The following is a 271389-nucleotide window of genomic DNA, read 5'->3' on the forward strand; positions in this document are numbered from 1 at the left end:
TGAACAGCTCTTACAGCTCAAACAGCAGTGGACAGGATGAGTCACAAGCCAGGGAGACCATCCAGATTCCATTGACACTAACTCATGCTAAAATCACTCTGTTCTTTCAGTTTCCCAAGTGGGAGTAGATGACACAGAAAGCAAGTTCAAGTTTTGGGTAAGAATACTGAAAAAAATCTGACTTAATGGGAAATAGAAAGAGCTGCCTTGTACCCTAAAAGCAGCACCTACCATTTGTGTCCCTGACAAGCAGTCTCATCCGAGTTGGATTTGTACTCCGTGTTCTTCTTGTTCACACTGTAGTTGGTCAAGTGCATGAACTTGTTGCTGAGGCTCTCCATTGAGGAGGAGTACCTAGAGAAGGCAAGAAGAACACAAGCTGTCCGAGACTGAAGTGGCTGTCCCCAAGTCCAAGAGGCAGGCACGGATTTTGTTCTCATCTTAGACCACTCTCAGCCATCCACCAGCCCTGCTGCCTGCAGCTCTCTGTCCCCAGAGGCCCAGAGCTAATGGAAAAAAACATGAGACAGAACAGGCTGCCTTGGGACAGTAGCATGCAATCCCACCCTCACAGCATATCCTCAAGAAATAAAAGCCAGAGTATCAGTGAGCAGAAGCACTGATGGAACTGCAACAGCCTGAGGCAATACAATGAAAACTGGAAGAAATGTCTCTGGTGTGCCAGCTTTTATGCAGAACGAAGCACAGACAATGTATTTCAAACTGCTTTACACTGAGCTGATCTTTCATTGGGAAGGTTGGATGTAGGCAGCATCCTCTCACATTCCCTTTCAACAGTCACCTGCAGCGACCTCGTGTGTTTCCACACTGCCTCTTAAGCAAGCAAGATAGAGCTTTAAGCATCACCCTTATAGGGGTTGACTCCCTCCTGCCCCAGCCAAGATGGGTACCACAGCCACACATGCCTGGGCACCAAGGCAGCCCCTAGCACCACTCCTGAACAACCTACTTGCAGCTGGCAAAGCGAACCAATCCATCCTTGAAGAGGTAGACCCTGAGGGGATCATAGCAGGTGACGTAAACATAGATCCTCAGGTCAAACTTCTTCCCACCAATGAGGTAGGGCTTGTGCAGATATCTGCAGAGGGAAGTAAGCACATAAGGGTTAGGATTTTCATATGCAGGAACATCTCTAACCCCCAATTCAGAAGCCCTGGCAAAACAAGGGATCAATGCAGAAAGCCTTTTGCACGGCATTTCCAAGTCAATCACATCACAGACAAAATGAGAGAAAGAGCAGCTCTCCCATTCACAAGGAGCTCCTGCAGCACAAAAGCAGTGTTTCCTTCTGCTCAGTTCCATTTTGAACAGATTTTCCTCAGTTTTAAGGCACAGTAGCTTTTCCACACCCACAGCGCTGATCACAATTTTCAGGAACATCTAAGACATGCAGTACACCACAGATGGTTTTGTACAGTAAGCAGAAACAGTTGGGTATTTTAATCCAAATCATTTGATTATTCATCTGTGAAGTTCAAGATTTTCCACAGGGAAGTTTATCTCTTTGCATGGAAAGTGGACAGGGAGAACTAACAAGCAAACACAACAGTTCGCTGTCTGCCAAACACTGCAGTTTTCCTGCCCTCACAAGAATCTTCCCAGAAAGCAACCTCAAATCAAGATGAATGATTCCACTTTTCTGCAGAAGGGGAAGGAGATTGAGAACTCTGTTATTTCAAGAAAATCCTTTGACTAACATCTACATGCACTGAGGCTCTTACTGAAACATTCTAACTTGGATAAGAACAAATCTTTGACAACTGCCACCTCTTCCCTGGGACTTCTCTTCCCACTGTGCTTGTGTGAACTGGATAAGGTTTGTTTGTCTCCAAACATGCCAAACCCCAGAATACAGAGCAGTGGGACCCAGATCACAGCAGAGCTGAAACTGTCCACCTGCCAGACAGAAGCTCCAGAAAGCTCATGAAACCAAGTTGTGTCTGAGACCTCAAATATCTACACAGAGACAGCAGCACTCCAGTAAGCCCAGGTGCCGAGCCAAACTTCCAGCAGCAGGACAACCAGGCAGTCTCCAGAGAAGTCTCCAGATGCAAATCAGGTACTTCTGCTTTGCCACACAGTGGCAGGGGCCCAGAATTGGCCAGAGATACAAGACACTAAGAGGTCCCAGGCTGTGGGTCAACCTTGGTTTTATATTCACTCACCTCTGTACTAGCAGTGGTCTCCTTTTGGGGAGCTGGCTCCATTTGTGGATGACCTGGATACCAATGCCTCTTGCTGATGCTGGCTGCAAAACACAAACAAGAAAGGATCAGACCTTCTCCCTGCATTGACAAAATGACAGAGGATTGAGTTCTGCTTTACACCTACTGGTTTCACAATCCATTTCTGTCGGCTAGCTCCTTCCTCCCATGCTTTCCTGAGTAATTTGATATCCTGGGGCAGGATGAAGGATTGAGGGAAGAAATTAAACTCCTTTTTCCCACAGCGAGCCTGCATCTTTAACAGGTTGCGCCATAGACGGTCCTTCCTTCCAATTTGAAATGAACCGGGGAAGTGGTTTAGCTGGAAAGGAACACAGATGCTATGAGATCTCTCTGCTTCCCCAGCTCCTTGCCCACCCCTTCCTGCCCTCCTGGCAGAGGATACATCCTTTCTGAATACAGTGCAGGGTAACAGTCTTTGCTCCCCTCCCAAGATTGCACCCAAACTTACTCCACCTATTCCTGAAGCTTTGCATGGACAAACTGCCTCATTTAGAGCATCACAGTCTTCAGAACAGGCATGTACTTGTGACAGACACCAAACCTTTGGTCCCTCGCAGGTTCTCAAGCCATGAGCCACACCTGACCCTTCTGTGATCAGAGTAAGGTACATGCCCTTCGCTGCACTGGCAGTGAGGGCACTGTACCTACCCCTCAGTTCTACAAGAAGGACAACTGCATTGCTTTTAAGCAGCAATTAATTAATTTATAGAAGCTCACAAATAAACACAATTTGGCTACAGCTTCAGTATGTACAAGAGCCACCCTCACAGCAGAGATGCTCATCCAGCTATGCCTGTCTCTTGGACTCCTCTCCCAGTTCTGGAAGGGACACTGCAAGGACAGTTTGCACAGCAAACACTTGGCCCTGAGGAGAGGGGCACCCAAATTGCTTCCAACACACTCTCCATGCACATGAAGCAGGTCAGCGAAAAACAGCCCCTACCTTTTGGTGCTCCCTGATGGCTTTGAAGCCAGGGGATTTCATGTGGTGGCCCCAGCAACCCAGCCAGTCACTGTTTTCTGCAGGAAAAACAGAAAAGCCCATGACCGAGTGCCCTGACACCCATAACACCCTCTCAACCCACAGCACCCCATGTCCTTGGGCTAGCAGGATGCTGCACAGCTATAGCACAAAGCATTCATACTCGCTATTGCAAAGCTGCCAAAGGGCTGAGTGGCATCCAGTTAACCAAGTGGGTCATATTGTTGCAGATATGACTGGTTGCAAGGAGCTGAACAGGTACAGGGTCAAAGGAATACCTTTAATTCCCCAGCATCCTGACTTCTCTGCATTACACCTGGCAAATGAAGCAGTTGGCTAATGAATGCCGTGCTGCTGAGGAACAGATAGGTGTGCCGTAACTTCTTAGGACTTCTTCTGCCTTCCATGTCTCATTATAGTCCCAAAATAGAATGTGCAGAGGTCTCCTGATACATGCAGGAGTCCAATAAATACTTCCAGGAGATCGCATTCCAGAGTATGGATCATAGCTGCAAATGCTCAGTGCTTCTCCTACACATCTCTTCAATGACAAGATTCCCAACCTTGAGAACTCTGGCTATCTGAGGAAGATGCCTTCCTCTTCAGTACATGGAGACAAGGAGCAGCAGTGCTGGGCCTGGCACTACATGAGGGCCAGCCTACTCACAGTGGCAAGTCAGAGCAAACCAGCCTCACATCTGCCTCAGTTCCTGACAGCCCAGGAGCAAGCCCTTGTGGTCTATGCCAGGAACAAGCCAAGAGGGAGATCAGGCCCTGCTGGGACCCACAGATCTTGGATATTGCAGGTCAGACAGGCAAAAACGTGAACCCAGCATCTTGCAGTGCCAAGCCTGGATTGCTTCGGTTCTGATCTTTGCAGGCATTCTGCCTTCTTGTGCCCACGCCCTAGAGGCAAGGAAGGACACAATGTTGCCTCCCAACTTACTTTTGCTAACTCTGAAGTGGGACCTGCCAATGGTTTGCTTCACTATGTTAGGCGTGACACTGCACATTTTCCATCGTAGCAGTTTCCTCTGCTCCCAAGGCAGCTTTTCCACTAGGAAGGCAAAAAGTTAAAGACTGAAGGAAAACAAACACAATGCTTGGATTTACTACAGCTGCAAAATTCTTATGGTTTGCTGCACAGGCACCAGGCCTGTAGACGAGGGTGCATAGCCCTCACTGCAGAACTGTCATGGAGCAGAAGACTCCACAGCTGGGGGAGACCCAGGCCACTGGAACATTTAGTGGCAGCCTGAGTCATGCTCCAGACAATGGAAGTAACACAGTTTACTGCAGTCATTTGGATCTCACAGCAGTGTTGGGAAGCGTTAAGGGCAGCCACTGACAGCCAGCTCCAGGCTGTGTGCTGGCACCACTTGCTCCCTAATAATGGGCTGGCCACTCTTACCTTGTGCAACAACAGACCCTGGCTCACCTGTCTCATCCCGAGTACTGAAGTAGATAGTTGGAGGCACATTAGGGAATAAACTGCAGACAAGAGCCGGTTTGAGCACTTTGTCTTGAGCCTCAGCAGACTGGGCCAGGCACTCGATGCAATTCCTAAGAAAGATGAAGCAGTAGGCAGCTGGCTAAAAGTGAAAAGTAACAAAGGAAGAGGGAAGCCAGAAGGAGCCTTAATCTGGGTATCAGGAATTTGCACCATCATTGCAATGTGGTGCAAGCAATGGGCACTAAGGTCAGTAACTCAGTCTGCAGCAATGAGGGGATGAGTTTGCAATGAAAGCACATGCCAAATACCCACTGTGGGTTTGTGATTTTCTGGGACGAGGAGTGGAGTCTTTTACATGACAAACCCTATAACCTAGTACAAGGGAACAAGGGGTGGAGATTGTAATACTTCTCCTTATTATTGATACTTATCCTTATTATTGATATATTATTATTATATATATATTATATATATTATTGATATATTATTATTTATATAATACTTATCCTTATTATTGAACTGTTGCAACCCTCATAGTTTTGCTGTATTGCAGGAAGAATGATAGTTTTTACCCACTATATGTACACCATACCACAGCAAGCCCCAATACCTGGAAGGAGGGATAGAATTTGTAATGTTTCTATTAAGGTTGTGAAGAAGTGAAAAGTAGGGTTTGCAATGAACATATATTCAAATATATGCCACTGCAGCCAGTGGAAGAAGCCGCACCAGAGCAATCCAATAAGGAACAAAGAGCAGCAAAAGGAAAAGAACTACAACACACTATTGCCAAATCTCTCAGGCCACCCCTTGCCTCACTGAAGGGACTGAGTGTAGCTTGTTGCAAAAGAATTGGAAACCAGCCTGAGGGAAGAAGAGGTGTTTTATCAAAGTCCTCGGTTTTGTTGGTTTTTTTTTTTCTTTTCAGTACTGAAATCAATAATGAAAAGTCTATTCATTGGCAAAGGATTATATTGGATAACATTCTCTGGCACAAAACTAGTTTTGCCCACACAAACTGAAGGCAGGAGACAGCTGCAAAGGTTTCAAGGCCAGGCCAGCACACAGCCTGCACAAAGAAGTGGTCAACACCCCTCCCTCCTTGCTGCAAGAGGCATTTAGCCCAAGCACTGTTTCCCCCATCTGCCCCAGAGACCAACCAGACACATCCTGCCAGAAACAGCTGCTGGGCCAGTATACATCACCTCTGCAGGACTTTCACAACCACATGTGCATACCCAGAGCCCTGCAGCACCCTAAGGCTCAACACTTGCTCACAGAAAGCCTTGCTTGTCTCCCAGATTAGTGATGACATGATGGGAAGCAGCCAATTGTCAGGCAGACAGCAAAGCCTGAGGCAGCCCTGGTGCAAGACCAGCTACCACTGCTGGATGGGCAAAAACAGGTCCAACAAAGGTAAACCAGGAGTCATGCAGGGTTCAGATGACCACAGGCTGACCAGTGCTCCCTAGACAAAGATTCTCCCAAAATTTAAAGAAAAAGCCAGGCTCCAGGACTTGTTTCTAGGATGCTGTGCTGAGACATGAAACTCCAAGAAGCTTTTGCAGTCTCTGGCCCAGGACACCTCCACTCTGCTTCATCTGCCGGGCAGTGACACTGCAAGAGCACAATTTAATCCAGCAAACCTAACTCAGCAACTGTCAATGCCAGTGAAATTAAGACCCCTGTTTTGCTGCAGTGGATGCACCCTTAGCACTTTACAGGCTGCTGCCTGTAGCAAAAGAGGTAGTTTTAGTCTGCAGGGTAGCAAGGAAACTTGCTTTGCCTGGGACATCTGTTCCTACCTTTACTCCTTTGCCCCACATGCTACCATCTCCTCTGTCCCCATGGAGGGCAAAGATGACAGAATCACAGCATATGCTGATTTTGAAGGGACCCACACAGATCATCGAGTCCAGATCCCCGTCCTGCACAGCACCATTCCCAACAGTGACACCATGTGCCTGAGGGCATTGTCCAAACACTTCCTGAACTCTGTCAGGCTTGCTGCTGTGGCCACTTCCTAGGGAGCCTGTTCCACTGTCCAGCCACACTCTGGGTGATGAACCTTTCTCTAATATCCAACCTGAACCTCCCCTGACACAACTTCAAGCCATTCCCTCAGGTCCTGGGACAAGTCTGGGAAAAATACACCAAGTTCAGTGCACTGTTTACAGCTACTAACCTGGATACAGGAATCACGGAGCTGCTGGACAACACATCAGCATCAGAGGAAGCATCCGAGTCACCTGCAGGAGGAAACAAACTTAGGTTTTGTCTCCGTGAAGAGTGAATGCACACAGAGGTAGGGAGAGAAGAGAGGAAACAAATGCTGACAGAACTTTCCAGCTACCCCAAATCCTTGGATTCTGGCTTTTGCCCACCAAGTGGAGTCATAAAAACGGGGAAGGGAGCAGAGCTGACAGCCCTGCACAGAGAGGAGATGGGTTAAGTTCTGGAGAAGGACAGTGGTGAGCCCTAGCATGCTCCCGGAAGGAACCCATGCAGTTCCTCCTTGCTGTTACATCACTTTTGGGTTCAGTACATCCTGAAATGACAGCATGAATGTAAGACAGGAGGGCAGCTGTGCTGACCCCCAGCTCCCATACAGCTCTTGCACTCCCCACATTGAGGCATGGAGCACAGCCCTCCCTGGGGTACCAGCACTCACTGTCCTCATACTCCTCTTGACTGCAGCTCTCATCCAGGCCATCAGGAAGTTCTTCCTCTGCTTCATCCTGGGGATGGCTCGGCTCTAGCAGTGACTTCTCAACAGCAGCACTGGGACAAAGGACATCACATCAAAAGGAATGCCACATGCTTTCTGGGGCCAAAAACCCAGAAGCCCATGAGGCAGCATGAGATAATGTGAGCAGGAGAATGAGGGCACTGCCCTCTCCAGTGCTGATATACAAGCACTCATCCCAAGCTAGCAAGATGGAGGCCCCAGACTGCGCTAAGAAGGAACATGTTCCAGAGCAGCTAGAAAGAAGAGGAAAAAGGACACCCTCTCCCAGCAGGAGAACAGGAGCTCCATGTCCTCACACCCTCTCTATCCTGTATTAGCTCTGTGTTCTTTTATGAACCTATGTCTCTGACTAGGAAGGCCTGGTTCAACAGCAGGCTTCATTCAACATATGTGTAGAGCTTTCCACTGCAGGCAGGGCCCCCCAGTGGAGGAGAACAAACTAGAAATGCCACACAGTAATTCCACGCTGTGGTTGAAGGAGAAGGTGGAACAGCTTAGAGCCATCCCAAGTGCCTGCGTCAAGCTGGGGGTTGCAGGAAGGTGCCCCACCCATTAGGATGCTGCAGTTGGGCTTTGCTCATGGACATAGCCCATGGTTATCCTTATGGCCACCTCGTACTACCCACAGTACATCCTCTCCCAACACATGCAGACACAACAAGCCAGCCTGGCACATCCTGCTGCAGCCTCCCTCCTCCTCCTGCCGCTACTTACTTAAGCTTTCCTGAGACCACAGCCTGGGACCATTTCTCTCCTTTTTCCAGTTGGATGGTGGACACCTGTGCTGCCATTTCAGAGATGGCAGCAAAGTGCAGAGGTTCTGTTCTTGCCAGGTGGTCCCCGGCACACAGCGGGCTCAGCATACCCACGGGATGGCAGCCGGTGCTGCAGTCAGGAGTGCCAGCACGCGAGGCCAAGGGACAGACACTGATCCGCTCAGTGCGGGCAACAGCATCACAGGTGCCCGTAAGGCTCGAGTTACTGTTAAGGCGATGGCTCCCCAGCTCCAAGTTCAGGGGAGCAATGGTTTCTTTCTGGGTGATCTGCACTCCGGCATGCTGCCTCCTCCTGCTGTTTTGGTTGGACAGACTGCCCACATTCATAAGGCCAGAACTTTCAACTTGGTACACAAAGCCTCTGTGTAGAGGCTGTCTAGGCTCTGTGGCAGCCTGACTAGGTAGCTGCTGCACAGCCTTCAAGAGGCTCTTCTGTTCCTTCTCTTTTGAGCTGTGAAGTCTCCCCTTAGCATCCTCCAACAAGCACTGATCCTTCCTGAGGATCGCGCTGCTTGCCACAGGGGTACGGGAGGGCATTTTGTTTTCCTCTGACACAACACTGCTGTTTGTCACTGCCCTGTTGATCAGGCTGCTAGGGAAGCTGTGTCTACTGTGCCCGGAGTGGGACCATGAAGCAGCAGGAAAACTCTGGGTGTTTTCCACCTTTTTCATCTTCAGTGGCTGCAGAAAAGGCACTTTAGCACTGCTTGGCTGTAGGAAGGAGTTGTTATTGAGCACTGGCCTACAGGAGCTGGCAGCCTGCTGATCTGAGCTGAGGGCAGAGCCTTTGACCCCAGCTCCAGAGTGCTCCTCTGCCACCAGGCAGGGCTCCATCAGCAGGGAAGACATCACCCTTCCCGTGGCAGAGCCAGTGTCTGGAGGGCTTTGGAGGCTGTCTTCAGTGGGCTGTGCATGGCATAGTGATGGTGAGCACAAGAAGCAGGATTGCTGCAGAGGGATCCCTGAGGGCAGCAGGATGTGATCCTGGAAAGCACGATCCTGGAAAGCACTCGCATATCTCTTCTCTAAATTCCAGACGGGTTTTGCCTGCTGCTGAGCGAGGCGCCAGGGCCAGCACGGCTGAGGTCTTTCTGCCGGAAAGCTGCCTGACTCCAGCCCAATGCTCTTCTGCTGTTTGGGGCCCAGATTAGCATGGTCTGGTCCTGCAGACGCCATGTAGAGCCATAGCACTTGAGGCACAGTCAGTCATCTACAGCAGCATCTTTTCTGGCCTGAAACAAAAGTATAGCATGAAAGACACTGTTGTCCTGTCAGGGCACAGCACCCAGCCTAACGTCACATGAGGAAAGCAGGGTGAGCTGCAGGATGAAAAACCACATCTCCCATTTACTGAGCTCACCAAGAGTTTCTTGAGACCAAGTCAAAGAATGGCTGGCATCTCAATGAAAACAGAGGATGCAAAGAACAATGTAAAGAGAGCCACCTGCAGGAAAGCTTGTACCCTGCAACCCTGCAAACACACAGAGGTGCCTGACTACCAGCCACGGCCATGGGGTAGCAGCTCCAGCACAGTCACCCTGTCTGCAACAAGAGGCTGCCTGCCTGGGACCCACATGGCAGCTGGAGCCCATTCCTACAGCTCTGTGTCTCCAACATCAGCCTCCTGACTCTGCCAGGAACACCAAAACATCTGCTTATTTTTTCTCCCTGCTCCTTAAAGCTTCAGCTCAGTACATTACACAACTAGATGAGAACCTCAGTCCTTGCTTTTAAAAGGAACATGTTTCTCACTCTTGTAGAAAAGCTTAGTGAGGGCTAAAGGCTTCCTATAGAGCTCAGGATTGAGAAGGCAGCAAGAATCAAATGCAGGGCTGTTCTAACATTAACACTTCTGTTTCCAGCAGGGACTGGTAGTACTGTGCACATACATTTCTCCCCACTGCAGTCCTTCAGAAAAGTCTCCTGCAAGGATCAAACTGGCAGACCACAGAGCTGCAGATAGAAGTGTCCTGAATCTTCCCAGAATGAATTATTGCACCATACCTGCAACATCCTCTTGCCTGAGGAGAAGGGAAAAGAGAAAACAAACCACTAGCTAGTTATTGCTTCAACACATGCCTGGAGGGCCCCTGGATACAGCTGCGATAGGAATTTGTATTCCAGGCAGGCTGGCTGGTTCTTCCACCTTCCAGCTCTCACACACTTGCATGTTAAAAAAAAAAAAAAAAAAAAGGTATAAAAAGAAGGAAAGAAGGATAAGCAGTGAATCAAGCATCACACTCTTCCTTTTCTTGCCACACACATACACACTCCTTTCTCACCTGAAAGACAAGCCTCAGCTGCAGCAGTTAAAGTGTAGCTTGGAGACTCTGAGGTTGCTCTGTAGCACCATCACAGCAGCTCACGCCACCACAGGGCTGGGTCAGACAGACCTACACCTGCCAGACCTTCTCAGCCTGTGAATCAGCTCCAGTCTCCAGAAGATAGCAGGTCAACAGCATCTCAGCCAGAGGATGTAGGAGATGGAACATCCCATGCAGTATCCCATAGGAGCTACACATCCTCAAGGAGAGCTGCTACCCTGGCAAGCTCTGCAAGGAAATATGGAAAGTGCCAAGTCCATTCAATGCCCATAGAGCTGCATTGCTTATTAGCACCGATACAGTCAAGCTGAGAACTCCTTTTGAGGACAGGGCACCTGCATCCCAGTGGGAGCTGCAGCCCACAGGGGCTCCAAGCCCCAGAGAAGAGAATCCCATAACTCAGATGTACAACACTATTCCATTGCTACCCAATCTGCCCCCAGCAGCAAACCAGGCTGTGTTGTGACATTCACAGCAATTAGCACAGAGCGAAGAAGCAGTGGCTCAGATGCCGCCACCTGCCCAGATCAAATTTCCACCAGTAAACAAGGGAGTGGAGCTTGCCTTGCACACGCTGTTCCCCCCAGCTCACAAGCACACTCACACCACAAAGTGACCCTAGCACACCAGTGAACATAGGTGTTAAAGAGCAAATTAAAATCCAAGGAGAATGAGTGTTCCTGGTTAGAGAGTCTGTCACTGTGGCATCACCACCTGCGCTGCCAGTTTGGCCATCACCTGCAGTCTCGCCCGGCTGTGAATGACCTTGTAAAACCAGCCTGAAGTGAAAGCCATCTGTACCTCATCTCCATCCGGCTTTACAGCTATCAATGGATCATCTTGCTGTAAAAATAAAAGTGATGAGGCCTAATGAAGCTGTAACAAGGGCTGTGAATCTTACAGTCAGCTTATACACAGGTGTGAAAATGCCAACAGAAGTCCTGTGTGACCCTGATCTGGAGTAAGTGACAATGGTAGCACAGATGTGACTGACACAGACATGGGGGTGCTGCTGACAGCTGTGGCTGCCAGGGTGGAGGTCTGGCTGTGGCACAGCCTTACCTAACCCTGCCTGGAACCCAGCCCCATAGTAGCAGACAAAGATGTGCTGATCTTGCCCCTCTATGGAGCAGTTTTGTCACGGAGTTGCAGAAGCATCTGGGCCAGCACAGGGGAGGGGTGTGCAGGAAACAGTGGCTGCATAAGAAAGCCACAGGGACTTTAGTACAGCTTTCAGGTAAGGCCTAGGTTGGCCAACAGCTAGTCACCATCACTGTTTCCCTGTGGAGACACAGGAGCTCAGAAATAGGGGCAGGAGGGGCAGGAAGGATGAAAGGAAGGTGCCCTCACAGGAGGCAGGTCAGGATGCATCCAGACTGATAGCACCAGTCCATCTGCCTGTCCTCTGTCCTTCCCCCCATTCACATCTCCTGCATGCCAATTCTAATGTCCACCTGAAAACTGTCCCCCATCCTTACTGCAAGGACAGCTTGACAAGGCAGCTGCTGAGCATCCAGGAGACCTGATGGAGATGGAGGGAGTCACCTTCACATGCCAGGCTGTGGTCACAACAGGACAGCAGCTGCCACATCTCTGCGGCTCTGGGTAGGAACAACGTCACCTGCCCCAGGGTAAATCCCTGCTGGTTACCAGCAGGGAAGTTTTTCCTTTATGTTTAATTCAGCTGGAATTTTGGGATGGACAAAGCTCACAACTTGATGCAATCCCTAGTTCTGCCATCCCAACTTTATGAGAAAGGAGCTGGAGTCTGCTCTTCATCTCACAATGGCAATAAAATATCACTCTTGAAATTTTATGGTAGAAACATGAGCTAGGAAAAGCCCTGGGTGAACTGGCCAGGCTGGAATTCAAACCCAAACAAGTAATTAATGGATTTTGGCTTGGACTTATTGACACACAATACAGAGGCCAAAGCTGTCACTGTTGGAGTGACTGTACAGCTGCACTTGCTTGCAATTATTCTGCCAGCACCTTTTACTGCCACACAGCTTGCTCGCAAGTGTTGGGACGTCAGCTGGAGCACTGCCACAGCCTGTACAAATGTGACATCGCAAAAGCAGAGGGCCAACATGTGCCCCAGCCTCTGTGCACCCCAGTATGCATCAGTCAAAATCCTTTCTTCCAGCCTGAGCCCCACTGCAGCATGTGTTCCTCTAATGACAGCGTGGCAGCTCCTCACAGTCCTGTTCCAAACAGGAAAGGACAAGACCTCAAGAGCCCACATATGCACATCATCCCACTGTTAGAAGAGTTTGGCTGTGGACAAACATTTGGACAAAAAATTGGACACATCTTAAGTGTGTCACCAAGTTTGCAGCTTGGTGACACACTTAAAATAACAAGAGCTTGTAAATGTATGCACTGCAAGCTGACCTGATAATGTGTTGTCAGTCACACACAGCCTAAAATCACAAGGAGGAGAGATTAGACAACTGCAATTGCTATTGTTTTCTATGCCATTCCAGGGTGCATATTCTTTATTTTTAAAAAGAATAACATCTTTTTCTAAACAAGACCTGAGTTTACACCAAGTTCCTCACTTGCAGCTCTGGGATTTTTGATTAAAGCTTGAACAAGCAAGTTAACAACAATGCAAAACAAATGGGTTTTAAAACAAATATGCATTTAAAAATAAGGGTTTGTATCCCTTCAAAAAATTTAAAACTTTGAACAAGATCAATAACATTGATCTGAGACCAACCAAGTGCCTAAAAATGCTCCAACAGCTCGTAGCTTATTGTGTTTCAACAGCATGGAAACAACCCTCCCTCCCCTACATCAGCTCCAAGAAACTAGTGGCCTCAAGGGCAGTCATACACCAAGCCAAAGCACCTGAGGCCACCAGCAAGTTCAAGCTGAAGAGCAGAGGGTGTTGCTGGCCACAGTTTGTCCATGAGGACATAGCTCAGAGGCAGCTGGGCCACCGCAGAAATGCTGTTGGGTGCATCAGCCTGGTGTGCTGCTTTGCCACACAGTTAAGCATCACTGTTCCCTCTCAGCTTCATTATCATCCTTGCAGAACCATATTTTGTGTGCAAATCCAGAGGATGACAACCAATTTCTGTCCCAATCGAGACATCAAGTTTTTGCTTGGCCACTCAGGTTAAAAAAAAAAAACAACAAAAAAAAACCACCAAAAAAAAAAAAAAAAACCAAAAAAAAACAAACCAAACAAACAAAAAAACATAAAACCAGTGAGAAATCAACCTCTGTGAGGATGCATCAGCAAACTCCACCTGCATCCCACGATTACATTTGTGCCAGTGCTGGTTATTTCCATTCATCAGCTGTGGTGCTGAACTCCACTCCACACTGAATAGAGGAAGTATGAGGAGTGTATGGCTGCCTGAAATGATCCTTTACTTAAGCAGAGCACTGCCCTGCAAGAGAAATTGAGTAGCTCAGGTGTGTACTCCTCTTCCCAAGGTGGAGGCAGACCTCAGGGACAGCAGGATGCTGGAGCAAGCCATGGGAGAGCTGCAATCCAGCTACCATCTCATCCTGTGCTGCAGCAAATCAGCAAATGCCTCCGTCCATGCACACACAGAGTGGGCTAGGGACTAAAGGCTCATGTGTTTGACTTCACAAGGGACTTTCCCACCACACTAAGGGCATTGAAGCACAGCTGCCAGATGAGGTGAGGAACTCTGGCACAGTAGGCAGAAAATCCAGGGTTCTAGCTTGAGCGCACCAAGGACACTTAAAATAAAGGGCTGGCTCAGTGCTCACCCCTGGAGGGTTGACCTGGCTGTGAGCAGACAGTGCAGGGGCCACAGCAAAGGGCAGAGCATGGAGTTCCTATTGCTATCAAAGGATATCAACTTTTCTCCCTGGCAGACTCCCCAGACTCTGAAGCAGATGCAGTGCACAGTGACAGCAGATCATGCAGCTCTGTTTCCCCAGCAATGAAGCTGGTAAGTGCCTGCCCTTGCTCCCACCCGATTTGTACTTTTTCATCACATGGGCAACAGAAGCAGTTGTACTGCAGCATAAACTAGAGTAGAGAAACAAGTCTGGGTTAAAAGCAACAAGCTAAACCATGAGGTGTTTAACATCCTTTCATCAAGAAGGCCTACAGCCCATTCCTGAAGATCCAAACTGAAGGGACAGCATTTTTAACTGAGCTTCATGATGGGAGAAAAGAGAATTACATGGCAAGACCTGGGAAGAGTTTGGCCACCAGTGTAGGATCTGAGGGCAGTCAGCACAGCTCCATCTGATCTTAGGTAGACTGGCATTTAGTAGAAAAATAAAAGTGGAGGATTTGGAGTGAAACAAGTATAAAATATCAACACATAGCAAGGAGACAAGAACTACCCAATTAGTTCAAAACACGTAATTTCTTAGTCCACCTTCTGTTCTTGATACTTTTTACTGAAACATAGCTGCAATCAGAAGAAAAGGTTCCCAGATTTGTCCTTCAGTATGTGCTGAGGACTCTTCCATGTCCTGACAGGGCTGGCAAAAATTCTTCTGAAGCCACTGTAAAACCCTTACTCCATACAGCAATATCTCAGGGCTCAGGAGTGGAAAAGAAACAGACTCAAGGTGAGAAGCTGCCAAATACTCCCAGACTCAATGCATGGCAGGAACCTGGGAAATGTCAAGGAGTGGCACCCAGCCAGGCTGGTACAGCAGCCAATGCCCCCAGCCGGTCAGTGATCTGACATCTCCACGCAGGCGCTGTTATATGGGGATGGTGACATTTGTCCCCTCAGCTCCTCCTTGAAATGCAATCCCTGCTGTCCTGAGAAGGACCCCTCCACTGAGGTGTGATAGGGGGCAATTGTCATCAATGAACTTTACCTAACACAAAACAACTGCAGCAAGAGAGCAACAAAAGGATAGACAAATGCTACTATCTGCTGAGTACAAACAGTAAGAATTGTGGAACTATTATTCCATAAAATTATAATAAGGTCAACAATCCACAGTATCCCGGATACTCCAAACTATCCGGGAGTCACTAGATGTCATCTGCGCATTCCATGAGGAGAAGATCACAATAAGACAAGCCTCAGAGGGTCATGTAGGCAGGGTTTTGATGTGTAGCTGTGGGGCAGAACTCTGCCTCCCATGAGACATCCACAGCCCAGCTGCACAGGAGGCTGGCACAGTGCCACTGGGCTTCCCCACACCTTCACTCCTCACTCCCTGACCAAACCCTGGAGGCATTCAGGAAATACTCCGGGCTTGTCTCAACTCAGCTCTGTCTTTCGTCTTTCAGACTCAACGGCTCCTTTTTACAACACAAGAGCAGCCAAGCCAACACCCCATGAAAGGATGGACAGCCAAGATGTCCCAGCACCCCAGCTAGGCCTGGTCGATCCCAGCTCCATCCTAATACTCCAAGTACCGTTGGAGAGGCTCCCTGGGGCCGTGGGTAGCTGGGGAGCCAGCCCTTCCTCCCTGCCGCTCGCCCGGGGAACATGCTGTGTGTCTCATTTCTCCAAGTGAAAGACTTCGACGCCGAAGGTGCTACCAGGATGCTCTATCCTGGCGCCGGAGCGCCGCCCAGGCCGCCAGCCCCAGCATGTCTCGCCACAGAGCGCTCCCGAACCGCCCCCCCACCAGCCCCATGGGGTCACAGGGCAAGACCATGGCGAGCCCTGCGAGGAGGCCCGGGCTGGAGCGAGGTGCCTCCTCGGGGCCCGGCCACGGCTATGGGGCAGAGAGGCGGAGGGGCCGGGGAGGCAGGAGTCAGGGGGAAGAAGGGCCCTACGCCCCAGTGGGGGAACTCTGAGGGTGCAACCCAGGGAGACACACGGGGAGCAATGCCCCGCTCCACAGGGCGGCAACGCCGCCATACTCACCGCCCGCCCGGGCCCGCCGGACCCGCCGCCGCCGTTACCATGGGGAGCCGGCGGGCCCACGTGACTACAGCTCCCGGCAGCCACCGCGTCGGGGCCTGTACCGCCCCCTGGCGGCGCGGCGGAGCCTGGCGGCGGCGGCGGCGCGGCCACGGCTCTGGGAGCCGTCGGGAAAGGCGCGGTTACAGATGGAACGGGCATTTTTTCAGGGCCGGCTTCCCGCGGGGGGCACCCCGCGTAAAGACGGCCGGGTAGAGTCCCGCTCAGGCGGACAACGCGGGTTACAAGGAAGGTCCGGCTGGAGCCTGAGGAGGGTGAAGGAAGCGTCGGTGGTGTCCCGGGATGCCCGGGCATCACCGCTCAGCGCCGGTCCGCGGCGACAGCTGGCTGGGCCCTGCGCGGCCGGGCAGAGCTGCGAGGCGGCGGAGTAGCTCGCAGTGCCGGGCAGAAGGCGTCCGGGGACTGACAGCGGCCAGCCTCTCGGTGGCTTTGAGGGACAGCAGGACCTGCACAGCCAAGAGAGGGACAGGAGTCACCCACCAGCTTGACTCTTGTCCCCACAACTCCATCAGGCCCCCCAAAGGAGCCGAGGTCTCCGTGCAGTACCTGCTGGATTCCAGGGTGCTGGCTGAGGGCTCGCAATGCCTCGAGGGCTCCCTCCCGCACGGTCTTCCGCGGGTCCTGGCAGGTCACCTGCAGCAGGAGGTCGGGGGCCCTGTTCTGGATCAGCAGATCCCGCAGTTCCTCCCCGCGCTGGCCCAGGTTGCTCAGGGCCAGGGCCGCGTTGCAGCACGTCTGGGCCCGCGAGTCGCTCAGCAGCCGGGTCAGCGCAGGCACGGCTCTGCCCAGGGTCCCTGCCGGGCAAGACGCGTGGCAGGCAGCATTGCCCACCGCAAAGGTGGCTGCCCTGCGCACGCAGCTCTCCGGGTCCGACAGGCACTCCAGCAGCCTCTCCAGCCAATCCGGCTGGCTCTGCAGCGCTGGGGAAAAGCTGTGGCGGAGCAGGTTGCCCAGCAAGTTGCAGGTTCTGGCCCGTATCAGATGTTGCTTGTGGCTGAGCAGGTAGGTCAGTGGCTGGTCAGCCACATCTGAGTCTCTCAGGATCCTCTGGAGAAAGGGCAGGTGCTCTGAACAGGCCCGGGCCACGTGGGTCAAGAGAGACAGGAGGTCACTTGTGAGTATGACATTGTCTGAGAACAAGACAGACTTCAAGAAGGCAACAATGCGCTCCGAGGCAGTAGCTTCCCTCACCACTTGGTCTATGACCTGTGTATCAGACACCACAAGTTGGCACAAGAGGCCCATGGGGAGCTCGGTGAACGAGAAGGGCAGATGGTGAGCGCAGACCTAAGGCAAAAGGACAGACAGCACTGCTGAGTGCACTGCGCTCACATGTGAGCTGAGCCAAGCCAAGCAGCAGCTGAAGGCAGCCAGCAGGTCAGCACAAGCTTAGCAATGAGTCAAGCTTCTCCAAGGGCTGCATAGCACCCAAATGACATCCTTGTGTGGGCTGCCAACATGATGTGAAGTGGTGCCATGCAATGTGGGGAGACTGGGGACAGCAATGTAGGGAGGGGTCACCACAGTATGGGGGAAAGGAGGAACACAGGGCCAAGAGAGTACCTGCAGCAGCTGGGCAGGGATCTGGGTATCTCTCATAGCCTCCATGATGAGTGCTAAAGTGTCTTTATCCACATCCAGGGCAAAAGGGAAACAGAGGAGCTGGCAGACCTGGATGACCACATCTGGGACAACCTCGGGGTCCCCATCCTTTCCTGCTTGCCTGAATTTGTGAAAGAGAGGGGGCTTAATACAGAGATGATCAGAAAAACCTCAGGGCAAAGGGCATTCCCTATGCCAGACACTAAGGAGAGGCTCTTTAAGTGCCAGGTCAGGAACTTCTCAGCCCTTGGTGTGCTCATGTCCATGCCCCATTCAGCAGCTGAGCTCTGCCCACTTCAGCTCTTGCCACAACTCACATCTGTGCCACGCATGCTAAGAAGCCAGGGGACAGCAGTCTCTTCAGTGTCACCATGAGGACACCATGGGACTGGGTGAGCTGAGGCAGACACTGGTGGGACTCACGAGTGAAGATGTTGAGGGCCAGGCTGAGGAATAACAGGGTTCCTGCAAGGGAAACAGCAGGCAGAAGAGCAAAGCTAGAGAAGGCTGTAAAGTTCCTTCACTTCTGTCTGCGCTACCTCGAGGCTGCTCCAGGGTAGATTCTGTGATTCCCTGCCCAAAACCAGAAAATCTCCACCCAGGTGGTCACACCTGCCAGAGTGGACATTCCCTGCAGCACAGACATTCTTTTTTCTTCCTCCACAGCCAGCTCAGCTGAGCTGCTGCCAACTGGGCACAGTATGGGCCAGCCCTCTCTCCCCAGAAGATTGCAGTCCTCAAGAAAAACCACCTGACTTCTCTGGCCTCAGGGAACAGATGTGGAGAGAGACAGATATGGGCAAGTCTGAGGGCAGGATGTCAAGCAGGGTCCAGGGCAGATGCCCTGCTGTCCCACAGCTCCTACCTTGAGGGGAGAGGAGGTTCCAGTCTGGCTCTGCCATGGGGTGACCAGCACCTGGGGGTGGGTCTCCCTCCAGCGCTGCCCTGTTGGTGTCCACATGAAGCACCACAGCAACACAATGCCAGACCAGGCTCCATAGCTCGGAGGAAGCAAAGCCCTGTTCTGAGACCACATCCTCCTAGAGGCAGAGAGGCAGATGTTCAGAGGCCTTCATGGTGCTCCATGGCTTCCCAGGGTTCTGATACATGGCTCTGCCAGTCCCATGGTCCTCTGAAGGTCAGGGCTAGCTAGACAGACGTGGTCTACAGACATGTAGACAGTCCTGCTGCACCTTTCAGTAGTATCAGTCCCAGGGCATCTCTGCCCTCCTTCACTCCAGTGTGCTCATGGATCACCCCTCCCCACCCACCACTCTCCTATCAGCCCTGCAGGGACACAAGGTGACTTTCATGGGGTTGTGCAGCCAAAACTGCACAGATCCTGGTTTCCCTCAGCCTCGTTAACCATGTGCATTCAGGCCTTTTTGCCAACACACCTTTTGTCAGGGACCAGGCAAAGGAGATGGCTACACTGGTACCTGTTCAAGGAGTTTCAGCAAGAGGAAAAAGAACCCATCATAGAGACCAGCACCCATTGGCAGGGGGAGCTGCAGCTGTAAGACAGTGGGAGACAGTCTCAAGCTGGGTGCTGGGCTTGAGGGCAGCAGCATCACACTTGCACCCTTCTAGGACCATCTTTGCACACCTCTAAGTGGGGTATGCATGAGTCCCCAGCTTCTCTGTCCCCATCCCATACCTCAGCAGGTGCAGTCAGCACATTTGTTACCACTGGTAGGATCTTTTCTTTCTTGAGCTCCAAAGCCACCCCATGCTGACTGAGCTGTGCCAGGAGAAATGCTGCAGCACCCTGTGGGACAAGGAGAATTCAACACCTTTGGGACTTTCCCATCTGCTCAGTAACTATTGACCCTTCATCCTTTGGCCTCATCCTACTCTGAGTGAGGAACACTAAGGCCCAAATGGGATGCAGGGGTCAGCAAGGCTCTCAGTAGTGGCTCTGGCGGGGGGGTGGCTTACCACAAGGGACACAACAGGAGACTGTGTGATGAGATCCACAGCCAGGGCAACCATCTCCTCACACCTGAAATGCAGGGAGCAGGAGAGAAGCACTATGTTCCCACAGCTTCACATCATGCAGAACAGAAGCATCCAAATACCCACATGGCTGGGAAGCAGCCACGTTTCAGGAGGAGCCCTGGTTCACAGCACCTCCTTGTCTGCACTGGGTTATCCTCACCACATCCCCAGCACCAACGCACACTGCCCAGCATTCTGTTGGTATGTCTGGATCAGAGGGATCAGTGGGACCAGGTTCCCAGCTCTGGGCAGTGTGCAGGACAGAGTGCTGTTCAGGGCAGGGCATGTTCCTTTCCCACCCATGAGTGAAAGTGTCTGCTTACCTGGGAGGGGATGCCTGAAGCTGCAGGGTGAGCAGGGCCAGCAGGTACAGAGAGGTTTCACAGGCTGCTTCCTGAGTCACCTCCACCACAGGGACCTACCAAAGGAACAAAAGTCATAGTAGGGGAGAAGGAAGTGTTTCTGGGCCCTGGAGGAGAACTGCACTCTTCAGATTGAACTCCCCTAAACTCCTCCCCCCACTATAGATTCATCTGACCAGTGCTCAGAGGAATGCGTCCTGCCTGCCCACACTCCTACCCCTGCACCAGGGCTGTGGTCAGTCCTACCTCACCCTTCAAGAGCTGCATGAGGGAACCCCACAGTGGCTGGCTCCTTCCCAGGTGCTGGCACAGGTTTGGGTAGGCATGGCAGCCAGCATAGAGGATCTGCAAGGCAGAGGGAAGAGATGCCACCAGCCCCTGTAGATAGGCTCCACCCCATGGCTACCATAGGTTCATTTATTCAACAATTGACACCAGGCAGATGGGAGCCGTTGAAGGCTAAACTCACAGTTCCCTCTTTGCCATGCTCTTAATCCCAGAGCAAAGGCCCAGGCACCTCTGGGCAGAGCTAGATAAAAGGATGGGGCCATTACCTTCAGGACGTTCAAGGAGCAGCCTGGGTCCTCCAGTCTCCCCAGCAGTCTTGCAAGCTGCTGGCTCTCTCCTTCTATAAGCTTTTCAGCTAATGTGTGAGCAACCTGTAGGAATCAGCCTGTTTTGCACTCTGGGCACCTGAAGCACTGCCCAGACTAGAAGAGTTTAATGCTAGCAACAATTTAATGAAAGAAAGCATCTGCTTCCTCCATCTGTGTCTACTAAGGGATGCCTATCTGCCATGACCTAGCATGGCTTTGATGCACAGTCCCAGAGTTGAGATGAGCAAGGTAAGATTCCTCCTCTGCTTCCCTCCTTGTTGACTCAGAGTTAAAGAATCAAATGTAAACCTGTAATTGTTTTCCCTCTTACTGCCCCTTCAATTTCAGATTTCTTACAGTTCATATCACTGTAATAAAAGAATTCTTCATGTTTTCCCTGCATTGCCTAGTTCTTTACTTAGCCCATCTCACAGTCAAGATCCTAAGTTTGAATTTCTTCATTGATTCAAGAATCCTTACATTCCTAAGGATTCCTAAAGTCAGCTGTTGGCTGAGGAGGTGCAGCCCACAAATATGAGCCCTGCAGCCAATAAAGCCAGAGGATCCCAGCCCTTCCCTCTACTGTTGAGAAAGAGCTCCTCCTAGAAAGGGCTGCTGCCCCTGTGAAGACCACACCTCTTCACCCTGTACAGACAGCTGGTCTGACCTGCTCCTTGGCTTCCCGACAGCTGTTTCTCTCCAGGGGCATGCTGCATGCAGCAGCCAATGCAGCCAGGAAGAGGTCTGCCACACCTGGGTTCTGGTCATGGGCTGACTTGGCTTCCACTGCTGCACCTGCACAGGGACAGAGCTGGGGAGTCATTGTGCTAAAGGTGCTGAGGGGCATCAGGATAGGGTTGGATGGCAAGAGAGAAAAAGTCAGGCTTGTGACATAAGGAGGGTGCGATCTGGGATTGAGGGAGGAGAGCCTAAGTTAGCAGGGGTCTGGACAGGTAAGTTTCAGCCCTCTCCTGGCCAACAGCACTACAATGGCCATCAGAGCTCTGATGGAGCCCAAGGACAGGAAGGAGAAGAAACTCCAGGAAGAGATGGTGAGCTGCTACCACTGCTACCTCGAAGAGCAGGCTGCTCTGAGATGGATCCTTGAAGGAATCTGTTCAGCAGGGGCTGATGCTCCTCTTGCAGCCTGGTGTACAAGTGTGCAGAGATAGAGGGGTCTGTCGTGTCCAGGCTCTCACAGAGCTGGGTGAAGCACTGGGGAAGACACAGGGGTTGCCATCACTGCAGACTGAGTTTGAGAGGAAAGAAAAGGACAGCACAGGAGGAAGCTGTGGGAGGACAGCAGAGATGGGAGGAGGACTCATGCTGGAACTTCAGGGACCTCCAAATATCCACTCCAGCCAGGTTTCTGCATGGGACCCACATCTGGCTGCATGCTGCCAAAGTGAGGGGTACACACGGAGGCACATGTCCCTCCTCACCTCTATCACAGCCTGGCAGAGCATGCCCAACAGCTATTTTTGCTCTTGCTGACTCTGGCACTAAAACATGCAGCTTGAAAACAAAGGCTAAAAGATATCAAAAGCAAGCCTGTATGCATCTCCTGCCCAAGCCACACGTGATTCATGCTCCAATGCTGAGAACCCTCTGTGCCCACCCAACACAATCCCAGCAGCAGAACTCTTGGCAGCAGAAGCAGGGGCATGTCTGGTGAAGTGACACTTTTTGTGCCGGAGTGTGTACAAGGGATTGCACCTGCCATCAGCTCAGCCAGTAAAGCCACACTAGAATGGTAAGGCCAGCAAAGGTGCTCCCTCAGAGACCTTCTTTTTGTATGCAATTCCCTGCAAAAAACCCAGTGGGTGAGACAGCCTGCCCTGACAAGAACGCATCAGACCCCATAGTTAGGAGCAGGTCCTCAGGCTGCATTCCCCCAACATACACAGACAACCCCATAGCTTCTGTCCCTGGGGTCAGAGGGTATGGAGAAGGGAGATGGGGGCACCCTTACCAGGAGGCTTTGCTGGCAGAGTCTCATCTCACTGTCGACTGGCACAGCCAGCAGCTCCGGCAGCAGGGCCAGGAAGCAGTCAGCACTCTCCTGGACGGCCTGCAGGCTGTGGGGGGCAGCAAGAACAGATGAGTGCAGAGAAACATGGCCCCTTGCTTTGAGGACAGGCCCACATGGCCCTGGCTAATGGAGCAGGCAGCACACACTCACACTGTGAGCTCCTGCCAGCAGCACAACTGGACTTGTCAACTGTGCCTTTCCTTCAATTAATCCCATTCAAGGAAAGTGCTACTCTGTGAGCACAGCAATATGGCATGAAGCACTTAGACCATGATGCTTTCCCACAGAGACAACTCCAGCTGCAGAGTATGAACACCACCCTTCCACCTACTGCCAGGTCCCCAGAGTGACCACACAAGACCTCAGGGAACTGAAGGTTTTCCCTACCTGTCCTTTTGCCCACTCTCCTCCAGGCTACTGAAACAAACTTTGGTCACCATGAGGAGGTCTGTCAGCACAGCGATACACCAGGGCTGCTGCAGAATCCAGAAAGAAACCACAAATGGGGATTGTCCACTGGCCATCCCCACACCACTATGACAGGATCCTTCCCTACCAGAACCTCCCCCTTCTCAAGGGTGCCTAGAAGAGGAACCTGTGAGCCAGGTCCAGCAGGACACCAGGGCCTCCTCAGCACCAGCACTCTGCAAGGCTGGAAGGCACCCCTACTTCCCTGAGGTTCTACACTCACCTGCTTGGTGACACCACTTTCCAGGATCTGCTTGGCTAGACACAGCAGGGACAGAGGCACATTCAGCTCTCGGCAGAAGTGGTCCAGCAGCACAGCATCACACCGGGTAGACAGGAGGTTGCCAATAACACGAAGCACAGAACGAAGATGGGAGGCTCCCTCCAGCATCCCTTCCAGCACCTGGACACAGAGAAGCCAGAAGAGCTGATAATGAGCAGCAATTTTGGTGTCTCCACCAGCCATGCAGCAGCCCTTCAACCCATTCAGGCAGGAGACAGCAGAGAAGCAGATGGCAAGCCAAGTGCACAAGACAGCTCCAACTCCCGGAGAAGCAGAGGATCTTTTTGCTGGCTGGGCTGAGGATTCTCCATATGTTTCCAACCTAATCTTGATGAAGAAGGCAGCATCCAATTCTCCAGTCTTAGTTGCCTGGGCCAGCCATCACTTACCTGCTGAGCAGAGTCTGCCAGGCGGTCCTGGACACGGTGCTGGAAAGCCGAGTCCCTCAGAAGGCTCAGAGGCACGCTCAGCTCCATGGCTGAGGGCTCAGTGTCCTCAATCAGGTGCCACCACTCCTCATCACTCTCCAGCTCCTAGCCACAGAGAGAGAGGACTGGTGCCACAGACCCTGCCAGTCCCAGGGTCTCTGTACCAGCCCCTGGAAACTGGGCCTTGCTGTCCTCACTCAAGACACCATCTTACCTCACTCTCCAGGTCCACAGCCGCAGTGCTGTGCCTGGTGCAGGGCTCTGCCCTGCCAGCACCAGGCTGTGGAGGGGAACCTGCTCCAAGAAACTCCCACTCATAGTCTTGAGAAAGGCTGTGCTGCCTGGCCAAGGAAACAGTACAATCAGTGAAAGACCTTTCCTTTCCCTCTTCCTCCTGCCCCAGCCTCTGCCTCTCTCTCCCTGGGATGGGAGGAGACTCCTCCAACTCCCACTCTGCTGTGCTGCTCTTTCCTTGCAGGAGACATGGATTCTTTTTATTGGAGACAGCCAATGGCTCCCTCTCCTCAGGGGCTGCCTTCCATGATGCTGCTCTGGGACTATGTATGGGATGTCCATTGGCAGAATCCTTCATAGATGCATCATGTGCCTTCAGTTGCCCCTGGCAATAGCAGAGAAGTTTGGTCAGGGCAGGGTTACTCAGTCAAATGAGTCCCCTAGACTCCACTACCATGAGCACCCCACATCCTCCCTTGTGTGTTGCTGACACCCCAGCCTGACCCATGTAGTCATGTGTTTTCCCCCAGGGCCCACTTCAGTGTCCTTCCTTTGCCTTGACTGTGAGACATAGCATGAGGAACCTTACACTTTTCTCCACTTTTTTCTGTGTCTCTTCAACCATCTTCTGCTGGGCCTTTCTCAAGATCCTGGACTGGGTGCTCCTGGGGGCCATGGAATGGACTTGCTGCTCCTTCAGGGCCTGCAGCTCCGGAGATAGCTTGATGGTAAAGGGGTTTGAAATCCCATGCTCTTCTGTGTCATCAATCACTGGGGTGGCAAGAGGAGAACTTCAGCAGCAGCTCTCTCTTGAGAGGGTGATATCTCTTGAGATCCCAGGGGAATCGTAAGGAACCCAGAGCAAAACCAGGAGCAGGAGCTAGGAGTCAGTGCTTGGAAAAAGCTCAGAGGAGAGAGGCATAGACCAGGATAGTGAAAATAGCAAGGCAGGGAGGTCCTCCCAGTCTCCAGACAGCAGTAGAAAGAAACAGACCTGGACAGTTTTGGAAGAGGAGTAAGTACTCACCAGTAACCCGTCCAGCAATGAAGGGGTGAGAAAGTAGCTCTGGCCATGACAGGCGCTTGTGGGGGTCCTTCATTAGTAATCCCTGAAGGAAGCTCTGCAGAACAGCGGAGCAGCAGGATCACTGACACATGTTCAGCACCCACCAGTGAGCATAGTGTACCCACCAGTCTCCCTCACTGAGGGCACCCAGGAGGCCTGCCTTTCCTGCCTAGCTCTGGGAAAGGAGCAGCACTAGTGCTTAGGGCAGATGGCAAGATATTTCCCTTTGCAACCCAATAAATCCTCTGCTGTTGGACCCAGTTTGCCAGCTTAAGGACAGCAGACATTTGATAACGGTGATAAAGATTCCCATTCCAGGAGGTCCAGCTCTCATTCACACAGCTTTTCTGTGTTCTGAAGTCCCTGTCAGGGGACATAAAAGCCAAGAGTGACACACCAGGGCAGCAGGTGAGGCCAAAACTGCATTAACAGATCTCACCCTGCAGACAGGGCCTCGGCTCTTACCTTGAACACTGGGCTCATGGTTGTGGGCCATTTGACAGGGTCCTTGATGATGAGGCTGACAAGCTGAAAGATGCTGTTGGTGTAGAAGGGAGGAGTGCCCACAAACAGCTCATACAGGATGCAGCCTACAGACCACAGGTCTGCTGTGTGGTCATATGGCCGTTCTTCCACCAGCTCAGGGGACATGTACAGCGGGGTGCCCTTGATGGATGTCAGCACCATGGTGTGGATGCTCATGGCACGGGCAAACCTGCTCAGAGCAAAGTACAGACCTCAAGTTCAGAATGAAACATCTGTTGCAGCTCTTAGGGAGTTCCCTATGAATTTATCCTCCTCTGGAGGACAAAATCTCCCCTCTCTGCTTAACTTCTAAATATGCACAGAATCCAGGCCTGCTTCCACACTCCTCCACTCCTCCTCTACAGCATCCAAGAAACCCCTTGGCTGCTCCAAGGCCAAGCATTCCCCTCAAGCTGGCCCCCAGCACTCACCCAAAGTCACAGAGCTTGACAACACCATCTTTGCCCAGCAGGATGTTCTGGGGTTTCATGTCACGGTGCAGGATGCGGTGGGAGTGCAGGTAATAGAGAGCAGAGATGAGCTGGGCAGCTATGGTCTGGACCTGCCAGAGACACAGAAGCCTCACCCTGTGCCCCATGGTGCCACCCACTGGCACAACCACAGGGGCTAGGTCCCTTACAGCCTGGCTCCCACACTACTTCAACTTTTGTCCTGTTTGGGGCAGGCACCAGCCCCAGTAGTTTCTTGGAGTGGGCCAATAGCCAAGGCAGTCTAGTGCTGTGGCTCTTGTAAAGGGAACAGAGAAACTGAGGTCTCTGCAGGACCCCACTGTTCCACAATGCCAACCTAGCCCCCTCTCCATCCTTTTCAGAAGCTCTGCCAGGTGAAGCAGAAGCCTCTGCCAGAGGCACCCTCACCCTCCTGACATTCCTGGCTCACAGCAGAGACCTTCTGCCTGCAGGCACACAAGTCCTGTTTTCTCTAGCCTGCAGCAAACACTGCATGGCCACAGCAATGATAGACACCTGGTTCTCAGGCAAACTCCCATCATCCTCCAGGATCTGGAAGAGCTCTCCCTCTGCATAGTCAGTCACTACCACCACCTGGAGAGAAGAGCAATATGGTGAGATCAGGCCCTGGGGACCAGAACAAAGCAGGGTAAGAAATTTGAGGGAGGTGTTGGGGTGCCATCATGCAAAGTCCATCAGCTTGGGCTGGGACTTGGAATGGAAGAGAGTTCCCATAGCTGCACTGCAGCAAGGACCTGGCACTTGGCAGAGGTCTTGTAGCTGTCCATTTCTCAGACAGCCAGCAAAAACAAGGGAAGAGGGAAGGACAGGATGAGCCCAGAATGGTACTGCCAAGCCCAGTGGGTAGAAACACTCCTTGAGCTTGTTTTGAATCTGCTGTCCAATGACTTTATTTCACATTCCCATGTGCCACAGGACAGTCTTCAATCCTCTCTTATCATATTATATCCACGTGAGTTTAAATCAGTGAAAAGCCAGTCTCTGAAGAGACTGATGAGTGAAGAGTGATCCTCATCCTGTGATCTCAAACCACTCCTCCTGTACCACACAGCCCCTGGTCAGCTCCTTCACCTCTGCATATGACCTAGTGCAGCCCACACAGGTGTTGGCTCCCCACAGAGCACATACTAAAGGGCTCTGAAAAACACTAACCAGACCCTGGGATGAAGTCACCAGCATCTCGTGAGAAAGATATCCCTACAACAGCAGGGGACAGTCCTTGTTCCCCTGCCCCAGTCAAGCAAAAGCCTTTGCCTGGAGTAATCCCCTTCACCTCCTTAGCAGTCTCAAAGCTGTCAAGCATCTGGATGATGTTAGGGTGATGGAGGTCTCTCACAATCTCAATTTCCCGCTGCAGGTTCTTCAGCTCCTTCTCAGACCGCCCCACCTTGGGGATGAATTTCAAGGCCACCACCTTTCAAAGCAGGAAAGGCTGGGATCAGACCAGACTCCTGGTCAGACCCACCCTGGCAAAGGCTGCATTTAACCCAAACAGGGTTCCAGCTGAACACCATCAATAGAACAATGAGACATTTGTTCACTGGGCCCTTGGACCTAGGGCTCTCCCTTGGCCCTTGCACATCAATACTGGTGCTCACACTTCTTTTCACACTGGCATTTAAAGCAAAGAAATGTAATCAGTGAACACAGATAAACTTCAGAAACATGGGACAGGACCTCAAGATGCTGGTGAACAGCAGGCCTAACATGAGCCAGCAGTGTGCCCTGGAAATGAGGAACACTAGCAGCACCCTGGGCTGTATCAACACGCAGGAACTGCGGCAAAGTGATTGCTGACCTTTATTTCTAATCTTGTGCACCATGTTGGGAATATTGTGGCCAGGTTTTTGGCCCAGAAAGACATCAATAGGCTGGAATGGGTATAGCAGAGAGGCCCATGATGGTGAGGGGACTGAAGCATGTGGGAGGACAACACAGGGATTACAAATTGAAACGGAGGGAGGTTCAACTTGATAAGAGGAAAACACATTCATCCTAGTAATAGTCAGGCACCAGCTATGGGGTGTTTCTCTTGGGGGTTTCAGAGGATCTGAATTTAGTGCTGGCTCTGCTTTGAGGTCTTGAGGTCGCTCCTGATGTCCCTTGAATCCAGATGACTTAGTGCTAGCTGGAGCTGGTCAGGAACGTCAGCAGAAAGCCGAATGAATGCCGAGTCCCAAAATCCTGGCAGGGCCTTAGAACCCGAGAGGCACCAGAAATCAGCCCCGGCCACACACAGCAGAGCCCCAACCCTCTCCTCTCACCTGGGCGCTGTGCTTCCGGCGCCCCTTGTACACGCGCCCAAAGGACCCTTCGCCGATCATTTCCAGTACGTGGTAGTTCTCCATCGTTCGGGACGGGGCCGCTGTGCTGCCGAGGCAAAGAGGCCAGTGAGGAGCAGCGTGTCCCCTCCCGCGGGGCTGCACCCGGCGCCCGTTCCCCTGGGTGAGTGTCGTCCCCGCCCCGCCCCGCCCCAGGCTTTGTTCTTGCCCACCGGCTCCAAGGCAGGACGAGCCCCGAGCCCTGGTGGCAGCGATCCCGCTGCGGGATGAACCTCGCCTCGCCCCGCTCCGCTCCTGCCCCGGACCCGCCGCCGAGGCGTCTCCTGGCAACGGGCTCGCCGCTTCCGCTTCCGGGGCGAGCGGGGAGATGGCGGCGGCCGGTGAGGAAGCGGAGGCGACGGACTGGTAACAGCCCCCGTACCTTCCCCGGTCTCTGCACCCTCCCACGTGCCTGCACCTTCCCGGTCCCCGCACCCCTGCTGTCCCGCACCCCCAGCCCGCCGGAGCCGTCTGACCCCCGCCTGCTCGGTTCCCGCAGGGCGCTGCCGCCGGAGGTGGAGGTGCTGGAGTCCATCTACCTGGAGGAGCTGCAGGTGGCGCGGGGCCTGGGCAGGTACGTCCCGCGTTCCCCATCCCCGGCCCGGCCCGGCCCCGCGCCGCCCTCCTCACCCCGACCTGCCGCTTCTCCAGGTGGGAGCCCTGGGAGATCAGCATCACCCTGCACCCTGCCACGGCCCAGGACCAGGATTCCCAGTACGTGTGCTTCACCCTGGTGCTCTCCGTGCCCCCTCAGGTAGGCTGCCCGCGCCCCCCGCGCCCCTGCACCTCCAAGCCTCGGGCCTCTCCACCTTCCTTGTTGTGCTTTGGGTGTCTCTCTTTTATCCTAGTATCCTGATAAAGCTCCGGAGATCTCCATCAGGAATCCGCGGGGGCTGTCAGATGAGCAAATTCAAAAGTGAGTGCCAGGAGGGTGGAGAGTGGCAATCCTTTCCTCCAGAGATTCAGGAGGATGGACAAGCCTTCTCTAATTCACACGACTTCCTGTGTCTGGTTAACAGATGGATACAGGTCCCTAAATCACTTTGTCCTAAATCTCTCAGGAGCCACTGGTGCTGAATTTGACACAGAGGGGTCCACCTTGTGGTTATTCCCCTGTGGTTCCCCTGAAATGTTATTTGAATCCCTGGGGCCTTGAAAGTTGCTGGTCTTGCCCTGACAGAGGTGGGATTGATCCAAGTCCTTGGGCAGCCCGTTGTTGCATTTGTGCTTTGGCCCTTGGCACAGTGGAATGTGTGCAGAGACCATGGTGCCTGCCAGCAGTACAAGAGGACATGGCTCCCAACAGACCTGCTCAGGGGCTGCCGTCAGATAAACAAAGCCTGGGATTCACCAAAACCAAAGGGTGCTGGGTGAGCTCAAGCTGAGGCCATCAGCAAACCTGCTCCTGCAAGTTCTGTCATAACAAAGGCTTCCTGTGCACTGGCTTGTGGGGAGCCAGGACAGCACGTGAATATGTGTGTGCGTGTGTGCCCATCCTGTGATCCAAGCAAAGCCTGAAGGCCAGTGCTCTCTTTTTTCCTCCTATCATCATGGCAGGATAGCAGGTATGTGGGACAGTGAAAAGGTGTGGCTAAATTTGTGTTAAAGATTTCTGCTGCTTTGCTGTAGGATTTCCCAGACCCTCAGAAGTGTTGCTGAAGCCAGGCTGGGGACAGAGGTGCTCTATGAACTGATCGAGGTGAGAGTGAGGAGATTGGGTGTGACCAGCCACAGACACTGATCTCTGACTTCCCAAGGGGTGGGACATCCCTGAGCCCATGGGCAGGCCAGTGAGTAAAACGTTTGCTTTAATGCTTTCACAGAAGGGAAAAGAGATCCTCACTGACAACAATATTCCTCAAGGACAGTGTGTAATCTGCCTCTATGGATTCCAGGTAGGCATGTGTCTCCTGACCCCACAAACTGACTGGGAAGTTAGGCAAGAGAACAGGAAGTCTGACACTGGGATATCAGCCTGGGGCCAAGATGTACACCAGCAGCCCACTGCCTCCCATTCTGCACAGGGTCCTGCTTAGTGCAATACCTGCTGCTCTTCCCATCAACTTCTAGATAATCTTCTATGGAAAATGGACGTAGGGCAGCGAGAGATGCTGGAGCATCTCCAAAGAAGCATAGGCACTGGGGCTAGTTGATGGTGCATTTCAGGTTCCCTGTGTTGGCTACACCTCACCTTGAGTTCAGCACACAGGTGGTCGGGAGGGACTAGACCATATCCCTGCAGGTGCTGAGGTCTGTGGGGACAGGGGAGCAGGCCTTACCAGATTGCAAGGAAAGTCAACACCTGCCTAGGAAGGAGAACACGTCAGGTGGGAAGATTGCTGGTTACACAGGAACACATACAGAGAAATCAGTCATAAAATCTTTGCATCTTGACATTAGGAGCATTTCTAACATTTGAAACAAGAAGCAGCATCCCAGTAATTGCTGAGGGAGTGGAGGTGCAGCCCAACAGATGATGTTGGGTGGCTCTGCTAGCAGTAGTTCCCCATGGATACCACTGACATGGAAGTGAAAACCCAGCTCAACTGGGTGGTTACACAACTCTTTGCATAGAAATCCTTCAAAGATGCCCTTTTCTCTTGACAGGAGAAAGAAGCCTTCACAAAGACCCAGTGCTACCACTACTTCCACTCCCACTGTCTGGCCCGCTATGCCCAGCACATGGAGGAGGAGATCCTCATGCAGCAGGAGGAGAGAGAGCAGCACCTTGCCCCATCCCCTAAACAGGTACTGGGCCTCCTTCCTTGGCCCCCTGCACAGACCGTTGTAACAGCTGTATCACCCTCTTTGACACGTGGAGCCTGTGCTGAGAATCAACAGGGATTAGATTAAGTTATCTCCAAGGGCCCTTTCTGACCAAACAAGTTGGGTTTATTGGATCTCTGGGTCAGTGCCTGCTCTGTGAGGGGTAAGGGAGTTGCATTTTTAGACTTCCGCAACCACAGAAGTTAGAAAATGGGCTCGCTCCTTCCCAAGTCCTAGTCCTTGAACCCCCCACAACTGTGGGGGGTTGCAGCAGGGTAAACACAAATGACCTGTGTTTTGGGGTGATAATACCTGCCTAGCACATGTTGGAACAGTTGTCAGCTACAGAGCAAACAGCACAGCTGAGTATGGAACAAATCAAAGGCTCCTTTCTACAAACCCTTTCAAAGAATGCTGCCTTGATGACACATTCCACTTCAGAGCAGAAAAAAATACATCCTAGGCTGAAGCTATATGTGTTGACAGGGGTGCTTTGTAAAGCAGTCAGCACAAATCCCAGCATGCCTTATGTGGAGACACCTTCCATAGCAGTTGTTGAGACACCAGGCTGCTTTCATGCTGCTGGAACCCCTCTGGGCTTCCTTACCAGAAGAGTGAAGAAGACGATCCTGTTCCACTTCCAGGGTGGGGTTATGGGGCAGTGCGTGAGCTGGATCACAGACAGGGTTTGCTATCATCTCTTGCCTCCCCACAGGAAGTTGGTGTGCAGTGCCCTGTCTGCCGGGAGACCCTGGTCTACGATCTCTGTGCTCTGAAGGCAGCGCCGCCCCCGCAGCACCCTCTGGTAAGAGATGGGGGCTCACCTGCCCAGCTGTGCCTCCTCAATGGGTGGCTTCAACTGGGACATTGCAATGCATGCACACTCTATCTCAGGTCCTCCTAGATTCCTCATTCAAAGGGCAGCTCACAGAGCAGGTTCAGTTTGATAGCCCTGAGCTGAGCAGATGTGCTGAGGGAGAGGTGATTCTGCCATGGGGAACATCCCTGCACTCACTGGGAAACAATCAGGTCAGGAGAGTGACCTGATGGCAGCTGCTCTGCATCCTGCCCCACAGCAGGATGGCCCAAGGCAGTCATTGCAGAAACAGTGGGTTTGCACTGGGATGCTCGGCTTCTGTCCAGGGATTTCCCATGCATCTGTAGGCCTGGTCAGTGTGGCAGAAGGAAGCAGCTTGCCTGGCACTGTGCAAAGAAGGGTTTGGGGAGTAGCTCCCAGCCCTGCCACTGCCTATCCATGCTAGGTGTTGAAAGAGCCCTTACCCTGCTTTGCTTTCTTCTGCTCAGGAGCCATACAGGCCAGATGCCAAGGTGCTGCAGCACCAGGAAGAACTGCGCCTGATTTTCAAGAGACAGCAAGAGAAAGGGGGAATCATCGACCCCGAGGCAGAGAGGAACCGATATTTCATCAGCCTCCAGGCGGTACGGCACTGGGGGCAGAGAGCTTCTGAGGGGGCTCTGGGCTGCAGGACCAAGCACTGTCATCTGCTGTGGGACACCCCTGTCCTTTTCTTAACCAGTGGCTTTTTACTTTCAGCCTCCAGCTGCTGTGGATACAGGCCAAGCAGCCACTGCCTCTGAGCTGTCGGTGAGTGCCCATGCTGTGGATGTGCCCCAGCCGCCCAGCCAAGCCTCGGCTCCCGAGCCAGCTGGAGTGTCAGAGGCCAGGGTGGAACCCGGGCAGCCTGAGAGGTGTGCTGTGCCCAGAGAGCAACTGAGCAAGAGGGAGAGGCACAGAGGGGAGAGGCCAGGCTCCAGAGGCCGGGGCAGGCAGCTGTGCAGCGGCTCGCAGGAATCAGGAGAGGAAGCCTGTTATCCACTGCACAGCTCCAGGGGGCCCAGGGTTTTCAGCCAGAGAGCAGAGCGTAGACCTGCTGGACGGCACAGCCAGGAGTTTTCAAAGCCTCCCAGTAGAAGCAGGGCTGCTCCCTTGGCTGAAAGAAGGGAGCTGTGCCATGAAGACCCTTCACCAGCAACAGAAACTGTGGACTTGAAAGAGGAGCACCATGACGTGGAGAAATGGAGCACAGAGAAGGGGACTGAGGCCCGGGGCAGGAAAAAGGAAAACCTGATGTTCAACTGCAGTGACCACAAAGCTGCCCCCAACTGGCAGGGCCACCATAGGCCCTGGGATTGTGGAAGGTGGGAGAGGTCCAGAGTTCAGGAGCGTGGTTCCTACCCCAGAGCACCAAGAGGGCGAGGGGTTTTCAGGCCCAGTGGACATCGAGAAGCCCATCTTGAGAAGGAGAGTGGTTCCTAGCAGGAATGATGAGGGGCTGGGCTGGGGGGAAAAAAGGGCTGTTTCTGGAGAGAACAATGAAGGCTCTGATGAAGCAGTAGTAAGCAGATACTGTACCCCCTAGAAGGGGGGAGGCAGATGGCACATGGGACAGCTTGGGACAGGCAGTGTCACCAGGGTATGTGCAGTGTGAGGCATCATGGCATGAGCAGCTGGTTGTTACCAGCATTGGAGAAGTGGAACCTTGACAGATCGTATCAGCCTTGGTCTCAGAGGACCCAGAAGACAGAGGTAGCTTTGGGGACCTGTAGCTATTGTCCCTGTAGGTGAAATGCCAAGAAACATGCACACCTACAGAGCAAAGGGTCTGAGCTCAGCATGGTGCCATGGCAAAGCCAAAGTGTGGCAAGACCTTCCTTGGAAGCCAGTGGAGCTGTGGTGGTGCCAAGTGCCAGGGCAGTATCTTGCAGCTCGGCTCCACTTGCTCTGTCTCCCATTCCTTCTCAGAGCATCTCTTCAACTGCTGGGATTGGCCAGGCAAATCCTTATTACACAGGACATTGCTCAGTCCCAGCCAGGACATCCAAATTAAGCTTAAGTCAATACATTGGCAGGTCACGGCTGTCTGGTGACTAAGGCTTCACCTTGGCTCCTGCTTCTCCAGGAAGCCCATATTTAGCTGGAGCTCCTGCCCTTTCAGCTGCTTTTGTGCAGGCTGAAGCTGATGGGGGGAACCTCAGAAGAGAGTACTCTGCTTTGTAACCTGTATGTGTCAGAATCCCCTTCCAAGGCCAGGCTGTCTCTTAGCACTTCTGACAACCCAGAAGTGAAGTGAAGACATGCCCCAATATTTTGGATACAGCTTACCCTCCTGTAATATTCAAGCTGATGTTGCTTAAATGAGGATTTGCTGTTTAAACTTGGTGAAGTTACATCTGCTGCTGCTCCACAGATGTAAACGGTGTCCCATTTAGAAGCCATGAAGAGTGATCCCAAGCCTCTGAAGTGGGGCAATGCTATTAAATTAATTCATTGGGTCTTCTCCAGAACCTGCTCCCTTTGTTACCTTTGCCCTCTTGCTCCTGTTTGTCACTTTTTGGAGCAAAGGTCTTGATCCCTGGTATTTCTCAATTCCTTCCCCATTCCCTACAACCAGGGCTGAGGCAGAGACCTTCCCCTGGCACTCCTGGGTGGCAGGAGAGCTCCCTGCTTTGCCCGGCTTAGTGTAAGCTCTCTGCCTCACCAGGACAATACTGATTCCTTCACACTTGTTTGTGCCTTGTCCCCCATCTCTTGTGCCCACACACGGGTTGTTAGTGTCTTCCTCCTTCTGCTAAGTGCAAAAATAGCAGTGCTACAATGGACTTGCCTCTATGGATTCATGTGAGATCCCCAGGAAACCAACAGCAGTGTGTGCCAGGAGGGCATTTTCCAGTGTACACGTCTGTCTGGCTGAGCTTTGGCACATGAAAGTTGCACTACCCCCTTTCTTGACTGAGAACTCTTCATCTGCTGCCCTGCTTACTCCATGCCTGGTCTTGAGCTGAAGGGGTTGTTTAAACCTGCTGCTCAAGAACCTTCTGTGCTTAAATTTCCAACACTGGTTTATTTTCAAGCCTAATACTTTAAAATAATCCTTTTTTTTTTTCTCCCTCCTTGGCCTGAGCCTATAGTACCTGTCCTGGGCTGGGTGATCTGAGAGGCAGATGTTGTGCCTTCCTGCGGATGAGGGCTGAGCACTTGTGCCCTGAAGAGAGCCCTAATTTTCCTTCAGTCCTTGTTCAGCTGGTTTCTGGGGGAATGGCCTGCCCACACTTGGGTGAAAAGGCGCAAACTTTACCTGAAATTGGTGCTTGTTCTGCTGCCTCCTGCCTTCACTGGTGAAACTGCTGTGCTCCAAGAAAGGCGTTTGATTGTGTCCTGAAAGAAACATGGAAGATCTCTGCCCCTCACAGCAGCTGAAGCTCCTTGGCTTCCTCTGGTGAGACAGGATTACTTTCAGCAGAAACATCGTGTCATGTTTGGAGCATGGGAATTCAGCTGTGAAAATCAGAGTGAGGACTTGGATAACTTCAATCAAATGCTAGATGTGTTAATGGGAAGGGATTTTTCCCTGGGAATAGTGCTTTAGTAAGGGCCCTCTCTGACTCAGTGTTGTCAGCCTGGAGCCGAGAGCATTTTGCAACAGTATGTGGAAATGAATTTGGGATAAACAAACCAAATCTCCAGGTCAGAAGGGAGGAAGAGAACCTGCACGCTGACTTGGGTCCCCTTGCTTGGTGTCCACCTGTGTCACTCACCTACCTCACAAGGCTGTTGTGAGACTTAACTGGCAAAAGCCCTCAGGCCGGGCAGAAAGGCACTGGCAGCATCTGTAACATTAACACTATTAAAAGCAAGCAGCAAGACATGTTGCGTGTGGTGGCATCAGGTCCCTCTGGCTCCCCCACAAACACTCCCCATCCTCCCAGGCTGCTGTGGGACATGTGCCAGTCACTCACTGGCCAGTTATGACCCCCAGCTTTGAGGGAAGAGGCTGGATCTGAGCAGCCAGCCTCTGCAGGATGGCCAAACACAGGGTTTGAGATGCCAACCAGCAGCATCCTGCTCCTTCACTTGCAGAAACATTTGTGCAGGTCTGGGGTTGCATTAAAGCAGTGCCTATTTGCACCAAAATCCATCCAGGTGCCATTGACTGTGCCCCTGTGTATTGCCATGCGCTCTTGGCCCCACAGGGCAGAGGCAAGAGAAGGGCTAAGCAGTGACCTACAATTTGGGTTTGGCTTGGAATCCACTCCCCCAGCCCAAGCAAGGTGATGCAACCCCCAAAACTGACCACATTAACATAGGACTGACTCTGGGGAAACTGATTTTCAGGATTCTGAAAGAGAGACTGGAAGGGGAGAGCTTTTGGGAAGATCTACTGTAACTGACCAAGGCCTCTCATCTGCCCTCATACAGCTCCAGGGCCCCACATCTCCTTTGGTGGGAAGGGCAATCATGCCCATCTAGGAACAATATCCAAGCAGATCTGTGGCTTGGCATCATAACTCAGCAGGACCAGTAGTGCCAGCCTGGAGCCCAAGGGACAATGAGTTGTCTCTTGGGAGCTGCTTTTTTTCAGGAACACTCTGGAATTGCAGTACTGGCCTTTCCAGGCCCTAGTCAGGAGGGCTGTGGAGCAGCAGCTAGAGGGGCAACTAACAGGAAAATGAACCAGAGAGACAAGAGTTGTGTTGTGCACTTCACAGAGGATATTCACAAACCAGTGAGACCACTGGCCTTTAAAAAGACCAGATGCTTTTAGCAGTGTAGAACCCCAATGTCCTGCCCAAAGGAAATTCCCTTCTGGAACACCTCCAGGCTGACCCATAAGGAAGGGGATTCACACCAGGAGCCTTGGTAGTTTACAGCAATCCCAACATGAGGCACACACTGGTGAGCAGGGCTGGTGCAGTAGCACCCAAGTCTGGGGAGCAGCAAGAGCCGGATTCCCTCCCTTGCTGTGAGGCTGGCAGCTCTGACTCTCCAAAACCAAGGCATAGGAGAGGTAGAGGTCTACAGGTGGGCAGCTTCATGGCATCCCCAGGATGGTCAAATCTTTGTCCCAGTCCTCTCAGTGTCACAAGGGAAAGCTGGCCCCTGTCACAGTAGGCTGGAGCTTATGTTTGAAGTGGCTCCTTCAGGGTCCGTCTTGTAAAGCATGAAGTGGCCTTGCACCTGGGCAGCGCTGATCTGTTTGGAGACTGCCAGTGCCTGCTCCGCGAAGCGCTGGGCTGCAGCCGGGGGCTGCTCGGGGTAGAAGCGCTGGAACATGCAGGCGAGCTGCCAGCGGGAGCAATGGCCCACGTACTGCTTCAGATCCACACGGCCAGGACGCACCAGAGCTGGGTCCAGCCTGTCAGGAGACAAAGGGAAAACCTGATCAAAGCATCTGTTCAGGGTGTGTCCTGCAGGAAGCCCCTATCCACACTAGCGCAGCCCCTGTCCTTTCTGCAAAGTGCCATGCACTGTGAGATGGTAAGAGGGCAAACAGGTTCATCCCTCGGGAGATTGAGAGGAGAAATCAACCCAAAAAGAAAGGAGCGAGCTGGGGAAGGACTGACTCCAAAGGAGGACAAGAATGTCCTGGAAAACAGCTCTGCCCGTCTCTGTCCCATAAGCAACCTCTGAACAAACCCTTAGGCCAGCTCGGTCTGGAGTGAATCAAGCCTGCCACAGCACAGCAGCTGTCCAGGCACCTTGAGCCCAGGCTGCATCCCACCAACCCAGTGGGCTGGCTAGCGCTTCACTCACAGCATGGACACAACCCCAAAACTTGCAACTCCCCACAGGCAGGAAGGTGGTACCACTCCTGAAGGACACAACCATGTTCTGAACAGCAAGTAGGCATCTGAGGCTCCAGCAAAAGTGATCCTGATCAGCAATCAAAGGGTTTGCATCCCAAGGGAGGATGTAGGAAATCTGAACCCCCAGTCTTCATGCTGGAGGATTGAATAAATAAAGCCCAGCAAAAGGGAGCAAGGTTTTCCTGTGCTACCCACCCCGCTCCCTCCCAGCAGCAGCTCTGACCTGTCCACATAGTTGGTGGTCATGAAGACAATCCTGGCTTCTGTGGAGGCCACACCATCCAGCGCATTGAGGAGACCACTGAAGGTCAGGCGCCCCATGCCTTGGTACACAGCCGGGTCTGGGAACAGAGGCGTCTGAGATTGTAGCTGTTGGCCACTAACCCTGCACAGGCTTGTGGGCCACCTTCCTATCACCTGAGGCTTATGCCAAGCTCCCCACTCACTCCTTGCTTGGAGGCTGACCCTCTGCCTAGCTGGCAGCACATTCACCTCCCCTGCCCACACACAACCATGGGAATACAGAGAATGAGAAGGAAAGCCACCTTCTCTGTCATCCTGAAAGTAGCTGGGCAAGAGAAGGACCTTTGCCTGAGGATAAAGGATCCAAATTCCCTTTTACAGCCTAGCCAAAACTGGATAAGTTCCAGTTTAAGCCCTGAGGCCTGAGAGATCCCCCCACTCCTGGTCTCTGCTGGTGCAGTTGAGCAGCCCAGAGTCCAAACATTTTCCAGGTACAGCCACAGAACCTCCCTCCTGCTGCTGTCCCAGGAACAGGGGCAGTGCTCACTCTCAGCAGCAAGGTCCCGGCTGACGAAGGCAGCATCCACATCCTCCAGCAGGATGATGCTCTGCTGCGGTGCTACACTCAGGAGGTGATTGAGCCGGTCATCAGAGAGGCTGTGGTCACTGAGGCTCAGCAGGCAGATACTGTACTCCAGTTCCCCAGCCAGGGCTGTGCTGGAAAGGACACAAACCACAAGGATGAATCACAGTGGGAAAGCCCACAGTCAAGGAAAAATCACATTTCTCCCTTTAGCAGTAAGGGAGAGGGCAGAGGGCTCCTTTCCCAGCAAGGATCAGATCTGAGGGGCAAGTGGAAGCCCCTGTTCAGTCCAGCCATACCATGCAGCACTGTACAAAGCAAGGGCACAAAGGGCTTGTCACCCTGACCTGTCACGGTGCCAGCAGTGCAAATGTTTACAATAGGCACCACACATAAGGCACAGTCCACTCCTGTATTCCAAACCCAAACTCATCCACACCCTCTCATCCAAGACTGCTGTGGCCCAGAGCAGGGAGCTGACAGTACTCACATGAAGCTGCTTTTCCCACATCCAGGAGGACCATAAAGCAGGTAGCCTCTTCGGTAGGGGATGCCTAAGAAGAGAGTGTTATTTTAGGATAACCACCTGGATTGCTCTGTGCTCCCTCCCTCCTGTGGTGCTGTGCTGAGCACACAAAGAGGATACACCTAGGGAAGGTAAGCAGCAGGGAAAAATCTCTCCACAGCCAATTCCAGAGAGGACCATGAGCATCCTTCCCCACCCCACCCCGTACAGAGCCCACCACACCAGAGCCTTGCCTCTTTCACTGTACCACTTGGGGTTGTTGATGAACTCCTTCACGTCCTGAACCAGCCTCTCTGACACACCTTCCTCCAGCACCACGGAGCTGAGGGGCCGCCGGCGGCGGGGGAAGCCGAACTGACGCCACTCTGCTCCCACGGCCGTGTACATGATCGTCCTCCCCTCCTGCTGCTGCAGCGCCAGCTCCCGGGCTGCAGAGAGAGGCAGAGGGGACAGCTGCCAGGGAAGAGGATCTCCCGTGAAGCCCTGGGCATCTCCGGGGAGAAGGCTGTTCCCAGCAGGACCCCACACAGTTGCCCTACAGACCTTCCTGAAGGATATTGAAGAAGATCTCCCGGTCAGTGCCCAGTGCAGTGAAGGTGACAGACTCCCAGGGGGTCCCTGTGTTCAGGTCAAGCATCTGCGTCTCCCGGCTGCGCTCGATGCGAATCCACTTCCTGCGGTACCTGGGGCAGGAAGACAGGTGGGTGTGCAGTGATCCAGCACCACTCAGCTGTGCCTCACCTGGTTCATGCATCAAGAACACTCATCTCATGTAAGGAAATCATTTCACACTGCTCAGTACAGACTGCTCTTGCTACTCGTCATCTTCTGCCCTATCCCAGACCCAGAAAGGAAGCAGGGCCCTCTCCACTGCCTCTACAGGCCCCCCAGTTTGCAAAAGTGAGGCTCAATCCCCAAACTGCTTTCCCCTACCCTCCCTTACCAGATGAAATGATTCCCAAGGCTGGGGACAAAGTCGAACTTGGTGCTGACACGCCCACTTTCATGCTGCAGGTATGATGTCTCAACACTGAGGTGCTGCGTATGCTTGGCATGGTGGGAGACCCAGTTCAGCAGCCATTGGTAGCTCTTATCCTTGCTGGGCACCTCCAAGGTGATCATATAGTGGCGCCTGAAAGCCACCAGCCCAAACTGGGCCCCCTTACGGGCTGCTGCCAGGACTGTGCCCACCCCGACGAGGCCAAACCCAGCCCCGAAATATGGGTTGTCCTTCAGTGCTAAGACAAAGTCAGAAAAGGGCATTGTGAGAGGTTAGGCAGCTCCTTTCCACAGCATTGTTTCTGCACTCCGGCAACAAACCTGTGAGGAAAGACTGAATGGTAGCAAGGAGCAAAACAGATCACCCACAGTTCCCTGCCCTTTATCATGGCCAGGCCTCAAGGTGAAGGGCTGCCTGGCACGTTTGGATTTCCCACATCTGTGCTTATTACCAAGTGTTCCTGCTGGCTGCAGGAACCTTCTCCCTCTCTGCAGGTCACTGGGTGAGCCAAGCAGGAGGGGGCCAGGAGGCTCTTGAAGAAGCACAGGAGCATCTGGAGCTTCCTCAGTAAAAACAAGAAGGCCAGAGTTTTACAGGGTTTTATTATCTGAACAGCTAGAAATCATAAGCACTGCAATTATTTAAGATTTATCGTTTGAAAAAGCTGAAGCAAACCCCAGGCTGAGCCAAGAGCCGGGTCTTTGCTGCTGAGAACGGGCACGGTGGTAGAAGGCACACCTCCATGTCTAGATTATAGCCGCATGCTCCGGGGACCTGAAGCTTCTCCACCTCCCTCCGCAGGTCTGCCATGTACTGGGATCGAGGGGGAGCCTTCCCCGCCAGACGCACAGACACGCTCCGCTCTCTCAGGTACACAATCCCACCTTCACTAGAATAAGGCGTGACCTTCCTCCTTACCAGGGCACAGCGTCCCGTGGGCAGGGTCCCGCAGCCTCCCCCTGCAGGAGCCCCACCCTCCCCTGCAAAAGACCCGTATCCACACAGGCCTTCCCCGCAACAGAGGCCCAGCCCCGGCCGCTCCGCGGAGGATCCCGCGCCGCTCTCGCCCCGCTCCAGCCGGTGCCGCCGCCGCTCACCTGCACCGCGCCGCTTCCGCTCCCGCCCGCGCCGCTTCCGGCCGCACCATAGAGCGGGGCCGGCCGGGCCGGGCAGAGCGGCTGCGCGACAGGCACAAAGGGCGGCGCTCTCGCCGCCCGTCACCACCACCGAGATGTGCCGGGGCAGGGGGACCCGGGGCGGCGGGGACAGCCCGGGCTGAGGGGACTTCGGTGATAGCCCTGGGTAAGGGCCGAGAGGCTGGGGGCACTCGGGGACAGCTCGAGGTGAGGAGTGAGGGGCTGGGAGGGCCGGGAACAGCCTGGGGTGAGGGGCTGGGGGACAGCCCGGGGTGAAAGGCGAGGGGCTGGGGGGAGCCTGGCCCCGCGGGACTCGTGGGGGCACCTGCTGACTGGAGGCTGGGCGTGGCTCTGAGGGTCATCTGGGTCTCTGAGGCCCAGCTGGACCCAGGGAGCAAGCCCTGGGTTTTGGGCTCGGGGAGAACGTATAGGTGTCCTTGCAGTCTTGTCTACCCCGTGACAGAGGGCTTGCCAGCAGCCTGCTTGGGGCACAGCAGAAAGGAGCCAGCGTTGAAACACCCTGCCTCGAGACTGGCTGCTTCCCAAAATCCTCTTGGGCTCTGGGATGTCCCTCATTTAAAGTGCTTTCTTCTGTTTCAGATTGAGAGGTCATCCAGCCCAGCGCCAAGGCAGTGCCCAGTGGCAATGAGCGTGGCAGTGACTGTATCAGAGGGTGCCAGCAGGGAGATGGAGACCCTGTGCTCGGAGCTGCTCCTGCCCACACCGGGAGAGGTGGGAGCCGTGGGAAGCCCTGGTGTGGCCAGCGCTGGTCTGGCTGGGACACCCCCGCTGGCTGCCAGCCAGGACTTGCTGCTGGCAGAGGCATCGATGCCTGGGGAAGGGGCGCACGCTGAAGGAAGCAATGTGGAAATATTCATCGAGGCAGTGGCTGGCAATGTGACACTGAGCAACGCGGCCAGTGCCACAGGTATGGGGAGCAGGGAGTGCAGAATGGGCCCCACTGCAGTCAGCACAGCTAGAGAGGTCTGGCCAGGGTCCCTGTCCCAGGTGCCCTCAGATCTCTGACCCTGCATCATGTGTCTGGTGCTACCATTGAGCACAGATCTGGCACCAGCTGGGTGTGTGGATGGGGAGAGTGACTGTGGGAGTTGCATGCTGCGTGAGGGGGTTGCTGCAGGCTGTCAGCAGGGATCAGGCAGAGATCTCTACCTGAACTACTACCCCCCAGCATGCTTCCCACGTGGGTCCAGTGTGGGCACTGGACATCCTAACAGGAATGGGGCCAGGCCAGCCTCTCATCTCTGCATGCTTCAAAGTGGAGAGGGACAGAACTGGTTATCGTGGCCACCTAGATGGTGGTATTTCCCCTCTTATAGGGGAAGTGATTCCCAAAACGTAATTTGTGGCAAGAGGGATTTATTCTCCTTGTCCAGAGCTGGAACTGAACCACCAGTCCCAAGCTCTGGGCCTGGAAAAAGCTCCTTCTAACGCTCATCCCTTGCTCTCTGCAGAGGTTCTGGTCAAAGTGGTGGAGCTGTACTTTTGTGAGAGGTGTGGCCAGAGCTTCTCAGAGGCCTCCCTGCTGTCCCAGCACCAGTGCCTACTGCTGCCCCCACAAGAGCACCTGGAACTCCCAGAGGCACTGTTGGCTTCTGCCAGCGAGGGCCAGAGTGATCCCAGGGGCTCAGAGCTGCCTGGAGCTAGCACACAGGAGGGCTCTGCTCCCGAGTGCCTGCTGTGCCCTGTCTGCCAGGAGGCGTTTTTGCAGCCTGGCCAACTCAAGGAGCACTTCAAGACCCACCGTGCCCCGTCGGGAGCCCTGCCCTGTCCCGAGAGGGGCTGCCACTTCACCACAGAGGACCGCAAGCAACTGCGCAGTCACTTGCGCCACCTGCATGGGGCCTCCCCCGTGTCCTGTGCCTGCAGGGCCTGCCCGCTGCTCTTCCCCAGCCGCCAGGCCATGGAACAGCACCACCGGACACACCTCCCCTTCCACTGCGGCCACTGCGACTTCATCACAGCCAACGCCAAGCTCTTCTGGCAGCACAGGAAGGGTCACACCACAGAGTCCCCTTCTGAGATGCCCACAACAGGCAACCCCCACAGCCTTGACCAGTGCTGCATCCTGCCATCAGGTATGGCTGGGTGAGGGGTTGGGACCTGTGGGTGCTGCAGAGGCTGGCTGTGTCTGTGCATCCCAGTTACAACTGGAGGAGTGGGGGGTGAAGCTGGAGGGCAGGGAGCCCTGTGTTTGTGCCTCCTTGCAGCACAGTTTGTGCCCTCCATCTCAGCCAGGTGTTTTTTTCTGCATGTGTGTGGGTGTGTGAGAGTGGTTTCCTCTTGCATGGAACATGATGATCTCTTGTCTTTCCCCACTGGAGCAGCATCAGAAGGGCAGGAGGAGCCAGGTGATTGCCACCCTGGCTGGAAAGCCAGCACAGCAGAAACCAGGCCAGCAAAGCCTGCAGGTACTGGGAACAGCTCCTTGAAGGGCCAGAAAGCATCAGCTGGAGAAGAGGACTCGGACAGCAGTGGGGATGAGTCACCAGAGGAGGATGGCGAGAGCCCCTGTGAAGCCGAGGCCAAAGAGGATGGGAAGGCAGCTCCCAAAAAAGTTGGAGTGCCACAGGCACAGCACTTCAAAGGTATGATGCAGGGCCTTACCAGGAGCTGCTCAGGCTTTGTGAACAAGGACTACATCCTCAGGGCTGGCAGGGAAATGTGGCCCAGGTTGGTGGGTGACCTCACATCTCCTGCATGTACCAGTGCACTTGTTCCCCCAGCCTCTGCCCAAGCAAATATGTATCTTCTTTTCCTGTTACACATACTGCCAGGTTTAGGCAAAGGTCTGCCTGGCTTTGGGGACTGGGGCCACGTGGGCAGGCCTGATGTAGGCTGTGCTTTGCCAGTGTTGAGTTGGAAAGAACTCACCTGAAGTGTGCTGGTGCCTTGGGGTGGGGACAGTCTCTCTGAGTAGGTGGTGGCTGTGTGACTGCCCATGTGTATAAATCCTCATCCTGGCACAACTGGATCAGGGACAGAACATCTGCCTGTGTTCTCTTTTCCCTATTAACTGCTCCCCCTTCTTTTTCCCCCAGGGGATGTTGCAGAAGGCTCTGAGTTCCTCTACAAAACCCACATGTGCCCCGAATGCAAGCGGTGCTTCAAAAAGCGGACCCACCTGGTAGAGCACCTCCACCTGCACTTCCCTGACCCCAGCCTGCAGTGTCCCAACTGCCACAAGTACTTCACCAGCAAAAGCAAGCTGAAAATACACATGATGCGGGAGACAGGCGAGAAGGCTCATCGCTGCCCACTCTGCCACTACAGCTCAGTGGAGAAGAATGCTCTCAACCGCCACATGGCCAGCATGCACGAGGACATCTCCAATTTCTACTCTGATGTTTACTCCTGCCCTGTCTGTGAGGAGAAGTTTCGGCTCAGCCAGGCCCTCAAGGAGCACTTGAAGACTCACAAAGCTGAGCCCAAGAGGCTGAGCTGCTTCCACGGGAACTGCAACTACTGTGCAGAGGACCGTAAGGAGTTTGTCCGTCACCTCAAGGATGCTCATGGCATCAAGGCGGTGGAGTGCAAGTACCATGCCTGCTCGCTGCTCTTCGGCACGGCTGAGGCCATGGAGGCTCACCGGAAAACCCACTATGCCTTCCACTGCCAGCAGTGTGACTTCATCTGCTCCAACAAGCACGTTTTCCGCAAGCACAAGAAGCAGGGCCACCCGGGCAGCGAGCAGCTCCAGTGCAGTTTCTGCCCCTATGCCACTTTCAACCCTGTGGAGTTTCATGACCATGTGGGCAAGATGCACGCCAATGAGAAGATCCACAAGTGCACTGAGTGTGCCTTCGCCACAGCGCACAAGCGGGTGCTCATCCGGCACATGCTGTTGCACACTGGTGGGTGTCCCCTGTAGGGGGTCTCAAAAGCCCCTGGGGATGGGGAAGGTGTCTTGTCCTGCCTCTGGGTGGGCAGGGAGGGCTGGGTCAGGGTTCCTGGGTCCCACCACCAGCTTTGCCAGCCCAGGATCACTTGGCTGAAGTTGTTGCATTCTCCCTGCTGAGCTGGTTTCCCTACCATGTTGCTTTATCTGGCTGTCATGCTGAAGGCATTTGTGTGTTGCATGTAGGAGAGAAACCTCACAAGTGTGAGCTCTGCGACTTCACGTGCCGGGATGTGAGCTACCTGTCCAAGCACATGCTGACCCATTCCAACGACAAGAACTTCATGTGCACTGAGTGTGGGTACATCACCAAGTGGAAGCATTACCTGAACGTCCACATGCGCAAGCACACCGGAGATCTCCGGTAAGACTCCCTGCTCCACTGGCTTGGCAGCGTAGTCAGGGCTCCCCAAATCCTGCTCCAGGGGTCTGCTTCTGGCTGCACTGTGTGCCAGACTTTCTCATGTCTGCCCTGCCCTTTCTGGTACATAAGAAATTTGGTTTTTGAACTTACAGAACAGTGCTGTGGAGGCAAAGCTATTTTTGGTGTCACTATGCCACCAAGGAGGTGTATTACCTCAGAGGTGCAACTATGAGCTTCGGTTCATTGCTCTGCTGATGTTTATGGGTCAAGGCCTGTTCAGGACTGCCAAATTATCACCTCCTTTGGGTCTAGCCTGCCTCCAGGGATGCTGGAAGTGCTGTTGGTGTGCACATGTGAGAGTGTGTGTGTCTGACACGGTCACTGTATGGAATACTCAGGGAATCTATCTCCAGTCCTCAGGCAGGGCGTGTAAAGCACCAGCAGTGCCAAGGGCTGCAGCAGGGAGAAATTGCCTGTGGTTAGAGCTGTCTGGATGGCAAAGGTCAGATGTGGCAAACTGAACAGTACCCCCTTCCTGTTTGTCTGGGATGGAGAAGGAGAGCTCAGTGTGCCTGATGAAGCTCCACCTGCCCCAATTCCTCATGCTGTCTGACCGATTCTGCTTGTCCCTGCAGGTACCAGTGTAACCAGTGCTCGTACCGGTGTCACCGTGCTGACCAGCTGAGCAGCCACAAGCTGCGGCACCAGGGTAAAAGCCTGATCTGCGAGGTGTGCGGCTTCGCCTGCAAGCGCAAGTACGAGCTGCAGAAGCACATGCAGGCGAAGCATTCGCAGAACTACCAGGTACCTATCTTCCAGTGCCAGTATTGCACCTACCAGACCAAGTACAAGCAGGCACTGCTGAACCATGAGAACTGCAAGCACACCAAGCAGAAGGAGTTTCGCTGTGCCCTCTGTTCATACTGTACTTTCAGTAACACCAGCCTCTTCTTCCATAAGCGCAAGATTCATGGCTACATTCCTGGTGACAAGGACTGGCTGGAAAATTACGCCAGCAAGGAGCTGGAGATCAGCTCATCTGAGGCACTCTTTGGCTATGAGGTCGGTGCAGCCCTGCATGTGGATGCCAGTTGCCCCCTCACTGGCAAGGAGCAGTGGATGAAGGAGAAGCCATCCCAGGTGGAGTCCCAGGGAGAAGAAAGCTACCAGCAAGTGTTCATGGTGCCCCTCCTTGAGCAGGATGCCACTCCACCAGAGAGCAGCAGTGAGGCAGAGAGAGGTGAGGGAGAGCAGAGCTGTCCTATTGCTGGCAATGCCCTGGAAGATGATTGCATGCAAGGAAATGCTGCCACAGGCTCTACTGAGCTCACTGTTTCTGAAGATGTGGCAGAGAGCTGCACCTTGCACTTAGAGGCACTGAATGTCTCGTCTGACCCTCTCCTGGAGAACTTGACTGGACAAGCCTGTGTGACCCAGCCAGAGCGTGTGGAAATGCTATCCTGCAAGGAGCCTCCTGGAGCCTATGAGATGCTGGGCTCCCAGGATGGCCTTGGCTTGGAGGACAGTGGCAATACACTTGAAGATGTCCCAGACTTTGAGGAAGAGGTAGATGTACAGGAAGACAAGGTGGTGAAGGGCAGTGTAGCGGCAGGAGACAACCAGGGAAAAGACACCCTAAAGGAGGATATGGGCCACCTTGAGGGGTCATGCTCAGACCACCACAAGGTCATGGCACACACTGAGGGGAGAGAGACCAGCCAAGCCAAGCTGCCAGAGGCCTGGCTCAGCATGCTGAAGACACCTGAACAGGGCCACCTGCCTGTCCCAGAGGATGTGCCCACCTCTGGTGACAATGCCAGGGGCAGCTCAGAGTCAGTGCTGAAGGCTCTGCGGAAGCAGGACAAAGAGCAGGCAGAGACACTGGTGCTGGAGGGCAGGGTGCAGATGCTGGTGGTGCAGTCGGAGAGCCAGGTCTTTAAGTGTGAGAAGTGTTCGTACATCACGCGGAAGGAGAAATCCATGTCCCTGCACTCCAAAGCCAGCTGCCAGAGCCGACGGGCCTCGCTTGTGTGCCGTGAGTGTGGCGCCAGCTTTAAGCAGCAGAGGGGACTCAACACCCACCTCCTAAAGAAGTGCCCTGTTCTCCTGAAGAACAACAAGATCCTCAAACCAACCAATCAGGAGGCACCTGGACTGTGCCCACCTGCTGACCAGCCTGGTGATAATGGTACAGAAACAGCAGAGAGTGAGAAGGGAGGCTCAGAGGAGTCTGGGTATGCTGAGAGCCCTTGGGAAGCTGAACTGTTACCTGATAAAACACAAGCAGCAGGCATTCCTTTGACTGGGGCACAGACATCAGGCTGTCATGCCTCTGAGAAATCCCTGCTGGGTGATAGCACAGAGGTGGCAGAAGAGCCTCCCCAGCAAGGAGGTGGGACTGAGCCAGGTGGAGCTGCTAGTGCCTCCGAGCCTGGGAAACCCTCAGAGAAATACCGACTGGAGGGAGGGAAGCTGCACTGCAATGCATGCTCCTTTGTGTGCTCCCGTGTCACCACCATCACCTCCCACGTGGAGGATGGCTGCCGGAACCTGGAGCAGTTCTGGTGCTCCCACTGCCCTGAAACCTTCCGCTCCCAGCGGGCCCTCAAGAGCCATTGTGCTGAAAAGCACATCGTGCATACCGAGGATGAACCCCAAAGGACCGAACTCCCTGAGGGGGACCCACTCCGTCTTGAGAAAGACCAGACCAATGAGCTCCCTCGGGATGCAGCCCCACCAAAAGCCACCCTGCCCAAGAGGAAGCGTTTCTCCTGCCCCACCTGCCCCTTCACCTGCCACCAGGAACGGGCCATGAAGACTCACAAGAAGAGGGGCTGCATTACCCTGGGTGAGTTTCGCTGCACCTCCTGCCCCTTCACCTCCAAGGTGGCCAAAGCCCTGCGGCTGCACCGCAGGCTGCACCGCAAGCATTACAGCAAGCGGCCACAGCTGCAGTGCCGCCAGTGTGAGTTCACCTGCAAGCAGACCCGGTGCCTGCGGCAGCACATCCGCATCAAGCACGAGGGGGTGAAGCCACACAAGTGCCGCTACTGCGAGTTCAGCACCACGCGACGCTACCGCCTGGAGGCCCACCAGTCCCTGCACACCGGCGTGGGGCGCATCGCCTGCGGCATCTGCAGCCAGACCTTCGGCACCAACTCCAAGCTGCGCATCCACCGCCTGCGCGTGCATGAGAAGACACCCACCCATTTCTGCCCGCTCTGCGACTACAGCAGCTACCTGCAGAACGACATCACCCGCCACGTCAACAGCTGCCACCACGGCGAGCTCAACTTTGGCTGCTCCCGCTGTGAGGCTCGCTTCAGTTCTGAGACAGCCCTCAAGCAGCATGTCCTGCGACGGCACGAGGAGAAGGTTTCCTACAGCTGCCCACGCTGTGACTTCATGTGTCACAGTGAGGCCACGCTCAAGTGCCATGTGCAGAAGCAGCACCCACACCTGGAGTGCAGCACCTGCAAGGAGACCTTTGCCACCCGGGAGGCACTGGAGGAGCACAAGACGCAGCATTTCAGCCACCGCTGTGAGCTGTGCAGCTTTGCAGCCAAGGAGCGGCAGCAGCTGGTGCAGCATTACATGGAGAGCCATGAGCCGGCTGCCCCCCAGGACAAACCCCTGCACTGCCCTTTCTGTGACTTTGCCTGCCAGCACCAGCTTGTGTTTGACCAGCACATGAAGGGCCATGGGGGCACCCGCATGTACAAGTGCTCAGACTGTGAGTACACCACCAAGAACAGGCAAAAGATCACATGGCACATCCGCATCCACACTGGTGAGAAACCCTACAAGTGCCACCTCTGTAAATATGCCTGCGCTGACCCCTCACGTCTTAAGGTAAGAGCTCTTCTTGGGAATGTATCCTACTCCATCTACATTGCTTGAGGGGCATCCAGCCACAGGGATATGGGGAAGAATTCCTAAGGGGAGGTTTCATCCTCAGTGTTCAGTGGCTCATACTGAACAGAAATAGGAGTCAAGCAGATAAAAGTCATGTCAGTACAATACATTTCTTCTCTGCTGTTGCAGTTTAAGGGCAAGGGAGACTTTTAACAAAGCAAGAAGGTGGCAGCCATCTTAAGTTCACTTCTTTTCTTGCCAACATCTCTGGCTTTCTCTGGGTGCAGCGTTGCACCATTCAAAGCCAAGTTTGGCTGCTTGCTGGCTTCAGCATACTCTGTGATGCCAGTTAGACAGGGTGCAGGGAAACCTCTAGCTTTCTTGGAAGCAGAGTGTGACCCTGCCCTCATTGCTGTAGGTGATTAGCATCCTGATGCATGGTAAAGGGCTTTTCCTAGAACAGGAAATGTGTGGATGATGGAGGCATAGGGTAATGGAGGGAGAAATAGTCTGGTTTTGCTAAAAGAAGTATTGACTTTTTTAATGGCCAGGCTGAGCTGGAGCCTCCTGGGGCCCGCTGGGACAGGCTGTGCAATGTGCTCAGCTCTGTTGGACTGGGTTTTAATTTGACTCTGCCTTACATATCAAACTGGGGAGCAAAGCCTATGCCATCCACAGGCTGGGACAGAGCACCTCAGCAGTAGAGGAATCTCATCCTGACCCTGGTGTGGATCCCCCTTGCTCATAGCCTGCCAAGAAAGCACACAGCCCTCCTTGTCCCATGCAGCTGGAGATGTCATAACTGTCTTTGAGCCTCTCACTGCCACCCCAAAGCCCTGCACATCCCCAGGGCTGGGGACATGATCTCATCCTGACCCTATCCTCCTGCCCAGTATCACATGCGGATCCACAAGGAGGAGAGGAAATACCTCTGCCCTGACTGCGGCTACAAATGCAAGTGGGTGAACCAGCTCAAGTACCACATGACAAAGCACACAGGTGAGTGCTGCCCACTGAGGACAAGCTGTTGAGCACTGGGGAGGGTGTTGGGGCTGCTCCATGCTTCTTTTTCTGCCAGTGGCCCAGCTGGAGACAGAGGAGGACATTTAGGGGGCAGAACATTATCCTCTGCTAATGGGGTGGGGGCAGTGCTCTCAGGTAGGAGGGAAGTGTGGGTGGCACAGACCACCCACACAAGGCACTATTTGGTGCCTTGGAAATGGGGATCTTGCTGTGCCTGCTAACAAAATGGGATGTAGGGGGAAGTCCCTGGGGACTTATGCTCTGTTACAGGGATGGTGAGACCCGTGGACTGGAGAGCACGGTGCCCCCATCCCGGTGCCATCCCCTTCCCTGTTGCCCAGGCCTGAAGCCATACCGCTGTGACGAGTGCGAGTACTGCACCAACCGCGCAGACGCTCTGCGGGTGCACAAGGAGACACGGCACCAGGAGGCCCGTTCCTTCATCTGTGAGCAGTGTGGCAAGGCCTTCAAGACGCGCTTTCTCCTCAAGACTCACCTGAAGAAGCACAGCGAGGAGAAGCCCTATGTGTGCAACGCCTGCGGCCGGGCTTTCCGCTGGGCAGCTGGCCTGCGCCACCACTACCTGACGCACACCAACGAGCACCCCTTCTTCTGCCGCTACTGCCCCTACAAGGCCAAGCAGAAGTTCCAGGTCATCAAACACATCCAGCGGCATCACCCTGAGCACAGGGCTGTTGACCCTAGCCAGGGTGTGGGAAAGGACCCCAGCACACACACTGTCCACCTTCACAGCGTGCAGAGGGAGAGCCAGGCCAAGGAGGCCCCCAGGATGGAGGAGGAAGGAGAGCGCCCTGCAGAGAAGGATGGCACACCACAGTGAGGCTGAATCCCAACTCCTTTAAGGCACTGGTGGTGGCACTGACCTGCTGTAGAAATGTATGTGTGTGTATATACAGGCATATATGTATATGGGTTGTAAAATACACAACTGCATAAAAGGAATTGCTCAGTTCCTTTTAATACCATTTCTTTGTGCTGCTTGGAACCCCTGTGTGAACAGTGGGCCAAGTGCCCACAGGGAAGAAGCACAAACCCAAGCTCAGCTCCTCATCTCTCCCCAGCACCACTGCACCCAGACACGAACCTGTTTGTCACTGAACAATTTATTAAGTTGCTTACAGAGAAAAGATGGGATAAGGGTTAATTTGGGGCTGTAGGGGCCAAGGGATGTGATGGGGTTCTGCAGGGTTAGGGGGCAGTGAGAACCAACTCCACTCCCAGCTCTGCCTAGCCCTGGGGTTTGCTCAGCTCCAGCCTTGCTCCCCTGACTGGGAGGGGACCAGCCCCTGCAGCAGAGGTGGGCCACACACCATCTCTCCTCCTCCCCACAGTCAAGCTCTGACCGTGGGCCAGGGCAGGGTGCCTGTGGAGGGTGCAGGGAGCTGCACTGGCATAGACCCCACACTCATGCATGGGCAGCAGCATCCTGAACCTGGAAAGGGGAGGTCAGTGCTTTTTCCCAGCCCTCGGAGGCTACTGCAAAGGGAATCACAGCAGCAACAATGACACAGGGATGACAGAAGCAGCTCAACAAGACGGCAAGGTGGATGGCTCTGTGGCCCCAGCTACTTGGAGCTGGCTCTATGGCTTCCATCTGGGTGCTGCTCACCCCACGAGCTCAGTCCTGCTCAGGGCCAGGTGGCTCAGTGATGCGGATGTGGACAAAGAGCGAAGAGGGTGGGATGCTGGTGCCATCCTTTGAGAGGAGATGGATGTGCCGATATCCTGCAGGAAGGACAGCAAGGCTCTGGTTAAGTGGAATCCAACTCTCCTCTCTAGTACCCAGCTGAGCCCCAGATATGCTTGCAGGGCTGCTCTGGGTGCCCGAAACCACTGGGCAGCAGCCACTCACCAGGTTTGATGTTGGCAAATGCTAGGGTGAACTGACCCACAAAGTCATTCCTGGAAGTCTTGTCATAATCCTCCACCACAAAGCGAACGAGGGCCAGCTCGGGCACGTGGAGCTGAAACTGCAGTGTCTCATCCCAGTGGGGGTTAAACCCTGGGAAGAGAGAGCAGGTGCTGAGAGAGTGAAGGACAGCAGGGACTGTGCCTGGGCACAGCAGGGGCCATGGTACCGCTGTGGGTCTCACCATTGTTCTCGATGTACTTGGTCTCCTGGTGCGCCTGATCCGCGGGGACCCCATAGATCTCCACACGCACCAGTGGGTCAATGATGGCTCCCTCCTTGCTGTTGGCCACTTTGGGCAGTTGCTGCCCGCTGATTATCTGCAGGGCCAAATCTGTCTTTTGTGAGGCTACTTGGCTCCAGCACACTGCCCAACAGTGTCCCCATCTGTCTGGGACCAGCAGAGCCCCAGGACAGTGTCACAGCTTCCCCAGGGTCTCTCCACAACCCTATACCTGGATTGTCAGGGTGATGGGGCCGGGGCCTTCCCAGCTACTGGGGTCACTGGGGTTGAAGAGAGTGTCCTTGTCCCTCATGAAGGGTGGTTTGAGCACGTAGCCGCAGCAGCCGTTCTGGCTGAAGAGCCCGTCACACAAATCCATCTCCATGCCGGCTGTCTGGAAGTTCAAGGCCACTGGAGGGAGGTGGCAGGGAAAAGGGTTCAGAACAGCTTGGAGATACCACACTCTGCTTTGAGCTGAAAACCAGCCTGTCCCCATAGCCAGAGAGATGTGGAGCTGCATAGGGGAATAAGGTGATAATGCTTGAACACCCCCAGGGCAATGCAAGAGCCAGCAACCTGACCTGGCTCCAGATGGAGTTGTAGCTGGCACTAATACAGGTGTTGAGGGTGGCATTTAGCACAGGACTTGGGGCATCTCCCCAGCCCTGCTGCACCCCGGCCGTACCGATCTGGCACCCCACGTTCCACATCTCCTGGGGACTGTAGTTGGAGGAGTCAGTCCTCATCCCACTGGGGTAGATGCGTGTCAGCTGCCAGGCATTGTGGCGAACAAACTCATTTCCTAGGGATAGAGCAGGAGGCCCACTTATGGAGTCATTCTCTGGCCTGTACGGTCACCCACATGTACTGCCAATCCATCCATTCTATCTATCTATCTATCTATCTATCTATCTATCTATCTATCTATCTATCTATCTATCTATCCAACCACCAATTCTCATCCCTCTCCCTGCTCAGGCATCCAGATGTCCTGCCTTGTTTTCTAAGCCAATAACCTCATCACCTACCAGAGCCAAACCCTAAGTACAGCCCCACTGGACCCTGTTTCTCCCAGACAGGGAGGGAACCCCAGTGTCTGGAGGTTTTGGCTCCCAATGAGGAAGCCCCCTCTACTCTGTCCCAGTCACCCGGTGCCACTGCCCCCCTCATCTCACCTTCATCCCGGATGAGCTTCCTGGCCTTGGCTTCAGAGAGGGAGGAGATCTCAGAGGGCCGGGAATGGCTGCGGGCCTCCTGGAAGCCCCGGAAGGGCACATTCTTGCAGTAGATGACACAGTCGGATAATGCTTGTGCCAAGGTCTCCTTGTCCTTCTGCAAGGCAGAGGCATGTTGGGTCCCTCCTGATGGGAGCACCATCCACCAGCACTCACCCAGGCCAGAGGCTGTAGAGCCAGGGTAGGTAAGAGCAGCCAGGGGTGTGCTGGTGGGTGGCAGCATCCCTACTATGAGCAGTCTTCCTGCCAGGAATAGAGCAAGCAGGGGACCTCCAATATGTTGCCACCACAACAAAGAGAGGGCTGACATGGCCAGGGGCAGAAAAGGCTGTCCTCCCTGCCTGGTGATGTCTTTGCAGTCTCTGTCTCTCCTCTATGCAGTAAGATGTCACCACAGCTCATAGCTGTGTCCAGGGAGGGGCTCAGCTCTCCCAGCTGGTCCCCAACCTGGTTCCACTTACCTTTGCCCTCCGCCTCTCCTCCTCTGCCTCTACCCCATTGTCATCGTCAGACACATCAGGCGCCTCATCCCCTGGCCCATCCAGGGTGTCCTCCAGCCGCCCAATCTTCTTGCCCTTCAGCAAGATCTTGTGCTTCAGCTCCTGTGGGGTTGAGGATAGGGAAGCACCTTGAGCTACCCAGTGCTTCCATGGGCCTTGTGCCCTGGGATCCTGCATTGCTGGAGGCCAGCACAACCAGCTCCCAGCACTCAGAAGGGGATGGGGTAGGAGGGTTTTGTCTGATTCTGTAGGACATGGGGAGACAACCCTGGGGACAGCCTTGGCACTTCTGTGAACCCACTCCCAGTGTCCTCAAATGCTCCAGTGGAGCAGGACAATGCTGGAACAGGTTGGCCCATTCTCTGAACAGCAGATCCACTCTCAGGCAGGACAAAGGTGTCCTGCACAGCTGTGCTCTGTCCATACCTCTGGGGATGGGAGCTGGGCAGGGACATGCCCATCGATGGTAGTGGTGAGGAGCTGTTCCCCCAGGATGTCCTTGAGCTGCTGGGTCAGGACCTCCTGCTGCTCCATGCTGCAGTGGTTCTCTAGGGACAGGATCACCGGGTAGTCCGAGGTCTGAGGAGCAACATGCACACCTGGAAATAAGCCTTGGTGGGGCTGGTGAGCTCTCACAAGGGCTTCATCCAGGCGTGATCAGTGCCAGGATGGAGCCCCTTGTATCTGTCTCCTCTGAGATCTTCATACCCCTCCAATCCCCCAGTATCCCCCACATCCCATCTCACCTCTGCACCCCCAACAGTCCATGTCTGCATGAGCCCCCAACTCCTGGCACAGCACAGTGCAGGCTTTAGGTCAGACCCCCCAGTGCTATCTCCCAGAAAGTGACACAGCTACCCTCCTCCCCGCAGTGTGACCAGTCCTGCTGCATCACCAGGTGTGTAAGCCTCAGTACCACTCCCCCTCCAGAGACCCACCACTGCCATGTATCCTCACCCACCAAGGACCACCCACAACCACCAGCACCTGGGGAAGGGTGCTTTACCTTGAAGGCGTACTTCCCCAGGGTGCTCACCACCTCCCGGAAGGGGATCTTGGAGGTGAAGGTGTGGCCATGGTACACCATGGGCTCCCCGTTTGGCCCGTCCCAGCAATCCACCTCCAGGCACCGGCAGCCTCGTTTCAGAGCCCTGGGAGTGGGTTGTCACCCCTGGAACCCTGCACTCATCCAGTCACCAGCTCCCTGCCCTCCCCTCTGCCCGTGAGTGTCACCCCTGAGGGACCAGGGGACACCCACCAAGGGTGGGGATGTTACTGCATGCAGGGCATGGCCAGAGGAGTGCTGGACTGCAGAGGAGCAAAGGAGCTTCTGGGGTTTACCCTATGGAGCTGCTCAGGACATGGCACTAGAGTGGGAGGGTGTTGGAGGGCAGTTGGAAGGGAGCAGTCCCTTTACCTGATGTAGCCCTCGATACTGCTGTGGCCCCGGAGCTGATCCTCTATCAGGTAGGTGTTGTGGGAGGAGGAGATGAAGTAGTGGCAGAGTGGCTGGCTCATGTCCTGCCACAGCCCCCGATGCTGGGGGTTGAAGATGGAGCCCTCCAGGGAGCAGAGGTACATGAGGAACCCATCAGCACTCAGCACATGGCGGGCCCGGGCTGCAGGCACAGGGGGAGGTTCAGCAACAGTCAGGGACATGGAAGAGACAGAACGGGGGCAAACAGGGCTGCTGGAGGCTCCCAGAGTCTCTAAACTGATGACCACAGCTGCTGCCAGAGTCTGGGGAACAGAAAGATGCAGCAGGGCAGTAACTTTGGAAAGGTGGGCAGTGGATCCCAAAGATGGTGCTTGCACACCATGGGTGGTCAACCTTCTACACCAAAATGGTCCAGGAACGGACCAAATAAAGGAGAACTGCACCCAGATCACACCTTGGTGAGTATTCCATTCACACCAGGCTGGGGCTGAGAATGCTTCCACTACAGGATTGTGAGTCTGTAACCCCTCCTTGCCTCCAAGCAGAGCACAGCTGATGTCTGAGCCAGCTCTCACCTGTCTCCGATGGTTCATACTTGTCAATGAGCTCCATGGCCAGCTCCTCTGTGCCCTCATTCTCCAGCTGCTCCTCCCGCAGAAAATCCACTAGTTCCAGCAGTGTCAACTTCTTTCCATCCTCAGAATATTCCTGGAAGAGGCTCAGCACCTCCTCACGCTGCGTGAGAGCCTTGTAGAAGAGTACAAATTCTTCCCCTTCCAGCGTCCCTGACTCTGACTTGTCAGCATCCTGTTTGCAAGGAAGCTCCCTCAGCTCACGGGTGCAAATCAGATGGGGCCTCAGATGGGGCAAAACAGGGTGTCTTGGCCACTGAAGTGGCTGTGGGAGGATTCTCCCACCTTAAAGAGAGGGCACAGGGGCTCCACACCAGTGCCAGTGGCAGGCATTGATCAATGGCGGAAGAGATGAATGGGCACATGGAAGGCTGGTTGGGTGGATGGATGGATGGATGGATGGATGGATGGATGGATGGATGGATGGATGGATGGATGGACGGATGGATGGATGAATGGATGGATGGGAGGGATAAGAAAGCAGATGCCTGGTTAACTGGGTAGACAGATAAGCAGCTGGATGGACAAATTAATGGAAGAAGGAAGAGCATGTTAGTTTAACAAATAAATTAACAAATGGGTGTTAGTTTGGGTAAACAGGTGGGTGGATGGATGGATGGATGGATGGATGGATGGATGGATGGATGGATGAAAGTGACCTCCTTTTGCAAGGAGGCATTGTACAGGTTGTTCCAGCTCCTCCAGTCCCTCTCCAATCCCGCCAGGCTCTCAGGTGCAGTGCTTACCTGGAAGAGCCGCAGGGCATGATCCTCGTTCATGTCCACGTTCATCATCTTCAGGAGACGCTGCACCTCCTTGAAGTTCATGCGCCCATCCTTATTCTTGTCAGCTTTCTGGAACCAGTCACGAATCCATGTGCAGGAAACAGGGCAAATGTTAAGGGAAAGGACCTTGGCTATGAGAAAAGGGGCTGGGTAGTATCAGAGGGCATCTTTTCCCTTTCCTGTGCCCTGCACTGATGCAGATGGTGAGACCCGGAACAGCTACACACATGCTGGGGTAAGGCTGAAGATACAGGGCCTGGGGGATGGTCAGCAATGGGTGTAGGGGACAGAGTGGTGCTCTCAGGAAGGATATTGGTCTATCTTCTCCCTTTGGTCCATGGTGGTGGCTACCTCGATGAGCTGACGTAGGCCCTGTACCCAGCACTGTGCCTCCTCTGCCGAGCCAGCAACGAGGTCCAGGTTGCCGCGACGGCCGTAGAAGACAATGGTGAAGCAGCGCTCAGGGGGGAACTCCTCAGCCACACTCTGCAGCACCTCCGACTGGTGCCCTTCCCGCACCGTCTCCACATCGCTGATGGAGACTGGGGCAGAGGGAGGGGAGGCCTGTCTGTAGGAGATAAGGACCACAGGGCAAGGGGCACAGCCCACAGACATCTTCCAGTCATTCCTTTTTCCACTCCATCCATCCATCCATCCATCCATCCATCCATCCATCCATCCATCCACTGAGCTAGTTATCTATCCATTAACCACTGAACTATCAAATCAGCCAGTCATCCATCTGCCCCTCTGTCTGCTTACTTCTGCACTGGCATTCCAGAGACTCCATTTGTATTAGCTGCAATTTCTACTCAGCCCTTTTGACCTATGGGTCCTGCTGGGGGCAGGATGTTTCAAGGAGAGGTTACACATGCATGCAGAGCCTTTCTTCAATTTCCCAGCACCCTTAGCAAGCATGGCCAAAGAATCTCCATACCTTCACATCCCTGTTCACTCTAAAACCTACTGATGGCCTCATGGCCAACACACAGCAGCTGGTACTCACAGGCAGACTCAGTTTTGCCTGTCCTCTTGGACTGGTACCAGATGGTCATGCAGTCTTCCTGCAGCTTGAAGTAACGCTGCTTCTTCCAGCTCTTGGACTTGACTTTGCGCATCAGAGTCCCCTGCTGCATCTGCTCCAGCGTGTCTGTGAGCTGGATGCCTGGGGGCAGCATGGGCTGCATCACTGAGGGTGGGGGTATCCAGACACTGCACCCTGGTACTTTGCTTCCTCTCACCTCCGGGGTCACACGTGTCCCTCAATCCGTGAGGGAGGAGGGACAAACCAGAAACAAACTCCCTTCACCACAAGAGGTACACAGGGTAATTCCCCATCAACCCTTCCCATCCGCCCTTGGTGCTTCCAAGCCCAGATCCCAATGGCCATGTTGGGGTAGGTATGCTTCTGAGTGCAGCAAAGTGAGCTCAACCGAGAAGCCAGATTTGCCTCGGCATAAATCCGGATGGCCCAATGCCCTGCCCTGCACCCATCCTCCGCTGGGGCACTCACGGGCGTTGCACAGCAGCGATGCCATAGCTCTGCCTTCTCCACGCTGGCAGCTGCTGGGGAGGGAAGAGAGAAGGTGGCTGAGGGAAGCAAGGTCAGACCTTCATGTTGTGCCAAAGTCCTGCCAAGTGGGCTCCAACGATACCCACGTGTGTGCGAGGTGTGTGTGCCCCTGCCTGCATCTGAGCGCACCTGTGTCTGTCTCCTGCTGGGTCACTGCATTCCTTAAGTGTCGAGTTCACACTGCCATACTCATGAAATATTAACCTGTGTTACCGGGAAGCCGGAGCTCAAAAGGTGTTGGTGGAAAACAGAAAAACTTGCCAGCACTGACACCCCACAGCCCAGCAGGTACTAGAGCCCTGCTGCTCCCAGGTTGCTGCTCCCAGGTAAGAAGCAGCCCCTGAAACCAGGAAAAACTGCTCTGGCAGTGCCCAAGAGCACCTCCACCACCTAGGAAACAACCCCAACCAGCAAATGTGAAAGTAAGGGAGAGGCACAGCTGTGACAGCAAGGAAGAGCAATGACCCTCAGCTCCTACAGCTTCTTCTCCCCAGAGAATACCAGCACCCCAGGCAGTGACTGCACCTGCAGCTGTACAGGGAACACATGGCAGTGAGTGGGACTATAAATACTACTGGACAAGGAGGCTTTGATTAGGCTGTTGAGACTTTAATTATGCTGACAAATCACTGGATGTGCCTATCACCCAGGTGCTGGAGCTGGGCCCTGGAGGAGCGGATGCCACAGCTGGTGGGCTGGGATTTGGGTGCAGGAGGGGACCCAGGGTCCCTGGGAGCAAAGGGCTCTGTGGCAGGGTGCAGGGGTGGCAGCTGTGCCCTAGGTCCCTGACTCAGCACAGGCACCGGTCATGCAGGGCTGGGAATAGTCGGTGCCGTCAGCGTGCAGGCAGCTGCCAAGCCCTTGTGGGCTCTCAGGCCAGACAGCAGCCATCTCCTGTTCCGTGTGGCTCAGCAGGGCAGAACAGCACTGGCCAGGGCTGTGGCCCTGCTCCTCCAAGACACCCTAGTCGTGGAGCAAGCTGTGGCTATTTGGCTGTCTCCAGGGCACATAGGGATCATCTGTCCACTCCTGGGGACCTCACATGTTGCTGGAGACAGGGAGTAGTTGGGATGCCATCCCAAATGCTTTCCACTAGTGTGCCCAGTGCTGGGTCTGTGCTTTCCCAACACTGGTCCTTCTTGCAAGGCTCAGACTGCAAGGACTTGCTGCAGTGCTTGTATCCCCCCACATTCAACCCACAGGGCACTGACCCACTTGGCCCAGGAGTGCCTGCACCCAAAAATGGGAGGAAGCCCTGTGCTCCTCTTGTGCCCTTCAGAGTTAGTGCCCTGATGCTGGCTAGCACAGCTCCAGGAGTGCCCCACATCCACCCCCCACAGTGTGCTCTCAGCCCCTGCACCCCATGGCCCTCAGGGAACCAGAGGGGACAACCCCAGTCACCCATCTGCCTGCACCCTCCTGCTTTCCAGCAACACCCAGCCTGGCACAGCCACTTCACAGGGCCATAGCTCCAGGTGCTCAGCAGCTCTGCAGCCCCTGTGCCACAGCAGATGACCGAGATGGGCACGTCTTAGGGACGCTGGGGTGGCACCAGAACTGGAGAAGCAGGGAGACATGCTGGATGGGGACAAAGATAGGCTCAGTGCCACCAACAGTTCTGTCCTCTTGGCACACTGCCATGCATGTGTACAAGGTGGCAGCGTGCAAAGGGGCATGCCTCGGGCCCATTAACCACACTGAGAGTCTGGAGCTAAATTTTTCCCCCAGTGCCAGCCCTTCAAGGCTCCCAAGTCCCAACCATGGAGCAGTGCCTTCCCCACAAATGCAGCAAAGAAGGGATGACCCCTTCCAACCCAAGGAAGCACAAGGAAGAGCATGTGGGTGCAAGGACACATCTGTTCTAGTCTCTCCTGTTGTGTGAGGGATGCCATGAGCCCCTCACAGCCTGGCCCCATGTAGGCCCCCTTGCCCCAGTCTGAATTACATTGTTGAGCCAAGTGGGAGGAGAGCCAGGGTGTGGAGAAACCCAAGCCGAGAGTTTCCCGCAGGGCAGCTTCCTGCTGCCAGAACAGCCCCGGCTACCGCAGCTCACTCTGAGCCATCGCAGCGTCTCTCCTGGTGGCGACAGGCCCCAGCAGAGCTGGAGGGCCAGTGAGTGTGAGCGGTCCCCGGCCGTTCCAGTGCAGAGTCGCCCGGCAGAACAAAATGCCACCTTACGGGTGAGCGTGCCAGAACAGGGACGGATGATCCCCTCACCCCGCTTCAGGCACCCCCCACACCTCGCTGCCCCGGTGCGCTTACAAACCGCCCTTGTCCTAGACTTTGCTCAGCCGGCAGCTGACGGGGGCAGAAGGGCTCGGAGGCGAGGCGGGGACGAGATAAGGGGCTCCGGGATGGGACGGCAAACCCCAAGGAATTTGGGGCTCAGGGGACAAATCACACCTTATGGCAAAGGAGACAAAATCGCTGGCACTTCTGTCCCGCGCCACCTCAACCGTGCAGCCGCTCCGGGGCACCGCAGCCCGAGAGAGGGGGTCCCAGAACCTGGAGGTCGCAGCCCCGTACCCGCCGTCGCCCCCTCCCCTCCGCAGGACGCCCGGTCCGTACCCGCTCTCCGTTGCCGCTCCGCTCCGCTCTGCTCCGCCGGTGCTCTACCGCCAGCAGCCGCACGGAGCCGGGGCTGCCCGCCCCTCGGCAGCGCCTGGGCAGCGAGCCCTCCCCCGGCCCCCCGCCCCCGCGGGGCGCCCCCGGCCCCGCACGCCCCGCAGCCGCTGCCTCTCAAGGTCGTTTCGGATTAAGGTCACGCCGCTCCCGAGGCGGAGCGGGAGGGGGGGGGCAGATAAAGAAGGCAGCGGAGGGGCCGGCAGGGTTGGGAGCACCCTGCGGCGCCCCTCATTTGGAGTCGAGCCCCCATTCTTATCCTCAGGTTGAGCCTGTCTGTCCCCAGACCCGCTTGCACCCGTAGGGATCCAAGCTGGGGCAGCTTTAGGGCAGGCCGAGCTGGGGGCAAAGCGTGAGGGGCAGGGACTAAACTTTCGGGTGGGTGATGCTCTTAACAGACCTGGACGCCGGAGGAGTGCAGCAGCGCTTGCAAAGACGCTTCAGAGAGCCAAGTGCTCTCTCCCTGGCAGGCTCGCTGCCTTCCTGCAAAGCAAAACAGAGCAGCACCCCTCCACACTACCTGTCCCAGAAGAGATGCGGCGCCACAGGGACGCAGCCAGCTCCCGCTGGGAAAAGGCCACTCTTTCGCGCTCATATGCTCAAGACGGCACATCCCACCTTTCCTCCCATCTGCAATAAACCCCCACCGCGCCGCTTGCCCCCACTCCCCACGAGAGACCAGACCAGGACCAATCTGTGCTGGCTGGGGTTTTATTATTTATTAATCAGAATTGAAAAAAAAATAAACCAAACAAGCATTTTCATACCCTGGCAAGGTCAGGGTGAAAAGGAGGGAAAAGGCAATGGTTATAAAACAGGAACCCGAGGGCAAGGAAGAGGCTGTGCCCATGTTATGCAAGGCTGTGAGAGGAGGAGGGAAGGGAAATGATGGGATTTAAGACACTGTTGGCACGACACTGCAGATGATCAGCAAAATGGGCTACTCGAAGAGGGGGGAGAAATTAAGTAGCTGCCCAGGCTTGCCTGTAGCCAAGAGCAGGCACTGCTGCCGCAGAGCCTGGGAGCTCCTCCACTGCTTCCGAGAGCCCGCTGCGGCCGCATTAGCCCCTCGGCACAGGGGGGCAGGTAAGTGGCTGCTGGTCCAGTTTAATTGCAATGAGGCCTTGGCAGATGCCAAGGCAGGTTTCAAAGCTGAAATGGATGCACCTGGCTGGCAGAGAGGAGCTGGAGGAGGGGGGAAGGGATGGGACAGGACTGAGAGGCGCATGGCAGGCAGCAGCAGGTGCAGAAGGCAGCATACCTGGAGCCGTCAGGCGGCAGATCAGTTGGTGGCCTGACCACCACCTCAAGGCAGGTGCCCTCACACTGAGCTCCATGTGATAAGCCAGCCAGCAGCCTTTCCACTCTAGATGAGAGGCCAGCCTCTGACCGCTGTTCAGCTGTGGGAGTGAACTATTAACAGCACAGGAGGTACAATCCTGCTGTCTTCTCCTTCCCCAGAGCTCTGGGAAGCAACCTTGTGACACATGGGTTCATTGCAAGTAATCCACCCCTCCTCTTGGGGCAAGCACTGCAGTGGCGTGGCTGCAGACACTTCCTCCATGCCAAAGGAAAGGAAGAGAGAAGCTCACTGTGCCAGACAGATGCAGAGCCAGGAGCAAGAATGTGCTGGCAGGGAAAAAAGCTGTCCCTGGAGTACCTGCAGCTGAGTAGCAGTATTAGGAGGGGATAAAACAACTGGATCAGCTTTTATTCAGTTCACTCATCTAAACAGACATGTAAACAAGAACTGACAAGGAACTGGAAGGACGTGGTGCACATACCTGCTGTTGTGCAGCACTTGGGCAGAGGCTGAGTTTGCTGGAAGAGTGGACATCTGCACTACCCCCTGCCTGGAGGTAGGGGAAGAGATGCCACCCAAGCCTCCTGGAGAGACTGGGATCTACACAGATTGTTTTTATTAATTTTTTTTTTTTTAAGCTGTAGTATCAGCATTTGCTGGTGTTGGGATCCCCAGAGGTTTGCTGCACTGCTACAGAGCAGCCCTTTGGCTGGGTGGGATGGTCCGACAGGCCAGCAGTCAGCTGGTGTGCCCAGTTTGTTGCAGAAGAGGTCACCTGTTCCTGGTTCTTTGTAAACCTGAGCTGTTTCTTTCCCAGTGCCCCACCTCCCCCAGCAGTCATTGCGGAGGAAGAGGGATGCCCCGTGGGTCAGTGACTTGACCCTCTTGCAGGTTCTTGACGAGCTGAGCCAGCCAGCGTTTTGTGGTGGTGTCATCCTTCAGGACCTGGGCGAAGGTGGTGTCCTTCAGCTGGTCAGGAAGGCACTGCCTGAGAGCTTCACGTGCCCTACATCAAGAGACAAGAAACGGGGCCCAACAAATAAACTCACAGGGGCAAGAGGGGAGAAAACCCCACTGGGGACACAGTGTTCCTTTGCCTGGAGGTCTCCCTGCCAGAGCCAGCCAAGGAAAGCACTGAGCAGCAGCACTGTAGCAGGTGGCACTCAGCCAGCCAGCACAGCTCCCACCCCTCACACTAAACCCCGCCAAGCAGCCTCGCACCCCGATACCCAGCAGCAAAGTGATGTGATGCTAGGAGAGACTGAGGCAACAAATACACACCCAGCAGCTTTGGGCAGAGCTACTGGTCAGCAGGAGATCAATTTGTATTCTCTCAACTGAATTTCATCTACTGCTAACAGCCTGTCTTGATGCAGAAGAGGCAGAATACTGTGTACCTTCCACCTCAGGCCCTCCTTTGTATCATGTCCAAGCTACATATGAGCTCAGGCAGTAGTAACCTGCATAGCTGGAATTTACACAATCCCCCAACAGTCACTGTTTCTCCCATGCACCATAAAAGCTCCTGTGACTAGCAAGAAAAAAATCAAAGCAAAAACTCCACTTGTCTTCCACACTGAGCTAAAGCTGACAGACCAGGAACCTTGATTCCCCCCAGGTGGGCACTGTGGAGAAGAACTGAAGAACTGTGCTTCCAAGGGCACAGGAGAAGCCCTTGCCCAAACTCCTAAAATGTTTACCTGGGGTTATCAGAAAGGCGAAGGTAGCAGCGGACAACATGTTTCAGCAGCCGTGCCGATGGCTCCTTGGAGAGCTGCAGGACCATTTTACCCTGTTTGACAGAGGCCAGTGCCACCAGTTAAAGTCTTTAAAAGAACAGCTTCACAATCAACAGAGACTGGGAAAGATCGTTAAATCACTTACTCTGGCTTCCCATGCAGCACAGCCCATTACCTTTTATCTAGATACCCCTGCAGGGAGCCTGGTGCTGCTTGCCAAGATGCCTTTGACAATAGCAGCTTGCCATGTCTTGGAAAGGGTTCTCCCAGCAGCTCGAGGAAAGCTCATTTCATTTCTGTTTACTTTTTACCTTCTAGGACTACTTAGCAACCCTTTGTGAGATTAAAGACAACCTGGGGTTTCCCCCTCATGGAAGACAGACACATTCCAAACACTGTGATAAGCTCAGGCTGAGTGACACCATAAGGTGTGGTCCTAAGCTCTGCAACACCCCCTGTTCTCATATGCATTCCCTTAATTTCAATATCCTTTTAGGACAATAGCAATACCCTGGAAAGCCAGGCCATAGGACTGGGCTCACCCACACTTGTAGTAAGGTCCTTATCTGGTCTTAGCATGCATCCAAGCAGTGTATTTTTTCTTTCTGCTACATCCCTTGTGAAGCTGTTTCAGGGAAGCAAGGCATAGACAGATCTTCCTGGCCCAGTCTCTGTTTCTCACACTAAGTAGGACTTTGCACATGGCTGCACCTTTGAACATGCCCAGCTGAGCAAATTCGCACACCTGCTCTGAAGAATTTAACAGACTGTAGGCTTGTATGTAGGAGTCAATCACATCTGCCCAACAAGTTGGTTTTTTTCCTGTAAACTACGTTGGCTAGCACTAACCATTTTCCCCATTAGCCAAATTCACCTGTATTTGGATATCCTGGATGTTAGCAATTAGCAGGTCCCCTCCATCTGCCCTTTTGCAAGCTTCCTATTCTTAGCAACTCCCCAGGATTTCCAATTATTTCTTAAAAATAAAAACCACAATGTCCTCAGAGAGCTCCTGGATGGAAAATACTAACTTGCTCTTTTAAAAGTATATAATACTTGTGTGACATCTTACTCCGTTATCAGCAGACATGGACGTAAATCATCACCCTCATTAGACAGGAGTACACTATCCTGATTTTTGAAATAGACAATGAAAAAAGTCTGTTAACATTTTCATCTTTCTCTCTAGCACTATGGAATATTGATCCTGCCAGTGCTTCATGCAGTGCTGGGACTACACAGGCTAACACAGCTTTACACACTCACATCCTTCCTTCTGTGTTCAAGGAAGAATTCATGTCTGGGAATGGCATGGTCTCCTTCCCTCCCCTATCTCAGAGTTTCTAATTGCATCCTTCACTTTGCCCCCAAGTCAGATGTACTTTCATCAAAGCTGATCTTCTTGAATGCAAAAATCACATCACATTGGACATTAGGGACATCAGCTCAAAATCACTCTTATTTTGTTGTTTGTGGGTGAATAGGAGGCAATGTGGGCAAAGAGGAGACAATTTGCAAAAACAGACAAGTAAATATCCCTAATGAAAATATTAACATTTACTCACAGAACCAGCATTGCAAAGTGCCTAACTTACTGCTGCATTTTTTTCTCCCGAAATCACCCTTTAAAAAGCAAACAGACAAAAAAGCATGGCAATAACTATTCCAGGGTAGATTTGTATTCCCCTTGGCAAACTCAAAGATAAAGTTCAAGCTGGGGTTATTATTCCTGGGATGAATAAATTTTCAGTACTCAAACTCATCCTTTAGAGGGATCACAGAACAGGCAGAACTTGTTTGCTCTCTTTGTATTATAACACAAAAATTAGAGTACATGAAGCAGCTAGTAGGAACCAGATTCAGAAAGGAAAAAAATTAGGGTGGCATTCCAGACAGCAAGCAGGAAACCCATGAAACCCCTTGGTCAAAGACACTGTAGGTGCAAAAACTTTCCATGGGTTCAAGGGGTGGATGAGACAAACACTGGGGGTTACTACATAGAAACCCCACAAGTGGCCCCAGAAATCCAAAGCTGAAAGTAGCTGGCAGCTGTGGGACTGTTATTAAGACAAGTATGATATATACTTGCCCTGCTCTTTCAATGTGTTGTGAGAGACAGGGATGGGACATAGAAGATCCATGATCTGAAGTGTGTGATCATTCTTACATAAAATTTAATCAATTCATGTCCATCAACAAATGGAAACACCCACAACTCTGGAATATCTTTTTCTTCTCTTAAGAGGTTTACCTGTTTTACCTTGGGGACTTAGTATATCACAACTAATATGTGTTCTCTTGACATGCAAACCAGAAGTATACAAAGGAAACATGGAAGCAGAGCTACAGTGCCACAAACAATTAGCCCAACAATGATTTTCCTCCCTCATCCTGTGCTCCAGCCAGCCAGCAGTAAAGTAGCTGCTGAAGAGGCTGGCTGCTATAGCATATTTTTTTCTTTTTTAGATATAAATACTTTAAAAACAAATAATTTTACCAGTATCATGGCAACGTGGGAAAACCGCTCGTAAGTCTGACAGATATATGCCAGCCCTGTGTCATCCAGGAGGATTTTCTGAAGAATAAATGTAGCAACCTAGAATGGGGAGAAAGCAGAAAACAAAGCATATAAACAACTTATCTACCCTGAAAAGGGACAGCCTTTGTGTGGTGCTCTTTTCAAGTCAGCCCGAGAGTTGAAAAGTCTTCCAGCAGGCAGCAAATGTTTTGCTCAGTGAAAGTTAGAAGCCAAAATGAAATGCAGGACAGTACACAATGCCTGGCATCTCTGACTAAAGAAAAGAGATGGACACAAAGCAGAGTGTACAAGATGACTGGATTCAGGTTGCATGAGATGCCAACTACTACCAGGCCACTCAGGCAGCCTCAGGTCTTGGTATGTTTGGTTTTTGAGGAGGTAAAAACTCCACCCAGACTTGTCCCGGCATTTGTAAGAGCAGAGAAGCCAGCTCTGCAGGGCACTGACTGCCTGCTCAGTCAGAGATGAACAATGATGTGTCTTTATTAAAGCAAAAAAAAAAAGGTACCGTTTTGGAGAGCTCACTGCCAGACTCCATAATACGTAAGCACAGGGGGATAATTTCTGTTGTCAATAAGAAATTTATCACTTCTTGCTCATCAGTTTTCACCAAGGCCCCTTGAAATAAAAACAAAATCCAAAATCAGTAAATGATGAACTGTTTCAAAATAATTACACCTTTCAAGGAGGGCCTGTGCTCTGCCCTCCCCAGAAACCATTCAGTCTGAATGCCACGCAGAGAACTGTCATCCTAGAGATGTTGTAGCACATAGCTGGAGAAGAAATCATTTTGGCAGGGTAAAAGTAATCAGTGTAAAAGTAGTGTGTTTGGGAGTTGTTTATTTTTCAGAAAGGGGATGCACTCTTGGCTCTCCCTCAGTGGTAACACAAACACAAAAGGATCATGGCACTCACAGAAACCTCCGTGAGGAAGAAATCCATTTTAAGACATTTTAAGACTCTTTATGCATTGAGAGAAAAATTATTTGGGCAGAAAGAAGAAAGTAAAAAATAACAAGATAAGGGGAAGACAGGGAAAATACACCCAAGTCAATCAATGACAGAAAACCAGAAAAAGCCCAGCCTTCACTCACCCATCCCGTTGCCTAGCTGGGAGGGCTGAGAGTGAAAGTACAAGAAGTCTGCAGGTACTTGCACTCAAAGAAACATTTTTTTGGCAATGCAAGGAAGAGGAGTCTATGCCTTCACAATGGAAAGAAAGCAGCTCCTTCTCTTACTACTACAGGACTTGGAAAATCCCAGTAACAAGAGACCTCTGACTTTGGCCATGCAGGTCTCTATGCCCACAGCATGAGCTGCTCTAACTCAGTAAGAGATCAGTGCTCCAGTGTTAGTCTGGCTGCTCACCAATGACTCCGAGGCTTGTGAGCCGCAGGTACTCAAACGGACGCGTCTTGCTGACTGTGTGCAGGAAGGGGTACAGGAAGAGCGGAATATGAGCTGCCAGAAAAGCTGATCTGTAGGAAAGCGAGAACACACAATGTTAACAACAAGGGAAACAAAGTAAGCACACAATCTGGCATTACCACATAGAGCTTCAGACTATTCCTAGTGGACCCCATTGCTACTGCTCCTCAAAAGTGGGTGGGTAACATTTAATTTTCTGATGGGAAGGCACAAAGCAAATCCTGCACTGGGCACAGCACAAAACCTAACACCTGATCTGTCAATTATCTGCATTCCTGCCTCAGCTGACCAGGAACTGAGCCCATCCTGTTGTTTTTATTACATCCTCCTGCCACCCAGACCCTCTGTTTTGTACATTCACTGCTGCAATTCACCTTGCAGGCTCCCAATGGCAAGGATTGTCAGCTGCAATGCCTGTGAAAAGCAGCTCTCAGAAACACAGACTGGCTGAGTTTTAGGCATCACCAGAGTTGAAATGTGCACTAACACCTTTCCCCAAGAGTCCTCACACTGCCTTCTGGCAGTAGTGAAAAATAAAAATTGCAGGAAGAATGCTGGAGATTGCTCTGCTAACAGAGGGAAGCTCTCTTGCACAATCATACCAAATACTTCTTCCATTTTTAGTTTTAAATCTTTACATGTAAAGGTGAGTCATGTAAAACTACCCTATTTCTTTGGATATCATCTCATGGGGGGTTGCTGTTTAACACTGCTTTGCAGCAGCTCAAAACCAACTTCAGCTATGCTGCTGCTCAGCAGTAACAGAAGCATGAGATTGTGGATCTCTGGGTAGTTTCCTTCTGAGTTCTTGCTACTGATTTTGGCTGAACCAACATCATATTTTTCCCTACTGACATCTGCTGGGCACAGATTGAGAAAACATGAAGTCAGACACTGGCTGAGGACTCCAAAAATGGCTCTGCTATTGCTCCCTTGCCTCACACTTGCTGGGAAAGACAGTTCTGTTCATTCCACCCTTTCAGCAGCTGGTCAAAAAAACAGTAAACTGAAATTTAAGTTCTTTTTTGACTTCACAGAATATTCTGAGTTGAAAGAGACCCATAAGGATCATAGAGTCCAGCTCTTAAGTAAATGGCCCATATGGGGACAGAACCCACAACCTATGGGGATAGAACCCACAACTTTGGCATTACTGATATTGTGCTCTAACCAAGCTCCTTGCCTAAATAATTGTAAGCTCAAGGATCCTTGCACACAGCACTCAACACAAAGGTAGCCTTAGCTCTGGCTGACCTCCCAGAAGCTGCCACAACCCAATGTTCTGAGAATTTGCAAGATCGCAGGATGATCCAGGGAATGCAAGGCATTTAGGACCATACAGGTGTCATCCTGATAATCCATGCAAACAAGTAAAAGCAGCAGGCAGCTGCCTATCTATCAGCTCTGTTGTCTTCTCTCAAGTAAAAAAAAAAAAAAAAAAAAAAAAAAAAGAAAGGAGCTAAAGTGCTTCTAAAGTCAAACACATGGGCTGAGGTGTCAATATCAACATCTCAGAAAACTCACACAACTTGGAAACACTTACCTCGTTTCAGGGTGTGATGCAACACACTGTAGTAGAGCTAAAGCATTGCAGACTCTGTTGGACTGATGGGCTGTCAAAGTCGGAGGGTTGATTGATGGATAAATATTTACAATTTCCTACAAATTAACAGAGAGGGGAAAGTTAAAGGAGAAAAATATCAGAAAGCTATACCAAAGCATTTGCCTGGCAAGGAAGTGCAGTATCAGCAGATAACAGTGAAAGCAGATAGCTCTGCTTTCACAAAGTTACTTTCAATTTACATGGCAGCCACCATGCTGCCCAGGCAAGGGCAGAGCTGGGTCAGAGTCAATTTGACATGGAGTCACAGGAGTGCATTCAAACATTAATCTCCTCCTCCCACCAAAACAAAGATCATACTCCCAAGCAATGGCAATAAGGAATCCCACCAGTTCCTCCCCAGATCCACCTCATGGATGCACAAGTTCTGCAGCACAGAATAAAGACACAGACAGCCCAACCCACCTGAAGGAGTGCTGCGATCGTGCCAAACGAGTGCCACAGCATTGGGGCGAGGTCAGGCACAGACTCGCGCTTCTTGCTCAGCTCCAGCAGTGCATTCTCCCGTGTCTCGGGGCTGGACAGCTCGTTGATCCATTGGTAGATCTTTTCACGGTCAACCTGAGCCAGTGCTGTTGGCACAGGCTGGGAGGGAGACAGGAAAGCTTCAGTCCAAACATTTTATCCAGTTCTCAGCCAAACCATTCCCACAACCTGACAGAAAAAGAAACTCCTGAGAGGGCGGGACCTAAAGTTCTATTAAGATGTCCTGGACATGGATCCATCCCTTCCTTAGATTAGTCTTAGTATTTCACCTATTTGAAATTCAAAGGCTTTATTTCCTGTCCTGAATTGTTAAGGCAATCTCTCTTAATCCCCTTGTCAAGCAGTACCTTTGTAACTTCATTCAGCACTGAGAGCCAAGCTGCTGCCCATCTGTGCCAACAGAGCTCCTGGGAAGCAACATACATTTCAGCCAGCTATCATTTGCTCCACCTGCATTTAGCATGCATTTATTTCATGCTTCAAGTGCAAGATTTCACAGATTAAGGCAGAGGTTACCTTTTTCTCTCCACAAACACCCATGATATTGGAAACTGCCAGTGAGATTCACCCAATACACGTGAGAAAAATATTCATACAAACACTAGAAAAATTTTCACTACTTGACCATGAGCATGACGCTGGCCACAGGCAGTAACAGCTGCTGTTACCAATGGCTTGTATTGATACCAGGTACATTGTTCACATGCATGGAACTAAAAGGGAATTTTTCAAGAATTAATTTGTGCAAGATCTCAAGATGATATGATTCCTGTTCAAAATAAGCCCAGAGAAGGGTAGATCTGTATTCCTGGCCAAGCCACATTTTCTACTACTCAGGGGAAATTAAAATTTTGCTTCTGCCTCTCTTGAGGGAAAGAACAGTATCAGGGAAAGAACAGTATCAAGATCAACAAGCTCTCAACACAAAAAAAATGAGGAAGAAGAGGGAAAAGAGGGACCATATCATAATTTCTGTGGAGAAGGCAAGGCACAAGCCCTTCACTGAAACTTTGTCTCCTGCCTCTGCTGGCACAAGCAGCACTTGGTGCAAACAAATGCTTTGCAGGTTTCCTAAGGAGATAGTTTGGTGACTGAGATACAACATTTTGAGGAAGACAAAAACCATCACTAAAACCTGTGTGAACATTCCCAAAACCAGGTCAGAACCTTTTCAAACACTGCTGCAGTGGTTGTTATTGAAGCTAAGCACAGTCCTGTTGGTACTTGCTGCCCCTGAGCCAGCCCAACCAGCATGCAACCAGCTCTCCATCCCACTGTGCACGGTGATCCCAGCTGGGATTTCTTTATTTTGTAACCCCAACTGAAACTCTTCATGCGCTCCCCACAACAGATGCAAGCAGAGCCCATACCACACTGACAGCAACGCTGTCACCAAGCAGCTCACCACCGAGAACTGAACAGCTCAAGAACCGAACAGTGGCTGCAGTGATACCTGCAGTCCCAGAAGGAATGCAGGAGGGACGGAGAGAGACTTCTCAACCTTTGCCAGACACTAACAGCTTTCTTTCTCTATGCCTACAAAGGTTTCCCTCCTCTGTTTATCCCCATTTTATTTCCACAGTCACATCCAAAGAGATTCTTCCCGAGCTGTGGGATTTCTCTCTGCTCCATCCACCTCCATTGTATTATTTAACTTAAATGTTCATACATAAGCCAATGTGGTGTTATCAGTCCCTGTACTCTAGGGTTCAAATGCTTTTTTAGCTGTTCATATTTCCTCCTGACCTCTTTTTTCTCACTGTCATGGTTTAGGGATGGTATTCTCCAAGTTAGTATTCCCACTGAAACCACTCCAAACCACTTGCCACTCACTCTCTCTCTCCTTCCCCTCCCAGTCCCCCTGCTCCAAGATGGAAAGGGGAATTGGGGGCACAAAAGGTAAAGATCACAGGTTGAGATAGCAACAATTTACTGGAAAAAGCAATGAGATAAGAAAACTAATTAATATTAGTGACAGAGGGTACAAGAAAAGAAAAGTTATTGCTCATCCCACAAATCCCCCCTACAATACCAACTGCTTCCTGGGCCACGTTGGCCCAAACTCAAATCAAATCCTTCCTTCCTCTCTGAAAAATGATGTGAGGTGGTTCAGAATAATCTCTGGAGCCTAGCTATGCTCCTTCCCATCTAATGCAAAAATTAACTCTGTTCTGGCCAGAACAAGGACACTTACCTACTCAATTTATAATTTTTTTCCCCAGAATCTCAAACTAAATTAGTGATCCTGCCAAGTTTCTTGTGCCCCTGCAACTGTGAGTGCAATTGCAATGCTAACTTCTACACTGAAGCTCAAAAAGAGCAGGAGAATGAACAGAGCTCACTTGTTTTTATGTGGGATGGTGGATTGACAAGCAGTGTAGCAACAATGTTGTTATAATGGTGTTATCTAAAGCTTCCATCTATTTTTCTAGACTCACTGGAAGTTTCAGTTCCTGTAAGCTTAAATACATCGACCCCTTAAAAGCACAATCATGTGCTTGTGATCCCTAGAGAACACTAAGTAGATTTTCCACACAATTAAGTATCTGATGTCCAATATCTGCCTTAGCTAGAACAAACTGCTTTTCATAGGCTCTACAGTTGCTCTTTTTGTTTTAGTTTATATGGAAAGACATATTTTTTCCCTAATTCCTTATTTCATTATTGTTTCTTCTTTTCCCTCTAAGACCCAAAATTCTGGAGAACAAGGGCCACACAAATCCTGCAAGCTCTAGGACAGAACCACACCAGGCAGACTTTCTTTTGCACACAGGGAGAGCAAAGCTTATCAACAGTATTAGATCAGAAAAATCTTGGAACACCTTTTCTCCTTCTTGGAGAAAAGATATCTCTAACGCTCACATAACAAATTGATTTAGGCAAAAGGCTTTCTCCTCCTAATTGAGCAGTTGCTGCTAGTCACACTGGTAAAAGTCCTGGTCAGCCAAAGTCTAAGCTCACTGACTGTGGTAGGAAACATTTCAATACAGAACTACCAGCTAGCATAAACTATGCATAAATTAAACATACATTCAAGTGAGTCCTAAAATAAAGTTGCTCTCTATTCTGAAATATTTTTTTTTTTTGGTTAAAATTGTTTTTAAAAAGGAGAGGTAACTAGAACACAGACAGAGGATTAATGGGAGATACACATAATGGGAGTCCTTCATGCATTTCAACAAACACTAAAGAATTACAGTGCTATAAAAATGTAAATGCTGATTAAGAAAGTTTACCTGATCTGGCACACCATTCCATGTTCTGGAGAACAGTACTTCAAATCAGAAGTATTTGACAGCACTCCAAGAACCAGTTAAAGTCACAAGCATTTAAACAAAGAGGAGAAACTTAAAAATTTCTTTAACTCCTGTTCATCAAAACTTTACTTACTCATTAGCTCGGCAGCCCAACCAGACCCTTGATCTAAGTTCATTTGAAACAGCTCTATCTGCTGGTTTTGCAATACACCTCCCACACTCAGTACACACAAGACTCAATCAGCTCTAGGAAGTCTTACACATGCAATGAACGAGCATTTGGAGGAGTGAAAACCAAAACACAAACCAAAACGTGGGACATACAAAGCAATAACCAAATCCTTCAAACCTGGCTTCCACTTTTGAACCCACCCAGGCCTAGGTACTCTTCCACTCCTGCCAGACTGATCATCAGGCACCATATCCAATCTTGGCAGCTTCCTGAGGAGGAAGAGGGCAAGCACCAGCTATGGCCAGTACTGCACTGCAATGGGGCAAAAGGGAAGTAGGAGCAGGCAGCACCTGCTGCCCTGAGGGGCTTTTCACTGTCTGCTCTTTCCCTCTGCAGTCAAGGCCAGCAGTAAAACAGCTCCCCAGAGGGCAGAGGAAGTTGCTGGGCACGTAGGAGGTGTCGCAGATAAGTGTTTTAAGGTCACCAAAAGATCTACTCTGAACCCTTTGCCTCAGCGGGAAGGTCTTCCTTATCCCTTCTTATTCCAGCTTCTCCTGTCCTTATCCTTTTCGTTCCTGCTCTTCCCCCTCCACACTCAGTGAATATTTTTTTGGATTTATTTTGGTTGTAGATTAATCAATTTTAGACTTTTGTTTGCTTTTCCTCCATGTGCTTTTTAAAAAGTAGAGCAAACCTTATCAACAAAATTTGTCACGCTTCTGCTTTTGTATTAAACCTGCTCTTGCCGACACCTTTGCTAGTGGTTCTTTAAGGAACCTTAAACCACTGATTGGCTACAGGAGGCATCCAGGCGCAAGGAGGGAGCACGGCAGGCAAGGGGGAGGGAGCGGAAAGCCCTACGTGAGGCACACGAGGCAGAGCCGGGTCACCCAGCACCGAAACCCCCAGGCCCTGGACGAGCCACGCCACAGCAGAGCCCGCACGGCCGGCACGGAGCAGCCGGAGTTCGGCAGCTGCCAAACGGACCGCGCCGGTGATGCCGAGGGGACGGAGCTCACCGGGGCTCCGCCACCCCGCGGCCTCAAGTTTCCCCCGCAGCCATAAGCGGCCGCGCCCCCGCTCCCCGCACGGCCCGCGCAACGGGGCCCCATCCCTAGCGCCGTCCCCGTCGGCGCCCGGCGGGGCGCGGAGCCACGCGCTCACCGCGGCCGTGGCCAGGCTGTGCATGGTCGGACGGTGGGAGCAGAGCCGCTGCCGCCTCACGCCGCCGTCACCGCCATGGACTCGGCGCCGCCGCGACCTCTCACCCGCCGCGCGGGGGACGCCGGGACGGGGCCGGGCGGGGCCGGTCCGGCGCCGGCGCCTGCGCGCGGAGCGGGCGCGCGCGGGGCGCGCCGGGAAGGCGCTGCCGCGCTGACGTGAGCGGGCGCGCGTTGCGCGCTGTCTCGCGCTGCTGCGGCCGGTTCCCGCCATCCGCCGCCGCCGCCCCCTTCCCCCGCCCCCCCCTCCCCCCGGGCCTCGCCCCGGGCCCCGCGGGACGCGCCGGAACGCGCCGGAACGCAGGTACCGGGGATCGACTCCTACCCGCTCCCGCCGGCCGTGTGCCCCTCCCGCCGCGCCGCGACCGCCTGCCCTCAGAGCGGCCCGGCCCGGGGCGGGCGGCGCTCCCGTGCTCATCGTGTCCCTGTATGGGCGAGCGGCGGAAGCGGAGCGGGGCCAGGCCCGGGAAGAGCCCGGAGCACCGCCGGGCCGGGCCGGGTGTGGCGGCGCCTGAGCGCGGGATGCCTGGGGAACCTCCCCGGCAGCGCCTCCCGGGCTGCGCGCAGGGGCCGCTCCATTCATTCCTTCGGGGTTTTATCGGGAATACGCTTCGCCGTGCTTTCCGGAGCGCTTGGGGCTGTGTCTCTCACCCCCGGGCTCGTGGCTTTCCCGGGCTGAGGACAGCGGGGGAAGCCGGAGACCCCCGTCCCGGCTCTGCCAGGTGGTTGCGGGTCCCGCGCCGTCCGAAACGAGCTCGTTTTCTTAATTTGGAGGGTTCCTCCAAAACTTTGTTTCCCATCTCATACTGGCTTTCCTCGGGCGCTTTTTTTCCCCCTTACCTTAAATCCATTGAAGTTAAGGGATTTTAAGGACTTTTGTGTCTGGAATTCTGTCTGCTCGCCTTTCAGCAGTCGGTGCACTGCTGTTCATATTGGGAGAGATTTTATTAATCTAAGTTGTCTTCACTACTGTCCAGCTCTTCCTCACTGTGTTTAAAAGCAGTGAAACGGTTCTACTAAACTTCTACGGAAAGTTCAAGCCACACTTCCGTCTTCCTTTAGCCATTATTTGGCCCGCCAAGTTATACATTTCTCCTTTTTAACAGGTTTTTAAGGTGGAGCAGACTTACTGTTGTTAGCTCTTTTCTGTGAGAAAGCATGGCTCTGTTAAAGGTGCACGGACCTGTCCGGATGCGCAGCATGCAGACTGGGATTACGAAATGGAAAGAAGGGAGCTTTGAAATTGTGGAGAAGGACAACAAAGTGAATCTAGTAGTTCACTACAATGTTGGAGGAATTCCAACAACGTTTCAGGTATGCCAGACATTAAGGCTTTTGTTTTAACAGTGCATGGATTGTGCTCTCTTGTGAACAGCTGTCCTCTTCAAGGCTATTAAGTGTCCTGCAGACTTCCCTCTGTCTCTGTTTCTTGTTCCTCGTTTCCTGAACACTAATCCCTTTGTATAACTCTCCAGTAAATTATTGACACGTATTGTTAAAGGATCTACCAAGGTTGGCATTGAGATACCACTGAATGGGAAGCACCAAAAAAGCAGAAAAAAGTTACAGAAGTATAGAGCATCATGGTTCACGTTTTAGATTTTTGGAACCTGTAACCTTTCTCTTACTAGCACATTTGCATTCTCTAGAGGAGAAGTTCCTGACCATTTTATACTATCTGTTTCCCCAGCTGAGGTGTAATGATGTTAATATGCCTAATGTTCAGACTTTGCTGAACATTGCTTGTTACAGTTGTAGGTTTTTAATGCAGAGGCAGATCACTGTTAAAGATTCTCTTGAAATATTCAGCCAAATTTCTTCTCATTCTATAGTTGTTTTCAGGTCAGTCTTCCTAGATTTTGTGCAAAATGCCCCAAATCAAAAGCAGAGTGCTTTTTCTATAAGAAATATATACCTGTTTTAAAAATATGTAAATGACACAAGAGCAGTTGGAGGAAAAAAAAATCCCAGCTTATTTAGCAACTTTGCAGCAGCCTAAACTGATCTATATGTTGGCTTCTGCTTTTTCACACCACTGTTGTTTTTTGTCAATAATGTTCACCAGGCTGTTCTCTGAGCCATTTATTTCTGTGTGCAGGTGCTACGAAAAAAAGTTAATTTCTTTTTGAAAGGTTAGGTTTTTGCTGCCTTAGTGTCCTTAAAAGTCTCAGCAAAGAGTCTGGCAGCTGGTGTTGCCTGGAAATCAAGGCTGTCAGGAAATCATTAGCTATAGATTGTTCCCACCTGTGTTACTCTAGACTTTGAAAGAGTCTCTGCCTTCTCACATGTGCTGCTGTGGCTGCAGGTTTGGTGTAATCCACTGTTGGACAATGTTGCTCCTGAGGAGCACTGAGTAGAAAAGCAAGTTTCAGAAAGCTTATCCAGGACTCTAGAGACTGTTGAGCAATAGTGATACTGTCCTTACAGTTCTGTCAGATGCCAAGGTCACAGATTGTATTAATTCTATGAGGTTTAGTGTTTCCTTGAAGTGGAGCAAGGAGAAGTATTTTGGTGGGAATCTCTCTTATCCTGTCTTTTTGAAATATTTTGTTTGAATTTGTAAGTATTTTGGGCTTTTAAAGTTGGATTTACGCTTATAGTCACTTTCTTGTTTTCAGTTAAGCCATAACATTAAAACTGTGACCTTACGACCAAATGGCAGAAAACTGTGCTGCCTGATGCTAACACTAAAGGATACCAGCTTTCTGACAATTGATAAGGTACCTTTTAAAGATGCAAATGAAATGCGGATGTATTTGGATGCAGTCCATCAAGACAGGGTTCATACTGGTAAGTGCAATTGTTGTAAATCATGTTATAACATTATGGAGAGGTGTTGTGTTCTCTTTTTCCCATCTTATCATGGTTTAACCATATCAAACAACAGCTAAGCCCCAAGCATCTGCTCACTCAGTCTTCCCAGTGGGGTTGGGAATAAAATTAGAAAGTGAAAATGAGGAAACTTGTGGGTAGAGACAAAGACAGTTTAGTAAGTAAAGCAAGAGCTGTGCACACAAGCAAAACAAATCAGGAGTTCACTCACCACTCCCTGTGGACAAGCAAGTGTTCAGCCATCTCCCAGAAAGCAGTACTCTACCTGTGTAATGGTGACTTGAGAAGACAAACACCATCACTATGCCTCCCTTACTTCTTCCCCAGCTTTATGCACTGAGCACAATGCCACATGGTGTGGGATATCCCTGTAGTCATTTGGGGTCAGCTGTCCTGTCTGTGTCCCCTCCTGGCTTTCTGTGCAGCCCCTGCTTCCGGAGGGGTGATGTGAGCAGCAGAAAAGGCCTTGACTCTTTGTGAGCAGAGCTCAGCAATAACTATAACATCTCTGTTATCAGCACTATTTCCAGGACAAATCCAAAACAGCCTTATCATCGCTACTGTGAAGAAAATTAACTCTGCTCCAGCCAAAACCAGCACACATCTTCAGCACATTTTGTCCTTGTGTTCCTGGCTTTCTTTGCACTCATGTAAATGCTTCTTTCTGGCTTCAAACCCCAATTTTGTTTTATACCTTTCTCATGCTGAGCAATAATCTGAGATTAACATACAGGATTTGTTTGTGTTGTGTTGGTATTTGAAAGGCTGTTAATCGTCCATGCACACTCTCTTCTTTTTTTATTTTACTTACTTTATTTTGCTTTTTTTTAAGGATAGGAAGTTTGCTGCCAAGTGGCTAAACGACCAGTATGAGGGATATCCATAAACACGTGCTTATGTCTGTGCATTCAGAATATTGTAGTCTGTTGGCAAGAAATCTGGCTTGCCCTTTCCAAAATCAACTCCAGCTAAATGTTTTGCAAATAAAAATCCCAGTCGGTTAAATGACAATCAGCTTGAATATTGTCTACTTTTTCTGTCAGCTGGGAAACCCTCACAAGGTTCTGGCAGTTTTGGAGGTGTGCTGGGCAGCAGGACCACACAGAAGGAAGCTAACAGGCAATTCTCTTACATAGAGAACCAGGTTTGTTAAACTGTACAAATTTTTCCTCTCCAATTTTATTCTGTTCCTCTCTTCCTCTCATTCTCTTTACTGTATGTTGTAATGGCACTGTAAATACTTTACATCCAAAGTGTTTGTAATCTAGAGAGCTTGGAGTAGATGAGTTTGGAGTGGTTGGCAATGCTGCATCTTGTTTGTGAGGAGACATCTGTATGAGTAAGAAAGGTCAGTGTCTGGCTATGGAAGTCAGACTGCTCTTCATATATGAGCTTTTAGGCATAGAAGAAGTAGAAATAGAAGGAGAGTACTTGACTGAGACTTGCTTTTCACATAGTTCTGAATCTCCCTTTGTTTTATGCCAAACACCTTACATGTGTGGGACCCTGTGTTAGTCAGCATTGGTCTTAATGGGTGTAGCAGACTTCAGCCAAATGTGTACATTGAAAAGCAGAAGATCCAGGTTTATGTCAGAATAAAGTTACTGAATTTGTGGCATTCTGCTCACATTTTTGTGTAAATTTCACGGACTTTCCCCCAGAAGTTGTTTTCCTTCAAAATCTTTCTCCCCAGATTTCATGGTGTATCTACTAGCTTTAATTTACTTTGTTATCTCTGTGAATATACTTATATTACTGCCCTGAGGGAGACTATTTCTGACATTGTCCCAAAACAAATTCTACATGTTACCTTAAAGGCAATCTCACTCTAAAAACTTGAGGCTGTATATACAGTGGTGAGATTAGACATGTTCAGTTTTCAAGTTTAAAATTGACAACATTCCTCAGTCGAACAATTATTACCTCTTTCCATTGCATCACATATAGGGCTTGTTTGGCCCAAGGCAGTCAGGGCACTGTTTTAATTATGTGGGTTTCAGTACAGCTTTTTAATATTTTTAATTGTAATACCACCCAGGATTGATCTGGGGATAGTTAGGAATCACGCCTTGGGTTTTTTAAATGTCAAAGCTTGTAAAGGAGATTTTAAAAACTTAAGTTCAACTGAATTAGCATTGGAAAATGAGAAGGGAAAGTGGTTCCTGCAGTAAAGTTTAATGTTTATGACTTGTATGACTCAGTCAAAATTTTACCTATGTCTAATTAGTGTTTAAACTCTCTGAATGTCTTACATGTAGTATCTCTCCACTTCTGGATGCTACATTGTAGCAAATAAAAAGTGGTGGAAATCATAGATTAGACTAAAGATGGTCCTGTTTTTTCACTCTTGGGTTTTCTCCCTGGGCCACTCTGCTTGGGCTTTGCAGACTCCTCCCAAAAGAGTGACTGCGGAGAGTAAGGAGGAAAATACATTCCGCAAAGTGCTGGGTACTCCAACGAGAGGCTCTATTAAGAATTCTGCTGGAGCTGGAACACCAAGCAACAGGGTGAACATTTCAGCGTCTCCTGCATCAGCAGTCCCTCACAGGACAGGCTTGTTGGAGAATCGGTAGGAGGGTTTTCTTCTTACTATGATACTGTAAAAATTCAAGTCTGTAGAGCTACAGGTGGAACTCAGTACACTGAGACATTAGAAGGGGATATAAATCTTCCTCTAGTTTTGCTGTTACTTCTAACAGGATGTTAATACATGCTTTTATAGCCTCTGTCTGGTACTGGCACTAGAGCTTTTAGTACAGCTTAAGAGTTGGGCAGACCATGTGCTTCTCTGTATGCTATAAAAGTGGAGATTGTAGAAGATAGGTCCAAAATGCATGGAAAGCATTGAGGAATTATGTTCAGTTGGAAGAGGGTCATTTACTAACCTTTCAGAAAGAATGACCACAAATTTTCCTGTCACCAGTGAAAAGAGGAAAAGAATGCAACCCCCTGGTTCAGAAATGAGTGAAGATTATCCCAAAGAGAATGATTCTTCAACGTAAGTAACACTTGTTTCTGATTTTAAATTGCTTTACAATTTCCATTTGTAAAGGTATATTTTTCTGAAAAGAATGCTCTCAGCCACATGGACCAGGCCAGCCAGCTTTTGAATTCATTGGGTACTTGAAATGATGTATGTGTTCAGGGTTAATAAGGGAAATCCAAACTACTCCAGCAGTTGATTTGCATGAACTGACATATGCAAATTTTGTGTCATCAATATTTTGTTGATTATGTCAGTCAGAGCTGCATGTGGACTATATGTGCTTTGACCCTTTTCAAAACAAAACCGATAAAAGGGAATTGCCATTTGAAGAAGAAGCTCCATGTGTTTGGAGTCAGATTTAATTGTAAGAGGGCTTTTTTAAATGAATTGGTTAAACTTATATGAGAGTGAAATTCTACTGTTTGTGGTCAAGTATTAAAAGTTGATAGGAGAGAAATGCTTTAAAACAAGTTGTAAATATTGAACAGGAGTATCCCATATCTTCCATAACTGCACTGCCTTCCACTCTTCTCTCTGTAGGAATAATAAAGCCTTGAGTGATCCAGCATGGAAGTACTTGAATAGTAGCAGAGAGAAACAGTTGAACCTGAAGCAGGCTGAGGAGAATAGAACATCAGGTAAAAAATGAACATAAAGCCAAATAATACCTAGCCTTGACCAGTACGATTCTGCCCCTTTGGTACAACTTCAGCAAGTTGCTGCAGAGTTGTTTTTTCCTAATCTGCTATGCCATTAACTTTGTTGCTTCCTCCAGAGCCATACATGAGATGCAACTAACCTACCTTCATTTTCAAAGCCTATCCTGCTCTAGTGTGGCCTTGACCTTTATTCTTCGGTGCTGATGCCAGCCCATGAGCCAGCTTGCTTGAAAATTCCAACAAGCAGCTTCAAACTGTTACAAGCTGCCCTTTCACTTGGGAGGGGATTTCTGTAAACTCCTTTTTTCTTGCTTTCTTACATATTTTTCAAACTTCCCATTGCTCTTAATGCCCGTGTGAACTGTAGGCTGGTTTTTGTGATTAAGATGTCTACTGTTTGCTTTTACGTCTTTATCTGTTCCCTAGAACTTACAGAGGGAGCTCATTGGGGCCAGAACTTTTGTCCTGTTTCTACCAAAGTTCTGTTGGATACTGCTGTGGGACAAGGCTTTACAGACAATACAGAAATACTGACAATATGTAGATAAGCTAGTAAGCAGCACTGTTCTTCAGTTTTATTCATAAATACTTAGCCTCTTTCCTCTTAAAGAGGAATGCATTCAAGATCTTGTTTTTATGGGGGAATGTTGGTGGATGCATTCTTTTTTTAGTGCATCTCTGATGGCACAAATGTGTTGCTGGAACAGCTGCTAAGGTGAATGTTCACCTGTGAATGGAAATCTGGTTTTGTCTTCAGAGTCAAAATTAGTCTGTGTATCCCTGCAAGTTCTTGCAAACTTCTTTCATATATCTGCTTTTCTGAAAATCGCATGGCTCAAACAACTTCAAGCTGGAAAAGAATCAAACATTTATTCATTATTCAAACTAAATTACACTGAGAATCACTGTAATAGGTGGGTTTTTGACTCTTAAAAGTATTTTTTTAATGTGGCACCATCTGAGGCATTAGTCTCAGGATCTGTCGCAATGATATCATAGCAATGAAACAATCCTATTTTGCCCCAAGAATATAGTAATTTACTGTGGGAATTGGGAGTGGGAAGAGAAGCTGTTTTCACTTCTGCATATTTACCTTGAATTTTGAGAGCAGTGCATTGGAAATCAGGAGTTTTCTGTACATGTGTCTTGTCTCCCTTAACAAGAGGTAGATATTTATTAACTTTCATGTAGTAAAGATAATGACTTTTTAATATTTCATATTGCACTTTGAGTTTGATGGAGACTGAATTGAATACCAGAAACTCCATCATGCCTTTACTTACATATCATTAATATTCACATTAGTACTTCTAAGCATATGTATTAGTCGTCTCTCAACCAGTTCTAGAAACCAGTATTTGAGGATTTTTAAACCTTTTGACTAAATACTTTCAAACAAGTTGTTTATTGTAAAAATAGCTGTGTAACCTGGAACAAAATGTCCTATCTTTTCTTTTAAAGGTGTTTTACCACTGCAGTCGTCATCTTTTTATGGTAGTCGATCCTCTTCAAAAGAGTACTCCACTGGCAGTTCCTCCCTGGACAGGTAGGGCTGATTCACTAGAATGAACTGCAAACAGCAGTTGTTTCACAGGAATTAAGCTCTTCAGTTTCCTGTGTGTTGATGACATGGTGCTTAGTTGCATAACATGGTGGGGTTTTTTTCCTTCAGGAGCACAGTCCAGTTCTTCAGTGTGTCTTTAACTGCCCTGCTTACATCTACAAACTCTAGTTACTGCTTGCAATAGAAAGACTTTGTAAAATCACTCAAGTCTGTTATAGTTGTTGTGAATAACTCTAGATGGTTCAAATTCTATATAAACTCTGGTAGTTAAGTCTGAACCCTTGCTTCATTTTTCCCAAGTAGATAAATGGCATACAATTCTGTATTTCAATAACAGTATTTTAGCAAATACTAAATCTGCTGAGCTTGGGATTCTTCTTTGTCAGATGCTGTGCAGTCAGACTCAAGGTCTCCACCCTAGATAGATGAGATACAAGATCAAGGGAGAAAAGAAGCATTGTCCATGTTTAAATGTTAGGAATCGAGGTCCATAGCTGGTGATTAGGTTACAAGAACAAGAGATTGAAAATGAAGAGACTGGCCCTGATGTGAATTTTAAGTATATCTTGGGAGCAGTGATCTCATACTATGTAATCATTCTTCCTCTCATCATACAGTGTGGAGAATTATTAAATGTTTATAAGACCAAAGACTTGGTTGTACTGCATGTACACCAGTGGGTATAAGAAAATTTATCCAAGCTAAGAATTTAACACTTCTGGAAAGAAGTGTTCTCTGTCACACCTCTTTTTCACTGTGATGCATTCCAGTTATCTTGTATGGCTTTACCAGTCCTTGTCTTCTATAGTGCTGCGATTCCAGTGTCATGGACTACAGCTCTTTAAGGCAGATCATTACAAATCTTACCCTTCTTATTCTTTTATGTTTCTAGGTCTAGTGTGTCCAGCCAGACCCCTTCAGCAAAAAGAAGCCTGGGATTTCTTTCTCAGCCTGCCCCTCTTTCTGTTAAAAAAATGAGATCTAATCAAGATTACACAGGATGGAACAAACCCCGAGTGCCCCTTTCCACCCATCCTCAACAACAGTTGCAAGGGTAAATTTAATTTTCATTATCTAGTGTGCATACTTTGATCATCAGAACATGCACATTCTTGTTGTAATTATTTAATTAAAAAAATAATCCTGAAATTAATGAACACTGAGGGAGGGAACACTTTTCTTAGTTTGGAGGATATGTATTCTTGAATTCACATCCTGGGAGTTTCAGAGACATAATAATTTCAGGTAATTCATGTTCCTTTAATGATGATTCATTTGTCTGTCTTTGTGTATATGTATATATATATATATATATATAATATACATGTGTGCACATTTTTTTAAAGTTTGATTGTAGAAACCTATGGGTGTTTTCCTGATAAATGCTGCTTCCCATGAGTTTTCAGTTTAGGCTGAAGGGCTGGGGAACAGCTCCAGTAAGATGCTCTTTGGAAAGTGGCTGGGGTGAATATCCTGTGTGTTAGTAGTGCTGTGTTTAACTCTGGCAGCAGGTTTGCACATTGACCATTAGACACAAAGTATTCAATTTTTTTTTTTTCAGGTTTTCAAACTTGGGAAACACCTGCTATATGAATGCCATTCTACAGTCCTTGTTTTCAATTCAGTCTTTTGCTAATGATTTGCTCAAACAGGGTATCCCATGGAAAAAAATTCCACTCAATGCACTTATCAGGTAAAATTCACATTCTGTGAAAGCTGTTTTTCTCCTTCTTTACTGAGAAATTGGTTTGGTAATACTGAAGCATCCTTGTAGAGGGTCATTTGCCTGTATAGATAATAAAAGAAATCCTAGAGCTGTCTGTATTTTGGAGCTTTACTTTTGAAATAGGAAATCAGCTCTTAAAACTTATAATATTGAGTTACAGGCATTCTTTCACTGTATTTCTAGTGGTGGAGTGAAATACTTCAGAAGAAAATGTAAGAAATTGCAAAATAAATTAGATGCAGAAAAGTTTCTTTTAAAAACTTTTCCATGTAGAGTTTAAGCTGATCACTAACTTCACCTGATATGTGGGGGCTAATGCCTTTTGTTTGGTAGCTGTGGAAAGTGTTCAAGTTTTGCATACTTAATCTTTCTCTAAATTCAGCCATTTGGGATTTTTTATTATATTTTCTCTTGTGCATTTCATTTCTTTTCTGTCACTAAATAAGATGTGGGATTATCAGAACCATTTGTGTTTCTGTTCCATCATTTTTTATATCTTTTGAGGTAATTTTTTATTTTTGGTGTGTCATCTTGAACTCTTTCTACACTGCTTGGGATCAGAGGTTGTTCCATGTGCCTCTTGAAATGTCCTTTCTCTAATTTTTATAGAAAGACCTCTGAAGGTTGTGCTCCATATACCTAATGGGCAGTGTGTGATCCTGTACAAGTCAGAGTTGATACTCAAAGCATCTACTTTGTCTTCTCTTGGTTTGGCTATATCATCTAACCTGGTGACTGTTTTTCTGGTTGATCAGTGATTGCTTATCAACTGTGCTGTGGTTTCCTAACGTGCTTCACTGAGCAGCTGTAGAGGGCTGGGACAGCACACGCCGTTCTTGGAGTTGGGCAGACTAGCAGAAACTTGTCAAGCTGCAGTAAACTGATCAGATTCTTGGGGTTAACTGAGTATTAGTTGTTGGGTTTGGGATGCAAGGGGATTATACAGGTTTTCCCTGTCTTTGAGTTGGGTTTTTTTTTGTGTCACAGAATGTGACATCTTCCTATCACCTTCCTGTGTATGTAGCTTGACTGAAATTTGTGCTTGAAATATATTTGGTGTGTATGTCCTGTGAAATTATAAAGCAGTTGTAAAAAATAACTAAATCACAGTAGCTGAGAGGCACAAGTAAAGTTAATTTCAAAAGTTTTGTAGCAAAGCTAACAGAAGCACTAACTTGAACCAAGGAACTCCTCATGGCTCTTTGCTACAGTTTTTTTCTCTGTTAAAATGTTTTTACTGTTGAGAGATGTAAGGCTTGATAATTAGTGGAAGTTTAAAAATAAAACATAAATAGAAACCATTCTGACCATTCAAGTTGAATTTAGTGATTTTGTGTTGCTTATTTTGGTACTGTGTGATATCATATCTCCTATCAGTACAAATGTTTTCAAAAAGCATTATGAGGTTTTTTCCTCATTGTAAAAGAGGATAAATAAGTTTTTAGACCTTTATAAGGCTTTTCTCTTTACCTTAAAAGATTGTGGATTGGGTTTTTTTTGTTCATTTGAGTGCTGTTTGATGATGGCTTCAAATGAGATCCCAAAATACTTGAAATGGAGAAGGTTAATTATATGTGGGATATTTTCATACAGAACCCCTGAACCACTTACCACAGGAGAGAAGCTTTTAGGAAGTCTTAAAATAAGGTATCATGAGCTCCATTATGTTTCTCTAAAGTCCTGGAAGACCAACCAGTGTTTCATTGCCTTGACTTCTGCAGACGTTTTGCCCATCTGCTTGCTAAAAAAGATGTCTGCAGCCCTGAGGTTAAGAAAGAGCTGCTCAAGAAGGTGAAAAGTGCCATTTCAGCTACTGCAGAGAGATTTTCTGGGTACATGCAGAATGTAAGTATCATTGTCTGGAAACGGTTATGTGTAATTTGTCCAGTGCTAGGGCTGTGTTGAACACCTGTCAAGCTTCAGCTGTGTTTGACAGTGACTTTTGGTTGAATGGCAGTGATTGTTAGAGCAGAACTGCCTCAGTATTACTGAATGCACTGAACTGAATGTAATTCCCTAGTCTGTGTGTGTTTGAGAAAAATACTGAATGAAGTTGTACAAAGCCATTTCATTGCATTTGCCCTGTTTCTAGGATGCACATGAGTTCTTGAGCCAGTGTCTGGATCAGCTGAAGGAAGACATGGAAAAGTTAAACAAAACTTGGAAGAGTGAACCAGTCCCTAATGAGGATAACTCACCAGGACGTGCTTCTGATGACCTCTCAGCCACCAAAGTTTATACGTGTCCCGTTATCAGTAACTTAGAGTTTGAGGTTCAGCATTCTATCATTTGCAAGATGTAAGTGTGCTTGACAGCTCTTTTCACACTTATCTTAAAAGACTAGGAAGTGTTCCCATCTCACGTGACTTCATCTGCAGGTTGTAACCAGAACAAAGAACTATGTTTTATCCAAGGCTAGATATTTAGAAAAATAGGCTCTTGTCTAGAAATGCTGTAAACCTCACAGCATGCTGTCTGCTGCTGCAGGCCTTCTTTAGTTTCATACCACCTAGTTCTTCATTGCATGTCCAATGAAAAGCCTATGTGCTTTGCTCTTTGTGTACCAAATGTATGGGAATAGAGAGAAAAGGGAGTTTCAGCCAAGTAATATTTACTCTTAAAAGAAAAAGGGGATGCCACGTTTTTAATTTGATCTTTCTAAGGGCTTCCAGGAAATGGCATTTTTGTCTGTCTCTCTGCATTCTTGTAGAAAAATATGTCAACCGATATCTTCGGGCATTCATTGTGTGTGACCCTTGCAGCAGATGTGTTCAGCCATAGCAGTCACTTTGATTTTCTGTATACCTGATCATTTGCCTCTCCAAAGCAATCTGTGCATTTTTGTACTTACCCTTACATAAATGTCTCAATTTTTATAGCATCAAAAAGAAATTGCAAGTTCCAACTTTGTCCTGAGCATCAAACAGTTCCATTTTGATGAGTAAAAATAGGATGATCAAGAAGGATATGTTTACTGGGAAGTCACTTTACTCAACCATGCAGTGTTCATTAATTTCAAGTTTATTTTTCATCAGACTTGCACAAGCATGTTTCTTTTTTAGGTGTGGTGAAACAGTCACTAAACGAGAACAGTTTAATGACCTCTCCATTGACCTTCCTCGAAGGAAGAAATTCCTTCCTTCCCGATCAATCCAGGATTCTCTTGACCTCTTTTTTCGGGTATGTACTTTGAGGGGGGTTTTTATGCATTGTGGAGTGTGTGTAGGTTATGCACCATATGGAAATTCAGATTGTACAGCTGATTATTAGTTTCTATGACAGTGGTTTGCAGGCATGTGAGATAACATTGCACTTTTTTGAGGTTTGTCCATTAACAGAATATGGAAGTTTATATTGTAAAATGCTGTGCAGAAATTAAATTATGTAAAATAGGTAAACTTCCCAATTTTGTGATGAAAGAGTTGAGGTGTAAAGAAATACAGTGGAGAGGAGGGAGGCTGTCCGATTGGGATAATCACTCAGGAAGTGCTACCTCTCCTGGGCTAGGATGTTTCAACAGCTTGTGTACAAGCCTTAATTAGCATGGAGGATAAAGATCATGCAGGTACAATAATTAAAAAAAATAAATAGTTGTAATATGTGGATGCTTACTTTGTAAGTAGAGCTTCAAGGTGAAGCTTCTAAAAGCTTAAAATGAGCCGTATGTCTGTGAATTGGTGTTGTATTTTGTCATATCTTGAGAGAAACCTTTTTTTTCCTCTCTGTATAGATAGTACTTTCAACAGAGAGAATAGCTGACATGTTTTTTCTTCTAGAAGCTGATGGAGGTCTTATGATTAAAAAAAAAAAATCTAAAATTTTAATGTTTTAATTTGACTTCACTTAAGGTAAAGGGCTGTAGGAATGTGTGATGGGCAAGTTATGTAGTATCAGGAAAGGAATGCTTCCCCTTTTGATGTCTGTTCACAACTCTACTCTAACGTAGGATACCCTTGGTAAGTTTAGATGAGGATACCTTTTGAGGAGCAAAGCAGAGGTTTTGAACAAGAGGGAGAAAATTTCATGGCACTACATCCACTGAAGATTATTAGGGTAAAAAAAAAAACCAACAAACAAGTCCTGTGTATGGGAGAGAAAACTGTTAACCTCACAATATTTCCCCCTCTCTTTGGAAGCTATTTTGTATCATAATGGTGGCTAATTCACTGGTCTCCAGTAGACTTGCAAGAAGAATTCCACCTGTATTAGTGGATATGATGTGAAATTTTAAGGTCTGCTGCCTGTCCTCTTATTAAATTCCTCTTAGTAGATCAACTTGAAGGTGATTATAATTTTGAGTGCTTACTGCTGTTTTGAAGAGTTTGTGTGACAGATGTGATGTATTTTTTGACGAGATCTATTTGATTTCTCTTTTGTTCCTCAAGTAATTTCTCTGCTCCCTTAAACAGGCAGAGGAGATTGAGTATTCCTGTGAGAAGTGCAATGGGAAGTCTGCTGTTGTCACACACAAGTTCAACAGGCTTCCCAGGTAAATGTTGACACCTGTTCCTCTCCTTCCTGGAAGCATATGTTACAAAAGTGCAGGCAAAAATCCCTCAAAGAATAAGGCTGGGAAAATGAGCAGGACAGCATGTACAGTGGTCAGTGTGTGAAAGAGGTGCACCTACAGTGGGTCTTCATGCTGTTCTTCAGTTTCACTCTAAAGAAGCCCTTGGAAACCCTCAGCAGTACTACTTTCTTCCTCCCTATCCCTACACAAGGAGAACTAAGTTTTCCCCTTCCCCTTGTGGTTTCTGGGATGTGAACGAAGCAGATACAGAAAATATTTTCTGGAATTTTAATATTGTACAAGCTGAGTGATGAACAGGATCATAATGACCTGTGTCTTGCAGATAAGAGATGGTCAGCATTTGCCTACCACCCCAAAGTAATAATCTGGTTTGGTCAGGTGAATGCCTTTGGAAAAAATGCTTACTTGTTTTTTTAATAGGTTTTCTTCGACTTCTGTCTTGAGATGAACATTTTTCCTTCTCTCATCTCTCTCAGGGTCCTGATTCTTCATCTGAAACGATACAGCTTCAATGTAGCATTGTCTCTTAATCACAAAGTCGGGCAGCAGGTGGTTATTCCAAGATACTTAACCCTGCTTTCCCACTGTACAGAAAGCACCAGGCTGCCACTGACGCTGGGGTGGAGCGTCCATTCTGCCATGTAAGTGTGCAACTTTGGTCCCTGCTCTCTTAATCATGTATACCACAAGGTAGGCACTTGTCAGATCTTCTCCAGAGGATGTCTGGGGAAGGAAACATTACAGTTATGCAGCCTCAGATGTGTGCTGCTGGTTTGTAATGCTGCTGTCATGAGAACATGTTTGGAAAGGAAGCATGATAGAAGTAGTAGGAAGAGATAGTTGGGCATTATCTAGGGAATATTTGGTAAGATAATATTCTTCACTGTCCTTGAAAATAACTTTATATTATTTTTAAGAAGACTTCTGCTAGTAATTTTTAAAATGTAGGCCTCTCAGTCCAAAGTAATCTAGATTACCTTTCCCTTCAGAGCACTCTAACTCTGCTTAGAAGACAAAACATCCTACCTTCTTCTGCTAATTTCCACTTGCAACCTCCTGTGCTGTCATTCATTTTTCATTGTCTTTCCTGTGCCACTGTAATATTAATATTTGAGCACTTTGCATGCTGAAAATACTCTCTCCTTTTCCCTGTGACTGTCATTTCTGTACAGCTGCCTGATGCGAGACACAGAGATTAAACGTGCCAGTTGTCACATAGGAAGCATGTGGCAGAATGAGGAACAAGAAGCCCTTAGGTCTCTTGTAGCCTCTGCTGAGTGACATAGCCAGGGTATCCATAGTGAGCTAGGACACATCTGGTGCATATGTTCAGCAGTGTGGCAGGTGTTTTGCCAAATGTTTAGTGGTGTTTTGAGATGTAAGTGTATGTTTCCCATGAGTTTGTTTTAACAGTAGAAATCTCAAACACAACAAAGCTTATGCTAACCAGACCAGCAATACTTGAAAATAGGTTGGAAATAGTTCCCAATGTTTGGGGTTTTTTTCAGTCATGGAAACCATTGTGATTGACCAAGGAGTGGAAGGGGGAACTCGGCTGGAGAAAAGCAGCCCTGGTTTAGGGGGAAGATTAGAAAAGATTTCTGCAGTGGCTACCATCTGTTTGATAGATGTGTAGTGATAGTGATGGACTTTGAGGAGCCCATGAAAGGATTAAATGGAGCAGGAAGTTGGTTCAGAGGAATCTAAGTAAGGCAGGAGAAATTAAGATGTGGGATATGCCAGAAAACCGGCTGATCCAGACAATAGCAGGAGACTGTGGTTTGGGAGCAGGAACTCAAGTAAGTGCTGGTGGGAATAAAATATAAAGGAATGAGTTGTCTTGACATGGGAGCTGAGAGCCTTTAATTTGTGAGCTGGTCCCTAAGGGTGCATCGCCAAGAAGTGACTCAAGTTTAAAGGATTGTACATGGTTTTGAACAACTGTTGTTTATTTATAGTGTGATGAAGTTATTACTGTAAATCTAAGCAATTAGCAAGTACATAATGGTATTCTGCTTGTTCTTTTGGTCATGGATTTGCATGCATAGCAGACAAGTAAATACTTCTTTTTTAAAGACTGTAACTACTGCAATAAATTATTTTTCTCTTTTAATAGTTCCCGTCCATTGAAAGCCTCCCAAATGGTGAATTCCTGTACTGTAAGCACTTCCACACCTTGTAGGTGAGTTATAGCTCTGAAATATCCATGTCCAATGGCCTGGAGTTTTGTGGTGTAATTTCTAAGGCATTTTTAGATTTTCTAGTTCTTTCCTGGTTTTTATGTTGTAAATTATTTCAGCTATTGTCTTTTTTCATATCTGAGTTTTATTGGTATTACATAGTAGCTGAAATTAACATCAGTGGTGCAATTTGCCTAGTTTAAGAAGCAAAATTATTTCTACTTCTGCAATCTAGCTCTTTGTTCTGACTCTAGAGAGCCAAAATGGATGTTTTGGGAACAGGTGGTTGATTCCTTAAGTTTATTTGCAAAGATGAGACAGCCAGTTTTTGATACTGTGAAAAATATGATATCACACTGGATGGTTTTGCATTGAGGGATGCTTAAAGACCAGGTTTACTAATAAAACAGAAATCGTGACTTCTCCAGACTCCTTTGTCTTCTGTTGTAAAGAAGCAAAAATTTATCTTAATGGAAGAGCAAACAGGAGAAATTAAAAATTTGGTGCATTTTTTTACTTTATGTGGGTGATGTTGTGAGAAGCCCTATGTCCAGCTTAAAAAATTCAAGTCAAATGATTTATGCCAAATTCTATTTGTTAATGTGGTCTTGTCTCAAATGAGTTCAGTCTGGGATTGCAAGGTAATAAAGTGCAGAATTCTTCTAAAGCAAGAGCCACACACTTACTTAGTTTTTAATGTTGTAAGCTATTATTGCAGGCTTCAAGTAGACATGTTAGTTAACCCAAAAAAATAAAGCTTTTCTGAAAACCTTGTCTGCCATATTAATAAATTGTCATTGTCAGTTGTTGCAGTTTGTTCCCCAGTTGAACAGTGTGAAAGCACTGCTTCAACAGTTACTTTGAGTTGGGTTTGTACAATGCTACAATGCTGTGAAGTTTTATAGCCATTTTTTTAATTTACAGAAAATACACTTTCAAGTCAAAGAGCTCTGCAGCACTCTGTGTAGATTCTGACAGCGATGATGAGCCATTGAAACGCTCTGTTGCCCATAGCCAAAGGTTGTGTAACATACAGAGTAGAGATCAGCAACAACTGCAAGAAGAGCCAGAAAAGGTGAGGAAAAAAACCACAAACTTTCATGTACTAGATCCTGTATGTGCTCATGTCTGCTGTGTGCTTTTTTTAGCATAAACTGAGTGACATTGATGTCAGATGAGGTTTTTTTCCTCCTAATTAGCACTGCAATGCTGGAAGGGAGTGCTTTGCTAATTGACCTCTCTCTACAGTTGTCTTGGGTTCCCACTGGGAACAGAAGTAATTGCATTGCAGTTGAACTTGAGTTTTCAGGTTATGGATACCAGCTGCTTAGCAGTTTGGGCAGTCCTTTGGGTAAATTCCACTGATAATGTTCCAGGGCTGAAGTATAATGTGCTGTCAATAATAAAGTATGCAGTAAAGCCTTTGATTAAATTAGATCCAGTACAAGTTGGACTAAGCAAAATATTCATTTGAGAGAATTTCATGCACATCTAATCCATGTCCTCGTTCGAGTGTGGCTTTTAAATGCTTTTAGAATCTGAAGCTAACAGTCTTTGTAGGCGGACACATAGAAGTGTGAAGAGACCAAGTTCATTGATGTAATGGCACAGTTAATTTCAAATTGCCTTTGAGCTTTTCCTTGTGATTAGTGTTAATGTTGCCAAGATGCTTTTTTTGCCTCTGACAGGCCAGTGTATTAGCAGGTAGATGAGTTGTGTAGGAAGAAATGATGACCTAGAAGGGAATAGAAGCAGCTTAGAGGATTCTCTTGCAGTACCATTTTCTTCTGTTAAGAGTGCTGCAGGCCTCGTGCATAGGACAAGTTTCCTGCATCTCTGCTTCTATAAAGCTTTTGCTTTGCTAAAGTTTTTGACAATGCTCATAGGGATATTTTCATCAAGCAGAGGTTTGTGTCCTTGATTATGATATTGAGGGACAGGTGTAAATGTGGATGAATAGCAGTAGTAATAAGAGGAAGATATCTACAGTTTCTGATCTGATGGGAAAATCAAACCAAGGGAGGATCCTGACCCAGTATTTAATAAATGGCAGATACTGAGTATAACATTTTTAGAAGATCCAGAGCTAGGAAGAGCTGCCAGGCTGATGAAGCTCAGAACTACAGATAAGAATGATCTTGACAAATCTGAGAAACTGCATAAAAATAGGAGAGGTTGTTCAGTAGGAACAGGCTAAAGGTGCTAATCTTATCGGGATTAATTGACTATAAATGTGGGATAGGAACAGCTGGGAAAGCAGTAGGCCTTCAGAAAGGTCATGAAAGGTGACAATCACAAGGTCAGGCAGGTTGAAAGCAGAGGTATCTAGACAGAACCATAGCCTACATACACATTGTGTGAAGTAACCCTCCTTATTTTCCTCAGAATTGAGCTTTAGCTGGAGTTCTGTATCCATCTTTGGTCTCTGGACTGAAAAGAGTTATAGATTAACTGGAGGGGGTCCAGAGGAGAGGAACATGAATGGTCAGAGGTCTATAAAAGGAAGATTTTAAGAGAAAGAGCCAGGCAAGTGGTCTTCAGTTTGGTCTTTAGTTTAAAGAAAAATATAAGCAAGGTTTGTGTCTTCAAGGAAGGGGAAGAAGTTAATAGAAAAACTTGAGCTGTTTCCTGTGCCTGTGGTGGATAGAACAAGAAGTAATAGACTAAATTGCAGACAGTAATTTTTAGATTAAATATTAGGGAACACTTCCTGATGGTCGGGATATGTAGGGATGGAAGGGATTACTGTGGGAAAACACAGAAAACCCTTTGCTGAAGGTCATGTGAGTGCTGTCCTGCATGGCACATCTATGCCTGGCTGCAGCTGGGGGAAGGAAACAAGCTTGTCTTTGAAGTCCCTCTTATGTACAGAAAAGGTATTTCAAATTGTCCTAACTGATTCTTCCTGGAGTTTTGTTTGTGAGGAAGAGTAGGTAGTTCCTACTGCTCGAGCCCTGTAAGTGCAGAAATTGTGGGAATAAAGCATACAAATTGGAATAACAAATTAATTACAGGCTTTACAGCCTGTTGTGGGAAAGAGACACTAGTGGTGATGATTCACATAAATTATTTTATTCTGTGGCCATGCATATTGGCCACTTCTCAACAACAGGCCTGACCAACTATGTGTTACCATTAATCAGGTTCTCTGACCTTCTCAGTGTTGTCCTGGTCCTGGTTTTTGGAAGTGGCAGTACTGTTGCTGCACCGTTTCTCTTGGTATGATTCTCAGAAGAGCTGTGGATAGGGTTTCATTAAGGGCTTGGTCTGGCAAGTGCATCCCTTGCCAGACGCTCCTTGCAAAATGTCCCTGCTGTGTGGGAGAACAACTGGAATAGCATCTGTATATGGCACTGGGTGGTAGGGACAAAGAGCACTTACCCAGCTAAACAGGGCACAGCTGCAATTCCTGTGATCTCTGCTTCTGCAGATGAAGTACTATTTGAAGGACTTCTTAAAAATGCTTGCTTAAAGCAGCCTGTCTTAGAGCCTAAGCTATTTAAAATCTATGCAAATAATGTCTAGTAGAAAAGTTGTATTTAAATAATGCACAGATGCTGCCAAGTCTTTAAAGTCCATCCACTAAATTAGTGGTAGTAGTTGGCAGAGAGCCTGGAACTAGGGTTTGCTGAAGAGCTAAACCAGTTTTGGTGTTGGTAGCCTACAGGTGCAGAGAGAGAAAAATCAGAAAGCTTAAAAAGGTATTCTGCTGTATTTATCCAGTGCATAAATACCTGTGAGGAGGTTTAAATTTGGCACTTCTAATTCTTGGAGGACAACATGTCTAGAACAAGCAGTTTAGTTATCTAATTCATTCTATGAAACAAGTAATTCATTACTTGTTTGATAAGGCAGTTTTAATACAAAATGCTTGCTGTATTTGAGTAAAAAGCAGCAGTAAAAATATTATTTTGTTCATTTTAACAAAGTTCTGGGATTCAACCTAATGCAGTTTGCAGTAAGATTTGGATATGTACATTTTAATAGAAACTCTTACCCCATTTTTAACATAATATATGAAAAGAAATTCTAAGTATATGATAAATAGTGTAATTGTGTAAACATGCATACATGGAGGTTAACCTCCTGATTAATAGTTAATGTCAAAATTATTGAAATTGCTATATTATTTGCAAATTACGGTGGTGTAGGAGTTGATGAGCATCAACTTTAGGAAAATGAACTATAAAAAGGAAAATTGAGATTAAGATTAAGGTGTTTTTTCTTTCTTCCAAATGAAAATTATTGTTTTCCTTGGGAAAGAATAATTCCCCCTTTCCCTGTTTAACTGTTTTCTTACTTGGTTTGCAACTCCTGCCCTCCTCCCTCTACTCACATCAAGATTTCATATGGCAAATCTGCAGCACAAAATCTAATTTTAATTGCTCTTCATACCAGCTCAATTTTAGTTTCTGTTCCTCCATCCCTATATTTGAGTTCACTTACTCTCCTGTTGCTGCTTCATCCTTTGTTAACAAACTTGCCGTTTCCCTGCTTATATCTCAGCACTGATTTGCCAGGGGCTTGAGAATTCATCAGAACCTAAAGGGGAAACATATTTTGAAGGAAAGGAAGGAGAAGGGAAGAATAATCTTGTGTATGTTAATCCACAAAGCCTGTAAAAACTGGTTGTGGTGTAGATATATATATATATATAGATAGATAGATTTTTTTTTTTTTTTTTTTTTTTTTTTTTTTTTTTTTTTTTTTTTTTGGTGGAGTAAGTGTAGCTATAAAGGCTGTCTCTCCATTGAGTCTCATGAAACTATGTTGAATTTTGACAGTGCCAAGCTCCCACTCCCTGGGGTTAATAAAAATAAATCTCCATGAAAATGTAAAACTGAAGTTATATATCTGTTTATTCAAACACTTAATCATGACTCCATTCATCTCTAGGGTTCAAAAAGAAGTAAAATGGAGGGTGATAAACCTGAGCTGGGTAATGCTGGTTTTGATGGAATGAGTGAAGATGAGCTCCTAGCAGCTGTCTTGGAGATTAGCAAAAGGGAAGCTTCTCTCTCTCTGAGCCATGATGAAGATAAGCCCACAAGCAGCCCTGACACTGGTTTTGGAGATGATGAAATTCAGGAATTGCCAGAAAACCTGGAATCTATGGAGATGGAGAAGCCCAAAACAGTATTAGACTCAGGTAAGGCAAAGCAACCATCTTAACTGGACTCTAGTGGGCTAAAGCAGGTTACTGATAACATAAGGTTGGTAATGGCTGGTGGTAGGAACTGGATGCAAGTGCACTGCTGAAACTGTCTTGACTTGCTCAGAGTTTTAGGACCTTAAACTTTATAATTTCCCCATGTATAAAGCATTTAATTCATCAAACTGTGAAAATGTATTTTCTTGTAAGTCTGTCACCTCCATGATTAAAAGTTAATTTCCATTTTATTCCACTCTTGATTAGCACATGCTTCCACAGGTTCCTGTGCCAGACAATTCAATTTCCTAATATTTGGCCATGTCTAGAACTGACTCTTCCATGAGCAGAAAGTATTTTCATTTCTGTAGCTGTTGTAGCCTAGGCAGCACAGTAGCAGTGTTCTCATGGCATAAGACTAGAATGCTTTCATAAATGCAGCTATTTTGTCACTAGTTACGAATGATGTGACTGTATCTGTGTATTTTTTCTAAAGCTTTTTATGTGAGAGTAGATTTGTAAGCTTAAGAGACTCAAGTGAATTGTGGCCTCTGACAGAGAGATGTGGTTAAGTACAAGGAGTAGCCTGTGTGGTCTCAGTGTGGGGAAGTTGTGTCTTCCTTTAGCCAGGTGAAGGAAATATAAGTGGTTTATCATTTATTGTGTGCTACATGCTTTCCTTCAGGTTTTTAATTGCACTAGCATGGAAAAAGAGACCAACAATACACTCGTGTCCTCTAAGACCCAGGAGGTTAACTAACAACAGAATACCCCACTGTTACCAAAAATGACACTTGTTTCAATGGATAGCTCTTGACAGCCTTGATGGTGGAAGGCTATAAGAACAATATTGTGTATGTGATCAGCCTGCTTTGTGCCCTCCTTTTTATGCAGTAATGTTGCTTACGGGAAATAGAGTTGTGATAGAATGTGGCCACATAAATGTATTTCTGTCCAGGTTTTCTTTGGAAAGTACATTGTAATTATTTGAAGGCTTTTTTGTGACTCTTAAGCAAAAAGTATGTGTTTAATATAAGTTCTGTATTTCTTCTTATACTGGAAGTTTTCAAAGCTCATGTAATACATTCTGAGTTTTTTTTTTCATCTTGAAAGGATTAGACTGATGGATTATGGTTCTAGTGCTGTTGGTCTTGTGTTTAAGGGTTCACAGATACTGAGACTGCATTGTATTATCCTTGTTAATAACTAATCAGCAGATGTTGAAGTCTGCACAGGACAAAACCATGAAGTTTTACATGCTGCTGCCTGATAGCTGTTGGAGCAGGTCCTGACACTTTCTTAGATGCAAACAAGAATCAAAGTGTCCTGCAACTGCAGGAGTGTAGGCAGCAGTTGAATGAATGTTCATTTCAGATGTTCCATAAAGCACTTCTGCCATTATGTTTACTTCAGAGGTGAACTAAAAAGTTATCATCTTCATGCGCCTTTAAAGCTGTATGTGGTGCTCACAAGATGGAGGCTCTTAGCTGAAGCAAAAGGTAGCACATTTACACAGTGCTTAAGATTTGTGCTTTTTTTCATCTTGCATTTGGTTTGGCTTTTATTGTGGCTTCATCTGTAGTACTCTGAGGTATAATATGCAATGCAAATTTTTATAATCCATGCTTTCTTACAGAGAAATTCAGATTCATGTCTGGAGAAACCTAGTGGTGTGTGGCTTCTGTAGTTAAACTTCTGTTTCTGAGTGAACATAAAAGGCTAAGAAGAGAACAAGTTCAGGGATTAATCAAATGGTTCATTGTGCACCAGTTAAAATGAGTATAAGACTGCACTTGGGAGCTTTTTCCATTTGACTCTTGTGTGGGTGTTTTATGGCAGGTGAGCTCCCTGTCAATAGATGTCACTATGCTGCAAGGATTGTGGTGATTTAAAGAGGACTTAGCTGGTAACAAACAGAAGACCCATAAAAGTATAAACTGTACTTTGTGATTCCTCAGGTCCTGCCAATTTCACTGAGATAACTAAAGATTTTGATGAGAATAAGGAAAACAAAACTCCAGAAGGCTCCCAAGGGGAGGTTGACTGGCTGCAGCAGTACGATATGGAGAGAGAGAGGGAAGAGCAAGAGCTTCAGCAGGCACTGGCTCAAAGCCTTCAAGAGCAAGTAAGAAATAATTTGCTTCCTTAAGTTGTCTTCTCCAACACTGGTTTCCTGAAAGCTAAAGGAAAAACTTGCATTCAGGCAGTAACTGCAAAGGAATTACTCTGCTTTTTTTGAGATAACTAGATGGAAAAATGTTTGAGTTTCTTCTAGCTCTGGTGTCAGTAGAGCAATGACACTGGATACATCTGGGCACATTTTGAATGTGCTTTGAAAACTGTGCATCTCATCACAGACCCACAGATTTCTCAGAGCTCCCCGTGCACTTTTTTGCACTGGTTTGTCACATTATATTAAAAACTATGATAACCTCAACTAAACTCTTCCTCTCTGACATCAAGATCCCAGCCCACCTTTAGCTTCTCTGGCAGTTTCTTGCAGTGTGTCCTGTCAAGACTCAGTGAAAGAGGCAGGTTTCAAAGCCAAGGCTAAGAATGACCATGTCAGGTCAGGCTAAAGATGAGTCTATTCTGGGTGTGTTTCTGGTGCTAGTGAGTAGGGGATGCTTAGTGAAGAATGTAGGAACTGAGCATTTATGTGATCCTTCTCTATTAGTAAAGTGGAAAAAGGATCCCAAATAATTTCATTGAAAACAAGTCCTTTAAATTAGGCTTGGAAAGAATGGGGTTCTTGAGTTGTGTGCTAACTGTCTGTATTTCCCTCGAATTGCAAGACCTGTAACTGATTTCTACAAGTTTAACCAAGCAGCAGAGAATAAACCAAGCACTTAGCCAGGTCTTCCTTTAAATAGGTGCCCTTGTCTGCTCTCTATTAATACCAAAGCTGTCATGGTTTTCCTTATGAGATCTGATGTTTCCATGGCTCTTGGATTTTTTTCCTCTCCCATTACTCATTATGAGGTGCTGGTTGATATGTTCCATGCCAGATGTAGCTTTGATTCATCAATGCTGAGTAGTTAACAAAGATTTCCAAATCCTTTAGAAGTAGCGAGATAAAAGGCCTCATACTAGTAATGTAAAACTGCCCTTTTAGTATGTTTCTGCTACAGTTCTGAAGCAAAAATCTGCTATTCTAATGATTTGGGCATGGAAATTCAGTAGCTGTGGTTATCTTGATTTGAAATACATAGTTGGGGTGCTGCATTCAGGTGTGCTGAAGGCACTCAAACCCTAAATTAAGAAGCCAGCTCATTAAATATTATTGACTGGCTTGCCGTAGCTCTGGGCTTTCAAGAGTAGTGGGAGGAACAGGGGCATGATATTATCCAAACATTTGAAGTTTGTTGACTTGAGGTTTCTTTGCTGCTTGGTCATGGTGATATTTTTAATACCTGGTTATTTAGTGATGTCATTTTGCATCCTGCCTTTGTGGATTGCACCTGTTAGATACAACCACTGGCTCCATTTTCAAATGGCTTAAAAATAACAAAATCTGTCAGGATTTAATGACTGTGTCCTCAGCTGGCTTTGGTCAGAAGTAGACTAAATTTTGCTGAAGTGTGAGGAGCTTTGTGTGTAAGTGACAGCTTTCCTGAGCACAGGGTTACAAATTCATTCAGATGCTTTTCAAATTAATGATCCAGGGAAAGCATTTGGTGTTACTGGAGACTCGCTCTGCTGCATACCAAACTTCAGGAGCTTTGACAAGCCTTAATGAAGGTTTGTCCCAGGTTCTGTTGCACGGGAACATTGGACTCTCGGTGGTTGCAAACATTCCTTCGCAGAACCTTTAATTTACAATGTCAAGTTTGTTGTAGAAACCAGAGCAGCACAGTTTCAATGGAAAAAGAGCACCACAAGAATTTTAAACAGTGAAATGTCTCAATGAGCTAAGTTTTGTTCTCTCCCCATTAGGAGGCACGAGAGCAGAAAGAGGATGATGACCTCAAACGAGCCACGGAATTAAGTCTACAAGGTGAAACTTATTTAAGTTCTTCCAGTATGTTGCTTTTAAGAGAAAATTGATATGTGTGTATGAGTGCAGCTCCTGCCTGTCAATAAGATAGCTGGGATTCATGTTCTTTTGGTGTGTGCTTTGTTGTGTTTGGCGCTCAAGGTCAGTTTTTCTTGTTCTTGGTTGTGGAAGCAAATGCCAGAAAAAATTTAAGCTGAAAAATTACTTACTTCAGTCTCTTGAGCTTTTAGTTAGATATAGAGATATATAGAGAGATATGTGTAATATATTATAAGCAACACACATAATATACATTAATGAATAATATTAATTTAGAGAAAGCACAGTGGATCTTGAAACTTGGCATTCCCAGCAAAGCCAGCATGCTAATGGCCCTAGTCAGAACATAAGGATTATTTGTTACTTGCTTTGCTATTTTAGGGCTGATTAATGAATGCCCTAGCCTTGCCTGGAAAAATGAATCAGTGCTGTTTCTATCAGATATAGAATGGGAGGGGGACAGACCTCACTGCAAGGTATAGCTGTTGGGGGTGAGGAAGGAAACCCAAAATGTGCTATCTGTCTCCTCCAAGTCCAGACAGTGCTGTAGGCCTCCTCAGGCACTGTTTAACATTTGTGTGAGGCTGGCATGCAAGTGATTTCATACAATCTGGCAGAGCAAAGCATAACTGAGAGAAAATTCCTGCTCCAAAGAGGGGAGAGGGAGGGATAATAAAGTATTGTGTTAAGATACTTGTAGTTGCTCAGGGCCTTTTAAAGTCCCTCAGTTGTTACTGGATGAACCTGTGTCAGCTCCTGAAGAGAAGTAGGGAGAATGCTGCTTAGGCATCCCTCCCCCTGAGCTCTGGCAGACTAAGTGACCAGTCCTTCTTGGGTTTTCCTTGATTCATATCCAGGAAGAATTCAAGGCTTTCATCCCCTTGATTCGCAGTTGCTTGGCTTAAACATGAGCATTTCCTTGCTACTGTCTTGTTTGTAAGGAATCAGGAAGCAGCTGTTCAAGGAGATGTACATCATCTTGAATGCAGAGCTGGTCATATTTGTCTTATGAGGGATCCCAGTGATGCCATGAGCAGAGAACCAGTAGTCATCCTGCCACCATTGGTGAAGTGGCCTTGAGCAATTCCTGTGGCAGGTGCTTCATACACAGACCTACCAAAGTGGCTGTGTTTCTAGGCTCTAGTCTACCCTACAGCCCAAATGAGTGTGGAAAGCAGCAGCAAAGGATTCCCAGTTAAGTAAGGAGTCATCTGTAAACTTCACAAGAAGATTATACTAATCCAGTGACTGATGATTTAACAGGACAAACAGTGTGAGAATCTCTTTGGCAAAACAACTCCATCACAGTTGGCGTGATAGTCTCTTGAAAACAGATGAGAAAAAATTCCTGAGCAGTGTCCTGTTAATCTCAATTTCTCATCCACCCGGGACTCCATAGCTTTAATTTAACTGGTGAAAGCATAGCTACTTCTCCTAATGAGAACTGTACGAAATCTTAAATTAGTTGGGTAGCTGCAGAACCCCGGGAAGTTTGGAACAGCATGTACAGGGAGCAGTGGTGCCTTCCGGCTCTCTACAGAAAGCTGCGTGCATTTTGCTCAGCCAAGCAAACTGGAAGTTCCTGTGGTGAGGAGCCTTCTTACCATTGAAAACAATGAAAAGATGCCTGCTGCCAGGAGTAGCATTTTGATGCCAGATTTAATTCAAAAATGCACTTTGTTAATGCAACTTATAGTTAAAACTGTAATTCATAGCTTCTCGTTGCAGGAACTCACAGCTCACTGACCAGACTGGCTGTCCTTCTTTTGCTGTCTGTCCTGTCTGCAGCCCACTGGTGCTCCAGAGCCAATTGGCTGTTAACTGCTCTTTTATTACCCAGCTGTCATTGCCATAGTGCCCTTCTGGGAAAGTATGAGAGAGACGGGTGCTAAAATTAATTCCAAGATACTTAACTGTTGTTCTGACAAGTTGGAAAAGGACAAGAGCTTTTATTTGGAAATTGCAGTATCCCCTTGTTTTCCTTAAAAATGAAGATTGAAATTTTTTTATGCCTGCTTGTGTGGGTAGATATACCTCAACCTGCTGTAAATTCGTGTGTGGTCCACAGCTTCTCATGCAGTTATCATTGTTTCCTTGCTATCTAGAGTTTAACAGCTCTCTCCTGGACAGTGTTGGCTCTGATGAAGACTCTGGGAATGAGGATGTTCTGGACATGGAGTATTCAGAAGCTGAAGCAGAGGAGCTGAAAAGAAATGCTGAGGTGTGATCCATGATTTCAAACGCCAGCTGAGAAATATAGCTGTTCTTTATAGTCTTGAAGGTAGTTTTACAGAGCAGGTGTAGAGGCTAGAAAGGTATTTTATGTTCTAAAGTGAAAACATGGAAAAATTCTATATGTAAGTCTTACTGTGTTACTTTAATTAAAAAAAAAAAAAAAAGCAAAGCAAACAAAACCCCCCCCCCCAAAAAAAAAAAATTAAAAATCAGCTGCAGAGACCTGAGTTACTCTAAGATACTCTCTTTAACAGTATTGTCAGTGAATTCTAGAAGTAACATTTCCTGGTCAAGAGAGTATTAAAAAATAACTCATCAAAAGCCATTGAATAGAAAGAGCATGTTTCCTGTATGCAAACAGGGTGTTGTCCACTGACATTACAGTTGCAGGATGAGAATTTGGGCTACATATCTGGTATTAGCAGTTGAATCTGTGTACCATTATTAATGGTATGTCTTTGATATTTCAGAAGTAAGCCTGGTGTTCCTTTTTGGCTTTTCTGTTTATTTGCTGGATTAATTCTGACATCAGTGGAAGTTTCTCAGGAAGTGGTTGTTTAGAAAACTTTGCAGTGTAGAGCTCATGTCAGCATCTGTTCTGAGGTCAGAGAGGCTCCTTGGCGTGCTCTTTAGCTTGCTGATAGATTAAATACACATTTCCCACTTCTGGAAGGACTCCTTGTTTGGTGTGAACCAGGGTGTCTGTTTCTGTAATCCTTCATTGGTTTGCAGCTTTGAATACAGTAGCCAAAGTTGATATCTCAGGTATAATTCATCTTGTCCATAAGCTATGTGGGGGGGAAAAAGAATGCCTGAAAGCTTTAATTGTACTTTTTTTTTTCCCCAGACAGGAGAGCTTCCTCACTCCTATCGTCTCATCAGCATTGTCAGCCATATTGGAAGCACATCATCTTCAGGTAAAAGATGCCACATTTTATTCTTCATCTCTTACCTAGCTTGAAAAATTTGTAATACAGGATTGCCATAGCATAATTATTTATAGGGAAGAATTCAGCCAGCAAAGCAAATCTTCTGTCATGACTTGCTGATGGGGGAGCAGGCTGGGGGATATCATGGTGCCTGACAACAGCACACAGGAAACTTACAGCTTATGGACTCTGTAGAATTGCTTGTGCTTGTTACCAGCTGATTGAGGGACCAGGATCTTAAGGGTCTTTTAGCATTTAAATCTGACATTAAATCTGACACCAATGTCAGATTTAATGCTAGGTAGCCAGGGTACCTAGCTAACCAGTTCACTGGCTGAAGTGTAGCATAGAAAGATGTGCAGAGAAGTTATGTCTGCCCCATTCCCAGAAGTGTTCAAAGCCAGGTTGGATAAAGCTCTGGGCAGCCTGCTGTAGTGGAAGGTGTCCCTGCCCATGGCAGGCAGTTTGGAACAGGGTGACGTTTGAGGTCCCTTCCAACCCAAACCATTCTGTGATTCTGTTGTTAAGGTCATTATATCAGTGATGTCTATGATATCAAGAAGCAGTCCTGGTTCACATACAATGACCTGGAAGTCTCTAGAACTCTAGAGACCACCGTTCAGTGTGACAGAGACCGAAGTGGATACATCTTCTTCTACATGCACAAGTAGGTGTCTTGGGGAATGTTGGTCCTAGAAATTACCTGCTGCTTGTGAGGAAGGGGGCTTCTCTTCTTCCTCTGGTCCTCTGCTGGGATGAAAATGTCTCCAGAATGACAAAATTAAAGTGCTCGGAGTTCAGAGGTGTGGGATTGTATGTCAATAATACATACATGTTTTAACAAGTACATTAAATTGTACTTTAAGAATGGGATTCAGTGTCTCAGTGCATGTGTTCCACCAGGAATCATAATGGAGCTTGGGTTTTTCCCTTAAGTGCTGTGATATTTGTAAATGCTCTTACCCCTGTTGTTGCAGCCATGGTCATCTCATGACACAGCCAAAATGAGATTTGTAGGTAGAAATGTTTTCAGGCACACAGAACTGAAGAAAGTTTGTGTCCTCATCTTGTGTGCTGCTGCTTGGAGATGTGAGATTAGACATCTCTCTTTGCCAGAATTTGTAATGCTTGAGTTTGTGGAGTAAATCCAGTTGCTGATTCCCTCAGGGCTATCTTACGTAATGATTTGTTGTTGTACAAAATTTTCACTGTTGGTCTTTCCTTCTGTTCTAGAGATATCTTCGATGAGTTACTAGAAACAGAAAAAAATGCACAGCCACTTAGCATGGAAGTAGGAAGATCAGTTCGTCAGCCTCTGTGAAGAGTAAAACACCTTGTTCCTCCTGAGGAGCAAGGAAGATTCTGAACTTGTGCCAGCCATGCAGGAGTAACAAACAGCTCAGGGCCAAAACATGAGACAAAAGGTAGAAATACGGGACGCTCGGTTTGTTGAACCATCTGTGCAAGTCCTGGGCCTGAACTTTGTGTTTAAACCTTGACATCCAGAGCACCCCTCCTGTGGTGAAATTTTCAATGTTTCTCAAATGATTTTGTCAGCATGGAGCCTTAAAGAGTTGTAACAAGCCACAAGACTACAGCTGCTCATAAACTGGTTTAAAAAATAGTGCAAAAAGAGACTCGACTTCAAAAGCCCATTCACCTGTGAGATGTGAGTGGCGAAAATTTACATATCACTTGGCGCTTTTGTTTCTTTTCTCCAAGAGCAATTTAAGCAATAGACTGTAACCTGGCGTGTGTTGTGTTAGTAATATTCACTGGAAAGCCAGATCACTGAGCAGGCTCTTGCCAGTCATCTGGCTAACAGGCATTTTGGAATCACTCAAGCTGATGCGTTGTGACATTCATGGGTTTGCAGGCACTCTGCGATTTATGTGCGGTTCCAGGAAACAAACTGTCGGTGCTGTGGAATGTATTGATACCTGGTGGCAGCTCTGTTGTTTTTTTACACCATTCACTGTCATCCTCATTTAGACGTGAGATTATACATGTGATTTCTTTTGTTTTACAAGTTCTGTTATTTCATTGCATTTTCTCCACGAGGTCGTTGCATCAGTGCCGTGTGGAGAGGCGAGATCTCTCGTTGGGTGTACTGTGTTTCACGCTGGAGTTGTGTTGCTTAGGGCTGCTCTGATGTGACTCTGGGAGAGCTGAGTACCTGGAGCAAACAGAGCAGTGGCAGGAGGTGAGCGACAGTTCTGGGAGGGAAAGGATGTTCTGGCATTACCCTTCCTGTGCAGCACCTGGCACTTGCACTGCTCTGTGGTTGAACCGTGGTCTTGCCATGGTCTTGTGTTACCCCAGGGTAAAAGGCTTTGTACTGCAGCCATGTCTCCATTCTCCTCTTTGAGGAGTGCAGGAGTGCTCAAACTGTGAAACTAAACCAGGTGGAAAGCTTTCAGAAGGCCCTTGCTCAGCATTAACAGAACATGGTTAGGAAGAAGTGATGCTATCTGGCTGGGTTTAGAAGCATGATGCTCCTTTTATAGCTTGTTTCAGCAATGGGGGGAGAAGTCTATTAAGTTCTTTTTTTTTTTTTTCAGCACCTTTGCACTAATTAGGCAGGGGCAGATGTTTCCTTTCACTGACAGGTACTCATTTCAGAGAAGTTGTTGCTGTAAGCAGAGTAGTTGCTCTTGTTTTGGCCTCTAGTTCTGATTTTTCAGCCTGAGTTTTAGAGATTAAAGACTTCTTTAAGGAAAAAAAGGAAGAAAATCACCTTTTTTGCCATTGAGATAGTTTCTGAGCTTTTTAAACTATCATTAGGAGTTTCTCAGGAATAAATTGGCTGCAGCAAAGCAGACAAAACCATCGATTTGGGAGACAGCAGGCACCTTTCACGGGCACTTCCACACTGGAGTTTATCTCGGCAGGGTGTGTCACTGCCATCAGGGGCCTCTTCCCACTTGTGTGCAGCAGCAGCGAGTGACAACATCGGTGTCCTCCCCACCCCGAGCACTTGGGGGACCCTGGTGTGGTGAAGACTGACGTCCCTCCCAGTCCCCAGGTGGGACGAGCCCAGGGGCCCTGGTCACGGTGGCATCTTCCTGGTCTCTGAGCCAGCAGCAAAGGCTGGGTTGTAGACATGCCAGAGTGTTTATCTGGTGAGATGCAGCCCAAAGGGGGGTGTTAATTTATTACAAAGCATTATACTTTTCTATTGTCAATACTAATTTTGGTCGAATTCTGGGCGACGGGAAGAGGTGGTGACGTGGGAGTTGTCCTTTGAACTGATCGCCCTGCAAATGTGATGGACTGCTCCGTCCAGAGGGCAAACCTGTTTTCCCCAAGCACATCCTATGCTTGTGCTGTAAATAACTGGTATACCTGTAGTATCAGAAGTCAGCTCTGCTTTTTTGGGTGGCAAGGTTGTTTTTACAAGGCGCTGCACTCCAGCTAATTTATAATAAAAGCAAACATAGCCTGATTTTTCAGTGCAGTAACTTTTGTTAAAAACCAATTTTGTTTGGATCAAGGTGCAAAAGCTGATGCTTGAAAACAGTGTTCCTTGTTTTCTGAAAAGTTCTTGCTTGTTATTCTAGTCATTAAGAATTTGCACACATATACTATAATTTAAGCTTTTTTGTTTGGCATACGGCAGCTCAGTTGCACCTTCACCCAGGCAGGAGTGTCCACAGAGCCCCTTCCTTGCAGAAGCCAGCTTTTTCCCTGCCCAAGAGCAGGGGGGAGGATGAGGTGTGTAATTCTCAAGAGATGTGCTGCCCACCAGTTGTGTCATTCCCACTGCTCACGCTGTTGCAGCAGCAAGTTCAGTAAGCCCTTCCATGTGGGATACCTGTCCCTGGGTATAGGTAGGTGAAGCTTAGTCGTGGGCCCTGAAGGTGTACTAGCTCTTCCTCAGTTAAACATTTACCCACTTCTGAATCAACCTAGTTTAGTACAAGTGTGATTCAGCAGAGAAACTCAAGGAACTCCCATCCCTCTGTTCCTTTTGTTGCTTCATTGTCTGACTGCGATAATTTGGTCTTGATTTACACCTCTAATCTGAGAGGGGCAGAAATTTCGTGTCACTGAACTGGAGCTTGTGTGCAGGTCCCTGGGGAGCCCTGGCCAGCAGGGTTGCACAAAGGGCCTTTGCAAAGCAAGGACTTTTCCCAACTGGAGCAGCAGAGTGGGACTGACGGGAAGAGAGCGCGGAGTTCTGCAACACCTGTGGCCTCAGCCTCGCCTTGCCCCTGCTCCGTGCAGCACAGATAAGATCGCTCGTGCATCTTCCTTCCTGTCCTGCATCTGAGGAAGGGCTGATTGCCAGCTCAGCACTTCCTGCTTCAGTTCACCCTGGCATGAGGCAGGTGGGGAACATCGTGGGGCTGGGAAAAACTCATCTGCTTTGTTTTAATGGAGCTAATTATCCCTGTAATTGCCCGCCAAAGAGAGAAAAAGGGGTGCAGGACCCCTGGCAGCTTCTGTCCATGTGGTTTGCTGTCAGACTCTGGCCTTGCTTCCTGCTGGCTTCTGCCTGCACCCTGACTTTCTGGTTCTTTACACTGTTGATGTGGAGCAGTGCTTTTCTCTGTGTTTTAGCAGACCTGTTCCTCTCTATTCTTTACAGTTTTTGCTCTTGGGTTCCCCCTGCCCGTTTTTAAATGATGTGTAGATAGATTTTTGTGAAATTAAAACCTCTTTATTAACCCTCTATTGATTTGGAATCTTATTTCTGCTGGCTCTTGATGGGCACTGCACCTCCACCTCCCCTTTTGTATTGGGACTTTGCTCGGTTGCCTGGGAACATCCTGTGTGTGCTTAGTGCCCCTCAGCACATGTCCATCCTGGCTCCACTGTGAGAGGTATGTCCCCCTGGGGGACACCTCAGTGCCTCTCAGCATCCCTGTAGAGCCCAAGTAGAAGGGAGACGCCCTCCTCCCCTCCTGGGTCCAAGGACAAGTAATCCGTGGTGTCTGTCCCCACAGGCAGTGTCCCCTCATTTACCTTTGGTACCACACGTATTTACTGCAGTTCAAGTGATAAGGCAGGGAGTGGCTTCAGCTGTATACTGGACCTTTAGCCCGGAGCTGCAGGTGCCTGGATGGGAGAGTCCTGGCTCCCTGGGCATGCCCAGCCTGTGCATCACCTCTGAGCACAGCGAGGTCAAAGGAAGGCCTCAGGGAAAAGGAGTTGAGGGTCGTCCCTTGTGCTGCTGGTGCCCAGTGAAGACCTGTGTCTGTGTGCTAGCTCTTAACCAAGTAACGCGCACACCTGGGGCTGGGCCTTGGGGTTGGAGGGGAGAGACCACAGCCCTGTTTTTCGAACTTATTTTATTTACTAAAGAGCTGGGATTGTCCCTGTGCCCAGGCTCCTGCCCTAGAAGAGTCCTTTGTCCTTCTTGAGCTTCTGTTGTTTCCACAAGGGCAGGCTGCTGAAGGCAGAGCGGCTCATGCCAAAAACAGCCTGGAAGTCCGCATTGGAGAGGTGGTCCTGGGGCCAGAGAAAGGAGGCTGAGCTGAAGAACTGGGAGGGGCTTTCCCTGTCTCTCCCTCCAGCATCCCCCTGGCCTCATCTTACCTCCTTCCTGCTGGGATCCACACCCCGGGGCAGGTCCTCGGCTGCGGTGTTCACCAGCACATCCAAGGGGAAGGTCTCCAGTTTGGCGGGGACAAGGGTGGTGGAGGCAGTGAAGACCTCTTGCCTGGATGTGAGCACCTGAATGGGGGGTGCAGAGTCACATCAGGGCCTGGCCCAGGGATGGAGGCACCAGGCTGGCTCCAGGTGTCTGCTCACTGAGGATCTGTGCTTGCAGCTCCTCCTATCACCTGCCAAGGGGACAGGAGGGCTTTCTGTGCCCCCACCCAGCCCAGCTGCCTTTCTCCTTGTGCCACTTACTGAGGTGAGCTGCCCAAGGCTGCTCTCATCACCCAGCTCAGCTCTCAGCGTCTCATAGGATTTCTTGTCCTGGGAAGGAGACAAAAGTGCTCAGCCCCTCAGCATGCCCAGGGGTCAGGCCAGCTGCTGCCCGCACCCTGGAGATGCTCCTGGGGCCAGACCCACATCTGGTCCCTTCTGCAAAGGGACTACCTGGTCTTTCAAGCTGCCCCCCCCATGACTCACATCCCAGTTGAGAGGGTCCCAGGCCAGGAACCAGCCGGTGAAGGTGGGGGGCTCATAACCCTGCTTCACCACAATGATGGGGGTGTCAAGGTCACGCCCACTGGGGTGGCTCCGCAGGTACTCCTGTGCCATCACTGCTGCCGCCTCCTTCTCTGACTCATTGGCGCCTTTCCCAAGCCAGAGGAAAACCTGCAATAAAGTTACTGTGTTCACAGCTGGGGTGAGATGGAGCCCTCTGGGGCCGTGGTTGGAGGCACATGGCCTCTGTCCATGGGGAAGGACTCTGGGAGTCCATCCTCAGCATTCCCTCAAACAAGAAGGCCGGAAAAAAGCATCGTGGGACCACATATAGGCAGGTTTCCAGCCTCCCATCCCACCAACTGTGGCTGATGCAGGTCCTCCAACCACAGGAACATCAACTTGTGGGATCAAAGGCCTGTCCCACGCTCCACGCTCCCCTAGCTCACCTGGTCCCAGGTGTCTAGTAGGTAAACATCACTCTCCTCCAGGTCATCCTGGGTGAAGTCTATGATCTCTGTGGCCAAGAAGGTGCCTGTCTTGTTGGAGCACTCAAAGAGTCGGGGGGGCACAGAGGGGTTCTCCTCCTGCAGCCTGAGAGGGGTCAACATGATGGGAATGAGGCTCACCCTGCTGGGGGACTGGTGGCCCATCTTACCCCTGGCCATGGGTAGGGACAAGACTGGTACCTCTTGCTACTGGCATACTGGGACTTGCCCCCCAAGGCCAGCCAAAACTCAGGTGTCTCCTGTCCTTCTGCAATCACTGGCTTCTCCATCTTGGAGATTATGTCAGCCACAGTCTTGGCCATCTCACGTTCATCCCCACTGCAGCCCTGTCAGGCAAGCACAGCTGCTCCATGACTGGCCCAGGCCAAAGAGGAGGAAGAGGAGGTGGGGACAGTTGTCTTGGAGGTGATGGCACCCATGCCAGTGCCCAGCAGTACCCACCTTCCCATACCAGAGGTAGCAGCAGCTGGGGGTTTTGAGCACAAAGACATCATTGGAGTTGAGGGACGAGGCACGGACAGGCACCTCGAAGGCCTTGGTGTTGTACTCGTTGGTGCCATGCACTTGGAAGAGGCGGGTGGAGGGTGTGGGCTCTGTGCTGCCTGCCCGTGACGTGCCACCCTGGGGGACAGGGACAGGAGGTCACCACTGCTACCACAAGCTCACTCACCTGCCCATGCCCCAACATCCCTGTGCTCACCGCATACACCACCATCTTGCCCTTGAAGATGGCCATCAGATGGGCCGGCTCCTTGCCCATGGTGACGCGGATCTGCACGGGCTCGTTGTTGTACTTCTGGTCCAGGGCGACGGCTTGGTAGGCAGAGGCGGCCAGCTCATCTGTGCTGGCTTGGCGGCCCTGGGCAGGGCAGAGGGGGCTTAGCACCCATCACAGCCCCCCTTGCCCTCTTGAGAAGTTCTGTTCCCAAGGGGCAGAGCACCCCCAGTCCAGGGAGGTACAGCCCTGTTCCCCACCCATGGGGCAGTGACCTAGAGGTCTCACCTGCCAGATGTAGATGATGCGGTTCACCTTGGGCCCCACAAAATAGGTGTAGAGCACCAAGTAGCAATCCCCGCCATAGAAATGGCCCAGCCACTTCTTCTCTACAGGCACCAGCTCATTGTTCTCCACACGCCAGACCTGGTGGGACAGGGATATACTGCTGTCAGAGCTGGTGCATCCTCCTGCCCTGTAGACCCTGGACCCCACAGCATCCCCTGGTATACCAAAGGTGGTACCCGAGAGGGTCATACATTCTTCCATGGCCACCCTACCTCTACTTCTCCAGATCCATCATCCACCATCTTCTGCTGGGCAGCCATCTGGGGCTTGGCGTGCAGCGTGGTAGCGTCAAACTTCACCTGCTCCACCTTGGCTGTGGGGAAGGGCAGAGGCGTGAGCCAAATCCCTTCGAGTCACAGGAGCTCCCCACAGCCTGTCCATCCCAATCCAAGAAGTCCTTCCATGTTGGAAAGAGACACTCACCCACTTTGCCCACAGTGTGGGTCTTGCCCAACCCACTGGTCTGGTTGGGAACAGTCCATTTTTGGAAGAGCTGCCTGAAGATGGCCGACTCGGACCCATCATTCTCTGTTTCCACGCTGGTGCTGTCTGGATAGTTCTTGGCTTTGATGAAGCCCTGGTGGGATCCAAACACAGAGTGTGGGCATGGAGTCCCTGGCACTCCAGGGAGCAGTCAGGCTATCGCATAACAAGCCCCTAACCCAGCACCCACCAGCGCCCTGCTCATCGCCTGCTGCTTCTCCTCCTTGTTGGCATTCTTGCCCTTCCAGACGAAGATCTTGATACCTCCTTGATCAAGAATGTAGCAGTCCTGGAAGAAGGGGCAACAACAGAAATTAGGACTTTAGGCAACTCCACCAAATTCAGCCTTTGAAGGATTAAAGCTGCCAAGGAAACTGGGCACCCCCAAGCATCCTGTGGGTAACAGACCTCGTGCAGGAGCATGTCTTGAGTTAGGGGTCGAACTGCCACTTCCTGTATGATCAGGTTTCCACTGGCATTGGAGACACTGACAGGAGAAAAATAGATGAAAAAAGGCTTAGAAACTGGGTTGGAAAACCCCTTCCCCATTACAGGGTGGTAGGGTTTAGTGGGGCTGTCCCCTCCCCATCCCCTTCCCCAACCAGATCACGACACAGGTAGTACCCAGGGGCTCTCTGGCTGTGCCATGGTGGCAAACTGGTGTGCAGCTTGCCCTGCCAGGCAGCTCACTCATGGCCACAAGGAGGGACAGAGGGGTCAGATGTTATGGGGCCACTGAGGCACATTGCCACAGCAACCAAAGGTGATGCTTGCACGAGCATCTCTATCGGGTACCAGTCCTCTTGGCAACTGGGATTCCTCTTGCTCCAATGGCACCCAAAGGACTTATCCCTACCCCTGCTGTAGCTTTGACCCTTCTTGGTGTCTGTCCATGGGGCTGGGAGTTGTGGGACATAGCAGAGATGGCTGCTGGCTCCCTCTGACACCATGGAAAATGCCCCGTGCATAACCCACCCCCTACAACTCACTGGTAGAGCTTGAGGGAGGATTTGAGTGTCTGGTCCACTTTGACATCAGGGATGGCCGGCTGGATGTCCCTCTTCTCACCCAGCACATGCTTAAGGACCTTCATGAGTTCTGGTGAGGCATCCTCATCCTCACCATCCACTACGCCCACCTTGGCACGGCCCCCACGTTCCCGGTCCCGGATATCCTTGGCCAGGGTCATCGCCTGCAGCCAGGGGAGAAGGGATAAGCCCACATGAGGGAGGGGGTGGCTGGTGACCTCCCTTCCTCCAGGAGGGGACCTTGGGACCCCCTGGCCATACCCTCAGCCTCTCGTTTCGGTTGCTCTCAGGGCCGTTCCACTGGATGATGAGCTGGCCCAGGTCCAGCAGGAATACGTCTCCTCTGTTGAAGCTTTTCCAGCTCATCTCCACCTGCAGCAGGACGGGATTAAGAAGGGTGGGTGTCAAGCAGCAGAATGCCTGGATCCCCATGGCTCTGCAGCCTCTCTCACTCAGGAACATAGGTCTCCAGCCTATATTCCTCCTCGCTACCCTGAGAGGGGCTTTCTGGGGAGCAGTTGCAAGGCAAGGCAGCATCATCCCACACCCACTGTGTGCCCTGCTTGAAGGCAGCTGTGTCTGGGGGGAGCTCTGGCCTGATCCCGATCCAGACTCCAACACATCCCATGACTCACCTCTCCTGCCACCACATTCTTCTTGCCCTTCACATGCAGCAGTCGCTGGACGTGGTAGGTGTTTGTCTCCACATGCTTCATGCCTGAGGCCACCCCGCCCTTCTTATAGCTGGAGGGGACAGACATGGTGTCAGCCCTGGGTCCCCTTCCTCAAACCACTGGGGTCTCCCTCCCACCTCTGTGCACAGGGAGGTGTTCGGGATACACACACGTGGTAACAGATAGATGGAGCCCAGCTCCAGATCCTCCTTCTTCCTCCCCCACCTCACTGAGACAGAGCTGTCCCCATCCCCACTGGGGATGTCTCCACAGGACCCCTCCCCACTGTCACCCACCACGGGAACAGGTCCCAGGGGTGACCGACATACATGAGTCCCTGCTTGAAGTAGGCGCGGAAGGTCTCGCTCTCATGTCCCTGGGCCTCGCGGTGCTGCACGGCCACGGAGCCCAGGTGATCATCCATCTGGGTGGTGTAGATCGCGGCCGCCCCCTGCTCATCCTGGCTTGACTCCTTGCCCAGCCAGTAGTGGATGTCATAGCTGAAGTTGCTCCCGGACTTGCGCGTCTGCAGGACACCGGTCCCCGCTAGAAGAGCCCCTGTGTCCCCAGGCCATGCTGGCCACAGACATCCATCCCTGCACCCAGCCCCCTGAGGGCAGAGCCCATTCCCAGTTCCTGTGTGACCCCTGACTGCCCTACCGACAGCAGGACGTAGCAATCCCCCTCGTAGAAGTTGCCGTAGCTTTTGGTGGGCACAGGCACCATCTCCATGTTCTGTAGAAGGAAGGGAGACATCAGTCCTGGTGGGGAAACCCCCAGCCCAGCCCCAGGCACCCCACTGCCCCCAGCACCAGGACCTGCTGGGTTTAGCCCTGGATGCTGCACTGAGAGCCCCAAACCCAGGTACTGAGGACACAAAGGGAAGATCTTCCCTCACAGAGACCCCCTCCCCCCAAGGCAGCGACAATGATGTGTCCCCATTCTCACCTCAATTCGCCATATCTGGATGCCTGGCGTGGTCTTGTTCAGGGTCCTGGAGACTTTGGCGCTGAGCTCCACCATGGTGACAGGTACCACAGGGACCTGCCAGCATTGGCAACACCCTCGTTAATGGCAGGCAGTGTCATTAAGAGCTGGGACACAGCCAACCTGCTGTGCCATCTGCTTCCCTGCTTGCTCTGCAGAAAGGCCAGCTGTAAACCCATCCTGTACAGAGCTGCACAGGGCAAGGGGACCCCAGCACCACGGTATCAGGTCTGTGGGCACACAGGTGGGGCTGCCGTCCCCTCAGTTTGGTTGGCACTGCAGCTAATGAGTCCGTACCAGGGTACAGGTTGGGAAGGTGCAGGGTCCTATAAGTGCCCCAGTGCTCTGCCCTGCCTCCAAGCATAGGACATGCAGTGCAGGGCACCCACAGCATAGCAGCTGCAGCTGGGTGACACTGCTGCACGGTGGCCTGTTCCTCCCCAGGACCAGCAGGAACTGGCCCTGCTCAGCCTTGTCCTGGCACGGCTTGGCATGAAATGGAACAGCATGACATGGCCACTGCTTACACACACAACACACATAGATACACACAAACTCACTGCCTGCTTCAGACTCCCTGCTTCCAAACCCCCCAGCAGATCCATGCCTCACCAGGGAGGGCACATCCTGGCTCCACAGGGGTGCTGAGTGCCAGTGCTGCCAAGGTTGTCCACAGCCATCTCTGCCAGGCTGATAGTGCTCCCCTCAAGCAGGCAGAGGGGCTGAGTCAGGCAAAGCCACCCTGTGCTCCCTGGCTAGAGGCTGGCAGGGAGTCCTAGCATTGCCCAGATGGGAGGTCTCTGCTTCCCAGCCCTGTGAGACCCCACCTGGCCCCACTGTGCTGCCCCACAAGCACCCACATCCCCTACCTCAGTCCCAGGGGAAGCATCTCCCATAGCACAGCCCCAAGATGGGGCTCAGGTGGATCCCCAAGCCCATCCCCAGGCTAACCTGATGCCAGGAGTGATGGTGGCCATGAGACATGCTGTCCACTCCATGCCCACCCTCCCCTCAACCTACCCCAACCCCTCACCTTCCCTGCAGAGCTGGGTGCACAGGTGAGCGTACCTAGGCGGAGTGCTCAAGTGCCAGCACCCAGGAGACCTTTGTTCCCTCATGTCTCAGCCTTTGCTCACCATATAAGGGCAGGGACAGCCCAGAGTCAAGGTCCCCACAGCCCTCCAGGACTTTATGGCACCTAAGAGCCCCGTTACTCATGGGGTGTTTCCCCCCAGATGCTATTGCACCCTGCCCACAGGTTGGCTCTGCCCAGGGTGGTTCCTCTGCCCTCCCCAGGCCTCTTCCCCTCTTGGCCCCTGGTACTGAGTCCATGCTGAATTTTTTTTCTTTTGCACTCCACCAAGAAGTTCTATAAAGTGATAGCGATGGGCTGGACCAAGACACGTAGGCATCAGCCACAAGCAGAGGTGCCTTGATGCCATGGGGATGGTCTCTGTTCCTCATTCCCCAGACCCTAAAATCCCCAAACCCTCCCAGACATGGAGCACTAAGACCATGGAAATGGGTTTTTTTTTTGGTGCCTCCTCCTCCAAAAAAGGTTCCATGAAGTGACAGCAATGCAGCATCATCTTCCTGGGGCATCCCCGTCCCACTCCCTACCTGGCACATCACCACCCTGACTACGGGACTGTCCCCAGGCTGTTTCACACCCCAGCTGGAAGCCAGATCCCTGGTCACTCCTGGCTTTGCCTCCCTGCCTTCGGAGTCTCCACAGCCCCAAGATCCTCTTGGGAATGGAAAGGGGATACAGAGATGGGACATGGGGCTGGGGCCTGGGGAGACAGGACAGGACATGAAGTGGTGGCACGGCTAAGCCCTATGCTCTGTCCTATGCCCCCAGAACCCAGTCCCAAGGGTTGGTATCTGATGATGCCCTTGATGTTGGCAGAGAGAAGGGACTGAAGTGGCTCCCAGTCCCAAAGGTGGTCATAGGGAACGACCACGGCGTCCACAGAAGTGGGAGAGGCAGGTGTCAGCAGCAGGCAGGTCCCCGGGCCTCCTGTCCTGCTCTTAAGTCTTTCCCAGCCCTGCAGGATTGCTGCAGCTTTATCTTGGCTGCCCTGCTGAGCCAGCAGTCCTGGCCAGCAGTGCTGCGGGCATCCTGCAATCCTGGCCTGGCCTGGGCTGCAGCAAGTCCCAAATCCTGCCTGACGGTCCCCCCTGCAAGGATCCCCAAAATGATGAGACAGGCTGAACCAGGGCAGAGGCTGCGTCAGCCGCAAACAAGGGGGTGTCCTGATGCCACAGGGGTGGGCTCTGCTCTGCCCTCCACTCCCTTGGCTCCCAAACCCTCCAAACCCTGCCATCCAGCTCCTACCTCCTGCACCCCCCACGAGTGTCCCCGTGGAGCCCTTACCTGGCTGCAGAACCCCCAGTGGGGCTGAGTTTGGGGTGGGGTGGAACACCCGGGTGGCCGCTGTCACCCTCTGCTCAGTGGCCGTGTCCCAGGGCAGAGTCTGTCAGTGTGGCACAGGGGTAGGGGACCCCTCGCAGGCCCCAGCGGGCTCACCCCCTCTCTGGGCCCCCCAGCCGGGCCACTAATGAACTCAGTAATTAGTGCAGCCATCAGGGAGGACAGAGATTTCATTAATGAGGGGAGGCACAGGGCCAATGAGGGCATGGGGGAGGGGGGCAGCTAAGAGACATTCTCCCCAGGAACCCAGTGCCTGCATGTTGGCAGCAGACTGCCTGGGATGGCAGGGAGGGGGTCACAAGTTGTCCCCCAGGTTCCCCCCAGTCTATATGGGGAAGGCCTGACACCTTATTTGGAGCAAACTCATTTGAAGTCTCAAAGCTGGGAAGGGGGCACAGGCCATGTTGGTAAATTTACCCTCTCCTTGTTAAGGGGCAGGATACCCATCCCTGTGGCACCAGGGGCCTTTTCCCAGGAGGAAGGGGGAGGGAGTTTGGATGGAGGTGCCAGGGCAGCCTGGGGGGGCTGTCCTCCAGTGTGAGGGTGTCCCCTTGGCACCAGGCACCTCAACCCTGCAGTCCAAGGGTGCTTCTCTGGCACTGACCTACAGCATGCCCCTCTCCCAGGGGACTCAGGGGATCCCGGGGGCTCCGTGTCCCCCTCACTGTGTGCAGCCCTAGCGACACACACGTGATGTGTACCCGTGCCCACACATACACACACTCAGGACTACGCTTTCCAAGATGGTTTGACAGCTTTAATCACATGAAGGCACTTGGATCTGGTACCCCAGCCCTCCCCAGACCCCCATGCTGCCTCTGCATCCCCCAGACCTCCCAAAGGTGCCCAGGGCAGGGCCATACTCCTCGGATGCCGCAGCACCCACAGGCACTCGCTGGGCAGCGGCTGTGCTGGCGCCCTTTGACTTGTCTAATATAAAGTGCTGAGTTCAACCCTCCTGGCAGGGCAGGATGAGGCCTGGGGCTGGCAGGGATCCAGGGAGCTGTGCTGCACCAGCCCCCAGCACAGGGCAGCGGGTGTGGGTGGGGCTGGGGGGCCCCTGCTTACCCCCGGGAGCAGGGCAGTGCCGGCAGGAGCCAGCTGAACAGCACCGGAAAGCTAAAACCCTTCACACCCACCCCCCAAATACTGCCCCACTCCCTCACTCCCTTTGCTGGCACAGCGGTAAAAAGGCACCCATGATTTTTTGGGAAACCATTGCTTTTCCCTCTAAAAAGATATGAGGCATTGTCCATATTGTGACATTAAAAAAGGCCTGGCTGAGCTCAGCCCCCCCCAGAAAAACCCTCCCTGAGAGCCCCCAGATCCTCAAAGCTGGGGGACACCCTGGCACAAGTCCAACCCCACGGGGGTCAGGGTAACCCCAGGCTATAGGGGAGGCTGCAGTGTCCCCCACCCCCTCCCAGCTGGGGGACTGGGGCTGGGGTAAGGCTGGGAGGGGCACATTAAGGCTGGTATGAGGGTCCCTCTCTCCCAGGACTAGCAGCCTTTGGTGAAGCTGCAGATGGATATGGATTGGAGGGTGTGCCCCCCCCCCACCACGGGAGGGGACTCTTCTGTTGGTGACTGGAGTGGCTCCCAGTGACACAGTATAACTGGAGAGGGGGGAGGCCACCTCACCCCCAAAATGAGAAGAAACTGAAGTTGGAGGGGGCGAGTAAGGACCCCCCCCCCCCCGAGGCACTCCCCTTGTAGGGCTAAGGGGGAACAGAGACTCGGTGTCCCAAGGCACGTGGGAGGCATTTGTGCCCAGGGGCTCAGCCCTGAGGCTGGGCTGCCCCTGCAAAACACAACCCCTAGGTGGGGGCAGCAGGCATGAAGAGAGGCAAGGACATGCCCCCCACGAGGTGGTCAGCTGCACCCAGGGCAGAGTTAAGGGTATGGTGGCAGCCCTATGCACCAAGGCCAGTAAGACTCCCTGCGTTTTTTGGAGGGTGACAAGGTGTTACCTGTCCTGTAGCCTCGGCAGATAGAGGCCAAGGGCTGCCAGCCTCCCAGCAGGCAGTCTGGATGGAGGGATCCAGTCCTCCCAAAGGCAGTGGAAAGCAGCAGCTGCTGACCCCACCCCCCCTCCCCAGTCGGGGGACAGAGGGGAAAAGGACCTGAGAACCGTTTTGTGGAGGGGGGACACAGGTTGGGGGGGGAAGGAGGCAGGAGCTGGACAGTGGGGGAGGATGGGACCCCCTCAATAGGTCCTCAGCACAGCAAGGCAGTGGATCACCCATGGACCCCCCTCTCTGAGAAGGGGGGCACCCAGCTTCCTGGTGGGGGCACCCACATCTCCCACCACCAGCAGGCACGGAGGGCACCCGCACCCACTGGGGCTGGGGAGGATGATGCGGGGCACACCGGGACCCTCCCTCCCCCAAAATAAGGCACCTGGCTCCCCCGGTGGTGCCCCTTCGCAGCACCCGGAGGGTGGGGGGGCCATTAGCTGTTAGTCCGCTGCTTCTTGAGCACTGCATACACGTCCTCCACCTTGCTGAGCCTCTCGAAGAAGGGCAGCAGGTCCAGCAGTTCCGTATCCGCCATGTTATCGAACCAGGAGGCCACCGGCACCTGCAGGTGGCACAGGGGACAGAGTGGCACAGGGGACAACACTGAGAGAGGGTCCCTCATCACATGACCTCCACACGCCGCCCAGCCTTGCCCTGCGCGTACGTACGGCATTATCAGGGTGGAAGATGTAGGATGCGGGCGAGTTGTCCACGATGATGATTCGACGCAGGTCACGGCCCAGGCGGCTCAGGTCCTTCACGTAGTTGCCGCGATGGAAAACACAGGATTCCCGGAAAAGGCGCGCCCGGAAAGCCCCCCATTTATCCAGCAGATCAGCCACAGGGTCTGCATACTACAGGCACAGGAGGGGGATCATTATGACACATCACACCACCCTGCCCAACGCACAGTGACAATGGCATCCAGCTCTCCACTGGTGCCAGGTCTCACTGTGCCTCAGTTTCCCTGGGCAGTGCCTTGAAGGGGCAGGTAGGGAGGCTGCCCAGTGCTGGTGCTGCCTGTGGGTACACAGGGGACAAGAGGCCAGTGATGCCTGCAGGTGGGCATGCAAGGGAGCTGTGCCACTCTAGGGGTGTCTGGGAAGGGCTGGGCGATGCCAGGGCAGGTCAGGGGCACCCACCTTGGCCAGGCTGGCAGTGAAGAGCACACACTCGAAGAGCTCGCCCATGCGCTGTAGGAACTCGTCCACGTGCGGCCGCTTGAGCACGTACACCTGCGGGCACGGACAGAGGGCAGCGCGCTGCTGGCACCGGCCGCGGCTCACCCAGCGCCCCCATGTCCTCCCCAGGGGATGCCTGCGGCTCCACACCCAGCCAGCGAGCAGCTCCCTGGCCACACCTCTCGGGAGCTGCCCGTGTGGGCTGGGGGATGCCACAGCCCCACAGGAATGTCCAGGGTGAAGTGTCTGGCCGGCTCCAGAGCCAAGTAACCGAGAACAGGCTGACTGCCCAGACCACAGCCTATCCTGGATTACTTGAAACTGGGGCTGGCCACTGCAGGAGGGCAGCATGCCAGGACACCCCTCACCTCCCTGCCCTGCAAAGGAGAGGGGCACCCACCTCTGCCCTGCAATGTGCCAAAGCTGGCACCTGATACTCCCATTACCCCTTGGTGCAGAGCACTGGGATGGCTTCCAGTCCTCGGGGAAGTGGAACAATGCCCCCCTCCCACCAGGCACCCACCCCGCTGTTACCTGGTGCATGATGCCATCGATTTCCACAGGAATGATGAAGTCTGCGTTGTTCACTGGCTGGGGAAGGGCACACCAGGATGAGCACTGGGCACGCCAGGCACCCCCTGCCCAAATGCTGCCTGCTCTATGCTCACTATGCACCCCTGCCAGCCCAGCAGCCCCCTCACAGGGACACCCCTACCGACCCAGCCAGGCTGTGCTGGGTGCTGGGCATCACTTTGTGGGAAAAGGGTGGCAGAGCGGGTGGGGGAGCATGTGGGGGAGAGGTGTGGGGTGGGCCAGGGTATCCCCCACCTTGAAGGAGCTGTGTACCAGGGTCTCATCCAGGTCGATGACCACGCAGAGCTTGCTGGCGTCCTGTGGCTTGATCTCGGGCAGCAGGTGCTTGACAGCAGCCTGCAGCAGGGGGACACGGGTCAGCAGGGTATCCACAGGGTGGCCAGAGGGGGCACTGGGAGAAGTGACTGTTCACCCCCCCGGTCCTGGCCACACTGGGGAGGAGCAGGGGATGGTAGCCCATTGTTCCAAGCTGGGGGTGTGGGGTTACCTTGGGCAGTGCCCCGTTCTCCTCCACCAGCAGCGGTGCGCCGGTGGTGCCAGTGCAGGGCTCCCCTTCATCGCGGCACAGGCAGCAGAAGAGGGACTGGAGAATGCTGCGGCTTCGAGGCTTCTTGGCAGGGGTCTGGGTACCTGCGGGAGGGCAGAAGGGGGGTGAGGGGTACCCCGGGGTACTCCCAGCACAGCACTGGGGGCGAGGTGAGCCATGTTTGGATGTTGTCCCAGACCCCCCGTGCCCTTATCAGACCCCGACACCCATCCGGTCGGCCTTCCTGCCCTGCCAAGCAACGGTGCCAGGGCAGCGTCGCTGACACGAGCGCTTGGTGACCACCCAGTCCCTCACCCGGCACATCCCATTCCACGAGTGGCCCCCGTGGGCCCCCCTGCGTGGCCAGAGACCCTACAGCAGGGCGCTGGGCTGAGCGCGGGGGCAGCCGTGGGTTCGGGGCTGTCCCGCCCGGGGGGCACAGCCCCACTCGGGGGGGCGGGGGTGGACATGGGGGCGGGGTCTCCGAGGAAGGCGGGGCTTACGCCCGTTCTTTTCCCCGCCTCCAGACAACTCCCTCGTATCATTGGCCGACTCGAGTGCACCGGAGGCGAGACGCCAATCAGGACGAAGCGCCCGCCCCTGGGCGCCGTTCCCGCAGCCCCCATTGGCGGAGCGAAGGGAAACTGAGGCAGAGGGGTTGCCCCTGCTCACCCCATGCCCCAGGGGCAGCGCGACGGCTCCAGCGGCCCCACCGCTCCCGGGGCCGGGTCCTGCCGCGGCCCGGGCCGGGGTGCACCCCACCCTGGCTGTGCCCCTCTTCAGACGAGCCAGGGCCCCGAGCCCTGTAGTGGGGAGCCCGTAGGGCACGAGCTCCCCCCACTGGGGACGGGGCCCGTTCCCACGTTTACTCCTCCCGGCCCTGGTAGCTTCCCAGGCCAGGAACACGAGCATCGGCCCCCGACAAACCCCCTTCGCGGGGTGGAGGGGACGCGGGGAACGGGATGCCGGCATGCAGCAGGGCGCTCGGCTCCCTTCCTGCCTCAGTTTCCCCGCCGGCGCTGAGCGCACCTCTCGCCCGGCTCCGGAGGAAACAGCGCAGATAATCCGAGCAACGCCCCGAGCCTTCCAGGGCACCGCCGGGCTCCGAGGGCCCGGACCGCGGCCCCCCGCGCCCGGGCGGGTGCAGACAGCCCCGCTCGCTCCGAGCTGCAGCCCCAGCGCATCTCCCCAGCCCTCGGCAGCGGGATGCAGGGGGGCGGGCTGAGGCGGCGCGCAGCTCATCACACCCTCCGGGAGCAGCCCCCACAGGCCCCCAACCCCCCAGGGACCTCCCCCTCTCCCGCACAGGAAGGGGGTGAAGGGGAGTGAAATCCCCCTCCGCGTTACCTTTCTCCTGAAGCGGGGCGCTCCCCTCCTCCCTGCTAACCTGGGCGATGATGGACTGGTGCTCCATGGGCGCCGGGGAGGGGGGGTGGGAGGGGGCGGCCCCCCCCGGCGCGGCCCCCGGGGGGGGAGGCGGGGCGGGGGCCGGCGGCGGCGCGGGGCGGCGGGCGCGGGAGCGGCGCCGCGGAGGAAACTTTGTTACAACATGGAGTTTCCTCCGCCCGGGCTGGGGCTGCAAACATGGATCCCGGGCGCGGTTTCAAGGAACCCCTTAAAAGGGCAACGACGGCGGGGGGGGGGGCCCTCCTCCTTCTCCCTCCTCCTCCTCCCTCCTCCCGGCACCCGCGCCGCCCGGGAAGAGTGGGGGTCCCTAGGAGGGACACCCCCCTTGTTTCATGGTGACCGTGCAGCGATCCCCGACACGCCGCCGGGCTGTCCCACACTCCCCCGCCCCGAGTGAGAGACCATGTAGAGGGGATCAGTCCTGCTGTCGCCCCGCATCCAGCTGGCAGCCCGGGGATCCCTCTGCAGCTGCCCCCGGCATATGTCCACGTCCCGCCATGCTGGGTGTCCCCTGGAGCAGGACCCTGAACTAGCGGCTCAAGGCTGGGGGGTCCCCATTACCCCCCGAGGGCACATCCCGCATTGCCTGCCCTGGCCAGCCCTGCGGGACAACGGGTGCTGGAGGGCTGCACCAATACCCGCCGGTTTTTTCTATTGTTCTTTCTCCTGCGATCCCCCAATTATTTGGCCATTTAGTAAGTCCTATATTATCAATGCATATATTTTCCCCTACGATTCCTTCCCTCCTGCCTTCGGCGGGGAAACGGGGCTGTTTCCAGGCGCTTTCTGAAATGCGACTCTTGACGGGAGCTTGTGGATGGCACAAGTCTCTCAGAGGAAATCCGCCCCCCAAGCCCCTCGAGTGTAGCCTCCTCCAGCCCCCTCCCCTCGCCAGCCCTGCGGGGCTCTGCCGGGGCAGCCTCTCACCGCCGTGCCCCCCAACCCCGCCCAGGCAGCGTCCGGCCCTGGAGGGGCCCTGTCCCGGTCACCACCGTCGCCACCTCGGTGGCAGGAGATGCTGTGCGCTCTGTCAGCGCTGCCTCGAGGGTGCAGCAGGTTGGAAATTTCCCATCTGAGCTCATTTGAAATCTTTCCACCTCTCCCACCTGCGGTTTGGGAACTTCGGGAGGTGAGATCGCCTCTTCTGGCCCAGTAGGGACGTGACACGTGCACAGAGGTGACCGCGCTGGGGAATGGGGTCCGGGACTGGGAGGTGCCCCCACAGGGAACTGCGATGCTGCGGGGCTGCCGGAGCTCTGGCACTACAAAAGCCGATTTCCACCTGCAGTTCCCGCACTCTCAGCTCCACGCGGAACATCCCGGCACCACGTGCCCCTGCGGAGCCGTGGCAGGGACTGTTGGGAACAGGGACACTACATCCTGCCACCCTCTCCGCCGGTTCTGACGGCAGGCAGATGTCGTGCCTCAGTTTCTCTGCCTGTCCTCAGTACGGCAGCCGCCTCCCACATCGGGCAGCCACCGCTGTCTCCTGGCCCAGCAGGAGGAAAAGGAAGAACGAGGCTGTGATTCCTCTGGTCTCTATTTTGGGCTGATCTCTGTGCTCCTTTAGCCCAGGTGGAACTGGGTAGGTAGGATGTCTGCCTCGTCCCCAGCATCTGGCTGGGCTGGGCTGCTGGGGGATGCTGCTTTCTGTGGGGACAGCTGCAGAAGCCACACACTTGTCCCCTGCAGGACCCCTGTCCCTTCGGCTACATCCTCCTCTCCTCCTCCTCCTCCCTCCCTGATGAGTCCAGACAGACCCTGTTAATTCTCCAGTTAATGCAATTAGAAAAGTCTCCGGGCCAATGCCTGCAGCGGTAGCTGGAGCACCACTTCCAGTTCCACTGCCTGCCTGGGGGCAGATTGAGCTGGGGAGCTCAGGGAGACGCTGTCCCTGTCCTGGGGCTGTGGGACAAGCCCAGGCCAGGAGTAGGCAGAGCCCAGCTGGGCTGTTTGGGCTGCAGGGTACGGGCACAAGGCAGAAAAGCATCAGGCTACACTCAACCGGGCACTCAGGGACCCTTCTGTCCCACCCCACTGCTCCTGTACTGGGGTCCTGGATGATTCCCCCTATTCTCCAACCCAGCGCTGGCCTTGGGAGCTCTGCCCCACAGCCAAGGGACCACAGAGAGGTCTTGGAGCAGGACACTTCCTCCTAAGGGTAGGCTGGAGGCAGGTGTCCCTGGGCTGAGGGTGCTCTGGGTTGCAGGCTCCAGCTGCAGAACACCAAGTCCCACAGGCATAACCCTGCAGACCCCAGTCTCTCCAGCCTTTTGCCTGCTGAGGACCATCCCGATGCCCCCCGTGCCCCTTGGTGACCTCGCCCCAAGGCTTGTACCCCCGGGCAGGTGCATCCCGAGCTAGGGGCGTCTCCTGCTGCTCTTCCTGTGGCTCGGGCCGGCTGCGCCCCCGGAGGAAGGGGGAGTCCCCGCCTTTCAGTGGGCCCCACCGCGCTGGCCCCTCCTTCAAGCAGCCAGAGGCCGGGCCAACGCGGAGGCGGGGGGGAGGCACCGCCCCACCCCGTCCACCATCGCCCTTTTAAGGAAGGGGACATTCTTCACATAAACAAGCGCGGCCCCCGGGAGCGGAGCGGGGGGGGGGGTGTCCCTTCCCGGAGTGGGGGGCACGGCCTGGGAGGGGTGTCCGGCCCCCAAAATTCCACCTCCACCAGCCGGCCGGCGGGGTTCGGAAGTGGGATTTTGGGGTGGGGAGGGGGGGGTCCTGGGGAGAGGGGGGAGCCTTGAAACAGCCAGGGAGCGTCTCGCAAGTGCGGACCGCGGCGGGGGCCGAAGCGCGCTGGGACCCCCCCACCCGCGGTGCGGGGCCGCGGAGGGCCCGAGCGGCTTCGCATCCGCATCCGGCGGTACCGGCAGGCGGGAAACGGGGCATCCGGGGCGGAGAGGGCACGGAGGGGCCCCCACGGCCCCGCTCCCCCCGGGGGCATGCAAAAAGCTGGCGCTGAGCCCCCCGCGCGGACACGACCACGCGTTGGCAACCTCGGCCGCTCCCCCGGCCAGGGCAAAGGGGCCGCCCTCGGGATACGGGAGAGCCCAGGGGGTCCCCGCCCCACACCGGGGCCACGCAGCAACAGCAGCGAGGCCGAGGCCAGGTTACAAACACGCCGTTTATCAGCCATCCTCCTCCCCCCAATTTTCGGAGCCCCCGTGGGGATGGGGCCGGTCCCGGGGCTGGCCCCACTGGCGGCGGGCGGTGCGGGGTGGTTAGCGGTCCCCGGCGGTAATTAGCGGTCCCCAGCGGTGATTAGCGGTCCCGGGAGCCGGCGGTTCCTGGCGATAATGAGCAGGGGAAGTCTCCGACGCGGCTCATTCACTGAAGCGACTGTGCCAATGGATGGGGGAATCTCCCGCTGTCATCCCACTCCCGTCACATCGAGCCTGGACCAGCACCCCGGAATTGGCGGGGGTTGGGGGTGGGAAGAAGCGCTGAGCTCTAAGATCTTGGGGGGAGGGCTGCCTGTCTGTTAACCCTTTCCTTGCTGGGTGCATCTCTGGCTAAAACATGCCCGGACTTGGAGTGGCAGCAAATCCGTGTCCAGGAGGCCGCGCTGGGCAGGGACGTGGGGGATAACAAGCAGGGATGGGATCTGTCACCGTGTCTCTGTCGGGTCGAGGGCGAGACCAAAATTGAACCGGCTGTGGTGGCCCCGGGCCAGGAACCGGGCTCCATGTGCGATAGTGCACGTCCAGATCTGCAGGGGCAAAGAGGACAGGTCGATGAGCGCCCACCAGGGACACTGTCCCGCCCCTATCCCGCGGTGCTAGCCCTACCAGGTAGGCGACGAAAGCCACGTAGGCAGCCAGTAGCAGGCTCAGGGGAATGTGGTACTCCAGGCCACGCAGTGTTGGCAAAAAGTCCACCACGAAGTATACATTGATGGCGCAGACCAGCCCCGTTGTGAGGGTCATCAGCACCTTCCCCGGGCTGTGAACAGGGCAGAGGGCATCAGTGCCAGTGCGGGGCCCCCATCCTTTGGGCCACTGGGCACAGAGGGCTGGGGGAACTGAGTTTGTAGGTGAACCAGACCCGAAATGGGACATTTCTGCACCCCACAGCTATATTTCACCCCGTGATGGGACTCTAGGTGTGGATTTTGGCCACTTTCCAAATCCAGGGCTGGCAGTGCCAGGAGGATGCTGAGGATCCAGGGGCTCCCCAAGGAACCAGATGTGTCATTGGGAGGAGGATGATGAGGGTAGTGATGGGGTCTGTTCCACTCTGGCTGCCCTGGGCAGGTGGGAATGAACATACCCCTCCAATGTCCGTACACTAATTGGCCATGGCAGGGTTTGGGGGGGCAGGAGGGGCCAAAGGGAAGGTGCCTGCAGCCAGAGCTCCCTACTCTGCCTCCTGTGTGGCTCCCCATGCCCTAGCACTCACAGGCTGTTGCTGAAATCCTGCATGAGCGGGTGCAGGCTGGTGAAGGTGAGGACAGGCAGGATGGCAAAAGGCAGCTGAAAGGAGAGCAGGATGAGGACATCATGGCTGCCAGGCTGGGGTGTTTGGGGGGCAGGTGATGCCCTCCCACCTCCTTACCAGGATACTCTGCAGGACGTTGAGCAGGTCGTTCATGCCTGTGAGGTGGCTGACATCCTTGAAAGCAGCCACGAAGACAGTGGGCAGGATGGCAAAGGAGCGGGTGAAGAGCACCCGGGTGAAGCGGGACCAGCGGAGCTGCAGGAAGCCCTGGAACACGGCAGAACCTGCACCCTCGCTGTGCCTGCGGCGCCGTGTCAGGGCGAGCCCCGAAACCCTGGCTGGGAGGAACATGGGGGCGTCTCCCCCTCCTTTGTGCCAGGGCACTGAGCGAGCTCTTGCAGGGCTGCCGGGCCCCACTAGGTGTCAGCTCCGACTCGTTAAGAGAGGATCTTATTAATGAGGGAAACATTGCGTAGGGCACCCACAGGGTGCAGTGGGTGGACACTGTCTCCATCCCACCTCCGGGGGAATAGGGACACTGGTGCTAGCAAGCTGCCACCCTGCAGGAATGGTGGGCAATTAACTCTTCCAAATACTCCTGGGGGGAATGTGCTGCCCATAGAACTCCTCCACCCAGGGCCCACCTGTGATTTCCCTGCTCTCAGCCCCTCCCTCTGGGGCAAGGGCCAGCATCCCTATCTCTCACCTCCATGACGAACTGCCCTGCATAAGTCCCGGTCATTGTGGAGCTCTGTCCTGCTGCCAGGATCCCGATGCCCCAGATGTACAGTGCCAGTGCCCCGAAATAGCAGCCCAGGATGACACCCTGTGTAGAGACACTCCAGTGGGCACCCTAAAGTGTCCCCTACCTCAGAAATTCCCATCAGCTCCCAGCCTTCTAGTGGAGTTATAACTGCTCCCAGCCCCAGGGGTCGATGGGGAGAGTGATATATCCCCCACATGGGAAGGGATGCTCACTGGACACAGCCTGGTGGCACTCACCCCCTGGTAGATATCCACAGACACTGTCTTGTTGTTGGTGGGGAAGATACCGGCATAGTGACTGATGCTGCTGTTGACACACTTGTTGTGCTGTAAGGCAGAGTGTGACAGCCACCCAGCAGCTCCCACAGACACAGGGGATTCCCACACATCACCTCTCAGGGAATGAGAATATGCCAGGGGATGCTCGTCCCACCCATGTCCACAGCTGGGCACAGCCGTCATCTCCCTGTGGCCATGAGGTGGCACTCACCACGTCCTCATTTCGCTGGTGGTAGAAAGCCTCGCCGAAGACAGCCATGACAAAGAGGTTGATGAGGAAGGAGACAAAGAGGGCCAGGCAGGACTCGGTCAGGAAATACATATTGGCCTCCTGCACTGCCTCCTTCTTGGACCGGTCGATCAGCCGTGTCTGGGCATGGCCAGTGACATAGGTGTCATGGGGTCACGTGAGCACCCCTGTCCCACAGCCAGGACCATCTGGTCCCCACCAAGTGTACCCTGAGGCACCCTGGCAGAACAGTGCCCACGGCAGTGCCTTGATCTCACCTTGACCAAGGAGGAGTGGAGGAAGATGTTATGGGGCATAATGATGGCGCCGATGATGCCCATGGCCTGCAGCAGCTCCTTTCGCCCGCAGCCTGGGCAGCTGGGCAGGAAAATGCCCTTCAGCACCTCCACCTGCCTTGGCCTCACCACCACGTACTGGGAAAGTGAGAAGGGGCACTGTGAGCTGCCAACCCCTTACTACAGGCTGGTAGCTGTGGGGACACCATATGGCGGGGTCCCTTGCCAGCCTCGCAGGAAAAGGGTTGTCCCCAGCTCCCCCCTTACCTCATAGCCAAAGGTCAGGGCCATGATGGTGATGAGGAGGCCGAAGAAAGCCTCCAGTTTGCGAAGTCCTAGACAGGTCAAGAGATGGGGTGGAACAGAGCAGGGGACACTGGTGCCACATGGGCACCAGGGGCTGCCTGGGTGACAGTACCCCCAGCCCTCATCCTGGCACTCACCGTACTTATCGAGGAAGAGGAAGAAGAGTGTGTCCACGATGGTGATAAGGACCCCACCCCAGAGGGGGATGCTGCAGGATGGCCAGGGCAGGATTAGATACATGGCCCTCTGTGGAGTAGGGCCATGGGGGAGGCTGGAGGTCCCTGGGGGGAGGCTCACCGGCCAGCTGAGAGCAGGCTGAAAGCAATGGCTGTCCCGATCACCTCCTGCATGTCAGAGCCGATGATGGCGATCTCAATCATGAGCCAGAGCAGCACACGGGGCACCTGGAGGGGACAGGGCACCATGAGGTGCCTGAGCCCACAGCGGTGCGTAGCTCTGGGCAAGGTGGCACAGCATCCTGGGTGCAAATCCCTGTCTCCAGGCTAGAGCAGGCCACCTAGAGCAGCATGGGGACCCCGGAAGACCCCTCTCAGCTTCTTTCACAACACAAACTCAGGATGAAAGATGAGTGCTAAATCCGAGTCTGTTCCCCCCCTCCTCATCCCTGCCCCAGTGAGAGCTGAGGATAGGACCCATCTGTCTAGATAGGGGGGTTTGAGGGAGGCGGGGCAGAGGGATGTGTCCAACCCTCCTTTTGGGGACCTGGGGACCTGTCATTCAGCCAGCGTCTTGCTCGTTCTCCCCATCAGGATCTTGACACTTAGATGGGACCCCTAACCCCTGTCATGTGATCCCTCCTCTCGAGCCCCCGCCACTTTCTGCCCCAACACGCACAGGCTTTCCCGCGTCTCGGCTTCGCGTTGCCGCCCCGACGCCTGGGCTCACTCCCGCGGGGGACGCTCTCATGTGTCCCCAGGTCAGACCGGGACACTGAAGCAGCTGCTTACCGCCTCTCACCCTGGGCTCCTGTACTGCAGGGGCGTGGGCACTAGGTGGGGGACACCGGGGCTTGGCAGGGGGGGCTTTGAGGAGCCCCTGGGAGAGGCAGGTCTCTCACAGCATCTTCCTCCTCCTCTCCAGCCCTGCAAGTCCCTGCTAGGACTGTCACCAGCCCAAGCACAGGGTCCGCCCCAGAATGTCACCCCCAGGGGCCTCCCCGTGGTTGCTCACCTTGGGGTAATAGAGATAGCAAATCTCGCCCAGGTCCTTCCCGGTCACCACGCCTAGACGGATGGCGAGGCGCTGGCACAGCAGCCCCAGGACGGTGGCCCACAGCAGCACCCACAGCAGCTGGGGAGCAGCAGGAGGGAGGGAGGCAGCAGGGACTGGGTAAGATCCAGCCGCCCGGGGTCCCCAGTTCAACCAGGGTTGCAGGGAAGAGAGGGGGTGCAGGTGCTCTGCCAGCCCAGTCAGAGGGGTGCCCCCCTGGCACCCCTGGGTGTCCTCACCCTGTGCCGAGGGCCCCCCTTGCCCTTCCTGCTCCCGGGCTGGGGAAGCCAGCTGCCAGGGGCAGCCGTTGGCGCTGGAGAGGTTACGAAACCCCCGCCTGCTCCCTGAGCCCGGAGCCGGGCTCACCTTGAATCCCGCCAGTGCCCCGCTCTGCAGGTCTGACTCCACGTTGCCTGGGTCCAAGTAGGCGATGCTCATGAGGAAGCCGGGACCGGTGAAAGCCCAGAGTTTCCTAAAGCTGAACCCAGGCTGGGACAAGGCAGCAGGTCAGAGCCAAGAGCTCCCGTTCAAAACCAGCGTCTCCTAATTGCACATCCAGCCCCCTTTAGCCCAGTGCTGCCCGCATGGGTGTGTTCAGCACATGGAGGTCATTTTCCTGACAGTTTTGGAGAGGGAACTGCTGCCCCCAGCCTCTTCCTGTTAGCAGCAGTGCTGGAGGGGCAGTGAGCCCGGTCTGACCCAATGGACAGTGATGTGCAGGGGGGGTCCCAGGGCTGTCAGGCACTATTAATTGCATTCCATGGGATTCCACTGCTGTCCCCTGCTTTTGCTACTCCTCCTGACTAGGGAATACCATTCCTTCTCCTTCTCTGTTCCACTGCTCTGAGACCAAACAAGGATGGGGTGTGGGGGGCTGGTGGGGTGCAAGCAGCCTTGGGGAGGCCCACTGGGCTCATCCATGGGTGGCCCAGGAGGTGATGTCTGAGCAGGGGGTGATCCTTATGGCTGGGTAGCACCTTGCTCCATTGTCTCAGTTTCTCCATTTGGAAAACTTTAAGTATGGGAACACTCAACCTAGGGCTGTGACTTGCCTGAGCTGGGTCTGGGGTGCTGGAGGCATGTCCCCACGGTATGTCCAAGACACATATTCCCCACTGCAGTGGCCCTTTGCCTCCCCACCTCCAGCTTCCTGCAGCACTGTCCTGCTGCCCTGCCCTCCCTGAGACAGCCTTGCAGCACCTACCCCACTGCCCTTGGGGATGCTGATGAGCTCATCCAGGTAGGTCTGGTCCTGAGTGCCAGGGCGCTGTGGGGGCATGGGGCCTCCATTCACGGACCTGGTGAGGCCTGGGGGGACAAGGAAGAGGAGGGGAGGTGGCAGCCTGCCAGGGGGACAAGGACACTGGTGGGCTGGCAGCCCTGGCACCGGCTTCCTTCAGTTCCACCTGACCCTGCCTAATGAACCCCATGAGGGAAAAGCACCAGTTTTCCGGGGGGAGTGGGGGGTGGGGGGCATGAGGATGGCTATATGGGATCTATCAAAGACTGCCCAAAGGAATCAGATGCCACCTCCAGCTCAGATGTCCCTAAAATCCCTGGTCTGAGCTCCGTCTTCACCAGTCCAAGACCCAAGTGCCTTTCTGGGCAGCAGGGAAAGGAGGGGACCCTAGTCCAGCTCCTGCTGCTGGATGGGCATAGAGTGAGGACAAGAAGCTGGTACTGGTCCTGGTCCCCCTTTGCAGTCCACCTACATCCTGGGAATTGGTTGAATCACATTCCCAGGCTTGAAGGAACAGGGGATGGGACAGGTGGGGAATCCAGGACAGGTTGGGGGGGGATGGTGCCCACTGAAAGATGGAGCACAGCCAGGAGTCTCAGGGTGGAGGGGAGGGGTCTAGGGCATGAAAGGAGACACAAGGCGACCCAAGAAGTGTTGTGAGGCTCACCTGGCTCCAGTGATGCCATGTGTGGACCCGATCCAGCCACAGTGCTGAGGCTTCCTGAATTCAGCTCTGAGTGCAGCGCCTGCTGCCCAGCTTTTAAAGGACCCCCCCGCAGTTGTGTCATCCCTCCCCCTCCTCAGGAGGAGAGGAGGAGGATAGGAGAAGGAAGTGCTCCTTCCCTACCCTTATGAGCACACACAGTCTCGGTTCCCCCCCCCGACCAGTGCCAGGAGGCCCCTTCCCTCCCCTTTGCCTCACACACGTGCAAACACGAGGCACCCTCACCGGGGCGTGGGAGCATGGGGGGATCGGGACCAGTACCAGCCTATCACTGTCCATCACATGCCAAAGTTCTGCTTGGGTGACTGGGGGACAGGGGACAGTGTCCCACAGAGCAAGAAGGGAGGGCTGGCCCCACGGGAGTAGGGGAAATGCCATAGAAGTGGGAGTGAGGAGGAAGCAGGCACGTGTTGCATAAGGAGATCAAAATGCAGCCTGAGCTGCTGGGGGAAGCACCCAGCCAGGCAGGCTCTGTGCACAGGGTGCTCACATCACCCTTGGGTGCAGGGACCTTCACGCCAAAGATGGAGTGCCAGTGTTGCAGTGTCAAGTTGTGCCAACAAAAGTGTCCAGCCTTCTGCCAGCCTTCTGCCAGCCAGGCTGTGTCCCACAGGGAGATGGGCAAGGGGTGTCCCCCAGGAACACGTGGGGTGGTGGCAGGCGCAGGGATGTGAGCCTGGCCCTACTCTGTATGCCCCAGGCACCCCCCATCCCCTAAGCAAGGGCTAGAACAGCTGGGAGAGGGACAGGGTCCCACCCAGAAGGCATGGTGGGGTTTCAGCACACATCTCAGCTCCACCTGCCCTCCCTGAGCCTCAGTTTCCCCAAAGCAAGCAAGACTGGACAGGCAGTGCTGGCTGCTTTATTTGCTGTTAGCTGGAGGGTGACCAACTGGGGAGCTGGGGAAGGGGCTGGCAGCTCCAGTGGAGCCAAAGGGGCTCCCAATGGGCCGCTGGTGGGCGAAGAATTCCGCAGCAAAGGAGATGGTGTCATGTGGCTGCTGGAGAAGCAATGCCTGGAGGAAGTCAGACAGCAGTGCGCGGACCTCGGGGTGCTGCTGGAGGTAGGCAGCATGGGATAGTTGCAGCTCATCCTGCAGTAGGGTGACAGGATGGGTGGGGTGGGCATGAACACACATTTCCCCCCTGGGCACTGTGCCAGGGTGAGGGCGACAGGAGCCTGGGTCCTCTCCCACACTTCAGAAGGTGTGAGGAAGGATGTTGGTCAGCCTGCCCCCTCAGTGTGCCTCCTGGGCACACCAGGGGAGACCCTGCTGGAGACTGGCACAGCCCCATGTCCCCTTGTCCCCATGTCCACCCATCTTACCTTCCTGTCCAGGAAACAGGAGTAGAGCTCCATGTCCTCCTCCCAGTCCAGGGGTTCTTTGGGGAAGGGGAGCTGGGGCTTAAACCTACCTGGCAGCAGAAAGGCAGGGCAGGGTGTTCCCCCTTGATTTCCAGACAGTGGGGAAGGGCTGCCTGTGCTGCAGGGGCACAAGCCTCCCCTGCTCAATACCTGACTTGCTGAGGATGGACTCATCCTGTAGAAGCATCAGCACTGGAGAGCCAATCTGCATCAGCTGAGCCAAACGCCTGAGAGGGGAAGAAGAGCCCTTGACCTCCCCATGCTGGGTCCCACCAGACTGGCAGGGCTGGGGTGCCTCTGACCAGACCCCTTCCCTTACCCGTTGGGGAGGAAGCTGCTGTGCCACACAGTGGGGGCGCCTGTGCTGGCGTGCACGGCTCGCTCGATCACAAACACCTCAGTCTCTGCTGAGCCCACTGCCTGCCGCTGGATGCCCAGGGCAGACTGGGGGCGGTACGGCCAGGGGTCAGCCTTGTCTCAGAGTCCCCTCTGCCCCCAGCTGCCATCCCCATGTGTTCCCCCATGCTGTCAACCACATTCTGCCCACTCCCACTTCCCACATCCCCCCCTGGTATCCCCAACCTGACCCAGACCACGCCCATCCCACAGGCCCTCCTGGCTGGCGGCTCACATAGCTGGCGGTGCAGAGGTCGCCCTCGGTGTTGATGGCTGGGAAGACAAGGTCGTGGGGCATTGTCTGCCGGCGTGCCAGCACCCGCAGCAGCAGGAGGCTGGCACCCTCCAGCAGCCGCGCCCGCAGCTTGGCTCGGCTGTATGAGAAGCTCTGGCACTGTGGCTCTGCCTGCAGAGAGACCTGGCTACCTCATGGGACAGCCACAGCTCCAGCATCCCAGGGACAGCAACTCCCAGAGCCTGGGCACCCCTGGTGAGACAGGCCAGCTATGCTGCCCCCTCCCAGGATGTGACCCTGCCCTCAACCTCACCTCTCCCTCCTGCAGAGTCTTTGTGACCGTCATCCCGTGCTCGTGGCTCAAGATGTGGGTCGTCTTCTCTGTGGGGTGTGGTCTGAGCTGTGGCAGGGGTGGGAGGCACAGGGTGGAGGGTAGAGCCAGGGCACCCCTCCTCTGAGGTGGCGACCCCAGCACCGCTGTCAGTCGGGGTACCATACCAGATGCATTGTGGGAAACTCCCCACCCCAGCTGCCACCCAGAGGAGGGGATGGGGACCAGGCTGGTGGGCCAGAGCTGGAGTCTAAGCATGACAAGGGACACCAGGCTACCCACAGCAACCTTGCAGGGGGCACAGCCCCCAGGAGGGAACCACTGCAGGGCACACCCCAGGGCAGCGGGTAGGACACAGGGACGGGGACATGCCACCACCATATCAGTCACCTCCAGGCACTCCTGCTCCTCCTGCTCCAGGGTCTCCAGCTGCCAGGTCACATAGGCTGGCAGAGCAAAGTCATGATCAACCAATCCCGTTAGCACTGTCCCCATTCCCAGCCCCGGGGGCTGGTGGACAGGGATGTTCCAGCCCTGGGGAGGAAGGAACCCCCCAAAAGCCACCCCTGGCTCACCTTTGAGGGTGCTGGAGGCAGGCACACCATCCTGCTTGCCTCGGAACCTGGTTTGCACCAGGATGCAGGTCTGCACCGGCTCACCTTCCCGCTGGTAGGGTGCCCACTGGGCTGCCATGCACCACTGGCCCTCTGCCTTGTCCCTCGGTGAGGCCCCCACAGCCACCACTGACAGCGTCTCCGCAAAGAGGCACCGCTCCAGCTCCTTCAGCCCTGCACAGAGGGATGGTGACCCCAACACAGAGGGACCGCGAGGAGATGGTCACTCTGGTCACTCCCTCCTGAAGTTACTGTCGCCCCTGCCCAGTACCCCTCCCGGTCTCTGTCCCCCCCCCGGCGGCTGGGCCGAGTCCCTCGCCATTTATCCCGCTCAATCCCTCACTCTCCGTCCCCCTCCTGCCGGGCCCGGTGCACGGGGCACGGTGTAGCAGGACAAAGGGGAGGCTGGAGGAGGCACGCACCGATGAGGCTCAGGAACTCGGCAGCAGTGTCCGCCATGCTCGGGGGGTTCTGTGAGCTCTCGGGAGGGAGCTCCATGCCTCGCCGGGGGGCTCCTGCTGCCGGACCCTCAGGTGAGGGGGCGGCGGGGCTCCCCCGAGCCGCGGTCCCCGCCCCACGCGTGACCCTGGGGCGGCAGTGACACCCACCCCGCCTCTGCAGCCCCCAGCCCCTGTCGCCCCCGTCCTCCCCCCGGCCCCCGCCTGCCGGACCGACCCCGGTGCCCCCGACGCCTCCCGGCTCCCAGGCAACGCCCTGGCCCCACCTCTTAAAGGGGCCGCGCTCCGCCGCGGGGTTTAGCGCCGGGGGCTCCCCACCGGCGAGGAGAGAAAGGGACGAACAGGAGTAAAATCGATCCAGTCTTTTATTTGGGGCGTGGGGGTGATTGTGGCTCCGATCCCCAGCGAAGCAGCACCCCCATACCCCAGCAGTGCGACCCTATGGTCCCGTCCCAGTGTGTGTGTGCGTGTGTGTATGTACAGGGGGGCTCCGGCGTCAAGGATGGGGTGCTGGAGAGGAGCCCCTTGCCTGGAGGTAGTACTGCCGACCCGCCTCCCCTTGCTGGCTCCATCCCAGCCCCCACAAAGGAGATACACAACACTGGGGGCTTAAGGGGAGGGGGCTGAGTGGTGGTGGTGGAGGGGAAATTGGAGATTTCCAGAAAAACGGGGGAGTGTGGGGGGGGGATTGTAGGAGAAGCCCTTGGTGCCATTCCTATAGCCCCAGCAGTGAGGCAGGTGGCTACAGAACCCTCGAGAGAGGATTGAGGTGCTTCTATATGACAGCTGGTGACCCCCAAGTTCCAGGGAGCAAAGGCAAGGATCACTTATGGGGTGCCCACTTAAGGGGGTGTCCACTCTTCCCCCTCCTCCAACCCTGTACCCCAGTAGGGAGATTCACAGCAAAATAAACCACACAATCTTGGGCTCCCTGTGCCCAACCATCACCCGGACCCGTGGAAAGGGGGGATCCGGGGAGTGGGGGGAGATCTAGGTGGCTTGGTAGAGGTCCTTGCGCCTCCGCACCTCCTTGAGGACACGGGCACGAAAGGCATCGAGGTCCTCCCCCCTGCCCTGCCACAGTCCCAGGGCCTCCTGCAGCTCTGGCCGGTGGGTCCGCAGGAAGGGGTTGTAGGTCTGCTCTTCCCCCAGTGTGGAGGGGCACTGTGGGGGCAGCTGCTCAGCTCCCCTGCTGGAGGCAGCACCCCTGGCAGGGAGCTGGGAATGCCCCCAGAGCCCCCTGCCCATATGGCACCCACCATGCAAGAGGGTGTTGGGGTGCAGCATCCCTGCCAAGGGAACCCCATGAGGGGTCGGGGTGGTGGGTGTTGCACGCAGGGACCCCCATGCCTCACCGTGCTCCTCTTCTCCTGGCGTTGCTGCACTGCCCACTGCAGCTTCTGCTCCAGCGCGGAATTGTCCAGCTCCAGGAGGCTGGCGAAGGTCAGGCACTCCAGTGCATATTCGTGGCCTGTGGACCCCCATATGCAGCCCTTAGCATCACCCCCACCCAGCTCTCCCCCTTGGCAGTGGGGACTAGGGGGACACCAGCAGCTCTGCCCTGCTGTTGGGGACACTCACCTGGCCAAAGCAGTGTGTCCTCGCCCAAGCCCATGGCCACATCCAGGGAGGCGAGCATGGTCTCAGGGGAGCCTTCAAATGGCCTGCCTGGACCCCCACACAACTGCCTGTCATAGGGGGGGTCTGGGGGGTACCCCTAAGCCCATCTCAGGATGGGGTAATCCCCCAACCCCCTGTCTGGGGTTGGGTGCACTCACCACAGCCAGCAAGGAAGAGGAGGTCCCCGGAGAAGAGGCAGGGGGGGCTGCCGAAGGGGCCCCCGTCCAGCACATACACCATGTGGCCCACAGTGTGGCCAGGTGTGGTGAGCGCCTCGAAGGTCAGGCAGCCCACGGTCACCTTCTCCCTGTCTGCAAGTGGGCTGTGCCGGGAGCAGGGGGCACTGTCAGGGTGCTCCCCCCAACCCCAACACCTCAAAATGCGCGCCTCCCATGGCAACCTTTCTCGCACGCTGGTGTCAGGAGCATGCCAGGTCTCTGCCCAACATGGTACTCGGGGGATGGACTGGTGGGTGAGTGCTGCAGACAGTGGTGGTTGGGAAGGAAGCTCCCCCCAGATTTACAGGGGTGCTAGGGGGGTGCAGGACTTACTTGGTGAGCTGTGGGATGGCATCGAGAGCGCTGCCATACACCCTGCAGGAGTTGTGCTTCTGGCAGAGTGCCTCGTTCCCTCCACTGTGGTCCCTGCAGACAGGGAGGTCAGAGACCCTAAATATACCCCCCCATACCTCCCCCACTATATGGGGCAGGGCTGGGGGCTGCCTCAGGTGGGGCTGCCTTCACAGCAGCTACCAACCCTTCCAGGGCCACCTCTTGCCCCTTACCAGTGTTTGTGTGTGCAGAATATGGCCTCCAGCATCACCCCCTCATCTTCAATGGCAGCCTGGGGAGGAAATATGGACAGAGAAATTAGGAGAGACAGAGAACCCAGGTACCAGTTTCCCCCTAAACCCTGTCTCCCCCAGCTCCCCTGTCATGCTCCAGTCTAGCCTTGGGCACTAAGGGCTGCAGATTAGGGGCAGATTTGCTCCCCTCTAACCCCAAAATATAGAGACATGCCACCCCCTCAACTGGAGACAGCCAAACACCAGGTCAGAGTGGTTGTGAGGGTCTCACCTGTACAGCCAGCGGGTCAGAGGGGTCGATGACAACCGCTTGGCTGGAGCCAGTGTCGATGACCAGGTAGCTGTAGTTGTTGGAGAGTACAGGAATGGGCAGGATTTTCAGCCCTGGGGAGGAAGAGACAGAATCAAGGCATGATCCCCCCCAGCTGGAAAAGGGGGAGTCCAGGTCAAACTCCCCACGTCTTACATCACATTCTTAGTTAAACATGCTTCGGGCATGGTGATGGCAACCCCTCCCCAGCCCAAAGTGCCAGTGCTGGGGGACACCGCAGAGCGTGGTGTGGGAGGGGCTGGCCAGGACTCACCAGGGAAGCAGTAGGGCTGGGGCACGGAGTGGCCGTGCGGATACCGCTCCCGGGCCTTCTTCACCTGCCGCTGGTAGAAGAGGTAGCCCAGGCGTGTGCGGGCGTACAGGCTGTACCTGGGGAGGGCAGACACCCCTAGGCATTAAACCCCAGTTCCCCTAAGGAGCCCACTTGGGAAGGGAGCTACTGCTGGGGCTGTGACTCCCACAGGGAACACATACAGGGCCACTTTCTCATTCGGGAGGGCTACAGGTGGTGTGTGTGTGTACCCCACATCCCAGATGCACAGTGAGGGCAAGATTGATTCCCCGAGCAGGCACCCTCCCGCTATTTCGAGCAGCAAGGACTGGGGGGGGCAGTGCTGCGGGGTGCTCACCAGGAGGGGCTGGAGCTGGCAGTTCCTCCCCATGCTCCGGGGGGGGACATGCCCAAGCTTGCCATGCTCCGGGGAATCGGGAAAGAGAATGGGCCGAGGAAAAGGGAGGCAAGAAATGCCCCCGTGCCTGTGGGTGTGCAAAAGACATCAGGCTGCGGAGCTCGGAGGGACCTCCCCGTTTGCACAGCAGCGATTTGGGACGGGACGGGGAATGGTGCAATGACGGACATGTAAAGACCCGGGTTGCAAAGCCCATTCCCGGCCGAGGGCACCCCTGGATGGCACACCGGGAGCGATCCCTGCAGTACCCGGGGGTCCCCTGCGTCTGTTGCGGCGGGAGCCCGAAACCGGGGAGCAGGGGCTCCTGCCAGCGCCGAGTAGCCTGACCACGGCCGGGGCACCGGGGCAGGTCAGCGGTGACACCCGAGAGAAGGCGGCCCGCACGGGAGGCTGACCGGCACCGCGCGGGGGGAGTCGGCGTCTGATCCCCGGCCCCGGCGGCCGGGCTGACACCGCCCGCCCCCAGTCCCCCGGCCGGAGCGGGCTGAGCCCCAGCCCGCTCTCTCCGTGCCGGCGCGGCCGCAGGTTCCGCTCCGGGCGGCTCCGCACAAGCAGGGGAGGGTGGTGGGCCCTCCCTCCCGGCGGCAGCACAAAGGCGGGCGGCGGTGGCTGCCTCCCTGCGGGGGTCCCGCAGCGGCGACCGCTCACTCGCTCGCTCGCTCGCTCACTCACCCCAGGCGGAACAGCAGCGGGGCGGCGAAGGCCATGAGCGCGGCGGCGGCGCGGCGGGCGCGGCGGAGGAGGCGCAGGCAGGCGGCCCCGAGCCCGCGCGCCCCGGCCGCTGCCGCCGCCGCCGCCGCCGCCCCGCCGGGCCCCGCGGCCATGCCGCCAACCGGCGTCACGCGCCCGCCGCGCCGCGCCCCCTGCCGGCCCCGCCACCGCGGCACCGGGAGCGGGGGGGGGGGAACACACACGCCCGGGGGACACACAGCGCTCGCGTCACCCGCCGAGAGGAGGGGATTCCCCCCCCGCCGCCGCGAGGGGTGTCCCCCCGTTGACGTCACTGCGTGAAGAAGGGGGTCCCTGAGTGACGTCAGAGCCGGCGGGAAGGAAGTCCCGGGGGGACGGGCAAGGGCCGGCGGGGTCCGTCCCGGGGAGCAACAGGCGGGAGAGCGCACCCCGCTGCCGGTCCCGGCCGTCCCGGGTGCAGGGCGCGGAGCCGCCGCGGGGGGGCGCGGTGGGCGGTGGCCGCCGCCGCCCCGTCAGACCCGTCCCGGCTCGTTCCGTCCCGTGGCGGCCGCAGCCCGGCGGAGCAGCGCGCAGCAGGTAGGGTGGCCCGCCCCGCTCCGCGCCCCACGCCGTTCCCGAGTCCCGCCTGCGACCCCCGGCGGTCCCCCTCGTTCTCTCGACTCCCCTCCGCCCGCTTCGACCCCCCACCCCCCTGACCCTGCGCCCTCCGGTGCCACAGGCGGCGAGGGGCTGTCCCAGCGCTCTCCCGAGCGTCCCGGAGGCCGACGGGGACTGGGCGAGAGTGGGCGGCCGGTCGCTAAATCCCGGGGACGCGCTGCGGCACCCCGCTCCCCCGTCACTGGAGTGGGTAGGGGCACGTCGGGTTGAGGTCCGGCGGCGGGGAGAGCGGTCCCGCGCGGAGGGACGCGGGGGGACGGGACCCCTACGCGCGGGGTCCCTCTCTAGCACTGGTGCTGTTTTCCGGACCCCACGCGATGGCGTGGCGGGGAATTGGGGAGTGGTGCGGGGTGGTTCGTGGGAGGGCAGCGATACTTCTGCGGTGGAGGGTGTTACAGACCCCGTGGGGTGTCTCGGGAGGGGTGGGCACGGGTTTGTGCCCGGCAAGGTGTGGAGTGACACCATGGGGATGCGTGGGAACCACCACTGGGCAGTGTGGGGGTGCCGGGGCTGGGGCACAGGAGGATGCCTCTGTCCCCTCTGTGCCCCCGGGAGAGAGCTTGCAGAGGGGCAGGGATGTGGAAAGGTGATGCTGAACCCCAGCAAACTTGTGTCGTGTGTGAGCGATGTGGGCCAGCGGGGACATCCGGCCTGGGTGGGCTGTACTGACCCTCTCATGTCAACTGAGCAGGACTGGCCTGGGCTGGGCTGGGCCGGGACAAGTTGTGCTGTGCTGTGTTGGATTGTGCTGTACTGAGCCGTGCTGTGCTGCAGGAGGCAGCTGTGCCCTGTTGAACTGTACCAGGCTGTGCCATGCCATGCCAGGCTGTGCCACTCTGTGCTGTGCCATACTAGGCTGTGTTGTACTAACCCGTGCTGTACAGGTGGGAGCTTCCCAGTTCTTCAAGAGTGAGGTGCTTTCTCAGGCAGCCTGAATGTGGGGAGCTCTGTCCCCCGCCCCAATCCATGATCCCCTCCTAAGGTGGTTGTGTTTCCCCCAGGAACCTGTGGAGCTTGTAGCAGGGGCCTGAGCCTGGCAGGGGTGCCACGGTGGATGGTGGGGACACAACCCTGTGCTACCCATGAGATTGTGGAAGGGATCATGGTTGGCTGTGCCCCATGTGCCTGCTATATGTGCCTTATCTGTGCTGAGTCACGGTGTCAGTGCAGAGTAGCACCCTGACCCCAGGGACCGTGTCATGCCACTGAGCCGGCCCTGGGTTGCCATCTGCCATCTAACTGGTGACCTCAGTTTTGGGGCCGTGCAGTGCCATGGACCTAGGAGGGTTCGGCTGCCTGCTTCCCTGGGTGTGGCAGCTGTTGGGACCCGTCAGGCTGGTTCCTTCCCTGTGCCCAAGGCTACCCCAATGCGGTGGAAACAGGAGGGGCTGGAGCAGTCACAAGGTGCTGGTCATGGGCACAGGGTAGGACCCCGCTGATCTGGTGCTGGCCAAATACACCCTGCTTCCCCCAGACACCTGGGTTCCCTCCTGGGGACTCTGGTCCCTCTGTAACTTGAGTGTCAGTCACAGAGGCTTTCCTAGGGTCAAGGTCCTATTTTGGGCCCTCCCCTGACCCCACAGATGAGGCAGTACCAGGGGGTCCCCTGTGCTCTCTGGGAAACCACAATGTAGGGAAAGTGAACTTCCTGTCCGTATGGTCACTGCCACACCGGTTATTTATTTTTGGCGCTGTCGTCATCGCAATGACAAAGGGCAGTGTGACCGTGGCAGCTCTGCCATGGCTGTCACGGTTGGATGCCAGGAGGGATGGAGGGACAGACACGGAACTGCTCCCTCCAGCCCTGCACGGCTGGCATGGGTGTGCCCTCGACATCACTGCCTGTCCAGCCCGGCTGAGGGAAGCACTGGTGTCGCACAGGAGGAAGTTCCCAATCCCCTCCTAGCCTGGTCCTGGTTAGGATCAGATCCTAGTTCCTTCCCTGGGATGGTCCCAAGATCACATCACAGCTGAGGGCAGGAGGGTTGTGGGGGGTCCTGGCACCTTCCTGGGGTCTGGGATGCCAGTGCTGAGGGGGTGGGAGGTGAGTAAAGGCCTGGCACTCTCTACTGGCAGCACTGTTGTTTTCCTAGCCTTGGAGATCCTGCTTTCCTTCTCCTCCTCCTGCTGGGACCAAGCCCAGCTGGCCCTGAGCCCGGGCTGCCTGCTCACAGCTGCCGGGGGCTCTGTGAGGGGGCCTGGTATGGCCGAGGAGGGAAGCTCAGCCCCAGGGGGGGTCCCAACTCCACTCCCCGAGGAAGAGTCCATCTCCTACGGAGGTGATGTGGGTGTCACATCCCCTTGAAAGGGGACTCAGGAGCTCTGGAGCCCCTGTGTGACGCATACAGTTGTTGGGTGGGGGACACCCCCGAAATGGGAGGGGCAGTGGGATCTGCATGGCTGTGATGAGGATCAGACCCTGTGTTTCCATCCCAGGCAGTTGGCGGGGTGATGCCATTTGTCCTCAGTGTGGTGCTACCAGGAGCCACAGACCTGGTAAACTCAGGGTGGGCTTCAAAGACTGGAGAGGTCAGATCCCTTTTGAAAAGGTCACGTCCTCGACGCAGCTTGAGTCAGCGCGTGGCTGTGCCCTGCCCGCGGCTCATCGCTGACGCAGGTGCCGGGGACTCAGGGCACAGGAATGAGGGTGGTCCCAGCCAAGGGACAGTGGGGACATCCCTCGTCTATTATTGACCTGCTGGCATTGAGGCGAACTTGTCCTTACTAATTAGGAGCCACTATTAAAGTGGGAGGGGGAGGCTTTGTGGCTGCATGATCCCCTCTGTCCCTGCACCTGTGGCTCCACTCACCAGGAACAGGTCCTGCCCGGGGAGGGTGACCTGTGCTGAAGCCCCACGTGTTCTGTCCCCTGCAGGTGCCGTGGGAGACGCCAGGGAACCGGCATGTCACATCCCAGCGCTCCCCCGCTCTACGACGACAAGAACCCCCTGTACCCCCCGCCCCCTGGGGGGTACCCCCAGCCCCCCCACTATGCCGGGGGGTACCCGCAGCCTGGGGGGTACCCTGCGGGGGCGGGGTACGCGCAGCCAGGGGGGTATCCAGCATCAGGGGGGTACCCTCATCCGGGCATGGCCATGCCCACCATGCCTATGCGGTTTGGTAAGTGGGGCACCTTGGTTTTTTTGGAGGAGGGTACTAGAAACAGGGGTGCTGTGAGGGGCTGCATGGCTGACCCTGGTGCTGAGGGGTGTCCCTCACAGGTGACAACGGCCTTGGGGATGGCTCTCCTTTCCAATCAGTTGACTGGGACGATAGGAAAGTCCGGCATGCCTTCATCCGCAAGGTGAGTCCCAAGGGGCCAGGGGCACCTGTCAGGGTGGGGGGCCAAGTGCTGACCCCCCTGTCTCTTGCAGGTCTATGCCATCATCTCCCTGCAGCTCCTAGTGACGGTGGGAATCATCTCTGTGTTCACCTTTGTGTGAGTAGAGGGATCCTCCTTACCTTTGTCCTGAAAAAGAGAGGAGCTTGAGAGGGGGGTGTTCAGAGGGGACAGTAGCTGCTGTCTCCTCTCCCTCACACTTGTCCCTCCTGTCCCACAGCCACCCTGTCCGCTCCTTTGTCCAGAAGAATGTTGCCATCTACTACGCCTCATAGTGAGTAGGGGCTCTGCTGGTTCGTGCCCCCCCAGCTCGTGCCCCACATCCACAGCCTCCCAGCCCAGGGGCTGATCCTGGTGGGGGGTTGTGAGGCTCACACCTGCTGTCTCTCCTTGCAGTGCTGTGTTCCTGGTGACCTACCTGGTGCTGGCCTGCTGCCAGGGTCCCCGGTGAGTCCCTAGGACCACCAGGGTGGGATGTGTGGGTATGGGGGGTGTTTCCAGAGCATGAAGATAGGTTCCTGCCTGGGGCTGCCCCTGGGTGGTGGGGGCCAGGGGGACATAACATGGTTGTTGTCACTAGCTTACCTCTCTCCTGTTTTGTCCTCAGGAGACGCTTCCCCTGGAATATTATCCTGCTGAGCATCTTTGTGAGTGGGCTGGGACTGGCAAGGGGTCCTGGAGGTGTCCCCATGGCACCCCAGGTCTCCCTGGGTGTGCTGGGGGGGATAGGAGGACATGTGGGCAGGTGGGCAGCCTACTGAGCTCACCCTTCTCTCCCACAGACGCTGGCCATGGGGCTGATGACAGGCACCATTGCCAGGTACGCCCTGGGGACCCTGCGGTTATAAAATCTGGGGTCCCTCCTGTCCTCCATTATGCAGCCAGATCAGCTGAGAGGCTGCCAGGAGCCACGGGATGCTCCAGTCCCTTGGGCTCAGGGACCACGGAGTTCCTGTCCAGGTTTGGGGCTGGGGGGGAGGGTCTCCAACACCCCTCTGGCAGGAGGATACTGAAGTGTGAGGTGACTTTCTTTGTCTGCAGCATGTACCAGACGAAAGCTGTCCTGATTGCCATGCTCATCACCGCCATTGTGGCCATCGTTGTGACCATCTTCTGCTTCCAGACCAAGGCAAGGAGAGGGACGCACCCTGCCCTGCCCTCTATGGGCCAGGTGTGGAGAGCTGGTCAGCGGGGACACCCTGGGCTCTCCTGTGACATATGTGTGTGTGTCCCCATCAGGTTGATTTTACTTCGTGTCCAGGGCTGTTCTGCGTGCTGGGCATTGTGGTCATGGTGACCGGGATCATCACTGCCATCGTCCTCTCCTTCAAATATGTGAGTGGGAAGGAGAGAGGAGCTGTGGGGTGCCGTGGGTATTCCCGGTTGGCTATCCCCAGGGCTGGTGCAGGCAGGGGGTTTGGGTGGCCCCTTTGCTGGGAAGCAGGGTGTGGAAGGTAGCTTGCCTGCAGGGAAAGCATGTGTCAGCATCGGCAGCAGCTCCTCAAGAGCCGGGTGCGGGCAGGGCCTGCCCTGCCTCGCCTGCTGCCTGCCAGCACCCCGGCTCACCCTGCTCGTGCTCCCTTCCTGCACAGGTCCCCTGGCTCCACATGCTGTACGCAGCCATCGGGGCCATCGCATTCACGCTGGTGAGTTGACAGCTGGAGCGGGCAGAGGGCGTGGGGCAGGGACTGGGGAGGGAGGAATTCCCCCTTGGTCCTTGCCTGACACTCTCTGTCCCTGCAGTTCCTTGCCTATGACACCCAACTTGTGCTGGGAAACAGGAAGAACACACTGAGCCCCGAGGAGTATGTCTATGGTGCCCTCACCATCTACACTGACATCATCTACATCTTCACCTTCATCCTGCAGATAGTGGGCCGGGATTAGCTCTGGGACCCCTCCTGTCCCTCTCCAGCTGCCCCTCACCCCTCCTCTGGTCTCTGTACAGGATAGTCTGCTTACTGTGACTCTTAATGCTTTGGCATTCCTACCTGTAGGCTGCTAAGTAAAGGGCTTCCCTTGATCATCCCCCAACAAGCCTCTGAGGGCAGTGGGGGGGACTGGCTGCCAGCGTTAAGGCAGTTTAGCCCAGCTTTGGCACCGCTTCCTGAGGCTGTGCCAATGGCATTGGGCTGGCAGCGGAATGTCACAGCCCTGCCTGGGCACAGGGAGCTGGCAGCGGCTGCTGGGATCATGTTGAGATTTTTTTGCCAGAGAACATTTGGTGTCATTCACTCTGTGCCTTAGATGTGGCTCTGGCCATGCCCCCTCCCTGAGCTGTGGCTGTGCCCAGGGTGGGCAGGGGGCAGCTGGGACCTCCGTGGCAGAGCTCACATTGCAGAGGCCCTGCAGCCACAGATGTGGGCAAAGTTGCACTTGCTAAATAAAACACTTCAGTTTTCCAGACAGTCTCAGTCTTACTTGTGTGGCAACTCCCTCAAAAAACCTGTGGGCAGACTCAGTGGGGGCTGCGGCCTGGTGCAGCACAAACACTGCTTTGGAATGGGAAAACCAAGGTCAAATTGCTCCAAGCCTGGCCTCCCTCCCCTGGCCGTAGACCCTGCTGTTGTGGGCAGAAGCCCAGCTGCAGAACAGCTGGGGCCCCCACTGCTGAGGCAGGCGGAGCCTGGGGCTGAGCACCGAGGGAGCATCCACAGTGGCAGTGAGCTGTTTCACTTTATTTGTCCCTATTCAGCTCCACAACCACTTCATGGTCTGGATAGGCAGGGCAGATGCCACTGTCATGCATTCCAGCGACAGGCTGGGCATGGGGGGCAGTGTGGCTATGCCCCCCTGACCATCCTGTTGTATCGCTCCGTCTCGTACTCGCCCTGGTTGGCTTCCATCATTGTTCGGCGGATTTTGAGCTGCTCGAGGCGGTTTTTGTCCACTTGCCGTTTGACCAGGAGGAAGAGGATGATGCCGGAAGGCAATCCAATGGCCCTGCAGAACAGCCAGCAGTCAGGGAGATGGAGAGAGTGGGTGGGGAAACAAGGGTGCTGTGCCACGCGGGGGCTGCATGGACAGTGCCCTGTTCAGCGCTACAGACCCCCATGACCCCTGTTCCACCCCGGGCCCCACAGAGCAGCGCAGCCTCCCAGTGCTGACCCTCTCCCACCAGCTGAGCCACTCACCAGGCCACCCCCACCGGCTTCATGGGGTTCTTGCCCTTCTTGCGTGTGGGGATGTACTCCACCCCTTCGGGGAGCCCCCCGCTGCCAGGCTCCTGACTGGCCCGCTGTCCCGCTGGCCGGGGGCAGCTCTGCCCAAAGAGCCGTGTGCCCCGGGCATCCGGCCGCCCCCAGGCCTTGGCAGGACACGCTGAAGCTCTTACTGCCACCAGCAGTCCTGCGGGGAGAGAAGCATTAGGGAGGGGCAGCCATGGGGTAGAGCGTGGGGGGCCCAGCCCGGGCTGCCTGAAGCTCCTGTCCCTGCCCTTGTCCCTGCCCTTTTTCCTGCCCTTGCCCCGGCTCTATTCCCTGCCCTTATCCCTGTCCATCCCCATTCCCCTGCCACAGGCCCTGCCCTTCCGCCAGAGGGCGCTCGAAGGCGGGGCCTGAGCCGAGGGCGTGACCAACACAACTGGGGCGTGGCCAAGCGCAGCGGGGGCGTGGCCCTAAAGCCTCTCCTCAGCGGGGCGGGGCGGGGGTGCGTCTCGGGGCGCTTGTGCCGAAGGCCGCGGAGCAGTGCCGTGAGAGAGGTGGCGGAACGGTCCCGGTCCCCCCGCCCCGGGGCTGCTCCCTGCTCCTGCCCACCCGCTCGCCCGCCCGCCCGCCGTTACCCCGCAATCCGCCTCGCGCCGCCGCCATGGTGCCGGTGTGCACCAGCGGCTCCGCTGCATGCCGGGAGCTGCAGTCTCGTCACTCGGAAACCGTCGGCCGGCGGCGCCGCGCGGTGTGTGCGCGGAAAACTACATCTCCCAGAGTGCGCCGCGCAAGGCGGGGCCGGCCAGCCCTGCTGGCGGAAAGGGCGGGATCCGCGCGCGGACTCGGGCCGTGGTTGGCTGGGGCGGGCGGCGATTGAGCGGGGCGGGGCGCGCGGCGGAAGCGGCGGCGGCGGCGGCGGGGTGGGTCGGCATGGAGCCCGGGGAGGACCCGGGAGCGCTGGACCTGCACGGCGACGAGGAGATCATCGAGGTGGTGGAGCTGGGCCCGCCCGGGCCGGGTGAGACGGGGCGCCCTGCGCCGCGCACCGGGCAGGGCTTGCGGGGGCTCCGGCCTCCCGCCGGGGCACCGGGAGCGCTGCGGCCCCACCCCAGTGCCAGGCCCGGCCGGTGCATCCCCCCCGGCCCGCGGCCTCTCCCCGTGTCGCGTCCCGTTCCTCTGCGGTTTCCCTGCTCTGGGACTCGTGGCCGCGGCGGCATCGCGCATCCCCCCGCTGCCCGGTCCCGCAGCGACCCCCGCTGTCCCTCCGAACCCGGCCGGCCGCGAGCCGCGCCCTGACCTTCGCCCTCTGCAGATGACCTGGCCGAGGAGATGGAGGACGTGGACTTTGAGGACGAGGGGGCAGAAGAGCCCGATGCCGAGGCTTGGGAGTCGGAGGATGACGAGGGGGTGGAGGACGGCATGGAGGCACAGGACGACAGTGAGGTCACGTTCTCGCTCCACTCGGGTGCGTGCTGGGCACGGGCAGAAGCAGTTGGGACCCCCCTCGGGACCTGGTCTCATCTTGGCTTTCCCCAGAGTCCAGGGGTGCAGAGTGCCTTGCTAGGCTGCTGTCTCTCAGCCTTTTTGGGACGGCCATCAGGACTCAGAGCTGCCCTGGGCTTGTTTCTGCCTTATGCTCTGGCAGAAGAGCCCTTTGGGCCTCCCATCATGGCAGCTGGCCTTAAGCTCAGCAGAAAGCCTCTGCCGCTCCCCTTCCACGTGAAGAATTGATTCCCACTGGGCTGGGTTGAAGTTCAGCTTGCTGACATCCCACCCAGACCCAGTGCCGCACAGGGTTTGGATCCCCTGGGAACGTCAGGCGGGATTGGCATCGTAGCCATGTAGCCTCTCTTTGCTCTTTTGTCAAGATTCTGTCTTCTGTGTGAGCCTTGACCCCAAGACCAACACGCTGGCAGTGACAGGCGGAGAGGATGACAAGGCCTTCGTGTGGCGTGTGAGTGATGGGGAGCTCCTGTTTGAGTGCTCAGGTGAGGTGCAGTGAACAGCTGTGTCCCCTCTCAGCAGTGTCTATCTGCACACATCTTTCTCCAGCTGATGCTGTGTTCCTGACCATCTTCCATAGCTTGGCCTGAGCAGTCTCTGTCCCCTGATGTTTATAGGACACAAGGACTCGGTCACCTGTGCTGGCTTCAGTCACGACTCCGTGTTCGTGGCCACAGGTGACATGTCTGGGCTTATCAAAGTGTGGCGGGTGGACGCCAAGGAGGAAGTGTGGTCCTTTGAGGTGGGGGACTTGGAGGTGAGTGGTGCTGTGGGGGCTCCCCAGCCAGCAAGTGGGATGGCAGCACTTTGGTGACGCTGCCTTTGGTCTCTCTCTCTGCCCAGTGGATGGAGTGGCACCCTCAAGCCCATGTTCTTCTGGCTGGTACAGCTGATGGCAACACCTGGATGTGGAAGATCCCCAGTGGGGACTGCAAGACCTTTCAAGGTCCAGCATGCCCAGCCACATGTGGCAGGATCTTGCCTGATGGTGAGGCGTGGGGCCTCTCTGGAGTGTGGAATGTCACCAGCTGTGTGGGCCATCTGCCCTCCTGCTTCTCCCAGTCTGTGCTGAATGGGAGGTAGGGGGATGGGGGCCCCTGTCTCTATCTGCTATCTCTGTCTCACCCAGGGAAGCGAGCAGTGGTGGGGTATGAGGACGGGACCATGCGCATCTGGGACCTAAAGCAGGGAACCTCTCTGCATGTCCTGAAAGGTAAGGAAGAAGGAAGAGGTTTATCACCTGGGCTACTCCCTAGCTGGCAAACAGCCCCTTCTAGTGTGCTCTGACCTCTGTCTGGGTGGACAGGAGGCATCCTGTGAGGGCAGGAGGGAGCCTGGCACAGGGTTTTTCTCCCCAGCAGTGGCTGTTGCTTGCCGGGATGCTGGCAGAGCCAGGCAGGGTGGAGGCTGCAGGATGGTGTGTTTCAAGGCTCACTGGGTCTCTGTGGGGAGGGCACATAAAGCTCATACCTGCTGCTTACCCCCCAGGCCAGGATGGCCATCAGGACCCCTTGACGTGTGTAGCCAGCAACCAGGATGGCAGTTTGATCATGACGGGCTCTGTGGACTGTCACGCCAAGCTGATCAACTCTGCCACGGGCAAGGTGCGTCTGTATGGGCTGGGCAGAGCCAGGTGTGCTGGGGACCCCCCAAGTCCCCTGTCCTGGGTCGGGGGCAGAGCCAGAAGCGCTGAGGACCCCCCAAGTCCCCTGTCCTGGGTCGGGGGCAGAGCCAGAAGCGCTGGGGACCCCCCAAGGCCCCTGTCCTGGGTCGGGGGCAGTGCCAGAAGCGCTGGGGACCCTCGAATCCAGGGCCGGTGTGCGGCCATCGGCAGCCGGCAGGCGGCGGCCTCGCGCTGCGGGTGGAGCGCGGGCTGGGTGGTCCCGCCCGGCTCCTGGAAGGAAGTTCCTTGTTTGCTCCCAGGAGTTGAGGCTTTGGGGCCGCACCTTGTTCTAATGAGGGCGCAGACTCGGTATCGAGTACAAACGGGACCTTTGTGCGTCTGAGTCTCCTTCCCTCGGGGTATAGTCACCCTCCCTCTACCCAGGTGGTGTGCGTGTTCAAGATGGAGAGCGTGACCCCCAAGGCACCCATCAGCGAGGGTGAGGAGGCAGAGTCCAACTCAGTGGAGTCGCTGGGCTTCTGTAATGTGTGAGTGTTGGGACAGACGCTCTTCAGTGCTACATCTTACTGGGCTTGTCATACAGATTCATTTGCATCCCTTGCACTCAATCTGCTGCATTTCTCTTGCCTCTGTCCTCCCTAGCTGGGTGTGAAGATGCCAGATCCCTTTGGTATGAGGCCAAGGGTCTCCAGCTGCTCAGTCCTCCCTGCAACTGTGGGGATTCTGGGCTAGCCTGATTGACCACTGCTTGGCTGGGATACTCTCCAGACAGCTGTTTTCCTACCAGGACATTGTCATCTTCACAAACCATGGGCTGATTGCTGACTTGCTGTACTGTTGGATTTCCCAAGCGGGTTGTTTGATGGCTCCAGCCATCAGGTTGTCCCTCAGCCTCTCAGTACATTGTAGCCTTCAGCATAGGGTTTGCCTTTTACCTGCAGCCTTTATGTGTTTCCATCCCTGCTTCCGCTTGTGCCATGTAATGCCTATTCCCCTGTCTGTAGGATGCCACTGGCTGCTGTGGGCTATCTTGACGGCACACTGGCTATTTACGACCTCTCCACACAGAGCCTGAGGCATAAGTGCCAACACGAGGTACTGCCCTCCCCCCTGCCCCACCCAGGCCTGGGAGGTGGGCTTTGGGCCTTTTGGAGATCTCCCTTGAAGCCCAAGGGCCAGTTCCCAATTTGTACTTCTCCCTTAGCCTTGGGCTTCCCCAAAGGGCAGCCGCAGTCTCTGTAAAGCGGATGTGCTTGGCCCTGGTGTCTGGCTGTCCTGGGGGGATGCCCGACACCATGAGGGGGTGGGGGTACAGGGGGGGAGCTAAGAGGTCCCCACTGTGGTTTCCCCCTGCCCCAGTCAGGGATCGTGCAGCTGCTCTGGGAGGAGAGCTCGGCCGTGGTGTACACCTGCAGCCTGGATGGGGCTGTGCGGCTCTGGGACGCCCGCTCGGGGAAGATGATCAGCGAGTACCGAGGGCACTCTGCTGAAATCCTCGACTTCGCTGTCAACAAGTGAGCAGGCAACCCCTAGACCCCTTCCCTGCTGGGTGGAGGGAGCAGCGATAGCAGGGGCCTCCAGCCTAGGAGCTCAAATCACAAGCTGCCTCTTTGAGTGCCCTTGTGGTCTGGTCCCAAGGTGGGGGACAAACCTAGGTCCATGCTGAGACTTGAGGGTCTCAAGGGGGAGTGCAGTACTTCAGAGCTGGGCTGGGGGTGATGGTCAGGGATACTGAAGCTCCCAGCCCCAACTCTGAACCCTGTCTCCCTGCAGGGATGCCTCCATTGTGGTGACCACCTCTGGCGACCACCAAGCCAAAGTGTTCTGCGTCCAGCGGCCCGACCGCTAGAACTGCGTCAAGGGATGGCGTCCCGGCGCTGACCTGCGCCTTGTGTACAGAGGGACGAGGGACATGGTTTCACCACCCTTCTCCAATGTGTGCTTTGTAATTTTTCCAGCCTGCCCTGCTTTGCCCTCACCATCTAGGGGCCAAGTCAGGGGTTTTGTATGAAGATGTCTTTAATTATATAAATTATTTCACTTAACTGGATGCCATCTACTCTGCTTGTTGGGGGGAAGAGGATCTGGGGAGCTATGCTCCCTCCTCAGGGATCTCCCTGGCATCCAACCATGGCCTGAGGATCAGTGGCAGAGATTCCCATCCTAGCTCTCCCTGCTAGGGGGAATCAGGGGTCAGGATAGGAGGGAAGGGTGCAGGTTGCTAGCTGAAGGTAGGAGAATCCTGCTCTGTACAGTCTAGGAGCTCCTTAACAGAACAGGCTATTCCCAGATTTGGGTACTGCACTCCAAAGTTCACCAGAAGGCATATGTTCCACAATACAGGAATTATCTCCCTTGGGGCTGTGACTAAACACCCCTTCCAGGGCAAGGTCATGTGCATTGACAAGCCAAAGCCTCAAAGCCCTTTAAGATAGAAAGATCTTCTTTATTAATGAACCCCAACAGTATTTCTTCAGATACAGGAGTTTTGAACTCAAATACTCAGAAGAAAACAAGTTAATATTGCATTATTCTCATAAGAAATACTGCAACTTATTTCCGGTAACATATTGCAAAGCGAAACAGCTTGAAAAGAAAAAAAAATTAAAAAAGAAAAGAAATTAAGTCAATCAAACTGGAATTAAAGTTTTGTTTCTTGGAACGATCGAGTCCTCGCAAGCACAGCTCGTTTCTGCAGATTACTCCCCCAACTGTCGTACAAACAGACCCCGATTGCTTGAATTCCTTATGAGCCCACAGAGGTGCAACATTAAAAGCTACGATTATCGGGTAGCAAGTGCCCCAACCTTCTTCCTCCACGGCAGCCTCGGTGACTTGGCCTTAACGGGTTGTGAACGTCTTCCCCCTGAAAGGATGGAGAGAGGAGTCAGCACAGCCCCAGGGGCCTGTGGGGCTTGTGGTGGGGCATGCGTAGCAGAGCTCTCAAAGCCAGGCAGGCACTGCTGGGTTGGAGCAGTTGGAGCTCACAGGGTCTGTGGCTGCAGAACCATGTCACGGGGCTGTGGAAAGGGGCTAACTTACGCAGAGGGGACAACCCTTCTGCCCCAAAGCAGCATGCAAAGGGGACATGACAGGACAGAGAAAAAAGGACACCAAGGGGCTCTGGGATAAGCAGAAGGTAAGGGAGCTGAATGAAACATGTTCACTCAACTGCTCTCCTCCATCCACTTCACTGCTTGTTCACAAGAGGGAGCCAGCCAGCATGGTGGCCTGGCCCCAGCCATCGGCTGGCAAAGGGCAGCCAGTGACTCTGAAAAGCTGCAGACACACTGGGCAGCAAGACTTAGGTCCAGTGCCCACAAACCCCAAGGAAGGACCTGGCTCTTCTCCCGCGAGCTGGAGCTGCCCCCAGAGATGGATGAGGCAGGTCTAATGTAACAGGGAAAAAGCCCCAGGAATGCCACCAAGGGCTTGGTGGGGGGAAATGGAGACACCAGGGCTTGCAGGGCCATGTATGAACCTTTTGTGAAGGACCTGCCAGCACACGGTTTTACCTCAGACCCAGCTCCTCACAGGACATCTGAGGCAGTAAGCTGTGGCTCACTCCCATGGCACCCCAGCCTGCCCTGGACTGCAGAATGCCAAACTGAGCAAGACTCAGCTCGTGGCTGGCAAAGAAGCCCAGAGAGCCATGCCCTGCTTTGCTACTCACGTGATTGTTTTCATTTCTTTCTTCTCTGCATCTGGACGGGCACGGTTGAGCACCTTGAGGAAATCTGACGTTTTTGCCCTCATACGTGTGTGAATATAGGCCTGTGTTTCATTAGGACAAAATGGGGACATGTCAAGAGCCTTTCTTCATAGCTCAGATTTCAGGACACATGACAGCCAGGTCACTCTGAACAATTACCCTCGTTTCTGTTCTCAGAAAGGAAACAAACCAGATCCAAAAGGGAAAAATCCTACTTCACTGCTAGAATGGAAAGAAAACAGTCTTGTGTCCAAGTTCAGGGAGAAGGCAACGATACATCACTTGCCACCCCTGCATGACTGCGGAGGGCTGTGGCAGACCCTAATGAGTTCTCAAGGGGCACCCCTGACCCCTGCTTCTCCCCTTCAGCACCCAGGTTAGATGGGCTGAAGCCACCCTGTGTGCCCCGACCCTCATACCTTTGAGCACTTGATGTGATAGTGCAGGTAGTCCCGGAATGTGTGGATCAGGTTTATGGTGTTGTCTCTGGCTGCAGCATTGGTGTGACGGGGGAACAGCACTGAAAGAAGAGGCCAACACAGACTTTTAGTACCCCCTGAGGCTGCACAAGGCCTTCAGGATCAGTTCTGGAGGCTTCAGGGTGTGCTGCATTGAATCCCTGCCTTGCTCTCTATAAAGAGCCCTTTACTCTTGACACGTACCAAGATTAAGCAGCACTTGTGATTTTAAATAAAAGGTTTAAGAGCACTTTTCTACATTTCCCACAGCAGCCTGTGCACTCTGCAGGACACAGGCAAGGCCAGGTGTCCAGAAACAATGGCACTGTAGGAAACTATATGTTGCTGTATCAGTGCTTGAAAGATGCAATTGGAGGAGCAAGCTGGGAGGCAGACCAGAGCGCCCAGACTGCTCAACCAATTGCAAGATCCAGTCTGCCCTGGAGTCTTGAAATTGGTTCTGGATCTTTGCCTGGCAGCTTGCCAGTCCTGTAACATAGACAGACTTGGATACAAGCAGGTAGCTTGCTCTTTCCATAAGCTGATGCTCTGTTAGGTGTCCCAGATCCAAGGGCTGAAAGAACATTTTGTCTGCGTGATGATCTCACCTGAGATCAGGTAACTGGGAAATTTAGTCTCAACAAGAACAAAAGTATGTGCCATCCTGGACCTCTTCTTTCCATAGCTGACAGCTGCCCAGGCCTCAAGGCACCATTTCCAGCACAGGAGGAGGGCAATGCTATCTTCACCTTTCCTTGCAGTGTCTGTGCTCCATCTCTGAGCTCCAAACTACAGGAATGCTGGCCTGAGACACCCTAACAACACACCCAAACATCTTGAAAAGACCTATCCCTTTCAACAGGGCAGGGTTTAGACTTCTTGACACTGCTACTCAGGGGGAAGTCATGGCTCTGCTGGCCAGCACCTCTGTCAGGGTAAAGTGGCTCATCAGTGTTTGGCCCAGAGCAAAGAGGCAGAGCTGGAGAAGCAGAATGCACTGCTCTGCTGCTGCTCTCTGACTGCCTCTGCTGATCAAGCACTGCACAGCTCCTTGCAGCTGGACTACCTACAAGTACAGTTGCATGAAAACTTTCACAAGAAACCTTCAGTTTCCAAAATATCACAGCAAAGCCACTCTTCCCTTTGCTTCCAAATACTGAACTTATTTTGTAGGCGGACACTAAACAATTCACTGTCCACTTCCACATCTTCTTGCCCACAGTAGAGCTGAGGTGACCTGATACAGAAAAGGGACACTCCAAAGGGGGCACACGAGACAGAATGCAACCCCAGAGTCCTTGCAGCCCCGAACTGCCCACTTCAACACTCAGGGAAGGTGAATTCCTTCCTGTTTTTCATGCAGCAACAAGAACCTCTCTCCTCCCCAAGCCTCAGAGCTGCCTGCTTACCAAAAGTGATGTAGCCAATATTATCGCCAACAGCTGCGTCCGTGTCTTTCAGCTCCAAGGGTGGCTCCCTGTGGCTGAAGAGCACCTGTGGGGCTGTGTGACTGGCTCGGCGACCCTCCTTGAACTCCTGAACAAGACAAAGTGAAGGTGATTCCCACTGTGGCCCTTCAGCAACATGCTGGGAAATCAAATGGGGTTTCCTCACTCCCAAAGGGCAATGAGCAGAAGGTGGCCCAGCTTTCCCTGAATGGATTGAGCTCATCAGGCCAAACACCCTGAAAGTGTTTTCCCTTTTTCCCAGCAAAACCAGCCCAAAATGCATGGCTGTCCTGGGTTTATACATGACCGTAGTGCAGCCCTTCAGCTGGGGTGGCTTTCAGTGTGTCACACCCCTGCCATGGGTGTTTTGTGGAAGGGATACCTCAGTCTGAGCAAGTACACGAGACAGCACAGTTCCTGCTGGAACTTCAATGCTTCCAGTGAAAGTGCACAATGCCCACCATCCCTGAGGAACAGAAATTCTCAGGAAGGGCAGCAAGATCTCCATCACACCTAGTGTAAAGGTTCTGCCATTTGAGAAACCATCTCCCATCAGGAGTCTGCCTAGGCATCAAGATGCATCTAGGGGCTTGAAGCTTGTATGTGAACTCTGCTCCTCTTAACGCTTCCCCTACACCTTGAAACAATACCTTCAGGCAGGGAGATCCATTCCCCCACCTCTGACAGTAGCACAACCCCCACCTCACAGGAAATGTACTGGCTCTGCATTTCAGGAACTCTAAAGACCATCTCTGTGTGGGCTGGGAATGGCCAGAGACCATTCTCCTGCCCCAAGGCAGAGCAGTCTTCCTTCTGCCTCACTGACCTCCATCCCACCCTACACATTATCAGCTACCCTTGGCCTCTCCTCTGAGCACAGTTTCCCCGGGAATGGCAGGGGCATCCATGTCCCTTTTAGAGTAGATCACTGGGCTTTCCTTAATGAACTGCTTAGCTTGCACTTCTGCCTGCTTATGCCAGAGGGTGAAATGGTTCAAATGGCTTCACTGGTTAGTTAATGGTTACATTTTCTCCATGAGAGCCTAGATGAGCAGACACCATGCCCAGCTGTGTTATGTAAGAGCAATAGCTGGAGGGAAAGAGCCAGTGTGACTCAGAGTGGAATTCCTGTGGCTGGGCAGAGGCAGGGTTTGCTGTTGTAAAAACCAAGAAGTTGGGACATGGAGACTCCAGGACAGCTGCTGCCTTGAAGCACTGCCATCTTCCCAGGAGCCTCACTAACCCCATTTTGTTCATCATGCTTCCCCCTTCCCATTTTAAAAGCTGAATTCCAGGCTGAGGGATATGCTTGGTGGGAGAAAACCACAAAGCCAGAGCAGATGCCCTGTCTGTAGCTAATGAACACAGCAAACAGAGCTGTGAAGACTTCCATTGTAACAGACACCCTTTTGATGACACCCAACACAGGTACACTGGTCTCCAGTAAACTGGGCCAGTAACTTGCTGTCCATGAGCCTGTCAGCAGCATGGCCTGGCACCCTTGAACAGGTAGGTTAAAGATGCCTGGAACATCCTGCAGGCCCTGCTCCATGGCCATGCCCAAACAGGAGGCTGGCAGCCCAGGAGCTTAAGCAGATGAGTGAGGTGGGCCAGTGGCACAGATGAACACAGGTACAAGCATGCATTGAGCCTCCCCAGCTGCACATAGATGTGTCATTTTCCCTAGGCCGCACACAGTTGTTCACAGACATGCAAAGTGCTTGCTACAAGTCTCTGAATGCTTCCCAGCTAAACAGCAATTGGAAAAGGTAGCTGAGTCCAGATTCAGCTGAGTCCAGTCCATAACCTGGCATTACGATTGGTTTAAGCCCACAAATTCAGTATATTCATAGCTCTAAGAAGTTGAAATTAGAGAGCTGTCACACTGAGCTGCTGAGTGTTTCTGCAGCATTTGAGCATTAGCAGGATGAAACTTCAAGGTGAAGACCAGTTTCAGCTCCTCCTCATGCATGGTATGACACTGTCTCACCCTTCCTACTCCCTTTACTCCTCAACATGCTCAAGTCCTCAGCTGGCTGGAGATCCTTACACAATAGCTATCCACATTACAAGGCCTCAGTGTGGGGACTGAAGCATTCACTGTGGTGTTTCTCATCTGTAATACATAATATGCTTGATTGTCCAAATGAGCAAGACTATTGATGATAGAGATGCCAATGCAAGAGCCAGGAAAATACACTGTCTGTGCCTATTAGCATGTTCTTCCATCCCAGTGCAGCATGGAGCAAAGCACTTCCATGTGTTAAATTTCCTTTGTGCTCACTCCAGCAGCATATTTGGCAACGCTGCTTCAAGCAAGCAGGCATCTGAATTGAGGACCACACCCCTTCCCTGTAATTCAGTTTCCATACCTGCATAAACACCTTTCCGATCACCACATCATCATCGTCCTTAAATACCGTGCTGAACACAACCGTGACGCGGTCCTTCTTTGCCTCAACATACCTGCAGGTGGGAGAGAGAGAACCCACCTGTGAGCCAGAGCTAAGAAATTCAACTGGACGAGGAAGCAACTGCGTGACAAGGTCAAGTAGATACAACAGCCATTCACAGGCCTGGCTGCTGTAAATTTCCCCTCCCTTGAGACAATATTTACAGGGAGCACAACATTTCTGTTGGGAGTGGCCAGTTCCTCTCCTGCATGCAGCCACAAGTGATGCCACTAACAGAGACTCTTGTGTAACATCTCAGCAGCCCAAGGCATAAGCATTACCCTCATGGGATACTTGTGGCAGCCAAGAACAGGCCCTTATAACCCAGGCCAAAGCACGGAGCAGGAGGATTTCCTGACTTTCCACCAAAACCTACAGCTGTGCACAGGAGCAGACTACTGAGCACTGTATGACCCCCATGCTGTTTGGTTTGAACACTTACATTGTCTCATCATCCCTGTAGTGGATGACTGCTCTTTTTTCTCCTTCTTTGCCCTCTTCCTGGAATTTGAAATACTTCTCAAAGACTGAAGCAAAGCAGTTGCGCTTCAACATGCCGGCTTGGTGCACAATGGCATCCTTGTCTGCAGGAAGGTTCTCCAGGTCGTAGAGCAAAGAGACATTGTAACCTGGGAAGGGGCAGTCATTAACCTTAATAATCTACATAGGGCCTTAATGAAAGCAGAGACATTTTTTTGAAGAGATACCTACAGTCCCACTTTTGCCTTAAATCCTCCCAAAAGTCCCAGGGGTGAGTTCTTCCCACTCCAAGCACTTGCCAAAAGCCATGCCTGAACTCGGCGCGTGGCCATGGCAACGTTCCTGGGGCTCCTTCTCAAGCTCCCAGACACACGTGCTGGCTGAACTGCTCCCAAGTTTTTGCAGTGAGTAGGAAGAGATGTTGTCACAGGTAACCATGGTTTTCCTGTGTCTTACAAAGCATCTTTGAGAAGAACAAAGACCCCAACCGTGAGGAACAGAGGCTTCCTGGAGGAGGACTGCATAAAGAATTACAGTTTGTGCTGCAAGCTACTTCATCCCTGATGTGTCTGAGCCACTTTTTAAATTGGCAATTTCAAATTGCAATTCATTGTATAGAGAGCCTCAGATATCAAGCTCTTCAAGTGCAGCCTTCATATGAGCATTTCTCAGGTAACTTAAGTAACTTTGGAATTGCATTCACACACACATGCACAAAGACACAAACACATAGAGAGTGAATGCTACTGCAGGGTTACCTGATTCAGGATTTACCAAGTAGCTTCCATAGACTTTCTTCAATACCTAGAAAAGAAATTAAACATTGAGCACACAAGCTATCAAGACTTGTTTCCTCCTGCACAGTCTAGGCCATATTTGGTCTACTTTTAGAAGTATCAAATTACAGCACCTGCCTCCCCTAGTCTAAGAGAACTCAGACAAATATTAAGTCATCAGCTTCTAGTACTATTGGCTATTCCTGCTCTAGGGAGGGCTCCCTGAACTCCACTGACAGGGGACATACTGCAGGAGAGGACTCAAAACTGGAACTTTTTCAAGTTCTTACTAGTCGGATTTGTGTGGGGAAGAAGCATTATAGCTCATACCTTCAAAGGAGAACAATCAGCAGAGCCTGACACAACAGACCTGAGGGCTACCACTTTTCCTTCCATTCAAAGGCAGATGCAAAGCGTGCCCGGTCCCTCTCCTCACAGGACAGCAATTTCAGAGCACACCACGGCCTGGTGATCACATACTGTCTCAGCCTATTGCACGAACAGATGGGGATCGAGAGGAGACTGCCACGCAGGCTTGGATGCCTCCCAGAAGCAGAACCGCCTACAGCACAGCAAAAACCTTTCTTCAAACGTAATTACTGCTGAATTTTACATCAATGGCAATTTCCAACTGAGCCATAGCTCTGTGTCAATGAGGGGGCTGGGAACAGGCAGTATTTCACAGAGAAGAACACAACAGTGTTGGGGCAGAACTGGCCCTCCTGGGATGACACCCACTACCACGTGGAAAGGATACACAGACTCTCTGCATGCCAAAACCTCCTCTCAGCAGAGAGCCTGCCTGCAGCAGTGCAGGAAGATGCCCTGTCTTAGCAGGAAGCCCACTCTGCATTCCTCACAGTGGCATTTCACCAAAGACAGAGCAGAAACAAGCAACATTGTCTGCCGGGAAGTACAGAAAGCAACATTATGACAACTGAAGATTGAAAAATGTAATTTCTATTTAGTCAGTACTTCCAAGCCAGTTCTGCACAGATCCCATTTTCCTCTAAAAGTTTATAGAAATTTGCCTTTCACCACCACAATGGCTGCTGGTGCACAGTGCTGTCAGCCACTCGTCCACCACAGTTCTCTTGGGATCACACACTACACTGAACCTCACTACACGTGCTGGGAAGGCTCCACCATTTGGGCTGCTTCACACTCCTCATGCCAGCAGGGGTACCTTCAGTAGCAGGCAATGCTGCACCTAGAAAGCTCTGCATTCAAGGAACCAGGAAAGCAGGACACTCAATCATATCTCTTCTGACTTAGGTGGGTCTTATGGCAATTCGCAGGAATTCACTTTGGGTTCAAATCACCCATTTATCACCAGACTCATAATAAACTGATGGAGCAGCTTCCTTGTTTTCTTCCAAGGACAGACACCCAGAGGCAAAAGCCTGCTGAAAAGCCCTGAGTGAACCCCATTTGCTGCCATGTGGAGATTTGAAAACGGACTCAAGAACTGAGTCACACTTCCTGCCTCGCCATCCAACCACAGCTCAGAGAGGCTCCTTTTTTCTACCATAAATGGCCCTCCGCAGCCACAAGGCCCAGTCAACAGGAACTGAGCTTGCGACTTCACACAGCAGCAGTGAAAAGGGAACCAATCTGTAAACCAAGGTCTGCATACGCAGCAGGAGCCCAGCACTTGCTCTCAAGTGTGGTTACGAGTCAGAAGAGAAGCACCACAGATCTGTCTTGATGCCTTCCTTCACTTGTGGGCTCAACACATCAGTCAGGCTTCGCTTTGAACTTGCAAAATTAGTGATGCCTTCTGCCTTTCAGGCTGCAGGGTCATAGAAGATTACTTTTTCACGAGAGAGTGTGAACACACTTGCCCTTGTCTTTCAGCAAAGTGGGACTCCTGGTTGGCACAGAGCTGCTCCTTTGACCAGTTAGATGGGAGCACAGATGCTTCTCTAAGGGTCAGATGTTAGATCCATCAACATCATGAGGGCATTGCCACCAACACAGTATTTGTAGGCAGGAGGCCTGGAGATGCTTACTTACCTCATCAGCACCATGTTCCTGGAGTTCCTTGTAGAATTTCAGAGAAATACTGACCATCACTTTTGTCTTGTCTCCATTGGGGTTTGAAATATGGTAAAGGACTCCATCAAAGTCTAAGAAGCAAGCAAGAGAAATGTGAGGGAACAGGAACCATCTATTTCTGAGGAATGTTTTCCCTACAAGTTCTAGTGACTGCATAAAGCGACACTGCTCCTCTTGCTCCAGCTCTCACACGCATGGCAAGAGGGAAACCCGCAATTAAGGAAAATGGTAATGTCATGTAAGGACACATGCTATCATTCACAGGGCTGAAACAATTTTGACACCTGTCCATCACAGAAAGCTTTAGTCTAGTGTCATTTACCATCCCTGGCAAATCCACTTGTGCTCAATGCACAAGGATACAAACATGCAGAGACGGGAGCCTTCTGGATGGCCAGCACAGAAAGTGACTGACATGCCCACCAGGCCAGAGCTGCAGCCTGGAGGAGAAAACCTCTCTGCCAGCCTCTGCCTGCTGTGAGAGCTTCCACTTCACTGCAGAACAGGCAGGGAGAGCAGGAGGAAGGGAAAGGCAACCCTCCAGCTACCTAGCAAGCTCCACTTCCCCACTGAGCTTTGCAGCTTACACAGATTCCTGATAACAGAAGCAAAAATTCAGTTGCTGAATGAGTACTTTAACTTTGTTGGCATTTCTCTTCCTGAAGAGCAAACTTGAGGTGATGAATCCATTTTGCCTGTCACTGTAAGTCAGTTTCATAACAATCCAAACCAGATGATGCTAAAGACCTCATAACAAGTAGCACCAAGGGCAGGACTGGAGAACGGATGAAGTAAAAGAGAAGAGCTGTGTAGCAGGCACACACCAAAGCACTACCACCAATGAGCTCAATGCTCTAGGGAAGTCTCAGGGAAGACAGACAGACAGAGAAATAGTGGGGCAGCCAAAGAAGCCCCAGCTCTGGGGATACTGCAGGGTCTCCACACCACCCCTGCCCAGTGGTGTGGGCAGACCGTTCAAGCCAGCCCTTGGTTCAGAGAAGTCAGAAGAGCTGTGGAGCTTACCTGCAAATGTTACTTCTACTGCCTCTGGTTTATTTCTAAAAAGCAAAGAAAACAAAGGAGGTAAATGAGAACTCTAACAGCAGCTTCCAAGCTGTGAAGGAAAGAGGATTAATTTTCAACACTTTATTTTTCACAGGCAGCTGTTCCTCAAAACCCTTTTATCTCCTGCTGTCCGACTAGTAGTAACTGCTGACAAGAGATCTTAGACTTCCCCCCCTTCCTATAAGCACCAGTTTTACCCCAGATGACATAAAATAGACTTGGAAGCTGGCACAGATTTCTATTATTTCTAGTTTATTAATAGATTTTGACATCGCAGATTTCCAGTTAGAAATTCCTAAGAAAGTTACCCCTTACTAAGAAGTTTGTTTTCACAAGCACACGCTCTGTACAGAATGGCCATGACACAGATTTTGGGACAGAGGATCTTTTGTAAGGTCCTGCAATACCAGTTCATGGAAGGAGCTGAGTAATCCTTCCTGACACAGTGCCCCCTTCACCATCAACATCAGCTCTACAAATGCCTTGATATAACTTGCTTGCAGAGAAGATCCTTTTCCAAGTTAGGAGAGTGTTAGTAGTGTCAGGAGCAGGTCAAAGAAGGAAACTTTCCACGTGTTCATTTCATCCTGTTTCCCTTCCAAAACACCCCAACATTTTGCCAACAGCCTCTGCAGAAAAACTGTAGCTCTGGATGTGCTCTAACATTGTCATGAGTGGTCTCTGGGACACCAATCAGCAACAAAACCCTTTGCAAGCCAAAGGCACATCACATCTTACACTGTGATTATGAAGATTAAACTGCTTCTTAACAAACCCTATTTTGACATTTGTTCATGATCTGTGAAAGAGTAGGACTCCATGAAAGATGTAACTGCTTCTGGAAGGTCATTTCATTGGGATTGGCACTATATAACTGCTTTCACAGCTCCAAGGGGACTGGTATTAATAGGTCATTCTCCAACAGGGAATTCATGCAAAGGTATCTCCACTGCTGAGAGCAGGCATGGAAAATGAGAACAGGATAAAAATGCCAGTCTGCTAACTGCTGTTTCACACCACATCTCCATTTATTTTTCAGAAGTAGATGATGTTCAAATACAGGCTAATAATGCTGCTGCTAACAGAAATCTAGTCTCTAACAGAGACTGTCTGAACTAACAGACTGAAATATGTTCCCCAGAGTAAAGTCAGTGGTCTCAACTATGCTGCTGCTGCCCAGAGACCAGCTTCAACCATTTTGCCAAAACTTACTCTTCCACACATTTGTGTGCTGTTGGGTACTGGCTACACTGTGGTACATACACTGAGGAAGGTGGGGGGAAGTGATGACTCAATATCTATTTTCCCTGACAATATTCTGTAACAATTTAAATTATTTTATCTCAGCAGCAAGCATTGTTTTTCCATCACTTTTCTGCAGCCAGCCTCATTCCTGGAAGGCAGAAATGACCACAATGTGATAAAACTCAAGCTGGGCAATACAGGGAGACCAAGACACTGCACTGCACTGATACCAGACACTCACCAGGTCAACAACATTTTACTCCAGCAGAAAGGGAGGAATTAACCGCCAGATGAAGAACCTAAGTGAAAATGAGGAGGTGTTCCTGCTTCTTGAAAGTGATCAGCTGTGAAAGGCAACAGCCCTTTTTTTTGTCTGAAGGCTGGGGAGCCTCTGTCTTTTGTGCCACCTTGCTGAGAATAAAAACTACACACTTAAAAGAAGAAGTGGTGCAAGTGCACCCAAAGCAGGTCCTTTTGTTTAAAAGCTGTGCCAGCTACCTGTAACTTCTCTTGCTTTCATCTCCCCTCCCCAGCTGGGCCTGAGACAGGCTCAGCAGGCATCCCTGGCTGCATATTTAGCTTGGGCTCTTGGAAAGGGGAGCAATTCCACAAGTCATGTCCAAGCCACTTCTGCTCACTGAGGATGGCTCAGAGCAGAAATGAAAGAAAATCCCAGAGATCCCACTCGGTCAGTTGATGCAGACGTGTTCCTCTTTTAGAGCACCACGCTCAGATGTGGGAATCAGCTTGGATGGCAGTATAAATTTTTATAAAAAAAGAAACCTATGTAGGAAGCTTTAAAGATAGCACAGCCAGGCACATGAGAGCTAGGAATATTAAACAGGATGCATCCTTAAACCTCTGTTCCATCTTCTCAAAATTACACTTTCAAACCCCATTCCCCACACACATAGAGCTGACACCTCCAGAGCCCACGTTCCCAGCAGAGCCTTCCAAATACAGCACCTCCCTCTGAGAAATGCAAGGAAGTGGCTGACAGTGCACTGGAGAAAGGATGATTCCCCATTTGGTTGCCCTGTACCCAGGGAATGGCAGGAAGATCACTCATCACATCATTGAAGAAGCCGAGCAAGACCATGTACAGGAGCCAGTTGATGGCTCTGCACGAGAGCCTTTGTTCTGCACACAAAAGCTCATTGCTAACACAGCTGGGTTCGAGCCTCTTATTGTGCAAACGTCATTTCTTAGAGAAGTTATTTTAACGCTGATTTCCCAAGTGGCTCAGTTCCGGTACTTGGGGATGGTGAGGAGGGGGAGTATTTAAGGGAAAAAAAGGTAACTGGGCAGAGAACTTTGGGTGCTGAATATTCAACCACTTCCCGGCACAGCCTCAGTGAAGCAAGAGCTCACGTGAGCTGCATACAGAGCTCCTGGCAGCCATGCTGGCCCTGTCACCTACAGCACAGGGGGTTTTCTGCCTCACCAGGCACACACTTAAGTAACCCAGGCCTGGCCTGGCCCAGGGGAGGACAGGGATGAGCATTGGAAGTGCGGCTGGGAGCAAAGTGAGCCCCCTTCGCTTTTCACAGTTCAGGAGCTTTACAATCACAGTGTTTAAAGTGCTTCTATTTATTTCTCTGGCTCACCTCATCAAAACTACCCTGGCTACTCAAAATTTTTCTCCAACAGAAAAACCACTCCTTTTGCTACCCAGATTATTGCTCCTGCCTCAAGAAGTCCCCAGGCAGAACAGAGAGGAGCTCTCACCTCCAGTGTTCCATAGTTTCTGGATGAGCAACAATGCTGCAGGTCATACACACATGTTCACTTCCTCTTGACCTTTCAGTAACCCCATCTTCTACCACTGGAAATAGCTCTATGGAGGCACAACGTGTCCTCTCTGTGTTCTGTCCTTCCTGCTCTAGTGCCAGCGATGGCTCAGTGCAGAGGACTCACAGCAGGCCTGGGATGGGGCCTGCACCACTGAGGGTGGGTACCAGGTATTGTCAGGTTACTGGCATGATCCCAAAGAGCTCTGTCTGGTCTAGCGTGCTTTGGTGTCCCTTGCCTCCATGAGGAGACGCTCCACACCCATAGCAAGAATTAGCAGTTTAGCAGCTTGGTGCTGAATGACTCTAAATCCCAGCCGGACTGTAAATTCCAACTGGGAAGCCAGGAGATCTTCTGGGGTTCACTTCTACCCCTGATCCAAATCTCTGAGAAACAGACTAAGCCTAGCTATACTCAGAGGATTTCAGACAGGACACCTCATCCACTCCTGGGGCAGAGAGCTGCTGTGACCCCTACAAGCTCCTCACCTCCAATGCTACCTGAACCACAGCATCCCTCAGTGATCTTCCCGGCTTGCTACCCTCTGCCCTGAATGGACAATAAAACCAGCTCATACCAGGAATAACTGAGATGGCTTCTCTCTGCACTGAACACTGAATCCAGACCAGACCTTTCTGCAAACCCGTGCCTGAACTCCGATGCTAAAATGGCAGCTGTTCCCAGCAGCAGTCTGTTTTGTGATAACAGTTATCAGGTCTGAAGTCAAACCCACACCAAATCCCATTTGCCCTCTGCTTGTAAGAATAAAAGACCCTGACAGGTTTTATGTCTTCTTGCCTATGTTCCTTCTATTCATCTCCAAATGGCTCCTACGCCCTGTCTATCTAATACAGAGCCAGCTCCAAATCAGATTTTTCACCCCAGCAGAACATCCGTGAAGAGCCACAGGTGCCCATGGAGAGACACCAGTGAGCATTTAAGAGCAATAGCAAATATTTTTTCTGACAGCACTCCCTCACTTGACTCTGAGAACTTCCCTGTTTCATTCTCAGGCCACAAAGGCTCTTAGCCGTATATTACAACAAATTTAAGATCTTGGCTGATAACCATACTGAAGCATCTCCCACACCACAGTTAAGGCCTCTACCAAATAATGGAGAATGGCAATTATTTCAAAAGCTGCAAGCATGCAGATACTCTAACCTCTTGCCCCATAGGAGAGGGAAAAAAATAAAAAGGGGTATTTCAAAGCTTAAAGCTCTGAGCAGAGTTTTCAGATCACCAGAGTCAACACACGATTTGGATAAAGTGAGCCAGATCCAGTGACAGACTGCAGGCTCTCGCTACAGAAAGGTCACCTCAAAAAAAAATTATGAGCAATGTCTAAAATTCTCTGAACAGTTCCTCCACTTATGGGCCCCACTCAGCTAACAAAAGCCCCTCTGCATAAGCTGCAGGAGCATATGCAATCAAAGAGCTCCCATAGTTCTGGCAGTACACCCACCATGAACATGAGCAGGAGTGCTCTGTCAGGTGGGTGGTGCCAAGCTGTGTACAGCACCCTATATGCGCCAATTCTCCCCTCCTGGTTAGGTGATCCCTCCATGCCCAAGCTTTTCCCTTGCTGTGTGCCCAATAGCCTGGAGGAGTGGGTGGGTAGGAATGCAGTGGGAGTCACAGTGGACAAAGCACAGATGGTCCTGCAGCATGCTGGCACTGGCAGATCCCCTTTCAGACAGACCTTTGTCTGGTGCATCCTCAGCTATAGGCAGCTAGCCTGTGGTTCCCCACCAGAGAGATCCGGGGTTGTGCCAAGTCTCTCAGTAAAAACCTAATTTTGCACACATTTTTACTGTGCTTCTTTAGTACAGTGATGGACACCTATTCTCCTCTGCTGTCAAGCATTGGGGGCTGCAGTGAGAACCACTCTCTGAAGATAAAACAGAGCTCCTCCTAGGAACCCAAGAAGAAAACTGAGGCTGGAGTGATGACAGAACCACCTGTGAAAGCCTAACGCTTTTCAGATCTGGCTTTTCTTCCCTCCTGCTCCCTGTGTTGTTGCACAAAAGCGGAGCACTATCTACTTCCAGATAAAGGTGGTTCACAATCCACTGTCAATACTAAGTCACCTTCCCTGATGTCTGAAGCAGGATGTGCTGTGACAACCCAGGAGCTATGCTCCAACACCTACAGCACTCTCAAGTCAATGTGGACAGCCAGGGTGTACCATGAACACTGCCTGTGCCAGCAAAACCCAAACCTGCTCTTTCTGCCAGCCGCATTTCCCAAGCACTCTGCAGTCAGGCAGAAGTGAGGTAGGTGAGGTTGTGCCTGGAGAGATGTGTAGCTCCAGGCTGGGCTTGTGAGGACACTAAGCCAGCACCTGCCACTGCTGCTAAAGGAGGGAGATCTGATCCCTGCTCCATGGCTGCACCATGTGAGCAGCCATGACACAATGAACGGGATGAGGAAACTCATCTAAGCTAAAAATACCCAGTTTTGCCTGTTTAATGTTAACCTAGGTCACTTCCCCAATCCTGTTTCCCTTGAAGCCACAAAAATGTCTGTGTCAGCAAGAACAAGGGGGTGGCAGAGGAACGATTTGGTTTTGGTGGGGTCTCTGAGCATCCCTGAAGCACTGGAGCCACATATAACCACAACCACTCCTGAAGAGAGTTCCTCAGTAGTGCCTGGCAGGATTCAAAGCTCCTCTACCCTCCCAGCACATCAACAGCTTCCAGACACTCCTGTCTCCCCATGATGAACTCACTTCAAGTCACACCATGAACACAAAGTTCTCACTGCCTAGTGTCAGCCAGGATTCAGCCTCAGGATTCAGCTGAACGGCTCAGCTCTGCAGCACACAATCAGCAAGTGACTGCAGGTGGGAAATACCATAAAGCCAGAGGGTGCAGCTTCAGCCCAGCTCCTACTGGCTCACAGAAACCACTCTGCATCAGGGAAGTCCAAGCTTCGGTTGATTTCCTATGCAGCTAATGGTCAGGGAGCCCTGCAGAGCTGTACCTACTAACGGCTGTAAAGAAACCAACAATTTAATTTGAGATTCTCTTCCCTCCGCCCCCAACCTAGGAAAAGGCATGCTATACCCCAGCTATGCCAATTTGTGTTCTTTTACACAGTGGGTAAATAATAAGTAACAGTTTGAGACAGATGATTAATTTACTAAAGATTTTGAGTAAGCTATGCATGACTGGAAAACTAAACCCTAAGACCAAAGCCCTGTGCCACACTTTCCCTGGGGTCAATTAAATTAGAGCAGGACAAAACTGGATGTCAAATATGTTAGTGTCAAACAGAATGAGTATTCATCAGACACAGAAGACAATCATTAAAATGTTTTACACTTAAAGTGTTTGTGGGGTTTTTTTAATGCCTGTATGATTAGCAAAGGAACACAATGATGAGAAACAGGATTTTTCAACTGGTAGAGCTTATCTCCTCACACACATTTCTATCATAAATGGGAAAACCCACCTGTGACACCAGCTTCCAGGCAACATCTCATGTACAAATGAACTGGTCAGAAGCTTATGGAAGCTTTCTCTTGACATTTAAAAAAGCTCATGAGCCAACCTCATTTCAATAAACTTATTTCCAGGTACTGACCAGATATTCCCACATTGCAGCAACAAATTCCTAACTCAAGTTATTTCAACAGATTCTGGTAACTTTAAGCTTTTATTTAAAAATGTGGTTGGTTTAAGAGAATTGATTTAAACACAGAAATTACTAGAACTAAATAAGGAAAAAAAATCAGATACATTGAAGTCCATCATCTGTTACCACCTTGATCTAAACATCATGTTTCAACAGTGGCTGTCCAAGGAGGTGAGACTTCCATGGGGACTGTCCACAAAACCAAATTAGATTTGATATTACCCTATTTACAGGTGGATGCTGCCAAGCCCCAAGGACCTTGTTCAGGGAGTACTCTTAGAGGTGGGTTAGGCCCTGTCTCAAATGCTGATCTCTGTCCGCAGTCCTGCTGAGGTACCTTTCACACTGGGAACTCCGGGGACAGCTGATGGACCTCCATACAGAGCAGATTTTGACATATATGACAATAATGGCAGTTAATGAATTCCATCTTCTAAATGTGACCTCGTTCTATATGACAACGTGAAATGTGGAGTGTCTCCCACCTGATAGCCCAGGAAAGCTCTGCAGGAACCTGCCAAACTATGGCTGCACTGCAGTAGAGGGGAGCGACACAGCCCACGTCACAGGACAAGTATCTGGCAAAGGATTTGGAAATGAACCCTGCCCTGCCCCATTTCCAGGCTGGTGCTGAAGCCACCAGGCACACCTGGCTCTGAAACAACCACTACTGACAAATCCTGCATCGCATCTGCTGCACTTCTGGGTTAGAGCAAATAATGTAAACCCAACTCTGCCCCAGTGTCCAGATTCACTCCTCCCAGTCACCAAATTCTTCAAGCCTTGACCTTGCCATGACTGTCCTGTGTTCAGCCCCAAGATACACCTTGGAAAATCATCACCAAAATAGCGAAATACAGGAAATCCCTTCCTGCCTCCAGGCTGAGCACCACAGGAATAACCTGAGAGCTGTGGCCATAGGAAAAAGAAATATCACTTGAATAAATGTTTTGTAACATCCATTCCTTAGAGGACCTGAAACCAGGAGAAACGTCCCTGCACTCGCCTGGATGGGGGACCCCAGAAAAAGCACAGAAGAAAATTCAGAAGTAAATGTCTTCCTCACCTTCAGCAACACACTCAAGGCACAAAACTTATCTAGAAACGCCATCTAAAGAACAGAACATGCCATAGATGACTAACAGGCAGAAGCAGAGCACCATCAGCCACCCGACGAATTGATCCAGGAACAATCAGTAAGTCAGGCACACTTGCCCACACACAAGCGAGGTGGCTTTGCCATACAGCAAAATGGAAATGTCAGGGGGCTGCAGGCTGCTGCAGGACAAGCAAGTGCAGCTCTGCTCACAGAGTCAAAGTTTTGGGGTGCATCTAAAACTGCAAACTGCCCCTCCACATCAGATCAACACAGGGACACATGCACGTTCTTCTCTCTCCATCAGGAAGAATGCCTTGGCACAGACTAGTGATTGACAAGCTGTTCTGACACTCACTGTGAACCTCTGTACATGCCATATTTTCTAATGGATGTGGCTGCAATATCACAGAGGTCACCTGGGAGCTCTCTCTGCCCAGTGCTGTGCCTGTACTCTGGGAAAACTTGTTGCATTAAATGATCAGGACTCAAGACAAATCAAAATCTGGAAGAAGCTCAGCTGTCCTCCACGGCAGAGCAGCCTGTATAATTATTTTATGGAAAAAAAAAAAAAATCCACCAAAACAAAACATGAATCCGAGCAACAAGTCAAGAGAGTGGGGGGAAAGCAAAGTAAGTGGCCACTGACAACGTTCTGCGTGTAAAAAAGGCTGAGAGCTTCAAAAATCGCTGGACAAAAAGTAACACAGAAAAAGGCACCTGCCTGGGGGGTCCTTTCCTGGAGCAGCCTGAGCCCTGACTTGTGAGGCGCCAGGGCAGGCTCCACCCCAGAGATAACACCGCTGTGCTCTGCCTCTCAAGGCTTTGTCTGTGTACAGAGGTGTCTCAGTCAGCAGACAGTGCATCGAGCCCACAGGCCACTCGGTTGCAGATAAGGACATTCATTCTTAAGGGACTTCCTTCAAAGCTAAGCTGTGTCCTCACAAGCATCTTTACAGCCCTGGTGCAACACTCGCAGTAAAAAAAAAAACCATTGGCTCCCCATGGACTGAAATGTCCCAGCCAGAGATGTGGGTGTGAACTAGACCCCCAGGCTGCTCCCCGAGGCCAGGACACACACCAGGCTGGCACCAGCAACCCTGGCTGACCTGTGCGCCTGTATCCCTTCTGCTCGAGAAAGCAAAGAGGGAGCAAGCTGGAATTTGCTCTTCACCCCAAAGCAAAAGGCCGAGGCCATGACTCCACACCCAGGCTTCCTGTTCCCCGCCTCCCCCTACACATTCTGTACCAGCGCTGGCAGCACGCTGATGAAGCCCACTTTACCCAAAGCAAACACGCTGCAAGTCCACCTTCCTCCCTTCCCAACTTCCTCCTTGTCCAGACCCTGTCCTCCCGTCCACCTCAGCAGGGCAACCTCCGGTACCCTTCCCAGATCCGTTCTGCTCCCCCGGGACTCTCCACTGCTCTAGCACTAACGAACCCATCCAGTCCCTCTCCCCTCCGACGCTGCCCGGTCCCACTCTACTCCCTCATTCCCCAGGCTTTCCCTCTGCCCAAGCTCTGTCCATCCCGCCGCCCGCAGCTCAGTTCCCGCACCCTGACCACCCCCCTCCCAGCCCCTGCATCCTGCAGGCCCCCACCCCGTGCCCGCTCTGCCCTCCTCGTTCCCGGGCCGCCCGCCGGTAGCACACTCCCCGCTGGCTCAGTGCCGCTCCCGCCCCTCTCCAGTCCCGCATCCTTCCTTGTCACCATTCCCCGGCCCCCACCTTCCGCCCCTCTCGGCCCTATCCTCCCCCGGCACCACCCGCCAGGCTCTACTCTGTGCCCGGGCGCCGGGCACGGCCCGGGCCGCGCCAGCCACCGCCCCCTCGCCCCTCCCTCGGTCCGCGGCCCCGTCCCCGCCCCGCCCCGGCTCCCCTGTTCCTACCCAGCGGCCGCGCCCTCGAACTTGAGCGTGAGGGTCTCCTCGATGATGCGGTTGTTGACCTCGAGCAGGATCATGTCGGTGCCGGGAGCGGCTCTGAGGGAGCCGAGCCCGCTGCGCGCACCGGGGACCCGCCCGAGCCTGCGCCGCCGCTTCCGCTCTCGCGCCCGCGCGTCACTTCCGGCTCGGCGCCACCGCCCCGCTCCGCCTTCGCCCCGCCCACCCAGAATGACGTCAGACGCAGCTCCGCTCCGCGGCGGGCGGGAAATGGGGGCGTGTCCCCTAAATGCGGCGGGAGCGGGGCGCCCGCAAATGTGGTGGGACACGGGTGGAGTCCTGCACTGGGGAGGGTGCTCGTGGTATGGGCATCACCGCCAGCCCGGGTGAGGCAGGGGTATGTGGTGTGAGCTTCCCCCCCGGCCCCGTTAATTGAATACTCACAGTGTTGGAGGTCCCCGAAACAGTGGGGTGACCTTAGGATCATAGGGACGCTCTAGGAAGTAGCAGATGTGCCCCATTGTATGGGGGTCTGTGTAAGGATTGGTGCCCCAGCGATATGGGGGGCTTACGGGGGAAAATGGTATCTTGCAAAATGGATAATTTCAGAGCTACAGGGCCCCAAAAATGTGAGGTGACATAGGGAGTGGGAGTATCCTAGGGGGGCTGTAATGGTGCCCTGGAGCTGGGGGTTACCCAAAACTGGATAAGTGGTCCCACAGAGAATAGGAGTGTCCTTGAGTCTGTGGGTATACTCAAGGGATATGATGGTGGCACTTATCAGGTGCCCCAAAAACGTGGGGTACCCCTATGAGTGACAAGCATGGAAAGCTGTGAGGATGGGGGTGCTCAAAGGGTTTGTGAGTGCCCAGAGTAATGGGGGTGCCTGGGGAATGCCCTTGTGTGCAGTTCTCCCCTTAAAGCAAAAGGGGTACTCAGAGCCACAGCATTCGTTAAGTCTGCGGGGCTGGCACAGGGGCACGGCTCTGTCTGATGGCATTGATGGCATGGCTTGACTTGGCTTAGCTTGGCAAGGCACAGCCAGGGCAGGAGGGACATAGGACTCTACTCTGGGGGCGTCCCCCACAGCAACCCCCAACGGAAGGCAAGCCAGCCTTGCAGTCCCCCTCTGCATCCCCTAAATGCTGACACCACCCACCACTCTATCAATGGGGAAACTGAGGCACAGAGCCCTGCATTGCCATCACCCACTGACCATGGCCTCAGGGACCTCTCCTCTCCTGGGGGGACTGCAGCACACAGGGGTGCCTTGAAGGGGATCCCCTCATCCACTGAGGGCCTGGGGACAAATTTGAGACCCCCAGCTGGTGACCCCCGGGGTGTATCATCGCAGGGATGACAATGCACTGGGTGCACCCTCAGTGCAGCGTGGCCTGGGACATCCTGGGACAGGAGGGTGACAGGGGTCTGCGGGCTCCCCTTGGACTGGGAAAGGCATCTGGGGGGACCACGGAAGGGTCCCTTTGGCTGCCACTTCCGCTTCATTCTGGAGAAGATTTTGCAACATTTCCTCCCCGGGCAGTATAAAGCGGGCGGTGGAGGAAAGGGGTACTGGGAGGCGGCACGGCAGCAGGCGCAGGTGAGGGATCCTCCGGCTGGCGAGACCCCTGGGTCTGGTGCTGCCCTGCATCCCACCACACTTTGAGCCCTTTGGGGGTGACATCTGGATTCAAACCCATACCTGTATGCTTCCCACTGAGAAACAACTTGGGATCGGGAGAAGACTCCACATTTGAGTAGACGGCGACAGCAGCAAGCAGTGAGTCCATGGGGTGCACCACTGGAGATTGTGGCTTTCCTGGGGCTTTGACAAGCCCCACATCACTCATCTGAGCCCCTTCACATGTTGAGCAGCCTGGGACTGGGGTGGGTTGCTTCAGCTGCCCAAGAGGCTGCTTGGTAGAGGGAGGTGGTGGGTGAGAGCACCCAAGGCTGTGCTGAGGGCTCATCTGGGGTGCAATCCCTCCATAGTCCCCAGGGATATCAGCCTTGGGTGCCGTGGGGAAGAAGTACCTGCTGTCATTTCCTTGCACAGCGATGAGCTGGGGGGATCCTTCCCCATGGCATGTCCCTCTTTCCTCCCCACTGGGAGCCCCAGGGCCACCCCATTGTCCCCCAGCCCTGCCAGGGTCAGGAGGGGAAATGGAGTGCTGCTTGTTCCCCTCATCTGGGCCAGCTGTGGGGTATCTATCTGTGTGTGCTATAGCTGGGGAATACCCGTTTCCAGAGGAACCACCAGAATTTTGGAGCAGGGAGGCAGAAAGCAGCAGCCAGAAATAGATGGAGGGGAAGCACTGGCATCAGGCTCTGCCCCGTGCCTGTGGGAGCCCCGCTTGGGAGGACATTCCCCCATCAGCACTGGCAGCATGCCTGGTTGCGTTCCTCTGGGATGCTGATGTCTCCATATCCCAGCATCACCACCCTGGGGTCACCATCCCAGGATTTCCATCCCTGGATCCCTGCAAGAGAGGATAAAGCAGAGCCAGGGAGAGATTTTTCTGGGCAGCAGCACCAGCCCAGCTACAGCAGGGAATTCAAATCAGGCAAAAGGGAAAAGTTGGTTCCAGGAATGGTTTGGGTTCAAACAGGGCCAGCGCGGAGCTGGGGGGCCCCAGCACTGGCGGGGGACTCAGCACCCCCAGCAGTCCTGGCATCTCCAAGCCCTGGAGGGGTTGGGGGCTCAGAAATGGGACCAAGGGGTGAAACTGGAGTGAAACAAGAGTCCAGATCCATTCTGGTAGAAGACTGAAAGCCAGTGGTCTTTGGGGAGGCAGGAACAGAGCAAGCTCACCATCTTCTATGTGTGAAGAGACAGGAAAAGCAACTGCCACCTGTGATTTCCCCATTGAGGGCAAGGACGGGGGGACATGGCAGTGCCCAGCTGAGCAACAGGAAAACCAGAGATGTAGTATTTCCAAAGCTGCCTGCAAAGTGTGACACGTCTTTCCGCCTGGGGCTTGAAACCACTCCTGCAGGAGCAAGACCAGGAGGTGAAAGAAGGGCACAAAAACACTTTCAGACCTTCTTGAGTGCTGCCTGCCCCAGGCACCGTGACCATAGATAGCCTTGCTGCTGGCTGACGTGGCAGGAGGGGCAGCTCCGTTCCAGGCATCACAGCAGCAATGCTTGAGGGAGTGGAGAGGCTGGAGGGATGCAGGGGTACTTGAAGAACTTTGGAGGTGCCTGAGGAGCTCTGACATGCCCAAAGAGCTGAGAGGCTTTTGAAGTTAGCAGGGTAGCCCAGGGTTTCTGGAGGAGCCAGATGTCTCCTGGAGGGATGTGATGCTACATTGATGGGGAAACCCCCCCAAACTGTGAAGAGGTGATCAGTCTATGGGGGAACCTTTTCTTCCACAGGAGTCAGGAAATGGACAGGATTGGGGTGAAAGGCAGGAGACTGAGGCATGCAGGGGGTGTTTTACAAGGGCGTATATGAAGAGCAGTGTCTACCTGCAGTACAGACCATTACCTGGCACAGTGTGGATGCTGTGTCCTCCATCACAGTGGAGTGATGAAGGACAGCTGCCCACTGGCTGGGAGAGGACCTGGGCGCCAACAGAAATCACAGAGGACCCAGAGATGCTGTCACCCCTGGTCTACAACACTGCCACCCCACGCTCATGCCATTTTGTGCTCCACAGGCAAAATGGAGTCCTTGTCCTACAGTGGAGATTTTTCCAACATCTTGTTCCTTTACAACTACACCTATGACTATAGCACAGCCATGCCTGACACTGCTATCTCATCCTCTCCGTGCCGGCCTGAAAGCTCTGCCCTCAACAAGTACCTGGTGGTGGTGATCTACTGCCTTGTCTTCATCCTCAGTGTGGTGGGGAATGGGCTGGTGGTGCTGGTGGTGACCTCCAGCCACACCAGCCGCTCTGTCACCGACGTCTACCTGCTCAACCTGGCCGTGGCAGACCTGCTCTTCGCTTTGACCCTGCCGCTTTGGGCAGCCTACCGAGCCCACGAGTGGGTCTTTGGCACTGTGATGTGCAAAGCCATCTCTGTGCTGCAGGAAGCCAACTTCTACAGCGGCATCCTTCTTCTGGCCTGCATTAGTGTGGACCGCTACCTGGCCATTGTCTATGCCACACGGGCTGCCACTGAGAAGAGGCACTGGGTGAAGTTTGTCTGCTTGGGCATCTGGGTCTTCTCCATACTGCTCTCCCTGCCCGTGTTGCTCTTCCGTGAGGCTTTCCGCTCTCCCAACAATGGCACCGTGTGCTATGAGCGCATCAGTGGCGAGGACACGACCAAGTGGCGGGTAGTGCTGCGGATCCTGCCGCAGACATTTGGCTTTGTCTTGCCCCTCCTGGTGATGCTCTTCTGCTATGGTGTCACCATCCACACCCTCCTGCAGACCAAGAATGCTCAGAAGCAGCGGGCCATGAAGGTCATCTTTGCTGTGGTGCTGGTCTTCCTCATCTGCTGGCTGCCCTACAACATCACACTGGTGAGCGACACCCTCATGAGGACGCGGGCCATTGCTGAAACCTGTGAGAGGAGGAACCGCATCGACACAACCCTCTCTGTCACGCAGGTCCTGGGCTTTGCCCACAGCTGCATCAACCCTATCATCTACGCCTTCATCGGTCAAAAGTTTCGCAACAGCTTCCTCAAGATCCTGGCACAGCGTGGGCTGATCAGCAAGGATGCTGTTGCCCGCTATGGCCGTGCCTCCTATGCCTCCACCTCTGGCAATACATCTACCACCCTCTGAGCCCTTCTGGGACCCAGCCCTTGTGGGTACCAGCAGGTCCCAGCACCCCACACACCTCAGCATCCTCATCCAGCCCCCTGGCATGTGGGTGGTGAGGCCATAGGGATGGGCAGGGCCACCACTGGATGCTGGACCCCAACTGGAAGAGGGCTTGGGTAACACGGTGGTAGGACCCCATTTCCAGGGGAGTGATGTCAAGTGTCCACCCTCCCCCCTCTTTGGGACAAAGCCTGTGACCCTGTGGATTCTGTGAGGCTGCTGTGAGGATGGTGTATTTACCCAATGACCATCGAGCAATAAAGGAGTTGGTGGGTTGGTCACCCATGTCTGGCTCCTCTTTGCCATGGAAGGGACACAGCAGGATAGGGCCAGGGCACCTCTCCAGGGACAGTGCCAAAACAGTGCTGCCTGCTGAGCCTGTCAGAGTGTGAGTAACCCTTCTTCCAGGACAGGGTTTGGCATCCTGTGCATCCCCACAGGGGACCCAAGCCCAAGTTTTGCTTCCTACAGTTCCCCAGACAGGTCCTAGCACTTCCATGGTCTCCAGGTGGAGTCTATCCCACTTGAGGACAAAGTCATTCCCTTCTCAACACCAATTTCAACCCCAGCAGAGCAAATCACTGAAAGATCTCTGAGCAGCCCCTCACACTGAGCCAGCCCTGTGACCGCTGCCTGAAGGGTACCGGCATCCCCACTCCCCCCCTGCCACGGTGTCAGAACATTGTTGTGCAAAGGGCTGGGAACCTGTCCCTTACACAACCGGGATGTTTCCGCCCTGGCTTGGGCAATTGGGGCTGACACTTGACTGGGGTCGAGGAGCTGAAGAAGGGACTGTGACCCTGCCGGGGACTCTCCTGCCACTCTGTGTGCCAGGCCTCAGGATGCCTGTCCCGGCACACCTACACATCTCTCCACTGGAGTCCCATATTGCTCCTCTATTGACCTTGATCCAAGTTCCTAGGGGTTCATAACCATGGAGACATCAGCAGATGTCACTCATGTGCTGGCTCATGGGAGGGTAGGGGGTCCCCAGCATCCAGGTGGGAACCCTGGGGATTTGAGGCAGAGCAGAGTCAGTGGGGGTGCTGAACAAGGACAGCCCGTCACCTTAGCATCTGAGAAACCTCTTGCACAAGTGGTTCCTCGCAGCATGGTAGGAAGCCAGAGCTGTTGGGCAAGAGCTGTCTACTCTCCCCACTGTGGGATGGTGCAGGCAACGGCTCACCCTGGCTGCAGCTGATACACCCTTTTTGGGGATGGTTCCCCCCCCAGGAGGACTTGAACACCTCCATGCCAGCATTCCCCACCCTCCACCCAACCCCAGTGTCAATCTGGCAGTGACTGATAGATGACGCAGAAGACACAGGGGTGACAGAAATTAGTAGTTTTCCTCTTTGTGGACCAACCGCAAGAAAGACACGTCAAACCCAGAAGGTTGGGCAGCAGGACCTGGACGCAGGCCCTGGACATCTGGGTACCCAGTAAATCCAAGAGGAGGCAGCCATGGCAGGAAGCGTCCCACGCGTGGTGCCAGGGCTGCTGTCGCCACTCATGTAGCCTGCGGGTGCCTTTGCTGGTAGCAAATCAGGCAGCAGCGGCCGTGCTTGCCCATGTCCACCGAGCACGTGTGGCACACCTTGCCCTGGCACAACCTGCTGAGAGAGCAGGAGGTGAGAGCTGAGCCATCCCCACACAGTGCCAGTGCCACCCCTCATTCCCCTCATAGCCCACCTGCAGTTGTACCGCCGGGAGAGGAGGCGGAAATCTTTGTGGCAGCGGGCACACAACCCTGGGTCGCGGGGCACCGGACTGGGCATTGGGGTGTCAATGCCCTCTGTCTTCTGCCACAGGGCATCCTTCTCCCTGCGGGAGGGGAGACGTCAGCACTGGCTTTGCCTAGGCTCTGGTGCCCTCCTCTGGGCAAAGGGGTTTGGGTCCCCTTGCCCTTGCTTGGAGTCCCCGGGGCTCTCACCGCAGCAGCTCCAGCAGCCGCTTCTTCATGTCGCGAATGAGCTCCTGCTGCCGTGCCTGCTCGGCGCCGCGCGTGGCCTCCCGCTCCAGGGCTTCTCGCTGCGCCCGCTGCAGCGCCGATGCCCAGCGCTCACCGTCCTGCCGGGCCCTGGCGCGGGGCAGTGGCGACATGGTCCCCCTGTCTCTCAGCTGGTCGTCTCTCCATCCCTCCATGCATGCGGATAAACCTCCCGCCCCTGGTTTCTCCCTCCCTGTCTCCCTCGCTCCATCCCTCTTTTCCTCCCTCCCTTCTTTTCTCTGCTGTTGCCCATCCATCCTCAAGCTCTCTCCCAATCCTCACAGCCACTTTGCCATCTGCCACCCATCCGTTTTCCCACTGTTCACCCATCCTTCTTCATATCCATACTCCTGGCGTTCTGCCGACCCACCCATCTACTCACCCCAAATTCATCCCTGTGTCTCTCCATCCACCATCCCATCTCCATCCATTCATCCTAAATTGATCCCTCCTTCCCTCCCTCTATCTACTAACGCCAAACCACTCCAACTCTCTGCCCACCTACCCTTCCCCCTGCTTATCAGTCCCAAATTGACCCCTCCCTCCAGTTCTCCCCCCTCAAATCCTTCCCTCCCTCCCCCTGCCAATCCCCAGCTGCTGTTCGCCTGTGTCCAAGCAGGACATCAGTGGGAGCCCCAGGGGACACCATGTGGCAGGTGGAGATAGGAGATCCCACTCTGGGGTGATGGGTGGTGGAAGTAGGGGTCCCTGCCCAACCTGCAGAGCTCCTCCTGCAGCCGTGCCATCTCTTGTCGCTGGGCCTGGAGCTGCTGCCGGCTCTGCCAGGTCTCCTCCTGTGCTGTGGCAGCCAGGCTGGCCAAGCGCTGGGGGAGAGTGGGGGCTCAATCCTGGACCCCAAACCCCACCACAGGATCCCCTTGGACTTGCCCATACCATAGCCATGCTGGTGACCGTGCTGGGTTCCCCTTCTGCATGAAGGCCTCGTGGGGTCTCCTGGGGACCACGGGCGAGCTCCAGTGCCCGCCGCAGCACCTCCTCCATGGCAGCCACCTCATTTGAGGTACCGGCATCCTTCGGCATGTCCGTCCGTCCTGCCGCCACCAGCGCTTCCTGGCATTCCTGCAGGCGTGCGGTCAGCGCCGCCGCCTCTGCCAGCACCCTGGACAGCTGGGTACCCCTCTCCTCTGCCACCTCTTGCCAGCCCCGTGCCTCCTCCTGTGCCCGTGCCAGTGCTCCTGGGTCCCCCGCTGCTACCGCTGCCTCCAGTGCCCGCTCCAGGAAGGTGTTGGTTTCCCGCAGTGCCTCAGCCTCCTGTGCCCACAGCTGGGCCCGCCGGGCACTGTCCTCCTCCTGCCGCCGGTGCCGCAGGTCTGCCTGTGCCAGCTGTGCCACCAGCGCCTGTGCTGCCACCTCACGCTGACCCAGCTCGGCCCTCAGCTGGGACACCAGTGCCTGCAGGGATTCTTCTGTCCCACTCGGCTGCCTGGGCACCAGTGCCAGGGACCCCAGCATGCACCTTGGGCCCGTGGACAGTGGGGACATGCCAGGCTCTCTAGAACCACCAGGCTGGGCTGCTTTGCCAGTGCCATGTGCATCCTCCAGTTCCTCTACATCCACATCCTTCATCTCCTTCTCATCCTCCTCCAACTCTTCATGCTTCTCTTCCAAATCCTCCTCCATGTCCTTCTCCACATTCACTTCCACATCCTCCACCTTCACATTCTCCACCTTCACCTCCTTTGTATCCTTACTGTCATCCTTCTCCACGTCCTCTTCATCCTCCTCTTCTTTGTCTTTCTTCACCTCCCCATCCTCTACATCTCCCTCTCTATCTTCAACATTCCCTGCCAGCAGGGCAGCCAAAGTGGGTGGGCACAGAGGGGCTGGTGCCCCATGGAGTGCCACAGTAGGATGGCCAATGCCATCGGACCATCCGTGCGCCACAGTGCCGATCCTGTCTGTCTGCAGGGCTGTCTTTGCTGGGCTGCTCCTGATCACTGGGCTGGGCCGTACCAGTGGCCTAGAGGGGACACAGGGCTCAGGGCTACTAGGTCACCCCCAAGGTGAACAGGGCATCACCACCCTCCATTTAGGCTCACTGGGCACAGCAGCCTTTAGGAATTTAGGGGGCAGCAGGGCAGGGGGTCAGCAATGTTGGTGCCACTAGCCTGAGCACCCACAAAACATGTGGCACCCATCGACCCAAGCATGCATGCTTGTGACAGTCCATGTACACAAGCATGTGAGCAGCAGAATAGGTGTGAGTGTGCTGGAGTGTGAGTGAGCTGCATCCATGATGCCCCCCACAAGTGTGCCCGGGGCAAGGGTATGCAAGCACATATATGTGTCCCTGTGTGTCAGATGTCACAGTGTCACGGTGTTGCAGCAGGGATATACTTGGCAGATGATGGCTCTTTGTGTGTGTGTGTGTGTACACATGCATGTGACATGTTTGCAGGCACAGGCATGGTGTGCATGCTGGTGCCAGTGACTGTGCCCCCGTGGGGCCATATATGGAGAGCTGGCACATCTGGAGTGCTGTGTGGGGTCTAGGGCAGTGGGGCAATGCACACATGTTTCTCTGCAATGCTAAGCCCCAGGTGCCTCCGATGCCCTTGACACCCCCAGTGCTGCCAATGCCCCTGGTGCCCCCAGTGTCCCCAGGCTCACTCTGAGAACATGGGCCAGGCGGTGTCCAGGTCACTCCTGTGCAGAGCCAGGTGGAAGGTGACACAGTCCAGCTCATAGAGGCTGCCCAGGATCTCTGCTCGCCGTTTGGGGCTCAGGAAGGGGCTACGGGCGTAGTACCACTCGCTGCAACCACAAAACAAGCTCATGCATCCCTCTGTGCCCTGGACAGGTACACATGCCTGCAGCACCTCTGCAGGTGGCTGGGTGCTGCAGGGCGCTGCCCACCCTGGCCATGTCCCCCACCACCAGGAGCATCCCCTCACTGTGCCCCTGCTCTCACCAGAGGCTCTCAGGGTCGAGGAGGCAGAGCTGCAGGGACTCTGCCAGCTGCCGGTGCACCAGGCAGTACCGCAGAAAGGCTCGGCCTCTGCCCACAGGGGTCTTCAGCTGTGGGGGAGACCTGTCACTTCAGTCTGCCCCTCCACACACCTCCCTCCCAGCCTGTGCAGGGAAAGAGGGCCCCCAGGGCTAGGCTTGGGGTGCAGTGGGTATCCCACAGGGGACAAAACCGTTTATAGCACCAGTGGGTGAATGCTTGGTGCCCAAGTGAGTGTGTGCCTGTGCAGAGGTGCATGTGCACCCACAAGCAAGCAAAAGCTCATGTGTGTGCACAAGTCCCTGGGTAGCTCACCAGCCCATGCCCACCTTGTCCAGGGAGGTGACGAAGTGAATGCCTTCATGCTCCTGCCGGCACCGTGCTAGGCCTTGGCACAAGAAGTCCCAATAGTCCTTGCGCTGCCCAAAGAAGCTCCTCTTCTCCTTGAGGTCAAACTGACAGAGGACAAACTTGGACTTCCTTTTTTGGGAGCATCCCCTGTTCCACCCAGCCTGTTCCCTGTGGGGCTGGAATCCAACCAGCTCCCCCAGCATGGCTGGTCCAGGTGTCCCTCTCTTCACTGGCTCCATACCTCAGTTTCCCTTTTGCAGCACATGTAATTACACATGTGGACTAGGGAGAACCTGGTAGGTGGCTGGGGATGCCCAGGGTCAGACAATGCTGGGTGGGTTATTCCATCCCCTGAATGGTTAGCACAGGGTTCCTTCTGCTCTCAGGTGTGCCTAAGGGGAGACGAGGCAGGGAGCAGCAGAGATGGAGGAGCAGCAGTACCTGGAGGAGGAACTCTAGCTGGGCACAGAGGCTGTGCAGCTCCCGGCTCCCGTCTGTCACCGGCAGGTTCTGCTCCTGGTAGCTGCATTTCAGCTCAGCCACGGTCTCTGTGGGATGTCAGGGCTGGGCTGGCATGGCACCTTCTCCCATCCTACCCCTCTTCCCTCAACTGCCTCACAACTCCTGGCCTCAGGGATTTCTCATGGTGGATGAAATCACAGAATCATAGAATCTAAGTTGAAAAAGACCTCCAAGATCAAGTTCAGTCATTAACCCAACACTTCCAAATCCACCATTAAACCATGTAGCCAAATGCCACATCTACAGGTCTTTTAAATACCTCCACGGGTGGTGACTCCACTACTTCCCTTGAGTAGCCTGTTCCAATGCTTGATAAACATTTCCATGAAGAGTTTTTTCCTAATATCCAATCTAAACCTCTCCTGACACAACCTGAGGCCATTTCCTCTTGTCCTAGCCCTTGTAACTGGGGAGAAGAGACTGACTCCCTCCTGGATACAACCTCATTTCAGATAGCTGTAGAGAGTGATAAGATCCCCCCTCCTTTTCTTCAGAGAAAGAGGAACTTGGGATGAAGGAGGGGAGCAGGGGGAGCAAGGAGGACGGCCACCTCCTGGGCACTGCTGGTTCCTAGGGGCTGGCAGTGAGGATGGGAGCAGGCATCAGTGACAGGGTTGGCACGTGGATTCTCTGGAATACCCCTGGCAGTGACACCCCCCACTGCCCATGACTTGGGTGCAAGAAGGGATCTGGCATGGCCAGGGTGAGATGTGCCATACAGGGAACATGCTGGCAGGGAACTGGTTGACACACTTACTCTGCAGGTCCTTGATGACACGGTTGAGCTCCCCTTCCCCTGCCATGGCTGTTCACAGGGATCTGCAGAGGCAGGGGCAGTGATGAGAGGTTCTAGGCTGGCACTCCCCTGGCACCCCCAAACTCTCTGTCCCAGAGAGAGCATCTGCCCCCCCAGGTCTACCCAGAGCTACCTTCTGTTAAAATGGGAGAGGGTAGGTTTAGGCACCCCTTACCCTGCCCATGTTCTCCCACTACATAGGCCAGAGCAGATGGGGTGGACAAAGGTGTCCCATGCTGCACCCTCTTAGTTGTCCTCGTGCCCTGCCCTTGTATATCCTCTGCTCCCATTCTTTGGGGGGTTTCTGGGGCTGAGCCCACCACAACCCTATTGTGTCCCTGTCCTTATCCCTGTCTCTGTTCGCCAGGATTCAGGATGTGGGTTTGGCGCAGGGGAAGTGCTGCTTTTGCTTCTGCTCTCGCTTCCCTCACTCACATCATGAACAATGTGGGGGCTTCTGGGTGGTTGAGCGAGGGGGCACACCACCCCTGATATGCAGCCCCCCTAAGCTCAGCTCCCTAGGCAGAACCCTCTGGCACAGCATGTTGCCTGCACAGCTGGCATGGGGTTTGGGCGAGCTGTGGGCATGAGGTGAGGGGCCACAGGGCACAGTGCAGTGGAGTGATTTTGGGGTGGGTGGCAGCTTGGCAACAGGGTGAGGGAAATAGCTCACGGAGGTGGCAGGTCTGTGACTTGTCACTATGGCTGGTATCTGGCTGTTGTGGCGCAGCACACGTGTGTTGGGGTGGGGGTGTGCCCCAGCAGGGTACATGTGCACTCCTAGGAGTGAGTGCACCAGTGTGCCCAAATATGCCCAAGCGTGTGAGTGCCCTGTGCCCTCCACTACGGCACAGTGAGGGAGCAGGACACAGGCTGCCTGCGTTCCCATTCCAGTGCTCTTGAGAGACCTCGGATGAACTATCTTTGCATCTGCCCACCCTACTTGTACCTCACTTTACCCTGGGAAGAGAAGCCTCTTACCTGTGTCCAGGAGCTGTGGGGTGCCCCGAGGCGGTTGCTGAGTGCTGCGGGTGCTCTGGCATGTCCCTGTGCCCACGCTGTGCCTGCCTGCTTCTCCTTTTGTACCTTGGGCAGGAGGAAGTGTGGGAGGTCGGTGGGGCTGCAGAAGCCACAGCCTGCCCGGCCCACATCACATCAGGCACTGCAGCTTAGCCCCCAGCACCTGGCTCCCTGTTTTGGGGGGTGCCAGTGCTGGGGAAAGGGTCAGCAAGGCTGGTCCCCCTGTGCAGCTTTTGCAGGGGCAGAGGAAGGACAGTGTCAGACATAGGGGGACCCTAATGCTCTCCAGTAAGAATGGAAATTCGGAATGTTCTGAAGAACCTGCCCGCAGTTTTTGTGGAGAGGGTCCAGGACCCATCCTCCGCTAGAAGCAGCCAGCAGCAGACCTTGGCACAGAGGCCACTCCCATGCACAACAGCCCCTGGGCACAGAGACCCCTGCAAGAACTGCAGCCCCCCCTAGCAAGGACCACAACCCTCCCCAATCATCTGGCCTCCACATGGGGGCTATACCCAGAGCCAATGTGTAAGCTCTTTCCAGAGCATTCTGGACAAGGCTTCCTCTTGTTAGGGAGCCCCCAACCCAGCAGTGCGCCTCATTCACTGTGCCTGGACCCCTGTACTGTGTCAGCCCTGTCCTGCGGGCTCCTTCTTGACTGGGGGCTGAAAAACCCCTGTGGGGGGGATGTCAAAGGTGATGCCAGCCCCTTCCATCAGTCCAGGCAGGGAGACCCACTGCCATCCCATTCCCCACCACCATCTTGGTGGATAGCCACAGCGGTGCCCAAGTCCTATCCTCTGCCATGCCCCTCCTTGTAGAGCACGCTGCCCCTACCTGTGCCACCTGGATGTCTTCGGGGGCACCCACGTCCCCCAGCCAGGCCTCGCTCGACACCGAAATGAAAGTAGGAAGTGATGCTGAGTGGGAGCCTGGGCCTCCCAGCACCCTCCTGGCTCCCGGGTGGGTGTTGGCCTGTAGGTGCAGCTGGGGAGCATAGGGGAACCAGTGGCAGTACTTGGGGTGACCCCAGCCTCCTCAGCACCCCATTGCCCTGTGCCATCCTGCAGTGTGTGCCACTGTGGGCATGGGGCACAGCACCCCGTATTGGATAGGGATGTGGGGAGGGTATTGGATGGCAGTGGAGCATCAGCCCACTGTGCTGGGGTCGTGTGTGTGTGCATGCGTGTGCAGGCATGCATGTGATTGCACGTGTGTGCAGGCTGTGTGAGCACAGCTTTGTAGTTGCATGTGTGGGTGCAAGCTGTACACGTGTGACTGGTGTGGGTGAGAGTCTGAGAGGGCACCGTGTGTGCCCTTCATTGCACCCACCCATGTGCCCTGTGCCAGGCACTGCAAGGGCGAGACCCCAACACCTGCAGGGGGGACATGCCCTTGCCCGCCGTGCCACTGCGGCAGCCTGGGTCTCCTCTCCCTGCCCCAGCCAAGGGCCAGGGTGGGGGTGCCGGGGGCTGGGGGGCAGAGAAGACTCTCATCCATCCTTGGCGTGGGTGCAATTCAATTAATGAGGCCTGGCCCTGGTTCAGCGCAGCAAATAAAGCTAATGGCCCCGCACAGGCCTGGCGCTGCCTGCCGGGGTGGGGGGGCCGGGGGGGAGCCGGGGGCCATCTGCTAATTAAATGGGGGTGAGGGACCATGGAGCCAGCAGTGATGTCACCTCCCTGAGGCTCACTGGCCCCCTCTGCCCTCCAGCCCTCTACCACCCCCAGGGTGTCAGACAGAACTGTGGGGGACAGCTGTGAAGTGTGGGGGACCACCCAAACTTCCTGCACCCCACCCTGATGCTGCTGCTTGTTGGGAGGCTTCCCAAGGCAAATGCAATTAGTGCCCATGCCTGGCATGGCCGCTGCCCACGCTTGGCACCAGCAGCTGCCCCGTGGGGATGGGTCCTTGCCCGGCACCAGCACGGCATCATGGCAGCATGCAGGGGTGCTGCTGCCTGCTCCTCTTGGCACTACCTCGATGTGTGCATGGGGGATGTGTGGTGCCCAGGGGGCTGCAGCCTGTTACTCTGTTCCCCTGCCCTGTGCAAGCCCCATGGCGAGGTGGAGGTGCCCGCGGCCGGCTCGAGCTGTCCTGCAGTGAGAGGTTCCCCATGGTAATTCTGTGCCCACAGCACGGTGCATCAATCGGGCAGGCTTTGGGAAGAGACCCCACCGGAAGGGGAACTGTGTGGGGGGGAGTCCCTGATTGTGTCCTCAGGCTCCTGAGGAGAGGCTTGGTGGGATACAAGGAAGACTGGCAGAGGGGGAGGGAAGTCTCCCCCCCGCCCCTGTGTAGGCGCTGCAATTTAGGGCTAGAGGTGGGCAGGGGGTATTGTAAGGAAACTGAGGCAGGGTCGGGGCGAGGGTCGCGGATTGAGCTGCGATCGAACCTACGGTGTGCGACCTCCTGCACCCCCAAAACTGACGGCGCTGGAGTGGGGGACCCTGTCAAGTTCTGGCATCCACCCGAGGGGATGCCGTGCCCGGAGGGCAGGCGGGTGAGCGCCGGAGGTGCCGAGCCCCGAGCCCCGTGTGCGGGAGGAGGAGAAGGAGGAGGAGGAGGAGGAGAAGGAGAAGGAGGAGGGGGAGGAGGGGGAGCGTGTCGGAGCTGGCTCCCACCCAAGCACTGCAGGACAGGGGCGGGCACGGTGCTCCCTGCCTGGCTGCCAGCGCGCAGGCGACGCTGGGGAACCGGCGGGGGGGACAGGGCCCGGTGGGACCGCAGCCCCCCAGCACATCATTGTCGCACGGCCCCGTGCCCAGGGCTGGGCACTTCGGGGGCGCTGCCCGGGCACCGGAGCTTGTTGCGGCCGGCGCACGGCTGGGTTCGGCCGCTCGTCCGAGCGTGCCCTGGGCAGGGGTCGGCCCCTGCAGCCTCCCCCCGCCGGGTGAGCCCCTGGCAGGGGCATCATGACCCGGCTGAGCTGGTGCTTTGCCACCTTGGTTGGCTGGGGGAAGTCCTTGGTGTCCTGCCTCCTGCCCCTCCGCGCCCGCCGCCGCCGGGAGGTAAGCGGGCATCGCCGGCCACGGCGTTAGGGTTAGGGGCTGCGGGGGACACGGAGCTGGGGGGGCTCCGGCGTGTGGGGAGTGGGGGTATGGGCCGCCGCTGGCCCTGCCTGCTCCGGGCAGCTGGGGGTTAAACCCTGCATATGCATGCCAGGGTGCAGGGCATGTCCTTTGTCCCTCCTTTTGCCCCCCCCCACAGCGTCTCACTGTGACCCTCTCTTCCCACACCCGAGGAGCCCTGCAGTGCCTGACTGGAGAGGATCTGCTGTACAGCCTTTCACTCTAAGGGATCTGCTGGGATCCCTGTGTCCTTACAGAGAGACTGTAGAGGCAGGGGGTGTCCCTGTGTCCTTATAGAACCCACAATGGGAACACTGTGCCCTGCTTGAGAGGACCCCAGTGCCCATAAAACACCCCCCAGGTGAAATCCCTATGCCCATAAAGTGGTCAGTGTGTGGGATCCCTGTACCTGTAAACACCTGGCACTGGGAAGCACCATGCCCATAAAGCACTCAGTCAGTGTGGACTCCCTGTGCCCAACATGAGGAACCCCTGTGGGGTCACTCTGTGTAGGGCACCTCTGTGCCCGTCAGCACCTGGCATGTCTGGGATCCATGTGCCAAAGGACTGCCCCACAGGGGATCCCCGTTATGGGTCACCCCGTGCCCATGCAGCACCTGGTGTGGGGACTCATTCTGCTCTGCCACACAGGCTGCAGAAACTGAGGCGGGGACGGGGGGAAGCTGTTGGAGGGTGCTGGACTCCCACTGCGCCACCCGGACTTTGTTCCTCAGTCTTTGGGAAGCTGCCCCTGCCTGGCAGGATGGCATGGGACACTTCAGCTGCACCATGCCAGAAAAGCAGGTGCCAAAGCCACTGCTGGGCAGCGCCTGAGGGAGTCACTGCAGGCTGGTGACAGTCCAGTATATGCCAGGACAGGGACACAGCCTGGAGGAAGGAGAGGCCTCTGACTGCTTGGGGACCCCAGAGTGCGCCGGGGACGCAGGATCATGAACTGATGGGAGTACTGGGGTGTGGTCAGGGCTGTGGGTGGGTGGGTGGCACTGGTGAGACGTGGGTTGGTGGTTGTGCAGTCCTATGTCCACCACATTGTGCGTGTGTTTCTGATGTGGGTGTGAGAACATGGACTCGTGGGGGGCTGTAGCACATGTGTACTTGTGCATGTGTGTACATGGGCATGCAGGTGGGGCTGAGGTGAGAGTGAACTGCAGCTCACATGGGTGTGGGTGCACAGGAGGTCTCGATGGAGCTGCCATGGAGTGTGTGTCCCCTAACACATGTGTGTATGCTGGGGCAGTTGCAGCAGGGCTTTATGTTGGTGAGAGCTGTTACAGAGGGGTGTCTCAGTCCTTTCTGTGCCGACGGGTACCCACGCATGTGGGACCCACCCACCATGTGTGACATGGACTGTGTGTGTGGTGTACATGAGTGTGTCCTGGCATGTACACAGGGGGACATGTGTGATGTGTGTGTGTGCCCTGTGCACCCAAGAGCAGTGTGGGGGACAGCTCTGCTGGAAGTGGGTGTGGGGGCCTTGGGGATGTGGTGACCCCAAGACACAAAGTAGTCCTGCCAAGGCTGGCCATGCACTGGGAGCACATGCCTACACCAGTAGAACCCGTGAACAGGGAGTCCCTGTGCTATGTGTCCACCTGCTGAGAAAATGAGCCTTAAATGATGGTGATGGGCTGTGTCCCTGCGGCCACCCTGTCCCTGTTGTATGACCAATCCTTGTCCCTGCTCTTCTGAGGAGCCTGGGATTCTCACGGCAGTGAAAGGGAGGAGGTGATTTATGGGGGGGTGTGGACACTTCTCTCCACTGGGGCTTTCATTTGTGGGCAGTAACGAGGTTGATTAATAAGGGCTGAAATGATGGCGAGGGGTATGTGAGGGGAGTGGGCAGGGATGGCTCTTTGCTTGTTTGGTGCTGTGAGCAGAATCAGTCCCCCCAGCCTCCCTCTGCCCCTGGATCTGGTTGACATGGAGAGGTGGGAAGTGTTGTCCTCCATCCCAGCTGGCACATCCCTACAAGGGTACCCCTATCCTGGGCCGGGTGAGCACAGCATAGTGGTGGGGTGGAGGACAATGGGACAGGGATATTTTGGGGATGGGATGCTGCACTTTGGGAGGAGCCAGATGCAACCCCAGTCTCCGGGAAGGGCAGCCTCCCCCCACCCCCATCCCATCCTGCCCTTCCTTTCTGGGCTGGCGATTTTATGCAGAGTATAGATGGGAAAACAGGGCGTGGGGAGGAGGGCATTACAGTGCCCACGTCCTCTCCATGCCCAGGTTTCCATGCCAGCCGTGGCTCGTCCTGTCGGTGTGTCCTTCCCCCTGGCACGTCCCGCACCCTGACTCACACCCTCATGGTCATGGCCAGCTGAGCACAAGTTTCCAGGCTGGAGCCGGAGTCAGTACTGGCGGAGACAGGGGGAACCGTGTGTCGCACGGCCAAGCCCCCCAGGAGGGGCTGGAGCACCCCTCTGCCAAATCCATTCCCGTCAGGGCCACAGGCTGCCAAGCCGCTCTCCGTCCCGCCTGGAGGTTGTCCCCCCTCACTGAGGCCCCCCAGCTCCGCGCATGGATGTCCGCTGATCCCTCCCCGTCTCCCATCCCGGGACCACCCAGGGGATTCGGCTGGGGATGGGGGGGGTGCATCCCGCCGCAGGACCCGCTGGAGGCCGGAGGAGGGATGAGGGTGACGTGGGTGGCGGGTGTCCCCCGGTCAGCGGAGGAAATGGATTCCAAATGTGTGTGAGTGGGGAAGAGGGGGCCTGGGACACGCACAGCCCCACTCTGGGCCCCCACAGTCCCGCAGCCCCTCTGCTGGCGGTGGGGGGGGGGGGTGTCCCAGACGCCTCCGGGCCAACTCGATTGGGGCGCTGCGGGGTCGGGGCTGGGGGGTTGCCGCTCCCCTCCTCCCCCCGGCCGGAGGGGCGGCGAGGGGCCGGGGTGGGGCGGGCGGGCGGAGCGAAGGGCCGGGGGGCTCGGCCGGCCGGGGACGCGCCGCGGGCAGCATGACCGGGTTGTGCCTCTCCTGCCTGCTCTGGGTACGAGCCGCATCGGGGGAAGCAGCACAGCAGCGCCGCGGGGTCCCGGGGTCGCGGAGCGGGGCTGGTCCCGGGAGCGGGCGGTGGATGGGACTGGATGCGAGGGGAGCGGGACGGAGCGGGGGCGTTTGCACCGGGACGGGCTGACTGGGAGCAGGGGGAACTGGCTGGGCTGGACCGGTACCAGGACCGGCTCTGGGGGAACCGGGACAGAGCGGAGACCGCTAGGGACGGCCGGACATCGGGGTGGGGCTGGGGGGACCGGACCGGGACCGGGGCCGGGCGGCGCCCGGGGACTGTGGGGAGCAGAGCGGGATCCAGCCCGAGAGAGAAGTGGTGGTGAGCAGTAGGCTGGGGATACACGAAGAGGGGACCGGGCTGGGATGCGGGACGTACTGGGCTGTAGAAGGATCTGTGTGTGGAAGGGCTGTGGGCTTGGGGAGGGTGGGAGGCTGATCCCCCACGACGCCCAGCCTGCGTCGCTGGCCGGGGGCGCCACCATTCCCTGGGGCAGAGTATCTGCTACTCCACTGAAGGGAAGGGCAACTCGGAAAACTGGGGGGATCCAGTTAGTTATGGGGGTTTGGGACTCTGCATTCTTCCCGGTCACCAAGCTGGGTCCCGGGCCCCAGCGAGTTGCAAAACTCGGGGTGGACCTGAGCCTACAAGACTGCACCCAGGTGTCCCGGTGCCCTCCACCCACCCTGGCTTTGCAGCCTCAGGGGAACTGAGTGTCACAGGTTCCCCCCCCGCCATGCACTCTCTGCAGTGCTGGGCAATGAACCCAGGTCTCCCAGCTCTTGATTAATTTGGCATCTCTGTCTGGTGCCTCTTCCAGCCCAGGACACCTGGGTCCCCTTCCAGCCTCCTTTGGTCTGCATGCTGGGGGGGCCCCATGGCTAGGGATGCCTTTGCACCCCTTCTCCTGCATCATGTGGGTGCTGGTCCCTGGAGATGGGTACCCATGGGTGGGTATCCACGTGGCATGCCCAAGAAGCCCTCCAGCCCATGCCCCTGCATCCCCCCAACAGTTTCCAGCCTTGGGAGGAGAGAGGCTAATTGGGATGCTGCCAGTATGGAGCTGGGACTGGATTGTTTTGTGGGATGGGCTGGTTCCCTGGCTGGCAGAGTGGCACTGGGTGGGCAGAGTGCCCCTCCAGCAGCAGGGTGCTGGGGGGGCCATAAAGCTGGGTGCTGGGTTGGTCCCCCTGTGGCACAGTGATGGTGTTGGCAATGAGACAAACAGAAGAGACTCGGGGGGTGTGGGAATCAAAGGGCCAGCTTTTTCAGTGGTGAGGATAATTGCTGTTAATGAACCCATGGAGGCCAGGGCAGAGTGGGGGGTATGTGCATGGGAGATGTGTCGGCATCCCAGTGGGTCCCTGGGAGCGGGGGGCAAGGCTTCTTCCCGGGGCACCCTGCAGCAATGATGCTACTTTGCATATGCAAAGGAGCTCATGGCATCATTAGGTCTCACTGTCACCCAGCAACTGCGGCGTGGGAGCCCCTGTCCTGGGGGAGCTTTTCCCACGGCCGCTGGGTGGGTGACGCCACGTCTGAGCACACAGACGTGTGTGGGTGTGGTGGGGTGGCAGCAGCTCTGGGGGCTGCCAAGGGACCACCCGTGAGTGGCCCTGCGGGAGCAGGTGCCCGGGGAAGAGGGGCTTGCACGCACATGAACAAACTCATGTGAGTGTGTGCATGGTGGCACTTGGACCTGCCTATGGGAACAATGAGCCCATGCCACTGCTGCTGCTGTGGCTGGTGGGGACATGCGAGCCTGCAGGTGTGCATGTACACGCAGTGCCGTGACACATGCACTGCATGTTGCACGCGCAGCACCCTCAGAGCCCCAGATGTGTTTGCACATACACGGGCATGCAGTGCACGTGCATGGCCCATCTCCCGTCTGTGTCTGCACTGGGGAAACTGAGGCAGAGAATTTTGTGGGGAGGTACCTGGCCCCCTGACACTTTGGCACCATCCCTTTTGGCTCTGGTGCAGTGGGCTGGAGGAGAGTGGGGCGCCAAGGCAAGGGGGGGGGCACTGGGCCTCTGCTTAATCTCATTAGTCTTGGCATGAAAAGGCGGATTTATAGGGGCTCACGTCTTCATCTGGCAGCGGGTGGGTGGGCAGGGCTGGCGTGCTGCCAAGGGTTGCCCCCCTCCAGAAACAGTCAACTGGGAGGTTGGGAGGATCACTGGCTGCCTGCAACTGTGCCAAGACCCCTCCCTGTCCTCAACCTCCATGCATGAACACACACACATGCTTGCACAGATTGGATCCATCCTGAACTCAGTCACACTCGTGGCATCAGCTTCCTCTTGCTGTGGGTTGTGCTAAACAGGGTGGGCATGGCTGCTCATGCTCAGGGGACTCTGTGCCCTCTTTATACCCCTCGAAGAGACACCTCAGCACATGCTGCCTGGCATGCACCCCAAAACACACCATGACAGTGAGACACCCCTGGCATGGGCACCCTACTGGCAGCACTCACACGTACTCAGGTGTGCACATACGTTTTTGTGCGCATATCTGTGTACCCACACACATGCAAATACATGCATGTATTATCTACACGTTTATCTATGCTCATTCACATGTGCTCACATGCACACGAGTTTGCACACACATATGTGCATTCAAGCATCTTCACCCCCTGTATGTGCAAACATACACAGCTGTGCCCACAAACACGTGCTCACAGAGACACTTGTGCACGGGCACATATTCACAGGGACACACGGAGATGTACCGACATGCAGGGAGGCACGAGTGTGCACACATCTGTGCACGCGCACACACATGTATGTGCTCACACACGTACATGCACACACCTGTGCACACCTGCGTATGTGCACGCACACACACCGCACACGCAGCACGAACAGCATGGACGCACACACGTGCACACATACACATCTGTGCACACAATCTGTGCGTGCACACACACACATACACGTGCACATGCACGAATGTGTGAACACACAAGTGTGTGCATGCGTGCGCTCACACACACACTGCACATGGGAACGCACCGCCAGGGGGCGGCAGAGACTATTTAAAGGGGTGGCGGCAGTGCCCCAGCCCCCCTTCCCCTGTACCCCCCATCCCCACTCCATACCCCCCTCATCCCTTGCCCTGTACCCCATATTCTGTAGCCCATACCCTGTACCGCTGCTGCAGAGTTCACAGGTGAAGGGGTGTGGGGGACATGGGTGGAGGATGATCCGCCCATGGGAAACAGGCAGGTCAGAGTTGAGTGCCTGGGTCTTGGTGCCACCTTGTTTCGGCTGATGAAGCACCATGTTCCCCCCAGCCCCAGGACCTGGAGGCGCCTCCAGCACACACCTTCAAGATGACGAGCTTCAAGAAGGTGAAGGCATGCGGGATCTGCCGGCAGGCCATCACGCGCCAGGGCAGCACCTGCAGAGGTGAGCTGGGGCTGTGGGAACGCGTGTGCACGGGGACACGCCACGGAGGTCAGGACGTTGGGGATGTGTGTGTATGCCTGCATACATGAGGATCTGAATGTGGGAACATGTGCCCGTGCCAATCTGCACACACACGTGTGCCTGTGTGTTAAGAGGGAGAGCTGTGGCTGTGAGAGAGTATGTGCGGTGCCTTTGTGGGTGGGAAGGTGGCTGGGAGGCCAGGGTGGCCCATGGAGACACTGAGGTGTCACACATGTACGTGGCCGTGTGTCAGCTTCGTGCACATGCAGTGAGTGTGCAGTGGCCACCACGTATGTGCATGTGGGTGGGGGTCTGTGCACACGTGGGTGCTCACCCCCTGAGCCGTGCTTGCTGCCCATGGCACCCAGTGGGTCACAGGTGGGGCCGCGAGCCCTCGCATGTGTGCGGTGTCGCTGAGCCCCGTGCGAGGGGCAGACAGAGGAAACGGGAACAATGAGGCTTCCTGCGCTGCAGGAAACAGGCCCAAGGGGAACAGGGATTGGGGTGCGGCTGTGACCATGCTGCGTGGAGACCCTTGTGTCCCCTGGGAATGGGACGTGTGTCTTTGCAGGGCTACTCAGGCAGTGAGTAGTGCCCCGTGTAAGTGTGTGTCCCCAGCAGTGGCAAACAAGCCTGCGCTGCACATGAGCACATGCCCTCCATGGGGAATGGGTGAATGTGGGCAACATCAGTGCACGGGGAGGAGGGAGGGAGCACAGGTAATGGCAACACCCCTGTGGTGCTCTCAGTCACGCCAGTGTCCATGAGAGGCCACATGAGACCTGTGTGCGCATCGTGTCCCTCCACACTGTTCACCCTGGGCACTGGGGCTTGCACGCACACACACTCACTGGCACGTTGGCACCGTGTGTGCCCCAGAGCCACATTTTGTGTGCCTGCTGCTGTGCCGTGCTGGTGCCAGAATGTGTGCCCGCCGATGTGAGGTGTGGACGTCCCTGCACGCGTGTGCACGTCCTGGCAGCCAGTGCCCAGTGCCAAGGTGTTCTGTGCCCTGCAGTGTCGGGTGCCCCCCCTTCCTGCCCTGCATGTGGGATGCCTGCAGACTGCCCGCTGGCACTGCTCCCCCTCCTGCCTCTAATAACCCTCTCTCTCCTCTCTCTCCCACAGGCTGCAAGCTCTCCTGCCACACCAAGTGCCAAGCCAAGGTAAGGCCAGTGCCCTGAGATGTCCCCAACCCTGCCTGCGGGTGCTGGGGACTCAGAGGGAGGATGCTATGGTCCATGCCAGGTGACCCCACTGGATGGGCACCCAAATGGGCTGGTGGCTCTGGGCTGGTCATGGTGGCACTGGTGTCACCACTGGGTGACAGTGCCATCCTGCTGCCTAGTCACTGACAGCATGTGCCTGTCTGTGTATGAGGCTGGGTTTTGGGGTGCAGCCCTTCTCAGAGCAGACCAGCAGGTATCTGTGCCCTAGTGCCTGGGGTGGGGTGCCCTTTTCCAGGGTGAGTGCTGCTGCCCGTGGGTGCCATGCGCCGTGGCTGAGCGCTGCCAGCTGCGTGCACACAGGCTGAGCAGCTCTGCCGATGCCCAGCCAGGGGCGGATCTTCCTGGCAGGAGACAGTGGAACTGAGGATGCCCAGTGGTGTCTGTCTGTCCAGCTGCTGCACCAGCAGAGGGGGACCCTACAGCAACCCAGGTTCTCCGAGGAGCTGGAGGTGGGCATGGTGCCCATTACTGTGCTGCCAGGGCAGGGGAGGCTTCGTGTTTTTAATCCCTGGGGAGGTGTGTATGCCAGCTATCTCTGGGGCTGGCATCCTGGGCGGGAGGAGGCTGGCATGCCCCAGGCACACAGTGTAGGCTGGGACATGCCTGTTCCTGTGCCCATTGCCTGTGCCCAGCTGGGCAGGGAGGGAGAGGAAAGGGGGAGTGCTGTGTCAGGGGCCGGGCACACGTTGGGCTTTGCAGGGTGCCACGGTATGGGTGGCAGTGCAGGGCAGGGCTGGCAGCAGCCCTGGCACTGAGCCCCGGCTGGGCTCTTGGGGGAAGTGGGGGCCATGGGGTACCCTGGGCCTTGAGCGAGCTGGGCGAAGGTGACTGGGAGGCTTAGTGGAGCTGTGCCAGCCTCAGGACCTTGTGCCGACTCTGGGCCACCCCAGGACCCTGTGTCACCCCGGGCAGCCTGTGCCAAAGATGCCAGGAAGGCTGAGGCCAGAGAAGGTGGCCTTGCCGGGGTGCTGTGGGGAGAGCTGGGAGGGGCGTGCAGTGTGGGGATGCCTGTGGAACGGTGGCAGGGAGCATCTGCCAGTGGTTTCCAGGCAGGAGGGAGTGTCAGGAAGTGTGTGTGTCTGGGTGTGAACCCGGTGGGGATTCTCTGATGTCTGATAGGGGGTTGTACACCAAGAGGGGGGTCATACCAGGCTCCCAACATCTGGATAGGCTGTGCGCATGGGCAGCCCGTGGCTCGCTCTCGCGGCCGGCTGCATTTCATTAGCCTCCATCACCCTTCCCACGCTCGCTGGAAGCTGGAGCCCCCTCGGTGGGGCCAGCTAGCCGAGGGGTTTGCTGCTGGGGGAGCGTGCATGGGGCCAGGGCCAGGGGCCTTCCGCAGAGCTCCTTTGGGCCAGCGCCCAGGGAGGGGCTCCTCCGGTCGGGCAAATGGCCAGGTGACTCACACGCCGGCTTGTTATTGTAGGGTCTCCGGGGAGGGTGCATGTGGGGAGGGGGCTTGGCATGGAGGAAAAATGGCCTCTTGTTTACCTGAAGTCCCACATGTTTAACCCCTGCACTTCCAGGATACTTTGGTAGGGGAAGATGGACTCACCCCCAAAGTGCTGGCAGCTGCACCCTGCAGTGCTTCCTCTTCCTGCCATGGATATGCTGCCAAGGTCCTGGTGTCCCCTGGCTCTGGTGCCTCCTGGCCCTGGAGTCTGCCTCACCATGCTACTGGCAGTGTTTGCTCTTTGGTCCCCATATTTACCCCCTCGGGACTTGTTCCACCTCTTTGTTCTGCCCCCTAGCATGGCCAGCTCCCAGCCAGCTGCATCCTGGCCCAGCTGGGGGAAAGCCCCCACTTACAAACCTCAAGTGGACCAGGTATAGGGGAGGGGGGAGAGATGGGGGTGTGGGTGGGGTGTAAAGAGTTGTGCTCCTGGTATCAGGAGGTACCAGGGTGTGATGGGTGCCAGGGGGTACTGTGGGTGTGATGGGGATAAGGGGAGGGGGGCACTGGAGTGTGTGTGGGGACACCTGGGAGCTTTTGGGGTGGTAGTGAGTTCCCCCTCCATGAGAAGGCAGTGAGCAGGCAGAGCTGTAGCAGGGAGGGCAGGACCTGTGCCCTGGCAGTGACCTGCATCCCTCAAGTTTCCATCCTGCCTGAAAGAAAGTGGGGCAACAGTGGTGGAACCCACTGCCCTGTGCTGGCAGTGATGCTGGTGGGACGCCTGGTGCCCGTGGGTGGCTGTGGAGGGGCCAGGGCAGCTGCACACTCATCAGCTGGGAAGCACAACACTGTTCCCATGCCCATGTAAGGCCCGTCTTGCGCCCTGTGCCTCTGTTCAGGGATTTTTTTCCTTGCTTAGCAAACCTCCCTCCCTCTCTGTGAGAGGGGCGGTTGGATGGATGGACACTGGTATGTATGTGACACTCACAGCTTGCCCCTCCCTCCTTCCCTGCACCAAAACTGCCTACCCGAAGCTGCGGGGGTGTATCTTCCTTTGTAAAGTGGGGAAACTGAGTCACCAAGCCCTGTGTGGGGGCAGCAGGAGGCAGGGAACATGGTGTGGGGTGCAGTACTTCTGTGCCTGCGTTCAGGCGTGGGTGAGCCTGTGTTGTGGGTGGCACGTGCTGGCAGTGGCACAGCCAGGATCAGTGGTGACACTGCTCTCTGACCGAGGATGCTCCGAGCAGTGGGGCCATGCAGGCATGTCCCAAATCAATGGATATCCTAGGAGTGTCTCCATCCCCCGGGATGCCTTTGCTCTGACTGTGGCCAGATTTTGCCATGATGCTGGTTGGAGAGGCTGAGAAAAGACGGGGGACTGTGCTGCTTCCCATAGTGGGAGCTGGCCCTGTGACGGATGGTTTGGCTGGGGGACAGGGAGCGTTGTGGTGTTTGGCTGCCGAATCGGCTGGCGATTGCTGGTGCTTGGTTCTGGGAAATGGCGCCTGTGCCAGCCCCTGGGCTTGGCAAGGCTCCAGCCTGCCCTGCTCGCCCCTGCCACACAGGGGCCCAGCAGTTTGGGGGGAGTCGGGGTGCTGGGCTGTGCCAGGAGGGGAAACTGAGGCACATCACATTGCATGAGGCCAAGGGGTCTAGGGGTTGTTCCCCCAGTGTCTTTTCCTAGAGAACTGAAAGTGTGCATTGGAGCCATGACGGGCTGCTGGGCCATGTGTCTGTGTGCCTGTGTGTGTGAACATGTGTATGTGTGACTGTGTGTGCTCACAGATGCATGCATGAGTGCATGAGCTGCAGAGAAATGCACGTGTGTGCAAGAACATCTATCTGTGTGCGTGAGCATGCTCGCACACAGGCAGGTGGTCACATGCATGTGCTCCCAGTTCACTGCCACCCACCCCCGCTGGCCTCATGCCAGGCCTGGGTTGTTTTTCAAGTGCCCCCTGTGATGGGACTCCGGGGGGGCAGGTTTGTCCATCATTAAACCAGGGGCTGGAGCAGGGCCAGGGCCGGGCAGCGAGGCATGTCCCGGCCAGAGCAATCGCTCCCAGTGCCCAGTGCGGCGTTGATGGGCCCTTGGACGGCTGTAGGACCCATGGCAGGGTGTTGTGGTGGGGGTGAGGGGATGTGCCACCCCTCAGCTAGTGGTGGGGATACCCCCTGCTTGTTAAACAAGTCAGAACTAGGAAGGGAAACTGAGGCAAGGAGTGGTTGGACGCTTCCAGGAAGGCTTGACTCCTGGTGATTGGCACCCTCCAGCCTTGCCATGGCCAGGGGCCAAGGCAGTGTTGGGAGGTATGGCCAGGCTGTGTATTGCAGGTTCCCGGGGGCTGCAAGGAGGGGACATCCATGTCCCAGCTGTGGTAGACTCTTGTTATGGGACTTGTGGCTGTCTGGTCCCTGCTCTCTGCCCCAGACGCTCTGCTTCCTCCCCGTGCTGTCGAGGGGATGACACTGGTCACAGGGGAACTGCCCATCAGGTCCCTGTCCTGATGGCCCTGTTCAAAGCCACCCCCCCAGTGCTTTGACACAGGTGATTAGCAACACCCCTGGTTTCCACAACAGAGGGGGCAGGGTGGGGGAGGGAAGGAATAGAGCAGGAATATGTCCTTGACCCTGCCATGGGCCCAGCTGGGGTGGAGGGATGGGAGGCTGTGGGGCTCAGCCCTGCCCCAGTGCTGTGCCAGGTCTTATTTGTGCAGCAGGTCCTGGAGGGGGGTTTAGGTTTTTTTTTTTTTCCTTGCCTCTTTCCTTTTTCCCCTTCTTTACGTCACTGCCCAAATATTCGGCTTCTCAGCTCCGGTGGGGGGCCGGCTCGGCTGCTTGGAGGACTTGGGGCCCTTCTCTGCACCCTCGGGGTGCTGCATAGAGAGGACGGGCAGGGGAGAGGGGATGCTGAGACTGCTCGTGCTTGCTGCACTGGTGAGCACTGGCCAGGACTGGCCTGGGAGGTGTCAGATGAGGCAGCAGGGACCACCAGCCTCCCTCCTTGGCAGCTCCTGGGGCTGCATCCATCTTCCCAGAGCCCTGTTATGGTGGGAAGAATGGTCCAGGTCTGCCTCATTTCCCACTGATTTTCTTTCTTCGCAGACCAATTTGCATCCCCCATGGCCACTCCTCCTGATACGTCCCCTGGGAAGGATGCTGGGTCCCTGGGAACTCCCAGGACCCTCCAAGAGGTAGCAGAGATTGCAAAACAGCTGAAAGGTCTGGTTCAAGAGGGGCTCTACAGACCCTGCATTGGGGCTTATCTCCTGTGTGCTTTAATCTCTGGAGATGAACCGCACCTGGGTGCCTGGTCCCCAGGTCTCCTTTCTTCCACTGACATCTGGGGTAATGATGCTCAAGGGTGTTTGTTTTGGGTCACAGAGGAGCTGTTTCATGTGAGGGGTGGTTTGTCTGGGGGGGCTGGGAGTCACTGGAGCCACTTTGCAGACCGCTGGACTTGCTCCCACTGGCACTTTGACCCTATGGCTCTGGGAGATACTTTGCCAGCTGTAGTTCAAGGATGTTGTCAGGACTTCTCTGTCCTGTGAAAGGGACACGTCATGTCCCCAGGGGACAGTTCCTGTCATTGCCCTGGGACCAGGACAGGGACGTGCTATCAGTGCCCTTCGCTCACCCACTCATTTCCATCCCATTCAGTTGCTGATACTTTCCCATCTGGCCACAGCTCTTCCTCTGCTGATGTTTCTCAGGGCCTGGGAGCCATCCTGTGGCCTCCTCCTGAGGAGTTTGAGCTCTGGGGCCTGTGCAGGGGTCTGTGCTGGAGCTGGGCTGGGGTCCATGCTGTGCACTGCTGGTGCAGGATGTTAGTTGCCCCTCCATCCCTGTTGCAGCACTCCTATCTTTTTGGGATGCCTGGTTTTTGTGGGCTCTGGGGATGGTGGGACTTGTTTAGGGGTGTCAGTGGATCCTGGCCATAGGGTTTTGTCCCTAGAGTGGTGGCTGTTAGGGTCTGACCCTGTGCTCTTGGGTGCTGGGGAAGGCAGAAGGGCTGGCTGGTGCTTGCTTGGGAGGGGGATGAGGAGATGCTCTCCAGAGATGTTTGGCTCTGGTGCTTTGTCCTTGGTAGCAGGAACAGTCCACAGTGCCTTTTGGTGCTCCCATCCCATGGCACTGTTGGGTTGCTGTGGGAGCTGAGGCATGGAGGGGCTGGGAAAGATCTCTTTGAACTGGAGTGTATGCCTAGGGGTGATGTCCCTTAGGGGGACTTGGAGGTGGGCAATGGGAAAACCCCTTACCACAGACCCCTCCCTGGTTACTTTAGAAGAGGTGGTGAGGTAGGAGGGGTGTTGGGGTCCTGCGCTGCTCCAGCAGAGCCAGTTCCAGCCTTTTGGCTGAGCCCACGGCTTCAGGACGGAAATGCAAACAGGAACGGGGAGGCGTTGGGTGAGAAAATGTCAACAGTGCTGGGCCGGGTGCCTGGCTCACCGCCTCCCTGGCCAGCTCGCCACTCTCTGGGCTGCTGCTGGTGGGCTTCCCCTCTTTGCTGTGGGGTCTCCTGGCACTGAGCACTTGCTTGTTCAGCAGGGCTGGGGCTGGGTTGCCCCAGAGGCAGCAAGGGAGACCAGGGCTCCATCCATCGACATGCAGCCCGCCGAGGAGGAGGAGAAGGAAGGAGGAGAAGGGGAGACAGGAGGAAGGCCAGGGGGATGCTGGGCACATGCCAGGTTTGGGACAGGCAAGCTGGGACTGGCATGACTTTAGGTGCTCAGGGACATACGGGGCTTTTCCAGCATTTTGGCTTTGATTTTTAGTTGAGAGGCAAGCTGATAAATCTTTACATCCTCTCCAACGCTGGGGGTGTGGGACACCCAAGGACCACTAGTTGGGCACTTGGTCCTGCATATGGCAGGGGGGCACCAAGTTGTGCCAGGGGGTGCCAGGCAGGCCCCAAGCAGGGCCCCACACACCGGTCCCTGCCACCCCCCCGCCAAGGGCACAGGGACGCCGGTGGCGTCACGCGGGGCGATAAGGCCCCGACCCCGCTGCACCCCGCCGCCCGCCGCGGCCCCTCGGCACCGGCTGCGAGGGGCTTTCAAGGGGGAGGCGGTGGAGGGGGGGGGGGGGGGTAATTTTCTTTCTTTGGGGGGGGGGGGTCTGCCCACCTGCCGGCGCCCCTACCCCAGGGCCAGCTGCTCGAGTCAGGCTCCCGGTTGCCTTTAAGGGCGTTTTTGGGGGAGGCGAGGGGAGCGGAGCGGGGCCGGACTTGGAGCGCGCCGTGCAGCTGGGGAGAGGGAAGAGGAGAAGAAAGAGGGAGAAGAAGCGAGAGAAGGGAGAGGAGCGGTAGAAAAAGTCGACCGGGACCCCATTCCTCCCCAGGGCCGGGGCCGGCGCCCCGGGCTCCCCAGCCCCCGGCCGCCCCGGGGGTGCGGAGGGGAGCGGGGAGCCGGCGGGACCTCCCCGCGCCCCTCCAGCGCTGGGGTCCCGCTTCTGGGGAACGAAACCCTTCGGCTCTCCCCCTCCTTCCCTCCCCTCCCTCCTCCCTCCCTCCTTCCTTCCTTCCTTCTCCAGGCTTGGCCCGGGGAGGGAGGGGGGCTCTGCCTGCAGTCTGCCTTCACTCCTGCCCGCCCGGGCGACGCCGGGCTCCCGCCTGCCCCCCGCGGCCCCTCCGGCCGCCCCCCGCGCCCCCCGGGCCAGGTGAGGCTGCGGTGCCGTCCCTCTCGGATGTAGGCAGGCGAGACCCCGGATGGATTTCGGGAGCGTCATGAACCAGGTACGGGCGGGAGGTGAGGGCACAGGGGTCCCCAGGCCCCCCGGGAGGGGGGTGCTGGGGGGGGGTGTCATCTCTCCAGGGGGCGGGGGCCACGCGTGACATCCGAGCGGTGATGAGGTGGTGCGTGGAGGGGGGGCGTGCTGCCCCCCCGTGTTGGGGGGTCCGCAGCTGTCTGTCACCAGAAGGGGTCTCAGCGTGCGGGGGGGGCTTGAAGAGGGCGATGCGGTGCTCGCAGGGAGGAGGACTTGGGCAGGGGGTGAGGGCCGGCTTGCTGCCGGCAGGGACCTGTGAGCGGCTCCGGGGGCCGTTTCCCCCCTGCCCCTCTCCCACCTCACCAGGGCCGGTGACTCTCAGGGTGCTCCGGAGGGGGGGACACAGGCACTGGGGTTTGCGTCCCCCCCTCGCCTCCCCGAAGTGCGTAGGGACGCGTCCCCGTGGAGCGAGGACTGCGCGGGAAAGCGGGGTCCGCCCCCGGCACCCCGCTCCTGCTCCGCGGCCAAGGGGGCGATGCCGGGCTCCTGTCACCCCCGCGGGGAGCACATAGTGGGGGGCTGCCCCTCGGCCGGGACACCCTGGCAGCCTACGGGTTAACCCCCCCCCCCCGCCTCGGCGGGACCGTCAATGGTTAAACTCCGGGTTAATGAGTGGCGAGGCAGCCCCGGCGGGTGCCAGCCCCCCCGCCGCCCCCCCCCGGCCAGGGATCCCCGGCCCCTCGGCGCCGCCGGGCCCGCAGAGGGTTAACTCCGTCAGGGCAGGTCCCAGCGCAGATGTTTTTGGGCTGTGCTGCTGGGAGAGGAAACGACCGAGCGAGGGAGGCATCAGCCCGCTTGCGTTTAAGGGGAAAACAAGGAAAAAAAGAGAAGTGCTCCGTTCCCGGGCGCCTGAGCCCGCTCTGCGCTGGCGTCAGCCCTGGTGCGGGACCGGTGACCCCGGTGTGTGTGCTGGGGGACCTGCAGGGACAGGACAGCTGGCAGGGACAGTGGGGTGACAGCGGCTGCACCCTCTGGGTGTTCATGGCACTTGAGTCTGGGCGTTCTGGGGAACAACCAAGCAGGCACTTCTTGTCCTTACAGCATGATGGCACTGGGAAGACAACGTGTGTCCTGTCAGGAGTCTGACACCACCCCAGGGAAAATGTATCGGTAGAAAACGAGCCTCCAGCTCTCACCCACTCTAACGAAGCCTCTTCCTAGTGATCCTGCTGGCCCCGGGCAGGGTATTGGGCCTTGGAGCTGTGCTCACCCACGTGCCCTGTGGGGTCCTGAGCTTCAGGGGGGTCCATTTGCCCATGCCCTGGGCGACCCTCCTTGCTTTGCCGCTATCTGATTCCTTGCCTTGTGCAGCCCGTCCCCGGGGTATCTGGTCACAGTGCCAGCAGACCCTGATCAGCATTGGAGTTTCCCTGATGGGTTTTAGGACACAAGAGAGAAAGCAGTCCCACAGCACAGCTCCTGGGTAGGGGGAGTGTATCTTTTTCTTCACTTCTCCCTCCTATTTCCTCATCTCCTCAAAACTACAGACTGGGGGGACACCAGTTTTGGAGGTGCTGCTCATCATTTCAGGTCCCCTGTAGTTCTTTCAGCTCTGTCCTGCAGGGCGAGGATACAGCACTGTCTCCAATCTCCATCTGCTTTGGGCCTTTCCTACTCTCCCAAGTAGAGCCCCTGGGCTCAGTAACCGGGGGACTAAGACCCCTCAGGGCAGCCAGGGCTTATCTTGGCACCTTAACCACCCCTCGAGGTGGGTCCCAGACCTATGAGCACTGGCAGATGCCCCTGATGCTGGGAGGCTGCCAAAAGTGTGCAGCGAGGTCTGAGTGCACAGAAAGGGGTTTGCCTGATGTTCCACCAGAGTGGATTGGTGGGAAGGATCCCACACTGGGCTCAGGGTAGGGCACAGACTGCTGACAGGCTGGTGTGATGACCAGTCCCACAGGAGTGTCCGTGCTCCATGTCAGAATCCCTTTGTTGATCAGTTCCATGTGAGAATCCGTGCGCTGGCCAGTCCTGTGTGGGATTCACTGCTCTGACCAATCCTGCATGAGAGTCAGTGCTCTGACCAATCACCTGTCAGAATCCATGGCTTGACCAGTCCTATGGGACAGTCTGGGGAGTGATTCATCCCGTGTAAGAATCCGTGTGCTGGCCAGTCCTGTGTGAGAATCCATGCATTTACTAATCTCAGGTGAGAATCCATGCACAGAGCAGCCCCAGATGAGAATCCAGTTGCTGCCCAATCTCATGTAAGAATCCATGCATTGACCAATCCGATGTAAAAACCTGTTCATGGACCAGTCCTGGTGAAACCCCCTGCAGCAGTCTGTCCCAGACAGTCCTAGTGTGCCTCTGCTCCCAGCCTATCCCTGGTGCAGAAGCTGTTCCCTGGCCAATCTTGGTGCCTGGTTTGGCTCTGGGGGGTGGGGAGATCCTGGTACTTTTTCTTGTGCAAGTCTGGTGCAGAGCGGGGCAGTGACCCCATGCTCTTCCTTAGGCTGCTTGTGGGGTCCCCACGGGCCTGGGCTGAGGGGTGTCCCCGCATTGGGGTGGCAGCACATGTGTGTGGTGCTGGTGGCAGAGCAGGGCAGAGCAGGGCAGGGCTGGGGCTGTGGGGCCAGAGCCAGGCAAGCGCGTGCTGGCCCGTGGGGCTGGATCCAGACCTGCTGCCTCCAGATGTTGCCTTTTTAGGCACTGGAGCACAGCATATCCCTGCCTGTGGCCGGCCCTGTGCCGAGCCAGTGCCTGTAAGCAAAGTAGGGACAGTCCCTGTCTTGGTCATGTGGAGGCATCTCTGTCCCCCTCCTGACCCCCAAACCCACCCTTCTCCCCCCAGACAGGGTCAGGGATGCTACCTTCTCTCCCTTCCCCTCATCTGCACTTGGCAGCACTGAGGCTGACTGCTGAAACCGCCCCGGAGCCAGGACCTGCCCTTATTTGGGTTGAAACCAGGGCTATTTTGGTGCAGCTGCCTCCACTGCAACTCCTTGAAGTGTCTCTGTACATTGTTTTTCCTGTCCTGTCCCATACCCCTGTGCCAGGGCTGCTGGCCAGGCCAGCCATGGGCTGCTGGGGACCATCACCCTCCCAGTGTGCTGTGTATCCCAGGGTGTCATGGGGTGCCAGTGGTGGCCCCCATGGCCTCTGTGGATGGAATGGCTGGTTTCCCCTTTGGCGTTTCATCCCTGATTTGCAGGGCCGTGTGTACCGGGTAACCTCTGTCCTGGTCCTGCTGCCGCCTTCCTGGCGGGGATGGGCCACAGGGCGGCTCCTCATCGACATACCAGGGGAGAGACAGGAGATAGCGTTTGTCCCAGCTCGGGGAACATCCCTGAGTGGCTCTTTTCCCTGTGGTACTCTCCCTGGTGCCCCCAGCATCTCTTGGGGAATGCAGGGACAGGGTAGACTTGATGGCCTCTGCCCTGGCATGGGTGCTGTCCAGGCATCCAGGCATGGAGAGGATGGCACAGTGACAGTCCCTGACCCAGCTGCAGGGTGGGCTGGGGATGCTTGGAAGGAGGCCTGGGAGCAGTGAGACCTCTGTGCCCCAGCATCAGCCCAGAGTGACTCACCCTGAGCCGCTGGCCAAGCCGCTCCCCTGCCCTTCGGCGCATCTGCCAGTTACCCCCACCTGATAGAACAAGTCCCAAAAGCAGCACCCCTGGATAGTGGTGGGGGCAGAGAGGGGCTGTGGGGTGCACGGGGTGCTGCCTCCTCCCAGGGCCCCCCGTGCCAGGGATCTGGGGTACTGTGTGGCTGCCCTGTGCCTCACACACCGGGGCTGTGCTGGGCAGGGTGGAGCTGGAGTGGGGGGGGAGCGGGTGTGCATGGAAACATGCCGTCCTCCTGGCGGGGACATGTTGCATAAACAGGAGTTTTGCCAGAGCTGCAAAAAATGTGAGGGCAGGAGCAGCCAGCACGTGGTGTGGGCAGAGGGTACCTGACCCCTGTGCAGGTACCAGAGGGGTGACCAGAGCACAGACACCACGGTCCCTTATGCCTGGCAGGGGAGAAGGATGCTGCAGCTAGAATGGGGAGCAGGGGTGCTGGAGAGGGAAAAACCTTCCCCAACATCCCCAATTTAGTGGTGCCAACCTGTCCTCTAAAAGTGTCTTCTGCTGTGAGATGCCTGATGGCAGCTCACACTTTGCCTGACACTGTGACTGAGAGAGGGCTCGGCAGGGCTTGGTGGCTGTGGCTGGGCTGGAGGGACTGGTGAGTAGGGGAAAGACTCTGGGAATGGCTGGGGAAATTGCTGTGGCCTGTGGCTGTCCCTGGGATCCCCTTTACTTGAGGCAGGGTCTTGAAGTGAGCAGAGAATTGTGGGGTGCATGGGGAAGTGATTCACAGCCCAGTTGGGATGTAAGTGGCACAATGCTGAGATGAACTTGCTTGGGAGGAAGTGGTCCCTCATGGGGTAATGTGGGACCCCAAGAGGTGGGATCACATCGGCTGAGCAGGCATTTATGCTGCCCAAGCATTGTCCTGTGGGACGCCAGTGTGGTCACTGAGTCACATTCCTCTTTGACAACTGCATTTCCAGACCACAGGGTGGCTTGGGCAGGGGAACCACTTAAAGGGCTGGAGGGAGTAGGGTGCCTTGATGCCCTCTCTTGGGGTCCACATTCTTTCTAAATAGTGGGACTATGAATCTGGCTTGCTTTGGGAGGGTCTGGGATGTCAGTGTCCCTTTTGACAGTGTGTCTCCAGCTCCAACCACACCAGCTGGGCTGGCTTGCCAGCATCTCAGTGCCTGGCCACGGGAAGCAGGGGTGTGCAGGGGTCTGTGTGAGGGCTAGGGTGGCTAGCGCTGCGTCTGCTCCTGGCATAGTAAGGGTCAGCACCAGCCCGGATATCGTCCAGCTCCGGAATGTTTATCGGAGCTCCTGGGGAAGGGAAAAACAAAAACCGCCACCCAAAGGAAGGGATATGCGTCAGAGATGGGCCTGGATCACCCACCGGCAGCCCGACGGGCCATGCTGTGGGCTGTGGGCCAGTGCTCGCCCGGCTCCAGCAGCCCAGCTGGGGAGACCCCAGCGCGCCCAGTACTGCACTGATCCAGCCCGTTCCTGAATCGCAGGGCCCCTTCATGGAGGTTTGTTCTCCCTGAGCCCTGCTGGCATCTTGCAGGTTGGGGCTACAACCCACAGCGATGCTCCGCTGGAGCGGGACCTGGCAGTGGCCCTGGGCACTTCCATGGGTGCAAGGGTTGTTTTACTGAGGGAGGAGGAGGGAGAGGAAGGAGGTGCTGAGGGAGGGAGGTATGAACAGTGGTTGCAGCATGAAGATGGCTCTGGGGTGTCTCATCCCTGGATAGGAGGTGGATGTCTGCATTCCTCCAGCCTCGCTCAGTTCTTGTGAAATGGTGCTGAAGTCCTGTCGGGATCTGTGGTGCAGAGGTCAGTCCCTGAGCTGCAGCTGGAGGGGTTAGGTGGAAGAGGGATTTCATGAGCTACTCTGCGCTATGGCGATGTGGCCGGGGACTGTCAGGGGTTTTGCCAGGCAGGTGTTTATTTCTGGGCTCAGACACGTCAAGGGTATCGAGTTTCTCTAGGTAGAGTGACAGCTGGTGATGAGCGAGAGAGCCCATCATCGCTTTCCAGCGGAAGGCTGCAGGGTGTGCCCAACCCTTTATGAGACATCAGAGACTCCTATCACTCGTGGCCATGGGGCCTCATTTGCTGGGAAAGTGATTTTTCTGCTTGGCAAAACTCGGGTGTCAAGGCAGCAGCTCGTGGGATGTGGCTGCTGGGAGGGATGGGGCTACGACCTGGGGGGCCGGGTGGGGGACCATGGGGGGCTGGTGGGGTGGGCGGCAGCCCTGCTGCGCCTCGTTCCTCACATTCCTGGGCAGGGCTGCTGGGCGGCGGGGTCGGCGGCGGGGGCCAGCCGGCAGGAATGCAAACACCGGTGAGGGGAGAAGAAAGGCCGCTGTGTCTGCCACGGCAAAGCAAAGCCTGGGCCAGAGGTGTGCGGGTCCCCCTGCCTTTTGCACCCCTCCCTGCACCGACAGATGCAGGAATCCCTGAGGACAGAGATGGTGGCTGTTCTGGGGGTCGCTGCAGTGCTCTATGGAGTGATACTCTCCCTGGTCCCGTGGGGCAGGAGGGGCCTCGTACACCTCGAACACCTCTAGGGCAGGAACTGGACTTCCCTAGGGAGGGGTCCATTGTCTGGGGCAGGGTCTTCCTTCTTCTCCTTCAACTGGGGGCATGTTTGAGCCAAACTTGAGAGAGGGAAACAGCTTTACATTCTTGCAGTCCTTGTAAAACTGCCTTTCTGGGATGCGAGAGTGCCATACAGCCTGAATTGCTGTCTCCTGTGGATGGGAAGAGTGATGCTGGGTGAGCACAAGCCCATATTACACATCAGAGAGTCCTTAAGGGCAAGGAAATGCAACCACAGGCACCTCAGTTTTTTCCCTTTTCCAGCCAGAGGTGCATTTGTAGCCTGCAAACTTCCTCATGTGGACAGCAGAGGAGGACTGGGCATGGACCCTACCTGGCTGTGGGACCAGTGTGTCCCATTGTGGGGGAGCTGCACATTTCCCCCCATCACTGGCCCTATGGCTGGGGCTGGGCTGGGGTCAGGGGCGCTTGTTGAGCATCCCTGGGGAAAGAAGAGCACGGCAGCGTGCGGGACACGGTACGGCACAGCCCTCCTCGGCTCGGTCCGCAGCAGCGGCTCGCTGCCGGAGAACATTCCAGGGAGGCTGGCGCGGGGCCAGCGCCGCGGGGCAGGGAAAAGGGCCTTTTATGGAAGCGTTTCTGCATTAGAATAAAATCATAATAATAATGCGCAGGGGAAGGGAGCGGGAGGAGGAGGAACCCCTGAAGAAAACAGACAGGAAGGGAACAGGCTGGCAGCCGGGGAGGGGAGCAGGCCCTGGGCATCGTGCTCTGGGGATCAGGATGGGATGGGATATGGGTGCTCCAAGTGGGTTGCTTGGGGCAAATCCTTTTTTATGGCCCGGGGCAGGAGAGGCAGAGTGGGGTGCAGTGGGTCCCCTGCTGCCATGGTAGGGGACCAACCCCTGAGTGGTGTTTGCCATCTTGGCTCCATCCTGGGATGGGGCAGGGCATGGCTTACTAGGGGTCACCGCTCCTCATGGGATTTGTAGAGGACAAAATGCCCCGAATCACACCCTCCCACTACTGCTGGCATCTCTGGGCCAACACAGAGCTGGAGTGCCTGTGCCCGTTGCCCCAGCACCAACGAGGCGCTGCCTCTCCCGGACTGGGGTGCACACAAAACCCAAGGTTAATTGTCAGTAATTGCCGCTGGTAATTAAGGTAACAATAGCCGGGCTGTTCAGCTGGCGGCTGCAGGAGCTCACGAGGCTGGGCTGGGGTTTGTTCCAGGAGCTGCTCTTGGCATCAGGCGCCCGCCCTACGCTGTGCTGTGCCATGCTGTGCTCGCCATACCCACCCGGGCTGGGGCTGGGCCTGACCTGGCTCCCTGGCCAAGGATGAATGGCACAGCTGCCATGGCCCTGAGCCTGCTCCCGCTCCCATTTTGGGATACTGCCTGTGCTCCTGCCTGGGGTGGCAAGGCTATGGATGCCCCTGTCACATCCTTGGATGGGTGCTGTATTCCCTGTGGCATGGGTGGGGGGTAAATGCTGCATTCCAGCCTCTTCCCGTGCCCTGTGTTGAACACGGTGTTCAGGGACTAATCCTGGCTCTCTTCTGCTTCCTTGCAGGCTGTGACTCCCTGCTCCCCCAGTGTCAACTATGAGCTGGTAAGTGACACATCCACTGTGAGCCATGGGTGACAGCCAGGGCTCTGGGGATGCTAGAGCATCCTGCTCTGGGTATGGTGCTTTCTCTGTCCCAGGGCTTCAGGACGTGAATCTTCCACCCTCAAAACCACAGGGGTCCTGAGCAGGGGGTAAGGGCACCCCCATTTTGATGCTGTGCCTCCCACCATTGCTGGCTGAAGGACACCCCACAGCTGAGCAGCAAAAGCTGGAGCAGCCCAGCCATCACTCCAGGGACTCCTGGAGCTGGAGCTTTCAAGGAAGTGGGGCTTGCAGGGCTGCTGAGAGGGACAGGGAGATAGGACGTGACCATCCAGGGCTATGGGGTCCCCTGGCCTTCCCTCCCTGGCCAGAGCTGGGGCGGTTTCTTGCACACCCGGAGATGGCTGTACCAGATGTGGCTTTGGCTCGGAGCGCCCAAGGCCGTGCATTTGAGCTCTTGTTATTGTCACCCTGTCCTATTGTCTGTCCTAGGGGCCTTTAATAATCTGCTGGGGCCAGGGCGACGCAGGCTGTTCCCACCCTGTCCTCTCAGGACACTAGGAGAACAGCTGGATGCATCATCTCCGTTCACCCCGTCCTGGGGACGGCAGGTGTGGGGGTACTGGGCAGACAGCCACAGTCCTTTGCCACACTGCTCCAGGCCATGGCTGGGCTCTGGGGGCACCAGGGCACGGGAATGTCGCCTGGAGCAGGGCCATGCGCAGCAAGAGGTTTGGGAAGCATGACACGATGGTGCCTACCAGGCAGCATCTCGCAAGCAGAGCAGCTCCCCTGCCCCGTCCCCAGCCTGGTGATGCCTGTGGCAGCAGGCAGAGCAGGCACGTGGCAGCAGGGAGACTGGCAAAGCCCGGGGCCAGTGCGGCAGCCCTTCCTTTTTGCTCCAGACGTGTGCCAAGGCTTGCTGGGGCAGGCACCGGGGAGAGGAGGCCCTGGCAGGGTTTCAGCTCAGGCTTGGCAGCCTGGCAGTGCCGCAATATCCGTGCCCCACACGGGGCCCTGGGCCGGGCAGCCCATAGCTGGGCAGAGGTCTCACCTGAAACGTGAGTGTAGGGGATGACCACCTGCAAGCTCTGAGAGCAGCGTGAAAGCCCAAGTGAGCGAGGGCATGGGGTACGAGTGGAACATGCTGCCTGCCCTGGGGCCCCGTGGTGGTTATCTGCCCCGGGTTTAATCTCTGCCTGCACCCCGCACCCCTGCCAACCTCCCTGGGCACTTATCAACAGCAAAAATATGTTAGCTTCGAGCTGGGACCGTTACTGTGGCTTTGGGAGGAAATTGAAAGGGTTTGCCCTGTCTCATAGATGGAAATGTCTGCTCCGGCCCTGCTGCCAAGAGTAGAGCAGCCTGGTTTTGGGGGTGACCTCCAACCTCCTGGTCCCAACACTCCCATCTGGGGACCCACCCAGCTGGGTCCTTTTTCTCTGCCATCCCCAGGCACCACAACCACCATTCCCAGATAGAGGTATCTGTCTCCTGCTTCCTGTATTTGGGGTCCCCTGCCCCACGCTTTCCCCCACCCCAGGAAGTTAATTCCTGTCCCCAGTCTCCTTTCAGAGCTCTCTCCAGTGGCATGTCACCAAATTTCCCCCTGTTCTGAGCATCTCCGACCCTGGCTCTGCTCCCACTGGTGTCCTTCACTGGCCGTGTGGGATCAGGCTTATCTTGGGGAGCTGGTCCTGCTGGTGGCCAGTTGCCAGGCTGGGTGTGGGACTGCACCGGGCTTGCGCTGTTGTTTACGTCCCAGCTGTAGGGTCTGACCATGGAGGATCCATCTGGAATCCCAGAGATGTGAGGGGCACCAGGTGTCCATCATGGAACAAGCTCAGGGTTCAGCCAAATGCTTCCCACTTGCAACAGTGGTCCAGTGCCAGTGGTGGTGGCTGAGAGGCAGAATGGCAGCATCCTCGGTACCTGAGTATCCCAGCTCTGCACTTGCGTTTTGGGTGATTCCCAGCCATTAGGAAGAGTGGGCATGCTGGCAGGCAGGGAAGGGAACAGAACCATGATACATTTCCTAGGAAGCACCAGAAATAGCCAGGGGGAACTTTTGACCCTGGCCTTGCTCTGTGTGTGTGTGTCCCTCTCTCAACCTCTCCTCTCTTGCTTGCCTTTTTCTCACCCTCTCCTTGCTCCTGTCTGCAGCCATCCCTGGGGGAGAGCATCACCAAGCAGGTAGAAGTCCTGGTAAGTGCAACCAGTCATGGAGGCTGATCACTGCCTCAAGATCTCTTGTGGGGGCGGGGGGGTCACTCGTACCTGTGCCATTGCTGCAAGCACTCCCTGCAGACAAAATCCCTCAGCCTGGAATGCTCCTATAGTTTCCCAATGGAAAACTTGGGACCCTGAAGTCCTCTCTCCCTGCCAGCCAAGGTGATGGTGGCCATGCCAAAGGCCAAGTGAGATGCCCAGGGTTGATGGCAGAGGTGGTGGTGGAGCCCAGCATACTGGGGGCTGAGGCTTTTGCTTCAAAGCTGACTTTCCTGTCTTGGAGCTGGGGATCTGTTATTTAATCTGTGGACATGAAATTGCTAAGACAGTGTAGACAAGTGCACTGCCAAAGTCAACGTGGACAGCTTCCCCTCCGCCTGCAGCCAGCTTGCTGGCTTCCCTGTGTGTTGGGACTGGTACCCAAGGGATGGAGGCACGATGGTTCCCATGAGGAAGAGGATGAAAGCCTTCCTCATCTGAGATCTGTCTTTTCCTAATCCCTTTGGTTGTCCAGGACATGTTTCCAGCCCTGAGAAAGAGCATCCTCAGAAAAATCCAGTTAGAAGCCTCCTTTGCTGGTTTTGCTGTCTTTTAGGGAAGTTTCTTGATATTTCTGAAGCCTTTCTTGTGCCTTTCTTCACCCTTTCAAAGCAGAAGGGACCTGCAGGTTTTGGGTGCTGCCAAGCTAGCTTGGGACTGGAAGGCACATTCTTGTTGGGGTGGGCAGAGGGATCTTCAACCCAACAGGACTGGGACCAGCCTGTCCTGTGCTGGGCTGGACTGGGTTATACTGGTTTGGCTGGAGTCTCTCTCCATAGGGGACGTTTGCAAGGTCTCCCAGCCCAGTGGGCAGGAGTGTTTAATAACAGGAGCGCTTGCTCCTATCAGCTGATTGCAGGCTGACTCTTCCTCGTGCAGGGGCTGGCGGCAGAGACGCAGCGCGGCTGCGGCTGGGGGGTGGGGAGCATGGCAGAGCCCGGGGAGCAGGGCAGAGCTCAGGGGCTCTCGCTGGGGCAGGGGACACTGGAGGGCCCTGGCTGTGGGCACCCGCTCTCCTGGGTCTGGAGGGCACCAGGAGTGGACCTGCCATGGCGTGGAAATGGATTAGCAAGGGGCTCACTGCTATCCAGGTATGGGGAGGGAGAGGGGCTCTGGTGTCCCCACCATGCTTGCCCTCCTGTGCCTCAGTTTACCCATGTGGGAGCTGGGGATGATTCCTGGTTTCCCCATGTTAGCTCTCTGTTGGGAAAGGCGGTTGTTTCGGGAAGCTGCTGCAGCTGATGGGGCTCCCCTGGCTGGGGGGTGTGGGTGTGGGACCCCAGAGATCTCCATTATGGACGTTTGAGGCACTGCACAAGCCATGGTGGGGATCCCATCCTGATCACTAGTGGATGATGCAGGGATGAGCCTATATGCAGGTTCAGGCTTGTTCCATGCACCTTGGCTCTCCCAGGAAAGGTTTTACCTCTCTTTTTGTTGCATTTTAACTCCTTATTTGCCCTCAGCAATGCTGGAGGTTTTCTGGGGTGAGCAGGCAATTTGGGACACCCTAAGGAAAAACTGGAGGGGAATTGTCACTACTGTTCAAGCACCTCTGGGCACTGAGGCAAAGCTGCTGCCTTCTGGAACTGCTTTGGCTGGGAGGGGTGACATTGTCCCCAGGCCCTAGAGTTGCTGAGCCTGGCTCTGCTCTGCAGGGCAACCTGACCTTGAGAGGGCCATGTAAGCCTGGTGGAGGGTAATGCTGGCTGTCCATGGCAGCAACTCTGGGAGTGTGCTGGGTGGGCAGAAGGTGGCAGGTGAAGGATGTCAGGGAAACTGCTCTCCTACCTCGTCCTGTGCCCTTTGGTGTGCTGGTTGTGGGATGCTGCAGCCCTGAGGAGAGTAGCAGCAGTCTTGCAGCTCTGGGGACCAATGGGGCTTCCCAGAAATCAGCTGCAGGATGCATCTCTTATTTCTGATCCTTCCAGGCACGTTGCCTGCATGAGATGAGTCTTTAAATGACTTCTGCTTATTAGCTAGAGATACTAAAACTAATGAGGTGCAAGTGTGTTTTTCCTCAGCAGCTTTTTTTGGAAACCCTGCTTTGTTTTTCGGCTGAGGTCACAAAGTCACAGAGCAAGCCGGCTGCAGATGAAATTTTCGAGGTCGGAGAACATGCATAAATAGAAGTTTCCTGCTCCAAGAGCTCAAACATTTCCTCCAGGCGTTTGGCTTGGTGGAGCTGGGGCCAAAGCAAACTGTCGTGCCTGGCTGGCTCCTCGATGCCGCTTGGGCAGCAAACCTGCCCTGCTCCAGCCAGGGCCAAAGCAGCTCTGTCCCACCAGGTGTGCCCCCAGCCTGACGGACACAAGAGGGACTTGTGACATGCCTGAGACTGTGTCCACCTGCTCAGCATCCTCCCAAAAGGTCCTCTAGGACCCTTTGGCAAGGCACCAGCCCCACAGTGCCTGTGGCAGCTGGTCCCAGCAGCACTGGGGTTGTGAGAGTTGGGTTTTGCATGTGGGATACGTCAAGCTGCTTTGCTATTGGGATGCTTGGTGGGCTTTGGAGGCAGTGATATTTTGGGGGTGTTAGGATGCTCAGTGCAGTGTGGTGGAGCTGGGATGCCTTGGCAGCACCATCACACCCAGGTCTAGCAAGATCCCTGTGCTGGCTGTGGCTGGGTCATGGCAGTAACTTGCTTTTCTTCTCTGGCTCTTTAGGATGCCACAAAATCCCCCAGGAGTGGGCAGTCACGCTGCAAAACATCCAGGTACTTGCCTCAGTTTCCCCTTCTGATGACTATCTCTGCTCTGCCTGAAGCTCCCTCCCACTGAGACCTGCTTCTCCAGAGGTGTTATACCTGGGAGATGCTCCAGTGAAGAAGACACAGAAGTTATAACCCATGAGGGTCCCCAAGATACCCCAAGAGGACTGGGAGCAGGGGACAGGCTGCAGGCAGCTGTGTTCCCATGTGTCCCAGCCTGTCTTGCAGAGTGGGGAAGGGTCCCTGTGTCCCGTCCCTGTGCCGTGTCTTGACAGTGGTCCCCTTCCTTGCCCAGAAGCATGAGCCTGACTGCAGCCATGGAGAGCAGCTGTGAGCTGGACCTGGTGTACATCACGGAGCGGATCATCGCTGTCTCCTACCCCAGCACAGCTGAGGAGCAGAGTTACTCCAGCAACCTCCGTGAAGTGGCCCACATGCTCAAGTCCAAGCATGGGAACAACTATGTGGTGAGGGGCACAGCCAGGTCCCTGTCAGGCTGCTGGAGGGGCTGGGGTGCTCAGCTGCTGGGGATGGGTACTTGTAGGGGATGGATACTGCATCCTTGTCTCCGTCTGGGCTCTTTTGAGGGAGGGTCTTTGCACTATGCTGGAGAGATTTTTTCTTCATGGAAGACTACCCATCCCTTTCAGACCTCCTGGGAGTTTTTGGTCATTGTATTGCCATGTGGCAAAATGTTACTTGGGGTAATGTGTCTGGGGAAGCCTCTCATAGCAGGATTTGGGAAGGCTTCGGTGTGAGGAAGAGGTGAGGTGCCAGCAAGGAAGATGTCCTCTCACTCTATTTTTCATCTTCCCTAAAGCTTTTCAACCTCTCTGAGCGGAGACGTGATGTCAACAAACTTCACCCCAAGGTGGGTCACAGCTGTGAGAAGCAGAGAGGTCTCAGGGGCCTCAGGGTAGGCCTGTCAGCAGGACCAGCTCCCTGCTACAAGATGTCTAGGGGAAAAATAGCCACCTTTTCTAGCTAGCTGGGAAAAACCCTGAGAAAAGCACTGAGACTTCATACTGTGTTTGTGGTATTTCAGCTTGACTCCCATTACCCTCCCAGTCCCCCCTGCTCAGCCCAAAACTGGCTGTTTGGTATCTCCTGGAGACCTCCCTAAGGCATTGTCCTCATCCCTCTGATAATGGGGGAGCCCTCAGAAGCTGAGCCAAGTAATCTGGGGTGAGGGGCTTGAGATCTGGGACCACGGTGGCCTCCCTGGGCCAGGGATCTGGGCGGTGGGGTGCAGGGTTAGGGTTGGGAGGTTGCATGTCAGAGCAACACAGTAATGCCTACCCTGCCTATGTGCCCCAGGCTTTGCCACTGGCAGGCTGGGAGCTCCGCATGGGCGTGCCTGTGACCCCAGGCTGTTTGTTCCCCTGTTCAGGTGCTGGATTTTGGATGGCCTGACATGCACACCCCTGCGCTGGAGAAGATCTGCAGCATTTGCAAAGCCATGGACACGTGGCTGAACGCAGCGGCACACAACGTGGTGGTGCTGCACAACAAGGTGGGCAGGACCCGTCACTGGGGCACAGCGCTGGGGGCACAGGGGCTCTGTGGGGCTGCAGGGGTTAGGCTGAGCAGCCTCAGAGGCTGAGAGATGTAGAGAATGCAGTGGTTTGTGCTTTGGGGTGTGGGTAGGTCTCAGCACATATGTGTAGATTGGTGTGTGTCTAATAAGGGTTGGGGCATCTGTGGGCTGGTGTATGCTTATAGGGATCAGTGTGTGCCTCTGTGAGATGTCTGTGCCTGGGTGCTCACAGGCCCCGCTGCCCCTGTGACACCCCTTCTGCTGTGTGCCTGCAGGGGAACCGTGGCCGGCTGGGGGTGGTAGTGGCTGCCTACATGCACTACAGCAACATCTCAGCCAGGTGAGAGAGACATGAGATCCTGGAGTGGCCTTGGGGCTCACTCGTGACCTCCATGCCAGTGGTGCTGGGGTGCTGGTGCCAATACTTTCCTTCAGCTGCATCTGCCCTTTCATTCCCACAGTGCTGACCAGGCTCTGGACAGGTTTGCCATGAAGCGCTTCTATGAGGACAAGGTGGTGCCAGTGGGACAGCCATCCCAGAAGAGGTGGGTCCTGGCATGCCTTTGCAGGCTGGGTTTTTCCCCATAGGGTGGTTGGATGCAGGGGTCCAAGGTGGATGTTCCTCTATGGGTTCTGCCCCTGAGCTGCCTGTCTGCTCTCCAGGTACATCCATTACTTCAGTGGGCTCCTCTCTGGCAGCATCAAGATGAACAACAAGCCCCTCTTCCTCCACCACGTCATCATGCACGGCATTCCCAACTTTGAGTCGAAAGGTGGTAGGTGCCCCCAGCTGCTTCCCCATCCTGCTTCTTCCCACACCACCATCCCACACTGCCTGGCCAGGCTTGTCCTCCTTGGGGGATATTTTCCACCATTTTCTTGGCAATTTGAATTTCCCTTTTCCTCTCAGAGACTGTTCACTCCTAATAGCAGGGTGCTACCCTTTTCTGGCAGAGATGCCCTCAGAGGATGCCCTCCCGATGCTGGGCACTAACCTGAGCTGCGGGGTGACAGTGTTTTTCTGACAGCTTTTCCAAGGATGGCACCAGACTGGGGTTTGGGATGCAGTACTCTGTCTGGTGCTGGTACCTCACCCAGATCGTCATCCCGCCCCTATCCCCAGCACAGCACTTGCCCTAGGTCCTACAGGACCCAAACTGTGAGGGCTTTGCCCTTTCTCAGCTCATCCACAGCATCCTTTCTGCCCGTTGCAGATGTTGCCCTTGGTCGGTGCGGGCTGCCTGGGGCAGGGAGCGGCTGTTTGCTTTGGCTCCCTCCCTGTTTGGATTTCTCTCCCGTGACTAATCCCTCCCCTGGCCCCTCCGCCCAGCCGGCTAACAGCAGTGTGCCTTTTCTCTCTGCCTTGATGTCTTCCAGGTTGTCGGCCCTTCCTGAAAATCTACCAGGCCATGCAGCCCGTCTACACCTCGGGGATCTAGTAACTATCTCCTCTCCATGGGGCTTTCCTCCTGCCCAGCATGGGGGGGCATGGCAAGCGGGGAAGGATGGAGGGGATCAAGGACAAGTCCCCTGTGCTCTTGTGCTCTGTGCTTGGTCCGTTTGGGGACCAGGGAAAAAAAAGGGGGTTCCTTTTTTTCGGAGGTTGTAACTGGCTGTACTGGGCCATACTGGACCCTTCTGCTGAGAGGGCTGTAGTGACTCCGCATATCAGCAGAGGGAGCCTGGGGCTGCGCGGAGCCTGGGGCTGGGTGTCCCCGGAGGGAGTGGGGAACGGGATGGGGACATCTGGGAGATGAAGGTACCTTGGGAGATGAAGGCATTTCTTCTCTCCCTGCTTACAGAACTGCTCTTCCTACCTGGATTAGTCCGCACAGATCACAGAGTATTCTTAGCTGGAAGGGACCCACAAGGATCATTGAGTTAAACTCTGAAGTAAATGGCCCATATGGGGATTGAACCCACAACCTTGGTGTAATTAGCACCATGCTCTGACCAGCTGAGCTAATATCCTTTCTTTCTCCAAAAAAAGATTTTCCCCTTGTTTTAATCTCCCCACAAGTTTTTTCTGATGCTGATCCTGGGAGCAGGCACTGGCAGAAGGAAAGCAGGAGTTGATTTCTCTGGCCCCCAAGACACTCTGCCAGCACCACATCCCAGTCTGGGTGGGACCACTGGCTCCTGGTCTCCCTGGAGGGACCAGAGCACCTCACCTTTAAAATATTACCATCTCAACCCCCAGGACCAGGATATCACTTCTATACAGCCATGGGTCCCTGTTAGCTGAGATTTACTGCCATCCCAGCCTTGCCTTTCAGCTTTTAATAGACTGTTTATGGGAGGCCTGTAATAAACTCCAGGTTTATCTTGCCTGTGAAATCCAACTCCTTTCTTCCCTTGTTCCTCACTGCTGACGCCACCGCCCGTCGGCAGCCTGTCGGCAGTGCACTGGGAGGGGAGGGGAGGGCTTCCCGCAGGGAAACTGAGGCAGGAAGAAGAGTCTTCCCAGAGATTTCTCCCTCTACGTCCTAAGCCCCAGCTGAGCTGGGTGGATGGCTGATAGCCTAGCCTCGGTGCTTGGAACCTGGGCAAACCCTCCCATCCAGCAGTTTTTGCACCCTTGCTGAGCTCTGCCTCAGTTTCCCCTTCCCATCCTCCTTCCACCTGGGAATAGGTGCCCCTTGAGATGATGGATGGGACCCCTCCCCCCCCCCCCCCCCCGCCCCTCCCAGTCACAGGGAGGGCAAGCTCTGTGCTTTGCACCTTTTCTGCCTGGATTTGGGTGGAAGGGCTGGTTGAGGTGGTGCTAGGAGTTTTCTTGGGGGGGGGGGTCTCTGTACCACAGCTCACATCCTTCTGCTGTTCCTCTCTGCAGCAATGTGCAAGGAGACAGCCAGACAGGCATCTGCATCACCATTGAGCCTGGCTTGCTGCTCAAGGGCGATATCTTGGTAAGGATCGTCAGCTCAGCTCCCACAGCATAGGAAGGAGACAGGGGTTGTGTGGTTGCCTTGCCTCAGGACCCCCAGATTCCCCCTTGCCCAGATCTGGGGGCTTATCCTGATGGCCCATCCCTGTTCCCCTCTGCAGCTGAAGTGCTACCACAAGAAGTTTCGCAGCCCTACCCGTGATGTGATTTTCCGTGTGCAGTTCCACACATGTGCCGTGCATGATCTTGACGTCGTCTTTGGCAAGGAGGACCTGGATGAGGCCTTCAGAGGTAACTGCCCTGGCACTTCCCTGCTCCAAACTACCTCATCCTCCTGCCCCCTGTAACTCTGGTATCATCATGGGGACATCTGGGCACCCATCCCAGATCCACCCATGCCAAAACAGGGCACCCCTGCTCCATCTGCAGGGTGTGGTGCTGCTTGGGAAGTGGTGGCACCATCATCCCTTTCAGTGCCAAAACCATTACTGGTGCAGAGGGGCTGCCTCGGGGTTTTTCTGGAGGGGAAGATGCACTGCCCCATGCAGGGATATTCCCTAGCAGCTCCTATCCTTAAGCTGGTCTGCAGGCGTGTTTGGGGTGACTGACTACTCCTGGAGCTATGGATGGAAATAGTCCCTTTATTCTGCTCTCTCCTTGCCAGATGACCGCTTCCCTGAGTATGGGAAGGTGGAGTTTGTGTTTTCCTATGGCCCCGAGAAGATCCAAGGTATGGCTGGCTCAGTGCTGTGGGGGTTTGGAGATGGATGCTGTCTCCTTTCCTTCTCCTCAGCTGTATCCCTTGCTCCCTCCCTTGTGACCTCCACCTTCCCCATTGCAGTCCCTTTGTCACGAGGGTAGGGTGAGGCATCCAGGCAGTAAGGCTGATCTAGGAGCACCCATGGATGCCCCATCTTTCTCGCTCTCTTCCCCAGGAGGCTGCTCTCCAAAGCCCTTGCTGGCCCAGGAGAGATGGAAGGAATGTTTGGGAATGAAGGACTCCCTTGCTCAGGAAGTCCAGACCCATGCACACTCACTGCCAGTCTGTGTGCTGGTCTCTAGGCAATCCCAAAAGCCCCAGGCAGTCTTGCACACCTTGTTCATGAGTCTCGATGTACATCTTGTGCTCATCCATCTCGATGCTGCCTTTCTTACAGGAGTCTCCTGCTTTGCCCTATGGCTCCTGCACTTCTTTCCTTGCATGCACTTTTCTCCACCTATTCCCCCATCCCATCCTTGCTGGTTCCATTGTCATCCTACCTGACCATCCTGCCTCTTTCCAGGCATGGAGCACCTGGAGAACGGGCCCAGTGTTTCTGTGGACTACAACACGTCTGACCCACTCATCCGGTGGGACTCCTACGAGAACTTCAACATCCAGCGAGAGGAGAGTGCAGAGGGGGCCTGGGCTGAGCCGCCCCTGCCCAGCAAGCACCTGGAGAAAGGTTAGGGCTCACAAGATGGTCGGCCAAAGTGTCTACATGGAAATACCCACTACCCCAGGACAGGGGACACTGCTGGGCAGCAGAGCTGGGGACAGGTGGCTGCTGATGGGAGCAATGTGGCCATGGGTTGGGAGAGCAAGATCTCGTGGACTTTGCCTTCTGCCACAGTGCCAGAGAGCTTAGGTTCTTTGCAGCACTTAGCTCTCAACGTGCTGTTTGCACAAGCAGAGTCCAGCCTTAGTTTATGCCCCAGAGCTTTAGGAAATCCAAACCCCATGTCTGCAGGACCATTAGGTATCCCAGCTACTGCGTCACGCTGCAAGCATGGCAAGATGTAGATGTACCTTAATTATCCCTAGGGATGAGGATGTCTTGCTGGCCTTCAAGGGTCTGCTGCATCTTTCAGAGCTGGGATAAGCCCTTTGTGCACCCATTTTGTTGCAGCAAGTTGACTGCTGTCACCCACTTGGCAGGAATGGGCAGTACTTGTATGTCGAAGGGTGATGGGCCCCTGTCCTGGAGGCAAGGCCACCCTTGGCCAAGCAGATGCCTGGGCTTTCCTGGCCAGATCTGGAGAGACGTTCCTGGAGCAGGGACAGCTGCAGTCCCTGATGTCCCTGAAGGTCACTGGCTGCTTCGAGTGGGAGCAGTGGATGGCAGTGCTCACAGCGGAGGGTGGAGGCTCTGGGTGCCTGGGGCAGGCGAGAGTGTCTCTGCTATGGGCGTCACATGGAACCAGACCTGGGGCAGCAGTGTGGAGCTGGCACGGGCACTTGCCTTGGCGCAGGGCAGTAAACAGGCAACTCGTGATGTGCAGGCTCAGCTGTGGGCTATGTGCAGGCTGGGGAGCTGTGGGTCCAGCCCACAAGACTGCCTGGCAGTCCCCTCCTGCCTGCAGAGACCTGAGTGCCTCATTGCATGTGTTCCCCTCTGGACCCTGGGCCAAAGTCTCTGCACCCCAGCCCCTCACAGGACTGCAGGGGTACCCCAGGACTCACCTATGTACTTTCGTGGGGGTCTTGGTGAATACTGGGGCTGCAGAAGTACCCCAGGGTTCCTCTCCATTCCCCCTTAGGGGTCTTGGCAGGTGTCAGGGCTCCATGCACCGACTGAGCTGTCCTCTGTGCCAGGAAGGGTGGCAATAGGGAATGAGGGCACCTTGAATTTGTAAACACTGCCCCAGTTTGGAGATGAGCTGGGACTGTGAAAGGGTGAAGCTGCAGGCAGAAGCTGCCCTCTGACCCCTGCCAGCAGAAGCAGCTGCAAGAAGCCCATCTATAAGGGGTCTTTCCCAGCTGTCCTGTGGGGCACTTTGAGAAGTGGTGGTGGGAGTCAGAGTGGGCTCGAGGGGTTCCCATCTTTTTCCCTCTCTGTTGTCACTTTCCCTCTTTTCCAGCTGGTCCCAAGCCAGGATGGGGACTCTGGTGTCTGGCTATGCAGGGGGGTCCCTGTTTATGGTCGTTCTTGCCTTATTTGGTCAGGGAATTGCACGCCACATTTTTGGCACCACCAGGCGTGAGCAAGCGGCGTCCGGGGGCGGAGGGGGGTGAGGTTGGCACCAAGACCCACGCTGAGCTGGGATCAGCCGCTGCTCCTTGTCCCCGCCACTGCCCGTCCTGCCACCCGCCGAAGGCTCCCCACAGACGGTCGCTGCAGCCTGGGCCAACGGGATCGGGATCGCCTGCCAAACGGTGGGTTCCCCCATACCGCGTCTCTGCTGGCCACAGCCGCTCTCAGTGGAGGTGGATGCCCTTTCTCCAGCAGCTTTGTCTCAGCATGGAGCACCCATAAGGGCTGGGGGGTGCCTGCCAGGGTGGGATGGTCCTGTGGGACCCAGAGCTGGAGGGGCAGGCGGGTGGCTGGGGATGGTGCCTGTCCTGGCATTCCCCTCACCTCTGCTGTGCTTATCTGTGGGGACTTGGAGAAGGGAAAACTCATTTGCAGTGGGGTCATCGGTTGACTAAGTTCTTACAGAGCAGGGGGCATGAGAGGGGGATCTGTACCATCATATTTTGCTCTCTGGCTGAGGGGACACAGCTGGATTCAATGGGCTCTCTGTGAGCCACTTCCATGGGACAGGCTGGCACCATCAGCAAACTCGCCCTCCTGCTTTACTTGGGCAGGGTTTCTGCTGCCCATCATGTTTGGGCTGCCCTGCGGCCTTTAGGGAGAGTGGTGTATGGTGGGATGCCCCCACAGCCTGTCTTTCTGCCCCTCAGCCATGTCTGCACAGCCTGGGGAAGGCAAGTGCTCTGCCTGCCCTCCTTCCTCCTCCTTGAAGGGGCTTTGGGGTCAGTGGTGGCTGTTTGGCAGGTTCCTGCTGCAGTCCCCGTGGCCATTGATTGGCTGAGGGTGTTTGAAGCCCGAAGGTGATGGCATGCTTCATCATCTGGCTGTTTTTGTGGTTGCCAACACTGTGGTAGTTCTCCTTGGGGTGCCAAGCTGGCTTCAGAGAGGCAGGAGGAGGCTGGCAGCTGGATGTGGCACTGCTGGGCTTGCAGCTGGGTGGAGGATCACTGCTGAGAAATTTTGGGGTACTGCAGATGCTTTAACTCTGTCTGGAGATAATTTATGGCCTGGTTTGATTTTGCTGAAGAAAAACTGAGAAAACCAGTGCTGATGGAGAACAGGGTGCTATGGCTGGCATGGAGTCAGTGGACAGGTTGTCCTCAAGGTCTGAATGTGTGACTGTTGTGGGGGGACCCCAAGCTCTGCCATCCCGGGGTGGTGTGAGAAAATGTGAAATAGTTACAGCAGCTCCTTGTAACCACTGGTCCTTGGACCCACCCTGGGCTGGCACTGCCTGCCCTGTCTCTTTACCAGGCTGGGAAGAGAGTGGCCAGGGCCTGGCCAAATCTAACATCTGCGAGAGAGTTGCTAAATCCCCCCCTGAGTCATGGTTCTGGCATAGGGCTCCCCTGCAGCTCATCCCTGTTTTACCACACATCCCCACTCGCAGGACAGGGCTGGCTGGGGTGGGGACTGGGATGAGCATCCCACCCTTCCAGTGAGGGGAGGTCACATCAGAGCCTGAACCACATATGGCAAAGGTCAGGGGGTCCTGGACCCCACAAATGGGGCTGGATGCTGATCCTGTGCTTTTCCATGCAGGAGAAAGTCCTTCGATGGGGTCACTGTCATCTGTTTGTCCCCCAAGAGGGCCACCATCTCATGGGGTACACCTTTTGTAGTGGGGTCAAATCCTGTCCCACTTATCAGGAGGGGCTGAGGCTGCCCAGGAGGGCAGAGGTGTAGAGCCAAATGGTCCAGGCCAGAGCTGTTAAATCCATTGCTGGAGCTGCTGGCAGGCTGCTGCTCTCCCCCGGTGGCTGGATCGGTCCCTAGGTCCCTAGGCTCGGTGGGGAGGGGGCCACTGGCTCTCCTCTTGCTTCCACCAGCTGACTAAAGCTGAAGGAATTCACTTCCCCTTCCTTATTCTGCCCCTCTCCGCTGCTCTCTGCTCCATCTGCTGCAAGGTACGGGTGTGTTGAGGTGAGCATTTTGGAAGGCAGTGGGGATCTGCATGGGCTGGATGGGAATTCACGGGGTGTGTCCCCCTTGCTTCTGATTATTCCCCATGGGTGAAATGTTGGAGCATCTACGGGCTTGGCTACACATTTCAGCTGGAGTGTGGCTATTCCCAGGGCAGAATCTGTCCTCTGACATGGTATTTGGGGTTGCCATGTAGGGTGGGGGGTGGGGTTTGTTCCCACTGGGACCGGGAACCAGGCAGGGCTGGGATGCAGGGAAAGAGAGACCAGCTGGTAGAAACTCAGCCCCTTCTCTTCCCCCTTTAAACTGTCCTTGAAGTCAAAACTTGTAGCAGTTCTGTGCTTAGGGCTGGGGTTGTCCCATGGCAGGAGTGGGGAGCTCTGTCTCTGTCCTCCTGCAGCCGAGACAGCCGGGACAAAAAATAATCAAACATTGGAGGTTTTGGAAGGACGCTGGCTTGGCATGTGGTATCATCTGGGAGCAAACAGGGCTGTGAGTCAGGGGGCCGGCTGGAAACAGTGCTCTCATCCCCTGCCGTCATCCTTGGGGGTGTGGGAAACATGCGGTTTGGGGGATTAGAGTGGAGGGAGCCTCACGTTTTGCTGAGTGTATTGGATCAATTGAGGAGTGGAGTCCTGAGCATGGGTTCATGCAGGGGCCTGGATGTGGGGTGGGCTTGCTGTCATCTGGACGAGCAAATTGTGAGCACCATTCCAGCATGGATTTTGCTTGGGGTGGAGCAGTTTGGTCTCAGAGAGCTCTGGAGTGGATAGGATCATGCCATACCTCCTGTCACAGAGCAGGACAGTGTGTACATCCCGAAAACAGGGCTGGAATGTCTGTGCTACGCTGGTGCTGGCAGGGCAGGCAAGGGGATTTTGAAAATGGGTCGGCAGGGTTGGTGGCTTGTCCGTGGCTGGTTTCCACCCCCTTTAGCTGTGTAGTTATTTCAGATGGAGAAACTCAAGTCTCCAGCAAGACACTTGCATTTGCAGACCCGTCTGGGTTTCAGCATCATGTGTGCTTTGGAAGGACATCCCCACCCTGAATGTGTCGCTGCTCTTTGGGGACAGGTGTGACGCATGCACACAGGAGCTGGGAAGGGCTGGGTGTCTCAAATGAGGGGGTCACCCAGTGGGGTGATGCTCAATGGACAGTGCAAGGTGGGCAGGCTGTCCAGCTGTCCGGCTGTCTGTCCTGCCTAGGAAACAGTTAACGCGGCGGAGCCCTGCCCGTGGAGGAAGTAGTTAATATTCATAGCTGGAAGCTGTCTGTCTGGCTGTCCTCTCTCCATGGCTCCCACCCTCTCCGCACCTCACTGAGGTTAACTCGGGCTGGGGCTGGAGCTTGGGCGGCCCCGCCGCCGTCCCCGCGCCGCTCCCCTTCCCCTCCCGCTCCTCCCTGTGGTCCCTGTGTGGTCTGGGGCGGAGGGGAGCACAGCCGCACCTCCTCGCCTCCATCCCATCTCCGGCCTCTCCCACCTTCGGCTCCTCCATCCTCTCCTCCAGCTCCCCGTGTCCCGGGGTTCCCGTATCCCACCCCTTCCGGCGCCCCGCCGCCGTCCGGGTACCCCTCTCGCGGCCCCGCGGGACACGGCACTGGGAAGGGAATAGCTCCCTCCGCGAGAGGGAAAGCAAAGCCAAAGGGACAAACGCCAACCCAAGCCAGCTCCAGGCCGTCGGCTCCTGTCCTGGACGGACACACGGGGCTGGCTGTGGACGCCGTTGGAGCTGCCACCACACCGGCTGCCCCTGGAAGGCTCTGGTGCTGGAAGGGGTGAAGGAAAAGGATTTTGCTGCCTGCTCCTTCCCTTCGCCTCGGATCTTTTAATCCCCGTCCCTTTTGGTAAGTCCTGACTTTGCTTCTCTTTGATCTGGGGGCTCGGTGGTGAATTCATGGTTGTGGCGACCCATGGCTTGGACTGGGGTTGCTCCGTGCCGTCATATCTAGTTACAGGATAAAACCAGAGATCAGGAGGCTAAACTCTTCCCCGTGAGAGTCTGCTCACACCCTACATCCTGCAAAGGGCCCCGGGACCCCAGGGTCTTCCCTGCAGGCTGATGCTCCACAAATGCACTGGGGCCAGGGCTCTAAGTGGGGAGTGGAGGCAGCAGGTGGGATGCTGCTGGGGGCACGACAGGGGGAGACACGGTGATGCCTCAGCCTTATCTTCTGCACTGGTGCAGATCCGTGGACAGGATTTGGGATTCTGGGGATGAGAGCTCAGCCCCTCGGTACTGTCACACTTGTCCTGGACCAGTTGTTTTACTAGGTGTAGCCACAGAGTGCTGGAGAGAGAGGACAGAGCATTTATCCTCTAGGGCAGCGAGCCTGGCAGCAGGGCTGGGACCAGGCTGGGCTCAGCGCTTCCCGCAGCTGCCTCTGTACAGCTGGAGCAGATAGAGCCATGGCAGAGCTGCGTCCGGGGCTGAGCCCAGGGCAAACCCAGCCCACGATGGGATGGCACAGTCTGCCAGGCAGGAGCTACTCCGACCTTCAGGAATGAAATCTGACCTTGCTGGGAGCTGCAGACTCTTCGTAAACGCGTTGCTGAGAGCCTGCTGCTTTGAGGGTGGCTGGTTTGGCTAAGATGTTCTGTTCCATTATCCCTTCGTTTTTATTTTATTTCTTATTTTATTTTGTTTTGTTTTGTTTTATATTCAACTTCTCAGGTGACAAACAATAGACAGTCATATGAGAGATAGTGTGGCCCAGGGATAGTAGAGGAGGCTTTGGAATGGCAGCAAATAGCAGGATTTGTCTCGTGGCATCAGAGCCCAGGAGGTACATGGAGTTGAGGACACGATGAACAATCAGGTGTGGGGCAGAGCAATTGCAGGACAAGGGCTTGGCTGATGGGTGAGCTGTCACAGGCTGTTCCTTGCTTACTACCCTGGTACTGCTCTTGAGGGGGTGGCCACCAGCCCCTCTATGTCCCTTCCTCCCCGGAGTTTCTGGGGAAGGTGGGACATAGCAGTTGGGGCTTTCTGTCTTTGCCATGAACTGCATTGTGGCCCATCCTCACCTCTCTTGGAGACATGTCTCCCAGCCATGGGGCAGTACCCAGCCCAAAGAGTAATTAAAACCTTTCCTGTCTATTTTCTTCCTTGGCAGCATGTGGTTATATTTATATTTATTTATTCCCTTTTCCTTTCTATTCCTCTGTCGTCGTTCTCCCAGCCCCCATCCTGGCTTTTGCCCTATTTCTTGAGACCAGCCAGCACCCATCACTGCCTTCAGAGAGGAGGGATGTGCCTTTCCCCTGTCTCCAAGCAGTGTCTCAGCCTGTCCAGCATTGACACTGCCCCTGGATATGCTGCTTTTTTCTTTTTCCCTCCATGGAAAGGGCTTCCCTGCCTCTCTTCCCCTTTTCCCCAGTATGAGAAGTATTGTGGAGACAAATGCTACTGGCTCCTGGCTTTACTGGCTGGATAAAGAAGCTCTGAGTCTCTGGGAGAAATTCTCACTCTTTCCCATACCAAGTGCCCAGAGAGGACCTTGCTGCGTGGTCCTGAGACATCTTCAAGCCAACGGGAGGCTTTGGGGCTCAACTGCCTCCTTGGGATACTGCCAGTGGGGAGTGGAAAATCAGCAACAAGGAGAGATCCCTGACTTTGTAGGACTTGGGCTCAGTGTTATTACCCTCCTCTGCTTTGTGGTGAGGGGGGTTGTTGGTGTGGGAGCTGCCGGGGTGCGGGTGCGGCGGCGTGGGACTGGTTAAGCTGTCCCGGCTCGGAAGTGTTTTGCTTGCAGATAGGACCGCTCTGATTTCACACTATCGTGTTAGGGCCGTCTTCCGTCCCTGAGTCAGCTGCCTGGCCCCCCGCCAAGGAAGAGTCATTTTTTCCTCCAAAAGAAAGTGTTTAACACTGCTCACAGGACCTTCCAGGAAACCTCGTCAGGGAGCTGGAAAAACAAGAGTCTGCAGCCTGGTCTGTGCTGCTTTGGCAGGGAGGGATGTAGCTTGGGAACTATTCCCATTGCTGTCAGTGGCCAAGGTCCCTCTGTATCCCCAAAATCTGTCTGCCCCACTTGGAAAGGTTTAAAGGGTGCAGCTGGTTGTGGTGTTGGTGCTGACAGGTGTGATGGAAACTGGGGGGCTCAGAACTGGAGTGCAGGATTACTGGTGATGATGCTGCCATGCCCTGGCTGCCCCCCAGCCTTTTGGGGCTGTGGAGCAGAGCCAGCTGCCCACACTGGACTTGAATCACGGTGCCAGGACCTTCCCATGGAGAAGATGCTGCATGCTCAGGATTGAGCAGCGGCACTGTTGGTGTGGAAGCTCTAGGGCAGGTTGACCTGGCCTGAGGGAGGGAAGGGAAAGAACAGAAAGGGTGGGAGCCTTTCTGTAGTCAGGGAAGAAAAAGTCAAGGATGTCTCTCTGGCTGGATCCATGCATCATCTGGGAGGAGAGTGGGCAGGGAGAGGGAAGGTGGGTCTGTGGTTCATCTGTCCTTCACCCGTGGGCTGAGTACATCTATCCAGCTGGAGACACAAAGAGCTATGAGGCCACATACTGATTGCCTCCACCCGTCCTCCTACAGCCTGTGGTGCATCTCCTCTACCCTCCCTTTTTGCCTCCCTGGTGCCACATGGCCCTTTGAAGCTGGATGAGCCCTGCGGAGCAGCGATCACTGACTGTGTGGGTAGCCCCGGCCCTTGCCAGCCTTGGAGGAGAATTGCCAGGAATGATGCCTGGAAATAGTGCACGGGATATTTGGTGGATCCCAGTGGAGCAGGGAGTGCTTGCGTGCGAATCGGGGGGCTGTGGGGGCATGGGGTTGGGGAGGACCTGGCTGTGATGTCTCTGCATGGTGGCGCCGGTGGGAGTGTGGAGGGTGCCGAGGAGACATCGATGTTGGTCATTAAGTGTTCTGGCACACGGAAGAAATCGAAATCACCGGCTAATGGGACCCATTAGCTCCATGCAGAGAGCCAGCAATTGATCTGGGGTCTCGTGTTCGTTTCTCCCCTTGCAGAGGTTGGGCACACACAAGGGCCCCTGGATGGGAGCCTCTACGCTAAAGTGAAGAAGAAAGACTCCCTCCACGGCAGCACCAGTGCCGTCAACGCTGCCCGACTCCCGCTCTCGGCAGCACCCAACCACGTCGAGCACACACTGTCAGTGAGCAGCGACTCGGGCAACTCCACTGCCTCCACCAAGACCGACCGGACCGATGAGCCGGGGGTGACCGGGGCACCCAGCGGCCAGGCGGTGCTGAGTCCTGAGGAGAAGCAGGAGCTGGATCGTCTCCTTGTTGGCTTTGGCTTGGAGAGTGTGCCGCCCATGCACAACCACGTGCCCGGCCCTGTGCCGGCACGCCTGCCCACCATGCCGGGCCGCCACGTGGTGCCGGCTCAGGTGCACGTCAATGGGAATGCTGCAGCGCTGGTGGCCGAGCGGGAGACGGATATCTTGGATGATGAGCTGCCCAACCAAGATGGGCACAGTGTGGGCAGCCTGGGCACGCTCTCCTCCTTGGATGGCACCACCACTGCCAGTGAGACCGGCTACCAGGAGGCACCCCGGGTGGGCAGCCTGTCCTCCCTGCCCAATGGCCCCTCGAGCTGCAATGGGGCTGAGAAGCTGCTAAAGGAGGGGCTGTATGATAGCGAGCCGCTCTCCAACGGTGGCTACCCCTACAACAACCAGAACACCCTGATGGGCCACCACCTCCGTGACACACTGCCTTCCTTGCGGCCCTCGGCATCCACTCAGGAGCACCTGGCTGGCTACCCACAGCGCCTACCGGGCTCCCACGCCCCAGGGTGGCTCCAGCCTCAGCCACTGCCCAGCTCCCAGCCCTACCTGTATGCCTGCGACCACCCCGGAACCTACCGCTCCCGGTCCTTCCCGGCAGTAGACACTGCCAAGTACGACGTGAACCCGGCGCTGCCCCAGGCCCCGGCTCGCAGTACCAGCAGCCGGGAGGCTGTGCAGAGGGGCTTGAATTCCTGGCAACAGCAAGGAGGAAGCCGGCCACCTTCCCGGCTGCAGGAGGGCGGCATGGAGAGCCACAGCCCCAGCATCTCTAGCTGCAGCCCCCAGCCCAGCCCGCTGCAGACGGTGCCCCCACACAGCCACAGCATGCCTGAATTCCCCCGGGCGCCCTCTCGCCGGGAGATTGAGCAGTCCATTGAAGCACTGGATGTCCTCATGCTGGACCTCGCACCTGCCATCCACAAGTCGCAGAGTGTGCCTGCCACCTCCCGTCAGGACAAGCCAGCCGGACCCCTGCCCTCCTCCCTTTCGACCCAGCCCATTGCTGGTCTCTACGCCCGGCCAACTCCACAGGTGGCCCAGCCGAGGTCCTTTGGCATGTCCGTGAGCCCCGTGGTCTCTGAGCCCGGGGGCAAAGCCTATTCTCCCGGAGAGCTGGACTATGGGGTGCATGATTATCGGGAAACCTATTCACCCTACAGCTACCAGCTGGCACCGCTGCCAGAGCCCAGGAGCTACAGCCATGCCCCGGCCGGAGCACAGACGGGCACTGTCCCACTCAGCACCTCGTGCTACAGCCCTGTGGGATCTCAGCAGCAACTCACCTCCTCCCCACCTTCCCCCACTGTCCCAGCACAAAACCAGATGCCCCTGAAGGGACTGGAGAGCTATGAAGACCTGTCGAGGTCGGCAGAAGAGCCCTTGAATCTGGAGGGTCTGGTGGCGCACAGGGTGGCAGGTAGGATCCTTTGGTTCCTTGGGGGGATGGGGAGGATTGCATGTCCCGAGGTGCTGGAGCACACGGGGGTGGCATGCATGGTAGAGCTGGGGATAAGTGTGTGGAGACTCCTTGTCCGTGCTGGATCTGGGCTTGGGACTGAGCCACCTGCCATGGAGACATCCAGGGCAGGGGAGCAGCCTGTACTGCTCTTCTTCGCTGAGATCCTCCTTCGCAGCTTGCTGTCTGCAGCAGCATTGCCCAGAGGTGGGAAGGGGTGGCTGAGGGTGTCAAATTCCCCACATCCTGTTAGGGTAAGAGGGCTGGTCTGTCCCTGGTGGCAGGGCCAGTCACTGGATCTCAGGGGAATATCTTTCTTTTGGGGAGAATATGGAGAGTTTGGGAAAATGTTTCCATCTCTGGCTGAGGTTGTCCTGCCTGGACCCTATTTGGACATGGTGTTCTCCCTGCCTGGAGCGTGATGGTGTAGAGTCCCAGCTGAGAACTTAACTTGCCTTGTGTTTGATGTTGCTGTGCTCATCCCTGACTTCAGTCTCTGCTTTCCCCTCTGGATTGCTGGGTTTAGTGCTCAGACCTCCTCCTTGGGCAGCTGGAGTGGGGACTAGGCTTTTGGGAACTAGGCTCTTGTCTGTCAGCTGTAATTTTGCCCAGCTTGGCCCAGAGTGGTTTGAATCTGGACCTAGCCGTGGGGCAGTGGTGAGGGACTGGGAAGACATTTCCCGGCCCTTCCAGAGAGGTTTGGTGCTTGGCTGGGTGCGCTGCCGAGTGTTGGTGCTGTGGCTGGATGAAGGCATTAGCTCTGTGCTGTGGAGGGCAAGCTGCATCCACCAATCCCCTGCCCTCCTGCAGTTCTGGCTTTGGGGACACAAGAGTGTCCCAGCCACCCGGAAAGAAGGTGCCATGGTGCTGTGGCAGCTTGGTGCCCTCCCTTCCCACTGCTTCGGCTGCAGTTGTTCAATTGTGGAGTGACATTTGGGAAGGGTTTGGGGCTGTGGGCCAGCTCGTGATTCTGGGGCTTGGCAGCTCCGTCCCTTCCAACTCTGTGCTCAGTCCAGAAACTCGCCCGGCATTAGAAGGAGGGGGAAAAGGCTTGGCTGGAAAAATCCAACAGCATCAACCTCCCAGGAGTGGAGACTGAGTCACAGGGTGGGGGACAGGAGGGGTGCAAGTGGCAGGAATGGGATTGAGGAGGGTCATAGAGTTGTTGGAGGAAGTTTGCATCCGTCTGAATCTGACCTCTGTGAACCAGATCAGATTCACAAAGGGTCATGGGGCTTTTGCAAAGCATTTAAACAAACCTAAGGACACATGGATGCCCAATCCATGCTGTATGTCTGGATTTAATATTATAAACAGCACATGCCTGCCCTCCCCTGTTGCCCCATATGAAGAATTAAAATGGGCTGGAAAAGTAGACAGTTCTAAGGAGAGGAGGAAGAGTATTTGCAATGTGTGGGAAATGGATTTTTGATAGTGTCTACCAGAAACATCCATCCCCCCAACCTTGAGTCAGGTCCTCAGGGCTGGGCTGGGGTCACTGTTACCCCCTTGTAGCCACTGGGTTTCCCAGGGAGGAGAGAGGCATATGGGAGATGGTCCCCAGCCTGTAGCCACCTGTCTCTGCTGGAGCTGGGCCTTCTGTGCTGAGGTGGGGACAGCGCAGGCGGGTGGCCTGACCTCTGGCGGGAACGAGGTGTCCTGAAGCCAGCGTTGGGAGGGGACAGCCAGCGGGGACCGTGGGGCATGGACATGTTTGTTTACATTCCCTGCTGCTATAAATTGCCTGTGTGTCCAGGCGCAGAGATGAGGAGCATCTCACACCTCCTCCATTCTTGGTGGGGGGAATGCTTCCATTCCTTTTTCCCACTGATGATGGAGGGGAAGAGATGGCACAGGGCAGTGCTGGCATGCCCAGCATCTCCCCACAGAGGGGAGGTGGTCCTGTCATCCTTTAAGACCCTCTCATCTCCTAGCAAAGGCATCTGGAATCACCCCATCTTGTCCCAGCCCTGAGCATTTTGTGATGAAGGGGACCTGCATGGTGCCATCCCTGAGAGGATGGTGATGGGGCAGTATATGACTGGGAGCCACCATTGATTTCTCATATGGATTTATGTGGTGCCTGGAGCCAGGCAAGTTGGCTGATGGAATAGCAGCTCCAAGCAGAGACCGAGTTCCTTCAGACCCCAAATAACCCCAGACTCATCTATTGGAATCCAGCTAATATTTTCTCTTCTTTCTCTCTCTCCCCCCTTGTTGTATCTCGTGACATTTGTCCTGTCTGCCCCTTCCTCTCTCTGTGGGGGACTGTGTCTGTCCTCTGTGACCTCTCACCCTCCTTGCACTCCCTGTCCTGGTATGCTGGCAGAGTACAACGCCAAGCTCAGGGAACTCAACAAGAGCACCAAAGTTCCCCGTCCTCCTCTGAACCAGCAGCGGTCCTTCTCCGGTTCGTTCATTCCACCTCCTCCCTTTTCCCTCCTTCCTTGTTCTCCAACCTTCTCCTTCCCTCTCTTGCATTCTTCCCCCCTCTCATCTTTCCTTTCTTTCCCCATCTTCTCTCTCTCCTTCCCTTTCATCCCTCCTTCCCTCTCATTCTTCCTTCCTCCTCTATGCATGCTGAGTGATCTGTGTGTTGCATGGATGTGGGATGGAGGGAGGCTCAGGAGACCATTTCCATGCAGGATTGATCCCTTTTCTCAGCAGAGTGATGGTCAGGGCTCCCATTGAGCTCATCCAGTGATGGGGGAGTCCCTGGCCCTGGGTACAGACTCCCCTGCCCACGCTTGGTTTTGCATCTCATCCAAGTCTGGCACTGCGTGCTGGGCCAGTTCTGGACCCTTGCTGCATCCCCTCCAAGCTTTGCCCTGACCATGCCTCGCCCCCTTGGGAAGCAAGGGCTGGGGTGCAGCTCCACAGAACCCAGATATAGCCAGTTGTCAGCCCAGGAGGGTCTGCTACGTCAGTTTAGGGATCCCCATGTCTTGGTCTGCAGCTGGAGGGTGTGGGCTGCTGAGGCTGGATTTTATGCAGTGTGACTTTTGCTCCTTGAAGGTGGGTCTGCCCTGGGTGATGTGTGCTGGTGACCTGCTTGGTGCTTGTTGTGCACTCACTTGTCGCAGGGCAAGGAGGAGGTGGGAGATGGAGTGGGGCTGGGGAGTCAACATCTTTCTGTGTGACCTTTCTCTCCCCACTGGCACCTTGGGTTTCTCCCCAGGAGGACCAAAGAAGTTTGAACCTTCCCAGTCCTCAGCACAGAGTAAGGTATTTTATCGTACCCATTTGGGGTAATCAGGTGGGACGTGGGGAGCAGTCTGTGCCAGGATGGGGTGAGTTGGGCCCTGATGAGGAGCAGCACAGGACAGTGTCTGTTCCTCATGCAGGCAGGGAGTGAGTTTGCATCCCTGGGTGTTGCATCCCTGGGTGTGTCCCCGTCCACATCCCGAGGGCCTTGGGATGCTTCTTTGTTCTCTCCTGTCCACTGTGGGGATATCACCTGGCTCTTGCCTGGCAGTAGTTCTAGAATCTCATGGCCTAAAAGCAGCTGCCTCCTGATTTGGCCTAAAACCTGTCTCCCCAGCTGCAAAATGACCTGGGTTTGCCGTTGCTCCTGTTCCTTCCTTCCCCAGCTGTTGTGCTCCCTGCCTTTCCCCAGCCCTAGAGCTGTGCTGAGTCTGAGGGCAGTGGGTTGGTGCTAGGTTAGGTACTTAAATGAGCAGGTGAAGAGTGGGGTGCAGGTTGCTGCTCCCGCTTTGTGAACAGGAATCTGCCATCCTGCAGCCAGCCGTGGTGTCCTTGGGAGTCCAGTGACAGTACCATGGCTAAGGGAGGCTGTATGTCTGCTGAGGGGGCAAAGCAAGCTGGGGAAAGGAGAGTTTGTTTTTCAAGCATAGTTTCCATCCCATAAATCACCCAGGGGGTCGGAGAAGCCATGCTCAGAGCCTGGGTTTCCTCCAGGCTTTGCTCTGGGCGGCCTGTGAAGTTTCCCACTCTCCGCTCCTGAACAATGAGTCCCTTTTTTCCCTTCTCCTCCCTCCCCTCCCTGTGGCCCCGTCCGCTTTCCATGTCTGGGGAGTGGAGCAGCCAGAGCTTGCTGAGCTCCTGGGTGTCCCAATGGGCCAGATCCAGCACCATGTGGTTAGGTGACGTGAAGCCCTGGGGATGGAGCAGGGGAGGGAGTCCCGTGCTGCAGATGTGTGATGTGCACTGATAGCCAGGCTCCATCCATCTGCCACATTTAGCGCTTCCCAAATGAAAAATGCAAAGCAAGGCAGGCGTGCACAGCTCAAGGAGCCAGTCCCTGCCTCTCTGAAGTGCTTGGGCCCTGCAGCTCCCTTTGGAATGAGCCAAGGGATGCTCCTGCTGATGTTGCTGCAGTGTTCAGGAGAACCCATAGTGCACAAAGTGGAAGAAAAAAAAGAAAATATGAGAGTTTGCTTTTTTCCCCCGCCAATATCTTGTTTTTCTCTGTGCTCACAACTGTGGGCTTCAGTCCCTTAAAGTGAAGAGCAGGACAAAAGATACGGGGTGGCCCTATGCAATGCTGCCCATATCTGCAAGACAGCTTTCCAGGGACCTTCTCGGTCTCCCTGTTCTCTCCACGGGTTTTTTTAATGGCCATCTCCCATGCCGGTGAGCACCTGCAGAAGGGATTGGGAGTTGTGTTTCAAAGCTGCTCTTAGTGGAATTTTCCAGGCCGCCTCTGCGGCTGGAGCCAGCCCCGTTGGCTCGAGTCCCCCGCCTCGCAGCCTGGCCGCCTCTCCCCCCGAGCCGCGATTTTATTGTTGTTGCCATTCACTGGGCTGATTATTTAGAAATGTGCCCAGGCCACCTCCTTCCCTCCTGCCCTCCCAGCCCTTGCCCCGGGCCGGGAAAGCTCTGGTGTGTGTGCCGAGCAGTGAAGAGGGGAGGTCAGCGGGTGCGAGGCGTGGGTCCCATGTGGAGCCCCCGGGAGTGAGGGGAAGCAGCTGATGGCTGGTTTTCCTCCGCCACTCCGTGGGAAAGGAGTTGGTGTTTGAAAAGTGCATTTCCTGGAGCGTGATGTTGGCCTTTCTCCTTTTTTTTTTTTTTTTTTCTCTTTCTCCTTTTTCTCTTTTCTTCCCTAATGTGCTGACCTAGGGAAGCATGAGTGTCCAACGATTGTGGGAAAAGTAGAGGGGACAGTGTTGTCACCTCTGCTAGTGGGTAGGAGTGTGAATCCCACGGGGCTCTGAGCTGTGTCCATGGTACTCTGTGGGGTTGCTGTGCACTCGGCACCATCGTCCATGAGCCCAGATTAACCTCTTAACCAGGCGAGATGGGATAGAAAGTGTGTTTGGGTACTGTCAGGTGCTGGGAGAGTTGAGCTGCCCTGCCCTTTGCCAACTTTGTGTGTTCCTGGGCTTTATCCCAGCCAAGGAGATCTCCACAGCCCAAGAAACCATTCTCCTGTGATGACTTGGTCACTCTCTTCTTCCCCCCAGCCTGTGGACATTGGTGGCTCATTCTGCTGGGATCAGGGAAAGATGTTTGGGGGGAGATAGAAGGGAGATGCTGATCTCTCCTTTTAGAGAGGCTTTGCACTGGGGACAGAGTAGCAGTGTTTTTTTAGGGCTCCCTGCACCATTCCTCTGTTGCGTTCTTTCTTCTTGATCCAGTGCTCCCTCTGCCTTGGGGATTAAAAAAACCAGGCTTTTTCCACTGCTGTGGTTGAAGCCACATCTGGCTGTGGGTGCAGGGATGCAGGCTGAATACAGCTGTCCTTGTGCTGGATGATTTGGTCATTTCCCACTATGATGCTGTTGGGAGGCCCTGTTGCTTCCCTGCTCTGCAGGCCTGGGCTGTCTGGACTAATCTCAGGATGCTCTTGACCCTTGCACCCACTGGTGGAGGTTGTTGTCCCTGAAAATCTAATGGTGCTTGGGAGGGCTAGTGCAGCAATTCAGCCACTAGCCACAACCCTGCCTTCCTCTATCACCTGGTCTGGGGTCACTGTTGTAGGGTATATCTGCTCCAGCTACCCATGCTGGTCTGGGGTTTGATGCAGGTGAGTGCTGATGCTGAGACCTCTCAGGTCAGGCCTGAAGCATCTCCTGCTGGTGCCCATCTCAGCTGGCAGCTCCTCACCCCTCTACCACCCTGTACTTGCCCTGCAGGGGTGCAGTCCCGGGAGAAGCCTCTGGAGGAGAGCGCTGTTCCTGCCCGCAAGCGGACTCCCAGCGACAGCCACTATGAGAAGAGCTCACCAGAGCCCAGCTCGCCCCGCAGCCCCACTGTCCTCTCACCTGAGGTGGTCAGCACCATCGCAGCCAATCCTGGAGGGAGGCCTAAAGAGGTGTGCTGGGGTTGGGGGGTGGCTGACTGGGGAGACGTGCCTCTAGGGAGGGGCTTGGTGGTGGTGATAGTTAGCAGGGGGGAGGTGAAACCCTTCCCTTTGCTCCCTCTGCCCCCTCTGTCCTCTCCTCTAGGACATGGGGTGTCCTAGAGATTTTGCCCATCATAGGGATGGGACTGACTCTTTCTCATGCTCTTCCCAGCCTCACCTCCACAGCTACAAGGAAGCCTTTGAGGAGATGGAGGGTGCCTCCCCCACCAGCCCACCCTCCAGCGGCGGTGAGATTTCTCCCCCTACCCCAGCCTTCCCTGTGTCACCACAAACCCCTTACTCCAACACCTGTAAGTGCCATGCCTCTGGGAGGCAGAGGGGCTCGGTGGGTGGCTCTGGGCAAGCCAGAAATTTGCCAAGGGTCAGACAGCTCCAGGTTCCAGACACCCACCACCATGTTAACCACTCCTCCTCTCCATCCTCCTTTCTCCTCCACATCCTGCCACTCCATGCTGCTATCAGCATCCCACCTAATTCGGCATCACATACTTGGCACCCTCATCTTGGCTTTTTCCCGCCCTCCACTCACTGGGGTATTCTTTTGATGGGATCCCAAGGTGGGATGAGGAGAGAGGCATGCTATGACCCCAACCCATCCTGCATCTCCTCATTTTTCCTACTGGCATGGCATGAAGAGAAGCAAAACTGCAGTGGCAGGCGAGTGGGAGGGAGGCAGGAGGGACTTAAGATCAGGAGGCCAGACTCACGCCATGTCACTTCTTGCTCACAATTTCAAAGTCAGGAGGGGCAGAAGGCTGGGGTGCATGCTCTTTGCATGCAGCTTGTCTCTGCTTCTCCAGCGCAGTGTCTCTGTTCTGACTTACCCTGTCTCAGTTGCGGTGGGTTTGTGTGGACTGGGTTTGTGTGACCAGCTTGAGCGACGAGCCCTGAGGAGCAGCCACACGTCAGCACAGCACGACTCAGGCCAGAGCAGTGCAATGGAGCAGCCAGTCAACTGGGAAACCCATTGAAAAGATGACACACCCCCCTCCCCTTTAAAGCACTTCTGTAGGCTGAAGGCTGAGGGATGCTCTAGGGTTGGGGATGCTTGGGCTGAGCACAGCCCCTTCTGATGCCATGTCCTGGTTGCAGTGAAGCCACCTGCCCCCCACAGCTCAGCCTACGGGGCTTGGAGTTGTTTTCTTCTGTACTGTTGCTCTTCCTTCCCTGCAATCCTCTGATATTTGAGCCTTGTCTCTTGGGATGAGGAGATGAGTGTGGGAGCATTGCAGGGGTGCTTGGCAGCTCGGAAATGGCCCTGTTGTTCCTGGGGACTGAGAGCTCGGCCCTGGGGCAGCAGCAGCTCCTTTGGCAGTGGGTCAGTGGCTTTGGGAGATGAGTCACTTGTAGAGGTGACGGGAACAGCCTGGCTGGGGTCGTGGCCCTGAGACAGTGCTGCTATCCAGCACCAGCCAGGGAAGCCTGGGAAGTTTGAAGTTGCAGCTTTCAGGCTTTGCCAAAGTGGCCCTGAGGGATACAGGAGCAATTCCCCTCTGTTGGGAGATGGTGGTCCTGTGAGAATTCCTGGCTCTGTGAGGACACTGCTGCTCATCAGCCAACTGAGATGTGAGCTGACATTGTGGCTTGGGGTCAGCTGGACTTGAGGGAATCAGACACCCACTGGGGAAGGTGCTGCTGTCTTAGTTTCCCAGGAACTTGGCTGCTCGGCTGCTCCAGCCCCAGGCTGCTGGGTGGACCTGGCCTCAGGGCAAGGATCTGGTTTTCCTCTGGACCTCCCACTACCCACTGCCTCCCAGCCTCGCCACAGGCCCTGTGCCCGTGCCACCAGTCAGAGACATTCAGACACTGGTGGAGGCTTGTGCCCTTTGGTCTCTCTTGCTGAAGATGATGCCCTGAGGTTTCCCCTAATACGGGAAAATACAGCATCAAGGAGATGGGGCAAACCCAGTGGGTAGGAGGGGAGAGGACAGGCAATCTGCTTGGGGCGGTCTGCCCTGCCCTGTGAAACCCCACTGCCATCCATACCATAGCCATACACACATACGCAGCTCCGCGTGGTGTGTATGGGCACAGGGGTGCAGAACTCACATGTGCATTGCCACCCCTCTGTGTGAACATCCTCATCCACCCACTGAGTTGGTCTGGAGGGCAGGGGTTTTTTGGCAGTCCTTCTGTCCCTTTTGTGGGGGTGATGAGCTGCTCTGGGACAGCTGGATTCCAGCTCAGCCAGATGTGGGGATTGGCAGAAAGGAGTTCAGGTGTGGGAGAGCTGGGTTGGGATGGCTGCTCACATAGGGGAAATGAAAGGGGCTTCATGTCTTTATGGTGGGGCTTTATGGGGATGGTGCTGGGAGGTGGGGTCTGGGCCTGTCCTGATAGGAGTTGCCCTCTTTTTCCATCCTGCCAGCTTTGCAATGGGGCAGGGTGCTTGTTCCCAGTCATCTCCAACCCTGTGTCCTCTCCCAAATGAAGAGGGGGAGCAATATCCTTCTGCAGGGTGTTGCTTCATACGAGGGCATCTCGTGTTCTCAGCAGCCCTTCCTTGCAGCCAGTGGGTGGGATGGGCTACAGGGTTCTGAACCCATGGGCAGCTCCAGCCTTTCTGAAACATCACCTCCCACCCCTCCACTAACATTCTTGTGCCCACTGTGCCAACAGTGCGTTCTCCCCCTGGTCTGGCCAAGACCCCGCTCTCAGCACTGGGGCTGAAACCCCACAACCCGGCTGAGATCCTGCTGCATCCAGTGGGAGGTGAGTGCGGACACGGGGACTGCAGGCAGATTTTTTTGTGGGGGCATCTGTGAGGATACCCTGGAAGGGCCCCCAATTTGGAGAAAGCACTTCCACCTCCCTTTTGGGGCCAGATGGGGGTCCTTGTCACCTTTTGTGGGGCCTCTGGGACTGTGTAAGCATGGGGGATGTTGGTGCTGCTCTGGTGGGCTCTGCACAGCAGGGTCTTCAGTGGTGAAGGCTAGTAGATAACCCTGTGGCCCTGTTTCCTGCCCAGCCCCATATTCTTCCCTCTCCCACCCCCTACATTCCTTCTCCTCCCTAGGACAGCTGTTTGCTCTCTGGGAGCTGAGCCTGTCAGCCAGAACAATATCCAGAGCTCTTTCCATCCTGGACAGCAGTCTCTTAAGTGCAAAGGCCCTGCTGTCCTGGGGATGTGTCCTGGAGTAGCCTGCCAAGCCAGACCTTACTGCTCCCCAGTACCCAGGGCCCTTCCTGAGCCAGCTCAGGGCTGAGTGTGACCTCCTCCAACCCATCTGAGCCTGGGCGCCACAAGTTGATTGAGCTCACACTGCAAGACCCTTATCCCTCTGCCCACAAGGGTGAGCTGATGCTTTTTTGGTGCTTGCTGGGCTTTCTGGAGCAGCCCTTTAGGTACTCTCTTCTCCACTGTTCCCTCTTGCCCATCTGAAGCCAGCCTCCTGTGTTCTGGACATCACTTCTGGGATGCTGACGTGATGTGAGGGTGCCTGAGGCCGGGTTTCAGTTTGGAGCACTTCCAGTGTTGGGAGGTGTCGGGCTCTCCTTTGTGCTCTGTGTGCCCCTGCTTGAGCAAGGCAGAGCTGCTTAATTCCGATTTCTCTTTCTGTCTCGCACCTCCATTCCTCCTCTCCCCACTCCCATTACTCCCCTGCCCCTCCATCTTTCAGAGCTAGAAGGGGAAGCGGGCGGTGACTCTGAAGAAGGTAAGAAAGGCTTTTCTTTCTCTGTATCTCTCTTCCTCATGCAACCTCACTGTTGGGACTGTCACTCAGAGCGGGCCCAGGTGTCTGTTCCAGCAGCCTTCCCTTGCGCTGTCCCTCAGGGATGTAGGAGCCTGAGTCTTGCCTGTGCTGCTCCCTTTAGGGGAGGGGCACAGCATGCCTTGTGTCGTGGTAGGATTTCTCAGTGTCCAAGCTGGACATGAAGGTCTGTCACATTATGTGCCAGTCATCCATGAGGACTGAGAGCTCTTTGTCAGTGAGTCGCATCCTTACTGGTGGCACGCTGGGGATGCTGGCACGCTACAGCCAGCTTTGGATGAGCCTGGCGGGGATCTGGGAGCAACAGCCCCAGTTTTAGTCTCCTTCCCTCCCCTTTTGGCTTTGCTGTTGCCATTCAGAGCGAAAATAAACCAAAGTGCAGCACAAAAGGTCAGCAGGCGCAGAGGCCACCAGTGTGTTGCCAGCACAGCCGGCTGGGCAGTGGTGCAGCACCAGCAGCTGGTGCACATCTTCTGCCCGTCAGGCAGCTGCCCAAATTCCCCCCACCTCTCCTGTCTCTGGGTTGTGCCACTTTGGGGATGCCAAGGATGGGGCTGAGCTGGGACATCAATTCAAGTGTGGCTGTGCTGACGGCACAGGCACTGTGGGCTCTGAGATGACACATCTTATGTGGGGACAGAGGATTTGGGAGTGGCTGTGATTCCTTGGAGTGCTGCCTGCTAGGTAACGGTTGTTGGGTGGTTTTGCTTCCTCCTTTAATGAATTTTTGCACCCTCAGAGCTGGGATGAGGAACTGTATGTTCAGGATGGGTTTTGGGGAAAGAGCGTCTCTTCTTGGTGGGTGCAGTACTTCCTCTAGCCCTAGCAGCCATCAGCATTTCTCCTTGGAAGTTTCTCAAAATGCACACAACCAAAACCTGAACACTGTGTGATACTGGAGAAAGTGTTTGCTTGAAAAAAAAGTTCTACTTTCAGAACTGATTTTTTAATGATGGCTTTTTGGATACATTAAAGGAAGCAAAGCTGGGATAAAATGAGGTTTTTACCCCATAAGTTCCCCCAAGCTTTACCATTTCTGTGCAGCTTTAAGCCTCCAAGGACTCAAACATTGCCTCTCCTCTCCTTCCCACTAAACCCTCAGGAGCTCAAGCTGTCTTGCATCTCTGTCCCCTTGCATGATGGTTGACCCCCAAGCAAGGCCGAGTGGCTGCCATGGGCCTCTTGCCCTGCTTCATCCTCTGTAAAATGATATTTTTGGGCATTGAATCTACAGTTCTGAGAAGGGACTGGTGTTTTGGCTTACTGCTGGCTTAGGACCCTCTGCACTTAGCCACACATTCCAGGAGTCACACTCCAGGAGGGGCAGTTCCTGCCCCTCCATGCTCTGCCTAGCAGATCCTGGCTGGAAGGGCTGCCCTGTGTATGGGGTTGGAAGATGCTTTGGCAGTGTGGGAGCTCAGGATGTGGCTGTTAGCTCTGAGGAGGCTTTAAAACAGCCTGACACAGATGCAGCGTTGGGGATTTCTGGCCAGTGTGCAGCCCTGCTTGGATTTGGGATTCCCAAACAAATGCCCATCTCCTTGGTGACTTGGAGCTTCTTCTATTTTCCCACCCATTTTCTCATCTCCAGAATCCCTTCCAAGAAAACACAAGGAGGCAAGATCAGATTTTTCAACCTAAAAAAATCCTGCCTGAAACTTCCTAACTTTTCTCCTGTCCTGTATTGAATCAATGTACTGGAACCTGTGACCAGGGCCACACACCTCACTGTGGCACAGCCCCCAAGCCTCCTGCTCCTGCCTTTTTAGAAGGAGCTGGCATTTTCACAGCCCAATGGTCTTAACCTCTTGCAGGCTGACTCATATGTACTGTCTGGCTAATTTTAGTCTGGGCTGGGGAGCTGGGAAGGGGAAAAGTGAGTAGCTGCAAAATTAATTTAATTACCTAAGCTGCGATGGATTTCTTGCAGCTGCCCTGGGTAGTGCCTCATCCCTGTCACTCAGGATGTCCTGCCTTAGATGCTGGTACCTAGCCTGTGTAGAGGTCCATCGTGTGGTTTTGGCTCAGATCTTTCCTAGGGTTGTTGGCTGGGGACATCAGCCCACGGGAGGGACTCCTCCTCCCCTCTCCACAGACAGATGGGGCACAGAGATGCTGTGGGAGAAGGAGTGGGACCTATGACAGTCTTTTTCCTTGCATGTCTCTGCTCCAGCTCTGAACGTGGAGCTGTGCATTGGCGTTGCTGACTGTGAGCAGGCCAGCTTGCCAGCAGGCTGAGCCAGAGCCCAGCTGTTATGACTAATAATAACAATAATAATGTTTGTAATGCTAATTACTACTGCAGAACTGCTTTGGGCATGGCCAGCCTGGAGCCAGAGACCAGCAAGGCTGCCTGGCCCATAGGATTTGATGCCAGTGGATCTTGTGTAGGGCAGGGTGAGGTGTGACATGGCTGTGGGGCTTGGGGGAATGGACTGAAGTTGCAGCCCCCTTCCTGTGGTGCAGCTTTTGGTGGGGCCTGTGGGGACTGTCATAGGGATGGGGTCCCTTCGGGGTGGAACAGGAGGTAGGGACTAATGTATGAGAGAGAACTGGGTCTGGTGTCTGCCATGGCCAGCCCAGCCCGCTGCTCCTGGCACGGGACAGCTTGGCGGCTCTAAAGGAAAATTGCTTTTCTGGTCGTGCTCATGGGCTCCGGTTTCAAGCTGGGCTGGGAGTGAAAGTGTTGGATGCTGCAGTGGAAATAGCTGGAGTTGCCCTCTGGTCTGCTGCTGGAGATGGCTGGCAGAGGTGGGCCGCAGAGGGCTGGGACCACAGGGCATTGTCATCAGTCCTGTGTGAGTCAGCGTAGGCTGGGCAGTCACTGGCTCTATTTTTAGGGGCTGTGGATGAACAGGGAGCAGAACGTGTTCTCTATGGCATCCTGGGTGGGAGGGACGCTGACTCAGAGCAGGGTGAAGGGGCTGTGGCAGGCAAAGGGATCATGGCTGGAGGAGGTCAGCTCAAGCACCTTCACTGGCTGAAATGTGGATCCTGGGAAGGGTGTGGCCCTCTTCCCATGCAAACTGTAGGCTCATCTGTTTTCACTTCTCTCTTGCTGCAGAGCCCAGGAGCTATGTTGAGTCAGTGGCCCGCACGGCCACAACGGGCAGGGGAGGGACACTGCCCGCTGCCCAGCCCGCTGCCCAGCCCGGAGGCCCAGAGGTGCCCACCAGGAATGGAACTTTCTCCAACTCCTTCGTCGCCCCCAGCCCTGTCTCCACCAGCAGCCCTATTCACAGCATGGATGGGTAAGGGAGTGGGTGCAGGTCCCAGGGACTGGTGGGGCTGGGGCTGAACCCTGCCTGGTGCACAGGCTTAGAATCACAGTCACAGAGTCACAGAATCATTAGGGTTGGAAAAGACATCCAAGATCATCACAGAGTCCAACCTTTGACTGAACACCACCAAGCCAACTAAATCAGAGCACTAAGTGCCATGTTCAATTGTTTCTTGAACATCTCCAGGGATGTTGCTTCTTCCCACATGGAAACTGCCTTTGCAAAGACCCTCATCTCTCTATGCAGGGTTTGGGTATCCTGGCCAGCTGTACGCTTTGGCGCCCTGAGAGCAGAAATCCAGGTCACTGCTGGTTGCTTGGTGGTTACTGGACCTTAGAAACCTCTCCCTGGGAACCTGGCCCCTGGAGTGGGAGGAGGGATGGGTTGTGCAAACCCCTAGCCCTGGGTAAGGCTGAGCATTAGTCTTCTGGGGTGAGATGGAGCCATTGTCCTGTCCCCTGTCTACCCTGCCCACGAGGTGTTCTGCAACCACACAGTTGCAGAACAGGCTGCAGGGCAGCACAGGCTGGCAGGACAGAATAAATCAGGTATTTGCTGGGAGCAGAACTGGAAAAAGGCTCTGTTCCCCAGAGTCATATTTTGAGATGGAGCTGAGATTCATGGTGGAGTTAAAGCTGCCTCTAGTTGCTTCCATGAAACTGGCTGGACCCATCCCACGGTTGCTTCTGAACAACCAAGCAGCAGACTGGCTCTGTGCCTCAGTTTCCCTGTGTGCCACATGCAGGAAGGTGCTAGTACCAGTCAGCAGCAGGAATGAGTGGTGGAGCTGAATTCTACCTTTCTTTGTCTCTCCCTAGGGCCTCCCTCCGCAGCTACCCATCAGAAGGCAGTCCCCATGGCACGGTTACACCTCCCCATGTCTCAGCTGAGCCCTTGTACCGGTCGCCTGTTGGCTCACAGATGCCCTCTGGTCACAGCAGCTACCAAAACTCGTCTCCATCTTCATTTGCAATGGTCCAAGGAGGCGTTCCGGGCTCAGCATACAGCAGCCCCGACTACCCTGATGGCCGAGCTGGCCTCCAGCCAGAACCTCAAGCTCGGCCACAGCCACAGGTCAATGTGGTGGGGGTCCACACCCTGCCAGGGAGCCCCCGCAGCCTGCACCGGACAGTGGCTACGAATACACCGCCCAGCCCTGGCTTCGGGCGAAGAGCCATCAACCCCAGCATGAGTGGCGCTCCTGGCAGCCCCGGGCTGGGCAGGCATGCTGTGGTGGCCCATGGCAACCTGGTGGCCCCACCAGGGAGCCCCAGCCTGTCCAGGCACCAAACAGCGGCAGCCACATCCCTTGGCAGCCCCCTGTATGGCTACTCCAGCCCAGAGGAAAGGCACCTGACACTGTCTCGGCAGAGCAGCTCCTCTGGCTACCAGCCTCCCTCCACGCCGTCCTTCCCTGTCTCCCCAGCGTACTACCCCGGCACGAGCACGCCGCATTCCTCCTCCCCAGACTCGGCTGCCTACCGCCAGGGCAGCCCCACGTCGCAGCCTGCTCTGCCTGAGAAGCGGCGCATGTCAGCTGGGGACCGCTCCAACAGCCTCCCCAACTATGCCACTGTCAATGGCAAGGTGTCCTCACCCCTCTCCAGTGGCATGTCCAGCCCCAGCGGTGGGAGCGCCGTCGCCTTCTCCCACACTCTGCCGGACTTCTCCAAGTTCTCCATGCCAGGTAAGGGATGCTCTTGGAGGTCCCCGCGTCTCCCTGCCCTACTCAGGGCTCTCTCCCCTCCTCCTCCTTGCTGGCCATCAGGAAAGGGATTGCAGCCATGTCCTGATTTACCCCTCCTGTCCATCCGCAAACCAAAGGCACCGCTGGGGCTGGGGCCATTTCCTGCGCTTTCTGACAAATCCAAACAGGAAAAACACCGACTAGCATCTCTGGCATAAACAGCTTCCAGAGATGTGAATGAGGAGATCAAAGCTCCTGGAGGCAGTTTTTCTCTGCCGTGGGGATGCACTGACCTCTTGGCCCCATTCCCAGAGGGCTTTACCCCACTGGGACCGCGCTGCCTCCTCATTTCAAATGGTGCCGTGCCCTGGGTGCCATCCTGCCGGGTACGCTTTTGCCAGCTCTGGTTACAGACACCTTGGTGACGTCAAGATTGGGCTGATAGGACCAGGGAAATAAAGCTGTGGGGCAGCGGTGGCTCTGCCTGCTGGGCCAGTTTCTCTGCTGAGCAGGCAGCCCTTTGTGGGCACTCTGGCACTTGCCCTGGCCCTGTGACTCCTGTGGCCAGGGACCTTTCCCAGCAGGGAAGCACGAGCAATTAAAACCTTTAACAATTAACAGGCAGCTTGGAGAGGGGAGTGAATCCCCTGCGTCTCTGAAGGTGACCAGATTGCTGAGGGCTGATAACATGTCTCCAGCAGAGATGCTATCCAATCCTCTTGGTTGGTTGCCTGGTTGTTTTTGGAAAGCAGGTGGTTGTAACTGTTGCCTGAGTAAATGACAGCTTCACAGCCATAGGACCAGCTCCCAGTGGGGCTGTGCCACTGTTGGGCCCTGAACAAGGCACAGTCAGGTTGAGGCTGGGGCTGCTTTGCTCAGGGTGTCCAGTTCCTCTTCACAGAGCAAAGATAAGGGAAGAAATTTGTTTTTATGAAGTGTGATCCAAATCTTGAACATTGGAGAGCAGTTAAGGTCCTCTGAAATCAGGATCTCTCCAGCATTTCCAGACATACCTCTTTCCTCCAACAGTTTTTATTCCACCTGGCCAGCTTCTATTAAATGAAGAATTCCCATTTCATCTCTGGCTGTGTACCATAGGAGCTCATCTGACACACAGCCCTTTGAGGGCCCTTGAGCTTGGATTTAGCTTTAGATGCCCAGCAGCCCCATAAGCTCCAGGTAGTGATCAGCCTGTCTGGGTATGGGGAACTGGGCTGAGGTTAGTGCAGTGTGCTGGATCTGAAAGGAGGTGGATGTATTAATGCTTTGGCTGGATGGAGAGTTTCAGATACAGCATCTTTTAACTTTTTTCTTGTCTTTTCTTCCCTTTCCTGCAGACATCAGTCCCGAGACTCGTGCCAATGTCAAGTTTGTGCAGGATACTTCCAAGTACTGGTACAAACCAGACATCTCCAGGGAGCAGGGTAAGTAAATGATACAGGGTTGGGAGTTGGGATGTGTCTGGGATCACAAGGATTTCCTTTATGGATTGGGTTGAGAGTGAAGGTGAATAATGACTGCTCAGGCTGCTGCAGATGGGGGTTGAAGCCCCATTCAGCTGCAGATTTGTGTGATGTGGGCTCTTCAAATCTTCCTCTTGGTAGAGGAGCTCCAGTCCATGCAGTGTGCAGTGGATCTATGTTTGCAGTTCAGGATGCAAAACACCTGGATCTCGAGTTGATAATGCTCAGAGGTATCTTGGAAACATGGCTAAAGTCAGTCGGGAGAACAAGGAGGCGGCAGGATGACTTCAGGGGGATGGTCCCAGCATTTGGGCCTTGGCTCCTGCTTGCTCTCCAGTACTTGTTTGCTCAGAGATAGGCAGAGTGGGAACTGGAGATGCCCACGCAAGGGCAGTGGATTTGGGGGGAGATGAGCCTGCCAACCCACTCAAACGTGCAGGAGGCGTGGTAACGTTGTGGTGCCTGGCTATGAGATGTGGAGCTAGGGCACCCTGTCCCAACCCACACCTGCTGGTGTCTTGAGGGTGTGTTGGTTCTCACTATGCATCATCCCTGAGCTCTACCATGCTCTCCTGCAGCCATTGCCCTGCTGAAGGACAGGGAGCCGGGGGCTTTCATCATCCGAGACAGCCACTCCTTCCGGGGAGCCTATGGCCTCGCCATGAAAGTTGCTTCTCCGCCTCCCACGGTCATGCAGCAGAACAAGAAAGGTATTGTGTGCCCTTCTCCTTCCCACGCTGAGATGCTTTCCATCGTTCAGCCAGGGCGAGCGGGCAGCTGGGGCTGCTGAGCCGGTTGTGCCCTTGGGTATGTGCTGATGTGGCAGGATCCCTGCCTCCCAGCGCACAGGGAAGCACCAGACATCCTCTGCCCTGAGCTGTGGAGGGCTCAGGAGCACCTACATCTTGGACTTTGGTGTAATAAAATAGATACAGCCTCTCCAGCCTACCAGCACTGTGGGGGAGTTTGGCTTGGGGTTGACCATGTGCAAAGGGACAGATTTGAGGAGGGTGTGTGTAGTTTTAGGGACCCGTCCCTTGAGCTGGAGCACTGGTTCCTTAATGGTACTGCATAGTAATAGGAGGAGGGTGGCTCTGGTGTGAAAACATCTCGTCTCTTCCCAGGAGACTTGACCAACGAGCTGGTGAGGCACTTCCTCATCGAGACTAGCTCACGAGGTGTGAAACTAAAAGGATGTCCCAACGAGCCTAATTTTGGTAAGTGCCCCCAGTGTGCTTCCCACATGTGGGGTTGGGTTGGGAGAGCTTGCCTTTGCCATACTGTTCAAAGCAGAACTGTCTGGGAGAGCCTGTTACTGCCTCTTTCCCTGTGTAACTGAATCCTGTGGGCATTTGGAGCCTCTGTGTTCATGCACACTCATGAGAGCACACAAACGTGCCTGTATGCATAGGTACATACCTTTCTACACACACATGTAGGACAGCCGATGCTGCTGGGAGGGTGGAGGGCAGGGGCTCCCCTTGTTCCATTTATTCCATGACTAATGTTGTCTGAGGAGCTGTATGAAGACCTTTGTTGCATTTTTTGTTCCTAAAGTGGCCCTGGCACCTCTGTCCCCTCCCTGAGCCGTCTGTGGAGGGCTACTTGGTGGTTTCAGTGAGAGGAATTTCCACACGTGGCATTAGGACCATTAGTGAAGAAACTCACCTAAAAGCCTGCTTCCATCCACCCAGAGCAATGGTGACCTAATCAGGGAGAGCTGGAGTTTCTTATTCCTTTCCTTGGTTAATGGTTATCGTACTTTGAATTGTGTCGTTCCATAGCCCAATGATTTTGCGAGAGGATCATTGTATTAACCCAGCAGGTGCAAACAATTCTTCATCTGGCAACACTGGCCCTGTGCTGACCATCTTCCTTCTCTCCCCAGGCTGTCTCTCAGCACTGGTGTACCAGCACTCCATCACGCCCTTGGCCCTGCCCTGCAAGCTGGTCATTCCTGACAGAGGTAAGAACTAGGACCAGAAGGCTTTGCATCTGTCCTCACAGCCTGCAGGGAGGGGGTAGGTTTCCAAGGAGGGAGCACCAGTAACCGTCCCATGTCTTCTAGATCCCATGGAGGAAAAGAAAGACTCTGCGTCAGCCACCAACTCAGCCACAGACCTCCTCAAACAGGGTGCAGGTGAGTTGAGAGGGGTTGTTGTGGTGTGAATTTGACTTGGAGTACTGCTTGACTCCATGTCTGCTGTCTCCCTTTCCAGCCTGCAATGTCCTCTTCATCAACTCAGTGGAGATGGAGTCTCTGACAGGCCCCCAGGCCATCTCGAAGGCTGTTGCTGAGACGCTGGTGGCTGACCCCACACCCACAGCTACCATTGTTCACTTCAAAGTCTCCGCACAAGGCATCACCTTAACGGACAACCAGAGGAAGTAAGAGCCTCCGTGGCCACCTCTCTGGCCAAAAGCCAGTGTTGGCTCATTCCCAAAACCAACAGGACTGTGATTCAGGAAGTGTGTTGGTGAAGGTTGTCCCTGGGATGGCATCAACCTGGTCATGGACTTGGCTGGGTTTTGTCCTTGACTCTTGGAACATCCTATGGGAGACCTGTGGCAATGTCCCCTGGGCTGGTGGAGCTGGGTTGTAGTGAGACACAGTGGTGGAGCTTCCCTGGCCCTGATATTCCCCGCTTTGTGTTTCAGATTGTTCTTCCGAAGACACTACCCCCTCAATACCGTCACCTTCTGTGACTTGGACCCCCAGGAACGAAAGTGAGTGCCCTAACCTGGGGGGACCATGTGACTCCCCAGCCCTTTCACTCCTTTAGCCTCCTGGGATGCTTGGAGCAGGGTGTTTGCTTGCTCTCTCCTCTGCTCTTGCAGAGAGCAGGAATGCAAGGTCCTCTTGGATACTGTGGTGCAGTGCCAGCTTCTGGTGACTTTTTGGTGTCTCCAGGCACCTTCATGCTGAGGGAGAGGTGCATCATTTTTCCATAAAGCCAAGCCTGTACAAAGACAGGCTGGCCTTCCAGCATTGGTGTGGTGGCCCCCATCATGGCCCTGTCTCTCTGTGGGGTGCAGGAGGACCATCTCTCACACCTTCTCTTCTCCTTGCAGGTGGACTAAAACTGATGGCAGTGGCCCAGCCAAGTAAGTACTTTCTGTGCTTCCCAGCAGATTCCTTCCAGCTGCTGTTGGGGTGGGTTCTGCCTGTGTTTGGGCATTGGCTGGGAGATGCCCTGTACAGGACATCCTGGCTGTGTTTGATATGGGCTCAGCTCCTCACTGCAGGAGTGTTTCACCCAAGCATGAGACCATAATCTTGGGGAGTCTGGATGCATCTTTTAGCCCCAAATTCCTGGTCAGAGCAGGCATGATTCTTGCTGAACTGACCAAACTGGAAACTCTCCCAGCATTGGGAGAGTTGGGGAGTCATTGGGAACCAGCTTATGGAGCAGAGCTGGGGTTATGCTGATGGCATGTCAGCTACTGGTCATCTCTTCCCTTTCTTCCTGTCCTGACCCATGGGAGCACAGAGCTGTTGGCTGAGTCCATTTGCAGGGGCCAGCTCCCACTAATTTTAGCCATTGTGTGAGCGAAGGGGTTTTTATTAGGATGTCCAGCTGCTGGGATATTTCCCCTCCCCAATTAGAAATGCCGTAGCCTGGGCCTGTCTCACATTCTGTTCCCCCTGTATTTATAACTTGAGTTTGCACATTCTCATGAAAAAAAAAAAAAAATAAGGGACATTTTATTCATCAGGGGAGAGACAGACAGAAATAACCAGATGGTCTCATTCAGCTTCCTGTGTCCTTGCATGGCCTTCATCTCTTAGAGGGTCTACCCCAATGGCCAGCCCATCTCACCTCTGGCTTCGAGGCCAAACCAAGTCAATGCTGTGATCATCTGGAAGGTCCCTTCCTTGGGACGGACTTGGGAAGGGTGGCAGAGATGTTCAGAGCAAGGGCAGTTGGGTCAAGAAATGATTTAAACTTGGCCTTCAAAGAAACTGCGGCAAGGAGGAGATGGGCCTTCATGCAGGCTGGTTTGGGATGTATCCCTCTGTGTTGTGAGAGATGGATGTTGAAGAGGGGAAGTGGGACAAAACCATGTTGGAGGAGGGTGGCGGTAATCTGTGCAGGAGCAATACTGAGGCTCTTGCCTTCTCCCCACACAGGCTCTTCGGCTTTGTGGCCAGGAAGCAAGGGAGCACCACAGACAACATCTGCCACCTCTTTGCTGAGCTGGACCCAGACCAGCCAGCTGCAGCCATCGTCAACTTTGTCTCCAGGGTCATGCTTGGCTCCGGCCAGAAGAGATGAGCCGGCACTGGCGGGTGATTCTTGAATTTTGGAGAAGGACTTGGAGCTGATCCGAGAAGGAGTGTGAGGAAGTGCATTGTGGGAGAGGGAAGTGAACTGGGGGGGGGAAAGGGTTGGAATTTTGGAGGAAAACAGCAAACAACAAAAAACCACCAACAAAACCCCTAAAAACTCAACACAAGCTAAACACACACGTAGAGGAACCAAAGCCACGCACCTACGAAAGAGAGCCACAGAGTCACGCCAGACAGGATGCATGTCCCATTGCAGGGAAGGTGACCAAAGCAAAGGCGGCAGTGAGGGGTGTGTTTCCAGCTTTCAGCATCACGGCCTCAAGTGGTGCCATCCATTTGGGACTGAATGTGGGACCATGACTGGTGTTTTCCATCTGGAAAAAAAGGCAACTGGCAAAACCCATGGAAGAAGCTTCATCCCAGCAGCTCCATCTGCTGTGTGTTTGAACTGACCCATAGGAGATAATGGCATGTACTGGGTCTATGGGGCACCAGAGGAGATGCTCTCAGAAACCCTCCCTTGTCCAGCTGCAGAGGAGGGTCCTCACTGGTCCCTGTGCTTCCCCTAAAACCTGCTCACGACCTGGTAACTTGCTGGGGGAATGGGGAAATTGGTCCTGAACCTCCAGTCCCTGGGGAAGTTGGCCATGGGCTGACCTTTGCTGACCCAGAGCCCAGCGCCAGTCACAGGTGAGCCCACTGTGAGCCCACCTGGAGAAGGGGGGTCACGCTGTTTCTCCACTTCCCCAGGGGTTCTTGTGCCCCCCAGCGCCTGGGAAAGGTGGATACTCCCCAGGAACCTGGAGGATGCAGAAAGTGGCCTCCTCTCCCATCTTCCCCTTTTCCCTCCCATCACTAGTCCTCTTTGACAGTTTTCTCCTGCAGCCTGTCACATTCTCTTAAAAAAAGCAAAACAGAAAGGAAAGGAATAGTTGTAATAATAATAATGATTATAATAATAGCGGATGCTGGCACAGGTGGGTTCCCTGTGCAAAGCAGCAGACCCGTGGCTACCCCTATCTAGCTCTTTGGAGACACGCAAGCGGTTTTTAAATTGCATGGACATTCAAGTTGCACGAAAGGCAAACGACTACAAGTAACTCAGGCGCTTTTTTTTCTCCTTTTGTTTTGGAGGCCACGTTAAAAAAAACAAAGAAAAAGAAGGAAGAAAAAAAAAAGTAAGGGACCTGCAGTGGCTGGGCAGCTTCGGCTCAGTGGGGAGGTAACAGGTCCTCTGAGAGCCACCCTGGTTGACGCATGTGTACCCCCTAAACCATCCAGTTCGAGGCTTTTGCCCCTGAAATGCACCATAGTTTTGCAGTGATTTCAGTGCTTTGGCTTTTCCCTTAGGTAGGTGAGGAGGGCAAGTTGGGTGGAGACAGGGGCAAAAGGCCCCTGTACCACTGCAGGGGAGAGATCATGGTGGGGGTGCAGCAGGTGGAGGTCCTGGCCCTATGGTGCTGGGGAGGGGGCAGAGGATGTTTCGGTCACATGTGCAGGTTTAGGGCAGGGGGAATGGTCCATCTGGAGCTGTAGGGTCATTGCTGAGCCCTCTGCTGCAAATATTCCCCCGAGAGATTTTTTGGGCAAAGTTTTCAGTGCAAAGTGGCCCAGATAGTCTTTTGGGGACAAAAATAAGACACATAGCACTGCAGTCCCCTGGAGAGCTTGTCTCCTGTGGACCACCCTTGCCTTGATAGCTATATTATATATACAAGCTATACTGACAAAATACTGTAAGCTAATGAAATTTTAAGGAGGAAAAAAAAAAGGTTAAATTTACGCTCCAAAAATATTTATTTTTGCCATATCGCTTTCTGCGCATCATATCTCCCCCACTATATCCCCCCCTTTCCCCTGCCCTGGGGAAACACCTGCATGTTAAAAGAAAATCCGGAGCAAGGCAAAATACAGATGGGGGAAGAGGCGGGGGCCCCTGTGTCGGGGTGGCTGTGTGACCGGTGCGTGTGTGCGGGGTGTGGGTGTGTGTGTGTGTGTGTGTGTGTAGGGGGGGGGAGTGAGCGGCGTGGGCGGCCGGACAGGGCTGCCAGGGCCTCAGGCTGTACTGATGTACTGAAGTGTGAAAGGAGGGGTAGCAAGGAGTTGGTTGTGAGATGGTGGTGGGACAGGAGGTTCTGGGAGGGGGCTTTCCCCCTCCCCGGCTCCCTGGCCGCACAGATGCAGAGATCTTTTAATTTTTGATATTTCCAAAAAGTGATTCCCTCCTTCTGCGAAATTCAAGCGAGACAAGAGACGATCTCACCCGTAATCTCCTCACCCTGCCATTCACCCATCAGAGAAAACACTGTGTTTATAGATATATAAAGATATATTTTTGAAAGCCTCTATTTTTCAGACTTGGTTTTCTCACTGCTAAGAAAAGAGATTATAATAATGTAATTTTATTTTAATCTGCTGCCTTGGAAACTGGTGCTTGGAACTCCTATTTCTCTTTATCTCCCCATACAAATGAAGCAGATCTAAGCACCCTGGAGATGTTGCATAGAAGCCAACCCCAGCAGATACCTGCCAATAGCATCACACTTGCTTCGGGCCCTGAGCCTCTCCCGGCTTCCCCACTAACCCACTAGCTGAAAATTTAGACTGTATCCAAATCTCAAACACTAACAAAATCATCTGATGATTGTATTATTTTTTTAACACACAGCTAATCACCTTCCAATGATGTAGCCGGGTGTTTATCAGCTCCCTTTAAAGGCACTTTTTTTCCCTTTCGCTCCTTTTTTAAAGGTTTTAAGGTGTAACAACCCTTTCTGTCCCCAGGAGAGACCGTCAGCAGCATTTAGGATTGCCCAGGTCCTCGGCTGGTGGGGACCTAGTGTTGATATTTTTTCCTTATGAAAGGGACAGAAAATACTCTTTGGGTTTTTTTTCCTTTTTTTTTTTTTTTTTTTTAAAGTGCAGTCATACCATTTGAGATTCAAGCTTGCACGAGTTAAGTCCAGCATATGTTTCGTTGTAATCACACTGCCGTTGTCATCAGCCGGATGGTATCTCTCTCTCGCTCACATACATACACACACACACACACACACACACAAACACACACATCCCTCCTTCCTGCACAAAGAACTGCATATATTCTTGCCAAAGATATCCTTAAAAACGCACTTTCCCCCATATATATATAGATAGATATATATTATTTTTTTTTGTGTGTGTGTAAATTTATTGTACGTGTCCTTTTTGTGTCAGTTTGTTCTTTGGAGAAGCCCGTCCTGCCTTTGCTGTTGATATTGCTGTCTATTGGGAAATGCTCCCTGGGGAGGTAATTTGCTGTCTGTCCTGCTCAGTGGCACCTGCAATGCACAAAATGTGGGGTTCCCATTCAGTGGGGCTGCCTCTGGCTCTGCCCCTGGGAACTATTTTGGGAGATGAACCATGTTATCAGCTACTGATGGGATGTACCATTGCATGGCCTTCACCAGCCCCTCATCACCGCTGGAGACAGCAGGGCTCATGGTTTTGAGCAGAGTTTGGGGTTGCTCTGAATGCAACATTTGCTGGCTGCCTCCTGGTCAAATTACACATGGAAAACAAACCAGGCAGGGAGAAAAACCCAACCCAGCCTCTGGGCATTGATTTTTCAGTGAATTCAACCGCCTGAACCAAAGCGCAAAGTAAATCCCCACCCAGCAGGTCGGGCAGGTAAAGAAACCAGTTGCCCAAAAACCCCAGACAACAGCATCAACAAAAGGCAACCCTTCCCATTGGAGCAGGCAGGATGATCAGACAGCAAAGGAGCCCGCAGGGGCTTGTTTCATTTTGTTCGTTTGTTTTGCAAATTGCGAGGTTGGTTTGGGGTTACTATTTTTTTTTTCTTTTCCTTAAAAAGGAAAAAAAAAAAGAAAGAAAAAAGGAAGCAATATGACGTTTCTGTTAGCGGATCCTGTGCCGCCCTGTTATGCGTGGGGTTTTTTTTGTTGTTGTTGTTGTTGTTGTTGTCTTTGTTACTTTGGGAATGTTACAGATTTATTTGCTAATCAGTGTTAACAAACAGTTTCAAACTTTTAGACTCGCCCATTTCTGTGTATTTATATAGATGGAAAAAAAACCATTATATTTTGTATCTTTATGCCCATAATGTTGTCGTGCGTGTAAGGATGGCTTCGGTCGCACCATGTCCGTGTGTGAATGTCACTCCGCTGTTGTCTTCCCATTGTACAGATGTCGGATTCTTTGCAGTTCATTGTATTGCTTTATAAAGTGGTAAAAACAACAAAAAAAGAACCAGTTATATAAAATATACTGTTGCTTGGAATGCCAGCTTGGTGTTTGGATTGCTGGAAGTGTATCTTGAAATTTAAGGGAGTACAGGAATAAATGCTCTGGGTTTTTTGCACAGGGGGAAAAAATTCCAAAACACAAACCCATATGAAAAGCTGGTGGGTGGTGTTTTCTCTGGGCTGTTGTTCCCCCTGTTCCTCGATGGCAGACTGGGGCCCCCGGACCGACGCCGGGCGGTGGGTGTGGGAAGAAGGAGGGGTTGTGCTGCTGCTTGTCAGCCTCCAGCCGCAGCTTGTGTTCACCAGATGCTGGCTAACCAGACAGCCCCCAAACTTCCGACATGGCTCCAGCTCCGGCTTGGGCTTTTGTTTACCAGCAGGGATCTCTCTGGCTTGCCCTGCAGCCACTGGGTGCTCTTCAAGTCCTATTGCTTTTTCCCAGGTTGCCTTTAGGTGCTGTCTGTCCAGCCTTGGGCAACCCTTTTGGGTCCATCTCCCACAAGGGAACAGGATAGGGTGATACTTGTGTGGGGTCTTTGCCTTTGCTGAGGTGGCAGTTTGGGCTCTGCTCCCATTAAATCCCACTCCCTATGCCTTTCAGAGCAATCCTGCTCCCTTGTGCGTGGCAAAACTTCCCCCAAAGTCTCAAGCCAGGCTTTTCCAGCATTTGCAGAGCATTTCCCAGCATCTGTCAGAGCACTCAGCCCCTGGCTCTCTGGCTTCTCTCCTTCCCCTCCTTGCTGAGTTGGTGGCCAAGACCCAGCCCCCTGGATGGATTGAGTTTAATTATACAAGAAATGTCAGCCAGAGCAGCGGCAGTTTCTCTGGCGCCAGCACTGCTGTGGCTCAGATCCTCAGAGTTTCTCCTGGGGGCCGGCAGCACTAAAAATACCTCCTGCCTTTCTCTAAAATAGCTGCAGGGCGAGGGGCGGATTGCGGGGGGACTGCTTGAGTGGGGACCCCGTGCTGTGGGGCTTGTGCCGGGAGGCAAAGGCAAGAGAGGTAAAAAAAGAAAGGGGCGGAGATGGAATGGTTTCTCTGAAATAGCTGTGGGGCTGTGGGTGGGCATCCAACCAACCAAGTGCCCTCCAAGCCAGGCTGCTCCACGGAACCTTGTGAAGTAGCTGGCATCTGCCAGCCTTGGCCTCAGTTGTTCCTCTACCTGCAGGCAAGACAGGACCTGCAGCCTCCTCGCCCTTTCTGACACTGCAGGGATGGTATTTTCTTTCCAGCTTCTCTTAGTTTTGTTTCTTCCCTGATTCCTACTGGAATCCCCAGGGCCCAGCACCAGCCACTTTCCCATTCCCGCTGTTCCTGCCTAGCTGGGATGGCCACTGCTGAGTATTCCTGGGCAGGGAGGAGAATCAGTGAGTGCCTGGCGAGGTGGTGCACACAGGCTATTTGTTGCAAGCCATAAACTGCCTCTCATTCCCACCCCCCGCCTTTTCTGCAGTTAATTCCCCATTTCCTTTCCAAAATTCCTCCGGAACTTCTGGTTTGTGTTTTTCCTCAACATGTTCTTATCTGCCACCCATTTCCCCTCGCCAGCTCTGACAGCACAGACTTTTCAGGGTCTCTCTCTTTGCAGATTGCTGCTGTACCCAGGCCAGGCTTGTGGTTCTGGCGTGACCATTGGGAAAAAAGGCAGGTCTCACCGGCTTCATGTTGCCCCTGTTGCATCTCCCCTCCTCTATCGAGTCCTCATGTTCAGGTTCCTAGATCAGTGTTTTTCTTGTTTCAGCCCCAGCTCTGGGGACCTGGGGCCATCCAGGGAGTGTTTCTTGTGGGGCTGTGAAAGGTGGCAAAGTTTCTCTCTCCTCTCTGCCTGCTGTTTCAAGAGAAAAGGATGGGTATGCTGCCAGACAGTCAGGAAACCCTGGGTTGAGAAACTGTGGTAGTGGGTTTGTTCCCCTCTCCCCCCATTATTTTTGGTTGACTAAACTAAGCAGCGCTCAGATCTGGAGCAAAACTAGGCTCATGGTGATGGGGATGGACGGGTTTCATCTCCCTTCACTTCTTTTATTCTATCCCAGGCTTCTCAGCAGTGGTGGGTAACCTTCAGAAGCATCCTCAAGGGAAACAAGAAAGTATGATACAATATGGCTTTTCCTGAGTATCATGTCTGGGCAAAGGCCAGGAACCAGACAAAAATTCCACAGGATGGGAAGGGTGGAGCAGACCTCATGTGGGCAAAAGCCACCCTGGGGCTGGTGTTACCTGTGCTCATGCTATGCCCTTGGGAGCAGAAATGTCTCCTTGTGAGCTTCAAACCCTGCTGTGGTGTCCAGGATGCTGCTGCTGAGTTACTGGTTCCCTGGGTGGCTCAGCCACTGCAATAGGGACACTGACACCGACTGATAGAAAGGCAAAGGGCCCCTTGCCCAACTGTCTGGGGTTCCTATGGCCACACAGATGGGGGCTGAGCAGCACCAGACCAGGAAGAGGGCTGCCATCCAAACCAGCAGGGCCTGGAGAAGTCCATCATAAGAAAAGGAGGTAAGAAAAGACAGCCCAGAAATGACTCTGGGGGCATCATCATCATCCCAGGGCGATGCTACTGCTCAGAGAAGGGCATCAACATGCAGCCTGTGGTGCAGGAATTACCCACTCTCCACGGCTGTGGACGTGAAAAGGCAACAGAAAGGAATTTGGAAGAAAGAGGGACAAAGAAGAAAGGAAGTGAGAGTGACACTCGGGAATGGTTGATCTGGAGAGGGAAAGAAGACAAAACCCTCTATGTGATGGAGGGAGGGAGGGAGGGAGGGAGGGAGGAGAGGGGCTGGGCTGGTCTATCTTCAGAGCAGAGTGATTGGAGAAGGGTGATGGGTAGGACTGGGCTGTGCTTCTGCTTTGTGAGGTTCTGGCTCCATCTACAGGGATGTGTCTCCAAGTGATGGAGGCCTTGGACTGCTGCATGCCCAAGGCCGGGCAGGAGGTGATGGCTCCTCGCCAGCAGCCAGCTTCTTCTGTGACTCCTCTCCTAAGCACGCCTCTGAATTGTGCTCCTGCTGCTCTGCTCTTATCTCACCTGTACAAACCCCGGACACATGGGTTTGTATAGGTGAGATAAGGAGATGTCCTGAGATGGAGAGATGCTCAGAGGCAGATGGGTTTGTACATCTCTGAGATAAAAGGGCTGGGAAGCCAGCCCGGTGGCTGCAGGATGCAAATGCAGTCAGGGCACTTTGAGCTGGGTGCAGAGCACTCACTCCCAGCACTGCTGGTCCCAGACTTGTGTGCTTTGCACAGCCTCTGCCAGAGCCTGCTTGCCTTTCACAAGAGTGCAGCCCAAAGACTGTCCCTGTGCAGGGCTTCAGAGCCAGCAACTTTTCCCACCCCATAGCAGTACCATGCAGCCTTGGCTCCCATAGAACCATGTAGTCCAAGCAAATCAGACAGGCAGCCTAATTCAAAAGCTTAGATGAGTCAAAGAAGCACTTGACAGGTCTCTTCTCCCTGGTTAGTTGATGCTCACCATGTCCAGTGGCATTCCCAGAGAAGGGCAATGAAGCTGGTGAAAGGTCTGGAGCACAAGTCCTAGGAGGAGCAGCTGAGGGAGCTGGGGATCTTTAGCCTGGAGATAGGAGGCTGAGGGAGGACCTTATCGTTCTCTGCAACTACCAGAAAGGAGGTTATAGCCAGGTGGGGAGAAATCTCCTTCCCAGTTACAAGGGATAGGACAAGAGGAGATGGCCTCTAGTTGCCCCAGGGGAAGTTTAGATTGGATGTTGTGGAAAATTTCCTCACCAAAACGGTGGTCAGGCATTGGAAAGGCAGCCCAGAGCAGTGGCTGAGTCACCATCCAATGAGATATTTAAAAGGTGTGTAGATATGGCAGTTAGGGATATGGTTATGTGGTGGACTTGGCAGTTCTGGGTTAATGATTGGACTCAATGATCTAAGGATTTTAGGATCTTAGGATCATTTAGGATCCAACCTAAATGATTCTATGATTTTATGTCATTGTCCTTCCTTGGATGCCCCTTGTGCTGGCAGTTTTAGGCAGACATGAAGTAGTGACAAAGAAGAGTCCAGGTGGTCCCAACATGCTACAGCCAGGCAAAAGAAAGCAAAGAGAGTCATGCAGGGATGTGAAACAATTTGTTCACAATCTCTGTGCCCCAGCACAGGACAAGAGTTGTTTTCTAACATGCTCAGTGGTTCTTCATTTACCACCTCATTAATGCTCTGCCTCATGTCTGCTTTCAGCTACCTCACAGACGGCCTCGAGCTGGCTGTACCCACATGTTCTTGGAACTGTCTGCCTCCTCATGCCTTGATGGTCACAGGGTGAGTCACACCCTCTTGCCTCTTGGCTGCCAACCCAAATTTGCCCTGTTCCTTTGCTTTAACCTCCCATCCTTACACAGAGCTCAGGCAGAAACAGGCATGAAGTTCATCTCCAGTCAAAACCAATCCTTTCTCACACATCACATCACCTGGGGCTAGGGGTATCACCGTGTCTTAATGACAGCTGTTCCCAGCAGAAGTTTCCCAGTCGAAGGCAGGGAAGAGAGCATTCAGTCACAAAATGGGAGTTATCCTTTTGGATTCCAGGCTCTCTCCTCTCCATGTCTGGGCCTGCCAGAGTGAAAGCACAGAGGAATGTGCCTCTGTCCTGATGACACTGTGACAGCTGTGTGGCTTTAGCATGGGGCATCTTTCTACTGGTGGTGACAAGGGGTCCTGCTCTAAGCTTTCCTGCCTGTGTCAGGGCAACAAACGTGTGCAGTTTGTGATGGTGCTGGACAGCTGGAAGAGTGCATGTGTGAAACACACACAAGTGTGCTCACATGCATGTGCATTCACAACAGGAAAAAACCCACCCTTCTGATCTCTTTTCCCTCATCCCTCCTAATCCCAAGATACAGTGCTATCTCCATCTCCCATGTACCTCTCCTTTCTCTCCTCAAAAAAAAAGAAAAAAAAAAAAAAAAAAAAAAGAAAAGAGAGAGAGAGAGAAGGAAAAGAGAGGAAGTAAGAAGCAAGCAAGAAAGCAAGAGTGCGGGGGAGGAATGAAATATTTGCAAGCTCATTGTTTTAAGCCTCCAACAACTGGATAAAACAAGCCACCAGTGAGCAGCTTCTCATGACTGCGCACAGTGCCCTTGCCAGAAGATCCAGGCTCTAATGAAAACAGCATGTGGGAGGGGACATTGTGTTGAATCAAAGCAGAGTGCAGCAGCGACCTCGGCCGTGCTATAGTGCAGCTCTACTGGGATGCACTGCACTCACTCAAGAGGGCTGTGGGGGAGAGAAGAGTGGTTTATTGCTGAGGCACCTCGTTGTCTTGGCTGTCTGTGGGGCAGCTGTGTGAGAGCACTCTCCTAATTAGGAGATGCTTAGCAAACGCCTTGGGCTTTGCTGAGATCTCTGTTTTTCCAGTGCTGCTGGGTATCTTTGTTGAATCAATCTTGCCTGTTCCTCCAGCTGGGAGAGCAGGGGGAAAACACTCACCCACTAGCCTCGGGGTAATCTTGAAAGGCTTCTGCTCTTGTGGGCTCCCTCTCTGGGCCTGGATTTTGCAAGTGCACTAGGTTGAAAAGGGCAAAACCAAGGAGGAAAGCCTGGGTGGAATGGGAGAAAATAGTTATGGTTATTCTCCTTTTGAGACAGCTTGGATTGATCTCAGGACATGAGGAGGGTCTCTATGGTCCCTCTAGGGTTTTACTGTGGTACTTTTCAGGGTCCCTAGGAGATGCCTCACTTGTGCTCACTCAGGGTGGGAGGGAAAAAATGAGTCCCTGTGGACAATTTGCTTAATGCTGGTTTTAGAGACCTTTTAATGTATGTTCTCAGCCCTTGTTTCTGGCACTTCAGGGAAGATGCTCCTCTCGCTCCTCAGCTGGGGAAATGGCGCTCAGGGGCCACTGGGACCCTCCACAGCTGTGAGAAGAGGCTTTTTGTGGAGGCAGCGGTCTCCCTGGGAGCACCGGAAAGGTTTGTAGGACATGCCTGGGATATCTGAGACATGTGGAGTAGCCAAGCTGACATTTTGGCAGAGTGCCGCTCAGTAAGACGTGAGGAGAAGCAGGAACCTGTGCCAAGGTCCTATTTTAAAGCAGCCCCCTTGAAATCTTTGATATGGATAGCGCTGGAGATAGGGTTTCATACGTCTTTATAGCTCACACTTCCACGTGAGAGAAACCTTAGCCTTGCTCCGTCAGGCTGTTCTCTGCCTCAGCCAAGCAAGGGCTGTCCTTCATTCCCAAGGACCCCCAGCTCCAGCCTCAGCCCCTCAGAGAGAGATCCTAAATACCTTCCAGACAGGAGAAAATGTTTGGCTGTGAGGCTTCTCGGAGCTCTGGTGCTCATTCCTGGCTTCCCTCCTCTTCACACTGCTGAGAGCGAGGGAGACACCCCTCCTGAGACGAGTCAGAAACTGCTGCATGAGGGAAAGAAAAATGTACAGAGCAAGGGGTGTGAACTTAGGGACCCTAAATATAATCCTCCTGGTCTCACAAGCCCCCTGCGAAGTCAGCATCCTGTTGTCCCATTTCTGTTCTCCCTCTCAACCTCTTTGTAACCAAATGACCTCTCAGAGCCACTAGTCCTTGGGGAACATCTGTGGTGGAGATGCTGAAGGGTTTGGTTACACAAAACCCAAGATGATACTGGAAATCTGAGCTTTTGTGGCTGCTTTTCTCTGGTCTCCCAGATGCTCTCCCACCCTTTTCGGTTTCTCCAGTTCTGTGGGACTTTTTACAATTCAGAGACGGAACCCATGCGCGCAGAAGGTGGTGGGTGTGCTCTGAACGCAGGCTCCTTCCCCGCTCCTCCTTGCCAGCACTGTGGGCTCACACCACTAGAGGTCGGCCAGTCCCCACCGATGGGATCGCTGGAAGCGGGAGAAGGGAGCCGCAACCCAGAGATGACTGCAAACAGCTTGGCTAATGGAGCTTTGTGTGTGTGCGTGTCTTTGTGACAAACACTTCCTCTCCTGTAGGCATTTCTTCCGGCCCGGGACCAGCTTTCCAGGCTTGGTGCTGCTCCTCTTATATATTGGTGTATTTATTTGACACACTAGGAAAAAAGTCAGGTCTTTAGGGACAGGAGCGGGCTGGAATAGCCAGAGTGGCAGATTTCCTGGGGAAAAAAAAAAAAAAAAAGCAGTCAGCTGGTCACACAGAGCTCTGGCAGCCTCAGAGGCAGCCCAGCCATCGTAAATACAAAGACTGTTGCCCCCAGCCTCATGGAAAAGGGTGTGCTCCTCCATTGTCCAGTGACTGCAGGAGCTCAGGACCTGGCCATGCTCCCAGGACAATTTTGTTGAGCATGAAACTCTTATAACCACCGTCTCTGGGTCCCACCTCCTGTCAGTGCGATTAGGATTAGGAATTCAGAGCAGGGGAACAGCCAGGGGCTCTAATGAAGATCCAGCTCCTCCTTTGCTCAGTTCTATGGAGCATCTATATGTAATATTTGTAGTCCTTATCCAGTTCTACAAAACTGTGAACAGGCAGCAACAGGTTTGTTGTGAATGTTGCATTAACTGGAAAATGAAGGAGGGGAACTTTGCTACATCAACTACTCCCTGAAACCATCTTTTGTACTACCCTCCTCATCCTCCTGTCTAGCTGGCTCATGTGACCCCAGCTCTTTTTCTTGGCACTTTATCTAAATAACATGTGAGACATGACCAGCAGGGCTGCACTGCTCTGTTGGAACCAGAAATTTAAGTACAATGAGGCAGAAAACACCAGCAAGAGTGCAAGTGACTTCTTGGGCCAGCACCCAGCCACCTTCCAACCTGGATGGAGACAGGCTACTGCCACAGGCAGCCTAGACCCACACTGCTTTATGTGAACACCACAATGATCTTCCTCACCAGTTCTTAAAATTAAAGATCTCTCTCCCCTTTATAGAACATTTTACCCCCAACTGTCTGCACAGGAGCTTTCCTATACTGTTTGCCCACAGTTAGACTCAGTTTAAAGAATCTGGTTTTACTTTTGTTTCTCTATAGGCTGCTTGTTTGGTTGCATGTCTGGGGTTGTATCTACTAGTGTCATAGGTTTCTCAGTGGCCTTGCAGGATGCTATACTCCAGCAGTGTTGATGAGCCACAGTTCCAGGATTTTTCACCAGATTTTCAGGTCTCAGGAAGTTTTTGGAAGGGGGATGTAGTTCCCTTATTTACCTGTCTAAGTTTTAGGTCACTGCATGACTGAACCACTAGGAGGATGTGACTCAGCCTCCCTCAGCCACAATGATTCCCTCCCTTAATGCTTCTCAGATGTCTCTCCTTTAGGAGAATAGCTTGGTACCCAGTTTGATGCATGGCTCAGACAGGCTGATCCCTGTCCAGTGCTTCCAAGAAGTCAGCAATCCAGAGGCTTCCTCCAGTTGCTGGGCATTCAGTCTTGCCAAGCCTTCTCCGAAGAGATGGTGATGACACAGTTCACTTCACTGAAGGGGAGAAGCCAGCCTAGTTCCAAATGTCATCTGTGCTAGCCACAGGGAAGTGGGTGAAAGAAACTGCAAAGCACTGGAAAATTGGACCTCTCCCCTTGTCATTACTGTCCCAGAAGTGGAGGGAATCTCAGGGGATGGAAGTCAACATTCTGCTGCTGGACTTGGCTCTTAACTTCCACAGGGGCTGAGCCTTAGCTGGTTTGAACTCAGTATCTCAATTCTTCCATTTGTTACCTAAACCAGGCCAATGTTTGTCATTTTTGGAAACGCATTTCATATAATCATAACTCCATGGTACAAAGAAAAAATACATTAAACAAATACCAGCATGTTTTGTGACACAAAAACCAGATACACTATATGGAAAATATAACCTCCTTCCATCTGGAAATGGCTTGGGATTATCTACTTTTTCTTGTAACTAATTTTCTGTGTGTGTCTACTTTGAGAGTGATTTACTGCAAACATCTCTGAGTTTTTTTGCTGTATTGATTCATAAGAAATCCTTTCACAATGAAGTCACATTTTCCATGCACCAAAAAAAAAAGTCAGATAGAAAATGAAGAATATTATTGTAACAGGAAAATGGTTAGGACAAAGAAAGCTTATAATTTTGTAAACAGAGGTTGGGAGGAGGCTTTTGGGATTGAGTTTCTGGGCAGTGATTCAGAGGGTTTTTCTTTTCTTATTCTAAAGACTCTACTGGCAAGATCTACAGCCCTGAAAAAAACCCCAAAAACATAAACAATTGTCCCCTCCGACTCGAGTTTGATAGCTTAATTAGCAGTACTGAGAATTTGATGAAGGATGTGCTGAGGAACCTTGGCCATCTTGGAGAAGTGTTACAAACTTAGAGGTCTTGTCTCACCACTCCCAGTTTGCCACTGGGGATTTAGATACTGTCTTCTACTTTTGTAGAATGTTTAAGTGACCAAAGCCAAAGGATTTCGTGCTGCAGACAGGATGGTGTCACCCATCCTGGGGGGGCAAAGAGGAGGCGAGGAGAGTGTGTTCCAACTAAAATGAAAGTTTTTGGTTAAAATCCATTGGGGAGAAAAAAGGACAACAATCTCTTTCCCCTCCCATTAGTCACAGTGAGTAACTGGGAGAAGGGAGTGATGGTAGTGGAAAGGAATGACATTTGGCTAAGAAAACCAGCTGATGTTATTTACAAACACTTAGCAAAGCAGGTGATTACTGATGTTTTGCTTGTTTAAGCCATTCTTCTCTTTTGGATAACCCAACATTTTTTTGTGGAACAATCGGGAAAAATATGCAGGAAATTGTGAAATTTTTTTCTGCTATTTTTGTCTGTTTCTACAATTGCCAGTGATGACCAATTTGGTTTCTAAACAACTGCCACTCTGCTTATTGGGAAGGCATGTGTGGAATGACTCCTCCTGAGGGAACCATTCTGTTCTGCCTGTGAATCTTCACTTCAATGCATTTTGGCAACAGGGAATGGAGAGAGAGAGAGAAACTGGCAAACAGCTTCTGGGCAGCTCCACACAGCTCACCTGGAATTAATTTTCAAGAGACCCATCTTCATCTGATGTAAATCAGTGCAGCTCTGTCACATTTGCTTGGTTGGGTCTTTTCCAGAAGTCTTGTGTCAATGAAGGCAAAAGGTTTACATGTCAGAGGCAGCCTCTATGTCCCAGTGTCCTGCCTTTACCCCCTGAAGCTGTGTCCTCCAGGATGGCTGGAGATGCTTCTGAGTTCTAAGCATCTATTTCAAACTTCTACACCAGTGTGTAGAGTACTTGTAGGGTGACACTTGTAGGGTGACAAATACTTTGCTGGGAGATTTTATTTGTCTGCTTGGGCAGAACCAGGGAAATTCCTTTCTGGGGAATATGGCCCTTCTGGGTTCATTGCCAGTGACACATTTGAAGCTGCTGATCTGGGGCCTTCTAAACTCTGGCTCTCGTTTCACAGCTTTTGTGAGCTGTCTTAGAAAAGTCTCCAACCCTCTTGTCCAGGTTCACCACCTCCTTTCCCAGCTGTAAAAATAACCCAGGGTGGGATGGAGAGCTACACCCTCTCCCCTTCCCATGGACATCAGCAGATGTCGTGATGGATGGTGTAAGTCAGCTTTGTGGAGGTGTCATGGAATTTGGCTGCAGAAGGAACTTGGTTATTTCTGTCATTCATCAGTGCTGTGATTGCTGCCTGACAACTGGCAAAATCAGCTCATTTTATTCAACCAACACTGAAACTCAAGATCTCTCCCTGAGCTCTGCTTGGATGTCCTTCCAACAGTCTGCATGCCCCTGTTCTGCAGACGGCTCCAGCCACCCAGGCATGGCCAGTAAGCAAGATTTCAAACTGATGATGAGGTTTAGTTCTGACCTAGGTAGACGTAGGGACAATTTGCCTCAGATCAGTTTGGAAAAATTCAGAAATCAAATTATTCCTTGTGTTTTGCCTCCCTTCCTGCATCTGCAGGGAGGATATTTGTTGCTGTCAGCTGTGATCCAGTAGGATGAAAGTATTTCTGACCGGAGAAAGACTTGGACCAATAGAAGTAAAAGTCCCACATCCATGTGTTCTTGGACCATGTGTCTGCTGTTAAACTACAGAGCAGCAATGGGGATTCACCCCAGGCACCAGCGAGCTCTTGAAGTCACTGGTCATTTGGAAATATGGGACAGAGAGAGTTCCCTACACATTTGGGTTGACTCTGAGAACAATTTTCTCTAAAATTTCCTCTACTTTCCTGTGCTATTTTTCTGATCTTCCCAGATGTGCAGGCAGGAATGAGAAAGAATATCTCAAGAGTGAGACACAGGGGACAGGTTCCATGTCATAGCATCATTTTATCTTCCTTGGAAGACTCTTTGGGTTAATCTGGGGTCTCCCTCTTTCATTTCCAGTGCAGTGCATGCTCAGGAAGAGGATTGGAAATCCTGAACTGTGGTAGGAGCAATAAGTTTCTTCTAGCATCAATCTCATTGCGAGCTGCAAGATGAAACAGTACTTCCCATGGTCACTTGTCAAGACTCTCGAGACAGATTCTTGTCAGATTTCTCTGCCCTGCTCATCCATCTCATATCACAGTTGATACACCTGATTTTGACTTGACGAGACAGTTGTAGTTGTGGTGGGCAGTCTATCAGAGAACTTGGGGAAGCTGCCTAAATCCTGTGGCAATCTTCATGGCTTTCACTCTTCAGCTCCTTTTCCAGTTGTACTCCCTCTCCCTGCCATGGGCAAGTTTCAACATCCCACCCTAGTCCCAGACAGAGCACTGAACAAAGCACAGTGTTGCAAGGGTTTACAGTTCCTCAGCTCATCCCAGCACCTCAGCATCTTTCACTTTGTGCATCCTTGGAAATGGTGATATTTTGCTCTGTGAGACCAGGCTGCCTAGCCCAATTCCCAAAGCTTGTAGTCTCAAGTTCCAAGCACCAAGGGATCCTTGCCCCTTCTCCTGCCATCACTTGTGGTCAGCACCCAGGGTTTTGAGAGAGGGATAGAAATACCATAATGCATAGAAATGAGCAGCACGATAATATCAGAATAGGGAAATCCTCTGATGATGCATCTTGTGCCCAGGATAGTGGTTTGAAAAAGGTTCGTCAACTTTGGATGGTTTTCAGGGTCTGAACAGCTAATAACATCCCTGTTCATGTCAGAAGATGTGTCTTTTGGTGGATGTGACAGGAAATGTGTGTTTGTGATCAGAGCACTTCCTCCTAATTGCCCTGACTCTATCCATGACCCCATCTAGGCTTGAGCCACCCACTGAACTTCATTATTTTCTCAAGTATCTCCTTGTTTCAGCTGCCTTCAGCTCCAAAAAATGGGGCTGCTTGAGCAGTGTGGTTTCTTTGACTGCATGGCAAGGGCTTAAATGACCTGACAGTAAGCAATGAAGTGAGGTTTCAGTTGTGCTGTCCTTTATTGACACAAGGTTGGGGTGGAGGAAGATGAGTGCTCCTGTGCAAGCTGGGTAGTTTTGCCAAAGCTGCATGTGCATCCCAGTTGTAAAGATCTGATGGACTTTGCTTTCTGAAATGGTTCACTTTTAATTTCCCAGTCCTTCCAGCCCTCTCCCTCTGTTTCCCATCCCACCGTGTGCCTGTCAGTCTCACTGTCTGCACAGATGTTTCTGGGCATCTGAGCAAGCAGTGTGTTCTTGCCTGCAAAATGCAGCCCCACAGCTGTGTTGAGAAGAGCTGAGTGTATGACAGTGCCTGACCAGGGGATTTCTCCCTGTGCTGAACCACATTTCAAAGACAGACCCTTCTCCTGACCTGGGGTAGGACTGAGCTGGGCAAAACCATTCAGATATGAGGGATTTGCACAGGTGAAAGTGAGAACCTTCAGGCCCTGGACACAAAAATGTCTCTTCTCCTGAAACTGAAAATGCCAACCTACATGACATCAGATTGATGTTCTTGAGCTTCCCCCAGGAGAGGATCTAAGTAAGCAATCATGAGAGATTTTGCTAGGGCTTCAGTGGGACCAGGATTTCACTGACATTGAAAGCCTCATTCTGCCAGCACTGCTTTGTGTTTCCTCCCCCAAGCACTTCTGTGTTCCTTTCTCTTGAGCACAGTTCCTGCCCTTTACCTAAGCCTAGGGGCCATTGCTAGTGTGTGTTGTGTCATTAAGCATTAGCACATTTGCTGAAATGTGTCAAATATATTTTTGGAGGTCTTAATTAATTCAGGCCTGATTTTGACTCTAGACACAAACTCCCAGTCACCTGCAGAAAGCCCTGAAAACAAGACATGGAAGAATGAGCTCCTTACAAGAGGATCTCTTGGACACTGAGATGTGTCCTTAACCCTCTAACCCCCCTGAAGGTAGCAGCTGTGTTCAGGGAGGAGGAGTACGCAGAATCTGCACTCCTGCAGCCAATATTGGGGGAAATGGCAGCAACTGCATTGGGAGATTTCATTCTCCTCTGGGGATGCTTGAGATGGTGGAGATAGCATGTTCTTATGACCTCTTTGCTTTCAGACCCCATCTCCACACAGGGGGAAGTGGAACCTGCTGGCCCTCAGATGCAGAGAGGGGCACTCTAGCCAAGGAGCACCCAGGAAGATGGCATTGCCATGGGCTGGGGAATGTCTCCCAGGAGCAGATGACTTTTAAAAAAAAATAAAGTCAACCAAAATCCTATGTGTTGGAGGAGGAAAGCAGAGAAGTCCCTCAGCTGTTGAAATTGCCTTGTCAGCATCTGTGAGCTGTTGGCTGGCTTGCTGGCTCTGACAAAAATTGATGGGGACCATGTGGCAGTCAACACGGGAGAGGGTGGGAGGGTGCCAAGTTTTCCTACGTATATGTGTGTGTATATATGTGAGTGTGTGTTTATTATCCCATCTCTTCTGCAGTTGCCTGTGTGACTCGTGCCAGCAAGCTGTGGAGATGTGGCCTTTCCCTGGAATGAGGAATGCGTCAAGGAAAGTGTGGTTGCATATACTTCTGAACATATGGAGGCCCTGGAGTCACGCCACACGGTTTGCCACTAATTGAAATAGGCTGACTAACCTCTTATTGTGGCCACCAGGAGCAACCCTGGGGAGGGGCTGGCAGAGGGGGAGGGGAGTGCTGTGCATGGGAACAATACAGCTCCCAAAGCATGACTGGGAGAAACAAATATCTCCCCCTTCTCCTCCACTCTTCCAGTATGGAGAGAGGAAGCTGCAGGTATACAGTGAGCAGGTTATCTGCACATAGCAAAAGCAGCACAGACACAGATAACTTCTGGCTGCTCCTATACAGCTGAATTTCCAGGTATGCTCATGTATGGGCAAATGCAGACTGTCCTCCTTGCACCCACACGATGTCCAAAGTGAGCTTGCAAGAATAAGCTGGGTCTAGGCTGAGGGACTTCTAAACTCCAGTGGTGTGGAAGAAGAGTGCTTGTCTCTTCCTCCAGGTACTCTTCCTTCAGATTGCAATGCACCTGAGCATTTTTCATCACTGCACTTTTCTTAAACAGCTTTCTGCTGCTAGATTCTTCCTCCAGATGCTCACATGGCTCCTGAGTGCTCATACACATCCAGGCTGAGATGGTCCAGTGGCTGTTAGAAGGGCACCTGCTT

The 271389-nt window shown here is 54.0% G+C and overlaps 17 protein-coding genes across 37 annotated transcripts; 6 read left to right on the top strand and 11 right to left on the bottom strand.

The window, feature by feature from the left end:
• Window positions 1-10214: 10214 nt before the first annotated feature.
• STK36 (serine/threonine kinase 36) lies at window positions 10215-29080 on the bottom strand. Of its 3 annotated transcripts, none has more exons than XM_053982119.1 (28): window positions 29004-29080; window positions 28774-28879; window positions 27783-27923; window positions 27005-27082; window positions 26450-26580; window positions 25959-26208; window positions 25455-25548; window positions 25029-25198; window positions 24408-24812; window positions 24155-24298; window positions 23706-23885; window positions 23402-23490; window positions 22955-23060; window positions 22056-22197; window positions 21650-21777; window positions 20941-21045; window positions 20633-20731; window positions 20348-20442; window positions 19965-20028; window positions 19684-19794; window positions 19466-19540; window positions 18892-19066; window positions 18344-18491; window positions 17988-18147; window positions 16971-17711; window positions 16368-16870; window positions 10492-10761; window positions 10215-10372 (listed from the first exon to the last, which is right to left on the bottom strand). In XM_053982119.1, exons 2-26 carry the CDS (start codon window positions 28855-28857, stop codon window positions 16718-16720), a joined length of 4068 nt encoding a protein of 1355 aa, XP_053838094.1. In that variant the 5' UTR covers window positions 28858-28879; window positions 29004-29080; the 3' UTR covers window positions 10215-10372; window positions 10492-10761; window positions 16368-16717. The 3 variants fall into 3 exon arrangements, with proteins under 3 accessions (XP_053838094.1, XP_053838093.1, XP_053838095.1); XM_053982118.1 differs by having other exon boundaries at window positions 25017-25198; XM_053982120.1 differs by lacking the exons at window positions 10215-10372; window positions 10492-10761; window positions 16368-16870 and having other exon boundaries at window positions 17370-17491; window positions 17616-17711; window positions 25017-25198.
• Window positions 29081-29133: 53 nt separating this feature from the next.
• On the top strand, window positions 29134-51805 carry LOC128809807 (zinc finger protein 142-like). 5 transcript variants are annotated; one of them, XM_053982112.1, is made up of 19 exons: window positions 29134-29196; window positions 29330-29404; window positions 29482-29584; window positions 29679-29746; window positions 30439-30529; window positions 30654-30725; window positions 31438-31578; window positions 32312-32401; window positions 32902-33036; window positions 33152-33202; window positions 41356-41424; window positions 42291-42618; window positions 43163-43786; window positions 44036-44296; window positions 44750-45562; window positions 45793-45970; window positions 46606-49822; window positions 50719-50824; window positions 51190-51805. In XM_053982112.1, the coding sequence occupies exons 1-19, from the start codon at window positions 29159-29161 to the stop codon at window positions 51687-51689; spliced, it is 6960 nt and encodes a 2319-aa protein (XP_053838087.1). In that variant the 5' UTR covers window positions 29134-29158; the 3' UTR covers window positions 51690-51805. The 5 variants fall into 5 exon arrangements, with proteins under 5 accessions (XP_053838087.1, XP_053838088.1, XP_053838089.1 ...); XM_053982113.1 differs by having other exon boundaries at window positions 30460-30529; XM_053982114.1 differs by lacking the exon at window positions 51190-51805 and having other exon boundaries at window positions 50504-50721.
• On the bottom strand, window positions 37085-41549 carry LOC128809810 (mitochondrial chaperone BCS1). 2 transcript variants are annotated; one of them, XM_053982123.1, is made up of 8 exons: window positions 41473-41549; window positions 40498-40874; window positions 40098-40237; window positions 39788-39982; window positions 39519-39582; window positions 38993-39162; window positions 38426-38543; window positions 37085-37751 (listed from the first exon to the last, which is right to left on the bottom strand). In XM_053982123.1, the coding sequence occupies exons 2-8, from the start codon at window positions 40815-40817 to the stop codon at window positions 37499-37501; spliced, it is 1260 nt and encodes a 419-aa protein (XP_053838098.1). In that variant the 5' UTR covers window positions 40818-40874; window positions 41473-41549; the 3' UTR covers window positions 37085-37498. The 2 variants fall into 2 exon arrangements, with proteins under 2 accessions (XP_053838098.1, XP_053838097.1); XM_053982122.1 differs by lacking the exon at window positions 41473-41549 and adding an exon at window positions 41006-41365.
• Window positions 51806-51954: 149 nt separating the features above from the next.
• PLCD4 (phospholipase C delta 4) lies at window positions 51955-58981 on the bottom strand. Its single transcript, XM_053982131.1, is given in 15 exon segments — window positions 51955-52594; window positions 52722-52871; window positions 52963-53098; window positions 53234-53412; window positions 53687-53803; window positions 54177-54362; window positions 54694-54838; window positions 55163-55315; window positions 55743-55887; window positions 56154-56355; window positions 56750-56981; window positions 57553-57682; window positions 57905-58133; window positions 58598-58843; window positions 58846-58981. Coding segments are annotated over 15 exon segments (2493 nt in total). The 3' UTR covers window positions 51955-52487.
• A 3502-nt stretch (window positions 58982-62483) lies between these two features.
• CNOT9 (CCR4-NOT transcription complex subunit 9) lies at window positions 62484-75623 on the bottom strand. The gene is made up of 8 exons (XM_053982721.1): window positions 75496-75623; window positions 70822-71001; window positions 70339-70454; window positions 68736-68845; window positions 67876-67985; window positions 67326-67424; window positions 64790-64881; window positions 62484-64095 (listed from the first exon to the last, which is right to left on the bottom strand). The coding sequence occupies exons 1-8, from the start codon at window positions 75517-75519 to the stop codon at window positions 63927-63929; spliced, it is 900 nt and encodes a 299-aa protein (XP_053838696.1). The 5' UTR covers window positions 75520-75623; the 3' UTR covers window positions 62484-63926.
• A 189-nt stretch (window positions 75624-75812) lies between these two features.
• USP37 (ubiquitin specific peptidase 37) lies at window positions 75813-109053 on the top strand. The gene is made up of 24 exons (XM_053982618.1): window positions 75813-75855; window positions 76658-76865; window positions 78170-78341; window positions 79427-79527; window positions 80771-80952; window positions 81307-81381; window positions 81910-82007; window positions 83490-83574; window positions 84485-84646; window positions 85154-85285; window positions 87040-87163; window positions 87411-87616; window positions 88381-88498; window positions 89728-89807; window positions 90326-90490; window positions 91966-92031; window positions 92954-93104; window positions 96926-97178; window positions 99137-99303; window positions 101115-101175; window positions 103320-103435; window positions 104297-104366; window positions 104907-105045; window positions 105612-109053. The coding sequence occupies exons 2-24, from the start codon at window positions 76710-76712 to the stop codon at window positions 105697-105699; spliced, it is 2967 nt and encodes a 988-aa protein (XP_053838593.1). The 5' UTR covers window positions 75813-75855; window positions 76658-76709; the 3' UTR covers window positions 105700-109053.
• A 640-nt stretch (window positions 109054-109693) lies between these two features.
• Window positions 109694-115273, bottom strand: VIL1 (villin 1). The gene is made up of 19 exons (XM_053982297.1): window positions 115186-115273; window positions 114898-114972; window positions 114567-114763; window positions 114199-114307; window positions 113825-113935; window positions 113525-113727; window positions 112944-113022; window positions 112726-112824; window positions 112476-112629; window positions 112265-112365; window positions 111993-112130; window positions 111690-111848; window positions 111431-111610; window positions 111170-111315; window positions 110930-111074; window positions 110463-110651; window positions 110238-110306; window positions 109920-110057; window positions 109694-109832 (listed from the first exon to the last, which is right to left on the bottom strand). Exons 1-19 carry the CDS (start codon window positions 115258-115260, stop codon window positions 109719-109721), a joined length of 2481 nt encoding a protein of 826 aa, XP_053838272.1. The 5' UTR covers window positions 115261-115273; the 3' UTR covers window positions 109694-109718.
• Window positions 115274-118403: 3130 nt separating this feature from the next.
• Window positions 118404-123474, bottom strand: CTDSP1 (CTD small phosphatase 1). Its single transcript, XM_053982926.1, has 7 exons — window positions 123325-123474; window positions 121939-122081; window positions 121686-121787; window positions 121392-121448; window positions 120819-120911; window positions 120345-120530; window positions 118404-120238 (listed from the first exon to the last, which is right to left on the bottom strand). Exons 1-7 carry the CDS (start codon window positions 123389-123391, stop codon window positions 120110-120112), a joined length of 777 nt encoding a protein of 258 aa, XP_053838901.1. The 5' UTR covers window positions 123392-123474; the 3' UTR covers window positions 118404-120109.
• Window positions 123475-126489: 3015 nt separating this feature from the next.
• SLC11A1 (solute carrier family 11 member 1) lies at window positions 126490-132884 on the bottom strand. Of its 3 annotated transcripts, XM_053983022.1 has the most exons (15): window positions 132834-132884; window positions 132131-132234; window positions 131293-131415; window positions 130888-131007; window positions 129994-130100; window positions 129834-129904; window positions 129658-129725; window positions 129373-129528; window positions 129077-129235; window positions 128824-128913; window positions 128528-128647; window positions 127939-128088; window positions 127783-127856; window positions 127173-127326; window positions 126490-127093 (listed from the first exon to the last, which is right to left on the bottom strand). In XM_053983022.1, exons 1-15 carry the CDS (start codon window positions 132850-132852, stop codon window positions 126992-126994), a joined length of 1617 nt encoding a protein of 538 aa, XP_053838997.1. In that variant the 5' UTR covers window positions 132853-132884; the 3' UTR covers window positions 126490-126991. The 3 variants fall into 3 exon arrangements, with proteins under 3 accessions (XP_053838997.1, XP_053838998.1, XP_053838999.1); XM_053983023.1 differs by lacking the exon at window positions 130888-131007; XM_053983024.1 differs by lacking the exons at window positions 130888-131007; window positions 131293-131415.
• A 795-nt stretch (window positions 132885-133679) lies between these two features.
• CATIP (ciliogenesis associated TTC17 interacting protein) lies at window positions 133680-136455 on the bottom strand. Of its 2 annotated transcripts, none has more exons than XM_053982490.1 (9): window positions 136254-136455; window positions 135793-136005; window positions 135608-135663; window positions 135200-135286; window positions 134887-135057; window positions 134575-134699; window positions 134406-134482; window positions 134217-134301; window positions 133680-133983 (listed from the first exon to the last, which is right to left on the bottom strand). In XM_053982490.1, the coding sequence occupies exons 1-9, from the start codon at window positions 136327-136329 to the stop codon at window positions 133680-133682; spliced, it is 1194 nt and encodes a 397-aa protein (XP_053838465.1). In that variant the 5' UTR covers window positions 136330-136455. The 2 variants fall into 2 exon arrangements, with proteins under 2 accessions (XP_053838465.1, XP_053838466.1); XM_053982491.1 differs by having other exon boundaries at window positions 133737-133983; window positions 134217-134305; window positions 136254-136453.
• Window positions 136456-136636: 181 nt separating this feature from the next.
• PNKD (PNKD metallo-beta-lactamase domain containing) lies at window positions 136637-148291 on the bottom strand. 4 transcript variants are annotated; one of them, XM_053983002.1, is made up of 10 exons: window positions 148203-148291; window positions 147556-147769; window positions 139299-139414; window positions 138986-139098; window positions 138694-138752; window positions 138461-138553; window positions 138068-138231; window positions 137871-137957; window positions 137645-137760; window positions 136637-137453 (listed from the first exon to the last, which is right to left on the bottom strand). In XM_053983002.1, the coding sequence occupies exons 1-10, from the start codon at window positions 148228-148230 to the stop codon at window positions 137280-137282; spliced, it is 1164 nt and encodes a 387-aa protein (XP_053838977.1). In that variant the 5' UTR covers window positions 148231-148291; the 3' UTR covers window positions 136637-137279. The 4 variants fall into 4 exon arrangements, with proteins under 4 accessions (XP_053838977.1, XP_053838975.1, XP_053838976.1 ...); XM_053983000.1 differs by lacking the exons at window positions 147556-147769; window positions 148203-148291 and adding exons at window positions 139675-139801; window positions 140407-140451; XM_053983001.1 differs by lacking the exons at window positions 147556-147769; window positions 148203-148291 and adding an exon at window positions 140407-140492.
• TMBIM1 (transmembrane BAX inhibitor motif containing 1) lies at window positions 140925-146825 on the top strand. Its single transcript, XM_053983003.1, has 12 exons — window positions 140925-141000; window positions 143957-144201; window positions 144303-144385; window positions 144456-144520; window positions 144642-144695; window positions 144818-144868; window positions 145029-145068; window positions 145204-145241; window positions 145463-145550; window positions 145661-145756; window positions 146014-146067; window positions 146165-146825. Exons 2-12 carry the CDS (start codon window positions 143985-143987, stop codon window positions 146306-146308), a joined length of 930 nt encoding a protein of 309 aa, XP_053838978.1. The 5' UTR covers window positions 140925-141000; window positions 143957-143984; the 3' UTR covers window positions 146309-146825.
• AAMP (angio associated migratory cell protein) lies at window positions 140966-152739 on the top strand. 2 transcript variants are annotated; one of them, XM_053982997.1, is made up of 11 exons: window positions 140966-141000; window positions 148880-149032; window positions 149436-149555; window positions 149688-149827; window positions 149914-150058; window positions 150200-150283; window positions 150559-150674; window positions 151118-151221; window positions 151699-151789; window positions 152054-152208; window positions 152468-152739. In XM_053982997.1, exons 2-11 carry the CDS (start codon window positions 148897-148899, stop codon window positions 152541-152543), a joined length of 1167 nt encoding a protein of 388 aa, XP_053838972.1. In that variant the 5' UTR covers window positions 140966-141000; window positions 148880-148896; the 3' UTR covers window positions 152544-152739. The 2 variants fall into 2 exon arrangements, with proteins under 2 accessions (XP_053838972.1, XP_053838971.1); XM_053982996.1 differs by lacking the exon at window positions 140966-141000 and adding an exon at window positions 148261-148585.
• Window positions 152740-153119: 380 nt separating this feature from the next.
• On the bottom strand, window positions 153120-172967 carry ARPC2 (actin related protein 2/3 complex subunit 2). The gene is made up of 10 exons (XM_053983004.1): window positions 172804-172967; window positions 163103-163137; window positions 162038-162150; window positions 160004-160049; window positions 159208-159394; window positions 158685-158778; window positions 156274-156400; window positions 154826-154926; window positions 154368-154468; window positions 153120-153560 (listed from the first exon to the last, which is right to left on the bottom strand). The coding sequence occupies exons 1-10, from the start codon at window positions 172875-172877 to the stop codon at window positions 153536-153538; spliced, it is 903 nt and encodes a 300-aa protein (XP_053838979.1). The 5' UTR covers window positions 172878-172967; the 3' UTR covers window positions 153120-153535.
• Window positions 172968-173038: 71 nt separating this feature from the next.
• On the top strand, window positions 173039-177837 carry LOC128810047 (C-X-C chemokine receptor type 2-like). Of its 3 annotated transcripts, none has more exons than XM_053982569.1 (2): window positions 173039-173183; window positions 176460-177837. In XM_053982569.1, the coding sequence occupies exons 1-2, from the start codon at window positions 173087-173089 to the stop codon at window positions 177539-177541; spliced, it is 1179 nt and encodes a 392-aa protein (XP_053838544.1). In that variant the 5' UTR covers window positions 173039-173086; the 3' UTR covers window positions 177542-177837. The 3 variants fall into 3 exon arrangements, with proteins under 3 accessions (XP_053838544.1, XP_053838546.1, XP_053838545.1); XM_053982571.1 differs by having other exon boundaries at window positions 173126-173194; XM_053982570.1 differs by lacking the exon at window positions 173039-173183 and adding an exon at window positions 174414-174577.
• Window positions 177838-178981: 1144 nt separating this feature from the next.
• RUFY4 (RUN and FYVE domain containing 4) lies at window positions 178982-186095 on the bottom strand. Its single transcript, XM_053982989.1, has 12 exons — window positions 186062-186095; window positions 185189-185293; window positions 184169-184230; window positions 183331-183437; window positions 182868-182993; window positions 182503-182609; window positions 182202-182345; window positions 180465-181551; window positions 180288-180394; window positions 179514-179660; window positions 179273-179404; window positions 178982-179196 (listed from the first exon to the last, which is right to left on the bottom strand). The coding sequence occupies exons 3-12, from the start codon at window positions 184212-184214 to the stop codon at window positions 179091-179093; spliced, it is 2109 nt and encodes a 702-aa protein (XP_053838964.1). The 5' UTR covers window positions 184215-184230; window positions 185189-185293; window positions 186062-186095; the 3' UTR covers window positions 178982-179090.
• Window positions 186096-202662: 16567 nt separating this feature from the next.
• On the top strand, window positions 202663-256951 carry TNS1 (tensin 1). 5 transcript variants are annotated; one of them, XM_053982178.1, is made up of 29 exons: window positions 202663-203117; window positions 210813-210851; window positions 215786-215835; window positions 216125-216296; window positions 216650-216700; window positions 217220-217342; window positions 217642-217706; window positions 217828-217911; window positions 218030-218142; window positions 218744-218804; window positions 220200-220275; window positions 220415-220544; window positions 220918-220983; window positions 221537-221698; window positions 230170-231870; window positions 238005-238183; window positions 238386-238461; window positions 240854-240946; window positions 245012-245198; window positions 246047-246915; window positions 248253-248339; window positions 248957-249088; window positions 249503-249595; window positions 250267-250344; window positions 250447-250518; window positions 250598-250766; window positions 251037-251105; window positions 251451-251483; window positions 252511-256951. In XM_053982178.1, the coding sequence occupies exons 1-29, from the start codon at window positions 203091-203093 to the stop codon at window positions 252653-252655; spliced, it is 5202 nt and encodes a 1733-aa protein (XP_053838153.1). In that variant the 5' UTR covers window positions 202663-203090; the 3' UTR covers window positions 252656-256951. The 5 variants fall into 5 exon arrangements, with proteins under 5 accessions (XP_053838153.1, XP_053838154.1, XP_053838155.1 ...); XM_053982179.1 differs by having other exon boundaries at window positions 216128-216296; XM_053982180.1 differs by lacking the exon at window positions 240854-240946.
• The last annotated feature ends 14438 nt before the right edge of the window (window positions 256952-271389 follow it).

Source organism: Vidua macroura, chromosome 7 (assembly GCF_024509145.1).
Source record: "Vidua macroura isolate BioBank_ID:100142 chromosome 7, ASM2450914v1, whole genome shotgun sequence".
Classification (NCBI taxonomy): Eukaryota; Metazoa; Chordata; class Aves; order Passeriformes; family Viduidae; genus Vidua; species Vidua macroura.

Coding starts and splice junctions, on each gene's coding strand:
- STK36 (XM_053982118.1), bottom strand. CDS start 28,857: ATGGAGAACTACCACGTACTGGAAATGATCGGCGAAGGGTCCTTTGGG. Junction 23,061..23,401: donor GAGAGTGGGCAAAAGGACAG/GTAGGGAAAACC, acceptor TGCCCCCCACAG/CCTGCAGGCCGTCCAGGAGA. Junction 20,443..20,632: donor TGCAGCTCTTGAAGGGTGAG/GTAGGACTGACC, acceptor TTCCTTTGGTAG/GTCCCTGTGGTGGAGGTGAC.
- LOC128809807 (XM_053982112.1), top strand. CDS start 29,159: ATGGCGGCGGCCGGTGAGGAAGCGGAGGCGACGGACTG. Junction 33,037..33,151: donor ATTTCATCAGCCTCCAGGCG/GTACGGCACTGG, acceptor TTTTACTTTCAG/CCTCCAGCTGCTGTGGATAC. Junction 45,563..45,792: donor GCACATGCTGTTGCACACTG/GTGGGTGTCCCC, acceptor TGTTGCATGTAG/GAGAGAAACCTCACAAGTGT.
- LOC128809810 (XM_053982123.1), bottom strand. CDS start 40,817: ATGCCCTTTTCTGACTTTGTCTTAGCACTGAAGGACAACCCATATTTC. Junction 39,983..40,097: donor CTTCAATATCCTTCAGGAAG/GTCTGTAGGGCA, acceptor CTCTCTCTGCAG/CCCGGGAGCTGGCGCTGCAG. Junction 37,752..38,425: donor ACCACCAACTATGTGGACAG/GTCAGAGCTGCT, acceptor GTCTCCTGACAG/GCTGGACCCAGCTCTGGTGC.
- CNOT9 (XM_053982721.1), bottom strand. CDS start 75,519: ATGCACAGCCTGGCCACGGCCGCG. Junction 68,846..70,338: donor GCATCACACCCTGAAACGAG/GTAAGTGTTTCC, acceptor GCTTTCCTACAG/ATCAGCTTTTCTGGCAGCTC. Junction 64,882..67,325: donor CCCACGTTGCCATGATACTG/GTAAAATTATTT, acceptor TCTGTCAAACAG/GGTAAAATGGTCCTGCAGCT.
- USP37 (XM_053982618.1), top strand. CDS start 76,710: ATGGCTCTGTTAAAGGTGCACGGACCTGTCCGGATGCGCAGCATGCAG. Junction 80,953..81,306: donor ACAGGCTTGTTGGAGAATCG/GTAGGAGGGTTT, acceptor TCCTGTCACCAG/TGAAAAGAGGAAAAGAATGC. Junction 105,046..105,611: donor ATCTTCTTCTACATGCACAA/GTAGGTGTCTTG, acceptor CTTCTGTTCTAG/AGATATCTTCGATGAGTTAC.
- VIL1 (XM_053982297.1), bottom strand. CDS start 115,260: ATGGTGGAGCTCAGCGCCAAAGTCTCCAGGACCCTGAACAAGACCACG. Junction 114,308..114,566: donor TACTTCAAGCAGGGACTCAT/GTATGTCGGTCA, acceptor TGTCCCCTCCAG/CTATAAGAAGGGCGGGGTGG. Junction 111,075..111,169: donor CAGTATGCCAGTAGCAAGAG/GTACCAGTCTTG, acceptor GACCCCTCTCAG/GCTGCAGGAGGAGAACCCCT.
- CTDSP1 (XM_053982926.1), bottom strand. CDS start 123,391: ATGGAGCACCAGTCCATCATCGCCCAGGTTAGCAGGGAGGAGGGGAGC. Junction 121,449..121,685: donor TGGTACACAGCTCCTTCAAG/GTGGGGGATACC, acceptor GCCCTTCCCCAG/CCAGTGAACAACGCAGACTT. Junction 120,239..120,344: donor TCTTCCACCCTGATAATGCC/GTACGTACGCGC, acceptor TGCCACCTGCAG/GTGCCGGTGGCCTCCTGGTT.
- SLC11A1 (XM_053983022.1), bottom strand. Junction 131,008..131,292: donor GGGCACTGGCGGGATTCAAG/GTGAGCCCGGCT, acceptor GCTGCTCCCCAG/CTGCTGTGGGTGCTGCTGTG. Junction 129,905..129,993: donor AGCCTGCTCTCAGCTGGCCG/GTGAGCCTCCCC, acceptor GCCATCCTGCAG/CATCCCCCTCTGGGGTGGGG.
- CATIP (XM_053982490.1), bottom strand. CDS start 136,329: ATGGAGCTCCCTCCCGAGAGCTCACAGAACCCCCCGAGCATGGCGGAC. Junction 136,006..136,253: donor CGAGTTCCTGAGCCTCATCG/GTGCGTGCCTCC, acceptor CCCTCTGTGCAG/GGCTGAAGGAGCTGGAGCGG. Junction 135,664..135,792: donor TGCCTCCAGCACCCTCAAAG/GTGAGCCAGGGG, acceptor TTGCTCTGCCAG/CCTATGTGACCTGGCAGCTG.
- TMBIM1 (XM_053983003.1), top strand. CDS start 143,985: ATGTCACATCCCAGCGCTCCCCCGCTCTACGACGACAAGAACCCCCTG. Junction 144,696..144,817: donor GCCATCTACTACGCCTCATA/GTGAGTAGGGGC, acceptor CTCTCCTTGCAG/TGCTGTGTTCCTGGTGACCT. Junction 145,757..146,013: donor TCGTCCTCTCCTTCAAATAT/GTGAGTGGGAAG, acceptor CTTCCTGCACAG/GTCCCCTGGCTCCACATGCT.
- PNKD (XM_053983002.1), bottom strand. CDS start 148,230: ATGGCGGCGGCGCGAGGCGGATTGCGGG. Junction 138,554..138,693: donor TTCTGCACACACAAACACTG/GTAAGGGGCAAG, acceptor CCCTGTCTGCAG/GGACCACAGTGGAGGGAACG. Junction 138,232..138,460: donor GCCATCCCACAGCTCACCAA/GTAAGTCCTGCA, acceptor CTCCCGGCACAG/CCCACTTGCAGACAGGGAGA.
- AAMP (XM_053982996.1), top strand. CDS start 148,261: ATGCCGGGAGCTGCAGTCTCGTCACTCGGAAACCGTCGGCCGGCGGCG. Junction 150,059..150,199: donor TGGCAGGATCTTGCCTGATG/GTGAGGCGTGGG, acceptor TGTCTCACCCAG/GGAAGCGAGCAGTGGTGGGG. Junction 150,284..150,558: donor CTCTCTGCATGTCCTGAAAG/GTAAGGAAGAAG, acceptor CTTACCCCCCAG/GCCAGGATGGCCATCAGGAC.
- ARPC2 (XM_053983004.1), bottom strand. CDS start 172,877: ATGATCCTGCTCGAGGTCAACAACCGCATCATCGAGGAGACCCTCACG. Junction 160,050..162,037: donor AGGAACATGGTGCTGATGAG/GTAAGTAAGCAT, acceptor TTTCTTTTCTAG/GTATTGAAGAAAGTCTATGG. Junction 159,395..160,003: donor CTTGGTAAATCCTGAATCAG/GTAACCCTGCAG, acceptor GCCCCTTCCCAG/GTTACAATGTCTCTTTGCTC.
- LOC128810047 (XM_053982569.1), top strand. CDS start 173,087: ATGCGGCGGGAGCGGGGCGCCCGCAAATGTGGTGGGACACGGGTGGAG. Junction 173,184..176,459: donor GGGCATCACCGCCAGCCCGG/GTGAGGCAGGGG, acceptor TGTGCTCCACAG/GCAAAATGGAGTCCTTGTCC.
- RUFY4 (XM_053982989.1), bottom strand. CDS start 184,214: ATGGCAGGGGAAGGGGAGCTCAACCGTGTCATCAAGGACCTGCAGA. Junction 182,346..182,502: donor CTCGACCCTGAGAGCCTCTG/GTGAGAGCAGGG, acceptor TTGTGGTTGCAG/CGAGTGGTACTACGCCCGTA. Junction 179,197..179,272: donor TCCCGGCGGTACAACTGCAG/GTGGGCTATGAG, acceptor CTGCTCTCTCAG/CAGGTTGTGCCAGGGCAAGG.
- TNS1 (XM_053982178.1), top strand. CDS start 203,091: ATGGATTTCGGGAGCGTCATGAACCAG. Junction 203,118..210,812: donor TCGGGAGCGTCATGAACCAG/GTACGGGCGGGA, acceptor GCTTCCTTGCAG/GCTGTGACTCCCTGCTCCCC. Junction 216,701..217,219: donor TCAACAAACTTCACCCCAAG/GTGGGTCACAGC, acceptor TCCCCTGTTCAG/GTGCTGGATTTTGGATGGCC.